At 53.4% G+C, this 250,163-nt stretch overlaps 56 protein-coding genes across 56 annotated transcripts; 27 read left to right on the forward strand and 29 right to left on the reverse strand.

The window, feature by feature from the left end:
• Positions 1 to 5,036: 5,036 nt before the first annotated feature.
• VAC7 (Vacuolar segregation protein 7) lies at positions 5,037 to 7,059 on the forward strand (the record flags this gene model as incomplete). The annotated part of the gene is made up of 2 exons (XM_037328511.1): positions 5,037 to 5,457; positions 5,642 to 7,059. The coding sequence occupies 2 exons, from the start codon at positions 5,037 to 5,039 to the stop codon at positions 7,057 to 7,059; spliced, it is 1,839 nt and encodes a 612-aa protein (XP_037173176.1).
• Positions 7,060 to 9,089: 2,030 nt separating this feature from the next.
• Positions 9,090 to 9,656, forward strand: CGCA056_v013268 (Thioredoxin-like protein Clot; the record flags this gene model as incomplete). Its single annotated transcript, XM_037328512.1, has 3 exons — positions 9,090 to 9,307; positions 9,423 to 9,507; positions 9,585 to 9,656. The coding sequence occupies 3 exons, from the start codon at positions 9,090 to 9,092 to the stop codon at positions 9,654 to 9,656; spliced, it is 375 nt and encodes a 124-aa protein (XP_037173178.1).
• A 2,197-nt stretch (positions 9,657 to 11,853) lies between these two features.
• On the reverse strand, positions 11,854 to 13,806 carry CGCA056_v013269 (uncharacterized protein; the record flags this gene model as incomplete). Its single annotated transcript, XM_037328513.1, has 2 exons — positions 11,854 to 13,112; positions 13,164 to 13,806. The coding sequence occupies 2 exons, from the start codon at positions 13,804 to 13,806 to the stop codon at positions 11,854 to 11,856; spliced, it is 1,902 nt and encodes a 633-aa protein (XP_037173173.1).
• Positions 13,807 to 16,290: 2,484 nt separating this feature from the next.
• CGCA056_v013270 (60S ribosomal protein L30) lies at positions 16,291 to 16,846 on the reverse strand (the record flags this gene model as incomplete). Its single annotated transcript, XM_037328514.1, has 3 exons — positions 16,291 to 16,389; positions 16,553 to 16,655; positions 16,716 to 16,846. 3 exons carry the CDS (start codon positions 16,844 to 16,846, stop codon positions 16,291 to 16,293), a joined length of 333 nt encoding a protein of 110 aa, XP_037172637.1.
• Positions 16,847 to 17,253: 407 nt separating this feature from the next.
• Positions 17,254 to 18,215, forward strand: CGCA056_v013271 (60S ribosomal protein L10-A; the record flags this gene model as incomplete). Its single annotated transcript, XM_037328515.1, has 3 exons — positions 17,254 to 17,298; positions 17,541 to 17,925; positions 17,980 to 18,215. 3 exons carry the CDS (start codon positions 17,254 to 17,256, stop codon positions 18,213 to 18,215), a joined length of 666 nt encoding a protein of 221 aa, XP_037172638.1.
• Positions 18,216 to 21,649: 3,434 nt separating this feature from the next.
• Positions 21,650 to 23,362, forward strand: CGCA056_v013272 (uncharacterized protein; the record flags this gene model as incomplete). Its single annotated transcript, XM_037328516.1, has 1 exon — positions 21,650 to 23,362. The coding sequence occupies one exon, from the start codon at positions 21,650 to 21,652 to the stop codon at positions 23,360 to 23,362; it is 1,713 nt and encodes a 570-aa protein (XP_037172639.1).
• Positions 23,363 to 26,463: 3,101 nt separating this feature from the next.
• Positions 26,464 to 29,427, forward strand: CGCA056_v013273 (uncharacterized protein; the record flags this gene model as incomplete). Its single annotated transcript, XM_037328517.1, has 1 exon — positions 26,464 to 29,427. The coding sequence occupies one exon, from the start codon at positions 26,464 to 26,466 to the stop codon at positions 29,425 to 29,427; it is 2,964 nt and encodes a 987-aa protein (XP_037173268.1).
• Positions 29,428 to 30,362: 935 nt separating this feature from the next.
• CGCA056_v013274 (uncharacterized protein) lies at positions 30,363 to 32,230 on the reverse strand (the record flags this gene model as incomplete). Its single annotated transcript, XM_037328518.1, has 4 exons — positions 30,363 to 30,736; positions 30,793 to 31,232; positions 31,286 to 31,791; positions 31,850 to 32,230. 4 exons carry the CDS (start codon positions 32,228 to 32,230, stop codon positions 30,363 to 30,365), a joined length of 1,701 nt encoding a protein of 566 aa, XP_037172641.1.
• A 1,784-nt stretch (positions 32,231 to 34,014) lies between these two features.
• On the forward strand, positions 34,015 to 36,975 carry ANK3-1 (Ankyrin-3; the record flags this gene model as incomplete). Its single annotated transcript, XM_037328519.1, has 4 exons — positions 34,015 to 34,057; positions 34,116 to 34,142; positions 34,586 to 35,393; positions 35,442 to 36,975. 4 exons carry the CDS (start codon positions 34,015 to 34,017, stop codon positions 36,973 to 36,975), a joined length of 2,412 nt encoding a protein of 803 aa, XP_037172642.1.
• A 264-nt stretch (positions 36,976 to 37,239) lies between these two features.
• On the reverse strand, positions 37,240 to 38,235 carry CGCA056_v013276 (uncharacterized protein; the record flags this gene model as incomplete). The annotated part of the gene is made up of 3 exons (XM_037328520.1): positions 37,240 to 37,616; positions 37,673 to 38,121; positions 38,180 to 38,235. 3 exons carry the CDS (start codon positions 38,233 to 38,235, stop codon positions 37,240 to 37,242), a joined length of 882 nt encoding a protein of 293 aa, XP_037172643.1.
• A 434-nt stretch (positions 38,236 to 38,669) lies between these two features.
• CGCA056_v013277 (uncharacterized protein) lies at positions 38,670 to 39,124 on the reverse strand (the record flags this gene model as incomplete). The annotated part of the gene is made up of 2 exons (XM_037328521.1): positions 38,670 to 38,675; positions 38,744 to 39,124. The coding sequence occupies 2 exons, from the start codon at positions 39,122 to 39,124 to the stop codon at positions 38,670 to 38,672; spliced, it is 387 nt and encodes a 128-aa protein (XP_037172644.1).
• Positions 39,125 to 42,450: 3,326 nt separating this feature from the next.
• Positions 42,451 to 43,671, forward strand: FPV227 (putative ankyrin repeat protein; the record flags this gene model as incomplete). Its single annotated transcript, XM_037328522.1, has 1 exon — positions 42,451 to 43,671. One exon carries the CDS (start codon positions 42,451 to 42,453, stop codon positions 43,669 to 43,671), a length of 1,221 nt encoding a protein of 406 aa, XP_037172634.1.
• A 140-nt stretch (positions 43,672 to 43,811) lies between these two features.
• On the reverse strand, positions 43,812 to 45,903 carry ara-1 (Leucine aminopeptidase 2; the record flags this gene model as incomplete). Its single annotated transcript, XM_037328523.1, has 4 exons — positions 43,812 to 44,195; positions 44,246 to 44,640; positions 44,695 to 44,801; positions 44,858 to 45,903. The coding sequence occupies 4 exons, from the start codon at positions 45,901 to 45,903 to the stop codon at positions 43,812 to 43,814; spliced, it is 1,932 nt and encodes a 643-aa protein (XP_037172635.1).
• Positions 45,904 to 59,893: 13,990 nt separating this feature from the next.
• Positions 59,894 to 61,969, forward strand: CGCA056_v013280 (uncharacterized protein; the record flags this gene model as incomplete). The annotated part of the gene is made up of 3 exons (XM_037328524.1): positions 59,894 to 60,143; positions 60,195 to 61,069; positions 61,127 to 61,969. 3 exons carry the CDS (start codon positions 59,894 to 59,896, stop codon positions 61,967 to 61,969), a joined length of 1,968 nt encoding a protein of 655 aa, XP_037172975.1.
• Positions 61,970 to 67,747: 5,778 nt separating this feature from the next.
• On the forward strand, positions 67,748 to 73,040 carry CGCA056_v013281 (Kinesin-like protein; the record flags this gene model as incomplete). Its single annotated transcript, XM_037328525.1, has 2 exons — positions 67,748 to 67,811; positions 67,894 to 73,040. 2 exons carry the CDS (start codon positions 67,748 to 67,750, stop codon positions 73,038 to 73,040), a joined length of 5,211 nt encoding a protein of 1,736 aa, XP_037172974.1.
• Positions 73,041 to 74,026: 986 nt separating this feature from the next.
• Positions 74,027 to 74,349, reverse strand: CGCA056_v013282 (putative cytochrome b5; the record flags this gene model as incomplete). The annotated part of the gene is made up of 2 exons (XM_037328526.1): positions 74,027 to 74,184; positions 74,256 to 74,349. The coding sequence occupies 2 exons, from the start codon at positions 74,347 to 74,349 to the stop codon at positions 74,027 to 74,029; spliced, it is 252 nt and encodes an 83-aa protein (XP_037173494.1).
• Positions 74,350 to 75,209: 860 nt separating this feature from the next.
• oma1 (Mitochondrial metalloendopeptidase OMA1) lies at positions 75,210 to 76,491 on the reverse strand (the record flags this gene model as incomplete). Its single annotated transcript, XM_037328527.1, has 2 exons — positions 75,210 to 75,353; positions 75,412 to 76,491. 2 exons carry the CDS (start codon positions 76,489 to 76,491, stop codon positions 75,210 to 75,212), a joined length of 1,224 nt encoding a protein of 407 aa, XP_037172976.1.
• Positions 76,492 to 83,950: 7,459 nt separating this feature from the next.
• Positions 83,951 to 84,595, forward strand: CGCA056_v013284 (Uncharacterized protein; the record flags this gene model as incomplete). Its single annotated transcript, XM_037328528.1, has 1 exon — positions 83,951 to 84,595. One exon carries the CDS (start codon positions 83,951 to 83,953, stop codon positions 84,593 to 84,595), a length of 645 nt encoding a protein of 214 aa, XP_037173267.1.
• Positions 84,596 to 84,881: 286 nt separating this feature from the next.
• On the reverse strand, positions 84,882 to 86,267 carry CGCA056_v013285 (Secondary metabolism regulator LAE1; the record flags this gene model as incomplete). The annotated part of the gene is made up of 6 exons (XM_037328529.1): positions 84,882 to 85,022; positions 85,077 to 85,539; positions 85,587 to 85,854; positions 85,909 to 85,988; positions 86,046 to 86,062; positions 86,151 to 86,267. 6 exons carry the CDS (start codon positions 86,265 to 86,267, stop codon positions 84,882 to 84,884), a joined length of 1,086 nt encoding a protein of 361 aa, XP_037172977.1.
• A 3,676-nt stretch (positions 86,268 to 89,943) lies between these two features.
• CGCA056_v013286 (uncharacterized protein) lies at positions 89,944 to 91,401 on the reverse strand (the record flags this gene model as incomplete). Its single annotated transcript, XM_037328530.1, has 2 exons — positions 89,944 to 90,942; positions 91,024 to 91,401. 2 exons carry the CDS (start codon positions 91,399 to 91,401, stop codon positions 89,944 to 89,946), a joined length of 1,377 nt encoding a protein of 458 aa, XP_037173131.1.
• Positions 91,402 to 93,997: 2,596 nt separating this feature from the next.
• gel1 (1,3-beta-glucanosyltransferase gel1) lies at positions 93,998 to 95,531 on the reverse strand (the record flags this gene model as incomplete). Its single annotated transcript, XM_037328531.1, has 4 exons — positions 93,998 to 94,243; positions 94,297 to 94,627; positions 94,692 to 95,352; positions 95,408 to 95,531. The coding sequence occupies 4 exons, from the start codon at positions 95,529 to 95,531 to the stop codon at positions 93,998 to 94,000; spliced, it is 1,362 nt and encodes a 453-aa protein (XP_037172978.1).
• Positions 95,532 to 99,759: 4,228 nt separating this feature from the next.
• Positions 99,760 to 102,072, reverse strand: bzz1 (the record flags this gene model as incomplete). The annotated part of the gene is made up of 3 exons (XM_037328532.1): positions 99,760 to 100,145; positions 100,196 to 101,969; positions 102,028 to 102,072. 3 exons carry the CDS (start codon positions 102,070 to 102,072, stop codon positions 99,760 to 99,762), a joined length of 2,205 nt encoding a protein of 734 aa, XP_037173514.1.
• Positions 102,073 to 104,019: 1,947 nt separating this feature from the next.
• DBP5 (ATP-dependent RNA helicase DBP5) lies at positions 104,020 to 105,634 on the forward strand (the record flags this gene model as incomplete). Its single annotated transcript, XM_037328533.1, has 4 exons — positions 104,020 to 104,261; positions 104,318 to 104,803; positions 104,856 to 105,093; positions 105,149 to 105,634. 4 exons carry the CDS (start codon positions 104,020 to 104,022, stop codon positions 105,632 to 105,634), a joined length of 1,452 nt encoding a protein of 483 aa, XP_037172969.1.
• Positions 105,635 to 107,635: 2,001 nt separating this feature from the next.
• On the forward strand, positions 107,636 to 111,013 carry CGCA056_v013290 (uncharacterized protein; the record flags this gene model as incomplete). Its single annotated transcript, XM_037328534.1, has 3 exons — positions 107,636 to 107,659; positions 107,717 to 108,026; positions 108,078 to 111,013. 3 exons carry the CDS (start codon positions 107,636 to 107,638, stop codon positions 111,011 to 111,013), a joined length of 3,270 nt encoding a protein of 1,089 aa, XP_037173538.1.
• A 682-nt stretch (positions 111,014 to 111,695) lies between these two features.
• On the reverse strand, positions 111,696 to 113,206 carry CGCA056_v013291 (uncharacterized protein; the record flags this gene model as incomplete). The annotated part of the gene is made up of 2 exons (XM_037328535.1): positions 111,696 to 111,701; positions 111,743 to 113,206. The coding sequence occupies 2 exons, from the start codon at positions 113,204 to 113,206 to the stop codon at positions 111,696 to 111,698; spliced, it is 1,470 nt and encodes a 489-aa protein (XP_037173539.1).
• Positions 113,207 to 114,907: 1,701 nt separating this feature from the next.
• CGCA056_v013292 (uncharacterized protein) lies at positions 114,908 to 115,798 on the reverse strand (the record flags this gene model as incomplete). The annotated part of the gene is made up of 1 exon (XM_037328536.1): positions 114,908 to 115,798. The coding sequence occupies one exon, from the start codon at positions 115,796 to 115,798 to the stop codon at positions 114,908 to 114,910; it is 891 nt and encodes a 296-aa protein (XP_037173536.1).
• Positions 115,799 to 117,533: 1,735 nt separating this feature from the next.
• On the forward strand, positions 117,534 to 118,600 carry CGCA056_v013293 (Delta(3 5)-Delta(2 4)-dienoyl-CoA isomerase; the record flags this gene model as incomplete). Its single annotated transcript, XM_037328537.1, has 3 exons — positions 117,534 to 117,897; positions 118,024 to 118,407; positions 118,491 to 118,600. The coding sequence occupies 3 exons, from the start codon at positions 117,534 to 117,536 to the stop codon at positions 118,598 to 118,600; spliced, it is 858 nt and encodes a 285-aa protein (XP_037173537.1).
• A 352-nt stretch (positions 118,601 to 118,952) lies between these two features.
• TFB5 (General transcription and DNA repair factor IIH subunit TFB5) lies at positions 118,953 to 119,341 on the reverse strand (the record flags this gene model as incomplete). Its single annotated transcript, XM_037328538.1, has 3 exons — positions 118,953 to 119,000; positions 119,098 to 119,246; positions 119,323 to 119,341. The coding sequence occupies 3 exons, from the start codon at positions 119,339 to 119,341 to the stop codon at positions 118,953 to 118,955; spliced, it is 216 nt and encodes a 71-aa protein (XP_037173535.1).
• Positions 119,342 to 122,597: 3,256 nt separating this feature from the next.
• On the forward strand, positions 122,598 to 123,113 carry CGCA056_v013295 (uncharacterized protein; the record flags this gene model as incomplete). Its single annotated transcript, XM_037328539.1, has 1 exon — positions 122,598 to 123,113. The coding sequence occupies one exon, from the start codon at positions 122,598 to 122,600 to the stop codon at positions 123,111 to 123,113; it is 516 nt and encodes a 171-aa protein (XP_037172659.1).
• Positions 123,114 to 124,076: 963 nt separating this feature from the next.
• Positions 124,077 to 125,600, reverse strand: CGCA056_v013296 (uncharacterized protein; the record flags this gene model as incomplete). The annotated part of the gene is made up of 4 exons (XM_037328540.1): positions 124,077 to 124,136; positions 124,190 to 124,597; positions 124,664 to 125,248; positions 125,337 to 125,600. The coding sequence occupies 4 exons, from the start codon at positions 125,598 to 125,600 to the stop codon at positions 124,077 to 124,079; spliced, it is 1,317 nt and encodes a 438-aa protein (XP_037173534.1).
• A 724-nt stretch (positions 125,601 to 126,324) lies between these two features.
• On the reverse strand, positions 126,325 to 127,432 carry CGCA056_v013297 (uncharacterized protein; the record flags this gene model as incomplete). Its single annotated transcript, XM_037328541.1, has 2 exons — positions 126,325 to 126,379; positions 126,435 to 127,432. The coding sequence occupies 2 exons, from the start codon at positions 127,430 to 127,432 to the stop codon at positions 126,325 to 126,327; spliced, it is 1,053 nt and encodes a 350-aa protein (XP_037172608.1).
• A 748-nt stretch (positions 127,433 to 128,180) lies between these two features.
• tropI-2 (Hydrolase tropI) lies at positions 128,181 to 129,225 on the reverse strand (the record flags this gene model as incomplete). Its single annotated transcript, XM_037328542.1, has 2 exons — positions 128,181 to 128,869; positions 128,964 to 129,225. 2 exons carry the CDS (start codon positions 129,223 to 129,225, stop codon positions 128,181 to 128,183), a joined length of 951 nt encoding a protein of 316 aa, XP_037173544.1.
• Positions 129,226 to 130,271: 1,046 nt separating this feature from the next.
• On the forward strand, positions 130,272 to 131,014 carry YKL069W (Free methionine-R-sulfoxide reductase; the record flags this gene model as incomplete). Its single annotated transcript, XM_037328543.1, has 3 exons — positions 130,272 to 130,274; positions 130,345 to 130,453; positions 130,521 to 131,014. The coding sequence occupies 3 exons, from the start codon at positions 130,272 to 130,274 to the stop codon at positions 131,012 to 131,014; spliced, it is 606 nt and encodes a 201-aa protein (XP_037172965.1).
• Positions 131,015 to 131,493: 479 nt separating this feature from the next.
• spe-3 (Spermidine synthase) lies at positions 131,494 to 133,673 on the reverse strand (the record flags this gene model as incomplete). The annotated part of the gene is made up of 5 exons (XM_037328544.1): positions 131,494 to 131,771; positions 132,149 to 132,389; positions 132,464 to 132,756; positions 132,816 to 132,851; positions 133,643 to 133,673. The coding sequence occupies 5 exons, from the start codon at positions 133,671 to 133,673 to the stop codon at positions 131,494 to 131,496; spliced, it is 879 nt and encodes a 292-aa protein (XP_037173369.1).
• Positions 133,674 to 141,131: 7,458 nt separating this feature from the next.
• gna-2 (Guanine nucleotide-binding protein alpha-2 subunit) lies at positions 141,132 to 142,478 on the forward strand (the record flags this gene model as incomplete). The annotated part of the gene is made up of 5 exons (XM_037328545.1): positions 141,132 to 141,249; positions 141,317 to 141,534; positions 141,607 to 141,764; positions 141,822 to 142,080; positions 142,134 to 142,478. The coding sequence occupies 5 exons, from the start codon at positions 141,132 to 141,134 to the stop codon at positions 142,476 to 142,478; spliced, it is 1,098 nt and encodes a 365-aa protein (XP_037173250.1).
• An 872-nt stretch (positions 142,479 to 143,350) lies between these two features.
• CGCA056_v013302 (uncharacterized protein) lies at positions 143,351 to 143,634 on the reverse strand (the record flags this gene model as incomplete). The annotated part of the gene is made up of 2 exons (XM_037328546.1): positions 143,351 to 143,472; positions 143,529 to 143,634. The coding sequence occupies 2 exons, from the start codon at positions 143,632 to 143,634 to the stop codon at positions 143,351 to 143,353; spliced, it is 228 nt and encodes a 75-aa protein (XP_037173370.1).
• A 759-nt stretch (positions 143,635 to 144,393) lies between these two features.
• On the forward strand, positions 144,394 to 145,383 carry Hydrolase (the record flags this gene model as incomplete). Its single annotated transcript, XM_037328547.1, has 1 exon — positions 144,394 to 145,383. One exon carries the CDS (start codon positions 144,394 to 144,396, stop codon positions 145,381 to 145,383), a length of 990 nt encoding a protein of 329 aa, XP_037173371.1.
• A 5,079-nt stretch (positions 145,384 to 150,462) lies between these two features.
• CGCA056_v013304 (uncharacterized protein) lies at positions 150,463 to 152,092 on the reverse strand (the record flags this gene model as incomplete). The annotated part of the gene is made up of 2 exons (XM_037328548.1): positions 150,463 to 151,756; positions 151,824 to 152,092. 2 exons carry the CDS (start codon positions 152,090 to 152,092, stop codon positions 150,463 to 150,465), a joined length of 1,563 nt encoding a protein of 520 aa, XP_037173372.1.
• Positions 152,093 to 153,566: 1,474 nt separating this feature from the next.
• CGCA056_v013305 (uncharacterized protein) lies at positions 153,567 to 153,956 on the forward strand (the record flags this gene model as incomplete). Its single annotated transcript, XM_037328549.1, has 1 exon — positions 153,567 to 153,956. One exon carries the CDS (start codon positions 153,567 to 153,569, stop codon positions 153,954 to 153,956), a length of 390 nt encoding a protein of 129 aa, XP_037173351.1.
• Positions 153,957 to 156,551: 2,595 nt separating this feature from the next.
• CGCA056_v013306 (uncharacterized protein) lies at positions 156,552 to 161,123 on the reverse strand (the record flags this gene model as incomplete). The annotated part of the gene is made up of 1 exon (XM_037328550.1): positions 156,552 to 161,123. The coding sequence occupies one exon, from the start codon at positions 161,121 to 161,123 to the stop codon at positions 156,552 to 156,554; it is 4,572 nt and encodes a 1,523-aa protein (XP_037173374.1).
• Positions 161,124 to 164,368: 3,245 nt separating this feature from the next.
• On the forward strand, positions 164,369 to 166,673 carry sly1 (the record flags this gene model as incomplete). Its single annotated transcript, XM_037328551.1, has 4 exons — positions 164,369 to 164,408; positions 164,476 to 164,695; positions 164,750 to 165,979; positions 166,031 to 166,673. The coding sequence occupies 4 exons, from the start codon at positions 164,369 to 164,371 to the stop codon at positions 166,671 to 166,673; spliced, it is 2,133 nt and encodes a 710-aa protein (XP_037173352.1).
• Positions 166,674 to 172,099: 5,426 nt separating this feature from the next.
• chs-3 (chitin synthase I) lies at positions 172,100 to 175,845 on the reverse strand (the record flags this gene model as incomplete). The annotated part of the gene is made up of 5 exons (XM_037328552.1): positions 172,100 to 172,817; positions 172,869 to 174,640; positions 174,695 to 174,933; positions 175,679 to 175,769; positions 175,843 to 175,845. 5 exons carry the CDS (start codon positions 175,843 to 175,845, stop codon positions 172,100 to 172,102), a joined length of 2,823 nt encoding a protein of 940 aa, XP_037173367.1.
• Positions 175,846 to 179,431: 3,586 nt separating this feature from the next.
• On the forward strand, positions 179,432 to 180,463 carry rglC-0 (putative rhamnogalacturonate lyase C; the record flags this gene model as incomplete). Its single annotated transcript, XM_037328553.1, has 1 exon — positions 179,432 to 180,463. One exon carries the CDS (start codon positions 179,432 to 179,434, stop codon positions 180,461 to 180,463), a length of 1,032 nt encoding a protein of 343 aa, XP_037173368.1.
• Positions 180,464 to 183,394: 2,931 nt separating this feature from the next.
• On the reverse strand, positions 183,395 to 183,933 carry CGCA056_v013310 (putative RNA polymerase II transcriptional coactivator; the record flags this gene model as incomplete). Its single annotated transcript, XM_037328554.1, has 2 exons — positions 183,395 to 183,718; positions 183,787 to 183,933. 2 exons carry the CDS (start codon positions 183,931 to 183,933, stop codon positions 183,395 to 183,397), a joined length of 471 nt encoding a protein of 156 aa, XP_037172811.1.
• Positions 183,934 to 185,467: 1,534 nt separating this feature from the next.
• CGCA056_v013311 (uncharacterized protein) lies at positions 185,468 to 188,755 on the forward strand (the record flags this gene model as incomplete). The annotated part of the gene is made up of 1 exon (XM_037328555.1): positions 185,468 to 188,755. The coding sequence occupies one exon, from the start codon at positions 185,468 to 185,470 to the stop codon at positions 188,753 to 188,755; it is 3,288 nt and encodes a 1,095-aa protein (XP_037172810.1).
• Positions 188,756 to 189,633: 878 nt separating this feature from the next.
• Positions 189,634 to 193,838, forward strand: CGCA056_v013312 (Uncharacterized protein; the record flags this gene model as incomplete). Its single annotated transcript, XM_037328556.1, has 2 exons — positions 189,634 to 191,933; positions 192,044 to 193,838. 2 exons carry the CDS (start codon positions 189,634 to 189,636, stop codon positions 193,836 to 193,838), a joined length of 4,095 nt encoding a protein of 1,364 aa, XP_037172809.1.
• A 589-nt stretch (positions 193,839 to 194,427) lies between these two features.
• Positions 194,428 to 195,714, reverse strand: CGCA056_v013313 (uncharacterized protein; the record flags this gene model as incomplete). The annotated part of the gene is made up of 1 exon (XM_037328557.1): positions 194,428 to 195,714. One exon carries the CDS (start codon positions 195,712 to 195,714, stop codon positions 194,428 to 194,430), a length of 1,287 nt encoding a protein of 428 aa, XP_037172808.1.
• Positions 195,715 to 204,026: 8,312 nt separating this feature from the next.
• On the reverse strand, positions 204,027 to 204,859 carry CGCA056_v013314 (uncharacterized protein; the record flags this gene model as incomplete). The annotated part of the gene is made up of 2 exons (XM_037328558.1): positions 204,027 to 204,706; positions 204,766 to 204,859. 2 exons carry the CDS (start codon positions 204,857 to 204,859, stop codon positions 204,027 to 204,029), a joined length of 774 nt encoding a protein of 257 aa, XP_037172711.1.
• Positions 204,860 to 206,525: 1,666 nt separating this feature from the next.
• Positions 206,526 to 206,801, forward strand: CGCA056_v013315 (uncharacterized protein; the record flags this gene model as incomplete). Its single annotated transcript, XM_037328559.1, has 1 exon — positions 206,526 to 206,801. The coding sequence occupies one exon, from the start codon at positions 206,526 to 206,528 to the stop codon at positions 206,799 to 206,801; it is 276 nt and encodes a 91-aa protein (XP_037172814.1).
• A 2,657-nt stretch (positions 206,802 to 209,458) lies between these two features.
• cel61a-2-0 (Endoglucanase-4) lies at positions 209,459 to 210,308 on the reverse strand (the record flags this gene model as incomplete). The annotated part of the gene is made up of 2 exons (XM_037328560.1): positions 209,459 to 210,152; positions 210,214 to 210,308. 2 exons carry the CDS (start codon positions 210,306 to 210,308, stop codon positions 209,459 to 209,461), a joined length of 789 nt encoding a protein of 262 aa, XP_037172813.1.
• Positions 210,309 to 211,783: 1,475 nt separating this feature from the next.
• Positions 211,784 to 212,654, reverse strand: IMP3 (U3 small nucleolar ribonucleoprotein IMP3; the record flags this gene model as incomplete). Its single annotated transcript, XM_037328561.1, has 6 exons — positions 211,784 to 211,979; positions 212,040 to 212,239; positions 212,323 to 212,346; positions 212,401 to 212,436; positions 212,493 to 212,519; positions 212,586 to 212,654. The coding sequence occupies 6 exons, from the start codon at positions 212,652 to 212,654 to the stop codon at positions 211,784 to 211,786; spliced, it is 552 nt and encodes a 183-aa protein (XP_037172812.1).
• A 227-nt stretch (positions 212,655 to 212,881) lies between these two features.
• Positions 212,882 to 213,621, forward strand: CGCA056_v013318 (37S ribosomal protein RSM18; the record flags this gene model as incomplete). Its single annotated transcript, XM_037328562.1, has 3 exons — positions 212,882 to 212,978; positions 213,034 to 213,362; positions 213,430 to 213,621. The coding sequence occupies 3 exons, from the start codon at positions 212,882 to 212,884 to the stop codon at positions 213,619 to 213,621; spliced, it is 618 nt and encodes a 205-aa protein (XP_037172807.1).
• A 153-nt stretch (positions 213,622 to 213,774) lies between these two features.
• Positions 213,775 to 216,205, reverse strand: CGCA056_v013319 (Complex I intermediate-associated protein 84; the record flags this gene model as incomplete). The annotated part of the gene is made up of 2 exons (XM_037328563.1): positions 213,775 to 213,943; positions 213,999 to 216,205. The coding sequence occupies 2 exons, from the start codon at positions 216,203 to 216,205 to the stop codon at positions 213,775 to 213,777; spliced, it is 2,376 nt and encodes a 791-aa protein (XP_037172806.1).
• A 1,754-nt stretch (positions 216,206 to 217,959) lies between these two features.
• lepG-1 (Trans-enoyl reductase lepG) lies at positions 217,960 to 219,278 on the forward strand (the record flags this gene model as incomplete). Its single annotated transcript, XM_037328564.1, has 3 exons — positions 217,960 to 218,040; positions 218,309 to 219,193; positions 219,249 to 219,278. 3 exons carry the CDS (start codon positions 217,960 to 217,962, stop codon positions 219,276 to 219,278), a joined length of 996 nt encoding a protein of 331 aa, XP_037173398.1.
• A 13,562-nt stretch (positions 219,279 to 232,840) lies between these two features.
• Positions 232,841 to 235,970, forward strand: TRY5-0 (Transcriptional regulator of form adherence 5; the record flags this gene model as incomplete). The annotated part of the gene is made up of 4 exons (XM_037328565.1): positions 232,841 to 232,910; positions 232,972 to 233,026; positions 233,081 to 234,599; positions 234,657 to 235,970. The coding sequence occupies 4 exons, from the start codon at positions 232,841 to 232,843 to the stop codon at positions 235,968 to 235,970; spliced, it is 2,958 nt and encodes a 985-aa protein (XP_037173399.1).
• Positions 235,971 to 241,947: 5,977 nt separating this feature from the next.
• stcU-0 (Versicolorin reductase) lies at positions 241,948 to 242,846 on the forward strand (the record flags this gene model as incomplete). Its single annotated transcript, XM_037328566.1, has 2 exons — positions 241,948 to 242,749; positions 242,812 to 242,846. The coding sequence occupies 2 exons, from the start codon at positions 241,948 to 241,950 to the stop codon at positions 242,844 to 242,846; spliced, it is 837 nt and encodes a 278-aa protein (XP_037173397.1).
• Positions 242,847 to 250,163: the final 7,317 nt, after the last annotated feature.

Genomic DNA, 250,163 nt, shown 5'->3' on the forward strand with positions numbered 1-250,163 from the left:
CGGATGCGGCCGGCGCCATGATCCCTTGGTTCATCATGAGGGCAGGAGTTTGTGAGTTGTGCCTGCGCTTGACAAGGGTTAGAGTCTCGGTAGACAGGCACCAACTTCTGTTTGTCTCTGCTAGGGCCCGGGACCAGTTCCACGTATCAGCCTTTGATTAGTGTGTCGACTGAGTTGCCCGGGACGGTGTGTCTCCAGTCGGCATGCGAGCTTGTCAGATCGCCAACAAGACCCAGCCGTGCAGCATGCCTCGTGACTGCGGGATGCGTCCACGCAGTGCCTCATCGTCAGCCTGGTTGGCAGTTGCAAAACTCCTGACCGAGTAGATGTAGCAGTACACTTAGCGACAGCGAGATGACAGCATTCAACGGGTACCTCTTAGTGGCATAATTTTGTGCCACGGTACCCATATTATGGGAAAACCCGCGTGTTGAAGCAGACGACGCAGCATATTACTGGTGTAAGTGCGGGAGGCAGATCTCAGTCCCAGCTGCCAGGTTCGTCGCTGCTGACTAAATACAGCCGCTGACAATCATACTGGTGATAGAGCTGATATCACATCAAATCAACCAGAGAGATGGAGATTTTGGAATGGGAGAAGAGGGACAAGAGTGGCGGTATCGATAGGTCTTCAGTATCCCTGGAAGGGCAGGGTTGGAAAGGGCACGGTAGACAGGCCGGGACCGTGATTGGGAGGTGCGAGCATACCGAGGCCTCGATGGAGGAGTCCGATGTCAAACAGCGGTGATGATAGAGGAGGCGGGGAGAATCGGTGACAGGCTGTCGGTGCAACATGGGCGAGAGGGAAAAACCGAAGAACTAGGGAAAAAGAAAAACAAGGTGGGTTTCTAGAACGGGGCCCAGATGCACCGTGTGTTCTGGCTTTGCCTTGTGCGGGTGTGTGTCTGTGGTCCATCAGCTGTGCCTTCCAGGCCGCCTGGCAGCACCGTAGCGCACTTCAAGACGGTGACTTCCACTGCTGTGTTGTGTTGTAACTTGTGAGCTTGGTGGTTGCGGTGCATGGTGGACTCAACGCATGGATGCGCTCCGGTGCAGCAGTCTAGGTATGCCATGACTGTTTTCTGGGGGGCAGTGGATTGAGCCAGCGAAAAGTCGCATCCAGAAAAATTCCAGATTGAGAATGGGCGGAGGCTGCATCCACCATCCACTCATCCACAGGCCGGCGAGGACGAATCAGTGTGGAGGAAAGCGTCCGGGACAAGAGTTGCGGTCTGAGGCATCCCGCGTAGTTTCAGGGTTTCTGCCGGCCATGGGTCTCCGACTCTCACAGGTTTCCTTTGCTCCCTTCTTTCCCTCCTCACCATCGGCCCAACTGACGGCACCGCGCGGTACCTACCGCCCAACCCCTGCCGTCATCCTCAGAGGTACGTACCCAAGTACCTTTTCTTCTGTCCAGGGCTGCGACTACCTTTCACCTACGGTTGACGGGACTCTTCCCCCGCCCAGCCCTTGCCTAGTGTGTTTGCAGAGGAGCAGCAGCAGCAGCAGCCGGTCACTCACCAGAGACGGGAAGACACGCACCGGAGAATCTGCCAGTCCTCATCGATGTTGTGTTGTTCGGTAGGTAAGCCGGCCAGCCCAGTCAGTGATTGCAACCTCCGACTTTGTCTTGACTCTTGACCTGCACCCCCTTCGTAACAGTGATGTTGTATGAAGAGAAGCTATGTTGTATCCGGCGACGGTCGATGGGACTTTCCCGTCATTCATCTTTCCCATCCAAGTTCCATGTATCCAGCCGTTGAATTTTTTCTGCCCCTTCCTCTATCCTCGCCGGGTCCTCCGCCTTTGGCCCTTGTGACGCTATGCTGGGACCTGCAGCCGGGTCGGATCCATTCCATTCCTCGCGTTTGCTGCTGAAGGAATCCATCCGCGGCACGACGCCCCCCTCCCCAGAGTTCCCGATTTTCTTCTCGGTGGAGAGGAGAGGAGAGGAGGAGAAGCGAAGCCCTTGGTCGTCGGTTCAACGCCTCGGTTGACAGAGACGACGCGGCCCATTACCCGGCGACACTCGAGAGGTGCGACTGGACGGTAGGTACTCCGTCCGTACTTGCTGCCTGCGTAAGTATCCTACCGCAAACTTTTTGCAGAGGGCGGTTGGCTCCCCCGGAACCCAAAGGCAGAATCGGGTGAAGGCGCAAAAGCTTTGTCGCTGACTTACTCCGATGGGGCTCTCAACGACGCTTCTGATTGCTACGGACTGTCAGGAACGCTTCCGCGGTGCCATGAGCACCAAGGAGAACCAAGCTCCCTCAAGTCCCAGACCTGCCCATGTCTCTCTGTTGCCCACAAGACACGCTCTCAACTTGACCAGAAACATTTCTACTGGGATAGAGCCGGAAGACGGGAAGGAGAAATCAAAACTCGTCGGGGAAATAAAAAGACGACGAAGCAGGGCGGGAACAGAGGGAGGAAGAGATAATTTGCGCTGCTAGTCGTTCTGTCAATACTAATCGTTCAGGCCCAAAGACGGCATACCTACCACGCCTGCCTGCCTGCTGCCAAAGGCAATGTACCGTGAAGCTAAAAGATCAGGCATGGCCGTTGGGCAGACACATCGGGGTCGCCCCTTCCCATGTTGAGTCGTTTTATTTGCTTTTTTGGGATGTCCGTCTTCGATTTTTTCTGATTCCTTGGATCTTGTTCGCCCTGTGCCCTCCTTGCCTTACTCGTTGACATTGCATTACCTTCCGCTCTCCGGGCCCCCTTCTGCGAAGGAAGGTTTCTTCGGCCGTGGGCCTTTGTCACTGTGCCCACCGCGCGCAAAGCGAGAGCAAGGAGCTCGACTCCGGGCCTGTCAAAACCCATTGTTTGTTTCTGCCGTTCCTTTGAAGGACGCCATTGGAAGGTTGGATGCGTTGGATCAAGTGTGTCATGTCCATGAGTAGGTAGGCACACAACAGTACGGATGCACAACACGTACAGAGTACTATGCAGTACACGCAGAACAGGGTGACGATGGGAATAGTGCATACCCAAAAACAAATCGGACACAGGGCAATCAGATGGAACCTGAGGGAAGCCAGCTCTCTGTGTCTCTCCTCGCCTCAGTGACGGCAGCGGAGCATCTGTGCATTGCCTCTGCTTAACTGCGGTACGGTGCGGTACCTGAGGCCGGAGACCAGGGCAGGTCAGTAAGGTGCCTATGGTGAGGTGGTCATGGATACTTTCGTCCAAGGCTGAGTACTTACCTTCACGCAGTTGCAGAGGTTTCCAGGAACGGGGAGGCTGGTGAGCTAACCGTCATTCATCAGCAAATTGCATCCCTGTCACCATGTCGCGCTACCTGGCGCATGGGTCCCCTTCAGATGAGAAAGTACCTTTCCGTACGTACCGTCCGTACCTTGACCTTGGATATTGGTCTCCGGCAGGTGCTTTTCGATTTTTGGGGTCGCTGAGGTCTCTGAGACTCGCTGGGCAGGTCGTAGTCGTCACACACTAAGAGCCCGCTCCTTACCGGCCGGTCCATCCCAGCACCCACCACCACCTCACCCTTTCCCCCCCAACTACCTGTAGCCTGTAGGTACAGCAAGCACACTCGCTGAGTTGCCGTCGCCAGTCACTCCTGAGGTATCTTTCTGCTCAAAGTAGGTATGGCAATACTTCGAGTCACCTCCTCAACTCAGTGCTAGCTACAGCACACCACACGGCAAGCACCTGCAGCCCGTGTTTTTGGCTTTGCACTGACCCGACTGCTTTACTGACCTCATTCCCGTCTGGTCTCCCGCTACCACCACTCATCTGTCTTCGTCTTCGTCTTTTACATCAGACACACACACACGCTCTTCTTCCGCCAACTTATACCACCTTCACCACTCTGGACTTCTTCCCCCAATCCCCTCATTTTTGAGCTTCTTACTCTTTCTCTGACAACACCCATATCATTTCACACCAGATCACTTTCTGTTACTTACTTCCACAAGTGTCCCCGTCAGACACATCCACAGCAGCCACCGAGCCAGCACCAGCACCAGCTTAGCCACTCGTCGACCACGAAACCTACCTCTCAGAGACAGACACACGACCGCGCATCCGCCTCGCCTTCGTCCTCCAAGCACCGGCAGCCGTAGCCACCGCAAACGACGAATCCCAAGATCCCCAATAGGATCCCGCCTCGTCTACCCTGAATTCAATCCTATCCCACGTCGCATTGTCGAACACCATGATAGGCCTGCTTCCGAATTACGACTGCCGGCTCCCGTGTTAGAACCCACATTGGATTGGTATGAGGACTACCTTAGACGAGGCTCCATTCCCTTTGCTGTCTCACTTGGAAGTCCTCGGCCATGGAAAAGACATCCAGCACCACGAACGGGTCCTCTGACGCAAGCCAGTCACGATTAGAACCCCTAGAGACGTCTACCACTACTACTCCCTCCCAATCCACCACCCTCGAGCGCCAGCCTTCCTCTAAGCAATCCTCGGCCACCACATCCCTAACTCCATCTCCATTCAATTCAAGAGATACCTCACCTACCCGTCAGACCGCCAAACCTACTGCCGCGACTACTCCCAAGACGACTGCTGGCCTACGCTCGCGCAAGAGCAGCAGCCAAGACTTGACCGCGGTTCGAACCCCCAGATCCACCACCAGCATACCAGGCCCGCCGACATCGTCAAGGACCCTCTCCGCCGCCACAACCCCTACACTCCTCCCACACTCTCAAGAATCATTTCTCAAATCAATCAACCCGCAAAAGACGCCGCTCAACACCGAAGTTGCCCAAACTCGAGATAGCCCTCGCTGGCCTGTGTCGCCTCGCTTGCGATCCCCCCCTCCGCAGCTTGGGAAGCCTCAGAATCCTCCTCCGCCACCACCACGTCGAGCAGAGCCGGAGCCTCCCAAGATAAACCTCACGAGAGCATCTCCTACCCCTCAATCCGAACCTTTCCCATCCGTATCCGAGAGCGAGACAGACGACTCTCAGCTTCAGTCTGGAGTGCGAACCCCGGTTACGGGCTGTGGATCCGCATTGGAAACGGTGCAAGAAGTGAGCTTACCGAATTCGCCCGGACAGATGGATTCCACGTTAGAGAAGGTCAACGAGAAGCTGGCCCACGAGGCAGCTGCCAGCGCCGACAACGTTACCCAAGTGGAGCGAGCCGCCCGGTTAAGTCGAGGATCTCTGCACACTACAGATGGCGACACTGGCACAGTGAGAGTGCGGTCGCAAAGTACAGCTCCCGTGCCCACAGTCACGCGACAGTCGAGTGTACTGTCAAACAAGCAGGGCAAGAACAAGGCTGCTGGGGAGGGATCTGGTCTCATCGTCGAGACGGAGACCGTCTCTTCCATTCCCCAGGTGGCATTGGCACCTGCTGCCAAACTGGAACCCGGCACCGGTACCTTGAGAGCAAAACCTAGCACGGAAACTATTCGACCCAAGAAAGAGAAGAAGAAAACCAGTCGGAAGCAACCGACTGTGAACCCTGGAAATGGTAAGAGATCTCGTCCATACTTCAACTGCTCCTCTACGAAGCGACGCCCTGTCACATTACCTTGAGAGAAACGAATATGGTGGCATGGCAGGGCGACAGCTACCCGCTCAATCTCATTAAAAAAAAAACCTCGACGCTCTGTAGATCATTTTAAGCAGTTGGCTGACTTGCAATCGCTGTGTAGCATCATCAAAAGCAGATATTTTTGAGGCTAAAGTGGCCAGCGCCGTTGATGAGGCGAATACATCAGACTCTGAGGAGACATTCGTCTACGACTCCAACCCTCCTGATGTTGAAAGACGTCGGTATCACTCGCGAACACCCAGCGCTACCTCGATGATTAGCCAGGCCGACAGAGCCGGCGCCCTAGGCATGCGCTCAATCCACGAGGCTTTGCAGGTGAACACAGCCGCGGGGCTGAAGAAGAGCATGAAGTTCGTAAACACCTTCAACAGTAACGGCGCTGAAAGCTTAGGCGCCGACGACGATGGAAAGGGCAGTGGTAGAAGTGCGGGCGTCGGATCAGGAAGAGGCACAGGGAGACATCATCACCACAACCATTTCGGTCGCTGGGGTCGTCACCCTGGGAACACGCACCCCTCGCTCTTCGACAATGAATCTCTGTTTCCGAACGCGGCCCGATCTAAGATGTCGGCCAACAACTCGAGACAATCGTCAGGTCCTCCTAGTCCGAGAGTCGCGAGCTCAGCTAGAGGCGGTCCCCACGCTCTCGGAAAGCGGTCCTCGATTCAAATGGCCCGCTACGACGCTGATGATACGACAACTACCGGCGCCGATGACGAGCGCACCCCTCTACTCACATCTACGGTGCGATCTGCGCGTAGAACGCGCCGTCACCCCGCAAACCTGCGAAATCTCGAATCGCAGTCATACAGGCAGCAGCCGTCATACTTGAACCGGTTCGCTGCTTGTCTGGTAGTAACCATGATGCTGTTGCTTGTTATCACCGGCGCAATTGGCTTCATGTTCGCTACCTCTCAACCACTGACGGACATTGAGCTTGTATCCATCAAGAACGTCCTGGCCAGCGATCCGGAGCTGATGTTTGACTTGACGGTCAAAGCTCATAACCCTAATATTGTGGTGGTATCAATCGACCAGGCAAATCTTGAAATTTTTGCCAAATCTCCTCACGCTGGTACCGATTTCGATTGGTGGAAGCGGCCGCATGGGGACGAGTTGGAAGACCCAGACGTGCATATTCGCGACGATCCTCCCGACGACCCGCCCGACGACGACGCCGCACCAAACATGCGTCTCGGCACAATCACCGAGTTCGACAGCCCGCTGTCCTTCGAAGGGTCCTTCTTCAACAAGGGCGTCTCAGCATCAACTGGCACCATGCGACTCCATCTCCCAGGCAACCACTCCGCCGGAGGTTCTGAGCGTTGGGGACGCATCATCCAGGACGAGTTTGATCTTATTGTGAAGGGTGTGGTGCGTTACTCCTTACCACTCAGCCAGCGAGTCCGCAGTGCGCCGATATCTGGCAGAACCACTGTCAAACCCAACTCTGCCAACGACCCATCTCTCCAACCCAACATGACCTTACCCGGAGACCTACCAGAACTAGAGTCCTGATGGTCTCGACGGCGGTCGACACATTCGACCATTTCCTTTGTCACTTGTTCTGTATATTGAGCGTGCATGGCATGGCATTAGCATTTCAAGGGAAAAAAGTGGCGTTGAATGGTAATTTCCAGCAACAAGCGCTTTGGGACAAAGACAGACAAAAGCGACCTGTACATATCTCTTCGTTTCGCGAGCATCGCCAATCACGATGTCTCTTCTTTCAGCTGGCGTTCGTTCGGCCTTTGTTCGCGTTTATCTTCTCCTTTCGGATTACCACGTTTTGTGGGCCATCACATGTCCTCACTGGGCACACTTCAGGAAGCGCAGCGCACTCACTCAGGAACGGGACTTGTTCACTCGGGGTTAGGGGACTGGCATTTGCTTTTTATTCTTTTACTGTTATCACGGACTGGGAATCTTCTTCTTATGAGACGGCCTTTTGAACTCTGGGGGTTTTGCATTAGATGGGAAAAGTGGCAACTACACTGTTGTAATTGTAACGAAGCTTTTGATGACCAACAGGAGAAACGGGAAGAAGAGTCAGGTCCACCCAGCGAGGTGTGACCTCAAGAAAAGTTACATTCAACCAAGGCTACAGTGCTGTCGATGGACTGGTGATGGGTGAAATTGGACGTCAGATAGAATGCCTCACACGTCTCTAGCTGGATAGCGACGTGTCAGTGGGATAATTTTGCCTAGGCAGTCTCCTTTGCAGGAAGTAATGAATCTATGTTACCCGTAATGATCTTCTCGGCGTGCTTCAGGAGCGAGACCACTAGACGTGTCTGCTGGATCAGCAGCCAGCCAACCTGGCAGATTGTGTGAACCGATATCAAACTGACCGCCTTTACGGGTTCGAGCCCGAAGGAATGTTTTGTGGGTAAACAACACGACGTAACAAACGTGGGGTTTGGGTTGCCGCGGGAGAGTGTCTTGTTGGTGTTCTCCGATCGGAGCGGTCGGGCTTGGGGCCCACATCGAAGCAACCCTCTATCTCGTAATTTTCTTTTCTTTTTCCTTTTTTCTTTTTGCCACGCCTCTAGAATCCCTCCAAGTCAAGGTAGCCGGTGACATGCCCCCCCCCCCCCCTCTCTACCATCCTTCCCTGTCCACTGCCAACTTTGTGTTTAATGATAAGGATCACGAGGAGGAGAACGGGAGAAGTGGTCCCCCGTTACAAGTTCCTCGTGATGACGATAATCTGCTTGTTCCCATGTCTACATGGAACTGGGTGAATGCCGGTGGTGGTGATGATTATTTGGATTGGGCATCAGTACAGACAGTCAGTCCCCTACTTGCCGGGAATCACTGCCAACTATCTCTCTTTCTGCCTGAGCCCTGGATACCGACCTACATCGTACACAGGTGGTAGGAGTCTTGGGACCGCGCAAGGCGCTGGTCAAGCATCCACACGATCCACTTCGTCTTGAGCCCTTGTAAGCCCATTCGAGGAACATCGGGCAACTTGGCCGAGCGGTCTAAGGCGCCAGACTCAAGCGCCAGCTTGATCCTCATAGAGGATAGCATTCTGGTATCGAAAGATGCGTGAGTTCGAATCTCACAGTTGTCACATTTTTGTCGTTTTTTCGAGGTTGGATATGATGTTCTCCTCTGCTGATTGGGTATCTGTGTATGCTTGCATTAATTCTTTTTGGTCTTGTACGGGCTTAGTTAGATATTGTGCGCCACTGAACAGGCTTGTTACACCTACGCAGTGGGAACTGAGTCTGACAAACCTAAGCCAGGCAGCTGTTGGTACTCTTGGTTCTAGTTGATATTTACGGAAAGCCCATAAATCGATCGAGCGCCCGAAAATAATGTTGTGGGTGGCGGCGTCTGTGAGCGTTTTCGGATAAGCTTCGGGAAGCTTTTCCCAACGTCTGAAATAACGCAAGTAACTGTACAGATTGTGCCATTGACATTGCAAGAAACGAGTCATATAGCACGCAATAACACTTTTCACTTACTCTACATATCTCTCGTGTTCATCAAGTGTGATCGTTGCTTCCACCGCCAGCCCAACTTCCTAGCCACCAGCAATGCCCGTCATCAACACCAAGGAGCCCGCCTCGGCCGTCGCCGCCGCCCTCAAGGCCGAGGCCAGCGAGGACAAGCCCGCCTACCTTGTCGTCTACGCCTCGCACCGCAACGGCAAGTCGTGGTGTCCTGACTGCACGGCGGCGGAGCCGTACATTGAGAAGAAGTTTGCCGGGGATGAGGGTACCGTCAGGGTTGTCTACGCAGGGTTGCCCGAGTAGTGAGTTTTTCTCCCCGTTCCCGCGGTTTGCTTGTTTGCAAAGGTCCTGTTTGCGAAATATCACGAATATGCAGCCGCGGGATTGGACTTGGATAATTGCTAATTTTGATTTCAGTTGGAGGACCAAGGAGAACCCGTGGAGACAGGAGCCGTTCAACGTGACGAACCTGCCTACCTTGATCAAGGTCTCTGGCGAGAAGGTGAGTTTAGCTTCGCTGCCCGTTGTAACTCGGGTTTGGTTCACAGAGTCATGACTGCTGACATGTGACTCTACCAGAAGTGGGAGAAGCTTGTTGAGGCAGACGTCTACAACCAGAAGAAGCTTGACGCCTTTGTCAGCCGCTTGTAAATCCCATACGTAGAAGAATGAGTAACATGACTATACAAAGTTGAAAGCGCCAAATGGCAAAACCTTGTTTCTTCCGGTCCCCCATTGAATCGTGCTTATCTCATCTCATCACAAGGGAAATGTGTGTGATTTCACGGAGATTTTCGGTCTCGGGATGGAAGTCCAAATTGAGTGGTCTATGCATGGAAATAAGGGGTCCTGGGGGGAGTAAAACGTGGCTGGTGGGGGAGATGATGATTATGCGGAAAAAGAGGCCGCCTGGTCTTCGATGAGCTGCTCCGAGGTCTCGTATTGGACGAGGATGAAGCCTGTCTTGAGTCGCGAAACGGACGGGTTTCATGGGGTCTAGACGCGTGTTCGTGGGCGGAAGGTAGTGCGTATTTCTCAGAGGCCGAGTCAGACGTCTCAACAAGATCTACCAGAATGTCCTGCGAAAGTGGTTTTTTGCCGCCGGAAAACGAAATTTGAACTCGATGAATTCTGACTCACGTGCATTGAGGGTAAAGACAGCAAATGGTGTTTGTCAGGCCGTCTGCGCGATACCTTGGCATAATCCTGGGGCTAGAGTTGCTTATGTTTTGACAGACACTTTGAACTGTCTTTCAGATGACCACAAAAATGAGGACTGTGTATAGTAACACTCGGATGGAATGTAGTTCGTCTCCTGAAGCGGTTTAACTGAAGTGGAAACCTGGGATGGTATGCCGGAAGAAGCGGTAATGCTCATGTCACTTTCGGCCACAAGATAATGTGCTCGTCGACGGCCTGGTGTAAAAGATGCTCTTGAAACAAGACTGCGATGGCTTCGTATAGCTCGGAGTCTACACTTTTTCGACTTGTGCTGTTGAAACAGTCGTTTTCCCCTTCATACCGCCGCCTATCTTTCATATACATGTTTGTCTGACGGCTGAAAGAAATTTGAGATTGTGATTCAAGAAACGAGGGAGACGACGACGAAGGCGACGACGATAGAAACGAAGACAAAGGAGACAACGAGACATCGGGGTACAATCGCCGTAGCACAATAGTAGTCCCTGCTCTCTTGCGTATATACCGTGGGTGCTACTGACATGACAAGCCTCACTGCTCAAGACGCATGTCAGTGAGTTGTTAGAGGCGGCAACTGGCTATAGAAATAGTACCTATTGACATTTAGACCAACAACTATTCCATAGATACCAATAGCCGCAAACACCTCCCTCGTAGTCATGGATCGTAGAACCTGCTGGAGCCTTCGCCACGTCGTACACGCACTGAGATCATGGCGAGATTCCGCAGATAGCCTTCTCCCTTGCAGCATTTGAGGGAAGATTCGTGCACTCCAAGACCCAGACCTTGGATCTCCTGTCATCCCAATCATCGAAAGTCATCCAACTCTAAACCGACTCAGGCTCAGTCCGACAACCTTCATCTGAAGACCGACCTCGTTCTCTCGCGGCTATTCTTAGGTCCTTGGCCGCCACAGTCCACCACTATCTGTGGTTTCCAGACAAACATGACGTACACAAGCACGACAATCACAGAGCAAATTGGAACCACATAGCTAACATCAAACCATCTCTGCATTACTCATGTATCTATCCAACATTACGCCTCTTCAGCGAATGCCATGGGATTTGGCATACCCGCAAGGCTAAACTATGCAAAGACGCCCGTCATCAAGTAGTCTCAGCATACTGTCATGCTGTTTTGTTCATGAACACCGTTGGAAACACATATCCCTCGTCTTCCTATGCTTCAATTCGTCCCTCATGCACAGGCTCGAGAGCCAAACAAACATGTCTTGCCTCCTCCCCCCTGTTTCAAAAAAGAACTGATGAATAGATATAGTGGGTTTTAAAGAATAAGTACTTGGCCATATGAAAGCAAGAGCACCTCTGCCAAAAGAACAGAAACAGAAAAACAAGATGCTTGGGACGGGGCGCTGTCTTCGTCTCGTACAACTAAACTGCAATGCCACCAGACCTTTAGTGATGTGTGTCCGCAAAGCCAAGTAAAAAAGCTAGTGCCATATGAAGGACCCAAACGACAAAAGACTTCCAGCGTTCCCGCGAAAGAGAAGGGGTATCCCGTCTGTCTTTTTTCTGTATCCAACGATGCCAAAGTTTTTCGCCCGGTTGTGTAGAAAGATGGATGCGATTGTGCCAAAGCATAAGGGAGAAGTCATAAACATAACGGCGTAATCATGTTGCGGCGATTACTCGGGGATCGGGTCGCTGTTGGCGGCCGCGTTCTCATCCTTCTTGCCCCAGCCGGAGGCCCAGCCCATCCAGCTGGATCGCTTGTTGTTCTCCTGCTTGGCCTCGGAGTTCTCCTGCACCAGACGCAGAGGTCGGGGCTTGTTACCGCCGGCGAACGTGGTCTGCTTCTCGTGGTGGGAACGCGGGGGCGACTGCGAAGGGGGCGTGGTGATGTCGCCCGAGTCGCCGCTCATGCTCGAGGTCTCGCTGCGCATGCCGGGGAAGTTACCCGCCGTAGGCGCCTGCTGGCCGCTCGGAGCCCGCGCCGCCGCGTTGGGGTTGCCGTTGAAAAAAGTTTGTGATGTTCGTGGGGTGCGCGGGGAGCCAAGGGGCGGTGAAATGGGCCCGTCCCCCGGACCCTTGTACATCTGGCTGACGAGGTTCACGCCGGTGAATTGCTCGCTCATCGGACGGGAGCGGCGAGTGCTGGAGGAGCGGGTCAAGTTGCCAATGGGAATGCGAGGCGCTGTCTCCGGATCGGTGTGCGCCGAGTTCGCTGGCGTAGCCGAAGGCATGTAAGACATGGGCCTCGGCTTGGGCTTGTTCGGGCCGACGGCCATGGTTTTGGCGCGCTGCAGGAGCGAGGCTCCGGATGCAGGCGGGAGCGGGAGTTCTTTGTTGGTGTTGGCCGCGGCAGGCTTGGGCTCGCTCGATGTGTCGAGGATGTGCTCGAAGTCCTGGTGCTGCAGAAGTCTCTCGATGATCTTGTTAATGTAGAGCGTCAACGCCTTGTTCTGGTCCTTCATGCCCTTGAGCTCAGACTCGAGGCGGCGGACATGCTCGTTGTTATTATCGGACGTGCTGTCTGAAGCCTCGGACAGCTCGTCGGCCAAGCTTGCGCCGCCAGAACGGCCCTCGAGGGCATTGAGAGCATCCTGGTTGGCGGAGACACCCATGTAGCTGAAGTCGTTCTTAGAGAAATCACCATTCAGGGTCTTCTCCTGCAGGAGCAGCTGGTAGCTCTCGTTGTCCTCCATAAGGCGGGCGTTTGCCATGCGGGCTTCCATTAGTAGCCGTTCCACCTCCTGCAGCCTCCCGCCACCCTGGTTCTCGGATTCGACCAGCTTGATCTGGGCCTCGGCAAGTTCCAGGCGCAAAGACTCAATGAGCTTGTCCTTTTGGAGAATCAACTTGGAGTTGTTCCGCGAGTCGCTGCGGTTGAGGGAGGAAGGTGGCGCAAAGCTTCCGTTGTCAACGTTGGGTGACGTCGCCGCTGCTGCTTGATGTTAGTAATAAGGCGTTGAGATGGACATGATGAAACACCTACACTGCCTTGAGGACCTGCTGCCCTCCTCGTCGTTCATTCTTTGCGACAGGGTGTCCTTCAGCCTCTGGATGATGGTCTGCATCTCCTCCTCCCTGTTGTTGAACTCTTCCTTCTCCTTGTTCATAGAACTCCTCTCGGCCTCGTAGATGGTCTCCATCTCGCGCATCTGCCTCGCGTTTTCTCTCTTCTCGTTGCGCAGGGTCTCGATTTGTTCCTCGGTCTCGTGCACCTTCTCTTCCAGCTTGGCGGACTCCTTGAGCGCATCATCCAACCTCGTCTGCAGTACTTCGGCCTGTTTCCTGTACTGCTCGGAGGAGATTTCGGCCTTGGAGAGGCGCTCCTTGAGGTCGTCAAGCAGCGCAACAGTTTCGGCCCGAGCAGCTTCCTCGGCGTCGGTATTGCTGGTGTCGGGAGCAGTAATGTTGGGGGTGCTCATGGTTGAGCCTCTCCTGGCATGGGCGGCCACACGAGCAGAGACGGGGGTTGTGGTGCGAGGGGGACCTCTGCGCGGAGCTGAAGTAGCGGTCGGGGTGGAAGATCTCGAGGGGGTTCTCGCAGGAGAAGAAGAGGGCGAGGCTGAGTCGGTAGAAGAGACTCTACCGACACCGCCGGCGGGCGGCTTCTTTGCAGTGGCAGCTGACATTATTGTCGCGGCGGGCTTTGTTTGTGGCGATGGTGTTGTTGTGTTCTAGTCGCGGCGGAGGTAACCTGGGGAAACGGGAGCGGGGGAATCGCCCTTCTTTTTTTTGGTCGAGGTCGAGGGGGATAAGGGCAAGCACTGCGGTGTGTGCAGTGAGCCGTGTGGGTGCGGGTTATGTCTGTAGTGACGATGTTTCGTTCCAGAGGAAACAATCTACCTCAGCAGAATGTTGTAATGGCTTATTCTTGGAACAAGTGGCGTAGTGGGAGGAGGGACAAGACGGAGGGGAGTCGAGTCGGTCTTGTTGTCGATCGTTGGGCCCCAGAAGTCAGAAATGGAATGCGAAAGTGTGCTGTGCTGTGCAACGCAGGTGCCAGTGAAGAGGGCCAAGTAGTAGGAGTGCGGTGCAGAAAAGAGGGTGTGCGGCAGCAGCTGTGCAAGCTTAAGTCGTCGGGTGTCAGACAGTCAGCCCCGGTCAGGTAAGGTACCTGCGGTTTGTACTCTGTATCTGCTCTGCTCGCCTGTCTCCTCCGTGTACGGGCAGCAAGCAAATCCACAAGTCGGATGCGTTTTGTCGGTGACGGTGACGGTTGTCCAGTCACTGTCCAGACCGCAGGGACTGTCTCCAGCGAATTTCCGATATATCGGGGGGCGTCTCCAGGGGTTTAATTCGCTAGGCCGTCGGGAATGGGAGAGCGTCGACCAACCAGCACTCGGGGAATAGCTCGACCTGAGAAACGATGCTTTTTTGTCTCCCGTCCAACTCCAGGCCGCTAACGTTGCGTTGCGTTGCGTCTGAGTCTCTTCTCTTGCCGCTCAAGCACTGAACCTCCTGCAGAACGAACCAGCCGTCATACGCAAACCTTCACAGCGACCACCAGGAACTCTGAATCTGAACCCCGTAGTTCGGTCAACGCTATGCTTTTCTTGGTCGCTATGCTCGCGCCGTATTGCGTCTTGCCGAGACTCTGCTGCTGTCGTTTGGATGCGTCCGAGGGCACTGTAGGAACCCTCTTGTTTCAGTCACCACCAGTCCCGTCTCTTCCTCTTTCAGAGAAACTGCTGCGTCGCGTCGGGCTCGGTGGCTCGATGGCGGGACGATGACGGCAGTGCCAGGCAGTGGCCAGCGCTGCGCTGCGAATGCGGATGCTGCACACGCCGTCTCGTCTTTTGCGACAAGATGGGACGACTGCGACGGTAACCTTTCTCTCGTGCTGCTGTGGCGAGGGTATGGGAACCGGCTTCTGGGAAACGGTAGGTGAAAAGAGGCAACAGGACTCGCCTTCTACGTACGTGAACCAGAGGGCAGACCACCAAGGTTTATACGGCTTTGATACTCCGTCCTTCAAAGTCGAATCAAATCGCGTCTACAATAATAACAAAACACGTAAACCACAATCACTGCCATCAGCGAATAGGATCTTGATGCAGTTTTGGGGTCTTGCTGAAACACCCTCGTCGCTGTCGATAGTCTGTCAGGCATAGCCCTTGGGATGCCATGTTCCTGGGCTTGCTCGCCTCGCTCACGTCCGTCCCTAATCCCTATGGCCATCTGCTATCTGGTGTCTCCTTCCCTAGCGAAAGCCTCAGGAATACCCGGCCGCGCTCCCTTGGACGTAGGGAACCGTTGTACCTCGCAGTAGATAGCTGCTAACATCTACCACGACGTCTTAGCAAGCACATGCAATGGTAGGGGTCCTCCGCAACCTGCACCCCTATTTCCTCCATGCTGAGGAACCGGAATGCGGAGCCCGTCCATGTTAGTGGGCTCGGCCCGTCTTCTGTACCCAGTACTCCATCGAGTCATTGGACGACAATTTGCACGAGACCGGCCAGAACTCACCGCAGTGGGAACTGTGAAATTATCCTCATGTTGCCATTAATGCACACTGCCAGAGCGAAGGCGGCCTTCCTGTTCCAGCATCAGAGAAAGCCATCTCGACATCCATACTAGTTTGCTGTCCTCCTGACCAGCGGCTGACAGCTGCCGAGACGGTGACAACCATCAACCCAGCCTGGTTCCGCAGACGAACAGGTTTGACGGGACGGGAAGCATCTCATTGTTTGGCTCGGTCATGGTCATGGCTCTGTTCCATCGTTGAAGTCTAAGCCGCGGGCACCACCAGCTTGGTTGCTTGGGAGGATCGACTTCCGTTGGTGCAAGCCACAGATCCAACCCAAGTGAACCGCCACGATGGATGACCGCAAGTACGCATAATTAGTAGGCACGGGGGCGTGGCTTGGTAAAACTGCCAAGGAGGGACATTGAGCACTGATGAACCTCGCTGAATGGCTGGGTAACAGGCGAGTCTTTTTGATTCAAAGGTGGCCTATCTGGTCTGTCATGAAGTCGTTCTTTTTTGCGACCTTTCCGAGGTATCATAGCGGCATATCCCAAGCCGCACATCCCAAACTGCGAAATGCATTTTTTACTTTGACCATTTTCCCTAACGCCGTTCCCAGCCAGCCCAATTTTGGTTCAACCTCTTAAGCGACCTGGTCGCTGAGGATGTCGGAGTCACCGGCGTCGATGATGGCCATGGTGCCGCAACGGAAGAGCTTACCGCAGGCGGTACCGAGCTCAATCTGTGGGTATAGCAGGTAAGCCTTTGTTCACCCTCCAAAGTCTGAGTATAGACTTCTTCGCTGGGTTGGCCAAGGGACAGTGTCTCCGAGACCGATAGCAAGAGAAGATAGGGCGCCAAGCACTTGCTTGACGCTTACAGAGCAACATTGGTAATCAACTTACGTTGGTGCCGGAGAAGTGGTGGACGGGGGCCTTGGAAAGCATGGCGTAGTACTCAAGCTCGGACTTGCGGAGAGGGGGAGTGTTGCCAGCAATGAGAATGAGCCTGGTGGCGATGTTAGAAAGTGCTCGAAGACTGCGGTTTCCGAAGTGGTGAAAAACGTACTTGGCCTTGCCGGAGCGGAGGGACTTGAGGGTCGACTTGTAGCCCAGGACGACCTTACCAGACTTCATCACAAGCGCAAGCCTGCTGTTTATGGAGTTCTGGTCCTTCTTGTTCTTCTTGATGGGAGCCATTGCGACTGATTTTTGGGCGAAGTTGGCCGGTTAGTTGGATGCGGGTGTTAGGCGGGAAGTTGTCGTCGATGTCGTCGCAAGGAGAAAAGTTGCAGTGTTTTTTTTTGGTTTTGACTTGCTCCGGAAGGGGCGGGGGATTCTGGGAAGTGCGACCAATCAAATCGCTCCTGCCTCCCTGAGCCCTAAAGAGTAGGCAGGTCCGTGTCCTGGCTCCTACCTTTAGCGAGCGTAGGTGGGGCCGTTGCCACAAAGATTTCTCAGCAAAAGGCCGGTACGATGACAAACCCATCGACGCTCCTCACTTCACAAATAAGCCGGTAGGTCCAGGTTTTGTCCCCCTCGCCAACCCCAATTAACCCAACACCACAGAACAGTTCGACGGTTCCCGTGAGATCAACACCGACAAAATGGCCCGCCGTCCCGCCCGTTGCTACCGCTACTGCAAGAACAAGGTGAGCATTATCGAATCCTTGTCTTCTGCGACGACGCCCAAAATCCCAAGTCAAGTCTTGCGCACCGGAGGAGGAGAGAAGCGAGGAAACTCTGCGTCAAGAGGACTACGATGTTCCTCGCATTGGAAATAGCCTGTGTACGATGGACATGCGGCACCTTTGATGGAACGGGATGCGGGCGTCGCGGGCGATGTGACTTTTTTTTCCTGGAGCGATTATGCTGACAAACTCGATTTTTCCAGCCGTACCCCAAGTCTCGGTTCAACCGTGGTGTCCCCGACCCCAAGATCCGCATCTTCGATCTCGGTCGCAAGAAGGCCAACGTCGACGACTTCCCTCTCTGCATCCACCTCGTCTCCAACGAGTATGAGCAGCTGAGTTCCGAGGCCCTCGAGGCCGCTCGTATCTGCGCCAACAAGTACCTCGTCAAGGTTGCCGGCAAGGAAGGTTTCCACCTCCGTGTCCGCGCTCACCCCTACCACGTCGTCCGTATCAACAAGATGTTGTCTTGCGCCGGTGCCGATAGACTTCAGACTGGTATGCGTGGTGCCTGGGGTAAGCCCAACGGCACTGTTGCCCGTGTCAACATTGGCCAGATCATCATGAGCGTCCGCACTCGTGACTCCAGTACGTTACATCCGAAGAAGGGAATCACCTTTCAAACACTAACAATATGAACAGACAAGGCCACCGCCCTCGAGGCCCTCCGCCGCTCCCAGTACAAGTTCCCCGGTCGCCAGAAGATCATTATCTCCAAGAACTGGGGCTTCACTCCTCTCCGCCGCGATGAGTACCTCGACAAGAAGGCTGCTGGCCGCGTCAAGGTCGACGGTGCCTACGTCCAGTTCCTCAGCAACCACGGTTCGCTCAAGGAGAACATGAAGCGCTTCCCCGACGCTTTCGCCTCTGAGGCTTAAGAAGGGAAAAGATTCGTGTTTCTTATGGGATTTGGGTTTCTACAGGCTGGCGTCTAAAGTGGATTGCATGTCATCATCAAGAGAGTCATGCCGAGGCAGGCTCTAGATAGGAATTCAATCATTGGCATTCCATACGTCACACATGAGCACCACGCGATTACTGACTGACGAACTGCTTGATGAACGGGCATCTGGATCTGGGGAAAGGGTGGAACAAAAGCAACAGAATTTGTTAGTAGGGTCGTAAGCAGGCTTGGTATGAAGCTTAATGTACGGCCTACTAGGCAAACTGATACCCTTACTTTTCTCCGAGACATGCATTCAACCCACATGAAGTGCTGAGGCTCAAGCTAAGATGATGTCAACGTGTGAATCGGGTGTCGCTAGTAACGCATCGTGGTCGACGGTCTGGCCCGTGGATCATCCGTAGCATTAAATGGCACCGCATGGGTGAGCACGTACACAACGTGGTCACGCGGACGCCCCCATCTGCCAGACTGCGCCCAGCTCGTCTCGAGGAAGTCCCTGCCTGGAAGAGGGCCCATCTGATTACCAGAAATGAGGTGTGCTTGACGCTGAATGAGATGGGGCTTCTTGAGGCAAACCGTACGTAATGACTGCAAATATTTTTTTCTCCCATCCTACGTTATGATTCAGGCCTCCGTCCCGCGGGCTTTATCCGGATGGCCGGGAAGTGAGGTAGCCTTGATGTCGTAAGCACAACGCAGAGGCTGAAGGCAGTAGCCGAAGCTGAGAGATACGTGGTTTGAATAAGATATCTAGAGTTACATGGGCTTATGTTCAGCTACTTGCCTGAAAGTCACATAAGAATAGCCATCTGACAATAGCATCTTACTACACATGTATCTTGGAGGCCCAGTGCAGGAACAACCGGACCAGCCGCACGCCTCACCCTTCTCAGGACGACTTGTCAGAGATGCAGGCGCAAGCGCAGACGGGCAGACACGACGGGAGCAGATGGTGCGCGCCAGTAGGAAGGCCGCAGCGAGATCTAGGGTTGCTGGTTGGTGGGATGAAATGGGGGGAGATACATTCACCAGAGGGGAGCGACGCGGACTGAGAAGCGACGTTCGGAGGGCAAGCCAGCAGCCTCTCAGCGAAGAGGGTGGGCGGCGATCAGGTCCCACCGAGATCCCAGGTGACCCAAATGACGTTATCGGGATTTCGGATGGTGTTCGGTGTGAGACCGTTGGGTGGGAGTTGGAGTTGGAACGTCTTTTGGGCGTTGGCTTTGGGGTACAGTTCAAAGGCTTGGTCTTGGTACCTCGACACGACTCGTGAGAGGTTCGAGAAGACGCCTCAGTTGCTCCGAAATTCGGGATGGGGGAGAGAATGGCCCGAAAAGGAGCGCGAAAAGAGTCATTAGAGTGGGATGGGAGTTTTTTTTTTTTTTTTTCATACACTACTTCTCTCTCTAGGAGGGGCCGAAGACTCGGAATGCTGCATTGATCTCGGTGATAAGCTGATGGGGGTGAGATGGAATGGGAGTCCTGGGCTGCAGATGCCGCCAGCCTGCGAATGGGAGGTCGATATGCATCACCACAAGCATGGGCTGGCCTGTTGCAATATTTGGCTATTGGAAAAACAGATAGCCACGGCGGTCGCTGCCAGCCCCCTGAAGTCTATGTACGAGACAGATGATCATGTCGAAGGTTGAAAGGAGAACTGGCCCATCTTTTGTTGTTCCAGCCTCTCAAAGTGAAGGGCGGGTATCCCTTTCAGTGTACTTTGGCATGTCACTTGACATTGCAAGTGGACTCGATATCGTCACCGATGAACCGGGCCAATCTGCACCGCAACTGCTCTGGCTGTCGCCTGCCAAACGGCGGCAATGGGTGACTGAGACGACGCAGCCGTTGCCCGCCCGCAAGGTGATTCGTAGAAAAGCAAAAAATGACACGAGTGTTATGTTCTGGATTTCCCGTATCCGTACCCAAGTAGGTACACTATGTACAGCAAGCTCACCTGCTGGAGCGCGTCCGCAGACGTAGTGGGAAACAAGCAAAGCAACAAACAGAGTTCATAGCTTCTCCCCTCCATTCTAGAGAGAGTCTTACCGCCATGTCTCAGTCTCATCATGTCCCCTCCGCTCAGGGCGCATCTGAACCATTGCAGCAGGTTCCAAGGGGGAAAATGGTGTGGCAGCCTCCGCGCAGCCAGTGACCAGCCAGTGACCAGCCAGCCTCTAGGAGGGGCCTAACGCCATCCGCACCTCATCAGTCAAACCAGTCAGCCCAGCACCAGGCCAGTTCATGGATGAGTGGGTTGTCAGGACTCAGGCTCATGGACGTCTCCAACAAGTCGGTGGACGACGGGTTGACAGACAGTGGGTGGTGGTGAGTGGCATTCGCAACCGCCGCCGTAGGGCCCCCGAGCCAAACCAAAGGCAAAAATGGCCATGGATGAGTGTCCCAAAGATTTCCTTTGGTTGTTGTCTTGATCGTGGATCCCTTGCCCGCCGCACGCGAGCACATCATCCCTCCCCAAGTGTTCCTCACCACGAGCAGTGTGTACCACCATTCAAAGCACCAAGCCGTGTGTGCCACCCCCATTCCCATTTCCCGGTCTCACTTTGGCGCATTCATCCGCCCCCCTTCTCCCCCTTCTATTCGCTGTTTCTCTCGTCTCCTGTGCCCCCGTCCTGTTGATTGCTTATCTGCTGGGCTCTGGCTCTGTTGTCTGAGGATACCGCGCCTGGCCCGCTATCCCGCCGAGTTCGCCCACTCGCCCACTTCTCTTCTCGTCGCCCCTCCTCGGTGTTATTCGTAACGGCGCGCGGTGTTCGCATGTAATGGTACTTACGCGGTTCACCTACTCACCCAAGCTCAAGTGAGTATCCTTTTTCGCTGAGCGCAGGTTCCGGTACCTGTCCGAAGTAGTAGGGCAGGTGGTCCTTCCAGCTCCGGCAACTGGAACTGCAACTGCCAGGGTCAAGTGTTGAGGTACTTCCCAGAAGGAACTTGCCTTAGTCGGTGACGCCTTAATCATTGACAGCCCCAGTCCGTCATCCTCTCTCTTAGCCTTAGCCCCCAAGCACCCACCCCTCCCACCCCTTATCCTGCTCTTATCATCCATCCCGCATTCTTCCTTGCCCATCGCTGTTGGTCCCAGTAGGTCGCTGCCACATATATCTGGTGTGTGTGGCCTGAGTCTTCACCTCTTCTTGACCTCCTTCTGTCACGAACACCTGATTTCCCCCCGAACCGTTCCAAGGATTCGATCTCGAACCGTTGTCGAACCACAAACGATACAAGTCTATAACTACCAGGGTGCCGCTATCGAAGCGCCACTGCGATATCGCGACTAGGGGAGCCTTATCGTGATACTCGCTCCTCTCTTATCGGACGAACACGACTCTTCACTGGTTGTTTCTTCCCCTTCAACCGACCCGACGACTCGAATAGAGGCCCATCATGGCCTTCCAACAACCTACCCGCCGGCTGTCTCAGCAGCGCGCCGTCCGCCCGGTGCAAGAGGACGAGCGGGACGCTCCCCAGGTCCACCAAGACGCTGCCGCGACCGATGCCTCCCACTCCTGGGTGCTCTTCGAGCCCACCGATGACACAACGACAGCTTCTTACCTCAGTGAAGAGGAGGAGGAATCATTACCTACTCCCGGAAGGTCGAGGCTTAGTGACATAGGTAGCCTCAACACGTTTTTACACTCTGCTCGGGACACCGACTCGCGACAGTCGGGCGTTCTGTCCAGCGCCGTCGACGAGGAGTCTGTCGAGGACGACCCCGAGCTCGACAGCCTCGACAGCCACCTACCTGAATTTCGGACAGTACCTAGTCTTTACACTCAGTCTGCTGGTGCCGCAGTGGGCCAGAATGTCCCTGTACTACCCGCCCACGATGGCCTGGGTTCTTTCCGGCTTGACAGTCCTGAGGTCCAGGAGCAGCTCTATGCCTTTGAGAGGTTCAATCCTAACCACCTGCGGAGGCGGCGTGAGAGTCTCGAGCTGGCCCAGCTCGAGATGGAGGTCGAGCAGGAGCAAGAGACCCACAAGATGCAGAGGATCGAAGCTTGGCGTCTAGAACAAAGTCGCATCCTCTTGCAAGAGATCAGCAAGGAAACCAGACGCCGCCGCCAGTCTATGGTGTCTGCAAAGCCGACAATGACAACAGAAGAGAAGCAGGCGGAGGACGTAGCAACATTAAGTGTGATTGGAAATGAAGACGATGCTGACAGCATGGACTGGCACTATGAATCGACTGACACCAAGGAAGACGACGGCGGTGTCCTCGCCAAGATTGCCCGCAAGGTTCTCCACGAGTTGGGCATTGACGAAAGAATGCTTTCCATTCTCCTTGGAGAGGAGCTCCCCACTGATGAGGACCTTTCAACAACGCCCAAGACAAGCGCAGATCTTTCTGCCACGCCTACACCGAACTCTGACTCATCGTGGCAGTTCCGAGCTCTCGAGCGCGTATCCAAAGAGCTTGGTCTGCTGGTGAATCAGGTGTCACCTCATCCAGGGGCCTTCTCAACCTACACTCGCATGCAGCAGATGCCGATCCCCTACGCCGGACTACCAGTCATTCCAGAGTCGGCTGCTGATACGCCAATTGCTCCCGTACGGGAAGCGTCGACAGCAATGCCTGAATTCCGACCAACAATGGTTCAGCATGTGCGCCCTATCGACATCCCCGCTGTGCGGCCCCAGTCGGATGTTCCCGTGCCTGTGACTCGAGATGAGTCAACTCCTCTGCCCACATCTTTCACCCAAGAGGAGTGGGAGCAAGACTTGGACGTCAACCTCGTCTTCAGATATCTGCGGTCTCGTTTTAGCTCACGGTCTACACCGTCGTCGGCTTTCACAACTGGTACTTCCCACCTTGCCACCTCAAGCACCCCAGACACAGCAGCTAAGGCCGCGCGGGTGCGTCAGCATCACCCGCTCGTATCCCGAGCACGACCGGCAGAGCGGAGGACATTCAAGGCGACGACGCCGTCGAGTCCAGCCGCCATGCGGCACGCGTCTAGCTGTGCCAGCCAGAGCACGAGACGCTCGGCGAGACGCAGCAGCGTTTCATCGCGTCACTACTGGGACATTGGAGGATCCATTGGGACAGGTTCGGCCATCGTCTCGGCAGGTCCCATGGGAAGCTGGGGCGAGGTTTAGTGCAGCCATCATCAACAGCAGAGCAGAGTCATAACGTCAATGGCCTGCAGTCACCGGCTCGGCACGGCGTTTGTTCACACTAGATGTACATCATTTGGGTCAGCGGGAGTTGACGAGTTATTTCACACGATTTATGGGGAACTCGGGAGCATTTGCATCACATCACCATCATAACAAGTCCACTTAGAGGTATTGATATCTACATACTACAGTTCACACAATCATGTCGAGCCGTTACAACTTAAGAAACACATCCTTTGCCCGTCGAGCTATCTGGTCTACGTTGTGATGAAAGACGTGATATGGCTAAGGAAAATGAATGATGCGTTGATGGGGAAAAGATAAGACTTTCCGTGATAGGCAGGCAGAGCTGCCGGGAAGGGAATGGTCCACTGCTCCGGGTGAGTGACCGGATGGACCGGCTGGGCGGCGGCAGATTGTGGAGCTTAGGCCCCGAGGGCGGGACGGGAAGGGTGACACAAGGCAACTTGGCAGGTCGAGTTGGTGTGGCAGCTACTTTTTAACCTCAGGCAGTCCGAGTATCGGTGAACGAGTCGGACGATTGGGGGAAATGCTGCGAAACGGGCTCAACAGACGAGGGTGTTTCGAAGCTTGATCGACGGTCGTTTATCCCTCAGAGCTCGTCATCCCCGGGGTGCCTGCGTTGCTTGTCTTCCTGGTGCCATGGCGCACACCGGACCCGGACAGGCAGGTAAACCACACGTTGCCATCATTCGCGCCGCACTATCAGCGCTCACCTCAGCTTTCAGTTGACGTCTTGAGCCAACCATGGAATTGCGAGGCTATTTGAAACCTGCACAAGATTAGGATTCCTGTGGAGACTTGCCTGTTGACAAGGGCGCTATTCAGACAATCCTGACAGTTGTCTCTCGCTTGGAGGCCAGTCATGTTGGGCGCCTCGCGCTCAGCGGATCGTCGGGGCGGACGCCTCACGCTTGCGAATGGATAGCATCGTCATACTTGTAAGCCTGCGGAACCCCGTTTAGATTGTCGCCGTTGTAGTTCGCCTTGATCTCCGTGACAAAAAAAAAAAAAAAAAAAAAAAAAAGACGCAATTAAGGCATGCGTACCCGCGCTCACCAAGTTTGCAATCACAACCTGGGTGCGACGGCTAGAAATGCATCACGTCTGTCCGCCCATCTCTGGTCCGGAATGGATAGCCAGCCCAGCCCAGCCTAGCACTAACAGCGGCGGTTGTCGTTGCTTTTTACAACTATTTGCCCCTCCTCCCTACCACTAACACTAACACTACCACCAATGAACGACACACAGTGTGAGGTGCACTGTTTGTTTGTCTACGGGCTACCGCTTTAAAGTGGAACGCATTGTTTGGGGCTAAGCAAGACATGGGGAGGTTGAGGTTGGCGAAGTAGCTGCAGGAGAGACGACTCGCAGTTCACGGCATCATTCTGGAGGGGCGTTTGGAGTTTGTGCTCTGCGAGATACAAGTTGCGCAGGTGGAGAAGGGCGGGCGAGGGATGGAGTGGAGGGGTCCGAGTCGCTCAACCTGCGCTTTCGAAGCGCGTCGGGCCAATGGGATGCTTCCGCTGCGGACCAGGAACATGGAGCTTGCAGGGATTGCCGCGAACCACCTGGACACTTTACGCGTCGAGGTTGCGGTCTCTTCCATCTTTTTTTTCTTTTCTGCTGTTTCTCTCCCCTCCTCGAGTGCTTCCAAGGGTTGCTTGCTGGGTTTGGAGGTCGCGCGCCAGAAGCGCCAGCTGCTGCGGCCTGCCACCTGCAGCAGGGAGAGCAGCTGAAGTGGAAGCAGACAGTTCACTGTTCATCCCCCCAAACAGCCGATTTTGCTGCTCTGAAGCCGTCCACACAGGGCCCATTGCCGTGCCATGGATGCATGGCATAGCTGGTGGGTGATGTGGATGGGTGAGGAGGCGACCACCGACCTCGCGTACAGATAGCGCGCATCCTGCATAGTGCATGCGCCTATTCTGTACGTACAGCTATCTAGCAGCAACCAGGCACACCACCACCACCTCCTCCAATGAGTTCATGTTGCGACATCACAGCTCTTGTTAGCTGCCTGTCCACTTCAACTACCACCAGCGCTAACATCATGACCTTATTTTGACCCGACACCGACAGAGGCCTCAGGACAAGGCGCGGGATATCAGGAACTCCTGCATCCTCTTTCGAGTCATTACTAAACATCTGCATCTCTTGAACCATTCTGTTCCGACAACACGTCGACGAGACGCATCAACTGACTGACGACGGATACCGACAACTGGAGAAACTCGGCCATATTGATTCTGGATGCTACCCAACACTCTATTCTGACTGTTTCCCTCTCTCCTCTGCTCCACAATTATCTCTCATCCCCATGCCATCTGTGCTACTGGGGTTGTGACTTGGTTCCTCCCTCGTTCCTGCTCTCTCCGTGGTACCCCCCCGCCATCCTCCATCGGCCAACGGTCCCAGTCGTCGTTCAATCCGTCGTGCTCGTCCCGCCGTCGCCCAATCCCGTCGCCGCCTCACTTTCATCAACAACACCCCGTTCCCCTCCAGTCAATTATTCGCCTCGACGGTTCGCCTGCCATTCTTCGAGTCGCGCACATCAGCTACGCAAAAGCGCACGCGTTTATAAAAAGAGCACCCTATCGCCAATTCATTGCCGTGCTGCTCACATATCTTCTTCCGTGTTTGGGTGGGTGCATTTGCTTTCCAGGTTGTTGCGTCGGCCCTTAGGATTCCCCCGGTGGGCTTGCGAATGCCGACTTCCAGCCTGGACATACCGCATCCCGCATGCCGTATACCTTGCCTTGCCGGTCCGGACAGCACAGGATAGGACAGAGCTAACATTCGCACCAGCTGCCATGTTCTAGGTCTCTCGGATTGCGACCCAGCTGGGCCCTGGTTTGGGCCGCCTAGCGATTTCTCTCTCTCTCTCTCACTTCTCGTTTCACCAACTTCCTCTCTTCAACATCCCGAGTCAACATCGTCGCGCGACCGATATCCCATCTTCATCCCAACATTCCACCTTTCGCCTACCTACCAGCGCCATCCCCGTCGCCGCCGCCGCACCGATCACCCAACCTCTCCGATGAATATCACTGCCGCCAATGGCAGCAACACCGTTCGATGCTCCTCTCCCGGGCTCATCCTTCTTCGACATTTACACTGATGGCGCTCCCCAGCGCTCCCCAGTCTCCCTTCCCGGAGGAGGCTGCAACTACGTGGACTTGACGCCCGGCGCCAATGGAGCCAAGTGTGGATGCCGTCGTTTTTGGAGTCGCTTTGCCGCAGGGAGAGCATACGCAGATACCCTGGGCGCTGACAACTCTGTCTGGTGCATGTGCTCCCATCATGCTTGCTATCACGACGATGGCGGTCGGGCTGGGAGCGAAGCGCCGGCGCCTGCGCAGACTCCCACCGCCGCCAATGCGCCCGCGCTCTTCGCCGCGCCCGTTGCCCACATCACCGGACAGGAGAATGAGAAGCCGAGGATGTCCAGGGAACCTCTCAGTCCGGTCCAGATGCCCGAGATGTCTTTCCGCATGCCCGCTGGATTTACCCCGACCATGGAGTTTATGAACCTGGATGCCGCCATGGCGATGCCCCCTAACAAGCCCGAGGAACCACACAGGCCTCGGCCTCTGGACCAACCCAGCCAGCGCCCGGAGTCTTCTTTACAGGATACGTTACCCTGGGGCGATTTCATACAGTCCCAGCCTGGAACTAATACCACGTTGCCGCCAATACCAGCTCAATGTCTAATGCCATCTCAGGCCAGCTCCACCACCTCCTCCAGCCAGGCCCGCTACCTTCGTCCCTTTGCCGGAAGGGGTCTTCAGACACTAAGTGGTGTTACTTCTAATCCCAGGACACCGCGAAAGGACAGACTCCAGGATGCCGGATTTACGTTTGCTCAGCCGGATTGCCAGTCTACCAAGGATGATGGCGCAACTATTCCCCATAGCGACAGCGGCGCAGAGACACCTAGAGCGCAGTCCCCAAGACCCATGGAAAAGGTAGACGCCTTGTTTGCAGGACCATCCCGCGAAACATTCCGCCATTTATCAGATACCGTTCAGGGACATGAGAGCCGCCTGGAAAAGCTGGAAAACGTTTCCTTCTCTGCAGCTGGACATGATGAATGCCATGACAAGCATGATGCTGTCGACCTTCGCGTCACCGATCTCGAGGTGCGCATGGAGGAGGTTGAGAAGGTCATGAACGATACCAGCAGTCTTGTCGGCCGTCGCGACCGGCAGAATGTCGATGAGTCGACCAACAGTGTCGTCTCCGCCGCGACAAGCACAACATCCTGCGCCGCCCACTCACATGAGATGCTCAGTCAAATCCAAACCTTACAATCACAGCTCTTCCAGCTTCAGTCGCAAATGCCCTCACCAGCCCGGCCATGGGAGGTTGAAGTTGTCTTTATGCCATTTCCTCTCAAGCGCATCTGGCAAGAGCTTCAAGGTTTCAAGGCTGACGTTCACTCCAGCTTGGATGAGTGGACACAGCTACCCAACACTAACAGCGGCTTGACAATGAGGGCCCAGTCGCCCTTCTGCGCGGAATGGGCCGCTCCGGGCCATGACCACGAATGGCTCATGGCCAAGGCGTGCGGCCCAACGAGCGTCATCGACAGACGACTAAGGAGTCGCGGCCTCATACGGACCATATCCATCAAAGGCACCGACGCCAGGAGCGTTCAGGCAGCCATGCATGCTGCCTTCTCCAACACATTTACCGACTTTTCGGTCGCTACGCCATCACCTTCTCGCCGGCGGAGCTTTGATGGGAAGGCCGATCGCTTCTTGGGCCTCCAGCAATCATGGGTGCCTCTCCGCAAGGTCCACAAAGATTCTCGCCTCCGTTTCTTGACACCTGCAGAGATGATCACTCCCGCTATATGGGACGTGTCGTTCCTCCACTCTGTCGTCATGCGCTCCTCTGAGCCTCGTCTGTTTATCACTCAGCCTGAAGCTTACCTGCAGGACTTGCAGGCGTTTGAGTCCGGCTGGACTTGGCAACGTCTTCGGGAAACAAGCCGCTTTTATCCCGATGCTCAATCGACGCAGGAGGTTCCTGAAGCGGATGCCCGCGAAGACTACTGGGCATGGAATGATCATTTGGACGAGGTCCCCAGTTCTCAGTCGTCGTTGAGTATCCGACAAGCAAGGCAGAGGGTGTCAGCCTCCCCTTCGCTTCACCACATCACGATGCAATCGTCTATGCGATCGTCTAGTCCGATGATGACTCGTGGCCAGACTCCTTTGAGAGAGACTATGATGAGGGATCGGAAGGGTTCAAAGCCGCCCTATATCCGCACCACCTCAATGCCGCCATCAGTCCCTGCGAACTACTCACCAGCCTTCACTAAGCGGCGCGTGTCGTCATTTGGGCAACGACAGCTGGCCGCTCAGATCCGGACCAGTCCTCCGAACATGGCGGCAGCGACAGCAGCAGCAATGTCAAATGCTTACAAACGCCGGCGGACTCGTTCGCCTAGTCGCCCTCGTAACACACCTCGCTGGACTATCTCGCCCAGCCCTGCGCCCGGCTTCATCCCCGCGGATGAGCGCCATCAAACCGGTCGTGGAATTACGCCGATGTACTACGCTACCCCGTACAGCAACGCGCCGCTCACGGAGTCACGCCCACGTGTTTCCGGTGGTGTAGTGGAAGATTCCAATACGGAAGACGACGTGCAGGATGACGAAAACCTGGACCCGGATTACGGGAGCACCAACCCTTATGATGAGGATGGCAGCGACTACAGTGTCGAGGTGACTCACATGGTTACAGTGCGTGACGGTGACTCATCGCACCCGCGGCAGCCTGAGGATGAGCCTTGGCCTGGTATCGAGGACCAAGACCATATGTCGGATGGGGAGAACATCGATCCACTCTTCTCCCCTGCAGTGGGTGCCAACGACGACGCTCAATCCGATGTGAGCAGCCAGCCATCTGAGTACCCCAGCACTCAGCGCGGTTGGCAAGTCCCCGGTGCCGAGGATGGGATTGGTTTCCGTATCCACGAGGATAACGACCGCATGCATGGTGGCTGGCACTAAGTTGCAACATTTCATTTACGTTTCATCTTATTTCACATTTATCTTGATGAGATGACGCAGCGTGTTTGGGAGTTGAGGTTGTACATCGATCATATACGTTGGCATATGTCATGGGCGTTTCCGGAGTCTTGTTATCTATGGCATGGCGTTCAGATGGCGCATATTTCCATCCATTTTTCTTTCTCGGATCTTGTCCGGGGGTGGCCGAAGCGTTGCTCATAGAGTGGTCATGATGGAGGCGACGTTATCGGGCTGGGAGAATGGAGCGTATGGTATGGATGGCGGTTGAGTGACTGGATAGATCCGTCGGGGAAAAGTTATGGTGCCATCTCGTACAAGAGCGTCGCTATGCCGAGCGAGCTTGGATAGTTTGCGCTCTCGGCTTTGAAGTTTGATGCATAGCTAGATAGCGACAACTCCAGTATATATACTTGTCAGTCGCTTATTGGGTCTTCATCTTGTCACTCGTGCTTCCGTTCGCCGACTCCATGACGAAATGCATGAGTGGACATCAACACAATCTGGGAAAGTTGGATATCCCTTGGCTTAGAGATAACAAAGCATTTCGAGCGCGATAGAAGAGACAGTCTGAGGAGCTGGGGAGAGAGGCTAGTAGCTCATCCGGAAACTGCATATACGCCTCACTGCCGCTGTTTGACTTGGCCAAAGCAAAGGCACGTTGGGATTCTGCCAACTAGGAGATAAGAACCCCGTTTGTCTGTTCAAAATCATTACGTATCTAGAGCTTTGCTTCGGCCGCGTAGTGAAGGGCTGTGCACAAGTTTTGTTTTCAAGCACCGTCTCTCGCTTCTCTGCAAGACGTATAGAGCCACCAGACTGGCATGGTCAAGTTTCATTTTCCCCAACTACAAGCCTCGTCTTCGCAGTGAGTTCATCAAATACGGGTAGCTATAGCCATGTAGAAACATCGTGTTCTACCCGTACAGCAGCTGTTGCATTTCTCTCTCCAGCGGTTCCAAGACGTTTTCCTCGATCGACTGGACAAAGTCCGTATCATCCAGCGATGCAAATGGGTTGATGCAGCATTGAAGACAATAAGTGATGGCGCTCGTGAACCCAAAGCTGAGATTGCCCTCATTGACCTGGACATCGAGCCACCTCGTCACCGTCGAGAGGTCGGTCCACATGTTTGGCTGTCCGTCTGGTGGCAGATCTTGGTCTTCTCTCAAGCTTTCGATTGGACAGCCGCATTTCAGTTCTACTAACATTATGGCGAGGGCGAGCATGTTGATTCGCCCGGCGGGTGGGATGCCAGACTTGAACTGGGGCGATGGCTCGTCTTGTAAATCTGGATGTTAGACCTGTAGATAAGGTGGTGGGAATAGACAACATGAGGCCGCTTACCGGCACAGTATTGACACGTAAGGTAGGGGTGCCTGATGTCCACCGACGAGGCATTTCCGCCCTTCAAACGTAGGAAGGCGATGCTCCTCCTACTCCATGGTTGATGTAGCCAGGGGGTCTCGCTGAGCTGCAGAACTGAAGACGCGAGGGTGACGGCGAGGCAGTAGTAGTCTGCTAGCACGTAGTCATGGCGCTTGATCGATGGCAGGAACTCGTCCAGTGTCGTATGGCTCTGGGCGAGAGCGCATTTTTGGGTTTCAACCTGGTACAGTCCCCTCAGTATATCCGAGGAGTCGATGGCGAAGCCAATGTGAGGATGCATAGCTTCCTCGATGGTCGTGCATATGTCCTTCACCTCTAGGGCTGTTATGCTTTTGGGCTCATCTAGGCTTTCTTTTAGTTCTGCCATTGAGAATGTCACCTTTGGTGCATTTTCGCTTCTACATTGTATGTTAGAACCACGGAACACTCTTGTTCAAGGTCAAAACTTTACCTGGACATTATGAAAGAGTCGTCAATCCTGAATTCCGTATCAAGCCATGTCATGACCGCAGCCCGCCATAGTGAAACTCCAAAGCGATCCATTTTACCCGCCTCCATCACGTTTCCCTTGCGGCTCTTCTTTATGCGTCGAACAATGCGTTGTTCTAGAAGCAGCCCCGCCTGATGGTAGTCGTGATCCGAGCACCACCGCCCGCAGAGCCCTCCATGGACTCTCGAGGCGTTTGCGCGGATGCTCTGAAGGGGTGCCACGAAGCGGATGCGCGGTCTCCGGGTAGGCCCCTCGTCCTGCTGAATTGCATTGATCGTATCGGCGCCCGTTAGTAAGTCTCGAAGTTTCCTGTTACAGCTTTCTAGTTCGGTGAGCTTCTTGTCGATCGTCCGACGCTTCATGGTGAAATTGACGCGCTTCCGGAATTGGAAGCGCTGGCGAGGGTCAGGGGTCTTTGAGACTGGTGGGTTTGCTAATATGACGGTCTGAAGTCCATCATCTAAAACCTTGGTTTGCAATTCTGTCAGCATAGCATCACCAGCCTCTGCTTCATGATCCTCTAACCTGGTCCGAGCCATCAATGTCTAGACCAGCCGCGATGGTCACCATGACGGCCTCCATTTCCTTCACTAATGCCATGCATGGCCCGTAAGCTCTGCTTAACTCGCTTTTCAGGTCCAATAATAGCTCTCTGGACGTCCAGAGGTGATCTTGGGGGTCTTCGACTATCCGGTCCAGTTCATCGTGGCTCACAATTCGCCCCAGCATCAGTCGAAGGTTTTGGTCATACGTGGCTCTTTCGGTAACCAGGCGCAAAATTACTTTTGACAACTCTCCTCTCCATTTGAAAAAGGCCACGGCAGGGTCAACGAACTCCTGGTAATGCTCCAGGGCAGATATGACGAGAGGCACGGCACCGAGAACCAAACCAGCGATCTCTGCCATCTGGAAGGCCAATGCTAAAGCTTGTAAGCTTTAGAAACTGTCATAGAACTTGCTATAATCTTGGTTCAAAGTCAAATGCCGAGGGTCGCAGGGAGACGAGAGAAGTTGGGAACTCGACTGTAGGAGTTACAATGGTTGGATGATGCTCCGTCAGCTTGCATAACCGAGCTGAGCTGAACTAGAACGACAGGAGCCTTGCAGAATGAATGATTCCAATTGGACCGTTCCATCGATGAGATACAAGTGAATACCCCTCTTTCCGGAAGTACCTTGCCAGACCCGAGCCTTATCTCGAAATCAGCTGTGGATGATACTTAATCGTTGCGTGATTTTGCTCTGCCTGATCGTTCAGACCTCCAGTAAACCAAATTCCAGGGTCACTAATACGGTTGAGAACTTCAGTTTGACCTTCCGATTGTACCTAATTCTCATCCAAATAACGTCTGGAACATTATAGTGTCGTTTACTGGGAACGACTATTATCGCCGCGGTACTCAGAACGGATAATGCGGTCCAAAAAGTGCAAGATTCTCTCAGACGGAAACCGATATCATGGAATCACAACAGGCTTTTCCTCTTGCAGAGACCACTAGAACATGCATGTCTTTGTTCAACGCCTTAAAGTCCAGCTCAGAAACTGCCATCGACAAGTTCAAAGCACAGCTCCCTTCACAAGTTGTGCGAGACCAGCAAGATCGTTTCAAACTATGGGCAACCAACCTCGGAGCCCTTCAACGAGGCAGAGCGTCATTGGATTTTCGTTTGATGGATTCAAGTCTTATGCACAGCACCGTATACAAGCTGCTGAAGGAGCTGGAAAACACTATCAAGAGAAGTACGAAGCCAATCCGATTTCCTGTATCTTTGGCAGAGAATCCAGGCAGATGAATGACGAACATTTTCGCTAATCGAATGACTAGGCGAACAGGTGGTGACTGGATCAAGACCACCCTTGGAAGAAACGCTCATAAACGATATGGATGACAGTTCAGGCTATTCCAGTGAAAGCGGCAGCTCAGACGACGGCGGTGATTTTTCAAGAGTCCCCGTGAAACAGACAGAACTAGGGCAGAACACTGCCGAGATAAATCACATCCTGTCATCACTCGTCAAATTATCCTTCAGAATCAGGGGGCCTGCAAACAGAACTGCGCATCTAGACCACAAGGCTCTGAACCATAAGGAGCTAGTTCCTGTCGATGGAACGACGATGGGCGACTTACTCGAAGCTTACTGCACTCTTGATCGACAGCATGTTGAAGAAACTCTTCGGCAGCTTCGGAAGAATCAAGCTGCAGTAGAAATTTACGATGATCTCCATGTTCCGGCGGCTGTTGACTCGGCTGCGGCTGAGAAGAGTAGCGGTATGCTCGAGAGTTACCTCGTTGATCGCTGGAGCAAGTCAATCACAAGCAGGCGGCGAGTCTTTGCATACTGGCGGAGACATGCCAAGAAGCTTGCAAAGGATGATCGACCGTCACAACCAAGAGAAACCACAGCTCGACCAAGTGAGCCCCCAGTAGCCGTGCCGCTGGGAGTTTTGCGGTCTTCTGAAGGTCTCAACACAAACTCTCGGCCTGTCGAGTCCCATGTACCGAGTTCCGCTGGGCGCACATTACTGTCTGGAACAGACGCGACAAAGTACCACCACGACGGAGACAATATCGACTCCGTGTCCACCATATCCTATGTTTCAACAGCTTTTGGGGACGATGGAACGTCGGAGCTCCCTGCTCCGCCTCTAATCAAGCCCGATCAGTTGGAGTTCGTGTGCCCTTATTGCCATGTCTTATGCGCCGCTCGAGAAGGAAGAGGCCGGCGTTGGAGGTAAGAACTCACCGTAGATTGGAACTATTAGGACCATTTGAGACTGAACCTCTTTCAGGGAACATATTCTACAAGATCTTCAACCGTACATGTGTACATACGCCGATTGCATAGAGTCGAGTGCGATGCACAGCAGCAAGGCTGCCTGGCTGGAACACGAATCCCGTGTTCATCGTAGGGTATGGCGCTGCTTTGAGCATAAAGATCTATTTAGGTCGAAAGATGCCTTGGTCAGGCATCTCGAAGCATCCCATGCTACATTAAGCCAGGCTCAGATACAGGGTATGGCTAGCTTCGCACATGCTAGCACAACGGATGTGCGCGAAACTTGTCCCTTTTGTTTATCTAGCGGCCCGTTTGAGACCTCCCTCACAGATCATATGGCCTTTCACATGGAACGACTTGCTTCTTTCTCCATTCCACGACATGCACTAGAAGAGGATGAGCCGACGCATGGGAGCAATTCCGGAGCTGCTCAGGGAAATCGGTCCGAATCTTCTCTCCTGGATGTCAGTCTAAAATTCTCAGACATCAATTCCAAGGCATCGTCTTCTCCCGATGTTGCGTCTCTCAAGCTGGAAATTCCCTTCGAAGAGAACTTCCAGGACAAACAGGAAAGCCAGGATAATGCTCCAGACCCAAACAAAATCTCTAATGATGATTTTGCCTTTAACTACTACTTACAGCAGCGACACCCGGGTACCTGGCAATGGTTCTTGAACTCAACCAGCCATCAGACATGGCTATCCCAAGCCGGGGAGAAACGCCTAGTTCTGGGCGTGCCTGGTGTCGGAAAATCTGTTCTAGCTTCAGTGGTGCTTGAAGACCTGAGACAGAGGTTCAGGAACGATGAGTCCATTGGAGTCGTGGGATTGTTCTGTGAAGTTTACAAAGAAGAAGGCATTACGGATAAACTAATTCAAAGCTTCTTGACCCAGCTCCGCGGCCCCGAGAAGTCAAATTCCGCAAAATACGAAGAGAACAGTAACTTGCCAATTGACAAAATGTCAACGCAAGATCTTTGGACTGGATCCCAACTATCGAGAGTCTTCGTCGTCGTTGATGGATTGGATCTGCGAGCACGAGACACAGAATTCATCCAGTGGTTACTGGACATCATTGCTGGGCAACCAAAAGTCAGCTTGCTTTTCACTTCCAGAATTATCCCGACGATCCACAACGCGTTACTGGACTTCCCGATCCAGGATCTGCGGGCCACGGAAGCTGACATATCAGCATATGCACTCAAATCTCTTGCTACGGCGATGACAATTAATATCTATCCAGGACAACTAGAGGAACTTGAGGAGAGGACGGTGACTTTTGCAGAAGGAGTGTAAGTCGGAACCTAGGCCTTTCGGGAGCAGTCATCTAACGAAGCTAGGTTTCTATTTGCTAAAGCCCATATTGATGCCTTGAAGGACAGCCAACGAATGGAATACTTGAGCAATCTTGCCTTGTTGCAGAATTCTCGAGCCATCAACGACTTCTATAAAAAGATCATGCTGCGCGTCCAACAATCGAAGATGGGCAACACCCTGAGTGCATGGATGGCGCACTCTGACTATATTTTGGAAAAGCCGCAAGCCCAAAACTTGATAGGGTTTATTCTCAACGACTGCGCTTCAGACTCTGGGACATTTCTGGATGTAAACGCAGTCATCTCTTCTTGTGCTGGGCTTGTCCTGGAAAGCTCAGAGAACTGTCTGACATTCTTTCACCACACGACAGACGAGTATTTTCGTCAAACACGGGATACGTGGTTTCCAGGCGCCGCCGAGGAACAAACGGAAATTTGCTGCAAGTATCTCTCCATGGATGCTTTTGCAGCAGGTCCCTGCCTGTCAGACGATGAGTGGGAAGAACGCTTGCTTCAACATCCTTTCTACATACACGCGGCTCTAGCATGGGGTCTCTATGCCCGAAAAGCGCTGGACAAGCATAAAGATGCAACGGATACAGAAGCCAAAGACAGAGTACGTGGCGCCATCTTGGGATTTCTTAGAAGGGATGTCAACGTCCAGGCAGCTGTCCAAGCCTTGAAAGTGGATGATACAGAGTCACACTCTTCGGGATGGAGCCAGGTGTACCCGAAACAATGGACAAACATTCATCTTGCGGCCTACTTCGGGCTGACGGAGATATTGGACACAATGCTTCCTGAGGATGGCGTACTTTGGGATACCAGCATAGACGGCGTCTACTCCCCAATCATAGTAGCTGCGGAACGAGGACATCACTCCACGCTAAGTTTCATGCTGGGAAAGCTGATTGATCGAAGCGGAAGGTTGCTGACTGGTTTGTACGGAATGGTTGGCCATTTGGCCCTCGAAGGAGCCGCTCAGAACGGACATGAACCCAACGTTCGGTTGTTGCTGACCTATGGTGCTGATCCTAACGGTATCGCTGGATCAATCACGCCGCTCTCCTATGCCGTCAAAGATGGCCACACCAACGTAGTGGAGACGCTGCTGGAGTATGGGGCAGACCCGAACCTCAAAACCGAAGTAGAGGGTCCACTGGACCTGGCCGTCAAGAACGGACGGGAAGACATCGTCACCTTGCTCATCAAACATGGAGCGTCCCTCGACAAGAAGGGCTCAGCCCCGTCGGGCTCGACCACCCCTCAGCACATAAACCCTGAAATCGTACCGTTCATGCTGAAAGACGGCGTTGGGGTAAACTACAGGAATGATGACGGCTTCACGGCACTTCATATCTCTTCAATAAGCGGTCATATCGATACCGTGAGAATCCTGCTTAACCATGGAGCAGATGCAACCATTATGGACAATTCGGGCGCTACGCCCTTAGATTATGCCATCGATGGAGGTCATGAAGAAGTGGTGAACTTGATCTTGGAAAATGGTAGCGAATTTCAGGGCTTGGTCGACAGCACCGCAGATCATGTAAGTTAGCGAAGCAAGACAAAGGCCGTCACTATCGAATGAGGAACCGTTAGCCCCCCTATTTCCTGGATATATATGCTAGAGATCTGGTTGTTCAAATCATTTCATGATCATAGCAAGTCGGAAAGAGTAACGCATTTAGAATTCATGCGCAGGATTTTGAATTGAGGCTGACTTCATGAAATGGGTGTGATCGTTGGATGTTTTATTGAACTTGGACAGTTGAATGTAGACGCTTCCTGTAGTATAGTACGTAAATTGGATCCGCGATCTCTAAAAGTCTACCCAAGTCCCAAGAAACTCCTGCTCAATTGGTTCCAGCACCTTTTCTTGAATGGTTTGAACAAAGCTGTCGTTGTCAAATGACGCAGCATAGTGAGTGGAAAATTGGAGGCAGTGCCAAATCGCGCTTTTGAACCCTTTGGTTAGTTGTCCTTTATTTTCCTTCTGAAGGAACCATCGCTGTGCGGTGAGGAAATCCGTTTGCTCGTGTGGCTGCCCATCTGGCCCCATCTCTGACTCTGTCCTGATGTTTTCGATAGGCGTTCCGAAGTTGAGTTCAAGGAGCATAATGGCGAGCGCCAAAATGGTTCGTCGGTTGCGCAGCCGTAGTACAGCAGTCTGGGCCTCGTGTTGTGGCACTGCGGTATCTATTTTTGGTCAGTAACGTAAAGTGGCAGATCTCATAACTTCCAAGACAGCTTACCAGAGTCATATTGGCAAGCTAGGTATGGATGCTTGATATCCACGGACGACTGGCTACCATCTTCCAGTCGCAGAAAGGCGATCCGTTGCCGGCTCCATGATTGTACAAGCCACGGTGTTTCTCCCAGTTGCAACACGGATGAAACCAAGGTTAGAGCGAGGTAATACAGGTCCGGCATAGAATGATCCCTCCTATGAATCACAGGGAGGAAGTGATCCATGGTGACGAAATTAGCGGCCAGGTGGTATTGCCTAGTTTCAACTTTATATAGACCTCGAAGGATACCTGATTGGTCTATCTCTAGTCCTACTTGAGGGTAGATTGCGCCGTGGATAGCGGTGCAGATGTCGGTGATCGCCAATGTCCCCAAAACTGGAACGCTTGTGTTCAGCGTGGTCTGAATGTTCGGGCCTGTGATGACCATACGAGATACACTAGAACCGGTTTGACTGATTCAGTCAGTAATGATTGCATCTATGTGCGTGAAGGCGATGATAATATGGATACCTTGTGCTGGCGGAAGACTCGTCATAGACACGAATCTCTGTGTCGATCCAGGACATCTCAGAGAACTTCCACATGGAAACGCAGAAGCATTCCGGTGATCCCACATTTCTCAGTATTTCTTGCTTTGACAGTTCTCTCCGCCTCCTTATCCGTTGCTGAAGAAGCAATCCAGCCTGATGACACTCGTGATCGGCGCAAAATCGTGTGCGGAGGCTTTGGTGGACTCTGGCCGCGTTGTCTCGTATTTTCGGCAGCGGAGCAACGAATTTGATATCGACTTTCGAATACAGACCATTGCTCTCGTTTATGGAGTTGATTTTAGTCTTCGTATCCAGAAGCTTGCCCAACCTGTCGTTGTCTCTCTCTATCGATGCAATAGCTTTATTCAGTTGACTTCGCTTCATTGTGAATCTTATTTGCCGTCGAAACTCGAACCGGGAAACGCCGTCTTGCGTCGTTGATATTGGACAGTTGGCTGACACGAAAGCTCTCAGGCCTCCTCGTGTGATCTTCAAGACAGGATGTTAGCATGGCTCTGCAGTGCCCCGGGTGTAAGCATCTAACCTGGTCCGACCCTTCGATATTAAGACTTGCTGCAATTGTCTCCAAGTTTTCTCCAATGTCTCGAACCAAATCAATGCAAGGCTCATAAGAGCTGTTCCATTCGTCCCTCAAGTCACCTGTCAAGTTTTCGTCTGTCCAAAGTTCACACTGCGGATCGCTGATCATCTCCTCCATCTTGGTGGAGCGCACGGCTTTCGATAACAAGACTCGTAGATTATCGTGATAAGTTGCGCGCTCTACAGCTAGCCTTCGAATGTTATTCTTAAGATCGCCCCTCCAATTCTTAAATCTAATAACGGGATCAATGATGTCTCGATAGTGCTCCAAGGCAGATATGAGCAGAGGCACGGCCCCGAGTACAAGGCCGGCGATCTCCGCCATGATTGGCCCTCAAGCGGATCAATCAACACTGTTGCTTAGTCTATCATGGATCTACTTGACCTGCTGAATCAAAAGCTCAGATACCGTTGTATGCGAATGTATGACCGACTGTGACACGCTGTATAACAAAGAAGCTGCGATTCCCCCGCACATTCGCCAATTGTAGATATGGCCACTGCAGCCTTGCGGCTGCGGCTCTGCCATTGGACATGTGACTGAAGTTGCACAGAAAGTGCTCATGCAGTCAGACTTGGCGTTTCCATTTCTGGCTTCCCGTGATATCAAGCCGGCCCGTAAGGCATTTCCGCCACCCCGCTTATCTCGATACCCAACGTGCGATGCTACTGCGTCTTTCTTATCGCACCAAAAAGCGGTCGACATAGTCCAGCTAGCAGTTTCACTCACTCGAAGTCTCCGAGGCAATATATCAAGAGAGACTCATTCCAGTCCTTTCTTCTGAGCGGGTCGTTAGATGTTTCTGGCTCCGATGCCATGGAGACACAAACAACGACTGAGCCGATACCGATTCCACTCGCAGCGGCAATTACAAAATGCGTGGAAACTTTCAATCTTCTTGTATGCAGTCTGGAAACCCCCATCCAGAAATCAGACGGGAAACTCTCCATCTCGGTGGTCAAAAACCAGCGAGATAGACTCAGGATATGGGCAACTAATATCGGAGTGCTTGGACATGGAAAGGCGTCCTTGGACGTTGAGATGATGGGTTCTTCGCTCACAAAGATCACCATCCTCAATTTGCTAACTGACTTGGATGCTACGCTATTGAAAAGTAAGAGCTCATTCACATCTTCGCGCCAAAAGAACTTCCTGTGGAACCTATTGTGTCCTCTTAAACCTGTGAATTGGGTATAGAAAGAGTGTGGATGTAACTAACGGTTCGATGTAGGCATCGAAGTGGTCAAGGGTGACAGAGCCCCTCTCGAGCAAACAGTCGAAAGCGATTCCGAGGATGGCTCTGAGAACTCTAGCGAGAGTAACAGCTCCAGCGATGGCAGTTACTTTGGCAGATACGACATGAGGACCGAGCTGGGACAGAACACTGCTGATGTTGACCAGACTCTGTCATCTCTTGGGAAGATATCATTGCGAATCAGGGGCCCTGCTTTCCAAACTAGACAAGTAAACAAGAAAGCCACCGAATATGAGGAGCTGTTTCGAGTGGAAGATCAGGTGGATGGTCAGATTGTTGAACGGGTTATTGACCTGTTCGGCGCTTACTCGGATTTTGATCAACGCCATGTCAACGAATTCATTCGGCAACTCCAAAGGTCCACGACTGGTAAGGTAGACGATCCTCCATTGCCGCCGGGAACACCAGATAAACTGCACTCAAGAGAACCCCCTCATTACTTGACACAACGCTGGGGAATTTCAATCACGACTCGCCGTCGAATATTTGCGTATTGGAGACGGCGAGCTAGAACGCCTAGTGTGACGGAAGTCACTCCTCAGCCTACGCCAATGAACCTTGACGATTTGCCGTTTCCGACGAACAAGAAACGGAGGCTGATGTCTTCTTCCGGCCAAGAAGATGAAGCAACGAATTCTTCGAAGCGCACATTACTGCCAGAAACAGACCTCTCGCCAGACTATAGAAAAGCCGATGATGTGGGCGCTGTTTTGAAAACTTCTTCTGTTGCAATTAGGCTCCATGACGACAACGGTTCCACCAGATTTCCGTCCCCTCCTGCTTTGGCACCCGAACAGAAAACATTCGTCTGCCACTACTGCAACGAACTTTGCACTTCCGAATGCGCCGAAGGCGGGCGCTGGAGGTGAGTGACCTCGTGGTCTCGTAAAGCTCGGCGACAACCTGACCATTTTGATAGAGAACATCTTCTACAGGATCTGCAGCCATACATGTGTACCTATGCCGACTGCAAAGACGAAGAGGCCAGCAAAATATATGCCACAAGAAGTGCCTGGCTTGAACATGAGTTGCAGAGTCATCGCATAATCTGGCACTGTTTCGAGCATCAAGACAAGTTTAAAACAAGAGCTGCTTGGATAGATCATATGGCTACATCGCACACCACCTTTACAGAAGCTCAGATACAGAACATGTCTGAATTCGCTTATGAAGACACCAAGGATGAAAGAGAGAAGTGTCCGTTTTGTCTATCCTCCTCTAAAGACTTAGCGAGTCATATGGCATTACACATGGAGAGATTGGCCTCTTTCGCTTTCCCAACAACTCAAGGAACTGAGGAGCCAGACTCATCGCAAGTCAGCTACAGGAGGGATGCCCAAGATGGTATTGATTTCATGCCATCCTTGCAGAGTGTTAGTCTGAGGTTCTCAGATGAAGAAACGGATGAAGAATCCTTGGGCTCACCACGCCAGCCTGAGGACGGATTCCAGAACTACGCCGCTACCACTGAGGATACTGGGAGTAGTGACGATGGCGTCCGTCAAGACGGGCTTACCGTACCGACAGACGATGAAGTAGCCTATCAGAAATATAGGAATCAGCGGTACCCAGGTACTTGCCAATGGTTCCTGGACTCAGAGAAATACCGAATGTGGACGGATAACGAAGGGGACTCGTTCCTTGTCCTCGGTGCACCCGCCGTTGGCAAATCTGTTCTAGCCTCGGCCGTTATTGAAGATCTTTACGCGGAGGCTCGCAGAGTGGCATCTATGGGTATCATCCTTGGGGTTGTCGGCTTGTTTTGCGAAAGACATGCATACGGTGGTGATGTCAGCATGAGTCTACACCGAAGCCTCATCAAACAGCTTCTCCATGCTCTTCCGGGGAACCTTGCGTCTCCAAATGAAGGACTTTTTGAAGCCGAAGAGAACGACATCCTTCTGAGCCAAGGGACACGAAGAGAACTTCTCGTCCGTGCCGCTCGCAGAATGAGCAGGATTTTTGTCGTTGTAGACGCTCCGGAATTGCTCGGAAATCACCAGGAATTCTTACAGTCGATATCAGACTTACAAAACTATGGTATCAAGGTCAATCTCCTAATGACCTCCAGATCAGTTCCAGTTGGCTTTGGTTGGCATACTCACACAACGACAATACACGCCACATGTCGTGATATCTCGAGATTTGTACGAGGTTTTTTGAAAGCAAACCCATCTTCTGCACCCCTAGATGGGATTCTCAAACAGACTGTGGACTTTGCGCATGGATTGTGGGTGTTTTTCCATAAGTATCTGTACGAAAAACTACTAACAGCACTAGGTTTCTCTTTGCCAAGATTTATCTCGATCATCTAAATGCCAGCACACGAACCAACAACGGGGGCTCCTTCGACCCAAACAGCTCTACGCCATTGGTGAAGTTGTATACTGACGCTATGATTCGAGTGCGGAAGTCACCTATATCAGAGTGGGCCACAACTCTCATTGCCTGGATGGCTCTCTCTGAATCTAGCCTGAGGCTTGACAAGGGGGCGTTCGAGGATCTCTGCACGTTCAGAAACAGCAGACGGGCTCCTCCTCCTGGCCTGAATCTGGAAGCTGTGATCTCTTCCTGTGCTGGTCTTGTCGTCGTCGATTCAGAGGGTTATCTTGATTTCTTCCACGGTACAGCGAAGTCATTCTTTACTTCGGACCGAGATTATTGGTTTCCGAGTATGGCGCGAGAACAAGCAGAAACCTGCTGTGAATACCTGTCTATGGCGGCCTTTGAGTCTGGGCCTTGCAAGACGGACTTTAGATGGGATGAGCGAATGGTGATGCATCCGTTCTATGCCCACGCTGCAACATCATGGGGAAAGTACGCGCGGAAGGCTTTGGACCAGGAAAAGAGTTCGAGTGACCCGCGCATTGGTGAAACCCTGCGGCGAGCCATCACAACCTTCCTCAGCAGCGGAAAAGCTGTTCAGGCTGCTATGCAAGTTGTGGACGCATTCAAAAGAGACGACTCGAATGTGCCAGAATGGGGCCAAGTTCATGATCGCCTAAGCGTTGAAGTCGCAGCATACTTCGAGTTGACCGAGATTGTCGACATGCTACTACTTGTAGAAGCCGCGAAGTCCGGAAAAGTGTCTGAAGTCCGCCGTCTTCTCAAACAGGGAACATATGTCCATGGATTCGGGCCAGACAGCCCACTCCGTTCTGCAATATTGAATGGCCACAAGGACGTCGTGGGAGTGCTGCTGGAATATGGCACCGACGCCAACTCTGGCTCTGCATGCGAATATCCATTGGACTGGGCCATGGACATGGAAGGGGAGATTGGAGACATCACACGCTTGCTCTTGGACTATGGGGCCGATCCTACAAAGATACGCACCAACCTGCTAAGCTTCGCCGTCAGGGATGAGGACATGAACATGGCGAAACTGCTTATTGGCAAGGGCGTAGATATCAACGCAGCAGACGAGAGCAGATGGACGGCGCTTCACTTTGCAGCTATGAATGGGTTGCTGGACTTTGTCCTGATCCTGCTAAAGCACTTACCCGTCGCGACTGCTGCGGACTTGATGGGGAGAACGCCACTTGACTACGCGGAACAGAATGGTAAAGAGGCTGTTGTCCGCAGACTTAGGAAGTATATGCATGAGACCATTTGATTATTATCAAGTGAGATCACCGGCTATCGGTCATCTTGATTTGAATCAAAGTCCGAAGTCGTTTTACTTGATTATGCGTGAATTGGTTTCAACAACGTGAATTTGCCAATGAGAAAGACAAATAGTTTGTCCAAATACTTTTACACGAGTCCAAGGTCCTTCTCGACCATGCCGCGGCAGATGGGGTGGTAGAAGTCACGGTTCTTCTCAAAGGTCTTGAGCGCAAGATCGCGGTCGACCTTGTTCAGCGAACGGAACAGAGGCCTGACGAACTTCATGCGGCCGACGTGACCAAGAAGCTCAGCGGCACCGGCGTACGAGGATGAGTCCTGGGCCGCCAGGGCGATCTTGTAGTAGGCAGTCTTGAGCTCGGCGTTGCGCGATGAGACGAGGTCGTATGTCTTGCCGAGCAGGCGGGCGCGGTCGGCGGACAGGGGGCTCGGGAACTTCTCGATGGTCTCGAGGAGGACGAGCTTCTGATTTCCGGAGAATGAGGCGACGTCATCGGCAGAGGGAGTGTACTTCTGCTTAATTATTAGTATCGTGTTAGAGATGTGGACTAAAGTAGACTTACCTCGTCCTTCCAGTTCTCCGCTAGCTTGTAGCACACATCCGCGAGCGAGGTGTCGAACTCGGGCTTAGGGGGCAGACCAGGCTGGTAGAACCACTTATCCCAGTCAATAGAGGCAACCTTGTCCTTGATCTCCGCATCGCCGAGGCCGTTGAAGAAGGTGAGGAAGGTGTCCTTGAACTCGAAAGAGTCGAGAGACTTGCGAGACCACTTGGTGAAGTAGTGGGGGATGAACTTGTCAAAGGCGTCGCGGCTAACGAGGCGCTCGAGGTAGTAGAGGAAGTGGAAGCCCTTCTCGTAGGGAACGGTGCTGAAGGCGTCATCGGGGTCGATGCCCTTGTGGTTGATGATGAGCTTGGTGAACTCGGAGTCGTTGCCGAAGAGTGCGACGGCGTCCTCTGATATATGTTAGTGAGTGAGATCTCATGTGAGACTGAGTAGAGAATCCGTACCCAGAGCCTTCCAGCCGATGATGGCAGAGAAGTCACGCTCAGCATCACCGTGAACAGCCATGCCGATTCTGCGCTCGAGGTAAGTTGTCCAACCCTCGTTCAACCAGCTATCCACCCATTAGCATCTCATCTCATCTCATCTCATGTAAACCGGCTCACTCACAAGTGCTCCCAGCTACAGCTGGTGACCAAGTTTCCACTCCACGAATGGCTCAGCTCGTGAGCAATAACATCCACGTTCTGCTTGTCACCACTGATGATAGTCGGGGTCGCGAATGTGTAAATGGGGTTCTCCATACCGCCATAGGGGAAACTGGGCGGCAGGACCAGCACGTTGTACTGGCCCCATCTGTAAGGGAAGACAAGCTTCTCCGCGACCTCCATGAACTTCTCCATGTCGCCCTGGAGCTCCCACTGCGACTCCTTCAGCTCATCGGGTCCCGTGGCAACAATACTGCGCGGTCCAATGTCCGCCGTCGCGATGTCTCCAGACGCCAGCGCAAACAGGTACGACGGGATCGGCACCTTCTGCTCGAAGCGGTACACCGTCTCGTCGCCCTTCTTCTCCGGCTCGCCCTCGACAGCCACGCCGGACGCAACGACCGGCAGCGGCGAGGTCAGGACAAAGGTGTACGTCGACTTGACGTCGGGGGTGTCCTGGCACGGGAACAGCGAGCGCGCGTGGATGGCCTGGCACTGCGAGAACATGTACGGGTGCTTCTTGTTGCTCGTCTGGGCGGGGGTGAGCCACTGCAGCGCGGTGCACTTGTCGGTGGTCGACAGGTCGACGTCGACCTTGACGATCTCGCCCTTTGCCGCGCCCTGGGGCACGAAGACGTGCAGGGGAGCGCCGTAGGGCTCGACGCGGTCCTTGAGCTCATAGGTGGAGGTAGTGGCGTTGACCTTGACGCCCTTGATGGAGAGGAAGCTGGAGTCGAGGACGATCTCCTTGCTCTCCTTGTCGGTCAGCGACTCAAGCTCGAGGGTGATGGAGCCCTTCAGACATTTTTCCTTGAAGTCGATGGTGAGGTTGGCGGTGGTGTGCTTGGTGAGCCACGCACCGTAGTTGGAGAGGGTGTTGGGGTCTCTGTTGGCGGCGGCCATCTTGGCGGTTGTGGCAAAGGCGGCGGCGCGGCTTGCGGGGTTGGCAACGCGGGTGAAGGCTGTTCTGAGCGGGTTCGAAGCCTTTGAGACAAGGAATCGCCACATGTGTGTTGAATTGGCACTGCGGAGCAAAAACAGGCTCCAGATTTTGATATCTCCAACTCCTCTCGTGATGTCGTTGGGAGGACTTGCCAAATTGGGACTAGAGTTTCGAGCTCCAGCCACAGCTCGCTGCAGAAGACAGGGTAAGCAACGCCACAGGGTGCGCCACATGCAGACCCATCTCTTACTGAAGATGCCCCTGCTGCCTCAGGTTCCACCTTGGGCTGTTTGTTTCAGCGAGCGAGCTCAGTACCACTCTTCACCATCATCCCAAACATCCCAACACAGCTTGACGAAAGGCTTGCGGGCTTCCGGAATCCCCTCGTCCTGCCTGTGGTGAACACCACAATCGAGATTCAACTTTCGTCACACACACTCTTAGACACATCCTCAACATGAGATGCAACTCACGTCTCGATGACGGCTATCAGTTTCTTGGCCTAGCTCCAGGTACACGCAACTCAACTCAATCACACCTTGATAAGCTCGCACCAGCCCAACACGGGGTATCTGTGTGATTCAGCCATCGTCGAACCTGCAGCACGGGACGGCCAACATCCTGAAACCAGCACTGCCTGTCCGAGATGGGATCTCCCTGCGTGACGTAGGAATCTTCCGTGTGGGTGTCCCAGCCGTTTCTCCTACTGGGTGCATCCGACTTGCTGGCCTTCCCTCCTTCCACCCTGGGCCTGGTTCACACACACCCTCACAATGCTGCTTCTGCTTCGCCGCAGGAACGCACACGCCAGAGGGAAAGAAAAGACGACGGCGTCAGAACAATATCTCCGTAGCTCCAAGGGTGAGAAACCAGATGAAAAGTCTCCTACCTTCGCCTAGCACCAGCAAACCTGGACCTGGGTGCCGGAAACCCCAGCACCTGGGCAGAATAGTTCGTTCGATGTATGTTTGGACCAGAGTATTCAAAAGGTTTCGAAGCACACAAAACGGCCCAGCTCCTACGGCCGGAGGCTGTCGCTCCATGTTGCAGGGTAAACCCGGGGAAAAGATTCAAGCAAGCTCAGCGCCCCTGAGGTAGTGAGGTCCCAAGACGCGCGATGGCAAGCCAGAGAGGCTTGACAGTGACGCTCGATTTGGTTTGTCACGATGCAGCACGCGCCGCCTCCTTTTTTTCAATCAAGTTTTTTTTTTTTCGTTCCTTCTCGGCTTTCATTCCCTTCCCTTCACCTCGCATATGGGCCCTGGCCCGATCAATGAATAGCCGGCCGCGCTGGCCACCTACCTGCTGGGCTCACGATCCCGCGGCCGCATTTTGGGACGAGCCATCCTTCGGCGGCCTGCCCTTTTTTGACGTCTGACATCCCAACGATCCGTTCTCGCCTGCGTGAACCGTTGGCTATTTTTTCTTCTGCTAGGAAAAACAGAGAGCTAGGGTCATATGCATCCGCAGCCGTGGGTACTGCTGCTCGGCGCTCTCAGTCACACCGGCGTGGGCGTGGCATATGGCGTGAGCTGTGGATACGGCTTCCAACGGTTCACCTTTCCAGGGCTCCGCGGGCTCGTGGCGTCCTCCGGCCAAGCCCGAGCCGAGAGATATGTGACAGAACCCATATCGCTGCGTGACGGTTGCCACGGTTCTGCGAGGTATGCGAGATCATCGAATCCGCACCAAGACAGAAAAGAAAAAAAAAAAAAAAAAAGTACCAGACGCTGTGAGAGCTTTGCAAGTCCTACCGGAAATCAAAGTCCCGTTTCCTCTCCGTCGCAATGTCGCTTCTCCCACAAAAGAGAAGCGGTCAACAGTCAGCAAAAGTAGAGTTCCATCTTCATACCGGCGATGCTCGCCAGAACGATAGGCTTTACCGACGCACCCCAAAGCTTAGCACGCCGCGACAATGGGAGAACTCTTGAGCTTGCGGAGTTCTCCCAATCTCAACATCCATCACCAATAACGAACCCCTCTTATTCATTTACCTAGGGCCTCGCGAAGCAACTGAGCTTGTCCGACCTCCCTCTTACCCCACACTCGATGAGAGGTGCCACACCAGAAAGGGGAGGGCCATCCCTGGTCGCGGAAACCCACAGTCTTCTGGAAGCCTGCGACCAACCGGAGTCCAAACAGCCAGCAGGGATGGCTGCGTTTCCGTGTTGATGGAAGGGGGGGGACGAGATTGGAAAGGGGTTGCCAGAACCTCGTTCGCTGGAAGTCATACTCGCCGCACGTATCGATAAGATCTGAGCTATGGCACTGGGGACATCCTATCTCGTTTTTTTTTTTTTCGGCGATGTTTGCCGATAATTGTTTTGTGGCTTGTGGGCGGTGCACAAGATGGCGCTCTCCGTCTGTCGTGTCTCGAGGGTCCGTCGGCTTGAAACAGCCTGAAAGATGCGACCAAGAGCCTCGTGTAGTGCGTCTCATGTTTGGGCAAACGGGGTGTGGAGGGATCTCTCGGTGACCAGGAACACCAAGACAGAATGCAGATACGCCTTTCTGCCCATGCCTTTGGCATCGGTTCTAGACAAGAAAACCCCTGGATTGTCAGCACTGACAAAACAAGAAAACTTCGGATTTTGAGCCACGGGAGGGTAAAGGCAAGGGTGAGGCGGCGGGAGGTCTGTGGCCAACACATCTCGGAGGTCGGACAGGAACGCAATACGTTAGGGTTTGAGAGGGAAGGGGTGTAATTGGCGGCGATGCCCTCTCTAACAGCGTCAGGAAGCTGCCGCGGCGAGATTTGAAGCCACGGAGGATGGGCACAATTCGAGTATGGGCGGGCCTTGGGGAGTGCTGGGTGCTGGATGCTGGATGCATGATCGCAGTGCCATGCCACCACGCTGGACGGATCGTGGTTTCGCACCACTGCAGGTGCGTTGTGACTGCTGCCCACATAGGAGAATTTGATGAAGGTGAAAGGGGAAAAAAACGAGAGAACCTTGCCCTAGGCACAGCGTCCCGGAGAGCACCCGCGCTCGGGAGCCAAGACCATAAGGAGAGACATCGCGGCCAGTCGCTGCCCCTCCGAGCCTAGTCGCAGAACATGGTGCGGCGTGCCCTCAGCTGGACGTGGTTGGCTGACGGATATTAGCTGCGTGGTGCTTCCCGGGCTGGAGGCACGCTAACAATTCAAGCTTAGCCGGATCTCAGGCACGCAGCACACAGCAGCGCGTGGCTCAGCATAGGTTGAGAATTCCCACCGGCCTTTGCGCCGGGGATAGTCGGCCGAGTCAGCCAAGGAAGGGTGATGAGGACCGTGAGCCTGTGAGGGGAGGGAGACGAGCAGGACAGGACAAGAGAGGAGACGAGAGGGACTCGCCGTATGTCCTAAGTCCCTGAACCCAGCCACCCTGCGTGCCGATTGACCGAACGCCAGCGGGCATGAACTGTCAAACGCTTTCCCAACGATAGGACCTGTGGTTTCTGCGGGGATCGAGTCTGACATTGAGCGATCCCGTCAATGCCCACAGCCGAAGGATTCGTCCAGCCTCTGGATGACAGCAGCTAACTCAACCCAATGCCTAGGAGGAGGCCCGAGTTCGGGCGTATGTATGTGTGTGTGTGTGTGTGTGTGTGTGTGTGTGTGTGTGTGCCTTTCTCCCTCTCAGGCCTACAAACTGCATATAGCGAGCCGTAGAATGCAGAGTTCTGGTAGACTAGGGGACCGCGGGAAAAGGCCGATGTCGAGGCTATCTGTGCGCTTTGATGATTTGGGGGTTGGGGGCGCCGCCCACGAGATTTTGACATGACAGGCTTGGCAACCGTCGGGCAAAACCTTAACGACACTGTAATTAACGTAGACGAGCACCCGGTGCTGCGTGCTGCACTTCCGGCCCCCAAAACCCCTCCTCCTCCATCTCTGCCATTCTCCACCACTCCGACGTTCTTGCGACTGTGACGAGCTCTTATCTGCCTGCAGCGCAGCAGTTCCCATTAACAGCCGTCTCTTATTGACGTTTTGACGTGAGCCGTTGACGTCTGTCAAGAAGTCTCATCTGTCGTAGATCGAAAGGGATGGGCCACAAAACCATGTTTTTCTCTGGGCAGACTTGTCGGAGAAAACTGGGAACTCGGATGGGATTGACTGTTGATCTCTCCCAACCGGCACATAGCATATGCCCGCTGATGTGCAGCTCCCGAGACGGGTACCCAAAGTCAAAATTATACGACGAAAAAGAATCCTCCGCAGTCCAGTCTTGAGCAGTCCTTGTTCGTCACGGGCCACCAACGCTGCATACCCCCCCACGGTGCCCATGCCCGTTATCCCTCCTCTTCTCTCATCCATTCGTGTCATTGTGTCAAGCACCCAACAGGCCCCAAAACTTCGACGGGCTGGGATGCCCTCACTTTGCTGGCCCTGAACGTGTAACAGTGGCATGCAAGGGCTGTCCTGCTATCCGTCGCTTGAATTCACGCTCCAACAAGCTTGCTGACGTTGCTTTCTCGTCTAGAGATAGACGAAACTCCAGACTGACATGAATAGCTTCGGCAGGCAAGACCGCCATCAACAACCAACGCCTCATTTCTCTCCGACTTTGATCTTGCCGCGCTTCGTCTGAACATTTTCTGTTTCGGTCTTGGCTCCGCAATTGCTCAGCCGTCTTGGTATCCGAGTTCGTCGCTTCAGCGTTGCATACGTACACCGTCCAGCTGCGTCTTGAGTCGCTGGAAGATTACCCTTGGATCCCAGTCTTGGTCGATAGCTGGCTCATGCAATCTGCAGGTTGCTCGAGCCCTTTTTTCCCGAGCAACGTCACTAGTCTAGACCGTTCGTGAGCCAGCTTTTCCCGCACATGATCGTAGGATTGGGCGGAGAGGAGGACTCCTGTGGGACATTCCCGGCCATTGACGAATAGCAGCCCTTGATGATCACCATGTCGTCTCGTGGACCAAGTGTCGTTTCAACCCCGCACTTCAAGGGGACCACGAGTGCTGCTGGTTCCTACCACACGGCAGCCCGACTGGACTTGGGAGGAAAAGGAAAGGAGCGCGCGATCAGATACCGAGGCATTAATTGCTCATACTGAACCCGTCCCATCTACGATGGTAGCCTAGACCCGACTGACTGTGTCGTATTTCCTGTCTGAATTTAGGCTGCGGAGGTGAACCGGTTGATCCCTTCTTCGTCCTTTCATTGTCGTTGGGCTTTCGCAGTCAACCACGGGTCTGGACTTGAACCGGTACCAAGACTTGTGACCTCGTGGTGCCGTTGTCAACGCGGGCAATGTTCGTGCACACGTCTGTTGCGTCATTCGTGAGGAACGACTCGGTGCTTCTGTATTCAATCGGTAACAGTGGTGGCACGTAACCATTGTCCAAGAGACGGGACGGTTGGCTAGCTTAGCTTCTTACACCGGATAGCTCTAATGGACAAGACCCTAACGACCAGCGCCATCTCCAAGAGCTGCCAAAAATCGTGTTTCGGAGGATGTTGTAAGCGACGTGAGGCACGAAAGGCAGCGAACACCAGAGCTGGCTCTTCGAGAGGGCGATGGCGCTAAGCAGGGGTTTCTAACAACCTCTGGTCTTGGTGCCTGTCGATATCTGCACATAATATAGACAAGGCATGCCTGAACGATCACAGTTGCTCTCGAGACCGAATCCCTACCTTTTACTTTTCTCAAGGAATACGCCTGCTTCACTGTCTACTTTGTCAGCGACGAAAGTGAGCGTAGCATTTCGTTGACTTACTGCGTGGTTTATCGCGCGAACGTGGGGGTTATCGCTTGTCAACGACTCTCGAGCCCGTTGTCGCCGTCATTTCGGACGCAAGGCTTGTCTTCCCCTAACCCTCAAGATGCCACTGCTCTGGACCCCACCGAGTTTGTTTAGAAAGCTTGTTTCCGGCAGTTGGGGTTTCTTCGAGGCGGACCCGGGGCCCGGTTGAGGGGCTTCCCGAGTAAGGCACAAAGGCCGCGGATGTCGATTAGATTATCTGTGCTGCGACTTCAATGTTCGAACTGAATAGCCAAATGATGTTGATACCGTCACAATTGGCGAGAATTGGCGCTCGGACAATGCGTGCGTACTCAGGAAACCCCCATATCCCGAGAATAAAAGCGTCGTCTTCTGTTGTGGTGGCGGCGTAGCCCGGATAACCGGCGTAGCAAGCGAGCAATGCCTCACACATATCGTTTGAAGAAGTTGCTCGGGGCCGAATTGTCAGTCGGACCAGCAGAAACACACAAGGTTGTGGGAAATGTTTGCCCTTCAGCTTCGACCTGGAGATCATTCAATGGTTCTTGAACGTGGCCGTGCCCAGGGCCCCCAGATTGAATGTCTCAGGCGTCTTTGAGGAACCTGGGGTTTGCTCTGCCAATGGCATTAGAGCCTCTGAACACCGTGGAGCTCTCGGCAGTTGACCGGGACTTTGCCAAGGCAGAGAGCATTATCAGCCTGGGGAAGATTGAATGCCACCAAGGAATCATATCAGGCATATCGAGGATCGACGGCACCGTTGGTGGCAACTGAGTTTTCGGGTTTGGTGTCGACCAGTGTCCTCGTCTTTTTTTTAATTCTGGTTATCGCGGCTGCCGGAGTTGTCAGATCGTTGGAGGCCCGGGCCATGTGTTCTCCTTGACAAGCGTTGACGTAACTCTAAAAGTCCTCAGCAAACCTGTGTTGATACTAGGCGTTTGATTAGCAGACGAGAGGAATCCGATTGCGATGCAACACTTCAGTCGCCTTGAAGTGCAACACGGCTTCGGATTGCTGCCGTTCTATCCATTTTTTTGGTCTTGTCGCTGTGGTGCTCGTTCCCATGACTTGTGCGTGGCCCCTTAACCGATGGGAGCCATATCCACAGTTCATCATGTTCCTATGATTGTTCGCGACTCGTTTGCGCGTAAGCGATGTGAAGAATGCGACGTCGTTGCAGAGGCGGTCTCCAAGAGCGGGGGGCGCAACCAGAGGCCGCCACAGTCAGTGTGCGTGCGACGGTGTGGTGGCAGCGCAACCGCACCAGCACGGCCGTCGACCAGGTTGTAGCCGGCCGATCGCAACGTGGATGCGTCCGCGCACACTGATCAACCCCTCCGGGGGCTTTGGTCCTACCGGTAGGCAAAGACATTCGTGCTGTGACGAGCCGGGGACTGGAAATGGACCAGACCAGGTGCTTGATGGCTTTGAGGTCGTCTCCGATGAAGTATTGAACATGATTTCGTTAGTCGGCCTCAGAGCACTCAATGCGACGGATGTTTGCCCCATCTGATATCACGGCGCGTTATTGACATCATTCAGAACCCACGATCCTAGTTTTCCACAGCAAAGCCCACCAAACTCACATATTGCTCTGTCACCGTTCGGAGAGTGACAAGAAACCCCTGCGTTAATTAACATCTGGAGCTCTAAGCTCCAAGCAGCCAGTCCCAAGACGGTTTGCTAGCAGGGCACACAGGGGGAGCTTCGCTGGAGACATGAGGGACAGGGAGTCCCCTGCTTCTGCTGGGAATAGGGGAGTGACTAGGAGCGGAGACGGCAACCTATTCCAGACGTTCTGGCTGCACGCGCAACGGTGTCGGGGAGAACTGGATAGAGCTCCTCCTCGGTGCTGGCTCTGTTTGGAGAATGGCAAAGCTCTTCTCCCAGGAAATAGGAGACATCAGTTCTCGACTCGAAAGCAAGCCGCGGATAATACACGCGAGATGTACTCTGTAATGCAATCTGCATTACGGGATATTCCTCCCATAGAACCAATGCAAGATTGCTTCTGCTGCCGGGTGGAGTTCTGAAGAAGAGTTGGGACGAAACGTTTAGTGGGGGGCCCCGCGATGACTTGATGAAAGGCTCCGACGCAAAGTTTCTCGTCTGCTTGGGAAGATCAACTTGAAGCGTTGCTTCATTGATCGAATAATGATTTCATATGGTTGAGACAAGCAGTTAGTTCTGGATCGGCGGCTCCGGGACGGATTTTTGTAGCGGCTGGCCTATTCATAGCAAGTGCCCGTATGCTTGAGCGCTCTGAGATCCAAGCTTTGAGACCAAAATGGCGTGCTGAAGATAAGTCTAAAGTTCGTGATTCTTGTCCCACGACTAAAACTGCACATCCTCATTTGAGGCCAACAGGTCGATCGATTAGATTGCCTGCCAGTATCACAGTGCCGTCGGTGGATAGCACGTGGTTCCTGAAATGGGTTGCGGCTGCACAGTCTCGAGTCAAGTTCGACCACACTTGACTCTTTGTGCTTCCCAAAGGCCCATCACTCTCCGCACGACAGAGATTGGTGTTGGGGACACCACACCAAAGTGGAGGTCTGGTACGACGATGATCCTAAGGACAAGGTTGGTGACGGCTGGTAAGGACATGGGGGCACCCTTGCCCTATGTTGGAAATGACCAACTCCCGCCCGCAATAGCAGAAAACCGATAGAATAGTTGCCCGTGGCCGGTATATTGATTCAATGAGAAAACGGCTTGACATCAGCGGTGTGATAGACGAGAACAACCCATGTCGACAAATGACCGGAACCGAAGTTGCCAACCGCAGTTTTGGTGGAGACTCGGACGAACAGTCGTGGTTCGGAATGCTCGGGCCCTTTATCCCCTCCCGCGTGGATTCTGGCGGAGCGGCCAAGTCACGCACTGACGCTCCGCAGCCGGTCGACTCGGCCATTCGAGCTGTGTTTGACTCTGGAACAGAGAGGTGCGTAATCACCATCGGACTTTGAATGATGAACGATGGACCAGGAGCATCCTGGCGAGATTAAACGACATAGCCCGCGCCGTCGTTTCTCTGTGTGGCTTTGGTGATACTGCCAACGTCAAGAGCGTGGGGACGGGAACGCTTCTGCTGATCCGCTCGTTAGTTCACTATGCAATTAGTGCTGGGCCGGAAAAAAGCTTGGCAGCAAAAAACTCGGCGGACGTTCCGAATGGGTGAAGCGGGAAGATCTTTAACGTGAAACAGTTTGTCGCTATGAGCCAACTGAGCGTGAATGCGAGAGCCGGCATTGGGATGGCTGAGCCTGATCATATGTAGGCCACGGTGCAACACATGGCAAGCAAAGCTAGGACTCTGAAAGGACCATGAAATGCTCTGCGTCTGTCGAAGAGATGGCGGCATGCCAATATGCAGCCACCTGCAACTGACAGAAGTCAAACGTCCAAGAATCGAAGCAAACGGACTGAATCTAGAAGGACATGAGACCATTTGTCAGGGAGCGGATGCTCTCTAGGTCTTTCCTAGTCTGAACTCTATGCGAAGCGCGCTGAGATAAGCCGACGGGCGGATTGTCTGCGTCAAAGCACAACGCCCAAACTCGAGATTTTGTTAGTGCAATCGGGACCGAGGCTTCGTTGGTTTTGACTCGTAGCTCGTGAGCCGGCGAAAGAACAGACAAGCTTTGTGTTAGCCAACGCCATCCCGCACATGATGCGATTTGTTGCTGCGTTATAACGGAGGCATAGCCGTCCCAGGATGGTCTTGATCAGTAAGGTGATGAGAATCCGCCATCGATGGCGTAGATATCTCAGGTTGATGCCTGGACGGCATCATCTCATTACGTCGTAGAGCTGTCGTTCTCCCGATATGCTTGTTTGGTTCTCGCCCAATCCGACTCGTCCGTCGGTCACATTGTTCATGCAGAGTCATGCGACAACTTCGTCATGGGCGCCCGTGCGAGCCTTGATAGTTGGACCAATACCGCAAATTCTCCGGGTGACAGCGCTAAGCCATCGTTCCCTTCGCAAACGCGCGGAAGCATCTTCCTTTGCCGCAGAGAGTTTGAGCGCGGAGGTGGTTGAAGACAAAAGATCCATAACCTATAGGGCGAGAATTGCGATGCAAGCTCCCTAACTGACGCCTGCTTGCTCCACGCTATCGGTCGCTCGTTCTTCGCATGCGACTCATGTAGGCGGTACGGAGAAGGCCAATGTTGAGAGTACAACATAACCAGACCGTTGTATCATCAACAATTGCAGTGCTTTAGCCAATGGCTTGACAATGATCTTTTGCCAGGATCGTGCGCGTTCAAAGGTGTGACAGGCGAGGAGTGAAGTTCGATTCAACTTCAGGCTGTGTTTGCCCCACATACGTTGAGAGTCCGTGGATTTTGTGATACCTCATCGAAGGCAAGAGACATCCGGGTTGACGAAACGCCCGGGCCGTGTACCACATGCAGCACGTTATTGACCGAGCGGTGCTGGGGATGGCCACGATAATAGAATGTCTCGGTGTTTGTACAGACTGTAGAAGTCATTGGATTACTCCACAGAGGCCATGTTTAGTTGACGCTTCAAAAGAATCGTTTGAGACGATGGCGTCTCTGGGCTTGCGGGGTCAACGGAAGGAACTGATGGCCGGTCATCGGGACTTTGTCGGTCTGCTGCAGGCTGAGGGACGTGCAGAGAAGAGACAGGCATCCGTAGTATGGCTGATGGACGTGGCGAGCGAGGGCTGTGATAAGGTGACGGATGAAGCTGGCTAGCTCATCCGCGATGCTGCCCTCCGATAGGTCCATCACAACCTCACAACCCACGTCGTAGACGCATAGTAAGCGTCCGTGTGTTGAAAGTTGGGATAGAGGGCTGTCAAGGTGGGCAGGAATGAATCGCCAACTTCAGATGTCCACTGGCAAGAGGGAACACAGCCCGACGAGGTTGCATTCCTTTAGGTGAGGTCTAATCGCCTGTCGTGGGTTGCATGAACTGTGCTCCTCCACCTGAGGTGAAGACGAAATGAAGCTACACACCGTTGTACCAGAATCGACGGAGATACAGTAGGTCGTTTTGAATTCGGTCTGTGTCTTTGAAGTCGGGTGGTGACGGGCAGGTCGAGGCTTCAGAGATTGAGGATGAACGACTCGGCCGGGTCGACCGGCGGCGGGTGAGAGGACTGGGTGGAGGTGGGTTTCGAGACAAGCGAATGCTGCTGGAGCGACGGCTCATGATGGTGATGATCGGCTGGTCACCCACATGGCGAGTGGAGAGAGCCAGGCATTGGAGTCAGGAGGGCTGAATGCTAGTGCATTGAGGCCAGCTCCGGGATGGAAACGGGCAAGGCAAGGCGCAAGGCCGTGAGTCGTTGCTTAGTGTGTTTCTTGCTTCTCGTGTTGGGGTTGGTACCGCGGGTTGTCCAAGGCGAGGTCGAGGAGAAGGAGGGGCAAGTCAGAGGCATCTCCCTAGTTGAGAAGAAGCGGCAAGAACGAGTTGAGTCGCACTATCTGGAGTTGGAAACTGGTGCCGTTCAGCTGTGACGAACAGAGCGGTCCAGCCAGTTCAGTCAACTTGAGGCACCTCAAGTGAGGAGGAGGACACCCTTCACCAGCCCGACCTCGGTGTAAGTGGCCGACCCGACGTGACCTGGTCGGACTGGAGTCTGCGAGTGTTAGTGCGTGCACCTGCAGCGTTTCCCCTGTGCCTGTGGCTTCTAAGCCCAACGTGGACTAATCAGTTCCGTCCCCTTACCCTGACGTCTGATGCTGCTGCAACTTCAGTCTTCAAGAGACGGCAAGCAAATGACAATGACACTACCTTGTGGGAACTAGTGCGCATGACAGAAGGCAAGAGGACATGGCAACGCCCTCTCAGGAGGCAGTGATGGTGTCTGTGTGTCTCTTATTCCGGTAATTGTTCAGCGCGCGCAAGAGACGACCTACCCGGGAGAGGAAGAGCAGAGACTGAGTTGGAGTGTGTAACTCGGCTACTCCTCAAGTCTTGTTCTCAGGTTTATTCGTGGAAGCAGCGGGTTACATTCTGCGAGAGAATTCCCTTGTGTGGCAAGTAACGAGTGGCTTCAACCCACCGCAGTGGCTACCCAACCTGACTCTGTCGGGCGCGGTGTGTTCTAGTTGCAGCTGTTGATGTAGCAGAGACCCTTCACTTACCACCCGCCCTGCACCCAAAAAGGTTATCAGGAAGGCGATATGGACAAGCATCGCGGCCATCGGTTGCTCGGAGAATGATGAGGGGCGGGCGCTGGGAGGGGGGGGGGACCTAGGGACGGGTTTGCCATGTGGTGCACAGCAGACAAGTGTCCAGGGCCCTTCAGGGCGTTGCCGACTGCTAAAACAATCCAATCCCAGGCGGGCCAGGCCCGGCAGGCTCGCCAGTGTTCAGGACAGGTGCTGAGTGGTGGTGGTGGTGGTGAAGGTGGTCACTGAGTGGTGGTGGTGGTGGTGGTGGTGATGGTGGTGATGGTGGGTGGAAGCGGGGCTCCTTTCCTCGACACTGGAACGAACGACCCGCTTTTACTCGTGAACAGCAGCAGGTGCACCAGTGACCCAGTGAAGTACACTAAAGTGGGACCCCCGGTCCAAGGAACCTAACACTTGTGAAGTGGGGTCGCTGGATTTTAGGGTCCTTTCCTCTGTGGCTCCAGTGTCCGGGCCTGGCTAATTTGTGCTCGAGCCGTTTCAACTTGGGCGCCCACTGCCTCCTTCCCATGCATCCGCACCCCGAGTCGCTGTCGCACATGCACCATGAGATGCAGAATATGCATGCACACTTGCACATCTTGCCTCAATTGCATTACCTTATCCACACCTCTGCCATCCATCACTCGACAGCCACACAACCACACACACACACACACACACACACACACACTCTCTCTCTCTCTCTCTCTCTCCGTCTCAGTTCAGTCTCTGTGCCTGTCGCTCTCTCTTTTAGGCTTTTGGCTAGCGTGTAGTGTGTCCGCCGCAGTCTCGAGTTCAACTCGCACACCCACTTCTTCTGCCTCTTCCTCTCATCCACGCGTGGCCCTTGTCCTTTTCTGGTCTTCCACCCTGCCTGCTCTATTCCTGATTTTGATTCTTTCTCCGGCAGTCGGACGCCGCCTTCCTCGTGTTTCGCCCAGCTTGGCCGGGTGCTGGCAAGCAATTTCGCTCTGCCTGGCCCGCCAGAAGCCCAAAGGAAGCATCTTGGAAGCCGTGCCTCGTGCTCTTGCCCTCCTTCTACCAAGTATCTTTTGTAACTCGGACCAAGAGCGAGAACATCCCCGGTTCCTCCTCCACAAGCCTCAAGGGCATGTCATTGTCGTTGTCATGACCCCTGGTCCTGCAGTAGCTCCTATGCTGCACTAAGACGCTGCTGCAACCGCAGTGCAGACTTCAAGTCAAGCTCGCCTTAGCTTCCTCCATCACAGACACTGTACCGCACCCAAGTGATATCTTTCTGAGGTCCTCAACCAGATAATCGCACTCGCTGCTGCTGCTGCTGCTGCTGCTGCTGCTGTCTCTACTTCGCAGGGGACTTCTTCCCGTCTGCCCGATATATGCACTCTCGCACGCTATCTCATCCTCTCCCGTCCTGTCTTTTCACTTGGAAACTAAACCGGAAAGAGTACCTTAGCTTATCCAATCCCAAGCTCGTCACTCCTCTTGTTTCTCTCCCCCGTTCGCCCCAACTCGTGCCGTCCCCCACACCCCCTGGTCATATCTCCCCTCCCATGTCCCATCTCCCCTTCCCATGCTGCGTGCTCGACCAGGGCCCAGGGCCCATGGCCCATGGCCTCCCGGTCGTGGGACAGTCAAGGCTCCCTGTCAGAAAAAAACGGACAGGCCTGTAAGGTATATCGAAGCAACCGAAGGGGGCCCATGTCAACAGCAAGACGAGCTTTTTCCTTCTTCTCCAGTCTTTTCTCCAGTCTGGTCCTCCTCCACTGCATAGACATATATAGCCTCACTGCTCGACTTCTTCATCAGTCAGCGTGTCACCGTTTTACGATAGCGTGGGACCGGACCTATAGCTTGCCTGTCCTTGGCTATAGCTGTACCAGATCTCCTCCTGACCTGTACCATCTTCTCATCTATCTCTCACGCTCCCGAACCCTGCAGCCGCATCCTATCCTAATCCCTCCTCCTCCCAATGGCTCACATTGCAAGCTGTATGCTCGGTGTCGACGACTCTACGAGCTCTTCGTATATAGCGAAGCCACCCTCCCCACTCCCTCCCAACGAACCGGTATGGCCACCACTCTTTGCCTTCGTCACCTACCTACAACAATTACACATTCTCTACATTTGCTTCACCTTTTAGCTAACCACCTGGCTTGCTCAACCACAGACACAGACACCTACAGAACACAAGCCTTTCGTCTGGAGGATGCATCATCCAGAGACTCGGAAGTACCAACTCTTCCCAAAGGACCGCCCAACACGGCCGCCAAAGAGTCTCGACCCTGAGCAAGCTTTCGCCCTGGCCATGGGACAGCCCGAAAAGACAGAAAAGCCCTGCAGCAGCAGCGGCTCGCTGCGTCTGCGCATCAAGGAGCACAACCTGATCAGGCGGCGGAAAGTCAGCATTCCCGAGTTGGGCCCCATGACAACGGTGCAAGAAGTCCCAATGGATTCGCGTAAGCATCTAACTTGATTTGATCTTATACATGTTGCTAATACCTTGCTAGCCACGATTCCTGGAAGACCGCCCCTTCACGAGAGGTCTAACAGTGCTCCGGGACACCATGTTAAGCAACACAGATCAACGGGCTCTACTTCATCCGTAACCGCATACGACGTCGAAAGCAGCGGCAGCACGACGCCTGCTCGCTCGCCCGACCGCCATCAACGATCTGCTTCAGAAAACCAGACTCCTCGACAGCCCATCTCGCCGAAGCAACTCGCGCCCCTTGTCATTCCCACCCACATCGGCAACGTGCCTCGCCTGGCCAGGCAAATTTCGCACAACCGCATGCGCTCCGGCAGCAGTGGCAACGATTGTGGCCAGCTTTCTTCCCGCGCCGATGATTCTCCTCGATCGCAAACCCGCACTCCCTTCACGCCCTTGACCGCTTCAACTGCTCTCACGACTCCTCTGTCTGCATGCCCTAGTTTCCAATCCGCCACAACTCCCGTGTCAGCTCCCATCATGGAGCATCACCGATCGTCACCCAAGCCGTGGGAGAACATCACCCCGAGAGCGACGACCCCAAGCCTGCCTAGGGAGACTGCTTCACCTGAAGCTGAAGCTGCCCCTGCGAGACCTTACCTTCACGGACACAGGAGAGGACAGTCCGAGTCAGGTAGCATCATGGACCGAGGAAGGCCCAGAAAGCGCAGTGATGTGCGCAACAACAACGGCCCTCTTCTTAAGCGCAGTGCGTCAACTCGCAACAAGAGCGCCGAGCGCAAGGCTTTCGAGGAGCTTCCGACTGGGTGGAAGGCGAGCGATGCGCCTAAGCACATGGATCAGGAAGAGCTCGCAGCTCTTCAGAGGCAAGCATTTGGCCAGGCATCCAGATTTGAGATTCTGAGGAAGGAGGACGTGGAGTTGCTATCAAGGGTATGTGCAATGCTGCTAGTGACCAACTAAGCTGTTCCATTCGCTAATTTGCAGTAGGAACTTCGTCAGCTCGACGAGCGAACTGAGTACCTCCGCCGTACTTACAACTCACTTCGTGCAGGCCGTCGCAACTTGCACTCGCGCATTTGCCAGTATCTCCGCTCACCCCGGATGGCCAAGTTCAGCACCGACTCGATGCTCAAGCAGGAAGAAGCACTTGCTGAGCTTGACACGTCGATTGACGACTGGGTCAACAAGCTGGAACAGGCCGAGAACCGTCGCACACGGGTACGCCAAAAGCTTCTGGAACACGTTGCTGCCGCAGCTACCCTCCCTACTCCCGCGACAGCGGCCGCGAGCGAGTCATTGCAGCTTGCCATGGGCGTCCGGACGACTCCACAAGTGGGTGTTGGGAACATCTCCACCCCTCCCCGAAGCCCCACCAAGACTGCTTTCTCCTCCCACACCAGTAGTTCCCCTTCACCTCAACGCGTCGTTGCCCAGGTGCCCAGCACCATCGTGGAGCAGCCCATCATCGAGGAGTCTTCCGCCGCCGCCGTTGCCAAGCACGCTTCGACCTTCAGCCAGCGCCGTGCCGACTGCGAGAGCATCCGCATCTACGCCGACAGCGACGTCTACGCTCTCCTCGCCGACGTCGAGAACGAAATCACAAAGATGAGCGCCGCGGCGGTCCAACCCGAGCCTGCAGCTTCGGGAAATCTTTCCGATGACGAGGTCAAGGAGATTCACCGAGCTCGCAGCCATGAGGCCCTCAGTGGATCGTCTGCCTCGAGTGCCAAGAGTCCCGTCCCATCTACAAACGCACCATCGCCCACACCCAAGGATGACCCGGTTGACGAAGAGCCAATCCTCCTCACCAACGCCGTCTTCCGAGGCTAAGGAGCCAACCACAGCAGCTCCAATTCTATCCCATCTTGTTTCTCTTACAACTCTTTCACCCCAACCCCATTTCATTTTGTTTTGGCGTTTTTGAAACTGCGGCCCATTTGGCGCTTACGCTCCCTACGTCTCAAACGACTTGACGGCTGACCCTCTTACCATCCTTTCCGAGAAGCGACTTTGATTGCTACAAACCAAACTTTGATACCCGTCCGCGACGCTCCCTTCTTCACATATACTTGTTTCATAAACCAATCTACTATCCACACCACCTTCCTTTCGTCTCATTGTCGTATTTTCAACAACCTACCTATTCATCATCCATGGTCATGGTGCCTGGGGGCGTTATTTGAACTCTGAAAAAACAGGACCTGTCCCGGCTCCGGTGCGAGCGAACGCGGTCATGGCGCCGCCCCTTTGTTTTCTTGTTACAATACCATAGGTCTACCTTCTGTACTCAGCCTTGCAAAAGTCAACGGCTGCAATGTATTATCAAAAACAACCAGCACTCTTCCATTAGGGAATTGAGGCAATCAAAAGAATTTGAGCACACAAATCCTGAGCTATCATCATTGTGAAGACAAGCCAACTACTAAGTGCCCGCCACACTAGTTGGCCGCGAGTATCCCGGTAGCCGGGATGTTTTCTTTATTCCCAAATAACGTTAATTCAATGACACGACTGACAAATTCGGATCCACACGAAAAGCAAAGCTTGAGGCGGAAAAAGCAAACATGCCACTCGCATGGGGGAAAAACAGCCAACTACAATGACTTGCATGCCACGATACTCAGCTACGTAGCAGGCCATGAAATTCCGACAAGACTCTGCGAAAAGCTAGAACCCAGTTGGGGGAGGGAGGAGCGGACAAGTAGCCGCCGCGCACACAGAGTTTGGGCCATTACGCATGAGTGACGCGCTTTGTGTGGTCCGGATGTTCAATAGAGTTGGGAGCCGGGTCAGACCAGTCGCTGGCGCGGAAGAAAGGCAATCTTCTCGATTTTCTTTTTTTGGTGTTAGAAGCTCCAGCCCAGCCCAGCCCAGCCCAGCACCCAGCAACAAAAAAGTACAGTCAGCAGCAAGTGTCAGAGAGGATGAGGGGCGGCACACATCCTCGATGTCGATCCTACACGGTACACCTTGTTAATAGTCCGACTCGGTTCATGGCAAGAGGGGGAGAGACCAGACCACGCTTCGGAAACGTTTTCGTCCTGTCTGATGCGGGATCCCGGACCTGATTGATGATCTCATGGTTTGACGCAGTCAAGTCCCCGACTGGCGGCTGATCCGAGTGGATGGAGCTGCCGCGGCCGCGGCCGCCTGGCCGGTTTTCTCTGAAAACACGGGACGTTTCTTGAAGTCTTCCCCGCCCGGGTTTGTGGCGACGATGGGTAGGCATGCAACGGGCCTCCAACGGTCGACGGCGGCGGCGACGGCGTGCGTCACTGATCTGCGGCTACTTTAGTTCCCTTGCACTAGCAACCGCTGGACAGGATGTTTGAGGCGCTACTTTTGATAGAAACGTTTTGGAGTCTTTGTTTAGTAGCGTCGTTGGTCGCCGCCAAGACTTTCTTGTGTTCTACGGCCTGGTTTTGCTTGCGTGCTGGCCAGCCATTGAGATCTGCGAGGTTGCAAGCAAAAAATCTAGTTGAAATCGTGCCAAGTATGCGAGATAACCTGTAGAGTTGCAAATAGCGGCGATCGGCGGAATCCAGTGCTACCGTTGACGCCACAGATAGACTTGCCCAGACTGAACCTGCTACCACGCCGCCACGAGTCGAGAACGCCGCTGGAAGGCTCGAACGGCGGGAAGGCCGCCACTCCTTTTCATAGTTCGAGGCGACAGAAAACCACACCTCTCTGTCCATCGGATGCGGGCGGCGGGTATTGCACGCGACAGTGAAGGTTTACGTGTTCCTTGGTTAACTTAAGGCTCTGTTAAGATTGGACGGGATGGCACCACCCCTTTCGCTGTGCTGTGGCGGGCGGGCGAGTTAAGGTGCACTGGTAATCATAATCGTAAGCTTCAATCTATATTACCTCAAGTTTTGGGTTATGTGGTGCTGGATGTGGTTCCTGCCACTCAATGTCAGTCGCTTTCGATGGGGTATTTTCGCTGGATACTGCGCACTAATTCCTAATGGACTGGTCTGGCAGATTTGTGTGCTAGTGATGGCGGGATATGACGGCACGGCGGACGTCATGTTCAATATGGCAGCCGTCGTGCCGGTTCGAGCTAATGCGTTCTTGCGACGTGCCCTTCCGACATGCAGGACGGCGGACGGAACCGGGGGAGCAAGCCACTGGCCCGGGAATTTTCTTTTTTCCCCTTTGCCTTTGTGGGAGACGGGATGACAGAGACTAGGAGAAGAAAAGAAGAGGGAAAAAAACGTGGGTGAGATGGAGCGGCGTCGCGTCCGGATCCGGCACGGGTCAACCGGACGTTGAGTGTTTGAGAAACTCGGGACCCCTGTCGTGTGATTGTGAAGGGCCCTTGAGCTTACTTGCATCTTATCGGCAAGGGTTCAGAACGGCGATCACCGATTTTGTTTGGCCAGGAGGAGGGCCATATTGCCGGGGTCGACTGCCTGAGAGACGAGCCTGGATCAGGGCGCACGGCACAGAAACAGCGAAACACTGGTGCTGGGCATTTTTTTGGTGGTTTGCATCGTGAGCCTCGCTTCGTTTCTGGTTCAGCGGTGGATCTTGGGGCCGCAGACGCGCACGTTCTGACGAAATGCGCCGCTGGGGAGGAGACACACAGTTCGGGGAGTTTTTGGTAGACGGCTATTGTTTAAGCAGCTGTCAAGACTCCAAGCGTGCCCCGTTACCTTAGCTGAGAGCTTGTTTGAGAAAAGGTGACGGGGGTTCCGCCACCCGCGCAGAGTGGCAGGCGTGATGGGGGCCTGTTGCGGCCGAGGCGGGGCCAGAAATCCGTGGCATTCGGGGGCCTGAAGGGACGGATTTCTTGTCGTTGTGGGGCATGCTGTCGACAAGCTTGTTCTGGAACACGGGGGGCTGTTTCTCGTGAACGGCACTGTTGATGGTGTGTTTAGGGTGTGTGTATGAGCCCCGGACGTCGGACCCGAGGGTATCTCAGAGGTTCAAGCGAGCAGGAGCTTGCAGAGGCCGAGTTCCCATCGCCTCCCCAGCGTTCCATCCGTTGTGGTGGTCAAGACTCGGAAGGGGCTGTCTGTCTGAGACGGAGGCGAGCCACGACACGAGGAGGGAGGGGTGTTCTAGAAGACCTTGTAGAAGGGAAGTGGGGAAGGGGCTTTTCTTGCGTGCATTCGCGTAGATATATTTTGTTGCAGACCGGTGGAGGAGAAGACGAAGGAGGGCATTCGCAGAGGTTGAGGGTACCCAAGACTGGAGCGTCTGATGGTACCAACGTGTTAGTCCTTGCAGATCCTTGCGTTTTGGGGGCCAGCCGGGGTGGTCCTTGGTGGCTAGCTGAACAGGAGAGCTCCTTCGCGGGACACCGGGGAACTGTCGCTGAATCTGCGAGTGCAGGCATCGTATCAGAGGGGCGCGCTATGAAGCAAAAGACTTGTCGAGAAGGTTATCTTCGGAGCTTTGTTCTGAGAGCCGGGGAAAGGGCATTTGCCCCACGAGAGGGCGTGCTGTGGTTGTCACAGATAAAAAAACGAGGCGCCTCCGCTCAAGGGCAAGTCTCAGCGGCCTGCCTAACTTGGGAATGACTTCGTACAGCCAATCCTGACAATGTCGGCTTATGCCAAGTTATGCAGGCTGTCTTAACAGTGTGCCGACCGTCGTTGGTTTTGAGAACTAATGTTAGTGATCGACAGAGGCAGAGAAACTGTGGCTGACTGGTTCAAGTCTGGTGGCTGGAAACGTTGTTGGTTCTGTGTAAGTCGATTGACGATCGCCGCCATTTCCCGATGTGTCGCTGACCTAACGGACCAGGAACACCCGTTTAGGCTGCCTAGCAAAAAAAAACCAAAAAACCAATTAGCGCATACATCCGTCGATGCGGTAGCCAGAGGACTGGTAGCGAGGCGATTCGGCTGACGGCCGACATCTGGATCAGATTTGGCGTGGATATCCAGCTCAGGCTCGGGCAGACCTGACATGGTAGGAGCGACAGCGACCACCTCAGGTGCCTGCCTACATGTTCTTGCTTCTGCTGCTTCATTCTCAACCCGGCGAGAAGAACGACATGGCCCAGTGGTCAGGTCAGCGCAATCGCAGCGTCCTGGTGATCCATTATCTGATCGGTGTAGGCTAAGGGTTCAAGTGAATCCTTTTGATATTTCGATTTTAATTTCGTCTGCTTTTTCTTTTTCTCTTTTCTCAGTGAGATGTCTGCTGCAAAAGAAACGGAAAAAACGCGGTTGAAGATTTCCATTTGCGGAAAAGGTAAGTGATGCTACAGTCCGCTTGGACACTGAACCAAGACACAAGGGAATGGCGGCTTGCGATTTGAATGAAGTTGAGAACGGTGCTGTGGTGAGTGAGAGCACAAAAGTCCGCTGGCACACCTCCCAATTCGTCAGTATCGAACACGAGCTGACAGGCGGATAGACGCGTTTGGCTCATGGTTCGGCAGGGATGGCCCAAGAAGGCTGCCCAGGATGAGATGAACTGTCCCGGATGGATGCAGATGGTTTTCAGAAACAAGGCATAAGATTCAGAAGAGGAGGAATGTGAGTGCTGCGGCAACACGTTATTGCGACTGCTGGCAAATTGCGAAAACGAGATCCAAACATAGGCGTTGATTCGACGACGGTCGAGGCGCCTGCGTTCTTGAGTTCCTCTGGGCGGTTTCAAGCGAAGGATCTTGCCGTAACCTTAAGTCGGTTGTTGAGAGCAGTCTTCGGGGCTGAGGGCCAGGCCAGCTGTGATGCAGCCATGTTGACGTTTCTCGTAAGGCTAGATGTGGGTCATTCGACGACGATTGAGTGTATCTGGACACGCTGATGGAGCCATCCTGGATGCTGGTCTGCTCGTCATGTTGGATTTGAGTTGATGTAATGGTAAAGGCATCGAGCAGTCTGCTTGTACCTGCATTTGGGATTGAGCCGTCGACGCCAAGCGCGCGGGCCACCACGGTTCGCGCTGCTTATGTCAGGGAGACGGAGGCCAATGAGAGCCGTTGTTGACCACCCCGTTGAACACATCAGCACGTGAAATGACCCTGAGCGAAGCTAATTTCCGACCCAATCAAGCGACACTCTTTCCCTGCAGAGGGCCGTCATGCGGTGCGCGACCGACCGCGTCCTCCTTCCGAGATTTTGTTGACACCGAAGTACTCCGTACCAAATCGTAATTTCGCATTCTGCTCAACGACAAATCCCCTTTGTGTTACGCGATCACGACCCTACGACCCCGAAACGATTTCCATTTCGCTCACGAAGCCTTGCGAGAGTCCACGGAAGACCTCGTGTGCTCGACCGCCGAAGCGACCACCTTGTTTGCGGGGCCCCTGGCTGCGTCATTCCAGTGACCACCTCTTGGAGTGCTTGGCCGTCGAAAACGACAGAATCACGCCCAGCGATCCGCGGTTGCCCGCCGAGATAGCCCACCGCCCCTCAACACCCGGAGAATGATATCGCCCACCTACTGAAAGGGGCTATCGACGACACAGGAAAACGACGTTATAGCGATTCCAGCCTCGCTGCCACATAGTGGCAGGAGTTGAAGGTCTCTGTCGGGACGGCATCGCGGTCGGCTACTGCAGAGAACCTGCCTTCCGCACAACCGGCAACATCTGTGCCGTGAAGTCGGGCGGCAGGTGCCCCCAAACCAATCGCAAAGATGCCTCCAGCCGGTGGTGGAAACATTAAGGTGGTGGTGAGAGTCAGACCGTTTAACAGTCGAGGTATGTACCAGAGACGCTTCCGCTACAGCACGGCGGGCAACGACGGTAGGAAATCGACTGGACACCGACTGACGCGACACAGAGATTGACCGGGGTTCAAAATGTATCATCGAAATGAAAGATAACCAGACGGTCTTGACCCCGCCATCCGATGCTCAACAAAAGGGCCAGAAGGATTCTGGTCAGAAAGTCTTCGCCTTCGATAGATCATACTGGTCTTTTGACCGAAAAGATAACCACTATGCTGGTCAAGACAACCTCTTCGATGACCTCGGTCAGCCCCTTCTCGACAATGCTTTCGGGGGCTACAACAACTGTATTTTCGCTTATGGTCAAACGGGTTCCGGAAAATCCTACTCTATGATGGGATACGGCAAGGAAGTTGGTATCATCCCGAACATTTGCCAAGATATGTTTAGGAGAATCTCGGCACTTCAGGAGGACAAGCACTTGCGCTGTACTGTTGAGGTGTCATATCTCGAAATTTACAACGAACGTGTGAGGGATCTGCTCAACCCGTCAACTAAGGGCAACCTCAAGGTCCGCGAGCATCCTTCCACTGGTCCCTATGTTGAAGACTTGGCCAAGTTGGTTGTTGGCAGCTTTCAGGAGATCGAACACTTGATGGATGAAGGCAACAAGGCCAGAACAGTTGCGGCGACCAACATGAACGAGACATCCAGTCGAAGTCACGCTGTTTTTACCCTGATGCTCACTCAAAAAAGGTTCGATCCCGACACCAAGATGGAGATGGAAAAGGTAGCCAAGATCAGTCTAGTCGATTTGGCCGGTTCAGAAAGAGCTACCTCAACGGGTGCCACAGGTGCTCGCTTGAAGGAAGGTGCGGAAATCAACAGATCGCTGTCCTCTTTGGGTCGTGTCATCTCAGCCCTTGCGGACATCTCGACAGGGAAGAAGAAGAAGGGCGCCGGTGGGCAGGTTCCGTACAGAGACAGTGTCCTTACGTGGCTGCTCAAAGACTCGTTAGGTGGAAACAGTATGACAGCCATGATTGCAGCTATCAGTCCGGCAGACATCAATTACGACGAAACCTTGAGTACACTTCGTTACGCCGATTCAGCCAAGAGAATCAAGAACCACGCCGTGGTCAACGAGGACGCCAACGCCCGCATGATCAGAGAGCTCAAGGAAGAACTAGCTCTATTGAGGGGCCAACTCGGGGGCGGCGGTGGAGTTCCAGGAGCCTCTGGCGCAGCTGCCGGCGGCGGTACTATCACGGCTGAAGAGGTCTATCCGGAAGGCACGCCCCTGGAGAAACAGTTCGTCTCCATCACGTCTTCGGATGGTGCCGTCAAGAAAGTATCCAAGGCCGAGATCGCAGAGCAACTCAACCAAAGTGAGAAGCTGCTATCGGATCTTAATCAGACTTGGGAGCAGAAGTTGCAAAAAACTGAAGAGATCCACAAAGAGCGTGAGGCTGCTCTCGAGGAACTCGGCATCAGCATCGAAAAAGGTTTTATTGGGCTGTCCACGCCCAAGAAGATGCCTCACTTGGTTAACCTTTCGGACGATCCATTACTCGCTGAGTGTCTTGTGTATAATCTCAAGCCAGGGCTGACGACAGTTGGAAACATGGACACCAATGCCGAAAATCAAGCCAATATTCGTCTTAACGGGACGCGAATTCTCCACGAACATTGCGCCTTCGAAAATCAGCAAGACGGTACCGTCATGATTATCCCGAGAGAAGGCGCGTCCGTGATGGTCAACGGAAAACGGATCGAAGAGCCTAAGCAGCTTCATTCCGGCTATCGTGTGATCCTAGGCGACTTCCACATTTTCCGTTTTAATCACCCGATGGAGGCACAGAAGGAGCGCGCCGACAAGAGCCTTCTCCGCCAGTCTGTTACGGCAAGTCAGTTGCAGGGTCTCGAAGGGAAGGCAATCACGCCAGCTGCCAGCCCTCGCCCGGGTCATGAGCGCAATTGGAGCAAGGCTGGTTCAGACTTTGGTGACAGCAGGCCGGACTCGCCAATTCCCTTCCGCCCAGGTCGTGACAACGATTGGAGCTTTGCACGCCGCGAGGCAGCAGAGGCTATCCTTGGACCGAACCAAAACCTGGCGAGTCTTACGGACGACGAGCTTAATGCTTTATTTGAAGGGATTCAGCGAGCTCGTGCAGAGCGTGTCAATGGACGCGATGGAGATGACGACACGGAATCAGTCACTTCCTACCCTATACGAGAGAAGTACATGTCAACCGGCACGATCGACAACTTCTCACTCGACACGGCTCTGACCATGCCATCAACACCGAAGCCAGGAGAAGTCGACGACAAGATGCGAGAGGTGCGGGAAGAGATGCAATCTCAGCTCGACAGGCAGAAAGAAGAGTACCAGGAACAGCTCAAGACTGCGGAAGCAGCCAACGTCGAGGTCGAAGAGATAAAGAAGGAAAAGGTCCGCATGGAGGAGACTCTGAAGACTATCAAGGAAGATATGCAACAACAACTTGAGGTCCAGCGCCGACAGTTCGAGGAAAAGCTTGAGAAAATGGATCCACTCAAGCGGCCAAAGGCGAACCCCAAGTTGTCAGACGAAGAGCTCGAGATTGCTCGACAAGTTGTGAAGCACTGGCGGACCAGGCGTTACGTGCGCATGGCCGAAGCGGTCCTTCAGCATGCTTCTGCACTCAAGGAGGCACAAATTATGAGCAACGAGCTGGACGAAGGGGTGGTGTTCCAGTTTACGGTCATCGACGTCGGCCACTCATTGTGTTCCTCTTATGACATGGTCCTGAATGGGTTGACTGGCGAAGGCGACGATATTGCGCTTGACGAAGCCCAGAAGCCGTGCATTGGCGTTCGTGTTATTGATTACAAGAACAGCGTTGTTCACCTCTGGAGTTTGGAAAAGCTTCATGACCGTGTTCGACAGATGAGGCAAATGCACCAATATCTCGATCAGCCTGAGTATGCCCAACATCTCAGCCTCGACAATCCGTTTGTCGAGACTTGCATGCCGCAGTACACTCTGGTTGGGGAGGTTGACGTCCCATTGAAGGCAGTCTTCCAAAGCAGAGTCCAGGATTTTGCCTTGGACGTTCTGTCTCCTCATACCTCCCATGCCATTGGCATGATCAAGCTTTCCTTGGAGCCATCTCACGCCAGAGCGCCTTCCAACACTCTCAAGTTCAACGTCGTTATGCACGAAATGGTCGGCTTCGCTGAGCGAGAAGGTACCGAGGTGCACGCTCAACTGTTCATCCCCGGAGTCTCTGAGGAGGACGGCATTACGACCACTCAAATGATCAAGGATTTCGATGAAGGCCCGATTCGTTTTGAGAGCGTGCACAGCATGAGCGTCCCTCTTTTTAGCCCGCAGACCGTCACTCTTAGAGCTGCCATCTTCGCCAAGGTCTCGGCTATGCATTTGGATAAACTCTTGAGTTGGGACGACATGAGAGATGCCGTGCCCCTTTCTCGAGGCAAAGGCAAGAACGCTCGCATTGCGGAGTCTCAATTTTTCACGGAAGAGAAACACGACATGCTGGCAAGGATCCAGATCCTTGAGCTCAACGAGGAAGGAGAGTATGCTCCGGTCGAAGTCGCTCAGACAAGCGAAATGGACGGCGGCACATTCCACCTTCACCAAGGATTGCAGCGCCGAATCGCCATCAACATCACGCACAGCTCTGGCGATGCTCTGCCTTGGGATGATGCTATGAATCTCAGGGTGGGCAAGATCCAACTTTTGGACCAGGCAGGAAAGTCGCCAGACATGGGCTCGACATCCCCGGCAATTACCCTCAAGCTTGCCAACAAGCCTACTTTCCGCGACAACGCAAACGGTACCCGCAGCATTACGCTGACCGGTCAGTGGGACTCAAGTCTGCACAACTCCTTACTGCTAGACAGGGTTACCGCAGACAAGTATCGCGTGCAGATGACGGTGGCCTGGGAGATTAGCTCCAGCAAGTTTGCAGAGCCGATGAAGTTCGCCATGCACGTTTGCTGTCAAATCATGTCCAGATCATACGTGAGGCAGACGTCCATGTTCTCTGCACTGTGGCAAAGTGTTCGGTTTGTCCACGCCACCAGCGCCATCTTCACTCTCTCGATGCGTCCAGCGCCTATCAAGAGAATCGGCGACCTTTGGAGAATGAGCAGTCAACACGACTATGTGAAGGGCGAAGAGCAGCTCACAACTTGGACACCACGCGGGGTTTCTCTTGTTAGCGACTTTATTCTTTCTCGTAAGAAGAGAAGGCGTATCGCTGAAATCGGGTCCGCGCAGCTACTGCTTAAGAAGATTGGGCTCCCCGAGCCTAGGGTGAAGCCCGCGGAGGAGCCTCAAGAAGAAGATGTACCTCCGCAGCCGACTTTTGATCATGACGACGACGACCTCTTGAATGACACCCCAGAGAGTTCACAAGTCCCAGAGGACGACCTGTTGAATGGAGATGATCAGGACACTCCACAACAAGATGCAGAGACCGAGACAGAGACTGCGACGGTACAGGAACCTGAAGAACCCAAGGAGCCAGAAATGCCAGAGCGGGAGAAGTACCTCGTTGAGAGGTGCCTCAAGCTATGGAACAAGTACCCTGATCCTCTGTTGCAGATTCTCAGCCCAGCCAACACTGATCCACCAGCCGATGGCGCTGCACCCGAACCTGCCGCGCCGATGTTGATTCCCACGATCATCAGAGTTCCAAAGAACCCCAAGGTTCTCAAGGGTGGTTACTTGCTGGTACCCAACAGCAGTTCAACAAGATGGGTCAAGAGATTTGTGGAATTGCGTCGACCCTACCTTCATATCCACTCCGTCACTGACGGTGATGAGGTGGCAATTGTCAGTCTCCGCAACTCGCGCGTCGACAGCCAACCTGGCGTCATCGGCCTTTTGTCGGGTGAAGACGACGACACAAGCTCGCAAGCCAACGGGAGCGTCGAGGAGTTCCGGCCAAGTCACCGTCGGACAGCCTCAGGGCGTGTCATCTCCAGCATTTGGACTGGCACAGGCACAGGTGGCGCTCAGACCGGACCTAATGGTGGCCTCCAACGGCTGAGTGAACGACTGCAAGCTGGCGTATTCGCCATTTACGGTACTGATAACACATGGCTATTTGCCGGGCGCAGCGAGCGCGACAAGATGGATTGGATCTTCCGTATCGACCAGAGCTACTTCTCGAGCAGCGATAGTGCCAATGGTAGCGGCACCGGCAGCCCTGATAGATATGACGACTCTCTCATCGGCGGCTATTAATCCGGCTGCAAGGAACATGATGAGTTTTCACGAAGTTTTCTTTTTTCAACTCAAGAACGAAGCTTGCCGCCTCTTGAGGGCGGCGTGGCACTGGCAGGAGTGGCCTGCCACATCGAAGTTTTCTCTTTGTTTCGTTTGTATAACGCACGACGACGAATTGCATTATACCCTCTATGACATGGGAAGGGGAGAAAAGATACTAGAGGGGACGACAATCTTGCTTATTGAGGATGCCATAGAGATGGACGAAGGAAGAGACCGGAATCCAGACAATGATAAAATCTAGACAGAACTGCCCTTGGAATGGGAGGCAAACGGGACCTGGGTACGCGCGCTTTTGCTTCCACGAGGTTTGGATACGCTGCGGCAGGGTTTGCACGATAATTTTTCACCTCACCACTGCCCTTTGCAGCGGCTGCATATAGTTTAACGGGCCAAGACATATTAATGACTAAACGTTTCGAAGCTGCACTCCGATGGTCAAAGGATTGACTTTAACATGGTCTTCGACATCTATTCCGTTGCAGAGCTGGGCCGTCTAGTGTTTGTCTACTGTTTCGGCCAAAGCACAACAGTGATCCTCGCTGAACTCCAGCCTCCTGGGCCACTTCTCCGATAGCGTCTGAGCCATCGATGGCCTCACCCCGGCTCCCGGACTCCGACGTCCGCCTAACGTGAACCCCTAGACCAGACAGATCTTACTGTCCTGCATGGGCTTGACGTCCGTTGCTCCTCCCCACGATCCCAGCCAACCGAACGGACACCGGGCTTGCTGGCTCATTTTCGATGCGAATCCATTGCCCCGAGCCCATTCCAGAAAGTCGTGTCTCACAGCGCTAAAGCCCAATGCAAAGGTCGTTAAAAAAAATTATAGCAAAGTCCCAGCACAGAATCCATCAAGTACAGTCGCTTCTTGTCGCGAGACTGGGAAAAAATACATAAACAATTGATGCCGAAACAAAGACGGCTATGGCGAGATGAGAATCTCAAAGCTTGGCGCTCTCACCGACGGTGCCGATCTTGAGCTTGCCGCCGTACTTCTCGAGGACCTTCTCGTTGTGGTACTTCCAGAAGACCTTGGTGGCGTTCTTGCCGGCGAAGCGCTTGAGGATCTTCTCACCACCGGGGTGCTCTGATTGGAAAGCTGCGAGACATGGTCAGTATGTTGGGAAGACGGAGGGAAACTTCTACAGCATAAGGAAGAGAGGAATTCACCAGTGATGTCGTAGACGCCGTCCTCGACAATGAGCCACATGTCCTTCTCGGTCTTGTGCTGGGCAACCTCAGCGGTGGTGAAGGTCTTGGACATGTTGGCGGCTGTGTTTGGGGAGAACTTGAGGGGGTGACGCGGTTCGGTGTATGTATTAGCGAGATGTCGTACGACGCTGAGTAGGCTTTGCGGAGGTAGTTGCTGTGAAGATGAGAAGCTGAAGATGAAGTGGTGAGTTGCAGGTTGATAAGATGTAAGGAAAAAGACACGGTGAGATGGGCCAAGGTTGTCGGGGGTTTGTCGGTGTCGTTTCCTAGCGTATCGGGCCACTGGGGGTTGGCTGGCGGCCCTGCAAAGCACCGGCAAAGAGCAAGCCAGCAGCGCGCGCGTGTTGCATCTAGCGGTACACGAGTCAACTTACCTCGGCTCATCTATGCGCGAACAGGGGTCGTCGGACGACGTCATTTGTCCGCTGATTGGGGGAGCTCCGCCTCCGGACCGCTTGGTGGCCTGGGGTGAATGCGGGAGCAAATCACGAGGCGACGATTTCTCAGCTCGTGAGATCCGGGGGAGGAGCAGCGCCCAGATCCGAGGCTCCGCTACCTTTGCGACTGCCTAGACTTTTTCACGCGCCTGAAATTCTTTCTTTCCCATGGTTGGAATCGGTTCCCGGCGGTATGTCATTGTCAAGGATGCCAGGGTATCTGACGAGTCTGTTTCGCTTGCATGCAAGGTTGCTCGAAACGATGCGGTGGAAAGGAACGATCTAGAAGATGAGTTGAAGTATTGTGGTATCTCATATATGAAAGTTTACTAGGCTATAATGTGATTTTGATGATAACAATGACGCATAGTTTCATGAGATTGCGTTCAATCCAAGGTCTCGTCTATCGTCTCCGCGGTTCTATGCCCTCAACGCCAAACACCTACCATGATAGGGTATGGTAAAGGGAAATGCTCTAGAATTCAATGATCAGATTACCCAGATCCAGGGCTCGCCTGAACTGCCCCGCAAAGCTTGCAGTTCCTTGGCAATCGCTAGCAGATCGCTTTTCCAGAGCTTTCGGCAGCCACTCGATGCATTTCTGAATGCGATGCTCATTCTGCCGGAACACTGTCAGCCATACAAAAGATATTGAACACAATGGGGCCGTAACGCACCGAAGGGTGTGTACCCAGGATTTCGGGGATCTCGTCCTGGCGATACATCTTGGCCATACGGTCCATTCGTTGCCACAGACCAATGGCTTCACTGGGATCATAGCACGCCTCTGCCATCAGCATCATGCCGATATAATCTGCTTCGCTCTCCTGCAAACGGCCCATTGGCAGTGTGAATATGAAATCGATCAATCCACCGCCCAAGTAATGGACCATAGGCAGCGCCAGGGGTGTCGCGAGCCAGATACTGAATAACGCTCCCAGAAGGATGTTGGGCCCGATCAGGGAGCTCATCCGCTCGCCTACATGATCCGCGATAATGTGCGCGATCTCGTGGCCGAGCACGGCGGCCAGACCGTCCTCGTTCTTCGTCACGCGCAAGATGCCGCTGTGAACGAACACTTTACCGCCGGGAAGGACGAACGCGTTGATGGTGCTGGGGTCGTCGATCACGCGAATCTCCCATTGCAGATCCTCCATCCCGGACACAGGTATCAGCCGCTCCATCACCCGTTTTACCATCCTGGCGCGGGGATCCCATGACGGCAGGAAACGGCCGCCTTGGGACTCGACTTCGTGGATGATGCGCCGGACCTGTTCGGCGGAAATATCTTTGACGTAGTCTTCCGGGAAGATGTTGAAGCGCTTGCGCCCCGAGACAGGGACCGTCTGGAGGTTGTAGAAGTAGAAGAGGCAGGCGGCGAGGAAGGAGCCGGCTATCACGCCGGTGCCTACGGTGCCCCGGGACGTCGCGGCGCGGCGGAATCGCTCGAAGACGCCTATCCGGCCGTCACTTTTGCCTGACCACAGGGGTCTGGCCGCTCGTATGCGGTTTTCGTGGTACTGTCGTTGGAGATAGTCGTAGTCTATTTGGCGGCGGGGGTCGCGCGGGTCTTGAGGAGCACGCGGGGTCTGGGAGAAGGGTCGGGTCTGTCTATATATTGGCGTCGCTGAGTCTGATCTGGTTTGCGCAAGATGAGAGTTTATGGGAGAGGTCCCATTGAGCGGCCGAGGGGGTGGCGGTCGAAGGCATGCTGCTCGGAAAGCTGGTGGTCGGAGAGCGCGGAGGAGGGATGACATGGTTGGGCGCGCGACGTGCGCCGGCTGGAGTCAGTCCTCAGAATCGGTCTGCGCGATTGTGCGCCCCAGTTAAGGTGTCCTGGAGGAAGGAGAGGGTCGTTTCGCGGCTGGTATTGGTGTTCGTCGTGATCGAATTCAGACGCCCGAGGATGCTGTCATCCGGAGGATAGCTCACTGGCCGGCGATAACGATAAGAAATGTGGCGCACAAGCTGCTGCGCCACACGTCAGCTCAACGTGAGAACGGTGTGGCTGGGCCAATGATCCTATTTCCAACTCCCTCATCAACACTTGCTCAATCCCACGTCAGATTTTCAAAGTGTTTCCCGAGCTTTCCGAAATTTTAGAACTGGCAGTATTTTTTCGCTGGATCTTCCTCACAACCTTAATGCGGTTGCATACAGACAGTTTGGGCTCACTGGTGCGGTGCACCTGAACAGTATGGGTCTTCTGTGATGATAAGTGGTGCCACTTAGACCTACCTATATCTCTTTAATTCTATAAGACTGCGGACGCTGGAGGATTAGTGGGCGGGCCTTCTAGCGAAACTCCTAGAGCGTAGCTTCTAAGCCTCTATCCTAGAAGTACGCTTAGGATTAGCTAAACTATTATTACTAATATAGTTTTCTTAGATAATAAAGTAAAAGTTTAAAAGAAGTTATTTATAGTAATAAAATAAGTAGTAAAAATAAGTAGTAATTAAAATATATATTTTAAAATAGAAGAATTATTTTTTTAAAGAGGATAGAGAATATTTTTAAATTAAAATAAATTAAGCTTTTTTTCTTTTTTTATAGTAGTAACTAATAATAATAATAATAATAATAATAATAATAATAATAATAATAATAATAATAATAATAATAATAATAATAATAATAATAATAATAATAATAATAATAATAATAATAATAGTAATAATAATAATAATAGTAATAATAATAGTAATAATAATAATAATAGTAATAATAATAGTAATAATAATAATAATAATAATAATAATAATAATAGTAATAATAATAATAATAGTAATAGTAATAATAATAATAATAGTAATAATAATAAGATCTTTAAAAAGCTATATAATTTTTTAATTTATATTTTAAATATATTAAAACTATTATAAACTTCTAAATATTTAGTTTAGCTTTAGTTTTAGCTAGCTAAATTTTATTTATTGTTAAGCATTTATTTTTAAACTACTTAATATTTAAGCTAATAAATATAAAGAGATAAAAGTAACTAAATATTAGAAGAGAAAAAGAGATAGATAAAGCTAAAGCTAATATTAAGCTTATAGCTAAAATAAGAGAGAAAGTTAAACTATTTAAATAAAAATTAGTATTTATATAATAATTATTATTTAAAACTTAATAATAATTGTTAAATAATTATATATATTTTTAAGGGAATACTGATAATTTTAGCTATTAAAATAATAGTTAATATATACACCATTAGTAATATTAATAGTAATAAGAGAAAGTATAATATAAACTAATTATAAGCCTTACTTTTTAATATATTAAACGTAAGATATAGAAGCTATATTACTAACTACTTAGATTATAATAGCTAAAATATTTTAAGTTTTCTTAATAGTAAAAATATTATAAAAGTAAAGGTTTATAGTAAGCTTTTATTTTATAAAGAAGTTAAAAAGCTTTTAAACTATATTAATAACTAGCTTCTTAAAATAAGGAAGTAAAATACGCTTAATATATTTAGTAATAGCTATTATATATTAAATAGTATTATTAAAAATAAATAAATAATATACTCTTTATAAGTATATTAGCTATCTTATTATCCTCTTTAGTAATAGAAATAATAATAACTATAATATTAGTAGTAATAGCAATAATAATAGTAATATTAAAGAGATTTTCTTTTAAACTTTTATTAATATTAAAATTAAATTAGTAAAATAATAAGATAATTACTATTATTAAAACTGAAGAAGTTATAAATATTAGAAGGCTTTTTAGTTTATTGAAGTTTATTATATAGTATGGTAGTATTATTTAAAAAAGAAAAGAAGAAGAAGTTATAATAATAAAAGGTTTAGAAAATATAATAATAAATATATAATAAAATAGTAGAAATATAATTATTAAATCTTATTATTATATAAAAATTAGTTATTTTATAAGCTTTTTTAAATGCTAATTTCATTTTATTCTCCCTCAATTAAATTAATTACTAAATAGTTTTATTAACCTATTTAGAAGCTATAAAATACTATCAATTTTATTATATTATTTAGTAAAGTTAAAGGATAATATAAAACAATAATAAAAAAAAAAGAGAAAGAAAATATACTATTATTATTTAACTATTTAGAAGCGTAATATTTTAAATTAAGCTTTTTATGAGAGATTTTAGTAAATATTAATAATAGCTTTAAACTACCTAATTATTTAATTTTAACTTTTTTAACTATTTAACCTTTTAATTATTAACACTTAATTATTAATATCTAACTATTAACTCTAACTATAATAATATTATTACTATAGTTATCTAAGTTTATTATAACTTTTTAGTAATTACTTTAATAAACTAATTATTATGTAAAGTAATTAAGAGGAACTTAATAAGCTAGTTTATATTTAGCTAAAGGTTTTAAAGAGGTTTTTATTAGTAATATTATTATTATAGTTAACATAGTTCATCAGTCAGCCGGCTGGACTAGTCAGCCAGACGTTTTTTCCCCACATACATAACAACATCTAGTATTTCTCAACCACAACGCATTAAATCAACTACTAGTTGTCGCTATTAGAATCTCCTGAGGGTTCGACATCTTTGGAACAGGTTCGCGCGTTATGCCCAGTCTCACCACACATACCACAATGTCTCCGAGCTGGCTGGGCTCTCTTTGATAGACCCCCCTCGTCGTCCTCTTGAGGTGCTGGACGTTTCCCTTTTTGTTTCCCTTTAAGCAAAACCTAAGATTCCTCTATACTAAGTGCCCCTCTAAGCTAGACCTGCGTTCTTTTAGCCCTCTAGCGCTTAGTAAGTGCTATATTTACATCCTTAAGGGTATAAAGCTGATCAGTCAAAATAGTGATTAAGTGTGCTATTACCTATACACCCTTTAATAATTGCTTAACTATAGTAATAATTAGTGTTAATAAGCTTTTTTAATAAGCAGAGATATAACTTTTAATAAAGTTAGACTGTGAGATAGTTTATTATAGGTTAGAAGGCGTTTATAACTACTAAAGTGGAGGTGTTAAAAGGTTGGCTATAGGAGGTGTAGGTATCTATAAATATATATTAAGCTTTTTAATAATATAGTCTAAGTCTTATAGTGAAATTCTAGTGCTTTAGAAAGCAGACCTAATGTTTTCCTTATTAAAAACCTTATTATAGGCCTAATAGAAGGCAATAAAGAACTTAGACTTAGTGATATGATTTATAGAGGCTCTAATAAATTAGTTGATTTTATCACTATATATATATTTTAAAGGCGAATAAAGGGTAATATCTAATAGCTGTAGTAGATATAATAAATATGCAGGCATACTAATAGTTATAATATTATTCTGCTTATAGTAATTATTAAATTTAACTGATAAATAGCTTTTATAGCTATTAATAATAAGCATCTAATAGACACCTTTTATTTAGTTCTTAGTATGTTTATTAAAGTGTTTAATCTAATTAAGACTTATCTAATTATCTATCTATCTATTAGTAGTAGGTTTGATCACTTAGTTACTTAGAAAACCTAATTCTATAGTCTAACTAATAAGGTGATATACACCCTTAATAATCACAAACAGAGGGATACACCACCTACCTAAATTAATATATTTAATAACTATAGCCTATTTATAGTTGCTAAGCTGGATAGACTTTGCTTTGCTGTGTTAATCAGTATGTATAACCACTATTAACATAGTGATTATGCTTATTATGAAGCTAGTTTCATCAAAATTATATAGGTCCCCCTCTTAGATGCCATACTTAGCTATTATATTGCGTAATAGCGCAAACCACTTTGATATAACCTCAGGATCTTCTTAAAGAGCCCTTTAATAATCGTATAGATAATTAAACTTGGTTTTCAGAGCAGGCTGTGAGTCCATAAACCGCCTGGCCTATTGCTTGCCAACAGGCTTGCTATTACAGGCTCACAGCAGGAGATTAGCTATATCTTCCACACTGCTGAGGCAGAAAGGAAATCCTCTGGAATCCTATTTAATAACATATTAGAGAAGTGTTTTCTCTTTAATCAGATTAAGTTTATATTATTAGGGTTAAGCTTATTTATGTTATAGTTAGTTATTTATTCTATTAGCGAAGGTGCTCTTTAGGATATTATAGGTCTTTGCAGCATATAAAATACTTAAGTTATTACCTGCAGTGTGTGTTGATTAGATCGCTTTAATCGCAAGAATAACTCTGTCTTCTTAGGTGTAGATTAGCATTATGGTTGTTAAGATTTTATGCGTTAAAGGTTTAAGTGATTTGGACGTAAGAGTGTTTTGAAAAAAACGTCCAGCTGACTGGTCCGGCCGGCTGACTGATAAACCATGTTATCTAAATCTATATCAACTTCTAAGCTTAAATAAGTTAATTACTCTTTAAAATATAAAGAAATATTATATTTAAATATAAATAAAGAAGAAAGCGTTATTTAGTAACTAAATTATATATTAAATAATATAACGCTACATATTATTAAGATAATCTCTTATAGTTTTAGTTTTATTATAGTAGAAATATTTATAATTAAAATTTCTTTTAAATATAATACTATTAATAGTTTTAATATAAGAGATAGTAATATAGATTATAAGGGGCTGGCCCCTAGGCTTATTCAACATAGAGGTGCTGTCGATTAACTATTCTAAGCTGAAGAAGGAAGAAAGGACTTTACAAGAGTAGGCACCTAACAGCGGTGAAGCAGGCTGGGTTAGGCGGCGTACTGCGGCAGAATAGTGGGTCCAACGGAGCTGGATCTTGGTAACTGCTCCGGCGAAGCCGGAGATATCAATCCAGGCTCTAGCCTGTGACAGAAACTAGCTTTATAATAGGTATGATCATTATGTTAATAGTAGTTATATATGCTAATTAACGCAGCAAAGCAAAGTCTATCCAGCCTAGCAACTATAAATAGGCTATAGTTATTAAATATATTAATTTAGGTAGGTGGTGTATCCCTCTGTTTGTGATTATTAAGGGTGTATATCACCTTATTAGTTAGACTATAGAATTAGGTTTTCTAAGTAACTAAGTGATCAAACCTACTACTAATAGATAGATAGATAATTAGATAAGTCTTAATTAGATTAAACACTTTAATAAACATACTAAGAACTAAATAAAAGGTGTCTATTAGATGCTTATTATTAATAGCTATAAAAGCTATTTATCAGTTAAATTTAATAATTACTATAAGCAGAATAATATTATAACTATTAGTATGCCTGCATATTTATTATATCTACTACAGCTATTAGATATTACCCTTTATTCGCCTTTAAAATATATATATAGTGATAAAATCAACTAATTTATTAGAGCCTCTATAAATCATATCACTAAGTCTAAGTTCTTTATTGCCTTCTATTAGGCCTATAATAAGGTTTTTAATAAGGAAAACATTAGGTCTGCTTTCTAAAGCACTAGAATTTCACTATAAGACTTAGACTATATTATTAAAAAGCTTAATATATATTTATAGATACCTACACCTCCTATAGCTATCCCTTTAACACCTCCACCTTAGTAGTTATAAACGCCCTCTAACCTATAACAAACTATCTTACAGTCTAACTTTATTAAAAGTTATATCTCTGCTTATTAAAAAAAGCTTATTAACACTAATTATTACTGCAGTTAAGCAATTATTAAAGGGTGTATAAGTAATAGCACACTTAATCACTATTTTGACTGATCAGCTTTATACCCTTAAGGATGTAAATATAGCACTTACTAAGCGCTAGAGGGCTAAAAGAACGCAGGTCTAGCTTAGAGGGGCACTTAGTATAGAGGAATCTTAGGTTTTGCTTAAAGGGAAACAAAAAGGGAAACGTCCAGCACCTTAAGAGGACGACGAGGGGGGTCCATCAAAGAGAGCCCAGCTAGCTTAGAGACGCTGTAGTATGTGTGGTGAGACTGGGCATAACGCGCAAACCTGTTCCAAAGATGTCGAACCCTCAGGAGATTCTGATAGCGACAACTAGTAGTTGATTTAATACGTTATGGTTGAGAAATACTAGATGTTGTTATGTATGTGGGAAAAAAACGTCTGGCTGACTGGTCCGGCCAGCTGGCTGATAAACCATGTTATAGATAGTTTAATAATAATCTAATAATATAATCTATAGATTAATAATAAATTAAAATAGTTATTAATTAATAGTAAAACAGTAAAAAAGATAAAAAGAAAGAAAAAGTTATTAAGTTATAAATAAATAAAATTAAATATTTATTACTAATATAAATAAATATTTATAAATATACAAAATAAATAAAATAAATATAAAGTTATTTATTTAATAAACTTTTTATTAAATTAATAACTTAAATTAATAGTTAATAATTGTTAAATAATTACTTAATTTTTATAATAATAATTATTATATAACTATTAATTATTTATTCTAAAGTTATTTATAATTTTAATAATAAAAATAAACTTATTTCTCTTTTTTAAAAATTCTCTAAAAACCTTTCTAAAAAGTTATTATATAAAGTTTTTTATTATATTTAGTTTTTAATTATAATATTTATTCATAGCGATTTTTTCTATTTATAATGCTATTATTACTATTTATTTTATTATTATCTACCTTAATATTATAAATAATATATTATAAAATAATATTAATAATTATTTCTTCTTTTATAATAAAAATTATTATAATTATTTAATTAATCTATAAAAAATATTAAAAAATCAACTAATTTATAAAGAAATCCCTTATATTATTTTTGTATTTACGCTTTACTAAGAGTTATAATTATAACTCCCTCACTTTACTCTTTTAGCTTCACTTTACTCCTTTAGCTCTACTCTACTATACCTTAGGAGCTACGCTTTACCTCTGGAGCTACGCTCTAGATAAAAAACCGCAACGGACTTACTAAGTCACGCGAGCTATCTACAAAATGTCTTTACCTTGGGGGTGATGGGTTGTCTAACATTAGCAGGCTGTCGGGACTTTTCAGGGGTTCCGTTTGGTGTGGTACTTCGGAAGCTCTCTGCGGGCGTCTTGTATATATGTGATAAGTCGCTTCTCTGTCTAGTCTGGGTAGTTTCGCAGGTCTTGGCCGTAAGCTGTAGCTTATCTTGAGGTTGAAATCCGTGAATGAACACCAGGCTTTGGCTAAAAAAAAGTTTCCCTCGAATCGTTCCGTCTTGATCTGTTTTCGACCTCGTACGCTTCTCACCTCAACTTCTATAGCTCGTTCAACCGTCACATAGTCTCAGGAAAAGCACGATGGGCTCTCTTCCTATCATCGACCAAGTCCTAACCCCATCCTCTCTTCCACTCCCCTACGACCCGTCCTCTGTCCAAAGCACAATCAAGTCCCTCTCCCTCTTGCGACACTTCGAAGGTGGCTTCTTCGCCGAAACAGATCGGGACAAGACCATCGTAGCGTCCACGTTCCCTCAAACACCCAAGAACCCGGTAACCCTCGGCATGATCGGAGGCTTCGACCGGCCCGGCTTCGTCCCAACTCTTCGCACACTATCATCCAACATCTTCTATTGCCTTACTCCGTCCTCACCTGTGGGCCGCTTTCACCGGAACCGCTGCCGCATCACGCATTCCCTTCACAGTGGACGAGGTCGATATGTGCTCATCCACGCAGACGGCAGCATCGAGAGATTCGTCGTCGGCAAGAACATCGCCGCCGGGGAAAGGCTGCAGTGGGTCGTTGAAGGAGGCGATTGTAAGGCCAGCTTCATCTTGCCAGACGGAGATGGCGAGAAGGAGGCGAGCGAGGGGCTCTTGATTACTGAGGTCGCCGTGCCTGGGTTCGAGTTTTGCGATCATGACTTCTTGACGAAGGACACGCTGCTGAGTCTCGTTGGAGAAGAAAAGGCGAAGCAGTTGGGGTGGATGCTGCTCAAAGTCTGATTTTGGGAAACAAGGTGGCAGAAATGAAAATTGAGGAATGGTATCTGTGCTGAAATACTCGTAGTCATCATCATACAGGAATATCTATGCCGTCCGCTCGCATTCGTCTTGAAACATTGTACGCCAAAGGCGAATGCCTTCCAGACGCCTTTTCCTGGGAGGTCCCGTCCTCTCCTGGTCATTTAAATGCTGCTTGTAACGCGCTATGACTTTCGCTGCTGAATCAATGGGAAACAAATCTAAAATTAAAAAATAAAAATAAAAAGGTCGTCAAGTCATTTGATCGTCATTCAGCCATGCTGTCCTCGGAGGGGCCGGCTGCAGCGATTTCCTCTGGATATGGCTTTCGGCCCCATACAACCCAAACGTGCTGGTAAGCGTGGATTTGTACGTTGCTGATATCTTTTCGTACGCCTACCAAAGACAACTGCAGATATGGTCAGCTTATGGTAGGAGAGTAACGGTCTAAGGGAATGCTTACCTCTACTTCCGCCCGTTTTCGCTCCAAAACTTGCGTAAACAAAGCCAGGCTGAAGCCACTCAGCCCATCAAGAAAGTTTTGTTCCCATAATTTGCCGACATGCTTGTGTCTCGGGTGTTTAGCCCATCCATTCAATGGGATCTTGAACACGCGCTCATGCACATCGACGAACCCAACCTCTTCGTACCATTGCCTCAGCAGATGCGCCCTAGCCAAGGGCCGTCCGATGAGCTCGCTTGCGTGGTTCATGTCATATACCCAGCGAGCTAGAGGGCTGTCTGGCAACAGAGTTCCATCATCGCTGATCGCTTCGACATTAAAGTCTTGAGACTCGAGCCAGCCACCCGGGCGTAGAGCGTCGAACGATTGTTGAATAACTTCAGTTTTGAAATCGCCGAATGAACCGAGGAGGACGCGTGTGTGTATGTAATCGAAGGGGTCAGGCCATGCCCACTCTTGGGAGCTGTGTGGAGTTAGATAAGTTCTCATACAGGAAACAGACTCACTTACGCGTCTTCAATGTAAAAATGAACGTTTGGTGGCACAGCATTGCTTTGGATAGGTGACAAGTCTACTCCAATAATGCGAGCTTCTGGGTAGCTGTCTCCCATATCCATCGCCCATGCCCCCGTTCCTGTGCCCACATCGAGAATTCGTCTGGGTGTGCTTTTCTCATTTATCGGGGCGAAATGCAGTCTGCCATTGAATAATTCCGTAAGTGCAAGCGATTGAAGGTCTAATCGCTCTTGCTCGGCTGCATCATTTGGAAATACATAGGCTGCGACTCATGTGAGTATTCTCAACCTGGCACGGTCGGATCGATATGACTTACATCCGGCCTGGTAAGCGTGGTAAGTCCTGCCAAAGTGACGAGGAAAGCATTCCACGCTATCCGGCAAAGAGTCCGTTTCCCTAGTTTACAGAATTAGCTCATGCGCTTGCGAATTGACTTATCAATGGCAGGCATACCCCTCTTGAGGGTCGGGCTAAGAACATGAGCTTGTTAGTGACATGGGACGAACAGTCAGATCAAATGAACAGGCCCGCACAGGCGCGCGGAGGATTTCTACGTACATCGGGCTCCAAAAAGCTATCGTGCAGGGATGTCTTGTCGGGGGTGGACTCGAAGGTGAACTCGAAGCCGTGGAGCCGACCGTTGACGGCGCCTGGAGGGTAGAAATTGGTGGCCATGACTTGAGCTCGTGACCTGAGCCGAGGGAGGAAAAAAAAAAAAGTTCGGAGAGCGTCGAGTGACGACGACGGGGTCGAGCTTGATGAGAAAAGGGGTAGTTTTTATGAGTCGAGGTGACGGATTCGGAACGATAGGACGATTGCGGTCAAGTTCAGGGCCATCGAAGACCTCAGCGAACAAGTGGAGAACGTGAAGTCAATCGCAATCGCTCGTGGTGGCTGTTGAACAAAGAAAGTTTCCTTGGGGGAGCTCGTTGATGTTGTCTCGCGGTACGTATTTGTCTCCTGACAGGTCGAGTTCCCGGCTAATGTTCACCTCCTTGGTTATTAAGACAACAAGATTAACTAGGGACGGAGGGGTCGGGCATCAGAGAGGAATGAATCGAACGACCTCGGGATCGCAGATCAGAATCAAGGTGATAAGAGGCTCGATCCGACTCAAGGGCTCGCAGCACGCCAATTGAACGCCGGCCGAGACACACAAAGTTTAAGATGAGAGATTGGGGCGTCGGTAATGGAAAGGGAGGGGAGAGCCGTGGCATTTGTGTACTAAGTAGAGCAGAGGGAGCGAGTCTGGGTGTGTGAGTGTTCGTGCTCGACCCGGAGACCTGGGACGGCCTGAGTCGGTCTGAATCCGCGAGGGCGGGAAAGGCGGGAACGAAAACACGGGGGAGGACCCAATAGGTTGGTTCTGCTGTTGTTGGTGTTGGAACTCGGTGTCGACTGATACGATTCCACAACCCTGGGGGGGCGGACCCTGGACCCTGGGACCTGGATTTCTTTGATTTGGGTCCCCCCTTCTTCGTCGTCTGCATGGCTTCCGTTTGGCTGTGAATGAGCTGGAACTGGAACCCAGACAGAGCAAACCCCCCAAGAGCAACCCAAGCTTGCGCCGAGGTACAATATACAGCAAGGTACAGATATGGAAAAGGACCAGTTAGCGCGGAATTGACAAATGAGGCCCCTCAGTCGCCTTCCTCCCCGATTTGCTACCGGGTACAGCTGTCGAGAGCAAGCAACAGGGGTGGACGAAATAGCGGATAGCAGGTGAGCTCTGTTTCGACCGGAGTCGCGGGCGAGCTGGAAACTAGATTGAGCCTCTGCATTAGAGGGGGCTTAAACACCCTTTGGCGTTGCGTGCAGCCGCCTAAGGTAAGAAGGACGCATCCAATGTGGATTGTTGCTGCATCAATTGCGTCAAAAAGAGGAGGAGGCAAAAAAAAGAACCAAAAATCAAAGATACGTAGACCTAGCCTGGTGCATGCATCAGTGCGTGAGAGTAGAACCAACAACAACCTGTCTGTACAGAGGTACTGAAGGCCCAGAATTAAAACAAGAAAAAGCAAGGGGACTTTGCAGAGGTGCCACAACTACAAAACAAGCCTGCGCCGGGTTAAACGTGGATCGCAGATCAATGAGGAAAAGTTGCCGACTACTGCTGACCAAATTTCACAGATAGTTTCCTCACGTCGGCCGCTGGGTTCACCAACCGGAACGAGAGGACGGCGGTCTACCGACATGCCATCCCAGGATCCATCTGACATCTGACAGGAGAAGGGAATAGAATCGTAAACGAGCCCTCATGTTGCTCCCCCTCACCTTGCCCTTGGAAGCGAAGACGACGGTGAATTTGGGTCCAACACCAAAATATCACCAAGACCCAGTTAGCTATGCGGGCACCCTTGCGGTGGGAAATGCTGCGCGAAGTGGTGTCAGGCCAAAAGCGTTGATAGGATGACAGGATATGATTCGCATAACCAGCCAGCAGCCATGGCCTGTCGGTGGAGAGAGTTGGGGTAACATCCGCTCTGAGAGAGCTCTCTGCTCCGGCCGGGCGACGGTGCTCTGTGCCACGGCTGATCCATGCCCTACGCAATGTCCGTCCAGCCCAGACTTTTTTTGCCAGAAACAAGGTCGTTCCGGGTGAAGGCATTCTGGTACCGGCTCGAAGGATTCAATTACAATTACATTTGCGGCGTTGTTGTGTTGCCAGAAGCCGGCAGTCATGAATCATTTGAAGGGTGAGTCTGGACCGTGACAGGACGGCCGCCAGCGTCGAAAGAACGGTGTGACGGGCTGGACGGAAAGCCAGTTCTGGGCATGCAGGAAACGTGATGTGATGTGCACCAACAGCCACATGCTGCCCGTCTTCACCACTTGAATGGCTGCCCGCTGCCTGGGGCCTGGGCGCTGCGCCGCAGAGATGCTCATCCCAGGTTCTCGGGCCCTTCTATTAATGCCCTGAGAGAAAAAAGAGAGAGGCAGAGAAAGAGGGGAAACGACGGTCCCGGTGCAAAAGTTCCTGTTGGTGACAGACAGCCGCATGCCCACAGGCCATGTTCCAACCAACACCATGTCTCTCTGTCTCCGCCGCCAATATTTCGCAGATGTCTCACTCGCCTCGTGCACACTTTTCTCTTGGAGCCCCGTGATTCGTTTGATGCTGAGACACCATCGTTCCTGCAAGAAAAAACCAAAAAAAAGCCCGTCCTACTCCCCTTCCGTCGGGAAAAGACCTGCCCGTTCCAGAGGCCCGGTTCGTGTTGTCTCGAGCAGGCATTGCATGATGGCGCTCATATGTCACAAACTCGCTCTGTTACACAACCACCAGTAACATGCTGTCAGCAGTTTGCCGAGCCAGACTCCACGGCTCTGTTCGTCGAGATGCATGAGACGACGTCGCACAGTCCTATCGTCCGCATGGCCGGTGTCGGCCTTGCCAAACGGACGGTGACGGCCTCGTGCAAAAGCCCTTCCTCCACAGCACTCACGGTACCTGGTTTTTGGAATCTGTTTGCAGCGGCCCAGAAGAATCTTGCGATCTGCATCAGATTTACTCCATTCATTGTTTCTCGGGGATACTCCTCCTGTCATGGCGTCTTGGCCCGTCATCCCTAGGCAAGGTTGCGTTCGCGATGCTCGGATGTTTTCTCTCTCTCTTCTTAGCCCTTGCTATCTTACTCGAAACAATAAACATTCTTTCCGAGTGATCAGTAACATGTCATCCGTCAGCAAGCTACGGAATCAGGTCACTCGGCTCTACGCCCTCGGACTCTGATCCCTGAGGTCCCATCCCGAGCAGATGGAGATGTTGGTACAGGTATCCGAATGTTTCCCACCGCAATGTCAAACTCCCTGTTGGACCACCCCTGACATTGACACAAGTCCCCACTGTTCAAAGCCCTGTGTTCCGTCAATCTTGCATGGGATGTCGCCGGCAGGCATCCAAAGTCTGCGCGGCCGAGACAATGACAAGCCCATGTCATTCCCGGAATATTGTGCGAATTGAGCCCCAGAGCTTCCAACAAACCGGTAAGCCGAGGTCTTGGTTCTTATTCTCGGGCCCCAAAGACACCCGTCGGTATAGTCCAAGCTCCAAAGGTTCCCTGCCTCTTCATTCCCAGAGGTTGATTGCTCTTCCCAGTCGGCACGGAGAGACATTCAATCCCGGCGGCATCGATTCCGTTATTGATAAGTCGAATCCCGAGAAGGAGTCCTTGGGTAGCCTTAGTGTTGCGGCCTCCTTGTTGTTGGGTCTTCCTGGCACTGACAGTGATACATGTTCAAGAGCAGTGATACAGTTGCCCGTCGTTCTTTGATGTGACCCTGTCAAGCCAAGTCCCGCGCCCTGTTGCACAGTGGTGCTTTATCGACGAATCCATCTTGGCAAACAATATCACGACCTCTGCTGAACCTTCTCAGTTCTTACACTAAGCTCTTCCCAAGGCGTCACCTTGCTGTTCTCCCATATGGCCTCATCAGCATGTACCACTTGACTCCAGCCTCGGATAAGCGCCCGCCAGTAACAGACTTCCGCGGCCGGGCTCAAGTATCCGCGTCCAGCAAACAAGCCCCTCTGCCGTTTTGCAATGCCATGTGCTACGTCTGCGTGGTTCTCCAACCAGCTGATCGTGGACTCCAAATCCGACCAATCCGGGTTGACAAAGACCATGTTTGCCTCTTCCGGACGAAACGTGGCCGGCCACGTTTCTTGTGCTCTCTTTGATGGGTAGCGTCCCTGCTGCTGCTTTTGTGACTTTTCCCTTTCAACGGTGTTGGCCTCTGCAGAACCTAGCAGCGTACTAGAGTAGACCGGCTTTACGAGGTGCGTCGTGTGCTGCATCCACTCGATAGGCGGGCTCAGAATAACACTCTCGCAAAGCTGATGAAACTGGAGACGGCCCGAGTACGACACGCCCTCGGTGTGGATGATGTATTTGTAGCGGCAAAAGTCCTCGATGTTGAGGGCATTCGTTGCGTCCTCTCCCTGGTTCGTCCATTCCAACGCCTGAACGTCAGCCCATTTCGCATCCTTGGCGATCTTCAGAAGCTCCTGTCTCGATCTTGGATTTGCGCTAGCACCATTGTTGAACCAAGCCGTACCGCGCCAGACGGCTCGGCGGTCTTTCTTATGGAAAGGCAAGACGGCTTCTATATTGGTAGTTGCGGCAGCAGCGTTGGTGATAGACCGGATGAACGGTTGATTCCAGGCCCAAAAAGCAAAGTGGGGGATGGGGAAGATGTGTCTTGGGGACGACGCAATGGCGGGTCTGCTATGAGACCAAGACTTCGATACGGGCGTATCTTGGATGTAGAGGTTGAAAACGGTGTCTGGAAGTCGAGTTGGTGAAGTGAGGATGGCTCGGTGGATCTGGTGAAGGGCGGCTCTTTGTCGCTGCGGGAGTTATTAGCCACTGCTTTGTCGTGATGATTCACATAACCCGGGTAATTCGGATCTTCATCACGGCATACAGACCTCTCTCCATTGGTCGGACATGTCAACTGGTCTTGGAGCTCTTATAATGAGCAATTTGTTGTTCTTGATCTGCCCTAGCAGGGACGCCGAGGCGTCGTCAATGTTGAGCTGGAATGAGCCTTGGGCCACGGCCAGGTCTATCTCCTTCGTCAAGCCCGGGAATGTTTCCTGGCATTGTTCCTCGGTGAGATGAAGGTTGTCGAAATCCTGCTCTCGGTTGCTCATAGGACTAGACTCAGCAGCGTAGTCTAGAGGGCTTCCCGTCGCATCTCCTCCAAAGCCAACTTTGGATGGGCACAAGATTCGGTATGCGATGAGCCCAAGCGCTGAAGCGACGAGAACAGGCCACAAGCGCCGCGCTGCCTGCTTCTGGCGCATTTTGACACTGCCTCTCACTCAAAAGTCGTGATGGGTTGAAGTGAAGTTGACGTCTCTACGAAATGTCCCGAATGCAGAGGTTTGGGAGTTGAGGGGCTGACGGGTAACCCGGGACGGGATGCGCCCTGTTCTGGCCCGACTAACTTTGGGATGCCTGTACTTGCAACATGGGGCGGGGCGAACGGGGGAAGACAGTTTCGCCTAGAAATGACAAGGTGAATTGACAGACATGTCACCAAAATATCTCGCGGAGATTGGAACGCCGTCTTGACAACGCCATGCCAAGAACTATTGGTTGCTCCGGGGCGGGGCCGGCTACACGGCATGCTAGGCAGTTCAATACTCTTCCTAGATTTGAAGTTCGCGGTGCTGCACAAGGACAAAAACACCTAACCGGTCTTCCGTTCGAGGAAGTCAGGATTGCGGAGGTGTTCACAGCCATGGCCTGATTTAACTAACAAGCGGGAATCCTCGCCGCGTATTGGCTTGAAGTTGATTGACCCCAAAACCTGCTCATGTCTGTCCACCAATCATTTAATACGTGAATATTGCTTCAGTGCAACCCCCGGATTTGCAGCTGACTGCCGTACTATAAAGAAATGCACATGTTACACAGTCAAGCCCGCCCATTCTGACTGTCGCAAGAGAAATTTCAAACCTAAGTCGCTAGAAAGATGCCCTATAAGGACTACTAAGTTTGATCAGATTAAATGGCATTCTGGATAAGTGATGCCACCGGTTACTTGCACTCCGGCCCATGTGGTCATGTTGGCGGGATATCAGTTTGAGAAACGGTTTGTCAACGCAATGCATCCCAGAGCCAGTCTTTCTCCCTATCTACATAGATTTTTGCTAGTCGGGCAGTGTTAGTCAGCTATCTGGGCAGTGTCCCCTATAATTCGCGATTCTCGGTAGAGGGAACGATAGAAGTAGTGATAAGGATAACGCCGACGACGACGACGACGATGATAATAACGACGACGATAATAATTATAACGATAAAAGTGAGAATAAAAAATATAGTCGCTTTAGAAATAAGCTACGGATTTACGTGTGTGTGAACACTGCCCGGATAGCCAAATAACACTGCCCGAATATCAAAACTCTTTGGGGAGGTATGGAAGGACAGGCTGGGGACTTGCACTAAGGAAAACGCGTTCGAAGCCATGGACTGCTTTCACGAACACCTACTGGCGGTGTTCTTAGCGGGAGAGCAAGGGGAGTGACGGTCGTGGGCATTTGTCGAGACCAGGAGATCGGGAATGCGCCTCAGGATTTCTTGTGGGGCAGTTGTTTCAAGCCCAAGAGCAGGGATGATAAAGGTGAGGATTCTGGCGGCAGGACAATGAACGTCGAGATGGGCAGGGAGGAGGGTGTTTCTGGGGTGTTGCAGAGGGTTTCGGAGAGGATTGGGGCGCCGATGACGACCGTTGAGATGACTTGCAGCCTGTAGGAATTATCAAACCTCACAAAAGGCCGCCGAGGACGCATCATCCCAAATGGGTATGAATCTGGCTTGCGTTGAATATGTTTTGGAAGGACAGACTTCTCGGATGTAGACAGAATCAAGACTCGTTTCTGGGTAACGCTGAACTTGAAGAAATCCCCGCCTTGGTGTTCTTGTCGAGAAGCCCCAGAGAAAGGTGAATGTCATGTGCCCCCGTCCCCGATCCTCACCAAGTAAGCCGAGTTCTCAGGTTCTCCTCTGATTGTTTCCAAGAGTTTTCGAAAAGGAAATATGTCCTCAAAATCCACCCCGCCCAGGCAGATGGGACGGACTCACGTCCACGGAGGCCGACGGCGGAAATAGTCGATGACAGCGGGAAGCAACTTCGTCGGTGGCCAATGATGCCGTCATTTTGACAGAGTGAACAACTTCGTACACTTCGCATGATATCTTTAATAATCGCTGTCAACGGCTGACAGTCGGAGCGTTGGGATTTCAGCTGCGCTTGCAAACAGGGCCAAACGAAGACTCTTGTCTTTTGATAACACAATCTTTCGAGGAGAGGATTCGATGGGAGTCACGACCCGCATCGAGACGATTGTATCTTGCAGATGCAGGTAATCATCGATCCTTCCGTCAGGTACGTTAGGGTTTGCGATAACTGTACTGGGTTCGGACGACGTTTTGTCCCGCACTTGAGATGAGCTCTGTTCTCGGGTGAATGCTTGGGGACCCCGGCCCCGATGCCCAGAAACCGGAGGCAGTGAGCAACTCCGGATGCAGGTCAACGGATAAGGACATACGCATCAGTGAGTATGAATATAGAGGCATCATGAGACCACGGGAGCATCTTGGATAACAGAGGCGATGGATCAAACATATTAAATCATAATTGGCCGTAGCACAACTGTACATACAAATAACGCGCCCGCGTTGAAGGATACGTTTCTCCCGTTCCTGTCCGTTTGTTCACTGCGATAAAGCCGGAGACGCCCAAATACCCTGGGTCTCGTTCCTTGACAACTAATGAAATTACGGCGGTGCCGTCCAATTCTAATGCTCATGCGAAACGGGGCAAGTGCCCTCCCAAAATCGTTTGTACATCCCAATAATGGGTAACTTTTTTTGACGTGGCTAAGCCTAAAACTCTTACAACACCATGGCACCGAACAGGGTGAACATGATGGTCAGGCCGCTGATAACCAGAGGGGCCTTCTCGACGTGGCTGCCGAAGGTGAGGCCGGGGGCAGCGTTGGAGGAATCAGTAGCAGCAGCGCCAGAGGCAGTGGGGGAAGCAGTTCCTCCGGTAGTCTCGCCATCGGAGGCAGAGTCACCGGCCTGCTGGGAGCCATCGCCGGTCAGACCAGGGCCGTCGCCAGCACCATCAGTCATGTACTGCAGCGCCTGATTAGCAAGAGATATCTGATACAGGGAAATGCGCAACTTACCTTGCTAGCACCAGTAGGCATGGTAGGAATCTTGCTGGGGTCAACGGACCAGACAGCGTTCTCAGTGGGGCAGGCAACGGAGTGGGTGGTGGAAACAGCACCGCCGGCACCGGTGGGAGCAGGGTACTTGGACATGGCAGTGGACAGCTTGGCGAACTCGGGCAGCTCAGAGACGGAGGTACCGTCGATCTCGACAATACCGTAGTTGTTCTCCTCCATGGAGTACTCGTACATGAGACCTCCGGAGTAGACGCCGGTCATCTCGTCGCTCATGAGAGCCTCGATCTCACCGAAGTCACGGCCGTTGGTGATGCAGCCGTACTCGGAAAGGCTGTCATATTAGTTAGCCAGGTTACAACAGTTATCGAAGACATTAAGCGTCGACAGTCACTTACAAAATGGGGAGACCGTAGTCGGTGAAGTTCTTGACCTTGACATCCCAGCCCGCCTCCTTGAAGTTGGTGTTGCACCAAGAGTAGTCGTTGAAGGCGAAGAAGTCAGAGCGGGCATCGTCGCTACCGCAGTTGAAGTACTCGGCAGTCTCCATACGGTTGTCAGCAATATCGGCAGCAGAGTAACCGACAGGGACGTGGCGGAGGCCGCGGGAGGCCATGTAGTTCTTCATGTCACGGGTGACGGCCTTGACGTAGGGGGCAGTCAGGGTGGTGTTGCCGGCATCGTTGATAACCTCGTTACCGGAGAAGAAGGCGAGGGTGTTGTCGTACTTGGCGAACTCCTCGACAGTGGCGAAGACGGACTGGAGGTAGACGGAGTTGTAAGACTTGTGGGGGTCGGCTCTGTTGATGGAGTAGAGAGGGTTGTTGACGTCGGCAACGAGGTAGATGCCAGCGTCGGCGAGCTGGGACATGCACTCATCGTGGTTCTTGGAGTTGTCGACGGAGTAGACACGGATGGTGTTGACGCCAAGCTTCTTGAACTCGGGAATGTCACGGCCGCAGATGGAGGTATCGGCCAAGGGGTCGATGTTCTTGGAAGAACCACCGGGCTGGTAGTCAATACCACGGATGTAGAAACGGTCGCTGCCGGCCCAGAAAGCTGGAAATAGTGTCAGCAACTGGTCAAAGGTTGGGAAAGGTGAGGTCATTCATACCATTGCCAGAGGCAGTGACGGTAGGGAGGGAGCGAGCCTTGATGGGCTTCTCGGGAGTGGTAGGGGTGGGGTTCGCCGAGACGGCGACAGCAGCCACAAGGGCAACGGCAGCGGCAGACTTCATGTTGACTGTTGACTGAGTGTATTCCCAAAAGCAAGCGGTGGTACGGTCGAATAAGTTCCAAGGAGGCGAGAAAGAGCGACGGAGAGTTGGTTCAGCGGGAGAAAAAGCGACGTTCGTGGAAGTTCCAAAACGGGGTTGTTGATTAAAAAGGTTGGTCGGTTGTCGAAGAGTAGCAAAAAAAGGGCGTCAACCAAAGCGAGGGAGTTGACTTTTAGATGGAGGTCGAAGGGGAAGATGGGAGTTAGCACACTCGAAACCCGGAAGGCGGCAACGAGAGGTCGGATTGGGAATGAAGAACAGGAAAGAGAGAAAAGGTCGAGGCTGGCCGGGAAGGAGGGACTGGGTGAATTAAAAAAACGGCGTGGTCGACGGTGGTGGTGGTGGTACGAACACTACGAATGAATTCCCTCCTTCTTCCACATCTTCTGGCTCGCTCACTCCACACCCGACCTCAGGCTCACGACACCCCCCCTTGCCTTGCTCTTGCTGGATTGGATCGCATCCTTGCATCGCGCTGAGGGTCCTCGCACCCCGGACTGCATCGCCCAGCAATTGGCCCAGCAGGTCGAGCGGCGCTGCCCTGGCCCAGATTTCCCTTTCCTTGCCAAGGAAGGACCGACAGGAGACGTGGACGGTGGACACGGCGGCGGAAGATAGGAGGCGCTGAAGATCCACTAGGCGAATGAATTGGCTGTCAGGCGAGCCATGACTGGCTGAGTGGCAGCTGTTGCTCGGATTTGCGAATTCAGGGGACGCGGCAGGCGTGGACGGGAGACCGTGCGATGGGCGTGGTCACATCGGACGGGAGGGTGGGATGGAGCCAGTCGGCCACCCGGCAGACCAAAGTACATTGTAGAGCTGGCAAGTGGGAGCTCTGATTGGTCCGCCGGCGGCTTCCTGAGCAGCCCTTGGGACTAGAACCACGCCTGCATTAACTCGTATCTCTTGTAAACACGGGAGGCTCACTATTGGTGATGTAATTCCGTGTGTGTCGTCCAGCATCCATGACCACCCGTCCCTGGGCGCGTTGCACCGGCGCGTCTGGGCACAGACAGCTGTCGTCGTCGTCGTCGCCTTTCTTTCTCTTGCCAGCCATTGAAGCCCTCTGCCCACTATCCAGTCACCAGTCCAGTGCGTCAGATCAGGGCAGCCACTTGCTTTCATTAGGACGGGAGTGTGAAGAAGCCCCATCCCCCGTTGCGACTATTGCCCTGGGCTGGCACCCTAGGACGAACTGAGGCCTCAATGCTTCACTTGTTGCCGTCGCCCTACGACTACGGCACTGGTATCCGGATTCCATGGCAACTTGGCTTCCTTTGACGGTTTCGCATCCAACGCAAACGCTTCATGATCTCCTCGGCGCAGGGCCAAGCGCTGGACATGGTGGCACACGAGAGACTCCTTCAAAAATCGAGGCACGTCTTTCTGCCTGGTTGTGCTCGTATAAACCTCATCGTCATGTTGATTATATGCGCCTCTTACTGACATGGCCACTGACACGCGCTGACGACCGAAAAAAAAAAAACACGAATTCCCCACATCTCATCACGTCGTTCGCCGCTGCCGCCAGGTAGCTTTCCTGGACTTTTGCTTGTTTTCAAAGTTACAGCAGGTGCTTTCCCACATCTCCACCGCAATTCAAACAACCTCAAGCATCGGTACCGGCACCAGCAACCGCATCAAACGGCCGGTCTTGCAAGTTCCAGACTGCGGTGAGCAAGGTGAGAAGAGGTGAGGTCTGAGGAATCCACGCCCACCGGGGCCGGTTCCCCGTACCCTCCTCCCCCTTTTTTCGCATGCCGAAAGACACACACAGAGAGAGAGACACGACCCAGCAGTGCAGGTGCAGCAGTGGAGATAATTCCCCGTCCTCTCCCACGGGCTCCAGTCAGAGGACGACTCTGGCCATGCACTGCCACAGCGATCAATGGGACACGCACGCACGTCCTCCTGTCGAGTGGGCTATCATCATCCGCCCGGCCTCCAGTTGCCTCCAAACCCTCCCACCCCCGCCTCATGCTCATGTCCAACATCCAGCAGCTCGAACCCAAGAAACCCGTCCCAGAACGGCGAGCCCTCTTCTGCAATTGGCCGAGGCGCGCCCAACCAGTCTCGAAAATGGTCCCAGAAAAGCTCCAAGAAAAGCAAAATATGCAGCTAACGACATGCCCATTATCAAGATTGACCTCGCTTCGTCGGCGATCGCAGGAATGTCGTCTGCCGCGCAGTCGTCGTAACACTGCCACCGACCTCCTCCACTTGGCCCTTCGATAGCTCTCTGTTTGAGAGCCTTGAACGGGGACCAGCGCGCGCAAGTCCGCAACCATTTGCTGTTGCTAAATATTCGCACAATATCCAGAAAACAAGATGATTTGATTTCTTCGTCCCGCCTCCCGTTATTCATTTGAATGAGAGTCGCACTCCCACCGACAGGGACGTACGCCATCATCCTTCGCTCCCAAGAAAATAAATGTCCGATCCAGATCGCCAATCATCATCTTCCAAGGCCTCCAAGACTTCATGGTTCCACCACCCGACTCCCTACGCAATACAAGATGCCCGTTTCAGACCGACGACCATGTGCAACTCGGTCGAGAGCGCTGACGGCGAATAGATTGCTGCCATGACGGCCATCCCGCCTGGGTTCTTGCCTGCGCGTGTGCCCAGAAAAAGAACATACCGGGGCGGCCATATTAAACGGACTGGAGGCAAATAAACAAACAAAGAAGTCTGCCTCTTCAGATTTCGGTCCGTTTCGTCCACGTCTCCCTTTCATGAAGCGATCTCTTGTTTGGATTCAGTGATCCAAATCAAACAGAAATGGTATTGGCACATGCAAGCAGGCCTCATGCCAACATGTCGCCAAGAGTTCAAAAGCAAGAAAAGTCACTGAAGGGCCCCGTCGCAAATGCATGCACATCGCAAAGCGCAAAGAAATTGCATTACTCCAAAACTCATCATAATTTCCCAGATTTGACCCGACCCCCCATCTCACCCCTCCATCAGCATTCAGCACCAGAGCCAATGGCACACACACCAAAGGCCGTTTATCCAGGGGTTATCCGTCTAGGCCTCGTCTTCTGATTGGCGCTTGGCCAGAGCTTGGCCCGACCTCAGTGCCACTTACAGAGGGTTATTTGTTGGCACAATTGATGAACCTTTTTTCAAGTAAGATGCAGAAACTGTTCACCTCGTCCGCCTGGTTTTCCACCTTTCGCGTTTCGCGACAACTTCTGGAAAGACGATATTCAGACGTTGAATGATCCTTTCGACACTGAGGATTTGTACCCGGCTCTCGGCTATCGTCAATCATTCGTGCGGGATCCTTCTCGATGCCCAGACATTCCTCCTCCCACCAAGGAAGCAGCTCCCCCGCAAAGCGTCCGTGTGCCTTTTTTTTTTGTTTTCCGTCGCCCTCCCCTCGCGGGCGCTGGCAAGCCTGGCAGCAGCCAGTCAGTCGGCCACAGGTCGCGGCGTCAGGTCGGGGCTGGCAGCGGGAAGGCCGGCTGGATCTCCGCGATCCTCCCACCTGCGCGGCCCTGCAACCATGCCGAAAAGGGCACACGATCCAATCCAAACGCGGGACCTGCTGCCATTTTCCAGCCCAGTTCCCTGCAGCGGGATTCCTCTCGCGACAGGAACGACGACTTTGACATTCTCCTGACATGAACGCCCCCCTCCAAACAAAACAAACTTTCATGCATCATCGCATCTTGATGCTGGACGGCAAAACTCTCACAAGTGGAGAGCAAAAAAGTACGTGCAAATGCCAAGCGGAAGGATCGCACAAAGCGGGAAACCCCTTAAAGCTTCACTGTGAAAATGATTTGCTTGTTTTCTTTTACTACGCCGGAACTCTCCAAAGAAAAGAAAAAAGCCACCACCCGATGCACGACTCGGCCTTTTCTTTCCCCTCCTCGCGAGAACTTACTACCTGTACTCGTATGAATGCACCTCAACCAATGCTGCTGCGGTCTCTGCGCGACGCCTCCAGCTTCGACTTGCGTCGCTCTCTCTGAGTTTGGTTCCGTCTAACCAGTCGCACGCTCGTCACCTGCTCCTCCTCTATAGCCTGAAAATGGGCATTCTCCTTGCCTTTCTCTAACCCCCCTTCTGGTGTGCCACGAGCGCTTCGCTGTGCCTGGTTCTTTGCTACCGTCGCAGGCGACTGTGCCGCCGCAGAACCTGGCGTCGTGTATTTCTTCTGCTCCCTTGCGCGGTGGTGCTCCTAGACCGCCTGGACGTAACTCGCGGGCACGCTCTTCGTGACGCCTCCCTTTTCGACTTCAGCCCACCCGTCGCCGGGGTCGGGCTTGATGAGCACAAATCTCTCACCCTCTGTCATGCTGTGCTCTTGATCGCTCTGCGCCGTGTACTCGTACAACGCCTCCACGTACTTTAGCTTCTTGGCCCCGCGTTTCGGTGCCACCGCGGGACCCTTCTTCTTGGCCGCCGTTCCTATCGAAGAGCCCGAGTTGGAGTATGTCGAATCGGGTCGTGCAGAAGCCCCGGTGTTCTGAGCGACCACGGGCGACGCTGGCGCCCAATCGACGTAGCTTGAAGGCACGATACCTTCCTTGTAGCCAGCGCGAACCTTGGTCCAACCGGTACCATCTGTGAAAGTGTCAGCTGGTGTTGCCAAGTCGAAACGAAGTGAAACTTACCATCCGGTTCCAGCATCGTCACATCGCGACCCTCTACGACAGAAACCTCACCGTCCCCACTAGCTTCGAATGTGTATAGCATCTTGCCCTTTTGTTGCTCGGAGGATCCGTTCGTTGGTGCGCTTCCGGGAAGCTCGCTAATATATGCGGCGGGCGGCGGAGCCATTACTCTCTTCCTTGCTGCACCGGAGCTTATGGTTGATGCAGGAGCTGCCGGGCGAGGGGTCGTCGGTTCAGGGGGTGCCTCGTCTATTGGCGAGGCTGGACCTGCTATTGATCGACGAGCACTCTGCGCATATCCTGAGCTTAGTGAGTTCATCGTGTTCGAGCGGGTCAACGTTGGCGAATCTGATGCATTCGTCGGCGAAGAAGCGCTAGGTTTCAACAGAGCGTTGGCAGCTTCTTGTCGTTCGGCCTTGAGCTTTTTGCGTTCGTCCTTCGATTGCTCTCCTGGGCAGTCTGCAGGGACCTTCATCTCGCACTTGTTGTGACAAGTGTATCCGCAGTCTCTGCAATCGAATCCCTTCGCAGACAAACCCCATATCCTCTCGCCGCAGAGATCGCAGTTCGTCGGGATCTTGAATGTCTGTGCCTTAAAGTTGTGGTTCTTTGCGCCAAGCGTAACGTCGCCGACAGCCGATGTAATGGTCGAGGTCTCAACTTCCGCAGTCACCCTCTTTCTATCCACAGCATGGAGATCCTCCTGCAGCAGGAAGAGTTGCGTGACCACCAAGACCTCGTCCTTCTTCTCGGTGCCCTCCCTAATGCGTTGCTTTACGCGCTTGATACCTTCGACTTCGCGCCTCTTCTTGTCAACTTCTCTACGCAGGTCGCCTAACTGCGCCTTGGATTTACTCAAAACGTTGCGCAGGTACACCTTGGCCGTCTCGTCCACAACCATGTTATCATCGTCGTGCCACACTGGGCTGGGCTCGAAGACCTTGTCAGGGGGCTCCTGGAAGGAACCGAGGTTGTGGCGAATGTACATCATGGAGTCGAGGTGAGGCTGGTTTCGGGAAATTTCCGTTGTCAAGTTGTCCATCAGCCCCTTGCTGCTCACAAGCATCGCGGCCTCCAATTGCGAAGCCACCGTCCAGAGGCCATTCAGCTTGATGGTACGGAACTCGGCGAGGTCTTGTAGACTATCCATAACCTCGGGGACGTACTCATGGTAGTAGCGCTCCTTTTGCTTATTGGTAACGTTGATTGCGATCAAGTAGGTGTTCTTGACATTGTTCATGTCGAGGATTTGCTGCTGATACGCACTCTGCGCTTTGGCCTTGTCGAAGGCAGACTCTGATTTTTTGCGCTTGCTTTCCACCTCCTGGCAAGCAGAATCGTATTTGGCTTTCGTCTTGCGCAAATCGGAATATTGGGAGTCCCTTTCGTGTTCCAACTTGCCGGCATATTCGGCATGGCGCTTGCGCAGCTCTTCGAAGCGGCCACCCAGAAACTTAAGCGGCTCGGCCACTTGCGACAGGAGGTTATTAGCGTATCGGTCGTGTTCTTCCGCTCGGGATTCGAGGGTGGTGAGTTGGGTAGACCAGGTCGTCAAAGAGGCGCTCTCAAGAGAGCCGGGGGTCATGGCCGGCGTGTCGCCAACGCTTAGAGGTGCCGACTTCTTGTTCTTCTTCTCAAAATACTTCTTGGCCAGGGCATTGAGTTTGGCAGCATACTCCTTCTCGATCGCACTTCTTTCGCGGTAAAAGGCCTGAATCTCGTCGAGCCATGCTATGCCGTGGGTAACCCAGGCGTTGGCGGGCTTGAAGCCATCCTAGAGGACATGTCAGCGGTTTGAGGGGCAACGGAGGGGCGCAGCGCGCAATACGGACCTTCAGCTCAGCGCCGAACGTCGGCGCGGCGTCTACCTCGGCCATTGTCGTAGGATATGTTGTTGAAACCGCATGCAAAGGATGAGGAACGGCGGATCAGATCAATTCGAATGTGGTGCCCGTCGGGAGGGGGAGGGGGTTGCCGGAATCAAGATAGGACTCGTGATGGATTCCTCCGAAGAAGCGAGGGCTGGTGGAAAGAGGACAGCCTGCCAATGCGGACGGCGGCCCGAGGAAGAGAGAAGGGCAGTGGGGGGATTACAGCATAAGGTATTCCCCGCCGAAACGGCTAAAACTGGGTGAAAACTGGGCAGAAACCGTTGATGAATGCTAGCACGAGGCGCAGGACGCCCGAAGGGTATGTACAATGTTAATAGTAGAGCAATGCGAGCGGCTTGGAGTGTGAGATGGATAGTCGCAAAGGCCGTGATCATCACCAAGCGACAAAGAGCGCCAGCAGAGGTCGCAGATGTCTCGTCAGGTAAGGTAGGTAGCCTCAGCCCACCAGGTTCAGGTAAGGTACCCAAGGTAAGGTACCCCCCTTCCCACCTTATCCGAGGTGAGGCACCTTACGTATGTACCTGGTGGGCAGGAATGGGCTGGAAGGTACCTCGCCCATCACCTTACCTGCCTCCTTAGGTACGCTTGGTGGGCTGCCCTGGAAGTCGGAACCTGGGGCATTGACATCGGACGGAGACGTCGTCAGCTCCCTCTCAGGCAGACTGGAACCTGAGCTGCTTCACTGGCGCGTTTCTCCGGCTGCTCGGTGCACTAGGTGCGCGCTGAAGAGGCCTGTGGTGGGGTGGCGGAATGGCCGCCAGCCACTGGAACTCCACCCATTGGTGCCGTTGAGGCCTGACTCCTGAGCGTGGAGGCAGGGGTCTCAGGTTGGCTTCCATGTTCTCCAGAGTCAACCTTACTGAGGAGTTGTTATGCCACACGTGCCGGACCTTGAATACCTCCCTTCCGCTGTTGTTTGCACTCTTCAGCATACGGAATATGGCTATGGCTATGGCTTGTATGAATGACGTCGGGTCGCAATGAAACAGACGGCGCACGATTAAGGGAGCTCCATTGCCATGCTGCCGCTGGGTCATTGCATCGCGACTCGTTATCCGCGGAAACTATGGATTGGCATCTGTCACGTGGAACCTTCTGGCAGGGTGCAGCTCCTTCATCAGCTCAACTCATCCGTTCCTAAACAAACTTCAGCTTAAGGACCTCTTGTTACCTTAGGTAAGGCAATGTCCCAAGGTTGGCTGAGTGAGCCTTGCACCTCAGCCACCGCAATAACACCCAGTGACACGAGAAGTGGTGGAAGACATGTGCTTGTCATATTTCTACAGGGCACATTGATTGGTCCAAAATGAACAAGATTTTCGAGAGAGGTCCCGAGTTTTGCTATGTCTTCTTGATAAGTGTATTCTTGCATGTTTATTCAGGAAGGTTGATCAAAATATCACCCAAAGTATCCGTACCGCAGTAGCTCCTTGCTTGTGAAGCTCTTGGCAGCTAGTTTAGGAATGCCTGAAAAGTCAGGCTTGGAAAGTGCCCCGCGGTAGCCCCGCCATTGGCCTAGTCTCTCCAAGTTGCGTCCCAGGCACAGGCAGGAGAGACCAAGGACGTAGCTTCCTAGAAATTCGATCTTCTGGAGCTTCCAATTCGCCGCCAAAACAAACCGAAAAAAAAAATCCCGGCCTGTCCTTTGTTCCTTCCCTCAACACAAAGTGAAAGAACCTTGCGCGCATGTAAGTCTTCCAACTTCTTCCCCGTTTGCCTTCCGCAATTTCAGCAAGCTCCTCCTGCGCACTTCTGCCAATAACTAACTTCCTTTCGCGCCGGGTACAGACGGGCGAACATACCGCTTCTTCCTTCCGACCTCACCAGTAAGCTCCCGACGCCGCGCAGCTCTCCATTTTCGCGATTTCTGACCGATTTTTTGATTTTTTTTTGGCAGATCCTCCCCCGAACTACGCGCGCATCTCCATCACCATGGCCGACCTTGCGAGTCGCATCACCGAGCCCCCTGCCGATGCTCCTGCCGACGCTCCTGCTGAGGCCGCCGCCCCTGCGGAGAGCAAGCCTGCGGAGGGCCAACTCGATGGCACTGTCGAAGCTCTCGGTGGCTCTGGCCTTATCGAGAACACCTACGATGTCGATGTCAAGCTGGGTGACCTTCAGTCCGACCAGAACAGTACCCTCTACTCAGCCAAAACCTTCGCCGACATGGGACTGTACGTAATTCTCCTCGAGCAGTTTAGTACCCAAATGCTGACAGACTGTTGCAAAGTCCCGAGCCGATTCACCGTGGTTTGCTTGCCTTGAACTACCAGAAGCCTTCCAAGATTCAGGAGAAGGCTCTCCCTCTCATGCTCACGAACCCTCCCCGTAACATGATTGCACAGTCGCAATCCGGAACCGGCAAGACCGCTGCGTTCGTCGTCACCACCCTGTCGCGAGTCGATTACACCAAGCCCGAGCAGCCTCAAGCCCTGATTCTCGCACCTAGTCGCGAGCTTGCCCGTCAGATCGAGGGAGTCGTCGGCAGCATCGGACAGTTCTGCGAAGGTCTCAAAGTCGCTGCCGCTCTCCCTGGCGCCCTGGAGCGTAACGCTGCCGTTCGCGCCAACGTCATTGTCGGAACCCCTGGCACTGTCATGGACATCATCCGCAGACGCCAGCTGGACATCTCTCAGTTGAGGCTTCTCGTTATTGACGAGGCTGACAACATGCTTGACCAGCAAGGCCTTGGCGAGCAGTGCCTGCGCGTCAAGAAGTAAGGTGCTCCCTCGCCTGCAGTCAACGTGCATGGGCTAATGATTCTTCAGCATGCTTCCCCGCGACATTCAGATTCTCTTGTTCTCTGCCACCTTCCCGGACAAGGTTATGGGCTTTGCCGAGAAGTTTGCGCCCAAGGCTGATCAGATTCGTTTGAAGCACACCGAGCTTACCGTCAAGGGTATCTCTCAGATGTACATTGACTGTCCTAGTGAGCAGGATAAGTACGAGTACCTTGTCAAGCTCTACGGTCTTATGACCATCGGATCTTCCGTCATCTTTGTCAGGGTATGTTTTCTATCACGATTTTTTGTAAAGGACTTGCCGGCTAAACATGCCTTAGACTCGTGAGAGTGCCGATGAGATCAAGCGCAGAATGGAGGCTGATGGACACCGCGTGTCGGCCCTTCACGGTGCCAAGGATGGTCCTGAGCGTGATCGCTTACTGGAGGAGTTCAGGACTGGTGTATCCAAGGTTCTCCTCACCACGAACGTTCTGGCGCGTGGCATCGACGTTTCCAGTGTGTCCATGGTTATCAACTACGACATTCCCATGAAGGGACGCGGCGACTCCGAGCCTGACCCCGAGACCTACCTGCACCGTATCGGCCGTACTGGACGTTTCGGACGTATTGGTGTCAGTATCAGCTTCGTCTACGACAAGAAGAGCTTCTACGCTCTCAAGAGCATCGCCGACTTGTACCAGATCGACCTTGTTCAGCTGGATGCCGAGGACTGGGATGCGACGGAGGAGGAAGTCCAGAGAGTCATCAAGTCCAACAGAGCTAAGGCTGCTTTTGCCCCGAGTGCCACCGATGCCAAGAAGTAGTACTAGCTTTGACAGACGGGCGATTCGGGTGTGAATGAGGAAATGGGCGTGACGAGATTGGCGGAGAGACAGATTGGCAGCCGAGCGTTGGCCATGTAGGGCCACTTCACAGAGTTGCTACAATCAGATGCGACATGGATTTGCACAAAGGCCTCGAGGCTTTGGAACGAGGCAACGATATTAAGATACCATCAACGGAAAACAATGGAAAAGTCTGAACACAAATAGCTCACTTGCACGCCACTTGGGATCGACTAATCACGCCAGGTCAGTTTCGCCCGGCTCAACTCGCAAAACTCGGTCTATTTCGTTGCCGGAATCCTGTACTACCCGTGTTCCACCGCGTCGACTCGGAACAGTCGGTGTTAGGTGCCTAGGTAGGTTGCGTTGGGGGCACCTACCTGCAGCAGCTCCACGGGAGCGTTCAGCTCAGATGAAACCCTACGATAAGAAGCGGAAAGGCTAATGGTAAGATGAACAAGGCGTCGAGCAGAGATTGGGGTCTATATGTGACTTCTAGAGACGAGACGTAGCACACACGCCTCGGGCGGCTGCCTGCGTTGGAGAAGCGTGTCAAGCTCGACGATGACCCCCGGTCCCCCGCCTCAGCACTCGCCAGCGGCGCATGAAGAGTTACCATCGTTTGAAGACTGCAGAGCGAGCATAGTCAATCACATCCGTGAAATCTCGTGGTCAGCGACTTCGAAACAAAGGAGACAGTCGCAGGATGGGAAGGGAGTCTAGAAACAACTGGCCAGCGGCTGGGCCTGACGCTCAACACCGATTCTCGGCTAGAGTTGACCGTTCATTGGCCCCTGGTGCTCTGATATACATCACGTGATGCGGCCGCCTTTTTGGCGCCGGGCCCTCGGGCGGTTCGCCATGCGCATCTTGTTGGACCTCCGCGCTTAACAAACAACGGCGGCTAAATTTGGGGTGGGCAGCCAGGGAGGCCCTCAGCCACTCGTTGTGCATGCATTTGGCCGCATCTGCAAACCCATTGGATACCCAACCTTCCAACGCCTGGGATGTTGGCATGCGAGATGGGTTACACTCAGGTCCAAACCGCCACACTGCCCATAGAATTTGGATCCGGGTCGCTGCGATGAGGGGACCCCGAAAATAGCGTTATTTCCCCCAACCAACCAGCATCTATCACAAACGCCCGAAACGGAGACCTGTGGCCCCCGAGATGTCTGGCCCTTCGTCATTCTCGCTGAGATCTAGAAAAGGCGGCTCGCGAGGTGGCAAGCTCGTCCGGGCCGCTGTGGGCGCGACTGCAGGAACCGGAACCGACCCTGCAAGATGCAGGTCGGCGGCATGGTGAGGCAGTACACTGGACTCGCTAAGCCCATCGTCCACTATGGCAGCAACCTGGGTTGTGATGTGGTCGAATGAAGTCAGACTAAGGGAAGCGCGGAAACGCGGAGCCATACTCTCTTGAGCGACAGAGCGTGAATAGGCGGGCATATGGATGACGGAAGAGGCACGAGTGTCCACCTTCCCGGCCCCCTTCCTTGCATCTCGTCCTCGTCCTCGTCCTCTTTCTGTTTCTTGACGATGTCTCCATCCATGTATCAAGAGTTGCATTCCCACTGCTGAGCCCCCAACGGCACCCTCACTGATTTTAGCCTTTTCCTTTCAGCTTTGTCTTTACATTTTTGCATATTTCGTCCGATTGCAGGGAATAGCCTCCTTCTTTTCTCGTCTTTGGGGCTGAAGCTTTCTGCAGCTTATTCTTTTGGAATTATCGGATCACACACCTTCCAGCGTCGTGTTCTATTTCTTTGCCTAATACTTTACATCTGGAGATGCAGGCCGTCTCGTAATAACTTAATAGGCTCTTTCACATCACAGGTTCGCTACCTTCTTTCCTTCTCCCGCCACTCACAAGCCTTTGGGTCTCGACCTTTTTCAAAACATTCAAGAAGATACAGAGACTTTATACCTTGGTGCCTTTACTTACACTTACCAAGATTTAGTTCGCTGTCGGTAGACCGTATGAAGGATGGGATCTTCAGCGAGGTAATTCAACATTTGCAATCATGAGTACGTGAAGACGCTGACATCGAAAACTTATAGATGTTCTCCCATACCATGGCCCTCAAGCCTCTGCTTCTATGGACACTCATACTCACTTTATCGGTCACCGTCACCGCCACATCCTTCAACCTCTCGAGCGAGATTACAAGATTCATTCCGACGTGCGCTCGTCAATGCTTCCGCTCTCATCTGAGCGCCAATTACGCCCTCACTACCTGCGGTAGCGCGCCGACGCTGGAATGCCTTTGTGCTAATGTTGGGTTCACGGGGCTCACGATCGGGGAGGGTGCTTTTCAATGTATCGTCGCCGAGAAGGCCATCGGCTCTTGTCGCGAGAGCGACTCACCCCGTCAGTCTCAAGTCTCTCCATGTATGACACACAATAGCTGACTTTGATCAGAGACTGTAATTGACGCAGCTTACTTGATGTGCTCGAACCTGCCTGGGGCCGTTACTCCTACGCACACAGCCATCATTGCAACGTTGATTCTGCCATCAACGGGGGCAGGCATCATCATAGTTCCTGCACCATCGACTTCCGCGGTGGTCTATCCCACTTCCACGACGAGGCACCCCACAACGACCTCCATCCCGACAACGCTGATCACGGCAACAAGCAGTGTCTCTGTACCAAGCCCATCGTTCTCTACCATTACAAGGTCGAACACGTCTGTTATTTTGACCACGAGCTCGACAACGACTAGCACAAGCACCACTGCTAGCACCAGCACCACACCGCTGCCTCCGCCACCAGCAACCACAGCAACCACAGCAACCACAACGACTCAGTCTGCTTCAGTAACTGCCATCCCCGGCGCTGAAGAATCCAACTCAGGCTCCTCGGAGCGACTCGGAACGGCACAGGTGGCAGGTCTAGCGGTTGGTATTGCAGCAGCCGTGGGCATCGCGATCCTCGCGATCTGCCTTGCTCGTCGCAAGCGCCGCAGAGACTATCCAGATGTCAAGACTGGCTTCTTCCCCGTGCGTGAGAAGGACTCCTGGGAATTTCATCCACAAGAGGGCCCGGCGAACATCTTTCACATCTCCCCGCCACTGCACCATGCCCGATCGCCATCGCCGCCACTTCAACCGCCCCCGGCGGCTCGTACCCGCACGAGTGCCCGTACAAGTTGGTGGCCTGGGGCCATTGGCCTCGCCATCTCCAGACCACAGAGCACAGGCACGCCGAAGTTGCCGCAACAGCAACAGGCACGCCCGACGTCCCGTCTCCTTCCCGCTAAGCCGTCTCTATCATCCCCCAAGCCGGTTCTGTCCATCAAGATCCCCAAGATCGACCTGTATTCCTCTTCCCCTCCTCCGCCTCAGGAGCAAAAAGGTCCTTCACAGCAGACAAACTCCCAGATTCTAAACGAGAGGACAGCCAAGCTCACGGCTCCACCGCGTACGCACTACAACCTCCCTCGCGAGAGCACGATGACCGAGTTTGAGGAGGATGGCGCACTCACATCCGCACCCGTCACATCAGCCCGCTCCCAGCGATCGAACAATATCTGGCGCCCTCCGTCAGCGGCGACCGGCAAAACACCGCAGTCGGCGACGACGTACTATGTTGCCGACAAGAATGGCAACTGGGTGCTAGGCGACCCCAAGAGCGCCACTCATATGGCTCAGCTCGCCGAGCTCGATGCCTCGGGTGCAAGCGCGGGTGGTGGAGCGAAGTCAAAGCCCTCGTACGCAGAGTCCGCCATGCTTGCGGCGACAGCTTCGAAGGCGGGCATTGGTCATGGAGCCGGGAGCCCAATCGCTCCCACGGCTCCCCGGATGCCGATGCCTCCTGCGCCGGTGCTTCTGCCCGCAGCAGAGATCGTTCCCTCCAACCTCTCTGCCCCGCACCAGTCTCGCTCCTCGAGCGTCTACTCCCAAAATACCACCCGCCCCAACACCACCTTCCAACCAGGTGTTCCTCTGCCAAACGGCGCCTCTCACCCCATGCCGAGCATGTCTTTCTCCCACCCAGAGCCCCCTCGCCGTCGAAGCAACTCCCTCGGTCGCCGCAGCTCGTCCAAATCTAAGCAGCCACCAGCAGCCGCTTCGTCGGTTCCGGTTCCCTCAGCCACCGCTGCCACACCGCAAGTGAAGGCTCCCCAACGGTCCGACAGCCACGACTCCCACGTTTCTCAAGCGTCGGTGACGACAATCGCCTCATCCGCGGCAACAGATCCCGATCCTATCTTGGAGCAAAGCAATCTCTCTCCCGTCGTCGAGTCACCAGCCTCAAACACGTCCCCTACAGGCCGCTCGCCAGTCTCATACCCCGTGATTCCGGGCCGCACGTCCTCAAAGCCCAGCAACAACCTCCGGCTTCTTGCCCCTCCCACACGGCAGTTCGCCGCCCTTCCACCGGGTCAACCCAGCCCCACACTCGGCATGCTACAGCAACAACAGCAGCAGCAGCAGGCTCGCGGACCGTACATGGCAAGCTACGACGTCCCTCGCAAGCCCATCGCCCGGCCGCGCCCCAGCGCAGACCCGAACAGGATCGCCACCGGCTCGCCCTCCCTCCGCCTCGTCACCCCCTCTCCCCCATCAGACACGGAGAGAGACCAGTCTTCTAGACCTCCGCAGATGAAGCCTCTCTACCCTCCCCCTCTACAGCCCCAGCGCCCCCGTCTCGAACGTGGCGACGCTCACCCCCAGGCACAAACGGCACAGGTGCAGCAGATGCCCCCCAACGTCGAACCGCAATCAGCATCCGTCTACAAAGCTCTCTGGGGAGACGCTCCCCGTCCACTTCCCGTGCCTCCCCAGCAGAACCACCCGCAACCTCCGCCCCGAAGCCACCGCCGCATCTCTCAGCAGCAGCAGCAGCAGCAGCAACAACAACCGAATCGTCAGTCCTTCCAACAGCGAGCCTCACGCCAATCCCTCCAAAACCTGCCCCAGCAGTCACCGCCTCCTAAACAACCCCTCCCCGCCCGCCCTTCCGCCTCTCCCTCGCCCTCGCCCCACCACATCGCAACACAGACTCTCACCGCGCCCCTCCGCCCAGCCTCGGAGGCAGTCTCCGTCGCGACCCCCCTGTCGACGACGTCCTCCCTCCTCTCCAAGCGCCTCGGCACAGAACGCGCCGCCGCCCTCGCGCCCCTCCAGCACAACGCAAACGGCGGCACGAGACACAGCCCCAACTGGCGACCCTACCGCCCGGGCCCGGGAGGCGACATGCTCTTCTCCCCCGACGAGTTCTTCCCCGCGCCCCCCATCCCGGGCGGCGGAGACGAGAATAGAGGCGGCGGCGGACTGCCTGCTACGCCGACCTGGCAGCCCAAGCTGACGCCCACGAGACGGGGCGATGATCTGTTCTTGAACGTACAGTAAAGATGATGGACAAGATTAAAAAAAACGATGCTTTCATTTCACACCCTTTTTTATATGCATTACGAAGACGAAGATTTCTATTTATACCCACTCTCTACGAGACCCAGCACGCACGCAGCTTTTCTTTAACTGTCTGTAAAATTAGCTACATCTTTTTCCTACCCTCTTTAGAACCCGTTAATATGAAGCAAGAGGAGAGATACGAGATGGGCGTAGAGGCAGTCATAGCATTCATGGAGTTGGTTTCGAAAAAAGGATCTGGCATTCTAACTCTTCCCGATATGTCATGTACACTACCTTCAACCTTTCCTTAGCCCCATTCTATTTTGAAGGTCTTTAGGATTCGTGCCACAGTCTGCCTCGAAGTGATGTTTCGCCCGCCTTTCAGTCTCGTTTGTTGCAGCCTCTTCTATCGCGTCTTTCTTGTCTCAAATTGCGTCCTCCGTCCCCTCGATGACCCGCTTCACGCGTCACTCCAAGCAAGCTCTCATCTTCCTCTTCTACTGATTGACCTCGGAGACATTCTCGCTCACTGTAAACGTCATCAGGCACTCGAAGATGACGTTTACTAGGTTCGAGTCTCCGATCAATGACATCCATCTCGATTGATGATTGACTGCCACTGTTACTGTTCGTACTTCTGTGGTGGTGCCGCGAGCGCCGGCTTTCTTGGCTGCGCCGGCTACCTCTCCTGAGTATGTCCTTGGCATCGTTTACAATGTCACTCACGACGTCGCTGAGTTGATCGTCGAGTGCATCCAACCCAGCATCTAAAGCTGCCCTGTTGAGATGTGCGCTGGCGTCAATGAGCCTGTTTCTTTTTCTGATCTCTGTGAAGCGAGACATGCCTCCAAGCTCGAGAACATTGACTCGGCGAGTTTTGCTGGTTGGGTTGCCCACGATAAAAGGCCGCCATGGCTCTTCTTCTGCGAACAGAGCTTTCTCATCGATCTGCCCTTCGGGTATCGATTCGCGACGCTTGAGAGATTCTTTGCGGGCGGTGGTCCACCTGTCCATCTCCTCCGTCTTGGACTCGGGAATGATTGTGACTTCTTTGAAGCGAATGAGGACGAGGAATAGGAGAACTGTCAAAAGCAACAATATGCCAGCAACAACGCCAGTAGATACCCTTTGCCCAAGGGTTCTTTGAGCCATGCTGCCGAGTCCAGTGGCTCCAGCGGCAAACACGAAGCCAAAAGTGTGACAGATGGCGAACCCAGCCGTGACACGTGGAAAGGCAGAGTAATTCTTCTTTCTTTGAGTGTCTGAGTTGCCGCGCGGTCGACCAGTCATGCCAGGCTGCAGGTCTGAAGTATCAAAGGTTTCCATGATGATTCCGTTGCATTCTGATATCGCCAGGCATGATAAGAATCCAATGACAGCCGCAAGGGTAGCTGGCGCACTTGGATGGAGAGGAGGTCCTCCTGATACTCCGGCGTAAATAATGCCTGCCAGTGGAAGACCAATGGTGAAGACGGTCCGGCGGAGCAGATGAGAGGTCCACGTTATTTGTTTGTCGAATGTCATGCGGCTGGTGTTGACTTGAGTATGTCTCGCTCTTGAGAAGTAGCTCGCCTTTTGGAACGGAATAGCTGCGATGGCACCAAAAGCCAAGGCGGCCACCATCAGTCCGACATAGGGCGATCGCATTTTGTAGAATCTCGAAGACAACGAACCGAGTAGAACGATGATGAGAACGACTTGCGCGTAAATCCAGCCAGAGTAGACTGCGATGACGGCGAAACCAGGTTGACGAAGCATCTCAAGAGAAAGAGCGATTCCGTGATACATCTCCTGGCCCCACCATTTTGGGCCATCTTTGACACGATGCATCTTGACCTCGCCTCGTGCGAGTCTTCGAGAGACATCGGTACCTGTTCTCACTTCCACAACAGATCGTCGAAATGCGGATCGGCGGACTTCCGGACATAGGGTGTTCAGCAACAAGACGACAGCGATGAGGATCACGCTGAGATAGAAGCCCCAGGCTGGCTGTAGATCATCAATGACCCAGGCGCCAATCCAAAACCCAAAGCCGAGAGAGGCAATGAAACACCATGTCCAGATGCCGAGCCAGACTCCCATGCCACCTCCGTGTCTCCTTGAGTCGTAATCGTCGACAACTTCTTGATGAGGGTTGCTGCTCATGAGAGATGCACCAAAGAGGTCCGTCAATATGGAGTGAAAGTTCATGCTTGCAAAACCAAGGCAAATTCCCATGACGCACCGAGGCGCAAGCAACACAGTTCTCTATCCGGCGAGATTCTCGAATCTTTGGGCGTACACGGCCACAGCCTGCGGGAAAAGCAGCGGCATGGATAAAACCAAGCCGGATGTGATGTATGGCTTTCTTCCATGAACAAGGGGGAGAGGCCAGCAGAAGAATGTTGGAAGAGCCATGCCGAGAAAACAGCCAACATTGCCGTTGAGGATAGCATGGCCAGAGTCCCAAATGTAGTATTGAAGTGACGGAACCAAGCCAGCGTATATTCCAAGCAGCACTCCGATGAGCGCGGTGCTGATGCACGCAACTGTTGCAACGGCCCTCTTGCGAATAGGAGACCAGTCTCGAGCAATAGGTTGACGACGCTTCGACTTGGACAAGTTGAAGGCCTGAACGCCACGGAGACTGACGTGTGACTTGCCGCGGAGACTGATGCCACGAGTGTTATGTAACGGACGGCCAGCAATGTCTCGCTCTGGGAAGTTCGCCTCGCCGCCAGTGTTGCGAGACTTGAGCGGATTATGCTTGGCACTGGCTCTTGGACGAGATGGTACTCCACTCCTAGTACGAGTCCCGGGCTGAACTGGAAAATCAACAAACGAGGAGTCATCTGACCTATCCATGCTGCACACGTCTGAGTGTTCGCGCAATTTTGTAAGTCGCTGCGAATCTGTTCGTTTTATGCTCTTCTGGCTTTTCTTTCGACTCGAGACCCGCTCTGGTACAGGGGTAGCTTGGCGTGGACGGCTCTTCCGCCGTTTATTCTTTTTGGCTTTGTGAGCTTCGAGAGCCTCCTGGAAAACAACTGACTGTGGGGTGAGAGAGATGTTTCTGTACAGATCATCGACGAGCTCTCGAGCCCGAGGATCGATATATGGGTACGTGGCTGCACTTTTGGCCAGCGAATGGATCTCCTGGTGGTTATCGTCGTCGTCGTTGTTGTTGTTGTTGTTGTTGTTGTTGTTGTTGTTGTTGTTGTTGTTGTTGTTGTTGTTGTTGTTGTTGTTGTTGTTGTTGTTGTTGTTGTTGTTGTTGTTGTCCAAGTCAACGTCCGAGAAGTCATGGCTGCGGCGGCGAGGCCTTGCCTGTGGCTCTACGTCATCAGAGAGATTATGTGGAGACCGCCCTGAGTATGGGGACCTTTCTTCTTCGTGGTCGGCGACTTGCGACGCCAAAGTCAATGCTTCATGCAAAAGCCGTTCCAGCTCCCCAAAAGTCCTCTGGAAAAGACCTGCTTCAACCTTTGAAGGTGGCAGGGTATACTTGCGAGTCAATTTGCGGGAGACCGGGCTGGGTTCCGGTGAGTCTTCCAGTCGCATGTAGGATGACCGTTGAGACCTAGAAGGCAGCTCCGTCAGTCTCGCAGGCCGCTCTGGGTTCTTCAAGAGGTCGCGAATCCATTGAGCGGTTCGTTTGTAGTCAAGAGTTCCGGCCCTGGAGCGCGAGGCACTCTGGGCTCTGGACTTGTCGCTTTTCGGGGGTTCTTCATCTGCAGAAGCTTCAGATTCATCGGCAAAATACTTGTCCTGCTGGTCATCCTGCGCGAGATCAGTGTATGGCTGTACTTTCAAGGTCGGTGGGTGCCCTGGGGTTCGGTTCAACAAAGGAGGTTGGGCAACTGAACGAACTTTCGAAACCGGAATCTTCGTGTGCCCTCCTTGAACGTAATCCTAATCCGATATGGGTGATCCAATGACGCCGATCTTGGATTCCTGGTGCTCCTTTGACGAGTCGAACGGCCGCACCTTGGAAACACCCAGCGAAGCCTGTTGGCTGATGGTACTGACGGGATTGCCTGGGTTTGCCGGGTCGACTGGATAGTGGAAGGTGGGTGTGTTGAAGGCCGGCCGAACTTTCGTAGCACGACTATGGCCCTCCACTTTGGGAGGAAGTGTAATTTCGACAGTTGAGAGACAATTGTCGTCACCCGTCATGGCACGTTTGACACGCGCAAGAATCACCGTTGGTTCCGACTCCTTGGATGGGTCTGACTCATCGTCATCTTCATCTTCATCTTCGGGAAGCTGAGCCACAGGCTGGCCAGGCACTCCAGTGTCGCAAAAGTCAGCACCCTTCAAAAGACCTCGGTGATGGGCTTTGATGTGCGATTCATCGGGACGGAGCTTAGGATCAACGCAAATCCTTTCTCTGGGATGTGAGGAATCCGATTCGGTCGCGGAAGAGGTGCCTTCTTGAGAGTAGTTCCTGGGGGGAAGTGATGCCGTAGCTTTGTGCTCGTACCCCTTTTCCTCAGGCATCTTTTCCTTGACGACCTTCTGGAGCGGCTCGTCTGGGTTTATTTGCTGGCTCAAGACGGGAGGTGCGGGCAAGTCCCGGTCAACGACCATTAGGCGCCCAGAGCCAGTCTTGAGGAGCGCATGGCGGAAAACACCGCTCCGGGCAGACGAAACGGAATCGAAGTCTTGCTCCGACTTTTTCAGAGACATGTCGGCCATCGACGGGCGAAGACTAGGAGAAGGGGTGTTGTCAAAGTCGCCAGTCGCTTCGGCAGATGGGTGGAGGTTAGCTGTCTTGGTGGGATGGAAGAAGTTTGACAACATCGCCGGCTTCTTCTCGACGGGCTGGGGCTTCAGGGCCAGTTCGGCCTGAGGCGTGCAACAGAACTTGAAAAAGGACGTGGGAGTCGAGCTAGAGGATTGATCTCGTGTTCTTCTGCCCAATCTTTCAGCAGAGCCGTAACGTCGAAGAACGGATTCCTTGTAGGCCAAAGTGCTTGGGTCGGTCAGACGCTGAACCTCTGTGGGAGGAGTGAGGGACCGAGTCCTTTGGGCCTTGCGCATAGAATTCAGAGAGAATAATGCATCAACGGTTGAACGAATGTGGTTCCAATAAAGATGCTGGCAGGAGGGATATAGGGGGTCTTGGCAGTAGGAGAAAATGGTCCGGCGTCGAGGAATCGAGGAGGTCGGGGAGATGTTGTTGGGGAAGTGGACGGTCAAGTATTCTCAAATAAAGGCAGATGGTTAAGCAGACCCTCCTTAGAACCATCGAGCACTGTTCACGCGAGGCAATCGCTCTTGCTCTCTCAGCTCGTTCTACCGCAATGATAGCAACTGCCTAAGCTTCCAGCCAACCCGCTCCTGCCTCTGTGACCATCAAGACATGTACCTCGATGTATTGACCTAGAATGTGGAAGGACCGATGACATTTTGGCTCTAGTTGGAGACAGTGCGGGCTGCAGCACAATCTGTCTGGGAAGCCAAAGCCTTGCCATGCTAAAGAAGGGGGCCGCAATATTCTGCCAGCAACCCCCCGAGCTTGTCCCGATCTGAAAGTAATGCGGGTGTGTCCCATTGGAGATGGACTTCGGCAGACAGTCATTTGTACGCCGGCGTGTGACTCACAGTCCTTGCCCCTGAGTGAGGAGAAACAGGCCCGACTCGATCATGGCGAGAGAAGCATCGTGGTATGACAGGTGCATACAACGCATGTAGATCAAATACAAATAATGAAGAAATCTGATGAATAATCGATTATCTCCCTCTCATGAGAATGGTTTTGAATCCTTCGCCAGGCTCGACTTCAAAGCCCATCGGCGTCTGTAGATGGCCATAACCAGATGGTGAGTAAGATCTGGTCCTTCGGAATAACCCCAAAATGATGACTCTGGATTCACTCGCCGAACTGAGCATATGCAATGAGGACACTTTTCCGTGGCGTTGGTTTCGCCCAGTCTGATCTCTCTACTTGAGAACCTCAACGAGATAAGGAACAGCATGAGAACCCCTGAGATTGGCTGACGTTCGATTTCCTCACTCGAGGTTCATAGTGTGTTCTGAAGGTCGCCGTCAATTTCCAAGCCATGGCACTCGATCAAAGTGAATGGCGGCCAAAAATCAAGAATGAATTCAACATCTTTGTGTGACTGTGACCGCACAGAGTGAAGGTGAGCAAGGAGAAGATCATTCTGCACTGATGTGGAGTTTTCAGCAGCAAATTCTCTAGAGACACACCGGGGGCGTGCCGACGTTACCCCAGATCAGGCGGGGCCCCGGTCGGCGACAACCTGCGACATGCCTCGGCAACTCGGTCAGCGTTGTCAGCTCGAACCTCATCGCACTCGCAACCACAGCTGTCATCCATACTTTGCTTTTGAACATCAAGATTCAAACCCTGCATTCATCAGCCCAAGAGCCGCATTCGCAGTCTCTCGGCCTCCAAGTACACTCGCAAACCTTCACACCGCGTCGCATTCTCTCCACCAGCGGGACCCAACTCATCTCACCATCACAGGCCACCATCAAATCTCACTCCGACTCTCATCCTCCCGCAAAAATGGCCGCCGCCACGTTCAAAGACTACACCTACGAACACTTCCTCGTCACCACGCCGGCCCCCTTCGTCGTCCACGTCGAGATCAACCGCCCCAAGAAGCTCAACGCCTTCTCGGAGCCCGTCTGGCGCGAGTTCGGCCCCCTCTTCAACCGCCTCAGCCATGACCCCGACGTCCGCGCCGTCGTCCTCTCCGGCGCCGGCGACCGCGCCTTCTCGGCGGGTCTCGACGTCCAGTCCGCCAGCGAGGGCACCCTCGGCAGCGCCATCGGCGGGGACATGGACCCGTCCCGGTACGCGACCATGATGCGCCGTCACATTGTCGAGTTCCAAGCCGCCATCGATGCGGTAGAAAAGTGCGAGAAGCGTATGTTGAAAAAAATTCCCTGTCATTCATTCGCTACTATTTCCATCCCGTCCGATTTTCCGTTGCCATGTCCATGACAGAATGAGGAGAGACGACAGAAATATGTATAGCTAACATAATCGACAGCCGTGATCTGCGTCCTGCACGGAATCTCCATCGGAATCGCAATCGACATCTCATGCTGCGCCGACGTCCGCATCTGCGCACGGAACACGCGCTTCTCCGTCAAGGAGGTCGACATCGGGCTGGCGGCCGACCTCGGCACCCTGAGCCGCCTGCCCAAGCTCGTGGGCAGCACGTCGTGGGTCAAGGACGTCTGCCTGTCGGCCCGGGACTTCTCCGGCGAGGAGGCGCTGGCGGTCGGCTTCGTCAGCCAGGTGCACGCGGACAAGGCCGCCGCGCTCGACGCGGGGCTGAAGCTGGCGGGCTTCATCGCCGGCAAGAGCCCGGTGGCGGTGCAGGGCACCAAGGAGCTGCTGAACCATGCGAGGGATCACTCGGTTGCGGAGAGTAAGCACTGTCCCGAATCTTTCTTTCTATATTCGTCTTGTTTTCTATTCGTTTGATGAGTTGTCTACTGACCAGGGCACAAGGTTTGCGATACACCACCGTCTGGAACGCGGCCATGCTGCAATCAGGCGACTTCAAGACTGCCATGATGTCCGGACTGACCAAGACCAAGCCCACGTTCGCCAAGCTCTAGAACACATTTGCGCTGTTTGCAACTGCTAAATCCACCATAAACAACCCGGATTATTCAACACAGTAGATTCTTATGGCATGCTTGCCAGAACGCCGGGACACTAGCTGCCTTTGGGAAGGCACAGTCGCTATGTTGAGGGGGTTTCATCCCATCCCGATGTATTATAGAGCGTCGTCACGCCTCCGTGCCAGGTTGGCGTTGTAGTGTAGAGGGTCATGGCGGTCGTTGACATAGCCACGGTCACATGACGGTACGACGCAACGACAAAGGCAGATATAGAGAGTACGGGGATCTCCGGAAAGATATAATATAACCAACTCGTGCTCAAGCGATCGGACTTGTCGGCAGTTGCTCAATCAGAGTCTGAACTTTCGTCGGGCTGTTGCGTCTCCTTCAATTTCTGTAGGCAAGTCGTCAGCAGGTTGTCTCAAGTAAGCGTTGATGTGCAGCAATGTGCATCGTAAAGTGGGGGACTGCTCGTCTATGGTGGAACCTACATCGTCCAGCTGTCTCTTTAGCGCGGCGACCATGTTCTCCTTGACGACGACGTGCTGGTCGTCGAGATCCTCGATGATGTAATCATGGTTCGCAGCGTCGATGTTGACGATGATGGACTTGATGGAGGGGTCGCACTCGATGAGCACTCCTGTGAAAGTCGGAACGTCAGCAAATTGGGATACGGGTACCACATGGAAGGCTGCGGCGGGCGTTATGGTGCTCACCTCGGATGGCGCGAGGCATGGTGGGTGGATTGCGAGGCGGATGATTCCAAGTGTTTAGAGTTGCAGTTGTCGGTACGGCCACAGGGCGGATTCTCGCGTAGAGTTTGGCGGGAAGCGACGGGGCTGGAGTCAAGGTAAAACTGTCGCTGTTGTTTGTCGATGGCGGCGGCCGCGTGCCGGGTTGTTTCTGAGCCGCTGATGAGCTTGTGTCGCAAACGTGGCCGACGGGTTGACGTGGGTGGAATTGGATCGTCGACAAACAATTTGGAAGCTTCAAGACTGGGGTGGGGCCTTAGGCAGGGAAGCTGACCTCAGTCTCTGAGTGTGGTGGTCACTGGTGTCAGTGCAGGGGCCCGGGGGGGGGGGCTTCGAGGCCAGCCACTCAGAGGTGCGACACAAACTTTCCAACGGGGGTGAGAGAGATTTGGATCCTGGCGCAAGGGCCAATTTACGAGATCCCTGACATGACACTGGGGAAACGCAGCCAGTGACAGGCCTTCTTTTCTGTTCAGTGGTATTCACCTTTCACAAGATGATTGAATCTGCACTGGGCTGCAGCAGGTTGATGGATGAACACAAAGTTGTGGCCCCCACATCGCAAACATCGGACGTGTGTGGATGGATGATGGATCGTCAGGGATGCTGTGGACGGGCCCTCCGTGCGGTTCCCACCTCCACTCTATCGCCTCGTCCACTTTCAGTGATTGATTGCCGTCTCTGTCTGCGGCTGTCCTTTGGCCAATTTCTTCGATATTGCTCTCGCAGGTGAGAGTTGCGCCTGGAGATGCCGACGGCACACTTTCGACGAGGACAGCTACGAGTCGCGTCGGGACTTTTTGGGAGCATTTCAATTTGATCATGTGTGCCAACGGCCGCCAAGAAGTGGAACAAGGTTCGTCGAGTGTGATTAGACGTGTGTCAAGTTTCTTTTGACGAGGTCGATCGCCCTCGAAAATTCCCTCGACATTGCGCGCAGATTTCCGAGATGCGCGGATACCGAGGGACGTTTGTGAAGCTTCTCATTGTGTGCAGACAGGGCATCGTGGGTGGGTGTCCCCGAGTTGCGACGTGCGAGTGCGATTCGCAGCGGGCGTTCATACGAAGTAAGGTAGCAGAGGATGCCACAATGGAAGAATTTGCAAAGATTTAATTCCTCAGTCTGTTTGACAATCTGTACTCCGTCAGTGTGAATCGAAGCGAGTGTCCCTGAAACAGCCGCGATGTGCAGTCGTCGATAGATTGCGGTGCTAAGCCCGGCGGGATTTGAGATGCACGCCGTACCTAATTAGTGAACGGTGGATACCTTCCCTACACGGTAAGTACTTCACAGAGCCGCCATGCAGGGCGGTATCCGTACATGCAGGTACACTGGAGACTGAGATGACCCTTATCCTCGTAGCAGTGCATTCGGGTCCGGGTGGGCGAGGAGAGGAGCGAGGACGACGTGGATGTGAGAGAGAGTGCGGGTGCGATGCGTAAGCAGACACACGGCAGAGCACCAGAACAAATGTTGGGCTGGTATTTGACATCTCGCAGGAAAGTGATGTGCAGCCTCTAGTGGACCGGTTCATCCCTTCAGCGGACGTTGTTGCTAAACACGACACGGCTAGCGCAACCCATGACGTGCGACTCCAAAAAAGCCAAGCCCCGTCCCTGACGATTGGCACCCAGATTGGCAACCAGCCGACGGGGGTCATTTGCGACCCCAGGGCTCATTATCCAGCCTACCAGGTGAGGTAAAGATCAAATGCAACATCGATTTGCTATTCGTTCCCGCTCAGGTTGTATTCGTGAGAATACGTAGTATGCAGGCACGGGATAAATCGCCCCAAATCAAGTCCTGATCTCGTCGCAACGCCTTGTTCGTCCCATTCTTCAACAGCGTCGTTTCTCTCTCTCTCTCTCTCTCTCTCTCTCTCTCTCTCTCTCTCTCTCTCTCTCTCTCCCTCCCTCTCTCGTCTTCCCTCCTGCTTACCTCATGCTTTTCTCATCCTCCGAGCCGTTGACCGTGCTGCCTCATCTCTTGCATACCACCAACCTAATAATCCTATCTTCGTCCCTCGGCTGTGCCCTTTTCAGCTTTGCCCTGCCTTGCCTGTCTGCCTGCTTCCCTTCCTTTCGCAATCCTATCGCAATCGCACACGGCGTGCCAAAGACAGCCGCACTCGCACGCACGACGGACGCACAGCCCAAGGCCGTCAGCCATGCCACCGGCGCCCTAGAGACCAGACACGTCCACGCTACTAATTAATAGTGGCCTTCTTCGTCTCCGAGAGTTTGGAACACGAATGCATCGAATCAACCTTCAAGAGTCTGACGATATCCGGCCTAGCTCCCTTCGGTAGCCTGTCCAAGCTCGTTCAATCCAGCAGTATCCGTAACAACAACCTGGCCTGGTCTCGGTTGCTTCCTTCCTGCCCCTGCCGTTGGAATTCAGGTCTCAAATCCACTTTCACTTTCAAGACCTCCGCTATTGTTTGGCATTCGCTGCCAAATATCCAATATCTCCCCCGCCACCATTTCCCGCTTCCCCAAGACTCTCGCTCTTTCTTCTTGGTCCGCTCCCTCTCTCTCGTTTCCTTCCTTTTGCGCCGTCCCTCGTTTATTCCTCGGTCTCCCTGGTACGTCAAACACCAACCAACCCAGTCGGCCTCGAGATCTGCACCCACGCGAACTGCAATCAAGGAATTATTGGGCCCTGCATAACCCGCCCACATCACCGGGCAGGCACGAGCGGCAGCGCGAAGTCGACGCAAGCTTGAAGCAAGCCTTTCCCTTGTTCACCTAACGCCCGTCGTCCTCAAACCTTTTCTCACCAACGGTAACACCAACAACCCGTCTTCACCATCTTTCGGCTGCCCTTCTCTCCGATCCACCCAAGCTATTACTGCTACGGGAATCCAGACGAAACTAGCGAACCCGCGAAACTGAGCCACGCTATGAGGCCGTGAAAGCCCATCGTCGCTGCCTTTTGCATCACCATCGCTGCCACTATCCGTTCCCTGTTTCGCCCTCTGCGCCTTTGTATTACGCTCCAACTCGACACACCACCAGGGGTTCTTTCCCTTTCACAACGAGAATAGCCACAAACCAACCAACAGACAAACCAACAAACAAAACAGGGCTGCTTATCACCAACAAGCATCCCTGCCAGTCATTCACTGCGCCCTCTTACACGCCTACTTTGACTCTTCGCCGGGCTCGCCAACGACTTGGCTCGTTCGTTCCTTCTTGGTCAACCGGCACCTGCACCCCACGACACCGACCAGCACATCATGTCGTCCACGGACAGCAGCTCTCTGGGCAGTAGCGGCGAAGGCCTTGGCCTGTCCTCCGCACCCTACACCTGGATCCTCACGCCTCTCATCGTTTTCCTCTCCATCGGCATCCTCGCGACTCTTATCCAGTTCCAGCGTCGCCGCCGTCTCCGCAGGCTTGGACTGCAACGCCCGTGGCCCCGTCGCGATCTCGAAGCGAATCGTCAAAGAGCTGGAGGTCAGCGCTCATCGCGAAACGGCCGCTGGGCGTGGACCACCCGCCCCGACGAAGGTCTGGACGAGTTCGGCGAGGCCCCTCCTGCCTACGAGCCGAAAGCTAAGCCCGGTCAGGCCGTCACCCGGGATGGCAGCTTCGAGATGGCCCACGTCGAGCACATGCCCCCGCCGCCTCTCATCGGCGCGGCAGGAGTTGGCCGGGGCTCCCTACCCCCAGACTACGGCACGGCCACCGGTTCTACGTCTTCAACACCACCCACCATCGCGACACCGCCCACTGCGGTCACGAGAAGCTAAGGGCCGAAGCTCATCCTGGGAAGGCACGGAGCCCTCTCCCAACTGTATCAATTCCCAAATCATTTCAAGGCGTTACACGGAGGTATCAAAAAAGGGGCGTTCGGAATCGGGCAAAGCACAAGATACCATGTTTAATTTTTTTTTTCCCACGGGCATTAGCGAAGGAACGGTATTGCGAAAGATGAGATATCACGAGGATCAAGACGGTGGATGATCGAGGGGGGACCGAACAAAATGCGTGAGGGAGCACGCGAATAGCACCCAGCATAGGCAAATCGCCGCACTTCATGTCTGGTATAGCCACTACAGTATCTGTAATTCAGGCAAATCAACCAAACCTGATGTAAGCGATGTGCGTTTTCTTTTCCAGTGTACTTACTATCGTCCCTGTCGTTGTCATCTATTGTCGTGATCTCAACTTTCTTCGCTAACATCACCGGATGTAAAATTAATATCTGCTCGTCTAGCAATGTCCTGTTTGTTAATGGATTTTCTGATACGCCATTCTTTGAGAACCCACGTATTTTTACTGTGCCATGAGATGCACCGATCGATAGGCAGGCGTTTCCCTACAAGCATCGAATGTTTAGGGACTTAACTTACACGGCGCCAGGTCCATCCTAGCAACTTCTTCAGCCTCCGACTTCCCGATTCGGTGGTCCTTTGGTTCACCTCCTGATCACTGATATTCGCCTTACTTCTACATTACCAGTCACAACCTCAATTAGCTGGCCACGATGGAGAGATCGCATAACTTTTCTACGTCCGCACGGCCATATTTCCTCCATGCTTCATAGAATGAAGCCATACTTCTGTAGAAGAAACATTGCACAAGAGGTATGCTTGTGTGAATCAAATCATGCCGTTCGTTACGATGTAAGGTGGTAATCGAGACTTGTGTTGATTTACACCCCGTCGTTTTCTTGGCCATGCCATACGGAACTGGCTTTGAAGAAATCCCTTCTAACACCCTCCTGTCATCTCCGGCCACACTCTCCTCGAAACCCTAACTCTCAAGTCATCCTAGATATTTGTTAGTCAAGTTCGACGCACAAGCTACGAGTAGTGTACCGTACCTTCATTTGGGGGGGTCCAGGCCTATCGAAATCCAGCGCCTCAAAATCCACCGTCCGAGGCTGCTCAGGAGACGCCCAAGACACCTCGTAGCACCGAAGCAAGGTCGTGAGCACCTGCTCAACGACAATTGCCGACATCCCGTCGTCACCTTGTGCGGGCTTGACCTGGTCATCAGACGCAACGCCGCCGCTGCACACCTCGTCGAAGCTAACGAGCTTATTCTCAGCGTTGAGCCATCTGCCGGGCATCCAGGAGTCCGGGCAGGCGCCGTCCAGCCGGGAGGAGGACCGCACGTTCTCGTAGTACCGCTCCGTCTCTTTGATGCAGGCCTTCAGGAGGGAAGAGTCGTTCTCTGCGCCGCGGGAGTTCCTCTTGACGGCGTTCATGACGTCTGGGTGTCTCAAGAGCTGCAAAATGCGTTGTTGTCAGGCGCGGTGCCGGGAGGGGGGACAAACGGCAGGTTTGATACTTACGGAGATGAGGACCCAGAACACGGTCGAAGCAACACCGTTCTGCGTAAAGAGCATCAGGATCGTGTAGTGCGCAGGGAACAGATGCTTCAGCCCCGCCGTGCCGTCCTCGTCCAGGAGGAACGTGACGTAGTCCTGCCTGTCGGCCTCAATGGGCCCGCCGGCGACGGCGATGGCATCCCTGCGCATCAGCCTCTCCGTGAAGATATCGGCAACGCGCTCCCGTGCCCAGCGCAGCCGTCGCACGGCCGGGTGGGGCAGCCAGTCAGGAAGGACGGAGGCCCACGGCTCCCCGGCTTCCTCCTCGATGGCGCGCAGGAGCGTGCGGAGCTCATCGCTCGAGGAGTAGAAGTCGTCGCCGAGGAGGATCCGCACGGCGGCCTTGTGCGTCAGCTCGGAGACGCTGGCGAAGAGCGCCACGTCGGGTTTGGTCGTCCACTCGAGAGCGCAGCGGTGCGTCTCCTCGACGGCGCAGGCGGCGGTGTATTCTTGTGCCGGCGCGCGGCTGATGAAGCGCCGGAGAGAGCCAATCAGGCAGTCAATGTTTTGGATGTATTCTTCGTCAATGATCTTGTTGAGGAATATTCCCTGTGTGAAGAATTCGATACATGTTAGGTGCATTCCAGAAATGTCTCAGACGCAGGTTGAGGTGGCTTTCAGGGGTAGTAACTCTCACCATTCCGCGTGTCAACGATGACAATGTCTCGGGCATGTTCGCATGGTCCTTGTTGAGATCGCAGTTTTGAGGAATAAACTTCGTCGTCAACATGTTGCCGAAATGTGGTTTACGATCGGAGTAGGCGGGCCTGTATTGGCGACGCTGGGCGTCTACGGGGAGATGAAAAGAGCTATCATCTCTTGTGGTCGGTATTGTAATTGGCTTCCAGTACCACCTGAAGAAGAGGAAGACTGCCAGGACGACAAGAAGGATCAACGCCATGGTTGATGTCGGTGATCTCGTACCAGAGAAGACTCGTATATCGCTCCGTCTGTGAAGGCCGCGGCAAGTCAACGAGAGGCTCCGGAAAACACTCACACCGTCAGGGGGATCTCGCAGCCTTATATCGTCAAGAAGCCTCCACCACAAAAGCCCACGAGCGGACGTCCGGGGATGACGTGAGACAACTCTGTCTTGGCAATGTTGAGCTACATTTCAGTGATGGTTTTGAAAGGACCAAAATATCTTCGAGTTGGAACGAATCCACAGATAAGAGAACATATGGAGACTTGGAAGGGAAAACAAAGCACATCCCTGGCACACTGGAATGTGGCGACGTGGGATGTCAGACTTCCACCGAAAAAAAACATGGGTTCGGCGACGGACCAATTTTCTTTCTCGGGATGTAGTGGGTACCTTTCTCGTTGCAATAAAACGGAACGAATGTACTGAAAACTTTCTTCAGTCGTAAAGGGAAGATGTTGGATTGTTGCCTGTTGTCTGTCTGGACGGGAGTTGTTGTTCTATTGCCCATTTCCGTGTTTTCCGAGCCCTGCCATATGCTTTTGTGTTTCCCATCCATTCTACTTATGCCTCGACGAAGATACAGTAGTGTACAGACCCGGCAATCATTCTCGCCACGATAAGTGGTGTAACACAAGACTGCCAGGCTATGTCATAATACGCAAAACGTTGGTATCATACATGCTCATAGGACGTAACATGCTCAGAGGTGCCACTCAGGGAGAGCAAAGTTTCTGTTATTGGGCCACTTCTCAGTCCTGCAGAACAACAGCGTTAGCAAAAGATCACAATCACAACCAAGGAGATTCTTACTTAGTGGTCAACATGACCGTCATACGCTTCCTCCTCTCGATGGTCTCCTCCGCATCAACAAGACGAAGCCACTGATCCAGCAACTTCCTCAAGTCCTTGTCACTGCGGCCGGCGCAGTCGATACCGCGCTCTGTGCAGGCAATGCGGACCTCCTGCTCCTCGAGCCCGGCAACGCCGCCGCCGCGCAGCAGCAGCCTGTCGTCGCCCTCCAGGAACGCCATCCTCAGACGCCCCTTGGACGCCCACATGCCCGGCGGGATGAACCCGATCTTGTCCCACATCATGCCGGGCAGGTGCAGGCTGCGCAGCACGTGCTTCTGCGCCGCGCCCTTGACGTTGCCCTTCACGACGCCCTCCGGCGCGGCCCGCTCAAAGTCCTCAAACGACTTGTGCCGCCTCTCCTCGGCCTGCGCGAAGCTCGCGGCCAGCTGCCGCGGCAGGCGGCAGGTGTAGGGCACCACGCCGTCGACGAAGATGACGATGAGCGGGGTGAATTCCCCACAGATCAGCAGCACCACGCCGAAGAGCGGGACGCGGAGGATGTCGTGGCGCACGCGCCAGAGGAGCACCCAGTCCGCGCGGCTGAAGCCCTCGGGGACCAACCCCGGGGAGAAGACGGAGGGCTCACGGAAGCCCGGGACGGACTTCTTCTTGGAGGCGATGACGTCTTGGATGTGCCGCCTGTTCGCGAAGACGGCACGGAGGCCGCCCTTGTAGAAGTTGATGTACGTCTTGGCCTGCGCGAACAGGTGGGAGACCTTGCTCTGGTCGGGCTGGCGTTCGGGGAGCTCGAGGGGCGCCGGGCGGGAGGTGGCGATGGGGTTGAGCTTTGGGTTGAGGACGGCCGTCGAGCTGGCATCGTGGCTTCGTTCGGAAGTGAGGGAGCTCGCGAGTCGGCGGTAAGAGGTCGTCGTCGTCGGCTTCACTGCGAAGGACAGGAAGGGCGAATTGGTCGAGCAGCGGCCGCAGAGAAGGGCCGAAGCTGACGGGTTGCGCATTACGCGCACTGTCGTCCTATGGTTCATTGCATTGGCGGTGTGGGGGTTCTGCTTGGTGTATGCGGAAAGTAGTCGTGGGCTTGAGCAGCACGGGGAATTAAAGCTGTCCTGAATATCGAAATTTAGGTAATCAGAAAAAAAATAGAACGGGGCCTTGGTTTCGTCACTGATTACCTACGTAGCGTGGAAAAGCTTATCGGTTATCGGCGCACGCGTGGGTGTGCCTGCGTCGGCCCCGCTTCGCCTGCAGCTCCCGCCGTATCGGATCCGGGGAACGGTCGGCCAGAGCCGAACCAAGCTTTCCTGCCGCTCTTGGCTTATTCGTCTAGATTATTGGAAAAGGATGGTCCTTTATCGCTTCATGTCGATCATTGGTGCTGCTGCGCTCTTGAGCTCAGAATGAAGATATAACTGGTCGGAATTGCTCGTCCCTTGAGACCCGAGCCCAACGGTATAGCCCCATCTCCGTCGACAAAACCAACAGTGCGACAGGATCGGGGATCGCCCAATTGGCATCTGCGACCTTATTTTAACCAGTCCAAATCAAACATCCGTATAATTTTCAAGTTCGCCTGCTACAAGAACACGACACTTGCTGGTGCTATCACCTCCGCAACACTACCATTATCTGAACCACTAATACCAGAAGCGTATAGAATAATTAAAGTGTCCCTGATTCGCAGTTTCTTATTTTCTCTTCCCCTTTTGCCAGCGAGAATAGCAGACAGTGCAAACCTGCAGCAGTTCCTCACTCAGGACCCTGCCCAAACCACCTCCTAAACCACCCTACAGCCTGATCCTCCGCCCGCATTCCCAAGTCGGCCTGCCTCTCATCATTCGGATCCCCCCTCACCGCAAACCCGTGCTTGGCCCCAGCATATTCACAAACCTCGCAATCCCCCTTCTTCCCCAGAATATCCTTCGCCAGCGCCATCTTGGCCCTCGGCATCATCATGTCATCGTCCCCGTTGGCGATGCTCAACGGCAGCGCCACCTTCTCCAGGTCCCCAGGCACAGACACCATGCTCGGGTGCGCGGTGTACGCGATATCAATCAACCTTTCCTCGCCAAACGGCCCGGCCGTCCCTTGCGCCAGCTGGATCGCGTACTTGCCGCCCCAGCAGAAACCCGCGACGCCGATCTTGAGGCCCTTGGCCGCCGCGGACGCAGACGTCTCGCCGCCGGCCCCGTCTGCGGAGGCGGATGTGGACGTCGACGGGCGCGGCAGCGGAGACGGCGGGTCGAGACGGAGGGCGCGGAGGAAGTTTGCGATGCGCGGGACAAGCACACCGGCGCGCGTCGCGAGGAGGAGAGGGACGAAGTAACGGATCATGGTGGCGGCGCCGACGGGGTAGAGGTAGAAGAGCTTGTACGGCCACGACTTCTCGGACGCGATGCGGTCGCCGACGGTGAGGACGGAGTCGGGCATTGCGTAGCCTGCGTTATCGTCAGCGCATGCTGTACCCCTCACCTCCACGCCCGACCTGGTTCAAACGTTCCACTAGCAATCAGGAGGGGATGAGAGACTAACCATTCATGACCTCGGGGAGCAGCACCACGGCCGGGATCCTCTTCGCATACGCATCGGCGAGGGCTCTCGTGTTGCGCAGCTTCCACCCAAACACGTCCGGGATGACGACCACGATCCCGGCCGGCTCGCGCCCCGGCTCCGGGCGCGCGACGTACGTCGTCAGGCCGCTGACCGTCTCCTCCGTGCCCTGCGGCTCGACGTCGCCGCGGAGGGTCCCCTTGAAGCAGTCCGAGCAGAAGCGAGGCGCCTGCGAATCTGACATTGTTTCGGTCCGTTTTGTTTCGTTTCCTCACGCGTGCGTCCCGCTCTCTTTCAGCTTTGATGGATTCTAGTGTCCTTGTGGAATAAGGATCAGCTCCCGGGAGGAATCGTGGAGCGCGGACGCTTGAACAACTCTAAAGTCGAGAATAGATTGCGTGATCCCACGGCGCTTCACCGATTAGTAAAAAAGTCAAAATGGTATGGCTTTCCTAAGAGAAAGAGCAGAGTCATTGGGGGAAAAGCTGAGATGAAGTAGCACCAATATTCTCTGTGAAGATCGATCGCCCTCCCCCCGTCCGTCCGTCAGGGCGCCACCAGATCGCATTGTCTGTGCAGAGGAATGAGCTACATCGCCACGGTAATGACGGCACACGCGCGCGCAAGCGGATGGTTGTCAAAAGGGGGAATAGGTTTCGTCCGGTGAGTGTATGTGCCCGGGAAGTCTAGCTTTAGCTAGCCTCTCCCACCAGAGATAAACCGCGTCTCAGGTCTGGCGCGGGGTTTGAAGCAACACACAATCTCACCTGTCTCTGCTATTGCTGCTGCTGCTGCCCACCCAACGCGCGGACGTCATGTCCATCACCCGAGCTGTCGCAGGATTTCCGATCTTGCACTAGCCGGCGGAGATTTCTCCGGTGGGAGACTCCCTGAGCAGAAAAAGCAAGAGGTTTGTTTTCGGGTACTGCAGGCCAAACACACCTAACCCAAGAGTTGCCGCGACGGTAAGTTGTAGACGTCCGTGCCGCGCATCACATTCCATGCGCTATCTCACCTTACCTAGTTGAGGTGTTAGTGTGAGAAGACAGTCTGCTTAGCAAATCGTCCCCCTCCCGGGATGGGTCTCCTTCACCGAACTCACCGAGGTCTGACGTGATTGGGCAGTGGGATTTCAACACACATTTTCACCGCGGATTTCGGATGAGATGAGGTGAACGACCACTCATTCACTTCGCGATCCATTTTCTCTGTATACACCCTCCCACACGGAACATTTGCTTGCTTCTCATTTCTGCATCTTCACAATCCACAATTATCTCACACAAAATAATGGTGCGTCGTCTCGGTGAAGAAGGGAAAAAAAGATAAAAAAGCCCTAGACTGACACACCGAGGTGACTCAGGTCCACGCCGACGCATCCAACTTCGCCAACGGCGTCACCAAGGAGGAGGCCTACGAGCAGGTCCTCCTCCAGGCGGAAGGTCTGTTCTACGAGCAAAGAAACTGGGTACGTTCGTTTCCTCCTTCCATCTCCAAATGCTTTCTCCCTTGCAACCACGGACTAACGCTTTGATAAAGGTCTGGTACGTCAAGCTGCCCAAAATCTCACCATACTCAGTAACATCTTAACTCACCTAACCAAACACAGCAACCTCTCCAACACGGCCTCCCTCCTCTGGCACGCCTACCACTCCCTCCCGGCGCCCTCCACCTCCGTCAACTGGGTCGGCTTCTACGTCCTCGACCCCAAGGCGCCCGCCTCCAAGCCCGCGCTCATCCTCGGGCCCTTCCAGGGCAAGGTGGCCTGCCAGACGATTCCCTTCGGCCGCGGCGTCTGCGGCGCCGCCGCCGCGACCCTGCAGACGCAGCTCGTGCCCGACGTCGACGCGTTCCCGGGCCACATCGCCTGCGACGGGGATAGCAAGAGCGAGATCGTCGTGCCCGTCGTCGTGGACGGGAAGTTGGTCGCCATCATCGACGTGGACTGCGCGCTGGCGGACGGCTTCGACGAGGTGGACCGCGTCTGGCTGGAGAAGCTGGCTGCGCTGCTGGCGGCGAGCAGTGACTGGTGAGAGGAGTGAGGTGGCATGAAGTGTGCATGGCGTCGTGGGATGAGAGAGTCACAAGAAGGGGGTGAGGTGTTCGAGTTTTTTTTATGTCAGGGCAAGGGAAAAGTTTTCAACAGTTCGGCGATTTCGGGGTCATTTCATCAATGACGGTTTTGATATCATTATAGACGGGACACGTTCGGGAATAGAGCCTAGGCTAGGGGGTCTCAGGCGACGAGAAGAGACAGTTGATTCAATAAAATTTTCATTGAACGCGCCCGGAGTCAACCTCCGCCACAAACTAAACTTTTTTATAGAGTATTTGGCGACATCTTTGTTTTCAATCTACCAAACAAATCTATTGAGATCTCCGACCAAAGTCCGTAATTGGCCACTTAAAAGCGTTGCCTCCCCTAAACCATTCTATACCGAACCCAGCCTCATGATACGACCGTTTTCCCTTCTTTTTCATCCGTTACTTCATCAAAAGAGGACGACAACTCTTACTCCAGAGCCTTCTTGGCAAAGTTGGGCAGGATGAAGGCGGCCTTGTGGATGTCGGCGTTGTAGTACTTGCATAGCTTCTCCTCCTCCTCGGGCGACCACTTGCGGATGGGCTCCTTGACGTTGCGGTTGGCGTCCTTGGTGCAGACCATGAAGCCGATCTGGCCGGAGGGGTAGGTGGGGATGGTGGTGTAGGCGTACTCGGCGACGGGGAAGATCTCCTTGCAGTCCTTCTTGAGCTTGGTGATGAGGGACAGGTGAAGCCACTGGTTCTCGGCTGTGCGGGTTGTTAGCTAGTCCCGTTCTTGGTACACGGATGGGCGGGGGATTTGGTTTAGTTCAGAGCACCGCGCTAGAGAGACAGAGAAGTTGATTCCGTCGGAAAGTAGAGTCTCGCAACTCACGACTTAGCAAAAGACAATGACAAAGGAGAGACCCTCATGGTAGAGAGAAAATTAAAGAAAAAGCGTATCCAGGTTTCAGGCAACCCAGATCTCGCCAGCGGCCACTGGGCGCGCTGGGGGAATTTCTTGGGATGAATCGAGGACAGGCCAAAGAAAGAAGAAGCAGGCAAGTTGAGTGCCTGGTGCTGTTTCCTAAAACCGAGTACTTCCTTGATTCTCCTCGTATTTTTCTGAACAAATGGGAACGTACAACCTTGGGTAGTAATGACACCGCCCTCACGCAGAGCGTCGTGGAGGAGCTGGAAGTAGGGCTTCTGGAAGAGGGACTCGGCGGGGCCCTCAGGGTCGGAGGAGTCGGTGATGATGACGTCGAAGGTGTTCTTGTACTCCTCGAGGAACTTGAAGCCGTCGCCGACGTGGGTCTTGGACTTGGGGTGGTCAAAGCCGACGGCCATGCCGGGGAGGAACTGCTTGGAGAGGCGGATGACGGCCTACGAGGGGCTCCGTGTTAGTGGGGCCGAGCCGGCGCGCGGGCGTGCGCGGGGATGACCGAGATGAAGCTCACCTCGTCAATGTCGCAGAGGATGGCCTCCTCGACGGTGTCGTGCTTGACGACCTCACGGAGGACACCGCCGTCACCGCCACCAATAACAAGAACCTTCTTGGGGTTGGGGTGAGAGTTCATGGCCAGGTGAGTGATCATCTCCTGGTACGAGAACTCATCACGCTCGGTGCACTGGATGACGTTGTCGAGAACCAGGACCATGCCGTGGTCGGTGGACTCGAAGATGAGAACATCCTGGTACTTGGACTTCTCGTGGTGGATGACCTTCTTGACCTTGAGGGTCATGGCCTGGCCTGGGGGAAATCATCAACACGCGAAAAGAAGCCGACGATGCTCGAGTAAGTCGACTTACCAGGCCACATGTCCGAGATCTCACGGAACCAGCCATCTGTGTAATTTTGCAGTGTGATTAGCAAAGCGGTCCCGACTCATTTGGTTTGTCGTGATGAATGAGTCGCCGTGATTGTTTTCCCAGAGGTCTGAGCTTGCCGAAATGTCCACTGCTTCTGGCCGCCCACTGCCGATCCTCCGAAAGTGCCGTCGCCGGAGGAATTGGGAACCGATGTGGCAGAGGCCCAGATGTCACCTCACTAAGAGGTTATACGACAGTCGATCAGCATCGATGGATGATGTTTCTCCTGAGCAATTGCTTAACCGAGAGTGGCATCAAGGGTAGCGCATGTGCGCTCAGACGGTGGAGGAGGCAGGCCTGGTGAAAGGCTCGTTTGCACGCCCGGGACCGGAAAGACAAGCCACCCGTCAATAGTCGCGCGGGAGGTTGTTGAGACTTGGGAAAAAATCGACAGGTCGACCGGGTAGATGGTGACTGGGCCGAAAAGCGCGTTCCATCAACGAGCCAACGGGTGGAACGAATGAGGCTCCCGCGCAGCCAACAACCCCATCGGAAATGTTTCCGGCTGCCTGTCACGATGATAAAGGAGGCGAAGGTCGGGGAGATCACAACATCGGTCTGCTGGGGCCCCTCGATGGTTGAGAGACGAGCAAAACTCGAAAGGGCCTGGGCTCCGGCTCAAGCTCGGTAAGGGGAACGCAGGCGGCGGCAGTGGTAGCGGCGGCGGCGGCGGCAGCGGCAGCGGCAGCAGAAGACACTGATGACAGACGACCGATGATGACAAGAGATAGAGGGAGGGCTCAGGAGGAATGGTGGACCGTACGTACCTTGGATGGTAGGATGGGTAATTTCGCTCATTTTCGCAAAGGACGGGGGTTTTGCAGGGCTACTGTGTAGATATCGACAAGTCAACGACGGGAGCAAACGTCTTTGTTGCAGGCGGAAGCTAGGTATTATATGGCGGAAGGGGAGAGCCAGGACGGGCAGTGGTTCTTACGGGGTCGAGTATGTATGTGTATGTACGTGTGTTTTCGTTTTTTCCCTTCCTCGTCCTGGTATCGGGCTGAAAATGTGCGTTGACGTCGAGAGGGGACTCTTTTTTTTTCTTCTTTTTTTTTTTTTTTTTCTCTTTCTTGCTCCCCCGCCGTTGTACCAGTGCGGTGCGCCAATCCAAGCCAATCGAGGAGCGGCAGCGGTAGCGGTGCGGTCCAGAGCGGCGTCCAGGTGGTGCGGTGCGGTACGGTGCGGGCAGGGCGACAGCGAAAATCAGGAAGAAAATTTTTGTGGCTCCGGGGTGGCCTCGTTTTGAGATTTGGGACCCAGAATTAGACTCAGGCAAGGCCAATGACTGGCCAGCCCGTGGTTGGGGATCCCCTCTTTGGCAGCTTCTTTCCTCCTCGTTGCGGTCATCAGTGCGCTGTTTCCTGGTAACCTGCCGCCGCTTGCTGCCAGGCGGCGACGACGCCGTGTCGTGTTTGCCCTATCCAACTTGTGACGAGTCCTTTTTCACGATGCCCAGCTAAGGTAAGGCACGGATCCGTAAGGTCCATATCGCGTCGGGTATCATGTTACTTCCACGACCGTGCCTACCTTGTTGCGGTCTATACTTGCGACAACTTACTTGACCTTATTTCGCACTCCTTGCCCGCCTTAACAAGTTAAGATAGGCAGCTTCGTCAATATGGGTCAAATGCGCTCGCTAGAGTCGCTACTAGCCACTGACACCTGTCATGTAGGATCGCAACTAGGTAAGGCAGGGACGAATAACCGATGCCCGTCAACGGATATCCCGTACGTACGTCAGTGTTCGTACCCTATGTCGCATTGGAAGAAGATCCGTCTTTTCTCCATCGCTCGCTACCTTTCCCCCGGGCCATGTTATGTCTGCACCCGAGATGCGAGAGGTATTCATCCGCAGCAATAACCAGGTAAACCGTCTGTGGTTGTGGTCGAAACTTGGGCAAAGTCCTGCTGCACAAACCCCAACGTAAGGCAACGCAGGGAGAGCTGTTTCTGAAGAAAACGTGGCGAGCTGGGATCACCAAGCCAAAAACTCTGTTTTTTCTTCTTCTTCTTCGTCTTCTTGCTTTGCCGCCGTTTCTTCACGTCAATTCCCGCTCCACAGGAAAAACGAGGCGCCCCCACTCCCTCACCGGCAATCAACGGGCGTACCTTTTCTCTCCTGTCTCTGTTGTGAGGGGGAAGGAAGATCGTCGTCCCCCCCTCCCCGCCATCAGATGTGACAGCCTATTTGGTTTGACAACCCGGGGGAGACGAGACGAGAAGAGACCAGACAAAACGAAAGCGACCAGTGTCGGTCTAGCTTGCTCACAGGCTTACGAAGTCCTTCGGATACTGCGGACTCATACGCCTGCCGACGAAACCTGCCTGGCTTTTGCGGAATGCTCCTCAGCAGTGCAAATGCCTTCACTGGGGTTGTGAGTCTCCAATGCCCCTCCCTCTCGGGTTGAGCGCTGCCATGTGAGAACCCAGACACTCTGCGTCATTCGCCCGGCAGGAGAACCGTCAATGCTCCGGGAATGGGGCCACAAAGCTGCTTGTCTTGCTCTCGTGCAGCCGACTGAGACAAGGCGAGGGCCGGAGACTACCGGCCGAGCCCTTCCGCCGTGCCAAACTGAGGCCCGACATCATGCATGGCCATCACCCCTGCCACCTCGCCCATTTTTCTTTGTGCCAGTTGCCTTTGCTACCCACAACCGGAGTGCTGCCGCCGCCCCTCCGCGGCTGCACCAGGTCCAACGTAGCAGCAGCATGCAAGACATGCCAATCCTTCAACATCCACCGTCCTCGGCCGACCGCACCGCACCGCACCGCACCGCGACCTTGTCGCGTGCGCCAGAATCAACCCAAAGTCAGAGGACCAAACTCTCTCGTCCCGACTCCCGCCCTTCATTTTTGCCTCGCGACCCGATCGTCTTGTTGCAGTCGGCTCCCTTCGCTTAGCCCAATCTCTCACAGCCAAACACTCCTTCTACTTGCTCCAAGACGCGTCAGATCTGTTGCGACGCTTAACCTTCATCGCTTAACCTGTCTGAATACTTCCGACGGCCAAATACAACGCCTTTGCGGTTCACAGACGGGATGATCGGTAATGGCACCCCAAATCTCGCCTGTTTCCGTCTCCAAATCTGACCAGAGTTGCTTTGCTACTGCATGAACTGAAATGCTGCCCGGCAGGGCCTTCACCAGAACAGACCTGGAAGCAGAGCTATTGAACCTCTGCTAGGCCCGCTTGATGCCCTGCCTAAGTCGCTCGTCCACGGTCGCCGATGCGATGCCATGTGCTGATGTGAAAACCTTGAACCTATCTGGATGGACAACTCCATGCGCTGCTGGGCAGGAGTCCATGCAGTAGGTTGAGTGCCAGATTCCGAGAGTCTACCGTGCCGCACCACCAAAGACTGCCCTGAAGTCTGCGCGTGTTTCTTTCTTCACGCTTATGGGCGTCGGGGGAGGCTCTGCCCCGCCCGGCCATGCCATCCCGCGATTTCCGTCACTCATCATACCACTCCTCCGGATCTAGGCCTGACATTAGACGAAGCTGAAGGCCATTTTCACTGTTTGGCATACCACCGGCATTCTCAGCTGCTCCGCTCGACTGGGTCCTTTGTTGGTTTCCAGTGGATGTCTCTGACGGCCTGGGCTGCAGAGACAATTATTCAACCGTTTTTGTTGAAGAACATGAGCCGCTTCCGGCCGATTACACGCAATGGTGATGTTCTTTCTTCAGCAGAGCCGCCCTAACCAGTGCCATGGGCCCATTGCATTAGTAATCTTACGGATTCATAGGTCGGATTGGTAGCCGTACCTATGCTTCTTTGAAAGCTCAGGAGGCTTGATAACCCGTTTTGGGTGATTGCATTACATCGGAACACCACGAATCGTGAGGTTCGATTGTCCTTCCCAGCTGATCGGGGTCCGGCCATACGGTCCGAGCGGATCCAAAGCTTCTAACACAACGCCCGGTCTCGAATGCCCAAGATCGAATGTCCACAATCACGGCCGCCGTTGAGTTGAGGCTCGGGCACGGGCGGTTGCTAGGAAAAAAAGAAAAAAGTCCCCGACTGGTGGTGGTGACCCAGGGCGCACCCTCCATCTCAGGCTGATTCTACTGGCTCTTTCAAAGGTCGATGCTGGCGCGTTGCTGCGAGGCGTCTCGGACGAGCTGTCATGGTGCTGGAAACGTGCGTCGATCTGGGTCGTCGATGACCGCCGCCCGCGGATCCTCGACAGAATGCCACGAGTTGTGCAATCCGTCCACAAACGGGTCCCCTGTCGACAGAGGCAAGCCACGACTCTCATCCCTGCCGGAAGCCTGGGACCATTCCTCAATGGCCAAGACGGTATGGGGTGACCCCGGCGCGGCCTGGCGTTCGTTTCTGCGGGACTCATCCGCAGATGCTGCAGGTGCCCCTTGAAGGCCCGCTAAATCAGCATTTATTTTCCTCTGCACGATGCTGATCTGAATGAACGTTGGGAGGCGGCCGTCCAGCAACAGAGTCGTGCTTCGATGTCGCCGTTGCAATTGCATGAATCAGGGGCGACATGGCTCCCCGAGAGCGGACGCGTTCGGCCAGGGGGACCGCTGGTCGAAACGGGACCAGCATCATGGTTTTGCATTGCATATGGGATGGATGTCTTTTTTTGCGCTGCTTCGCTCTGCAGCGGGCAAACAACGGAAAACGAAAGCGGAAACAACCTGACGAAGCTCTCGGGTTGGCGTAGGGCGGGAGTGGGAGCTTGATACCTGGTGGCTTCTTGGCGTTCAGGACTACGCTCGAAGCATCGAAAGAGCTGGCGTCGGGAGGCATGCACATCCGCAAGCGATTTTGGTGCAGGTCGAGGCGCGAAGCGTGGTTAGTGTAGAAGCTGTGGCCAGAAAAAGGGCACGAGGCGTTTCCGGCGTGCGGGCCCGATTGGGGTCGTGTGGCAGCGATCTTGTGTCACGCAGGGTCCATCGAAGTGGCTCCCGAGCAAGCTACAGGCGTACTGGCCAGTGGCAGAGGGACGTCGTCAGGCCTCCAGGCTGTTGCAGCAGCAGCAGCAGCAGCAGTAGTAGGCAGGTACTTTGGTTGTCATTGTTGACTTTGTAGAGCTGCGTTGAGGCGTCGTGGACAGACTGGCCGACGAACGTTGGATGGGACGGAGAAGCCGGGGAGGACACTGGCGGCGGGAGCGGTGTCGTGTCGGCGGAAGGTTTTTAGTCTTTTGAGTTTGAAGCATATCGAGGTAGGTTGAAGTGTTTGAGACAGCGCCTCAAGGAGGATTGGACGAGATGGAAAGTGACTGAGTCGAGACTCGTGGCCAGCCAGACGTCGCAAGGAAGATTATGTGTGTATACGCCGTATGGGTGTTGTGTGTGTGTGTATGTGTGGTGTTTGGATCAAGTTTGCTTTTGCTTTTTCAGGCGGCTGAGCCTTGGTTGCTTGTTTGGCATGCTTTTTGCTGTGCCCCCATTCCACGCCGACGGTTCTCCATGTGGCATGGCAGTTTGCAGGTCGCAACCCTCTTGTTGGGACACTCAGACGCAGCATTGTGCATCCGGGAGGATGTGCGTCGAACGATTATGGGGGGCCACCTTCCGCAAAGCACGTTTCCAAGGCGGGAGCTGGCAAGCACCTCAGGCAACTTGTGAGGTATTGTCGGGACTTGATGCAATGTAGTTGGTAGCGAGGAGAGAGAGTTGCCCCTTTTTCCTCTCAGCAGAGGAGGAGAGTGCCAGATGCAGCAGGTAGGCGGCGCCATATGGCAGTGCAGTTGCCAGTGCTGCGTAGGCTGTAGGCTGTAGGTGCGTTGGCCAGGTTTGGCAGGGTCGCATTGATGTCTATCTGGAATGTTTGTCTTTGTTGGTTGGGCGTGTTGCGTTGGGTTGGATGACGCAGTCGGTTATTGGTACAGACAAGACACGGTCACGACCGACTTGCCATGCGACTGCGGCATTGGGCTGTAATATGTCGGTAGAGCTGTTGAAACAAAATGACGAGTCGACTCGGCTGGCGGTTTCTCTGAAGATCTGTCGATATGAGAGAGAAGCATATCTGCTGACCCCTCCGCGGGCTGTCTCAGTCAAAAGAGGAAAGCCATTGTTCTCTCACGAGAGAATAGCGCAGCAGCAGCATGAGGGAGCAAACATCAACAAGGCGGTCCCGCTGGGAGGGTGTGGTGCTGCGATAGACGGTAGGCGGCCGGTGGCGATGGTGGTGGTCGCTGGTGGTCGCTGGTGGTGGTGAGGATGACGGGGAACTGGAGGTGGCTTGCTTGCTAATGCAAGTGCAAGGAAGTCGCAGGGAAACTTTGGAGTACACGGATGCAAGTAGCTGCCAAGTCCTTCCCAGCGCATTTCTGCGGCATGCGCAGGCAAGGGTCGCACAACGAATCAGGCAGCGGGTACAGGGCAGGTACGCCAGGGGCCGCCCCACTGCCGTGCCGTCCACAAGCTCTGGGGCAGCGGGCAGGTCGACGACCCTGAGCACGTACCGCACCCAAGGTACCACCGGCTCCCCGGTCCAGAGGTTCCTCATGTTCCTGTTCGCCCGCCCGCACACAGCAGCGCAGTGTTCCATCGAAGCCTCTGAAGGTGCAGGTGGACCTGGGAGAAAGGCGAGGTGCCATCCGCCAGTGTCCACCTGTTGGGCCTTTCCAATGTCCACTGCGGTGGGCTTCCACTCAGCATCCCCAATGCCCATCCAGCGTCTCCGCCGTGGTCGCGTTCGATGGATTGAAATGTCCGTGTTTTGCAGCGGCGAAATTGTGCTTCTTGTGTTGTTTCTGCCGTTGATAACTTGGAACCCGGGATGGCCATGGAATCTATTGTGAAGTATGGAAACAAAGTACCTTGAACGCGACATGTCTGTACCCTGTACCCAGGAGCCAAGCTGAAGGGTACAGCCAGACCAGCAACAGCTACCTTCCATAACCTCCCCGACCTATGCTTGGGCACCTGGACGCAGAGCAGCAGCAGGTCCTTGTTTGCTTCCATTGCTCTCTGTGTCTCTCTCTCCCGACTCCCGTCTGCCCCAGTCTTCATGGGCTGGACTGGACGTGGACTGAGCTGCACTGATGAATGATGGATGGACCACCATGACCATGAACCGTGTACCATAATCCTTACTCTTTTTTTCTCCATGTATTTTTTTATTTTATTTCGCAGACACTTTATCCAATCTGGAGGCCCAGTACGTATCGCAAGGTATCCGCCGAGGTGCATTTTCCCTCGTGCCTACCTATCCTGTCCTGTCCTGTCCTGTCCTGTCCAGTGCTTGCTTCGTGCGTCCTCACATCTCTTCTCCCATCATCTCCCGGTCCTCTCTCTCACACTTCCTCCTCCTCTACCTCTACCTCTCTACCTCTCTCTCTCTCTCAAACTTCCCCGGTCTGCCAATTCGAGCTGGACATCCCGTCTCATCTCGTCCTTTCCGTCTGTCCTTCTTGCCAAACCAACCTTACCCACCTTACATTGCCTTGCCATTACCTGGCTCCAGTCCTCCTCGCCTCATCGCTACTTTGCCCGTCTTCCTTTCTCTCACTCGCCCACGCTAGCACTTTTAGTCTTTCCCCTGACACGCCATTGGCCTCGCCCCCGGGCAGCACACAGAACAGAAACAGAAGCAAGTCGAGCTGCTGGGCTCTTCTGCTGCAGGATTAACATTAGCCAACCCGCAGCCCACAGGGCGTCCACTACGAACGCCCCCAAGGTTTTTAGCGCATTTTACTAAACTGGCCGTGGCACTCCTAAAACCGACAAAAGCTTCTTCGCCCGCCCATTTCCTCAACCCCCGACGTTCCTTACTCTACGCCAGTCAAACCACCTTGGATTCAACCTCATCCAGGTGACTGACCGCTTCCGCAGCACCACCACACACCTACACACCTGACAACACACACACAGCCTCTTCTTGCAAGTCGAGTCGGCTTCAGTCCTTTGCTTCTCGAGTGCTCCCTGTCCCTGTCCCTGGCCTGCTCTGCTTTGCTTTCTCTTGGCTTTGCTTCTCCTCGTCTGATCTGCCTGACATCCAACGCCCTCGGACAACAAAAAAGACTACTCTTCTCCGACGCGAACAACCCCCCAACCGTCCTTCTTAGACTGCCCGCCTGCAGTCTTTTTTTCCTCCGTCGCTTTCGCCTTCGCCATCGAGAATCACCTCACAATCCCTGAGGCCCGCCACACCCGGTCTGCGAATTGATCGACCTTTTCTTCTGCACTAGAGGGCCGGCATTCTTTCTACCTCCCGTTTGCGCTAATTCTCTTTCTCTTATTTTCCAATCACCGCCAAAATTGAGTCGAATTGGTACAACATGTGTTTCGGGGGCCGATCGAAGGATGATGGCGGCGCTGCCCGCTCGCGCGACCTGGACCGCTTGATCCGCCAGGATGAAAAGAAAATGTCGAAAGAAGTGAAGCTTCTGTTGCTGGGTACGCTGTCGCAACAACAGCCAACATTGTCGTATCTGCAATCTACTAACCCCTTTGCGATTCCCAGGTGCCGGAGAATCTGGAAAGTCGACCGTGCTTAAGCAGATGAAATTGATATACGCCCAAGGTTTCAGCAAGAACGAGAAGCTCGAGTGGAAGCCTGTTGTTTTCAACAACATTGTACAATCCTTCCGCCTGATCCAAGACGCCATGGCCGAGATGCACATCGAGTTCAGCAACCCAGAAAACGAGGCAAGCATAACCCGAATACGCCAATTGCGCGCTGTCGCATCCGAAATGCGGCGCTGTCGCATGTGAAAGAAGAACGAGTAGACTAACACGCAATGTCTCTGACAGAAACACATGGCGCACATCCTGGTGGAACACGAGATCAACGCTTCAGATCCCCTACCGCGCGATTACCTGCAGCCCATCAAGGAGCTTTGGACTGACGGCGGCGTCAAGCAAGCCATCGCAAAGGGCAACGAGTTCGCCCTTCACGACAACTTGGCATAGTAGGTCACCTTTGCGGTATGCGACAACCTTGGAACCTGCTGCTGACCCCGTCGAAGCTTCTGTGACGATTTGGACCGTATCTGGAGCGATGCCTACGTACCGACGGACCAGGACTTGCTGCGCTCGAGGTTGAGGACTACGGGTATCACGGAAACGGTTTTCGACTTGGGCCAGCTGACCTACCGCATGTTCGATGTTGGTGGCCAGCGCTCAGAACGAAAGAAGTGGATCCACTGCTTCGAGAATGTCAACTGTCTGCTCTTCCTCGTCGCCATTTCTGGATATGACCAGTGCTTGGTCGAAGACAAGGACGGCGTAGGTGTGCCCCGATTTGGTCGTCAACTATCGTTGCTAACTTGCACTGCTAGAACCAAATGAACGAGGCGCTCATGTTGTGGGAGTCAATTGCCAACTCGCATTGGTTCACCAAGTCTGCCCTGATTCTGTTCCTCAACAAGATGGATCTCTTCAAGGAGAAGCTGCCCACCAACCCCATCACATCACACGGCTTCACCGACTACCACGGACCCGCCGACGATTGGAAGGCTGCCAGCAAGTACTTTTTGGACAAGTTCCGCGCCCTGAACCGAAACACCGAGAAGGAGATCTACGGCCATTTCACGAACGCGACCGACACAAATTTGCTCAAGATTACTATGGGCTCAGTGCAGGACATGATCATACAGCGCAACCTCAAGCAGCTGATACTATAAGGCCGGATCTGCGATAATATTGCGCCACTCGTTGGCTTCCGTCTTTATCACCATACCCAAATGGCATCTACCAAACATGCCGACCCTAATCGATACCCGCGGCCTCCAAGGTCCATAACCCGCCCCTTGCGGCGCCATCCATTCAGAACATTCGGCGTCGTCACCCGATCCACTGCGAGCGTTCAGCCCAGCCACAGCGTCGCAAGCTCTGAGCGAGTTTGATTCAGACTCGGAGAGCACCGAATTGGATGTATATTACTTCCGCTTCCTTTGTGTCTATTTTCTGGTTATCTATTGTCCATATGCAGGCGTTATTTACCGAACGGAGTCTTGCAAAACGCGGCAGGTAATCATGCAGCTTTGTTTTTGCATATTATTGCCAGTATGCGACAGCCTGACAGCGCGCAACCAAGGCCGGCAGAGAGCAGTGGGTAGGTCGTGGCCCCTGCTTCGAGGTTCAACGGCGGGTATGGCGTGGGGGAAAGACGGAGCAGGTTGCGAAGGGTGGTTCACATGAGACGAAACGAAAGCATGGGAGAGGCCGAGCTGATTCTGTTTTGCGTGCGATGGATTGATACCTAATGCCCTGTTTCAAGCTTTGTCCTCATGTTTGGAACAACAAGAAAAAGACGAGATGTGTGTGGACTGTAGTGCCAAGGGTGGGAATGGCACGACTGCGAGGCAGGCAGGCATCTAAAGTCGAAAGGAAAATTGGACAAAACATGTTAAAAAAGCATTTACACACCAGATGTCCGGACTACAACAGAGTCTCCTTCGCAGAGTGTGCCATGGCGTGTCTCATGCATTGTGGCTTTGCATTGACACCATCCCTTCTGGCTAACCTTCAGATCTTAAATTTTCCCGCGATCCGGTCAGATGGGACCAGCCGCGTCTTCAATTAGGTATCCGCGAAGGCGGAGCTGCGCCGGCGGTCGGTCCCCGACGTTGACGGAGGCATCTGTGCAAGGGAAGCTGTCATAGTTTCGGGTACCGTCTATCCTAGTATATAAGCTTACAAGACCCGTTTCATGGGGCATCCAACGGACGAACATGATGAGTTGCCGTGAGAGGCGGCTGTGGGGGACAGATAATTCCTCGGCACGGTGTGCCGAAGGTGGTCACTGGCCAGTTGCCCAGATGGGGATGTGCTGGACATGTTCGGCTCCCTGCCGTCAGGTGAATCGTCGCATGAAGGTGGCTGTGTGTCGTTGTGCGTTGTGGGGGACGATGAAGGTGTCACATCCCAACGGTCATGACCAGACGAGGATAAATATAGCGAGATGAGTTATGGAAATAAAAATCTGGTGGTGGCTGTCGCGTGACCCCCCATTGCAAACGCTTTGACAGTCCCATTCATCAAGCAATCCATTTCGAGAAGTATCTGGTGGTGAGCGGCATCATTGAAGTGATGATTTGTAAAGTGGCACAATGGGTAGGAAGGCGCGTGATGGCGATTGGAATCCGGGCTGAGCCATGCCGGCAACATGGAAATGGACAGGGGCAATAACAGTTCAATACCAACAACGTATGCAGCCATCATCATCTCTGTTGGTTCGGACTTGGACATGTAGTCTGCGCCCTATGTCGCATCCCGCCGCAGGAATGCTCTGGAGCGTCGGCCGGGACTGGAAAAGGCCGATTCATCGGAGCCGCCCCGATCACATCATTTGCCGACACTTCGGACAATTGTCCGACCAATCCGCACTGTAGTGGCGCTCGTCGGATTACAAGCCACCGACAGTGCTCGCACAGTCTTCCAACGGCCCGGCAGCAGGGATGAGCTCCGATGCCGTACCGCACCGAAGCTACCCCGCCGTTATCGCCCCGCAATGTCGTCGCCTCCAACCGCCCCCCACCATCACTCCGTCCCCTCCTAACGACAACCGGGCCATACACGCACTCTCTTTAAACAACAATGCGCCTCGCCCTCCGAACCCTCCACCACCTCGCATCGTCCGCCTTCAAGCCGTCCTCCCAGCGCCTCGTCCCGTTCCGCACCATGGCCACCTCCGCATCCCCGGTGCTCAAGCAGCCCGTCAAGCTCGCCTGCATCCAGCTCGCCTCCGGCGCCGACAAGACGGCCAACCTCGCCAACGCGCGGTCCAAGGTCCTCGAGGCCGCCAACGCCGGCGCCAAAATCGTCGTGCTGCCCGAGTGCTTCAACTCGCCCTACGGCTGCGACTACTTCCCCAAGTACGCCGAAACGCTGCTGCCCTCGCCGCCGACCAAGGAGCAGTCCCCGAGCTTCCACGCCCTCGCGGCCATCGCCTCCGAGAGCGGCGCCTACCTCATCGGCGGCTCGATCCCGGAGCTCGACACCAAAACGGGCAAGTTCTACAACACGAGCCTCATCTTCTCGCCCAAGGGCGAGCTGCTCGCGAGCCACCGCAAGGTGCACCTCTTCGACATCGACATCCCGGGCAAGATCACCTTCCGCGAGTCCGAGGTGCTCAGCCCCGGCGACAGCGTGACGGTCGTCGACCTGCCCGAGTACGGCAAGATCTCGGTCGCCATCTGCTACGACATCCGCTTCCCGGAGCTGGCCATGATCGCGGCGCGCAAGGGGTGCTTCGCGCTCGTGTACCCGGGCGCGTTCAACCTGACGACGGGCCCGATGCACTGGCGCCTGCTGGGCCAGGGGCGCGCGGTGGACAACCAGATTTATGTGGCCATGTGCAGCCCTGCGCGCGACATGGACGCGACGTACCACGCGTGGGGGCACAGTCTCATCATCGATCCGATGGCGAATGTGCTGACGGAGGCTGAGGAGGGGGAGACGACTGTTGCGTGGGAGCTGGACGGCACGAAGATCGAGGAGGCGAGGAGGAACATTCCTGTTAATACGCAGAGGAGGTTTGATGTCTATCCGGATGTAAGTTCGGCGAAAGTGGACGGCAAGCCATGAGGATAGATCTACTGAGAAGCGCGCATCGTGAGGGGAGCTTCATTTGTACACCATTGTAGCCTGATGCATGGGCAAGAATAGAGTAATAAAGAAGGCGACGGCCTCCCGGGTTTGCGTCTAGCTGATTGATTTGACAAGACTTTGAAAGAAATTAGTCAGTATGAGTGGTAAGGCATAAACGTCTGCGACCATCGATCAAGGTTATTGCCATGCCCACGTATCAAATCATGCATTGGTTGCCTTGATTATCTGACAACGAACCCATACGGTGGTCAGAATGGCCACTTCTGAGACATGGCCTTTTCCCTCACTTTGTACTCTCGTGGCAATAAGAAAGAAAACTATTCGTATCGTAGAGAATCAACACTTAAGATTCGAGATTGTTTCCAAACATTTCTATGATTGTCTTAGCTACCTATTCTCAACGACCTTGATGTTGAGTACGTCTTATTGGGAGACTCTTTCCTCTGACGATTGAGTGCCCCTTCACCCAACTTCTTGTTTAGCTGCGCTCTTGAGGTCTGCCTCACGATAATATGCCGTGAGATGTGCAAGCTGAGGTCGGATGGTGTGATGTGATTGGATGCTATTGCATATAGCTGTGGTAGCCATCATTGGCTGCAATCAATGAAGTCTGCCTGATTGACATGCCGGGCGCAAGCTGGGCTGGGTTTGTGGCTGTTCAACGACGCTATTATTAGGTACCATTGCATATTGCTCTAATTATCATCACCAACCATACTCATTCGTCCCATTAGCTTACAACACTTATATCTTGCTGCAAATCGCTTTGACAAAGAGATAAAACTTGAATGCAAATGTAATAGCGCCCATTCAATTTAGCGCGAGCCTGCACTTATTGGCGATCTCAGCTCCACGGCCTCGCCAATGGATATGCCAGGCAGAATGCTGCCCCGATATTGTCACTCTAAGTTACCATCTACCTCACATACACAACTTATTGAACTATTTCAGGCATCTGATCCATCATATGATCTGCGTTGTCGGATTCACGTTGTCAAACAAGCCCGGGCGAAAGCGACATACCATGCTATCTCTTACACTTGGGGATGTCCGGACTTCACATGCAATCTCGTCATTGTTGACGATATCTTGGACAATCAGGGCTCAACCCAGTGCCAGTACACTCCTGGCCGAGTTCCCATCACCCGAAGTCTTGACGGAGCCCTTCGACGCTTCAGGGACTACTCCAGCGCTGCCCAAACTCGGTGTCTCTGGGCAGACGCTGTCTGTATCGACCAGGACAACCCGAAAGAAAAAGCGCATCACATACCATTGATGACGTCAATCTATCTAGACGCCATCGGAGTACTCGTCTGGTTAGGGGGCAATGTGGGACGCCAAATATCTCTGTATGATTCCAACTTTTTAGATCACCCCTGGTTCCGCCGACGTTGGGTTATTCAAGAGGTCGTGCTCAATAAAACCATCATTGTAGTCTCCGAAAATGCGACGCGGAGCTTTTATGAGCTGTGCGAAGTGACCTACGACATATATCGGAACAGATCAGGCCGCGTTCCGACCATTCTCGCAATTCGCGCCGCCTCAGCCTGGCAAATACATTTGATGCGCTCTGCGCTTCACGATAAGTACAGTGCGGAAGGCCAGACAGTCGATTATAACATCTGCAAACTTATGCGATCTTTCGATCAATATGACTGTGCGGACCCGAGAGACAAGGTGTTTACACTCGCATCCCTGGCCAGGGATGTAGACACTCGAGAGGTGGACTTGGCTACTTTTCGACAGGCTTTCGACGGTACAGCCCATGTGGGCGCCCTGGTTCACCGATTCCGTCGACCACAGATTATGGTAATTTACGAGGAGGGAACCACCGTCGAAAATATCTATACTATGTTTGGTCGTAGTATCGGGGAAGCAGGAAACCTACCATGGGTGCTTGGAGAGGCGTCTGCTCGCCTTGACTCTCCCTGCGCCGTTCTTCAAATAAAACAGGATGTGGTGCCTTCCTGGATCCCCGACTGGAGAATTCACAGTCAGCGGCCCAGCTTCTGGACGTACGGGTACGATGTTCGATACTTCCTTCGTTCCCATCCGGTTATGACACTGGGGACGTGGACTGGCAATGACACGGATCAGCCTACGTTCAACATCACGCTGTCTCATAAACAATCTCAAAACACCACGCAGCGGGTTTTCCGCATACAATTGCCTCTGACCCGCATCACTCAAGATTCTGACCGTGCCAGGAAAGACGACTGCCGAAGCATTGCACCTCTCAAGGTTACATGGCGAAGCGAGACATTTCCTTCATCAGTCGAGTCCTGGCGCGAGGCTGCGACCTGCACCAAAAAGACATTCAACAGACTCTGGAAAATCGTCGAAGTACACGCGAAACACGTCGCATCGTCTTCAGCTATCAAATACTCCCCTGTGTCGCTTAGAAATGATTTTGCAGAGCGATTTGCCTACATTCTCATTGCCGGGGGTATGTTTATGGAAGGTGGTGAAATCGATCGAAGCTCAGCTATCCGCCTTTGCGAGTTTGCAGACACATTCTATGATTCTGGTACTTTCTGGGAGATACTTTCTCATGCAGTCGCTTGGAGGAAGAGGCGTCCATCTAGGTTCAAGGACATCGACTTACTCTACCACGGCAGCAACTCCTTCCATGAATTACACGCTGAGCAACAAACTTCAGACCTCGTGGCGCCCAAAGTAGCATTCCTGATCAAAATGTTTATACTGTCAGATATTGATTTTTCAACCCATGAAAACTGGAAACAACTTGTACGCACTATTGCATGGACTATGCAGGGTCGCTGTGTTTTTGCATGCGACGTGGAAAACAAGCCTCCCGACGCATCCCCCATGGATATCCTGGGGATTGGCTCAGACTTCCTTGACTTGAATGATAGGATCATGGCAATCCCATTTCATGTCACCGAATCAGAACTCAAACGCAAGCGTCCCCTTTCGTTATTGAATCTCTGGTCGAGGACATACCTTGTGCGTCCAATTTCAGGAGGCGTTGATGAGGAACTAGGCAACGATGCTTGTGCTCCAACTTTCCAATTGGTAGGAGATTGTTTCCTATCAACTGTCCGTTGGCTCTCACCGCAGCGGGGACTCATAACTCCTGAGTGGTTTACAATAGATAACGATAATGTGGGGGAAGCAGTATTGAAAGAGAAATATCGCAGTCATTTCTCCGAGGTTGTTAAGGACAGTGTGATCTACTTTAGTTAGGTGATAATTGCTATACATACAGCACCATATACCATCATCACCTGGGAATAATTCTACTGGGAGCCACGTTTCTTGCAGTGTTTATTATGGCCAGTGTAACATTGACTTTCTATCTGTACAGTCGACGAATAATAGGCAAGACATTCATCGTGGGCGATGACGGCCTACGAGGCTCCTGCCAATGCCCTTACATATCGAATTATTGAACAGATCCGCGTAAATCAGTTCATCCACACAAGCAATGTGAAGGCGGGCTTCTAGTTTCAGCTGGGGCTTACAGCAGTGATGTTAGCTATCGCGATCATTTTAAGAGATTTGTCAGGGCAAGCAAACTGGTCTGCCCCCACCAATCCCCAAACGACATCACTTCTACCCATTCCTAGCTGTGTCTTTGAAGCACTCATATCTTCAAACCATGCGGAACAGCACAACTCATCCTTTGAAGATTGTTCCATGGCCTCTCGGGATCGAAGTCAAGGCAATGCGCCCAAAGCCAAAATGGGTTGCAGAGAAGTCAGAACTTGGATTTCCGGGCATTTCAGACGTTTCCAGCCAACCTGAATTTGGGATTTGGAGTGAGAAGAGCCACCGAACCCAGTATCGTCTTATCCATATTCTCTATATATTACCAAGCCCCCGCAATTCTCCAATCGTCCGAACAACAATACTCTCCAGCATAATCATATTCTCCTGGCCTTGGAAATCGAGATAATCCTGATACTTGTCTGCGGGTGGATTCTCTCACCCGTCTAATTCAGACATCTTAGTCAACTTCTGTGAATCTTCGCACACGATTCGTCTGTCTACAGTTTCGTTGTGTATTCGAAGTATCCATGCAGCGTGGCCCTTGGTCGCTCCTGCCAGGAGGCCGCGGCGGGACTTCATCGTCGCAGATTGGGCTGCCGTTCTCCGAGCCCTGCAACTCTCCTTACTCAAAATTTGCCAACATTCAAGGAACTAAGTATATTGGGTCTGAACTCACTTCTCTTAAGGCGGCTCATAATCTCGCTGGATTGACGGCAACTCTACCCAATCTAAATATCCTGCGGTGAGCGAGACGAGCATCTGTTTCTTGCATACCATCCATGTTTGCTTTTGCGTGTTTGCGTGGAATGCTCTTTGAAGCGGGTCCTATATATTCTCCAAGCTTCCGTGGTCTCTCCTTTCAACGACAAAAGCAATGGTGAAGCTCTCTACCACATGAATTGGACATCTCCAAAAGAACCGACCCGTGAGAGCTGCAGGGATGTCTGGAAGCAAGCGGTCCTCAACTGATGAAGCATGGTCTCAACCTTCAAATCACTCTTTACATTGGGCTTTCTGTCATTATGTATGTATTGCACGTGTATAGACATACAGAGGCGCGGTTCACCTGCTCCGCAAATTGAAACCCGAAATACTTACGTATTAGAAAAGTATGCCAAGCCTTCTGGTAGACACTGAAACTTCCGACACCTTACGACTGTCTCTCGTCCCTAGTTCGTAGAATGCGGAAGCCACATGATATCCAACTTCGCATGCTCGACAATCTCCTATCTGCATATGCAAGGTCCTTTAAAGAAACGTGCGATCTCGTTGGTTATGCCAGATGCCTGCTCCCGAGAAGCTAAAAAGCCCTTGCATGAACACCATGCTGCCGAGTGGCGCGGGTGCTCCTCCGAATCCACCCACAATGAAAAAGTCCGACCCGAACCACAAATCGACTTTCTTTTCCGGGAAGACTACTTATAGGTACCCCTGGAGCTTGTCCCTGGTATTCTCATTGCCACCATCATCACCCTTTTAAACCTCGTCTCTCCTTTCCTGACGACCTCAGTAGTCTTACTCCCCAAGATCGTGCCATCGTCCTTATCTATAGGCCTCATTTTCAGCCATATCCCTCCGCACCAGGTCGCGCAAGTATTTTGACGAAGTGATACTAGCCTGTACATTCCTCGCCTCTTCCAGCCTATCAATCCTCCGCAGAACATCTTCCATCTCGATCTGGTACCGCAGGACATGACACGAAGCACTCTCCCTCCACGCATTATCCTGGGCCTCCAAGTACTCGGCGGCACGAATGGCCTCCTTTAGGCACTCCACCCCCGCCTCTGCATCTCCGAGCTTGACCGCCAGCTTGGATGCGATGTACTTAACCCAGGCATACCGCTCCAGCGATTTACTCTTCCACTGTTCCATAGGCCCCTCGTCCGCAGCATGTAGCCTGTCCAGGTGCCTGCCGCACAGCTCCCGGAAGCCGTCCCACTCAGCGTCCAGAAACGCCGTCGCCACGACCTGGTTGTGCTCCACGGTGATGACCTCGTCCGCCGCCGGCCCGAACTGCGTGATGGCGTCCGTAAGGACCCCGTTGTAGCACTCGATCGTGTGCCGGTGCGCGGGGCCTTGCTCGCCGCATCGCACGTCCACGCCGTCCCGCTGGTCGAGCTCGCTCTTCCGCCCGAGGACGTGCCCGTAGTAATTGAGGCAGTGTTCGTGCATCCGCCCGATGCCCCAGAAGAGCTCCTTCTCCGAGGCGCCCGCCATGATCTGCTGCATCAGCCTGGCCAGCCGCGTGATGGGCTCGCCCTCTCTCTTGTTGACGCAGAGCAGCCGGTAGAAGTGCACGAGGTAAGGGGACAGGATGTCGAAGCTGGGGATGAGGTAGGGCGCGTCCAGGACGACGGTGCGGAACATCTCGACGGGGTCGTGCGTGATCACGTCCTCCAGGATCAGGAAGGCGCGCCGCAGTACCGCCCCGCGCTGGCGGTTTAGAGTGGCAGGCAGCCGGTTGAAGAGCTCGAACATTTCCAGAAGGTGGATGGCCGGGGAGGGCAGAAAGTCGAACCGCAGATGGAGGTCCCACCCGGCATGGTTTCTGGAGCCGCCCTGGATCAGGTCATTGAGGTTGACGAATAGCTCTTGCGTCCGCCGGTCAGTCAGGTTCGCGTGCGCCATGGTCTTTACAAGGGCTAGAGGAGGGCGGCCGGTTCTCAAAAGGTGTTGTGCCGGGGTTCTGCTGCTGACGCCTCTTCGGGAGGGCCTCTTGCAAGTCTTCCCGGGAGGCATTTCTACGGGTTGGCCTTCATATTGGTCATTCCGGAGCCCCTGTGTGTTGTATTTCCTAAAATTCCATTTGAGAAACTGTCTCTTGAACATTCTCTCTCTGAGGATAGCCCAGGGTTATCAGCGAACTGGATCAGCCTTCAATTCGCATTGGGACTGGTGCTTACGTAGCAGAGAAGGAATGCTCTTCATACATGATTCGCCTGATCTCCTTCAACGGAAGATTCCTCTCGAGATACAGGTGCCGAATCCCTTCCTTCCTCTCCTCCCAATCTTCTTGCGACTGCGGATGCACAACATCATTCCTCGTCACAAGCACCAAAGGCCTCCCAGGATCAATTGCAGAGGCGGCACCCGCCGAATCAGCATCTGAATCCATCCCTGAGGAGCAAGTCTTGGTTTGCGGATCACACACGTGACGAGCCTGAGGCGCCATCGCGCATTAACGATGAATTCACATCGACCGATGTATCGAGAGTCGCGAGTTGCGCGCTTGGGGTTCTGGCGGGTCTCCTGGTGGGAAGTTAGGTTGGTAGCCGCCATGGGCCATGGCAGGGAAAATGCTACCCCGCTGAAGGCCCAACATGAATGTTCTCTTTCAGCCCTGTCAACGGCCGCGATGGATAGGGAATAGCCTGCCCGGGCTGTCCCTTTTAGTGTTCAATGCCAAGCCTGTCATTATTGAGTGCAGCAACCTTTTCGCGCTGCAACCTTCTTGCTGTGGTCTTCATTGGGCACAGTTCACACACATCAGTGTTGCCTGCCTCTGTGTTACCCCAGAAAACGTATGTCTAGACCACACTCTCCCTGCTAATGGTCTTCAGCCTTCTGGGTTATTGGCAACCGCCTCATAATGTACTTAATACATCAGATGTGGCGGTGTATTGAAGCGTGGATTGTTGCTAGCCCGCTTGAACACCACACGGCACTTGGTGAGGTAGCATTTGAAGAGGACCAACGGATGGTGGCTGGCAGCTTGTGCACTTCCTTCCAGTTCGAGCTTAGCAGGTAATTCTAGCGTGCGGCGAGTGTAATGAGGTGGCAGGCACCTTCTTACAGAAGATGAGAATGAGGTGGATTAACATCCGGGCCGCCTTCAAGAACATCAAGTGGTGTTTATGCATTTGAATCGCTGAGTATGATCGAGGAATAAGCATCACGACCTTCAGCGGCTGATGTTACTGCGCCAATGAAAGACAACGACGCCTAATGGGTTGGGGGTTCACGTGTCTGCGGGTCGCCAATGAACCCACAAAGTTCTCGAAAAGTTCCGGAGATTCAAGCCGCATGAGGTAGTGCTGACAGACCGCCGAGCCGGTCAACCATAAGGTTCCGGGAGCCGGTGCCAGCGCCGAGTGTTGCGGTCATGCCCCGTGGCTCCTGAGTCCGCCTCTCCGTATGACCCACATAGGCGCCGTGAGCTCCGTTTCAGCACTGCGACCCTCCAAACTGTGCTAAATATGCCCCTAACGGCCCACTGACATGCTACAAACCGAGGGTGATCCGCACGCACGGAGCGCCATCTGCAACTGCCAAGCACGATTGCCTCAGTCGCTTCGCGTGAGATCAGTGAGGAGGGGAAGTTTAACCTGGAGACGATGTGCCATTTTGTTTCTTGGCTGGTCCACGTAAGCTGCTGTTTCTTCCAAAGAGGAGAGGGATGACAAGATTGTGTAACTTGGTTGAGACTGGTGAGTGGAATGAAGCAACGGCTTAGGTGAGATTGTGGCTTCAGTGAGATTGTTTCTCCCCCACGTCCCGAAGGACGGTATATATATGATGGAAGGTTCAAGAAGACCTGCTTCTCAGACGATAACTCTCAAACCATCCAGCAAACCATAATCCAACTACCACCTTCTCCAAACAGACCGGCAACCACCTGTCAGTCAAACCGAACAATATCTACCAACATGTCAAACGTCAAGACGATCCCCACAAGCGAATACGACGCCGTCGTCAAGGTCGTCCAAGACTTCTACATTGGCGGCTGCGCCAAGGGCGATAGCGCCCTCCTCGCCCAGGGCTTCCACAAAGACGCCACAATGTATGGTCACATGGCGGATGGCGCCCTTCTCGGCGGCCCCATCCAGAACCTCTACGACTTCATCAGCAGCGCCGGGGCGGCTCCCCAGATGAAGGCGCGGTGCGACATTCTGGCGATTACACCGACGACAGCTGTGGTGAGGGTGGACATGGAGAAGGACGCGGCAGGAAACAGCTACACGGACTTTCACTCATTGTTGAAGTTTGACGGGGAGTGGAAGGTTATTTCAAAGGTCTTCCATACTTATGCTTCTTGAGAGGTTGGCGGGTTGAAGCAAAATGATGGATGGGGCTCAAGGAGGCTCGGGCTCAAATGGGCATGAACACCATTAATTGGAATGGAAACGAAGGCATAATGATTCTTACTCTCACTTGATCACCAGAGTCAATATGCGAATAGCTTTCTCCCTCATGTCACGAGATTGCTAAGGTGTCGATTGCGTATGTATCCGATGTTTCGCATCCGTTTTCCAATTTCTTTCTTTCGAACAATCCAACCTAGGCCCACCAACTCTACTCCTTCCACCATTACAAGCTTCAAGTGGACGTAGGAGGAGTGGTGACGTGTAAAGGGGATCTTCATGAGTGAAAAGACCTAACACAAGGACAAGAAATGTATGGAACCGACTTGGACTGATTCAAATGAATCAACGGAAAGAGATGTGTGAGGGCAGCATGCACCAAAGACGAGCCCAGCCGGAAGGCAACCTAGACGTGATGCCTCTGCAACGGGGGGGGGGGGGGGGGGGGGGGGGGGGGGCACTAATCAACGTCTCAAGGTTATGAGACATGGATTGACGATATGTATATAAGTACTTACCCTCGAGAAACCTATTAGTGTGGCATAAAGATTAGAGGCAGAATTCACGAAGGATCATGGTTAAATAGTGACATCACGGGTCCTCAATCCCCCAGAGCCCTTATTCTTGCGCCAACCCTCGAGCGCCTACCATCAAGCATCCTCAACTCATTATCTATGGTATGAAGCTGGTCGCTTGCACTGCAAAACATAACCCCAATATTCTTCTAATAAGAATAGTCGGCACAAATGTATGCTGTTTCTCTCAGGCTTCTTGCGCCTTCGAATATCATACCGCACGATGTGTTGTTATTGTAAGATCACTGCATCATGTTGCGGCCGAGACTTGGGCCATTATCCAGGAGCATTGGCATCGGCCGTCATTGAAGAAGTATTCGTCAGGTGTATCCCGAAAGAAATATCAATAGAAGAGATCCCTCGTCGTACAAACAACGAGAAACTATTTTCTAATAGTGTGAGATCAGTATTTTCGAAACCTGAAGGTTTGTCCTCCCTCTATTTCTGGCTTTGCCATCCGAAGACGAGGTATGAGCAATTCAGATGATAAATATACCGCTTACGGAAAGAATACTGCAGTAGTCACCGTAGGCGAATAAAAGCTTATCGTATGACGCACTTCTCCATCTTTCGTTCTCAAATGAGATCGCATTGCTTCAAATGCTTTGCTCTTGACAAGTTGATCATCAATGCGGTTTCTGATACTGTTCATGCAGGCAAATACCTATGCATGCCTAAGAATACCCCGTGGGTTTGAAGAGAAGATGAAGACAGACGGGACCAGTAACGGACAACGACCTCTCAAGATCCATTCCTTACCTGATGACCTGCAGTCTAATGACTCCTCGTACTCCTATCGACTCGAGACCAGCATACGTCAGGAAATATTTGTCGCTGTTGAGCAGAAGACGACCCAAACTCGTTTATACCACTGACTCCATCGGCCCAACCTGAGGCGCAACTCAACTACATATATTTCCAAGAGAAATCATGACAATGGGTCTGTGGCAGAACACAGCCAAAAAAAAAAAAAAATAGCCTGCAACGAGCTCGTTTGTTCCATTCTCTCAACTGCAGCGGCTTTGGGAACATCTTAATATGCTGCGTAGTCACCTTTCCCGCAAACTTTGTCGCGGATTGCACCAGTCTTGCGTATACAATAGAATACCACCACAGAGATGATAGAAGATACTTAATGAGGCATCGCAGAGCTATGTGGCTGCGAAAAAAAAGTGTGCCCGACAAGGAGATTGGGAAGCAGTGGAATCTGTGCGTCAAAACCAGACCGCAACGGTGATTGAATTTGTGTGGCGAAGGTTCCAATCGTACTGCTACCGTGGGATCTCTCTTATACACAGCAGGCCAAACAGCCAAAAACAGAATACCCCGGCATCGTGTTCAGGATCAACGAATCTTGTCTTGACGATCCACCGCCCGTGATCATGCTAGCACGCGAAACCCGCAAATCAAGCAGGCTTGACACCCTGTCTAGAAGGCATATCGGGTGGACTCTGGATCCAAATTGGGGAACACCCCTTGATCAGCATGCCTCTAAGTTTGGCACTCCAAGTCACTCGAATTTTTCTAGAGTTACAGTCACGACGTCTCAGAGCATAAAAGGTGTGGCCAATGACGGGTATTGTCATTCGTAGACAATTACTAGCTATTGTACAGTGTACGCCAGACATCCATCTGGCAGGCGATGCAAATCGCACCGCATCTCAATGCATTCAAAGCCCCCCTTCCTATATGCGTCCGTTTCCCCTTCATTTCCGTTGATTTACGGTCATTCCCCGACGATGCAAATGCTGTACCGGACCCATGATGCTATGCCGATATGAGAAAATCAAAGTAGAAAAGTCGCCGTACCTGTCCCCGGCCGCCCCTTTCTTCCATGTTCCGTGAATAATAAACCGAGTTCGTTTCTCCGCCTCGATTATTGGGCGTTTTTTAGACAAAAGAAAAGGGTACCCATCTCCCTAAATCCAGCCAAATAAAGTTGGATATGTACAGTGAGCCGCGTGGGCGGTGCGGATTAGTTGTCGTGTCTGAAGGTGCACTTGTCGCCTCTGGCACACTTGCCCTGCTGCCAGAAGCTGCAAGGCTTGGTTCCGATGAGGGCGCGGTTGACCGGTCGATGAGGAGGGAGCGTGGCCCCGCCTGGAGCGTTGCCTTTGCGGTTCTTACCCTGCTTGCCCCTGCCACCCTCGCGATCGCGGTTCCGATCCCGGTCGCGTCCACGATGTTCCTCAGATTCCTCCCGACTGTCCCGGTCGCTGTAATCGATCAACTTCCGTCCGTAAGATGGTTTGTTATACGAAGGATCCGGGGTTTGATCGACAGCAGGCGGCTCGGGGGCAGGGGGGGGCTGTTGTTGCTGAGGCTGTTGTTGCTGCTGCTGCATCTGTGCGAGCATCATCAACTGCTGGTAACCCTGGTCTTGAGGGTTGAGACCGAAGGCACCGGCCTGAGGTGCGCCCTGGGCGGGCTGCTGGCTCATTTGAGACAGGAGTGCTTGAAGCTGAGCATCGCCTACTTGCGGCATTGGCGCTGCTGGGGCCGGCGCGGGTTGAGCGGACTGCTGAGGCTGGCCACCTGGCATGGATTGCATCAGAGCCATGTACTGGGCATACTGTTGCTGTTGCTGGTAGTAGGCTGCCCACGCGTCCTGGTTGTCCTGGTTCTGGGGCGCTGTCTGCTGTGCGCTTGCTTTCGCCTCTGCATCAGCCCGAATTCGTTCTTCGGCATCCCTCTTCGCCTTGGCCACTGCATCTTTCTGGAACCCAGCCCACCATTCTCTGACTCTCTCTTGATCATGAGCGAGCCAGTCAGGCGGGTTGGTTGCAGGATAGGGCAGTCCTCGCAATTTCTCGACAACCTCTTCGATGCTGTTCGCGGCCGCCTGGATACTTGGGTCCGGGTAATCGTAGCGTCGCTGAGTCTGAGGTGCTGCCGCATTGTAAGGGTTATTGTCCCTCCAGTCCTTCAACTTGTCGGATATCAGAATGCCGTGAACCTTGTCGTCAAATGGTATCGAAGGGATAGGCTGCATGTCGGCTGCAGATGGAATGATCGGCTGAGCAGGGGGCTCTCCAGGTGGAGTCATGTTGTACGGTTCGGGAGTGACAGCAGGTGCAACAGGTTTAAGGTTGCCCAGAATGGAGTTCAACTTGGTGGCGGGGTCATCCTTAGCTTCGAGACGCTTCCGAGCATAATATGCCGCAGCTTCCCAGCCAAACTGCTGACTCTCCTTCCATCGCTTCTGAATCTCGTCGAACTTCGCATCACCCTGGGGAAGCTGCACGGTCTTGGCGTCGACATTGGGAACTTCTGGCTCTGGGGGCGGCGACTTAGGCGTGGGAGGAATATCCGAAACGTCCGTGTAGATAACCATGAGTTCCCTGTTCTCTCGATCCGCGATCGTCTTCTGCTCATCGGTGTGGAAAGTCTTACTACCACCTCGGGTGACAAATGACTTGTCGCGGTACTCTTGGGCGATGCGGGATACGTCGGCCAGGATAGGCGGGACATATGGCTGGTAAGGCAGCTCATCCTCGTCGTCTTCGTCTTCGTTGAAGTTGGCACGCTGCTTGAGCATCATTCCCTCAGAGCGATCATCCGCTGCGTCCTTCGTCATATTGTCTTCATCCTCCGCCGCCTCTTTGTGAAAGACACGAACTTGTACCAACTCCGATTCGGGCTTCCAGGTAACCCGCAGTTTGCGGCGAGCCTCCTTCCTGAGTCTCTTTGCCTTCTCGTCGGGAGTTTCGGGGGCGTCTCTCTTGTTAGCATCTTTCGCTTGCGTTGCCTGGTTCTCTGCCTTGGGGGTGTTGATGGAATCAAGAAGAGACGCAATGCTGGAAAGCGAGGAGCTAGAGGCTGCAGCTGGTTTCGGGGCGGCTGCCTTTGGCTCGGGTTTTGGCGGAGCTGGTGCCGGCTTCTTGTCAACATCCATTGGCGTAGCGGAGGACGAGGCTTCGGGCTTTGGGGCTTCCGGTTTTGTCGGCTCCTTGGTGATTGGCTTGGTAGGTCGAATCTTGCCTGCAAGGAGCGTTGACGCGGGACGAGGCTTCGAAGCAAATTTCGACTGGAGAGACCCAGCCGTCGCTGGCTTGGCACCCGTCTTGTTGGCCAAGGTAGTGTTCGACGATTCCACGGCCATCTTCTTGACAGTTCGGGTGTCGCTGTCATCGTCGCGGGCCCTCTTGGCGGGGGAGCTTTCAACAGCCTTCGTTGCCGGCTTGGTGGCTTTGCTAGCTGGAAGGGCCGATGACGTCTTCTTTACCTCGACGCCATTGCTTGTCTCGGTGTCTTTCTTGATCCTCGAGGCAATAGTTCGCACAAGCTCCTTGACCTCGTCGTCGCCCTTGTCTGCAAGACGCTTCCGAACATTTTCGAACTTCACGTCCTTCGAAACTTTCTCAGACATGCTTATGTTGGACATGAAGCGAAGAAGTGCCTTGGGGAGGGGCCCATTGAAGTCGGCGGCCTTGATGCAGCCAATCAACATGTTGACCAAACTCAAAATACCCTTTTGGTGACCGCCCAAATTTTCCAACACCGCTTCGTCGCCGTGTTTGGCCGCCGCCTCGCAAACCCTGGTGAAAATTTCCTTCTTCAGGTCCGTCTTTCGGGTCCACTCGGCAACGACAGATGCCGGCTGGCCCTCCTTGATGGCCTGATCAACCTCCTGCTTTGCTCGGTTCATCTCCCCTCTAATCTTGATCAAGAATTCTCCGAGTGCCTGGACGGCGCTGGCGATGAGCGCGTTCGTTCTCGTGGCGGTAGGATCAATGTAGACAATGCCCAAGATATCCCAAACGGCGCCCTCTACTGGGTCTGCAGGGCGAGTTTCAGGACGGATTGGTTTCTTCCGCTCTTCCTCCTCCTCTTTTTTAGCCTTTCTCTGAGCTTTGGTCTTTACAGCCTCATCAGCTTTGAGCTGCTCTTGGAAGGTGAAAGGATAATCGGCGTATTTCGGACGGCGGTTACCCAGCTGCTTCATCTCACGGTTGTACTGATCGAGCAGCGCTCTAGCCTCAAATTCTCGGTCCTCGGGCTTCGCGGGGATGATCCCGGACGGCCGGTACCGGTCTGCGAACTTGCCCTGGATTTCACATGGAAGTTCTGAAGCCAGCTCTGGGATGATGCGTTTCCCACTACTTGACGGTAGAGCAACAAGAGGCGCGAGTCTATCGTAGCCCTTGGTAGATAACTTTACGGTTCCAGATGATACAAGAAATGGCGCTCCTGGGATTGCGGGGAAATTCTTCTTTGCAGCGGCACTGCGCTTCTTGAACTGGTTCACTGCAGCAAGCTCTTCGTCCGTGCTTGAAGGAAAAACCAGAGTCTCGCCGTCGTCACCTTTTCTCGCCAAATCATTGGGAGAGTCCGCTTGCTCCGGCTCCTCCTTCTTAGTCACACGTTTGCGTTTCTTAGCGGGAAGTTGGTCGGGAGGCGTGGCAGAATCGACTGGTGGTGTGCCGGGTGGGATTATTGGTGCCGCAGCAAGAGGCTGGTGCTGTTGCTGCAAGGTGGGCTGTTGATACGCCGGTTGCTGATACTGGAACTGCGGCGGCTGCTGCTGCTGCTGCTGCTGCAGTTGCAATTGCTGAGCCTGAGGATGAGGTTGAATTGGTCGAACCGGGGCCGGAACCGCCTTTGCCTGCTGGACAGGCTGTGGAGGCGGCTGGGATACAGGCTGCGGCGTGTGCTGGTTCGCGCGTACCTGTTCAACCTTCTGCTTCGGCGCAACCGGCTGGAACGTTGGGGCAACATTGGGTTGGGCGTATTGCGTTTGTTGAGGCACAAGCTTGGGTTGTTGATAAGGAGGTGCTTGATTAGCCTGGAAGGGAGGCGGAGTTGGGTTGGAGAATGGCTGGTTTGGCTGGTGCGCATGTTGAGCTTGGAAGGAGTGTGGTGACTGTGAGTAGACTCTGTCAGGCTGTGCCTGATGCTGCCGGGGTGACTGTCCATAGCCTTGGGGAGCGGGAGAATAAGACTGGGGAATGGAGTCAAATCGCGGCTGTGGTTGTGATTGTTGCTGTTGTATTTGCGCAGAGCTTTGGTGGCCATGCTGAGGCATGAGCTGGGACTCGTTGTATTGAGACACATTGCCGTTGAACAATTGGCTGTTCTGGCCATTGTACTGGAATTGCTGATTCGCAAAGTCTGGCGTGTGGTCGTGGTTCATATTGTCCATGTTTCCACCAAAGTCAGTCTTTCCTTGCTGGCCATACATGTCTTGAGGGAAATCATGAAGACCAGCGAGAGGATCATCTTGACCTGGGTCAGCATATGAAGGGTCCAAGGCAAAGTGGTTGTGGCCATTATGGAAGTTGCCCTGATTCAAAGCGGACATTCCATTATGGTCACTCGCTACAGAAGCGTGGGCTTGGTGAGGCGACGATCCAAAGGGATTGCTCTGAGCACCGTTGCCTTGGGGGGCAAGATGGGAGAAGGCATTTTGGTCATGGATCTGCTGGGTCCAGTCTTGAGCACCACCAAATTGATTTGATCCATTGGAGAACCCAAAGGAGCCCGGCCAGATATTATTATTATGGCTCTGAGCAGAACCTGCCTGGGCGTTGGTCTGCCAGTTCTGCATCGTGTCGTGCTTGAAAAGCCTGATCTTGTCGACTGGCAGACTGGATATGCACGTGATGGATATGGAAAGAAATGCCAAATCCTCACGAGTTCATTGGGCGGAGATGAAGTACACTGCACAGCTACGGCCAATTAGCATTTGTTCCTTCGGTAGCCGGATCGCTGGCATGCAGGCTGGGGTGGCCGAGCGTCGGATTTTATCAGACGACGAGGCAATGAAAAGCCACCTTGATTGGGTCAAACAGGGATGTGGAAGGAAGGTGGGGTGGGGATAAAATGTTTGAGCAGAGTTAAGCCGTGTCTGAGAAGGCAGTTGGCAAGGAGGTATTCTCCCAGTCAAATTGGCTGACAAGGCACCTGGTGTGGGGGAAAATGGGACCCGACGGCTAATTGCCGGCCGGAGACTTGCAGCTTACCTTGGTGGCAGCGAAAGATGAAGAGCGCGGCTAGGCCGAAAGCGGCGGTCCAGCAGGGATGATGGTGTGGTGCTGCGCCGAACAAGACTGAATTCTGATGGGGTGGGAATGACGAAGGCGATCGTGGTGTCTTTCTGTGTCGTGTGGATGAACTGTAACTCCAGTCAGCGATCAGGAACCGGAGTGCAACGGTCTGCGATGTATGGTGATGCGTGATGTGTGAAGAGCTGGATTTGGCTTGAAATCTGTCGATGAACCACTTGGCTCCGGCCCAAAGATGCAGTGAACGTCCCCAGCTGGCGAAGTTGACCAAGAGCAGGCACTCGCGATTGGATGCCAAGTTCGACTTTTGCACATTAGAGACACCAGCGACGTGATCTTTCCCCCTCCTGCGAGGATTGAAGAACGCGAGCGGCCTTGCGTGCTTTGACGACTTGCATGACTGTCTTCGAAGTTTTCAGCCGCTGGAAGAAAAACTGAAGAAGCCGTGTTGAATGTCATCATTGACAATCCAGCGAGGTAGGGCTCCTCGTCTCCCAGTCGACCGATGAATGGTGAGGTGAGATGGTCTTCAGTGTTGGGTGGTCCCTTGTTTGCAGTGGGCTTGATCCTGCCGACCGGTCGCTGTGGTGGTGGTGGAGGTCAAGGCCCGATTGAGGTGCGCTGAACAAGTCAGAGAGTCCCCTGGAGGAGACCCGCCCCCTGCATCCAACCCAGCGGGCTGAGCTGAAGACCAAGAGCAAGCCCAAGCCTAGGTCCCGGTCCAGGACCAAGGCCGCGCAACAGAATCTGACCGGTGAAGTCGGAGTCCCAGGCCAGTCTGCAGGACATGCTGTGAAAGTGAGTGGGTTGATTGATTGATGCGAAGGCGAAGATTGACGGTCTGCAGCAGCATCGACAGTTTTCCGGGAGAACTGTTTCGCGTGGGTTGCCCGTTTTTGCTTGCCTTGCCTCTCTCTCAATGTTCCCCTCTGCACGATCCCAGCCGCCCTCCATCGCGCCGCGAAACAAGGTATTCTGCTTTGCAGAATATTTTAAACAGGAGGGTTACTCGCGTGTCCTTGTCCACATTTCCACGCGCGCCGTGTCTGCGTCTGTCTCCCTTTGATGCGATCCGACTTTGCAAATTCATCGCTGCAAAGAGTTCGGTGCGGGATGAGTTGGAATGCCATGGGTTTATCATGATTTTCACTCATACAAACATTGCCATGTCTGCGTCTCCAGAGGTACGAAGGATGGCGATGACGATTGATGGAAGTGCGCTGATCATGATGGCGGTGCTTAGAGCAGAGGTAGTGCGTGTTGGGGAAGATGGTGATCTCGGGGGCAAGTGGTTGTTTGGGAGTTGGGGGGAGCGTAAGTTTGGCTTGGGGGGAAGGTTTACCATACCCTGCAGTTCGTGTGTATGCCTCTCTGTCTCTCTCCCTCGCAAATATCCCGCCTTTTTGTTCCCGATCCTGAGAAGAGCTGGCCTCGCGACCTTAACGTGGTTCGCGGTATGACTTGATGGCGATCGCGCAGATTACAACATGTTGATGAATGCCCGACAGTAGGGCGAGCGAACTGTCTACCAGAAAGAATGGACAAGATGGAACGATCGCGGAGGATCTGGAAGACGACAATCAATCAGGCCAGCTAGATGCCTATTTTCGCGTTCAAAAGTATCGCGAGACGAGGAATCCGGGTCGGTCAGTGTCGCTGATGTGTTTCTGACGCGTTTTCCTGTCGCTTCTGTACGTAGAAAGGGGTGGGTTTTTCTGATGGTGAAGGAGGAGAAGCGGAACGAGTTGTCGCTGGGGAGGAAAAGTTGGTTCTTGTTTCCCTGTGGCCTGTCCAAAGGGAGGCAGGTAGGTAGCAAGTCACTTTGCGGCCGTAAATTTGAGGCATGAATCTTTTGGATGGGTCCAAGCTGGGAAGGAGCCACAGGCCACGGGCATGACTTGCCTTGGCTGTGACTGGGCAGGGCCTCTCGTGCCTTCCCGCTTACGGCGCGCAGAAAATGAGCCAGTGGCTCACACAAAGCCCAGGATAGGGCCGGAGGCAGGTGCGGCAGGCGCAGGCCGCTGAGACTTGCCCCAATTCAGGCACATTGCGAACAATGTGGCACGTTAGGTACCTCTGGATTGAGGACAGTCAATACAAACACGACGGTTACTTATTCATATGGGATTCAGTTTGACTCTACTGTATCATTCATTGGTATCTGGGCTACGGTTTGCATTGCTCGGGAGTCTGTACAATTTGTGACGCATCGAATGCCACATCGCCGTAGCACGCTCTGCGTAAAGAGCACCTGGTATCCGTCCGTACCTGAGTCCTGACTGCGAATACCGCTGGAGTCAAACAGGTCATCTGGGTCGAGCCGGGGCCATTCCAGCCCCTCCAATGCGCTCCCGCGTGTCGCGGTCCATCCACATGCATCCCAGTCCCGTCCCGCTCACCGCCTTTCGGAAGCCGGAGGCTCAAATATGCCGAGCCATGACATCGTCCAGTCGAGATTGCCGTAAGGTACCCACCCCAGCACAGAGCACCTCACCTCACTGGCCAGCGGAAGCATCCAGGAAATGTGGCTCGACGGCTTTTGAGGACACCGATGCTGGAGCCGTGTACGTACCTACAGCATCACAAGGCGCAAGCACCTCGTCAACTTCCAGCTCTATCGCAACAACCGATTACAGTACAATCGATTGAGGCTGTAGCGTAACTCTTGCCATAGCTTTTGCTCGTCTTGGCATTGGCTTTATGCGACCTGTCCACTCGCATCCCTAAGAGATACCAGCTCCTCCAAGCTAGCTAGAGCTGTGAAGCTACCCCCACCATCACCATTGCCATGGCAGCGAAGGGCCACTCGCTGCGCGATCGCCAGATCTGTATGTCGCATGCCCATTCTCTCACGTTTTTTTTGTGAGCTGTATGCTGATTCGTATTGTGTCGTAGCGGCGCTCAAGAAGCTCCTCAGCTTGAACGACAACATCAATGAGAATGAAGCCGAAACTGCCCAGACCAACGGCGGCGCACTTGGTCCCGCCGGTACCATCATAACCTCCGATGGCGATCCCCTTTGGAAGGTCCTCGTATTTGACGACCTCGGCCGGGATGTCATCAGCAGCGTGCTCCGCGTTAGCGATCTTCGCGCGCTGGGTATCACCATGCACATGTACGGCAAGCCGTCATCGCCGCGCCCCGCCTTGATATGCTAACACAGCTACAGGCACATTGGATCTTCTCGACACGCTATCCCAGACGTACCGGTCATCTATCTTGTCGAACCCACGCCTCAGAACCTACAAAACATTACGAACGACCTCCAGAAGGGTCTCTACACTCCCGCCTACCTGAACTTCCTCTCCTCAATCCCTCGACCCCTGCTCGAAGACTTCGCAGAGCAAACCATCACCGCCGGCACGTCCGACAACATCGCCAAACTGATGGACCAATACCTGAACTTCATCGTTGCCGAACCAGACCTATTCAACCTGGGCATGCAACGAGATCACACATACTGGGCGCTCAACAGCGCGGCAACACAGGATGACGAGCTGGACAGAGTGGTGGACAGGATTGTCAGCGGTCTTTTCAGTGTCATTGTGACAATGGGTGTCATCCCCATCATCCGATGTCCCAAGGGGGCTGCTGCCGAAATGATCTCCGCGAAGCTCGATCGCAAATTGCGCGACCACATCCTCAACTCCAAAGAAAACCTCTTCTCCTCCAGTGCCCGTCCAGCATCAGCAGGCACTCCGACCTCCCGCCCTGTCCTCATCATTCTCGACAGAAACGTCGATTTAATACCTATGCTTTCTCATTCCTGGACATACCAGTCTCTGGTCCACGATGTTTTGAATATGAAATTGAACAGAATCACAATAGAGACGCCTGTAGACGAGAGCAACCCTGCAAAGGGAACCACCAAAAAGGCTTACGACCTGACATCCAGCGATTTCTTCTGGGCAAAGAACGCCGCCGTACCATTCCCACAAGTAGCCGAGGACATCGATGCCGAGTTGACAAGGTACAAGGAAGATGCGGCCGCCGTGACGAAGAAGACCGGAGTGACGGATCTGGAGGACTTGCAGAATGATACCGGCGCCAGCGCGCAACATCTCAAGGCGGCCATCACTCTCCTGCCAGAGCTTCGCGAACGCAAGGCAGTGCTCGACATGCACATGAACATCCTGGCGGCTCTCTTGACCGGCATCAAGAACCGTCAATTGGACAACTTTTTCCAGATCGAGGAGGATGTCATGAAGCAAACAAAGGCACAAATAATGGAGCTTATCAAGGACAGCACCAAGGGAGACCAGCCGCTTGATAAGATGAGACTTTTCGTCATCTGGTACCTCAGCTCCGAACAAGAAGTTAGTCGAACCGAGTGGGAGGGTTTTGAGAAGGCCCTCACCGAAGCTGGCGCAGACACGACGTCTCTCCCCTACATTCGACAGTAAGCCTCCCGCATATTACACGATCTACTATGTACTGACCGCAATCTCAGAGTTCGTGCTACCACCAAGATGACGCAGCTTACCACCATCTCCAATCCTCAACAAAACCAAGCCGCCTCCTCCGACCTGTTTGGCCGCTTCTCCTCCATATCCAACCGCCTCACCGACCGTCTCAAGGAAACCGGTGTGCCCACCGGCCTCTCGTCCAACTTCGAGTCCCTCATCGGCGGCATCAAGAACTTCCTTCCCGCCAACCGCGATTTAACCATCACCAAGATCGTCGAGTCCATCATGGACCCCTCTACCGCCGCGAGCTCCGCCATCGCCAAGACAGAAAACTACCTTTACTTCGACCCCCGCTCCGCCAACGCCCGCGGCACTATGCCCCCGCCGAGCTCCATCCGCGCGGGTGCCGGCTCAAGTGCTCCTGGCGGTCTGCCAGGACAGAACATGGGCCAGACTCCCGGCAGCGGCGCCAGCTTCGGCCAGCGTCGTCAAGGCTACTCGGAGGCCGTCGTCTTCACCGTTGGCGGAGGCAGTATGGACGAGTACGGCAACCTGCAGGAGTGGGTCGAGAGAACGGGCGGCGACCGCGCCAGGAGGCGGGTTGTGTACGGTAGTACAGAGATGCTCAACGCTGATGAGTTCATCAAGCAGGAGCTGGAGAGGTTGGGCAAGGAGGTTGCGTCTTAGCCGTGGGGTGGGCAGTCACGACAATGAGCTAAGCGAGGTTTCTCCGTTGTATCTACCTATACTACCTTACTGCTCCCTGGTTTACGAGTTGAAAAGAGTGAATACGATTCCCAATGTCGTTCATGCGCTTGCAGTCTGTGATGCGCTCGGCTTGAGACTTGATGCTAGCGGTCCGCTGGCCGCTGTCCCCTCACTTCCGGCTTCAAGTACCTGAGCTCTGCCCGTATTGATGAGCTGGACTTGTCTCTTGTGTTGGTGACCCGGGAATATCTCCAGATCAAAATGACTGGGTGTGTAGGACTGCCTGCCACGGCGGCGCCAAGGTTCAACGAAGCTACTTGAGTAGCCAAAGCAAGGCTGCCAACAATCAACGGTGACGGAATCCCAAGACTGAGTATGCTCTCTGCAAGACTGAGTATGCTCTCTGCAAGACTGAGACACGAACACCCTGCCATTCTTCGAGAAGCTCTCGCTTTGGCCGCAGACAATGGCTTGCTTCTTGGCAACCATAGTCCGCTACTTTCCCTCACCTCCGGCTGGGTATTGATGGAGGATACATCCATGCAGATATGGCAGCTTTGATGGCAATGGCGATAAGTCAATGTCCTCAAAGAATGCGATGCAATTTGTTGCCATCATTTCATCAATCATAAAATCGACGTATAGAACAGGTGCTCTGGGTGGCGATTCGGTAATGAACAGAAGACGTCTCTGCAATCTAATGACATCTCACACGCGGGCTATGGCAACTCAGATATCGAAGGAAGAACTATAATGAGATTCTCTGCCTGACTGGGCGTTGTTGCACAAGCGCAACATGAAGCGAATCTAAGCACGGGTTTGTCGGATGATTCCCATTCGAGCCGCGGAAACAAACACATGACCGGTCTTTCGTTCTCAGTCCACCATTTTCATCTTCTCAGTATCTCGGGCAAACAAAGTTCCCAACGACATTATGCGTTACACGGAAATTTTGGCCGTTGGTTGAATGCTATTATCTGATCATTGATGAGCCGACTCGATTTCCTCGCGATGGAACTGAGGTCGAGACACATCATTATTTCGCTCACGATAATAGATTTAAGGTACTTGTTCTCCCTTTAAATCCGTGTCAATTATGATTAACACGTTGATGACAGCAACAAAAACGCACTCAAGTTCAGTCATTCATTCCCTCAATTATCTCGACGATCATGGACTATATATACGTTGAAGTTCTCTCAACCCCCAAAACTTTTACAACAATGGGCCGCGGGCATGTCCTTCTGCAGATCCATCAAACAAGAACGCTTTCCGACATATGGTAATCTGAGGGTTGATACAGGTTCAAATCTTAGCGGCGACATCCAGCTGATTAAGCTGAGTTTTCATCAGCGTCGTGTACCGCTCTATGGATAGTACGACGGCAATACAGCAACAGAGAAGCCGCCAAGAGCCAGTCATTTCGCGCCAATTGAGGTGACTTCTTCCAATAAGAGTATTCAAAAGAAGACATGCCGTTCATTTCGTCTGCACTTTACGTAATAAGCAGCGCATGTTTGTGACCACTCATGTAGGTCAAGAGAGCTTGATTTTACCTCTTCTTGTAACCCCCTCTTCCCCCCTCTCCTCATGACGCCATCGATGATCCTAGGCTGCATGCACCAATTCCTACAACGGAGCTCTTTCTAGTATAAAAGTACATTAGAAGTGACAAGCTGGTTGCTACAACAATGAGGAAAAGGACGAGGGGGGAGAGAAACGAAATGGTTTCGAGAAAGGGGTTATTCTGGTGCATCTGCCGGGGAACATAACCAGCTCATAGCCATAACATCGGCTCGAAATATGTAGATACTAATTACTCAGCCTACAAAACTTATTACTTTTACGAAGATATTCATTTATTCCAAGTACACATTACTTAAATAGAAGAGTTGGTGGACGCCAGGCCGAAGGAATCGTCACTTCTACCGGGCGTGTGATGTATGAGTACTAATTGGCGTTTGCGATGTTAACGCCAATCAAAGGCCGCGCACAGAACTTGCATCCACTAGATACTCGAACGACATTTTCGTTGAGTGGATTCCGTAAGGGACGCGGTCCTTCTTAAAAACTCTTCATCAGCGGGATTCACAGGCAGGCCTTGCGTATATATATAGCCTTCCTGGAGTTTGAGTCATCGTCATTCAATGCGCTTCCATAAACGGGTAGCTCGAGACTATGGCCTGCAAAGCTTCTATATGGAGAAGCTTATCAGGTTCGAAGGTGTCCCTATATCCCCGTGTGGCAAAAGCAGAGCCGTTGAGCTTGTCTGTTAAAGTATTCGACGACGATACTCCCGTAGTGAAGCAAGCCAGACACGACTCAGCGACGCAAGGTAACGTCGGGATTTTAAATGTGTCTACACGTTGTCATTTTAAGGACAAAGACACGATGTCGTCGATGTCGCATCAAGTCCGCATTTCCATGTCGCGAAGAATGACAACCGACTCAATGGTTGCTAAAGTGTTGGGCCTAACCTTCAAGCCGTTTATACAGCCCAGGTGAAGACAGTCGATTCATTATCTTAGTCACCTAATTTCCCACGCTGCTAGTACATGATGTCCGCAGTGTATCTTATTCAAAACAGCGGCGCGGTGCATTAATTAAACAAGGAAGATATGTGGACAAGACGAGAATCGGAATTTTGTTTCTATCCTTTTGTTTCTTCGGAGATGTACTGAAAACATCTGAAAATCTGTAATTGACTCAAAGGTTTACTGGGCTTCTTCATAGAGGAATAATACTCCTCAACGCCAATCATGTTTCTCTAAGCCAGTATTCTAAACAGATACACCCATCGCAACGTAACAGGTGGATGCCAATCTAGACGTTGGTGACTGACTGGCCCCAGTGACCCTTACCACCTCGAGAATCATACGCATAGTTTTAGCTGTAATGTGACTTACCAATGTACATGCCAAGCTCATGTTATTCACGAGTACTCATGTCATCCTAGAAAGTGAGTTATGTATCCTCCGCCCAGCTTTTGGAAAACACGAGTACCTCTTTCACTCTTCGATAAGAATCCATAAATATTGAAAAGCGCAAGTGCGTAATTATGCTACCTGCCAAGAAGAGAACGAGCTGCTGTACCCGAGCTTGTGTCCATGACCTGAGTATCAAATCCAAAGAGATTCCAAATCTAGAAACTCTGCGGACACCGTGACTTATTTCGCAACAGTCATCCGTCTTCTCTAGCGAGATATTCAGCGTAAAGGAACTAGAGACAGAATATGAGGATATTGGCCCTGAGACCGTCGTACTTTGAAAGAGTCTGGGCTTGACAGGTGATAGGTACGTCAACCAGTTGCAGCCAAATGAGAAGGATATTCTTGATAACTTACAGCAGCAGTGGGATTGATTGGTGCAGGACAACTCCTCGACCAAGGACTGGCGCTTATACACGTCCAAAAAAGGCAGGAAGTGTCGCCCGGCTCTCACATCTCTGGGCCACATGCCATATGCAGTCGATTCGGTTGCGTATGAAGCTTATTTCGCCTTTCATTTCTAGGCAACCTTCAAAATACCATAGTAGCAAGAACTTGTGCAACTTTCGCACCACATCGTCTCTCATTGGATGCAAAGGTTTCCAGGCGAAGTCTTCGTCGTTGCAAAGTCCGATTTTCGGGAATGAGAATGCGGGCCTCTCGCTCATGACTTCACCCTTTCCCGTGTGTGAACCACGAAAACTTCTACAACAAGAGAGAAGACTTCAACACGTCGCATGGATATCTGGTATACTGTCCAAGACAAATGAAATCTTCGTCGTAAATACATCGTCTGGATTCTGCTTATTCTGTGATGGGAAAAAGTCGAATGGGAATCAACGAAAGTTACCTCTTTATACGCCAGTACTTGCCGATCTCAGCCTGGGCCGAGAGGCACCACAACAGCACTCAGACTTGTCATCCGCAGAACCACCATGGATACAACCACAGCGCATGACCTTTCTACTCAACCAAATGTATCTCTCGACTGCTAATGCTCCCTAGATACAGAAACACGGCAAGCTCAAGCTTCCGAGCATTGAACACAAGTGTAGACAGTCCTCGCGACGAGCGCAGCTCCCATCTCGTCCTTTGACACCATAATTGTCTAGCTGTTCATTTCCAATACCCGAGAACCATTCAGATGGCCCAAAGGCAAGACCTGAAACACTGTCAGGTTCTCATTCAGATTATAGGCTTTTCCAGAGAACCGACCTTGGTACTAAGCCGACGCGTAATTACACCACGTCACATCTTGACAAATCCTTCTTGTTAAGGCCACAACGGTGCCATTTAAATAGTTCCAAATTCAGTAATCAAGTTTCAAGACAGCAGCTTGCAAACACGCCCCCAGCTCTTCATTTATAAGTGGACTACTGAAGAGGAATCAAACCCATCGGTAGAAATTTTCCCTGACCACCAACATCTCTTTCTTCCGAGCAGAACTCGGCCGGTCGAAGAGTGGCGACGTTGCGAGGAGTCGAGCTCTCGTCGCATGCGCCATGGCAGCGCCATGACCGGAGTTTTGGGGTCTCCTCGCGGGACTTTAGCTCATCGACTGCGATCCATCCATACATTGTAATGTAGAACGATACAATCTCATCCCTGTCTGTATACTCACTGAGGATTATTCCAAGACGACGGCGCCGAAGAACAGCGACGCTATCGAGATAGCGAGCACCATCGAGCTGTCGGAGCTCCTCACTCTAGCCCAAGCTCGACAACTGCCGAACTTCACACTGCTACCTTGGCACGCAAGACCAATAATTATGGCCGTCCAGGACTTGCAGACGTTGCTGCTTTTATAGGAAGCCGAGAACAGCCGTCACCATGAGAATCACGTAACGAATCAGTAGAACCAGTTTATCATCAAAAGCTTCTCTTTATTGTCTCATTTCATCATTTTAGAGTAGCCCATGTAAAGCCTCATTTTCAAACCCTGCTCTCCGCCCCCCTCGTCCCGTTTATGAGCGTCAATCCGGGCGCCATCCCACCGACCCATCCAGGGCAGACAGCTGGGACAGACGCTGGAAAGGACATGCAAAAGAATAGAAAGAAACGCCATTTGGTTCCATGTTGATATCAGAGAAAAGACAAAATGCGTCAACAAAAAACGGGGAGTGAGGGAAGGGGATCCCAAGCAGCAGTGGAAGGGGAAAGGAAGAAACATCCAAATGCGTACAATCAAAACAGAGTACAAAGGTCATTAGAGTTACATCCCCTCCCGTGTCGTACTCCAAACATGATGAGAGTAGTGTAACTCTCAGAAGTCGTGTTCGCCGTCCACCTTGCCCTTTTTCTTCCTCTGAAAAGAAGGGGCGGGTATAATGCTCACAAACTCAATGCCATCATAAAACATGCAAAATAAGGATGCGAAGATCGCTTCCGGAAAAAGGAATGCAGCCGCTCGCAGGGTGCTTAGACACCTCTGAACATGCGGACGACGAGGAACCACATGGCGCCGATGAACTTGAAGGCTGACAGGCCTGCGACAGACCACAAAACGACAGACATGTAGATGTTGGCGCGGCCGTTCTCGTCTGTCGTGCTGTTGGAGTCAGGGCTAATGCGCTCCAAGCCTGCAGCGCTGAGGACGACGGCGGCCAGACCGAAGTTGGAAATCATCCAGGCAAGCACGACTACGGAACGAACGCCACGGTAGTAGTCCATCTGAGCCTCAGCCTTTTGCGCTTCCGTAGGAGCCTTGACCTCCGCCACGTACTTAGTGCCGAAGACACCCAATTCACGCTCGTACTGGGCGTTGAGGTCAGCCTCATCGGGAAGGTCTGTCTTTCCGGAGCCATCCTTGGTGCTGACGGTCGGTAGCTTCTCGGCCTTGTCATCACCCTTGGTACCCCAGGAAATGTCGTGAGTGTTGCAGAAGGCGTAGACGTTGAGAATGTTCGTGTACGTAGGCGTCAGGAGCATATACTGGACGAACGACGTGAACATGTGCCAGGGGTCGAACATGAGGATCGAAGCGATGAACCAGATACCGTAGGTCGACATGACGGAAATGATGAGGGTGTAGAAGACAGGATTTGAGAAGAGTTCGTTGATGCTGAAGCCGGTGGAATCGTTGACATCCTTCAGAATGGCCTTGACGGCAATGAAGACGGCTGCAAAGAGCAAGTAGCTGTGCAAGGTTAGTTGAAGCTCATTAAATGACGTCACCGTAAATACTCACATCATAATAAATGCCCAGAAGTAAACCATCGTGATGTAGTACGGCCCGGAACCCGATGGACGATTGCCCATGGAAAGAACGAAACAAGTGATCAGAGAAATACCGTAGAGCCAAGTGAAGACGACGCCAAGAATCTCGCCTGTCCTACCAAGCAAGTCATCGTCGCCCAGACTCGTCGTAAGAATCTTGAAGACCAGGAAGAAGTTACCAATGGCAAACCAGGCGAAAATCATGTTGATCGTGTTGAAGACGAACTCGATGAAGAACATAATCTTGCGCAGGAAGGAGTGATCAGACCGGAAGAATTCGTAGAAGTGAGCAATAGCGTAGATGGCAGCGAAGAAAGAACCGTTCAGCCAACGACGACGCTGGAGAACCAATTCCGTGACGGTGTCGGGAACATCAGTCTCGCCAGTAGCGGACTTGACGTACTGCAGAATCCAATGGCAGTTGCGTTTCGTCACGAGCTCGAAGCAGAGAATACGATCTTCGGCGAGGTACATGTTGGACGTGAATATACCGGCACCCGCACCCTCGAGCTTCTCACCAGCGAAGTACTTCTCTAGCGGACCCTGACCGTTCTTGTCGTTTTGGAGAGCGACGTATCGGTAGGCGGAGAAAGCACCAGGCAAGACGGAAATGAAGCCGAAAGCAGATTCGAGGGGCTTGTCGAGAATGTTGCTCATCTTGTACTCGAAGTTCTGGGTCGCAACAAGGGGGTTGAGAAGGTGTTTTCCACCCGTACCCAACATAGCCTTGATCTCACCGCAAGCGCCGGCGCACATTGGCTCGAGGTCGAACGCCTTCCAGAGGTGGTAGATGGAGTTTCCACCTGGCTTGGTACCAGCGTCGATGAGCACGCAAATATTGGGGTCCAGGACACGGCCGAACGCTTGGAAGAACCATCTGTGTGAGTTGATCTTCTTCTGGTTCTTCTCCTTCAAGCAGAACAGCATCTGAACGGGCTGCTGCTTAGGAACCAAGGAGACAACGTCGTTCTTGATCGTCATGCCGACCTGGGTTGTGTATTCGTAAATGTGGGCGGTGACATCCTTGCTGTTGACCTGTTGCTTTGCGATACCCTCCTGGTACACACCCATACCGGCCAGCAGTGCTCTTGTTCGCGGGTTGATCTTGGCACGACCGTCGCTGACGACACAGACGACAATCTTCTTCCAGGCATCCTTGCCCCACGTCTTGCTCTCCTTCCGATTGCACATGTACTCAATGTTCTTAAACACACCAATCATTGTCCGCGCGAACAGGATCTCGTCTTCGTTGTACATGGTAACGACGATGAAAAGCTCAGTATGTCTGGGCTTAGAGAATAGCTTCTGTCTGAGCGTGAAGTTGTCGTCGTAGAAGTAGTTGGGATCGCAAGTGGCGGCAGAGTAGCGCATGTGGGTGAACTCATCGCGCTCGCCGTGGGGAAGCTGGTTGAGAAGTCTTGGGGGCACGGGGCAGTCGAGAACCAAGTTTCCGCGGTACAGGAGGACCTGCTTGACCGTCTTCCACCTCTTGATGCCGCCCGCTGGCTGGGGAGTGGGGGCGTCTGAGTACGGGTCCTGAGGCGAGCTGTCTTGGTGAGCAAGCATCGGCCTGTGGTCATCATACTCGCTGTAGCCGGTGGGCTGGTCATAGGGCATATTCGGGTCTTGAGGAGAGGGTTGGTATGGCTGGTTGTAGTAGGCATCGTGATGCGCCTCCGGGTTCACACCGTAGTCGCCCTGGTGGCTCCTTGAGTCGTAACCGCTCAGGTTATCGATTGAGTGCTAGAAGAGCTGTTAGCGCGGGCTCAATTGAGAAGCTTTGCCCATGAAACTCACTGCTGCGTTGAGTTGAAGGTTGTCGCTTGGTGTGCCGAAGCGGCCAGGCGGGGGAAGGGGAGCATCGAGGTGTTGTTGCCTCGCGTAGGGGTCGTCCAGATGTTGCTGAGACGGCTGGTTGGCGGCGTATTGGCCGTTGAACGGGTTGTCCTCCAGCTGGTAGCCATGTTGAAGAGGCTGGCCTGGCGAAGGCGTGCGGTGGTAACGAGGGTCCATGCGATCGTTGTAGTAATCGTCGTCTATGGTAAGAGCAGGTTAGGTTGGTTGTCTTCAAGTTGCAAAACCTGGGGCAGTCGATATTAAGAAAGCAAAAAGCGGAAACTTGTAAAGATGAATACAAGAAGAAGCTTGCGCCACGCCAGTTGCGTACTCTGGAAGTACAGTGGATGCGCCGGACAGACTGGTAATTTGACAAGAAGAGGCAATGAGATCAGACCCAGTTGGTTCAAGAGTCCGAGGCAGAGGCAAGTGAAAGTACTGTCCCCAGGGGCATGTCGGGGTCTTTGTGGCTTTGGAGTGGTAGAAGTGGGATGAATGACGCCAAGGGACGATTCATAAGGGGACCAAGTTACTTGCCTAAACGATTATACGACATGGTTGCGATGGTATGGGGGGTCAATCAAAGGAACCAGTGTCTGATGTTTGTGACCAGGAGAGTCCGTGGGTGGGTATCGATATGGATCAGGTAGACAGTTCGTGTCCCCTCAGGGAGGGCGGGCAGGCGGGAGGTGTTTCTGGATGTTGGCTGTGCTGCGGGAGTGCCGTGCTGTGCAGGAGTTCAGGCGGCCAGTGAGAGGGCAAGGCGCAGGAGATGGGGACGAGGAAGAGACGACTGTCGCGCAAAGATGTCGATGTGGATGCAGGTGGAAGTGTGGATAGGTCGGTACCAAGAAGAAGCTGGAGGAGTACTGGAGAGTGAGGTATGGTAAGGTGGTAGGATTGGCGTGTTGGGGAAATTCCCAAGGTATCTGTCGCGGAGCGCACAGTCGCAGGTCTGGCGCCGCAGTCTCGTCGGATCGGAAACCTGGGCGGGCGGCGGGCGGTTCGACTTCAGCTGAGAGCCCCTATTTTTCGACTATGAATTTGTGAGCGAATGGCTTTTTGGGGTTTTTGGCTTATGGTTGTTCCCCTCCTTCTATTGTGCGTACCATACGAAGCGTGTGTCTGTCTTCGGGTGTCTGTGTGGGAGGCGGAGGGACTCAACTTACTGCTTCGACGATCCCAAGCTAGGTAATCAAACAAGGAGTCGACCTTGAGCAAGGAGCGGTTTGGCCGGGTCGGTGCTCAACTCAATGCGCCTGACGGGTTTCGGGGTGACGGGAAGGGGGCGAGGAGAGGGCAGAGAAGGGATGGGTTCGGTCGAAGGTTGGTGGAAGCAGACGCAGACGCAGAGAGGGATCCAGGAAGATTGAGGACGAGGACGACGCTGCGAGGTTGCCGGCTGGGTAGGGGCGGTTTTTTTTGGTTTCAAGCTGATTGAGCCGTATGAGATTGTCTGCAGGCGAGTGGCCGGCGGGACTGCGACTGGGATAGGGCCATGGGGGGGGGGGGGGGGGGGGGGGACGAGGGATGGGACAGGGGTGCGATGGTTGTTGTGGGAGACGACTCTTTTTTTTCCTAGGTATCTGTTAGATGCTCCGCAGGCTCTCCAGGTACCACTTCCTTCAAACCGTCTTCAGCCAGCAGGTCCACGGGTACTGTTGAGGTAATCTATTGTTGCTATTGCTCCTTCCACCGCAGCAAGAGCCCGTCAGCCTTGGGCTGGAAATACCGCCTTGTTCCTTCCTGGCTGTCTCTCCTTCCCTTTCCCACTGGAAGTACTTTCCACCAAACTGGCAACCGCTGCTCGGTACAACAGCACCTGCCTCAGCCAGTCAGAAATTGGGGATGCGCCGATGGGCTCTGCGCTACGCAGAATAAAGACGATTTGTCGTGTTTCAGGCCCGGCAGTGTGGCGCGGCGCCAATTTGGATGCTGACTGGTCCAAAGTACATCCTAAAGCAGGATACAGAGCACTCCGCAAGGCACAGGAGGTACAAAAGCATCCTGGTCAGTATAATTCTTGATAATGCAAACAGAGACCAATAAACGCTCATGATAAAATAAACTGCCGCGCATCACTTCTCGCTGCACATCCGAAAATTTACAAAAGCATGTCCATCAACATTGACTTCTGTCGGGGCCATGGCCGTCGAGGGGGCAGCAGGTGACGTCGCTGGGGGCCTCAATGGTGGGCATGTCAGGGTCCCCCGAAAGACGGCGGATGCCAGTGCAGGGCAACGACGTGGACAGGGTGTTGTCAACACTTCACTGCTCCCCTCCCCTCCCACACACAACGGAGCCTGGAGGAGTGAGGGGCGCAATCGCAAGAGAAAATGGACGGGCCACGCTTCGGTCCCTGCCACTCGTCGGCATTGGCGACGACGTGGACGGGCAAGCAGCACATTGCATCTTCAACCCTCTTGTCTCAGTCTTCTGCCCTCTGTCTGGCCATCGCAGTCCGGCTAATGCCAACCGTCGGTCTGTGTTGTCCTGTCCTGCGCCCAAAAAAGAGAGGTCACAGGTCTGTCCGCCATGTCATCGGCGTCTGTCCACCAGCACGACCGTCCGCGCTGCCAGAACAAGCGTGACAAGCGACAGACAGCAGGGCATCACATCCTCGTGAAAATGACGAAATGCTCCCCCGTGTGTCCCGGCAGCCCGTCTGCATCGTCCGAAATCCAAAGATGCGACCCCATTACGGCATTACCTCACCTCAACATAGGTTGCACACAAGGAACAATAGAAGAAAAAAACTTGGAGTCCTCCCGTCGAATGATCGAATCAGCCAGCGGACGCGCAAGGTACCCGCGGGTCGATCGCAAGCAAGCAGATTCCAAGCAATCAACGAGTGCCGCAACAGCCGTTCGTTGCCTGCTCGATTGTTCGCGCGTTCCCGTGGTTGCATGGCTGCTGCTGGGATCCCGTTGTTTAGCTTGGGAGGGGCGACCACCAACTTTCCGAGCCATTGACAGGGTAACCGGCGTCTTCCAGTCGAGAGTGGACAGGGGTGGGGGGGGGGGGGGGGAGGGCAACAACAGAGAGAAGACGATGAGTGGTGAGATACCATAGTACACAGTACGTATCGCTGCGGGCTGCAGCTCTGCGGAGGCTTAACCTTTGCGTGTGTCCCTAAAAATAAAATTAAGAAAAGAGAGAGAGAGGCGCCAAAGGTACTTCCAAAGCGATATGGCCACTCACAGCCCAGAGGGGTCGAACGCCACACTTGCTCCCCAGGTGACGACGCCTCCAAGCCCCCCCGCACACTGCACACCTTCGGCTGCATCCCCACATTTTCGAGCCTGCTCAGCCTCCGTTCGCATTCAGGCCTCACCTCACTCAACTCGTGTTTTGCTGTGTCCTGTCCGCGGACTTTGGAAACCTCACGTCAGTCTTCTCGGTCTTTGCAATGCAATGCGCGGAAGCACTTCACACCGAAGAGCGACCTTTGCCCAGAGTGGCCACCACACCGGGACGCTTCCCCGCCGTTGGGGCTGAATCGGCCTCAGCTACCCCTCCAAAACCTGCTGCGGTCACCTCAACCACATGGATATCACTCCCGTTGTTTTCCCGTATGCCTGCCTCTTCGCCTCACATCGCTCAATACGATTCGCCACGGCTAGGTCTTCGGTTCCTGAAAAACAAGAAGCAAGCAGCACGTTTCCTCCGATCATCCATATACTTGTTTTGCCATCTTCAACCCTCATCCTCCTCCCGAGGCATGTGGCCTCCCAACCCAACACCAAACGACGTCAACTCTGCCGACCCTTGCTGCGCGTATGATCGTCACATGATGAAGGCGTGCCAAGGGCGGTGCCGCAAGCGAGGGGTGGCGGCGGCGGCCTGCCCGGAGTGAACCTGACTTCCCGCGTCAATGATAATAATCCGATGTCTGTCGACTATGCTTTGCGTTGCCCAAACTCAGAATAGTCTGAACTTATTTTTTCAGCAGCACAACGGTAGGGCGCACAACTGAGAAAAATTCTAGACTGGCCTGCGGCGGGCATCCGTCTTGTCCGCCGTCCCCCGTAAACCTTCTGCCGGTGCCAGGTCGGCCTTGGGTCTCTGCTCTCCCACAGCTGCGAACTGCATCGTTCCCGGCCTCAGCTTCTTTTGAGTTTATGCGGGCCAGCCCGAGGCAAGAAGTGCTCGTGGTATTTCGGCAGTGAAGAAAAGTATCGTGACGATGTGCGGTTTAACGCGCCAAGGGCGTCGTTCTCAGCCGCCGATGAAGCCAAGTTCTTTTTCATCTGGTGATGCGGGAAATCTTGCATTCCCGACGGGGCTGAGCTTCCCAGAGGTAAAAGATATGAATAGAGAGGCGATCAACGGTAGCTTGTGTCACTTAGATGGGAGCTATGCCCAACTGAGTCATGTTTCGGACGTCGTCAACTACATACAACCCTGGCTGCTAATGAAGTCATTGAAGTCATTTGCAACAACTCATGATAGAACAGATGCCTTTTGTTGCGAAGTCATGGTGAAAAAGCATACAACAGCGGGTTTAGGCTGCCTGGTTTGGCTCGACCTTGATGGCAGACCAGACCGTACATTCTGTTCAGAGATGGCCGGAAACCTGAAGTTAAACACATGTCTTTAGCTAGCTTGACGCTCAAAATTTCCATATACTACTTTTTAAAATTGCTGAGGTCGTGATACTACCCAGGAGAAGATTTGCCCACAGATTATCAACACAAAATGGACGCCTCAACTCCAACTCCCGGGATCAAGACCCGCATTCTCATCATATCAGACACCCACGGCGCAAGCTCACTCCCAGGTTCCCAACCGCTACCCTCCGTCGACGTGGCGATCCACTGCGGTGACCTCACCGAAGAATCCAAGCTCGTCGAGTCCCAAAGGACCATAAACCTCATGAAGAGCATCAACGCTCCCCTCAAGATTATGATAGCAGGGAACCACGACTGGACGCTCGACACCCCGATCTTCAAGTCCAAAATCGCAGAGATCCCCCCGCCCGTCGACATGGCCCTCGTCCACGCAGAATACGGCACCTTCAACCAGGCCCGCGACCTCCTCCTCGCCTCCGCCGCCGACATCACCTTCCTCCAGCACCAAGGCACGCACCGCCTCAACCTGCCCAGCGGCGCCCACCTCACCCTCTACGCGAGCCCCTTCACGCCGTCCACCGAAGACTGGGCGTTCCAATACGACCCCCGCGAGGAGGCGTCCCGCCAGTGGGATGTCAGCGACGACGTGGACGTCGTCGTCACCCACGGCCCACCGCACGGCGTGCTGGACCGCACCGCCGGCGGGGAGCGGATCGGCAGCGCCGGGCTCTTCGCGGCGGTACGACGGGCCAAGCCGCGCTTGCACTGCTTCGGGCACGTCCATCGGGGCTGGGGCGCGAAGCTTGTGCGCTGGCGGCGCAGCGAGAGGGCCGCGTTGGCTGATGGCTTGGCGGGCGAAGGATGCACTGCTGCGTCCCATTTTGCGGATATCAATCATGAAAAGAGCGTTGCTGTGGAAAGCCTTGCGGGCTTGACGCCGGGCAGGTTTGACGGGGCGGATGTCATTGCTGAGAAGAGGCGGAAGATGGAGGAGGGGCTGCGGAGGGGGTACTTTACCACATCGCACTGCGCCGACGACGAGCGCCCGTTGGTTCCTAGGGAAGATACACTGTTTGTGAATGCTGCTATTAAGGGAGATGGCGAGCAGCCGCAGCACTTGCCGTGGATCGTCGACATTGGGCTTCCCAAGGCTTCATGAGAGGAGGTCTCCCAAGTGTGGCTCAAACAATACAACGGTACAATGCTTAGTACATGGTACACCGGGGAAGGAAGGAAACAAAGACAAGCTAAGCTTGCTGTGGTAGTCGCCGGCAGGGGTGGCATGGATATCACTGCATGTCAAGAGCGTTTTTGACGAGCTCGCAAATCGGAAGCCAGAGCAAAGCGTTTGAAATTGGCGAGATTAAGAAGGAGGTTTCGCGGCCGCTGGGGAGGAGGCCCACTGCAATCACGCGGGAGAAACGGGGGGAAAACGGCCTAGCGGTAATTTTTTGCGACGATATCACGATCATCAAACATGACACACGGCGTTAAAATTGAGTGAGGAGAAGAAGATTGTGGTGCAATTTACGAGTCGAAGAAGAAAGGACTGCGCTTGTGAGCAGTTTGAATGCGAGTAAGTCGGTCTCACATCCCTAACGCGGGTTTGTCGCCCCGTTGGACGACAGGCAGTGTTTGATGATGATGTCTCCCGAGACTTCCTAACACAATAGGCAGCCCGCAGTCAAACATCCATCCATTCTCATTTCTTTCATCAAACAAATGAGAGGGTGGATTGCAATGCGCAAGGGCCACACAGGGTCTGCTAGGGGTCCCGCTCTTCTACCTTATCTGCCCTAAGACGTCTTGAGATCGATTCCTTTGCATGATCTCCGTCTAGGGTCGCGCTGTTGTCCCACTCTACTGTAATTGCGCTTGCAGGGCACGAAGTGCTAGAATAATGCTTCATAACACTGATGCATCGCTTGATTGTGTCACGGACTTCCGTTAGAGACCCGCGCTTCGGAGCATTTCTCCGGTATGTGGGGCCGGTGCCGGTTCGGGATAGTCAGTCCCGTCGCCGACGACTCTGGTGTAAGTCGGCACGGGGAAAGGACACGATACCTCTGGAATAGAAAGAACCACGGCGCTTACTTACAGTGAGAAGTTGCTCCATAAGGCAGGGGCATCTGCAGCAAGTACTGTGAGAATGCCAGGAAAGAGCTGAGCGTCTTCTCTGTCTTCTGTGAATCAAGGCTACTTTCAGAAGGCATGGAGTGCTGCATCATGCCAGATATGGACGAAGTCGTCTTCATATCCGCCGCATGTTGTGTCCATCGTCACCCATATCGTCTATTATGAGCCATCATCATCCTCCACCATCGATTATTATACAAAATACCCCCGAATCATCCCCGCGAAAGCATCCATCATAAGCCTCGACAAAGGGAAAGCAGTAGTGCATGATGATGGCCTCCTCGGTAATCGTAGCTTTGAATACGAAGGCGAGAAAAACGACACACCTCAAAGTTCCGGCTCGACGACCGTCGTGCCAGACGTTACACGCAGGTCCCCGACATGCGAATCTCAGCAACCTGTCACGTCAGCATCATTCAGATCTAGCGGCAGTTGAAGTTCAACCCAGCTCCTAACACTTGGTGAAAAGTTTGGCTTGTGGACAACCAGATCTGACCTGCCACAGCTTGAGGTTCAACAGAATCCTCGAGAAATGATTACCGAGTTAACTTCTGAGAATAGGGACGAAGAGATGCCCGTGAGAACGGGCAAACTATCATGGGCATTAGAGACAGTGAAGTACCTCCCCCGAAAGCTATGATCATGCCGGAACGAAGATATCCAGTAGGGGCAAATTCTATGTTTCTTTACGCTATCGGTCTCATCACTACGCTTGGATGTAGGCGCTAGATAGTGTTCCACCGTTTCCACCATTCTCTGTATCTCCCATCTTCGGACGCATGTTGTCTAGGGTCCAGCCGAAAACAGTGTTTTGCTCTCGCGTCATCTGTCACTCTTAGCTTGATGTTACCGCTTTATCAAGAGCTGTTCAGGTATATCAAACAATTCCGACATCACCTGGGTGGTGCGCTGATACGTACGAGCTACCAACACTGGTGGGTACTCCCCTGCAATGAAGAGCAGCCTCGGCGTCATTTCCGTTCCGAAGAGTTCTTCCAACTTTTGGACTGCCTCTGCCGTCATGTGTTCACGTAGCCTTGCCTTGACAGTCTCCCGCTGCTCCAAAAGTTGCCGTGTGGATTCGTCATCGACAGAGCCAGTGGCCGGGGCCGCTGGAGAGCCTGGTTCCGGAGGAGAGCTTGCAGGTACCGCAGGGACATTCGACTTGGAACTTTGAGCATTGCCTCGAAACGTGGTACCGTTGTCTCTTTCGAAGTTCCCTTTGCCAGTTGCTTTGATTTCCTTCTTATCGACCTTGTCAATATGGATGTTCTCCGTATTGGCAGTACCCGCGGCCTCGTCGTTCTCGCCAGCTTTGCTTTCCTCTGGCTGCAGGGCAGATGTCTCTTATTCGTCAAGCAACTGCTTGAGAAAGGCTCAAATCTGCGATCCTGTTGTTCTTAGACTTTGCCCTGTTCCTGTCGGCCCTATCGTTGCTTTTGTTCCTATCGGTGATCATCAGCGTCGTCATCCTCTGCCGTCGTCTCCTATTGTCGCTGTCGTCCACAATCGCCACCATCGTTCATCACCAGTTCCGGACCTCATGGGACACAGGGGATGCCTCTCGGCACACACTCGGACGTGGATCACGATGACCCGCAAAGGCGACTACTACGCTCCCCGTCTAATTATATGCGGTTCATCTATGTGTTTGTAGTTCCATGCCGATGACATGTATCGGGTGCGATCCGCAAGCAAATCCTGAACGAGTCACGCAGCACGGAGGGAAGTCAACTGCAGCGTCGATTCGATTCAACTCCCACCATCCCAGATGGCCGTGGCGCGGCATCCCATTATGACTATTCCTAATAGTACAGCCTGTTTGTCATGACCAGGAGTAATTAAGCAACAAAAATGCAAGTGACATGTGAAAAAAGTGCAGCTTTTCCTCCAATCCCCTTCCTGACAGCGCCTTTCTTTTTGAAAATGATTACCACAACGTGGCCTGACTACCTTAGTCTGACTCCTCGTCACTGGTAGCCTCGATGTTGGCCTTGCTAGACTTGGACTTCTTCTCCTTGGACACGGCCTTGGAAGACTCCTCGGCGCCCGGGGCGGCGTCACCGTCCTCGGCAGCACCACCGACGTCGTGGCCCATGGCGCGCAGCTTCGCGTTGATGGCGGGGACGGCCTTGAGGAGGGCCTCGTACTGCGGGATCGACAGGGAGATGCCCTTCTTTCCGGGCAGCATGTTGCCGTCCTTTTCGTAGAACTCGCGGATGTTGATGAGAGTTGCCTTGTTGAATTGGGAGACACCCACGCGGCGCTTGCCGGAGAGCTTTGAGAGGGGTGTGTTAGTGGTGGTTTAGTCTCAACATGTCATTTCTCCAGTAGGCGAACACTTACATCCCAGTACGGGTCTCCGTTGTTGTCTTTGCCGCTGCCGAGGTCTTCGGACTTGGAGGTCTTGGTCTTCTTGACGGGCTTGTCGTCGTCAGAGTCGCTGGGCGCGTCGCGCTTTGCGCTGCGTTTGGAACCCTTGGTGAAAGGCATGGCTGAGTCGCGGTTGCAGGATAAAACGGAAATGACGGTTTGGGGTAATAGAATGAGTGTGCGTCTTGGGTTTGAGGGTAGGCTGATTGGCGCGAGGATCGCAAAGGAGAGTGGATTGCGACAACACCAAAGAATTGGGTGAGATTGACGCTGTGAATGAGACGGCAGTCACGACAGACGCGTTGCTAAAGTGGTTCCGGCGCGACTTCCACGCATGACGTCGGGCCCCCACGCACGCCAGCACAGGTGCGCGAGCACGTGAGCGGCTTATCTTATCTGAGATATCGATACCCGGATATTACTAGGTAGGCAGGTATCCACTTGCTTGGCTTCCGGGATCGAGGCCGAAGAAATGTCACAATGAGCCAGCCCGGTGCCGCTGTGCGACCTTGATTTTGATGTGGCTCCTTGGAAAGATGCGATGGGACTGTGGAAGACCGGGATGGATGCACCAACATCACATGGGAAATGATTCAATGTGACCCTACGCGCGCAGCTGCATGCATACCTAGCATTTCAGCGATGCCAATGAGAAAAAAAGTAATCGAGAAAAATTTTGAAATTATTGTCCATCTCGTTGTGCTGTGTTAGCTGCAGACTGGCTGCAAGGGACGCCCGTCTAATCGTCTCACGTCCAGCGCCCACGAGACGGCCCCTGACCCAGAGTCGTCTTGAGATTTGTTTCAACCCCAAATTCCGTGGTGCAACTGCGCCGCCTTCTGTTCCCCAGTATTCTCTCCTATTTTCTGTAGTGTCATCCGGGGAAGAATGGGCTACACAGCATGCTTTTTGCCTGTGCTCGGATAGCCGGTAGCATCCCCTTTCTTGCTTGCCCCATCCCTTGACTGATCATAGCCGGATTCAATCTAGAGGTGGAATCAGGGTGGAAAGACCAGTAAGACACCGCCCAGCGGAAGAAACCCACGATTCCCAGTGTACGGGGATTTTTTCTTGCCGGGAGCCGCAGGGGGTGCTGGCACGTCACTAAAATTAGGAGCTTCTGGACCTCCCTCCAGACTGATGGACAGTGGACACACGAGCCAATGTGCCTGTTCTGGTTGGTGCTAATCTGCCCCCAACTCCACTGGCGCAGCTGGCCCTCGTTGACGACGGCAGACTCGACGTCAACACATTTCCCCAATCCCATTTTCGCGCTTAGGCCCCCCCTAAAACGAGATCTGATTCTTGTGGAAGCAACCGTCCACGCCTCGCTTTCCCTCTCGAAACACTGCCACGAAACCCGTACCTACCTGTGCTTGCACTGGTGGCTGACTTGCAGAAAAAAGAACACGGCCAACCTGTCCTTTTTTGAGCTTGCACTTACAGCTCTTTCATCCGTACCATCGAACCACCGCAAGCTTCCATGTCAATTTGTTTTTATTTTTTTCCTTATACCGCCAAGCAGCTCACCACCACCACTCCCGCCTGACTGCTCGACTCGTTCAATGCACCCTTTGCCCTTTGACTCCAGCATCAGGGATGTGAGAGGATAGGGCCTCAGACGAATTCAATAGATCGACGAACTAAGCAAAACATGGAATCGACACCCGCCGCCGAAGCGCATCCACCCGGCGGAGCTCCCGTTGCTGAGAAGGGACAGTCCGCTCCCGAGACAACCTCACCAACCCTCCCTGTGATCGAGAAGCCCGCGATCCAAGAACCCACCACCGAAGAGAAGCCCACGATCCCCGCCGAGCCATCTGCAACGAGTGCGCCGGTACCGAGCGCAGCGAACCCGCCCAGGCCGGAGGACGAAGACGATGCGGTGACCAAGGTTCTCCGGTTCCTGTCGACTGCGACACCAGAAACACTCGGCGCCATTGCTGTTGGCCTTGCGGCTTCCACCTACTTCGTCCTCGGCAGGGCTGGACTCGTGCTCATTGGCGCATTCGGCGGCGTCGTGACATTCATCGCATACGAGGCGCGCCATCCAGAAGTCTCCCGGGCTGTCCGGGGCGAGAAGGGCCTCGATGTCCTGGAACGACTGTCCATCACGAGGGTCGCTGTGCCGCCCAGCGACGATGCGGAAGAGGAAGAGAAACAGATCCAAGGCTTCGATGACTTCCAGCCCGAGACGCGCGAGGCATTGACCGGTCTGGTGGACGCCGTCATCCGCGACTATGTCAAGTGGTGGTACTCGCCCATCCTGCCATCCGACCGTTCGTTCCCGCTGTCCTGCCGGAAGCTCCTCAACTTCTTCCTTCTCCGCGTTTCAAACCAGCTATACCGCAAGCGACCCGCCGACTCGTTCCTCGATTTCATGACGAACGCTTCGTCCATGTTCATTGTGTTCCTGTCCGAGCTGTCCTCCGCCTTTACCGAGCAGCACAACGCTCCCGGCGCGTCCGCCGCGGACGTCGTCTCCAAGTACCTCGAGGAGAACCCCAACTCCAACCTGGCCAACCTCATGAACCACCCGCAGCAAGCCGCCAAGTTCCGCAATGTGGCAGACGACTTGCTCGGGTACCTCGATCGCTCAGCCTACAACTGCGACCCCGCGCGGGTGTTCCTGCGAGAAATTCTGGCCGGTGTGATACTGGAGATGACTCTGCAGTCGTGCTCGAAGCCGGAGTGGATCAACGGCTGGATCGTCTACCTGCTAGAGGCCGGCGAGCCCGACTTCAGCCAGGCCATCGATGTAGGCATGAAGACGGGGCCTGATGCTGCCGCGGACGCCGCGACGGCTGCAGCCAACAACGCATTTGTTGATATTGATGGAAACCTCGGCAACATTGCGCTGACCAAGGGAAACCGGAGCTCCCTGGATATGGAACGCGCGCGCCAGAAGGGGTCTACGGCGCATAAGAAGCAACTAAGCAAGGCCGATGAAGAGATGGAAGAAGCCATGGAGGAAATGAAGCGCATGAACGCCCTGATCGCGGAGGAGGAGTCCAAAAGAAAGTCCCGCCAGAGCATCGGAGCAGACCCGTCAGTGCGAATCCCCGAGGGCAAGATTGTTTCCTCACCAGGGGAACTGTCTCCTAGATCACAGTCTTCGGCAGAGAAGCCTTCAACACACACATCTAACGCTTCCCACGGATCAAACAAGGACGGTAGCCTGCACTCGCCCATCACGCCAAAGTCGAGTGTGGAGGAGCCAAGCAGGAACCCGTCGCCGAAACACGCCGCCAATGAAAGTGTATCATCTCAGTTCACCAGCTTCGACCAGATCGTGCCTCCCGGGAGGGAGGATCCGGATTCATCTGATGAAGGCCCTCGCAAGCCTTCCTTGACGCTGCACAATGCCACCGTCATCCTCCATGACGACACCGACAATGAAAAAGCTCGGATCCGAACGAAGCCTACTTGGGACTATCTCGTCCAGATCGAGCCATCATCGCACCACTATTCTGGCTGGATGATTGTCAGGCGCTACTCTGATTTCGAGACTTTGCACGAGATCTTGAGGCGGATCGCCACAATTTCTGGCGCGACGGCTTTCACGGAGCAGCATGCGGAGCTTCCCAACTGGAAGTCCCATACCAGAGCATCCCTGCGTGGCGAGTTGGAGCGATATGTGAAAGATGCTTGTTGGTACCAGTCACTCGCCGAGAGCGAAGGAATGAAGCGCTTCCTGGAGAAGGACAATGGCCTCGGCCATGGGCACAGCAACTCCAAGTCAGGTTTGGCATGGGACACTGTCGGCAAGAACATGCTGGATGTTCTGACGATGGGCCCCAAGGGTGTTGCTGAGGGAGGAAAGGCTGTTTTCGGTGGTGTGACTGGTGTGTTCAGCAACATCGGATTAGGCGCCAGAAAGAACACCGCTTCGTCATTGTCAGAGATTCAGACGAGCCAGATCCAGACGAACAACCGTTGGTCGACCGGCACTCCACCCAGGATGGACAGCACCACCAGCCTGAACGCAGCTCTCACTTCGCCCATAGGCAATGGACCTCGGAAGCCTCGGGACAGTCTGGACAGTCAAAGATCGTCGATTGTCTCGACTCAGCCCGGCAAGGTCGCCCCTATGGAAAGGAGACCCAGCTTCGACCCTCGAGGTGATTCAGAGGCGGACAGCTTGAAGCCTCGATCTGACCGATGGGAGCGGAACACGCCGAGCGCCACGGGTAGTCGCGAACATAGTAGAGCTTCTAGCCTAGCGCCGCTGCAATCTCCTCCTCTGCGATCGCCGTCGTCGACGAGTCTGGATGTTATGCACATCCAGCATCTCCCACCACCCCCTGACGAGATGCCAGAGGACTGGGAGTCGCCCACTCACGGTGACATGCAGTCGAGGATGAACGAGGCAAGCCAGCCGCGCAACAGCACCGGTGCTGCCTCGCCAGGAACCAAGAAGGAGCCAAAACCTGCGCGACAGCATTCTCCGCTGTCAGAGCAGGAAACAAACGTAGCAGTAGAGCTGGTCTTCGCCATTATCAATGAGATGTACACGCTCTCATCGGCCTGGAACATTCGCCGAACACTGCTGGCCGCCGCCAAGTCCTTCCTGCTCCGCCCTGGCAACCCTTCCCTGATTTCCATCCAGCAGATGATGCAGGAGTCGGTCATTGACGCCAACACAAGCGACGCGGGGCTGGCCTACCACCTGCGCACGCTGCGGGAGAACACGATGCCGACAGACGAAGAACGAGCGGCTTGGCCCGCCGAGATGACGGACGAAGAGAAGGAGAAGCTGCGCATCAAGGCACGCAACCTACTGATTAGACGGGGTGTTCCGGCTGCTTTGTCGGGCGTCATGGGACAGGCTGCCACGACGGACGCGCTCGGGCGCATCTTCGACAGCCTCCAAGTCGAGGAGGTGGCGCGCGGATTTATCTTCGGCATGATGCTTCAGGCTGTCAGGGTCGTTACTCATTAATTTATTGCCGTCGCAGTGGCGGTGTGTTGCGCCGGGCGCGGGAGGATAAGAAGCATTTGATATGTACCAACAACAAAACAGCACGGAAGCGAGCAGCGACTCAGACGGCACGTGTAAGATTAGACGACCATTCAAAGAAACATGATGGGAAACGAAACCGGATGCTGGGCAAATCTGGCAGGATTGGGGACGAGAACAAGACTACATATATACATATACTTAATAATTGACAGACATATTACAAGCACATGAACTGCTGTGGTTGATTTGCGATGGACCATGGCGACACTATTGCAGCTCGACAGCCTATTTTACACAGATTCAGCCAGCCACTGTGCTGCTTCGCACCATAACGAAGATTTCCATCCCTGCTGTACCATCACACTTGTGCGTTCAGACGAACCAACTCCCAAGATCGAATGACATTCCATCCCTCACCTAGTGGAGCTCCACGGCTTTCAAGGTCTTAGATTGCCTTAACAGCGCCGTTATTAGTGGATGAAGACAGGACCCTCACAGAGACGATGGCGTAGGGCGGGGTAGTTCGCGCTAGAGGTGGGGTGCGGAGCTCAATCAGTGAGCTATTGGTTCTTATCTTATCGTCCCCCCAAACGCCCTCCTCCTCGCCGTCTAGGCCGATGATACCATCATTTGTCATCGAACAGCTCCTCTCTTGTTCATTACCGTCTTCTCGGTTTTGAATGAGTCGTCGTTCCCCCAGTGACTCCTCGCTGGCTCTGGTGCTCAATTGGACATAAAGAACAAAAGACACCGAATGAGCTAACATCAGAACCTCGACCTCCCCCCCAATACTGATTAACACGGGAACCCCGCATCGAGTACATCACGACATCACACCCCAAACCACCTCAACAACAATGGCGGCAGCCGAAGCAGCGACACAATCCCAGTCGGACCGCGGCATCCGCATCGCCATCGACCGCGGCGGCACCTTCACCGATTGCGTCGGCGAGCTCGCGGGCCGCGAGACCATCATCAAGCTGCTCTCCGAGGACCCGTCCAACTACGACGACGCGCCGCTCGAGGGCATCCGGCGTATCATGTCGCACTTCCTGGGCCGCGAGATCCCGCGCGGGGAGCCGCTCGACACAGCCAAGATCGACTCGATCCGCATGGGCACGACGGTCGCGACGAACGCGCTGCTGGAGCGCAAGGGCGAGAAGATCGCGCTGGTCGTCACGGAAGGGTTCAGGGACTGTCTGGCGATCGGGAACCAGAGCCGGCCCAAGATTTTCGACTTGGCGATCCGGAAGCCGGATGTGTTGTATGAGACGGTCGTGGAGGTGGAGGAGCGGGTGACGTTGGAGGACTATGCGGAGGATCCGGCGAGGACGGTGACGGAGGTTGAGGTGAGGGCGGGGACAAAGGAGGCGGCGACGGCGGAGGTGGTGAGGGGGACGAGCGGGGAGGCTGTGAGGATATTGAGGAGGCCTGAGGAGGAGGATGTGAGGAAGCAGTTGCAGGAGGTATACGACCAAGGGATTCGTAGCGTGGCGGTTTGCTTGATGCATGGGTATACGTTTCCCGACCACGAGGCAGTGGTGGGGAGGATCGCGAGGGAGATTGGGTTCAAGCACATCTCGCTCAGCCACGAGTTGATGCCCATGATCAAGTTGGTCTCACGGGCTACGTCGGTCTGTGCTGACGCGTACCTCACACCGGCGATAAAGAAATACATTTCCGGCTTCCAGGCTGGCTTCGAGGGTGGTCTGGGAACGAGGAGTGTGCAGAAGGAGGAGGGGGCGAGAGGTGCGAGATGCGAGTTTATGCAGAGTGATGGCGGCCTGGTGGATGTGGAGAACTTCACTGGACTGAAGGCGATTTTGTCCGGACCGGCGGGCGGTGTTGTCGGGTATGCGATTACGTCGTACGATGAAGAAACCAAGGTTCCTGTGATTGGGTTCGATATGGGCGGTACCAGCACGGATGTGTCGAGATTTGGCGAGGGGAGGTATGAGCACGTCTTCGAAACAACCACCGCTGGAGTCACCATTCAGTCGCCGCAGTTGGACATCAACACTGTGGCTGCGGGAGGCGGCTCGATGCTGTTCTGGAAGAACGGGCTGTTCGTCGTCGGACCGGAATCAGCCGGAGCGCATCCGGGCCCGGCATGCTATCGTAAGGGAGGCCCGGCGACCGTCACCGATGCAAACCTTTACCTGGGGCGCCTCCTGCCCGAGTTCTTCCCCAAAATCTTTGGCGAAAAAGAGGACCAGGGGCTCGATCCCGAGGCCAGCAAGAAGGTCCTCCAAGAGCTGGCGGATCAGGTGAACAAGGAGACCGGCAAGAACATGAGCGTCGACGAGGTGGCGTACGGGTTCCTGACCGTGGCCAACGAGACCATGACGCGACCCATCCGATCCATCACGGAAGCCAAGGGGCATGACTCCTCAAAGCACCGGCTGGCGACCTTTGGCGGCGCCGGTGGGCAGCATGCCGTCGCCATCGCCGAGGCGCTGGGCATCAAGCAGATTCTCATCCACCGGTACTCGTCCGTGCTGTCGGCGTACGGGATGGCCCTGGCGGACGTCGTCGACGAGAGGCAGGAGCCCGACTCCAAGGTGTGGGAGTACCCCGGGAAAGCGGCCGACGAGCTGCGGAGCAAGATGGAGAAGCTCAAGGAGAAGTCGCGTGAGGCGCTCAAGGCGCAGGGCTTCGAAGACAAGGAAATTGTGTTTGAGGAGTACCTCAATATGAGGTACCGCGGCACGGAGTCTGCGCTGATGATTATCAAGCCCGAGGGCAGCAAGGACGGCGACGAGTGGGACTTTGGAACGGCGTTCGTCCGCCAGCACCGCTACGAGTTTGGGTTCACCTTGGATGAGCGCGACATCATCGTCGATGACGTGCGTGTGAGGGGTATCGGCAAAAGCTTCCGGCATTCCGAGAAGACTGTGGATCAGCAGTTGAAGGTGCTTGAGCGAAAGGATGTCGAGGTCAGCAAGGCGCTAGACCGGCAAAAGGTGTATTTCGAGGAGGGACGGCTGGATACGCCTGTCTACAAGCTCGAGGATCTCAGTACGGGCGAGACTATTAAGGGGCCTGCCATGCTGGCGGACGGAACACAAACGATTGTAGTGACCCCGAAAGCCGCGGCTCTGATCCTCGATACACACGTTGTTATCGACATTGAGAAGGAAGGCTCAAAGGATGATGGGTAAGATCCCCTTTTCTTTTCTTCCCTTTCTAGTACCATTTTGTCGTTTCCACCGCCGACGGCGAAGGAGAAAATAAAGACCAAGACAACGAAGCTGACGACAGTTGTAGAGCTGCTAAGAAGGATGGAGAACGAGACGTTGACCCCATTATGCTAAGTATCTTTGGCCATCGTTTCATGGCCATCGCGGAGCAAATGGGACGTGCCCTCCAAAAGACCAGTGTCAGTACCAACGTCAAGGAGCGCCTCGACTTCTCCTGTGCCATTTTTGACGTAAGTGGAGGACTCGTGGCTAACGCGCCGCATCTTCCCGTTCATCTCGGCTCCATGTCAACCTGCGTGAAGCGCCAAGCCGAGATCTGGAAGGGTGACCTGAAAAAGGGGGACGTCATCATCTCTAACCACCCATCCTACGGCGGCACCCACTTGCCAGACATCACGCTCGTGATGCCTGCTTTCAACGAGAAGGGCGACAAAATCCTGTTCTACGCTGCTTCCAGGGCTCATCACGCCGACATTGGGGGTATCACGGCCGGTAGCATGCCGCCGCATTCTAAAGAGCTCTACCAGGAAGGCGCGGCGATTAAGAGCGAAAAGCTAGTCAGCGAAGGCCGCTTCGACGAGAAGCGCGTCACGGAGCTGTTGTACAACGAGCCCGCCCAGCACCCCGGCTGCAGCGGTACGCGCTGCTTGGCGGATAACATCAACGATCTCAGGGCGCAGGTCTCGGCTAACCAGAAGGGCATCGCTCTCATCGAGGGACTCATTGAGGAGTACGGCGAGGAGACGGTGCAGTTTTACATGGTTAACATCCAGAAAAACGCTGAGCTCTGCGTGAGAACGCTGTTGAAGCAGGTCAGCAAGCGCTTCGAGGGGCGTGATCTGCAGGCTGTCGACTTTATGGATGACGGCAGCCCCATCAGGCTCAAGGTTACGATCGATGCGGATAAGGGCGAGGCAGTTTTTGATTTCGAGGGGACCGGACCGGAGGTGTACGGAAACGTAAACGCCCCCGAGGCCGTGACGTATAGCGCCATTATTTACTGCCTCAGATGTCTCATCTCTGAGGACATTCCCCTGAATCAGGGCTGTCTGAAGCCGATTAACGTCAAGATCCCGCCCAAGTCGCTTCTCTCGCCTTCAGACGGGGCTGCGGTGGTGGGAGGGAATGTACTCACGAGCCAGCGCGTCACCGATGTCATCTTCAAGGCCTTCCAGGCTTGTGCTGCCAGCCAGGGCGACTGCAACAATCTCACGTTTGGTTTTGGAGGAAACCTGACGGGCCAGAAGGAGGTTAAGGGCTTTGGGTACTACGAGACTATCGCGGGTGGCAGCGGTGCTGGGCCCACGTGGGAGGGCACGAGTGGAGTACATACACACATGACCAACACGCGTATCACAGACTCGGAGGTGTTTGAGAGGAGATATCCCGTTATTTTGAGGGAATTTTCTCTGAGGAAGGGTAGTGGTGGAGACGGGCAGCATCGCGGAGGTGACGGCGTTATTAGGGACATTGAGTTCCGCATCCCGGTGCAGGTGTCTATCCTAAGTGAACGGAGGGTCTACCGGCCGTACGGTCTTGCGGGCGGAGAGGACGGCGAGGCAGGGCTGAATGTGTGGGTTAGGAAGGTCGAAAAGGGCAGCTGGGAGAAGAGTCTCAAGAGGCTGAAGGGGGCTGGCCAGCAGGACCAGGAGGAGGTGGAGTACGAGGAGAGAAGGTTCAATCTGGGCGCCAAGAACAGCGCGCCCATGAAGCCTGGGGAGAGAATCATTGTGAACACGCCTGGCGGTGGTGGATGGGGCAAGGTCGGGAAGGCTAAGGGAGTCAAGGCAGGAAGGGATCATACAGAAGCCTGGAGGAAAGGCAGCCATGCTAATCGGGAGGATATGGCTTTGCAGGTGTAGATGGGATGGCAGACGACATGTTTCTAGATACGAGACCTTAGATCAGAGCAGTTGGTGGGCTCATAAGAATTTGGGCTTGTTTGCTTTGGGAGGTAGGTTCAATCGTATGTGCTTTTCACTCTGGCATAGTTGATCCCGCGAAATCCGCTCGGCGATTGGAATACCATACCCAGAAAATCCGGTGGGAGATTTTCCGCTAGGAATCCGACAGCTGCTGAGAATTACCATGACGAGCGCCACCCTGTTGGAAAGTTATGAGACGAAAGAAGCCATTTATTCGATGGGATACCGGATGGCGAACCTTGTTGATGTCAATGAAGGAGGGGGCGTGGATGGAGAAATCCCCTGATTTGGGGACCGTAGAGTTTGGCACAGGACGGGACGTTGATCTTGACCCATATACATTCGCGGGAGATGTGCAGCGAGAGGGCTGAATGATGCCTAGAGGAAGTGTAAATTGTCCGATCGCGGGAAGCGATTGGTATGTGGGGTAGGTTGGTTTGGTTCCTGATATATTGGTTCGTATCGGGAATGGTGGCGATGGCGAGGATGAGGTGACGGCGCTTGATCCTAGCTTTCACCATCGAGATCATGAGCTTGGAGGGGTTGTCACTCCACAACTGTATATTAAGCTGTCGTACAGATAGTTTCCGACGTCAACCATGGACAGATTTGGCGTTATGCCAGCAAGGACTCGGCATAAGCAGCCTCTGCGCGGAAGACCCGGGGGATTCGCCGGGGTTTTCGCCGCCCTCCAGAGAAATATGGCTCCACTCCTCCGAGTCCCGATCCGGCCCCTTCCCGCCTTCGCGGCCGTCTTCCATATTAGGCAAGTTACCGTAGCCAGTGGCTTTGAACTCTCGCTCATATTCAGGGTGCTGAGACATCTCACCCAGCAGGTGTGTACCGCTGAGGACGACTTCGTAATGATCGTCGATTCGATTTCCGACGCCATGAATGATGCCAACTGAGCGATGAATGTAAGCAAAGTTATCCAAAAGAAGGGATCCAGTGCGAATGGCTCACAAAGACTGCAGTATAGGTACTTGGATATCACAGGAGCCCATGGCAACACTGCTATGATCTGACCAAACGTCCATTTATTCCTGTCCCATACTGAACCTCCCATCTCGTTGAGGATCGCTGTTGCGTTTCTCATGAGGAGTGACGCTAGCAGGACGTTTGACACGAACCATGTAGCACACCAGATGACCGAACCGAACCGCAGGAGCGAGATGAGAACAGGAAGCTTGCCTGGCCAGTATTCCAGTTTCGACCCCAGGCTACGCCGCAGACGAGTGACGTGTCCTAGTTGGTCAATTGACAAGACGACTGTGCTGAACAAGAAGCTGATGAAGTAGTCCGAACCACCCCGGTCTTCGTCCCGAAATGCATCTCTGAAAGCAGACGATCCGTTGTTGTAGCACGTCTGCATGATGTTTCGGCTCCGATTGCCGCACTTGGCTATCGCGCCCAGCGTCATTGGCGCTTCCGAGCCAAGGCTTCGAATCACCATGCCCAGGACACCGACGGCGAAGGAGAGAAAGAAAATATACCAACATCTCATCCCTTTTCGTTGTATTTCCGACTGCATGAGAAGGACGACGAGAGTGTTTCCCGCCGAGTAGATTCGAGCCGCTCGCCAGTCAATGCGGATGACGGGGACCTGGTCGGTCATGAACATGACAATCGTAGCCAGCTGTACTGCTAAGGTGAAGAAGGCTTGGGCTTCTTGGAAGTCAATCATGGATGAGTATAAAGCCACGGCAAATCTGGAGGCTCGCAGTCGCTCCATCAGATACACCGTGGTAGAGCAGTGTTGCTGTTCGTTGCCTCTCCTGAACCGCCCTAGTGCAGCTACCGCCTTTACAGGCATTGAGTAGATTGGATCTCGAGGGATCAGTAAAGACAAAATGAAGAACCATAAGAGCAATCCTATCTGAATTATGTAGGAAACTGTGACCTGTGATTTCATTAGACAAAGACCTTGCCCAGAAGCCATGTACTTACACCGGGCCCGGCTATATCAGCTTCCGGTGACCTCACCCTGGAGCAGAGAGGCTTCAAGTAGTCCAGGGTATCATTGAGACTCTCTTCAATCTCATAAAAGTGGTAATAGCTCGTGCTGTTCAACGCCCAGGTACCAAACTCAGTTTCCGGTAGATGCCCATGTGTTGCTGTCTCGCTGGGCTCTGAGGCGCCTACACAGCTGAGGATACGCTGGAGAGTTCCAAGACCGTCGAACGAGGCCAAATCCCCAAACTGGAGAATTTTGTTTGCTTCAGTTGCGGACGCAGGATCTAAAGTATAATTGTACTTTTGTATTAGTAGCGCTGACACCGCTAAAGCCGCGCAGTCGTAGATGCCTAGAGGATTGTCGAAAAGGGAGGATTGGCATGTTGAGATAATTGACTGCGGTACATTTGAATCGTACTCTAACGGCACTGTAACATTTGGAAGATCTGAGGAGTAAAGGTGGTTGATCATTTCAGGCCAAGTGTGCCCCAGTGCAAAGTTGGACACAGTTCGAAGCCCGTGTAAGCTCATTCGAAGAGTACGATTCGAGACCATTTTAGAGACTAGAGACTACCGAAAGCCCCGAAAACCAAGGAGAGGACGACGGATCATTACACGACTTATAAAGCTACTACGAGGCTATTACTTCGATCTTGATTGAATCGCTGTGCCGCAGCCACGCGTCGGCTATTCTAGTCCCAGGGACTGTGACCTCGCTGCCTACCTGCTTGCATTGGCCCCCACGCCAATCAGCTCACATTTTGCTTGTACGCCTCCAAGGGGCCTGTTCAATAGGCTGCTATATATACACCAAACAGAATCTCTGGACCAATAGTCTCCTCTCGATAGTTGGTGCAGCTTTACTGAGAGCCTTTCTCGTCTTCCGTTGGCTCCAGCCTTTTCTTGCCATGACCACAGCCACCTCAGCCCGGAGTAGATCTCTGCACGGAATAGTCGTAACCATAACTGTCGTATCGTGCTTCTACACGAATGTCATTTTCTCCGAGAGAAGACAATTTGAAAATGAGAGCTTCTGGAGTGACTGTCATTCGACCGCCGATTATCGCAAAGGTTTGGAGTTACTGGAGCATACAACAATTGATAATAGCCTCACTACCAACAAGGTCGCTGACCTCGCCGTGACTCACGCGAAGATGGCTTCACAAGGTCCTCACGGATGGAAAAGCTTGTCCTAGCCACGTGAATACAAAAGCGCCGGGTTTTGAGTCCGGTCCTCATCCTCAATCCTACGTCAACACTACCTCTTATTTCAACAGTCTTTTCCCCTTCCATTCAAGTTGTCTCCTAATCACTAACTTCCACTTCACGGATTAAGCACAAATTCACCCATCAGTATATCGAAAATGCCAACATGGAGTGCATTACCAGCAGAGCTTCGTTTGATGATCATTCACCATCTTATGCAGGCGAAACACGGATGGGCAATCTACGCCTCTGTTTGCAGAGAGTGGCAACATGAGATCGAAAGGAAGAATTTCCGTCAACTCAAACTTCAAGCGCCATGTATAGATGGCTTAGAAACGATAATTCTAGCGCGACATTCAGTCAAACACATCTGGTTGAATATCGAGCTAAGACGTTACTCATGTAGAACCTGCCGACGGACTGAAGGCGAGAAATGGCGAAAAGGCAACGACGAGGTGGTCAGGAAGGCCGTTTCCAAGCTGTTTTCTATCTTGCATCAATGGCAAGCCGGTGATGAGCTGACACTGGAGCTGAGCACCCAGTCATCTAGCGATAGGGAACACGTCTTCAAGAATCTCTACTTCGGAGGACCTAATGAGAGCGGATATCCCAATGCTGACTGCGCTGGGACTCAGTCGACTAAGATCACTTCCACCGACATACAGGACCCAAAACATGGTTGGATTGATGGCGTCCAGGTTCAGCCTCCTGAAGAAGGGGCGATATTACGGATATTTGAGCCAATCGATCCCAAATTTACCGACGACCTACCATCGGTACATGTGATCACTAAGTTTGTACTTCGTCGGCAGTGCCGTCGTCAATTCAATGTTGGAGCTCTAGGGCGTCTCTTCAATAGACTGCCTCGCCTAGAAACACTAATCTACGAGCCGTGGCAACGATGGGATGGGTTGGCACAGGCGCTTATCTGTGACAAAGGTAAGTAATAAACAACTTGCCTCTCGTGGGCATTCGTTGTCATTTGTACGGTTGGAAATATGATCTGATTTGTGTTTCGGCTTCATAGAATATCGCGACTTGATCAGTCTGCACCTACCAAGTACAGTCAAAAGAGTGTCCGTATTTGAAGAAACAAGCGAACCTTACGCCACGATCATCACCCAGAATTCACCATGGTTAGGACCAATTGGTATGCTGCGCGTCGCATCACCTGCATTGAGCTCGGCCGTTGCAACCAGAAGCCTTAACCTTGAACACCTCTCTGCCGCATTTGTAGTTGAGGCTAGGGACTTTTTCATATCATGTCAGCCATCATGGGTTTGGGTACAATTGCAGTCGTTGGTTCTCACATCTGATGCGCTTTCTCCCAAAGCCAAACTCAAGGATGTTTTCAATCTCTTGCAGAATGCCGCAAAAGCTGCTCTTTCCATGCCAAGACTACACACGTTGACGCTGAGGAGCACCGGCCAGAGACAAGCTTGCAAGTTCTCGTACCAGGTAAAACCCGCCTCAGTTACGTGGAGAGGAACATGGGATCTCAAGCTTGATTCTCGCACGATTCAGGATTGGACGAAGGTGGCTCGCAACCGTGGGCAGCATGACCTTCAAGTCAAGCGAGAGCTTCTCTTAACGCATGCCAACTCTCAGGGCCAGGCAGTTGAGTTGTTAGACCTACCTTGTGGAGTCTTTGATCCTGGATCTCTATGGCAGATGCGGAAAGAGATGGCATCTGGTTGGCAGGATAGTTGAATAGTCATAGCTTGCCCCTGGTTTTCTTATGCTACTCGAGCGACTCGAGCGACGATGTAGAATTCGACGCAGTTTGAAAGACATGTAGACTCATTCCAAGCGTTGGATTCATCTAAACTAAGTTCCAAAACATCAATGAGATGATTGTGCTCAGATATGAGCGGACTTCAAGAAAACAATGGCAACAGTGAAGTTGAATGAGTCGAAGATAGGGTCAATAATTCCGTGGAGAAGCGGTAACAGGTTACAACGAATCGATTCTGAACTGCTCACCGAATAGAATCATAAGCCAAGGACTTTGATGTTCAGGTGTGAACTGGTTGATGTGAGAAATCATCCAGCCCCTTCTGGTCCTTGAACCTTGGACGGCTGGCTTTACAGCCACACTTGCCTGATGTGGACGGATCATTGATCGCACAGAACCATTCAGAGAGCGGCCAGTTTCCCAAGAAGAAAGCAGGTGCCTAGATGGCACCAGAAAGACGGTCGACCGGATTAGCATAGCCTCGGACCATCTTACAACCTTTCTCCCATCGTCTCTGCTCGCGTGGGGAATAGGCGGTCGAGAACCGCCTGGGCAACGCTAGTCCAGTTGCCGCGATACCGTCAGATACATAACGCTTGACGCTGACCATTTATCTTCTTTAGGGCTGACGTACCTCCAAACCAATGTCTTTTTGTGCATCTAAGCGCACGACGTTTGCACAACTCGACGGCGACGCAGGCGCGCGCCTGTCTTAGACGTCGGCTAGCGTTACCGACTGACCGCAAAGAGCTAAGACAGACTACCGATGTACAGATCAGGCACCACGATACGTTGTTCCACGCCAGTCTGATGAGCTGCTGACACGACAGTTTGCTATAATAGTCGATTTCAAGATGAGCTCACGCCTTTCGCTCGTCAGCCCCCCAGAGCGCATGGGGCATAGTGTTGTGATGCCGGGTCACAACCAGCCCGTTGGACTGGGTTGGCATCACATATCGCCTGACAACTTATAACACAAGGATTCTCCCTGGACGAAAAACAAATGTGGCTTTGGTATAATCATACTTCATCACTTTCATCGAAATTTGCCCTCGACCTCTTGCCTCCGATAATACGCATCACTAGTACACGGATCCCGATGAACTCCAACTTACACCCATCCTACGTCCTAACAACCGCTACTTGGCCAGACTCCGCCATGTCTCATACGTCTAGACACCCAATTCGAAAGAGCTGTGCTTTTTGCAGAGCTCGAAAGATCAAGTGCTCCAACGAGACCATTTGCGAAGCTTGCCGCAAGCAGAATGTCGACTGTGTATACGACTGGGACTCTCGACCAACCAAACCTCGCCCGGTTTCACGAGATGGGAGTCGAAGGAACAGCAACGCTGATGGAACCATCTCCATACCTATGATGCGACGTCAACGATCTTTCACTGCCGGTTCTTCGCGCTCCACATTATTTCTAGAGGATCTGACTTTCTCAGCGGAGAATGCAATGGTCTCAATAGATTGCGAGGATGTGGCAACTGTCTTGGAAGAAATATTTCAAGGAAATTTTGGAGAAGATCTTGGCCTTGGCTCAAAGCCAGAGTTTCAAGGCAATGATGCCACCTTCAGCCATTCGCTTCAACGCAACCCATCCGAACAGGGTGGAAAAAGCAATTCCAAATCTTTTCAAAGAGATCCGAAGGTACCAAGCTCCTATATAGTACCTTTCAGCACCCAATGCCTAATCTTCATGATTATAGTGTACAAGCATTCTTCATTTCCTCGCTCATGATTTGGTCAGCCTAGTTGTCAATAAGGTCGGAAGTCTAGGATCGACGTTCTTGGAACACGGCGGTGGAAGATTTTATTCGAGTACCCTCGCCAGCGACACAACCCTGACAATGTTCGACGCAACACTGCCAGGCCCGAGTTCACTGTCAGAATACGGCACCCGGCAAATCGGACAGCTGGTTGATGTGTGGTACAGCGTTCATCCGTTCTCCTTTCTCGTATCAAAGACTCTCCTTCTACGGGCACTCAGAGACAGCACTCACGACGAGATTCTCCTCGCCGTAATACTTGCTGACGCCTCCGTGTCACTCGGAGACGAAATTGCCGTGGGAAAGGCTCACAAACTTTTCAGTTGGGCGGCTTGTCAACTTCATAATCGCCCAGTGCCGACTGCAGCCACCCAGCCGGGCATGCCTGGAGACGGAGTCTCGCTTCCCAGTCTTTCTACGGCGCAAACGCTCATGCTTCTTGGCTGGAATGCCTTATGCCAGAAAGAAATCCGCCGCGCAACCTGCTACATCGAACTCGCTGGCCGCATAGCCACTGAGATTGAAGAGAAGATCTCCGCATCAGGGGGCTCCTTAGTTACAAGTCGTATCAATGGCATCGATGTCTGCGAAGTGGAAAAGGAGATCGCAGCTTACCTTTACTGGACTACGTACGCCCTCAATCTTTGGATCTCGCTCCAAACACGCACTCTTGTCTCTCAACTGCAACCCACAAGCGCAGCATCGACCCTCCTACCCGCCGACGAGTCTTCTTCCGCATTGATGCGGCTGGACGAGATCCCCGATAACTTTTCAACACTCTAGAAGCAAAAGGAAGTGATCAAAGACATCTGGCCCTTGGCCCATATCGCCAGCACAGCAGCTTATATCTTCAACACGTATCTCGAAACCGGCTCCCCCGAGAATCCGTCTGCCGTCTGCCACGAAGCTTACAGGGTGTTGGCGGAGAACATATTTGTGGTAAACCTCCAACTAGCGCCAGCTTCTTCGCGTTACTTCGTACTAGCAATGTACCACACTATGTCGATACATTTGCTCTTCCCGTCTACTGGAGCATCACCACCGACGAATTCCTTACTGTTGAACGACGCAGCCGTCGAGAGTTTCCTTCTTTCTGCACAGGAATTAGCCAGCATAATGCTTCAATTTGGAGAGCATGAAGATCCGTTACTTTCCTCTCTGTCAATACAGAACCGGAGAAATATTCCCGATATCTTTTGCCCGACTATGGACGCCTGCGCTCGCGGACTATCTTTCCTCTACGCACGAAAGGTCTCTGGGGCGTACGCGATGAATCCACAGATGGACGCATACAATATTCGTCTTGAAGCTCTCGCGTCTCGGCTTGTGGATATAGCCGCTTCAGACTTTGTGCCCGGCGGGAGCCAGCTACGAGTCATCAAGAAGCATCTGAAAGCCGTTTTGAGAGCCTTCGGTGGTGACTTCAACACTCCGAGCAACGGTGACAGACTTCTCAGTCTCAGCCCCATGCCTATCCGTCCACAATCAGCTACCTCATCGACCACATGCCCTCGTCGCAACTCGGGTTTGTCACACAGTCCACCTAGCGATTACATCTCTACAGCTCCAACAGCTGTAGGATCTGCCTGATCCTCGATGATCGGCGCTATGTCTACGCCAATGATTCCCACATCGTCAGCCGAATCCCACCAGACTCCTTTTCCAGCATTCAGCAGTCCTGAAGCTAGACCGCAAGAATGGAACAATTATTTTACGCCATCCAGAAATACCGCAACTTTAGCGCAACCGTCAGCCGACCTCTCGTTGACGGGCATGATGAATCCTCACGCAGCGTTTCCTGGAGAATGGGATACAAACCACGTAAGAATGTCTGATGACATGAGTATGGAGTCAGTGAGAATGGAGGCTCACTGGCAGTGGCAGCTAGGTGCTGTGAGTCTGCCTCCTGAAGCGGTCACGGCAGGGGGCGATGTTGATGACATGTTCTACTACTTCAACAGGTGAGGTGATATCATTCCATAGTGATCAAATTGTACACTCATTGGCGGAAAGGCATGGCGATGGCGTTCGATAGCATTTGTAGCGCACAAAATCAAGGCATTCTTCGTTCTCCATATCGACTCTTACTGTCACACCTCAATGATCTCATAGTCTCACTGTCACACCAGATCTTCTGTTGAGCCGCAGTCCATGAGTTGGCGGCGATCTGTTATCCCCACCGCCTCTTGCCAGTTGCCGGAACACTGAATCGAAGTAGTGGAACTGCCGTGTATCAGCAGATGCGCCCTTGATCCTCCCTGGGGCTTGAATGCCACAACCGGCCGCCACCTTTGAGAAAACAATACCGAAATGGAAGTTGTGGCGCTTCCTCCCGTAGGTCGGTCTCACTCTCTAGGGGTATGTCTCAGTCTTCCAGAGTGGGCAAAGGATCCATCACTCAGGGAACACTAAGGCGGCTGTGAATGTTTAGCATGGCATACGGCGCTTATCACGCAAAAGAGGTTGGTGCTCATAAGAATAGCGCCCTCGATACCAAATGGAGTGGCATGTTTTTGGATGTTCCGACGTTATCCGTTGGAGGAAACTGTCCAATATGCTGGATCGAAGTATCGACTCGAAACCACCCTCCAGACTGTCCTGGTTTTGATTCTGGACCGACCTGCAACGCTTGTGAGTTCATGTAACAGTCTCCCAACGGTAGAACAATATTTCTAAGCAATCACTCATCAAATGTCATAGGTAGGAATAAGCGCGAGGCGCATAATCCAATGGCTCGATCGCCTTTGAGGATCCAGTTCACTAGCCCGCTAACATGACAAGCTTCTTAGTGACAAACCGTCCACAGCCACCGCCAGGCAACAGAATTCTTGACTCAAACCATCAGCAGCAGAGAAGCATTACCGCAAAGCTTGACCCCTAATGAACCCAAATTCCTGCGAGAGGAGCAAGCTACTGGAAGTTTCCGTGGTCAGGCATGATGTCCGGCCACTGTCAGCCACGAGGGAGCAGCCGCAAGCTAAGCTTTCGTACAAGTGAGTTTGGGCGTGAACTTGCCATGCGGAGGTCATCCCTCCGCTGTTCAAATAATACCTGGCAACGTTTGTTAAACTGAACACACAGCTTGCATATCGCATAATTACGTGGAGGATTTTGAGGATTTATGTCAGATCTTTCACCCACTGCCTTACGCTGCAGAGATTGACGCGACGACACCTGGCTTGCATCAGACTTGAACATCGATTATTTTGATGGGTCTTTTTGGTGTCTTCTGTAGGGTCAGAGCATAGCACATGAAATATCAAAGGCTTGGCCACATGGAGCAAGGAGTATCTGCGTTCTAAAAGTCACGGAGTCCCTTTATAGGTGATACTTCTTCTGTCACTGTGCCTTTTATCATTGGCCCTCTTGGCTGTCGTCCGTCTTAGCCGTCGTCCTTCTTGGCCATTTTCTTCTCCTTCGCCTTCGTCCGCCTTGCCCATACGACTAGCCACTGATTCTTCAAGAGCCGGTGATACTGATGATGCCTTGCAAGTTACCAAAGACGCCATGCCGGAACAACCACTCGCCTAAAGTCTTTCTGCTGATGGTAAAACCCGATGGCGGGCTCATGACGGTACCGATGTGGACGATGAATACCTTTGGGTCGTCGTCGGTGAGAAACCCAGGCCGGACAACCAGCGTGTTGCGGCAAAGCTCACCAAGTTCGATAGCCACAAGTTTTTCCATCCCGTACAAATCCTCGTGGAAGGAATTGTCGTAGAACCACCGGCAGCTACGTCTCAACTTGATAGCAGTCGGATCAGAGGTCGCCCAGAAAGCGCTATCAACCCCCAGAGTGCCCAAGGCAACAAATCGGGGCGGGGTTGTAGGCAACCCGTTGCTGTATTTCTCATATCCCAGATCTAGGACATCTCTGATGGCTCTCGCGGCATCTTCGCTCAAAGTGTCGTCGGACTTAGAATGCTCTGTGGTCCCTGCAGTCATTTTGAAGCCGGATATTCCGAATATGATGACCTCCACAGGTTCCTCCAATGTCTGAGGCGGGAATAGAACGTTTGCGACGTCGTCGTAGCTCAAGATGTCCCCTTGAACAACGCGAAGACGAAGAGAGTATTCGCGTGCGAGGTCAGGCATCGAGCTGACAAGCAAAGCCTTCAGCTTGTCTGTATCCCGAATAACTGAACGAAGTTGGTGAGTGTTTGGCCTACAAGAACCAGCGAGAATGACAACGACATACGGACGTGGCAAAAGATGGTTTCGTCCAGAAGGGCGTGGCAAAGACTGTTGAATATGGTCCGACCCGTGCCGCCGAAGAATGCTACATGCTTCATTTTTATTTTCATCGTGGTGGACAAAGTCGATCGTCTTTGGTGTCGTCGATGGTGAAGTATTGATGCGAATAAACCGAGGCTCGTTGTTGGCTAGAAGACGGATGGGTAAGGGAGAAGAAGGACGACGACAGAGACGCCGATGATAGACGGGCGTGATAGACAATACCAGGTTGGCAAGAGCAACAGCCCGGGAACGGCAGCAACAGAGGTGATTATGCTGTTGCCTGATGTATGGTGTACATTCGCGGAAGGTAAGGCTTGGATGTAAGTGCCAGTCTCCAGCGGCGATCGTATGGTGTGCGGGAAGGATGCAACGGCGCGGATGGTGCGTGGCTTCAACGAAGCACCACCAGATTCGCGTTCCGGACCAATTGAATGAGTGCATTCCACATCACTTGAACGCGAGGGTCGGCAGAACCTCAGAAACATCTCGAATAATGTACCAATCGTCGTCACATGGAGCTGATATCATACATGTCAGGCCAAAGCAAGGCGACAACCTGACGCATCTATTCTTCAGGGGCGATGTGGACATTCCCAACCTTCTTCTAGGCACAAGTAACTGCTGGCAAGCGCCAAAAAGTGTCAAACTTTCCAGACAACATCCACAGCGGCGTAATGGACGAGACTGGTTAGAAGGCCATACGTAGTCTAGATGTGTCGAATCGAGAAAACCTCCAAACGTTTTTGGATTGCTCAAGCTTCGGAAGCTGGGCGACGGCTCGTTGGTCTAGCATTGCACACAAGCCCCGTAGCTCATACACTACGGCAATCCTACCGTCGAGGCTCAACGTCCATCATATAATTGTATTACCGATGCACAAATACGCCTCAATATTGTGCATAATACCGGTACCTTTCGAATACAACCCAACCGTACCTGTCTCGTACCATACGATGCGCAGCAATTGCAGCTTGTAGGATGCCTCGCCCGTTCATCCTTTCTCTCTGCAATGATTTCGACCGTTCCATCTTTTCCTAGACTTTGTGAGGCGAGACGATAGCGGCTAGGACTGTCTCGCGCATATCGATGGGCATGTGATGAGAGACATCTGCCCACGATACAGAGTAGACGACGATTTATGATGCCGACAATCGCATAGTTCAGGGGGGCCACTCTCAGGTCGATTCATATTCGAAATATCGTAGGTCTAGCAAGTTCCTATAGGTCTGGTGCTCTCTGAACAGGCTGAATGTGTTCGCGACGGAACGTACTGACAGTTAAACCTCCAAAGTTCAGTGTTTGTGAAGGGGAATGCGAAAAAGGCGACTGAGGGAGGAATCAGGGGTCCTCTGAGGTACGTACCTTGTATCTGGGACAAAGTGGGGGCGGGGTCGGTGTGTCGGTCAAGATAAGGTCGGGTCCACTAAAATTTTCTCAGGTTGTCGCCCGCCCCAGCATTCGCTTTGTCCTATTCTCCTCCAGACCACGACGAACAAGCGTTACGACGTCTTCGTTGAACAACCCCGATCAGTCGAATCACTTCCGCAGCATTTATTCCCGGCTGAGAGAACTCAAAAGCGTGCACCTATCACGATCACACCACGCGGTCGGCCATATTCTCGACCTGCAAACGAAGCAACTGCGGCCGACGTCCGTCTCCGAGACTCCCTACGAAGCCCTCTCTCTGCGGCCAGACCCGCGCGAGCGAGAAAATCAAACGAAATGGCGCAAGGCGGCTTGAAGTCATCGTCTCGGCCCGCGCCGACGGGCAAGCCCAAGCAGCAGAAGCAGAAGAACACACAACGAGTGGCGAAGCCTCAGAAGGCCAAGAAGGGCATGGCCGCCGACAAGATGCAGAAGAAGTTCGCGGCGGGACTTGTCAATCAGACGGAGAAGCTTCTCGGAGAGCGCGCCGGTCACCTTGAGCTGATCGGCAAGGGCAAGAAGGCCAAGAAGGAGGAGAAGGGTCCTAAGGGCGGCAGCCGCAAGTTTGGCTAAGCGGGAATGGGCATTCGTGGAATGGCGAAGATATGCGGAACGGAAATCAAGCCGACGATCCAACGGACGATTGAATCAAAGAGAGACGCCAAATCACGGTCAGAGATGGGCAATGCGGAGCTTGTAAAGTGCCGCCCGTGATGTCTGACAAGACTAGGGCCGGGCATCACAGCGAGCCTGAGGGCCCCGATACAGCGGTGGCTAAGTACAAGAGACCGGAGGGCTGCTCCTTTTGTGAACAGGATGGGCCGATTCCGAAAACAAGATACCCTAATACATGAGCAAAAAAGTTTCTGATTCATCTCACTCGAGTCTTCCGGGGGAACGGTTTTACCTTTTGAAGTTGACGCCCGGTTTCCATTTTGAAAACTCTAGATGCCGTCCCTTGCCGGCTCGTATCTACTGACGGGAGGTGACAAACGTCAAATGAATCTCAATGGAATGAAAAGTACCGACGCAATGGTTCCCAGCTTTCCATTGACATTGCAGGACGCGACTCAGCAGAGCGTTTGGTTCCTCCGTCTCACGCACGTCTTCCACCGGCTATAGATTCCAAAAACGGAACACATCGAGACACAGGATGGACGTCAGTGGGAAACCGCAACAATGCTTAAGTACCTTCCCTTAGTCCTGTGCAGGCACTCCGGGCATGCCGTTCAGGAAATTCTGATTTCAATTCAGTACCTCATCAATTCGAGCTAAACCATTTTACTGTCTTTGTTACCAACTGTCCCGCGAGTCTCTGTACTGAACATACGTCTGTTTTTCCCAGCGATACTAGTCGGCTGCTTCTAGATGTGAATTCGGAATCAGAACACTGTCTGAGACCAGACTATACTAACAATTTCTATTCTCGCGGACGGAGGAAGATATAACTCAAGTACCTTAGGTAGGGGAAGTCCCGTCGTCAACCTTGTGTGGTGCTTCAGGAGATGACTCCAGTCGAACGAACTATATTCTGAAGATACCTACACACGGTAAGCACGCTACCTAGCTAGGTAGGTTTCTGAAGTATACAAGCAACGAATCATCTACACACCTTCGGTCTCAAATAGAAGTCGCGAAGACCTCGGCTTTAGAATTGCATACAAGGTCATTGGCTGCTATGACTCAAGGTGCGCCACCCATCACACAGTAGGGGTTCGACTTTGGAAGGAAAGGTGAATCTTCAGGTCATCCTGAGTCTTTAGTGCCATGGAGGTAACTGGTATCCTGGGCAAGTTATTTCCGAGTGAGGCGCGCGACCCGACCACTTTCTCTCGCGGCAACTTCCTGAAGAAGCGGGTGTCTCAATCCCAAGCTTCCGTTCCACCCAGTTCAGGAATCTGCCCTCTCTACCCATGAATATTGCTAAAAGCACTCCGCCATGTCATCTTTTCCTCGCGCACGAGCGGTGGTCACATCAAGAAGTGTCAGGCCTCAGTTGACATCAGTCTGTCATGCATCTCACCAGGCCTTCGAGAGGCCAAATCACCAACATCAGCCTAAATGAAGTTCAATCACAGGCGCCATCGGACGATGAAGTTCGGGCAGGCGAGTCGTTGTAGCACTAGTGGGATGCCGTCCTCACGGGCCATTATTAAGCTTCCTGCGAGTCGGTCCGGCCAGAGTGTTAAGCTTACAAAACAGCCACATCTCGGCATTGCACTGCCTCCCGCGATACGTGCGCAGGTAGGTGGGCGTTATGAGGAAAGGGTGATACACGGTAGATCACACAGTGACACTAAACTTCTCTTGTCCCGAGGCGGCCGAGGCTTGAACAATGCTTCTCGCAAGAAACCAAACATAAGAGATCGAGAGATATAGGCAAGGGGGCAAGGGGCGGTCACGGGCGATCTGCATACGAAAGCGGGCACGAATGAAGTGCAGCTGGACACGGTGGCTGGTCAATAATGAAATGTGTTATTGGGGCCTACCGTGCTTCAGGTTTTGTTCCTGTGCTCAGGGATCTGCGACCTGGGACCTCACGGACATCCGGGTGAGCCATGTCAACCATGAGCCGCTGTGGTCGGGGCCGGTGTGGAGGAGAAGAGCCCACGGGATTCGGTTCCCGGCAGCGTCTCGGGCGCAGGATGTTTTGTGAAACCCCTCGGGAGGAACAAAAACTGGGTCGGTGAGCGGGCGGCCTCGGTCGTTTTGGGGATCATGTTTATCGGATCTGCACCGGGATCGTCTTCCAAGAGTTGAGGACAACGAAGGACATCCTGTGGCCGCTCCGAGAGAAGCTGGGCATGGGTCAGTCCATCTCAGCTCCGTAAAGTGCGGCCTCAGAAACATAGTATCACGGCGACCGATCGTGACGCATAACATTCATGTTTCAAAACCACTCGCTTCATAAGCTATTGTACATCATGTTTGTACAAGTCCATGGATGCTCGCTTGCTCGTGACTCCATCTCGCAGGACCGCCATCTATACACAAATTGTATGCCCGTCATCAAGTTTTCATCAAAGGGGAACATGAATGGCTCTAGTTGAGGAAAAGGAGACATGCACGTCCAGCGTGTCACATCAGGTATTGTTGAGCCAAATGAATGATTTCCATACACCCCATCATGCGTCGAACGTTATCCGTATATCCGTACAAATACAACACAGAAGAGAACAAGATTGTACACTGAAACGAAAAGAACGGGTTTCCCCTCATCAGTAGATTCATCAGTAGATGACGGTTACCCTCCTTCTGCGTCGCGTTGGCTTCCCCTCCTGACCCATCATCGGCGGGCCGGGTATGGGGTAATCGAGGTTGTCCTTGTAGATGTTGAACTTGATGCCGTCGTCGCCGGACTTGTACAGCGCCGTCGCCTTGACACCCTTGGGCTTTTCGGATCCCCCGCCCTGCACATCGAGGTTGAGGCACTGCGGATAGTTCTGAGCGCCGCCCTCGCGTCCAGCCTCGTGAAGCGCAATCGTCTCGTGGCGCAGCACGTACTGCCCAGGAGCGATGTTGGCCGGGATCTTCATTGTCCATGACTTGTTGTTCGAGAGCATGTCGTCGGAACCCCACTTGCCCGGCGCCTTGGACCCGTCGACGAGGCCGACGGCATCGATCTTGAAGAACTCGAGATCCTCCTTCTTGACCTTTGCGCAATCGCCGTTACAGGGAGCGAGGTAGTCCATCATGGGCCCGTGATGCGACTCGGGCCAGTCGGTCCAGAAGACGGTAACGTTAGAGCCGGCGGTCACTTTGGCGGCGATGGGGGCGGGCTCAGCGCCGACGTGGCAGATGATGTCGGGGTCTGCGTACTTGTCGACGGCGACGAAGCCGTTGGACAGGTCTTTGGGGATGGACCAGCCAACGACTTGCGGCGGGGGCTTCTTGTACTGCATTTGCGGGCTGTAACCCTCGTAGCTGTGTCGTGTTAGTGAACCGTGAGGTTATATGATAGAGGAACTATCGGGTCCGCGCTTACAAGACTCCATCCGCCATGATACCGTTCACCGTTCCATGAGCACTGACGGCCTGGATGGCTGCTGTAGCCAAGAAGACGTACTTCATGGCAGACATTGTGAAGGACTCTTCGATGCTCTCGCGGATGGCTTATTTAGCCGATGAGACGTTGGGGGAATGTTTGGCTGATTTTTCTTTCGCAAATCCTCCTAGAAAACACTAAGTTTACCAAAAAGGGATTGTCGTCGATTATATGTTATCCTAGAGAAAGGTTCGCGGCTGAATTTGGTTAAGGAGCGTGATAGTCGACCAGCGCGCTATGTTAAGGTATTATCAAAGAGTGTGTAAGTGCTTCACCAGGAATGCAACATCAGCGGGAGATGGTGTAGCCCGGAAGACACTTTATTATATCGCAGTTCTAGCCACAGCAGAGAGGAAGGACAAGTCGCGGTTGGGGAGGCATGCCGGCCCCCGATTCATCCGTTCAAACATTGTTCAGCCCCTTTCCACCGTCGTGCGCTGATGTTCGAGCACACCCTCAAAGGAAAGAAGGTGCAAAACATCAGACACAAAAGAGGCGACGATGACCTCAAAACCGAACGCGATCCCATTTCTGATTGGGCGAGATCAGATCTTCGCCATCCAGACCATTGGCTCGCAGTATCAGTTGGTCATGTACCCTGTTTCAAGACGGGGTTATCCAGTCTTCGACTCGGTTTCCCCTTTCCATGGCGTCCGTGCCAACACCCTCCTCAGCCCCATAGAGTTATCTTCCGACGATATTTCACGTTTTTCTTGTCTGTTGTGGGTGGGAAAGTTTTGTTCCGGCCTTCGGACAGCATGGCCATCCTAGACAAAATCGGGATTCAGACCATTACGGGCCAAAGACTCACAGTCACCGGCTCTTTCGTCTCAACAACTTCCCAAAGGGGAAGCGGCCTCGGCTACCGCGTTCAGGCTGCTCAGCTTTCCCCAATTTTTCATGCGATAGTCCGATCCCATATTACTTGGGCTGACATTATAGTCAAGGTTTTTGCGACCGTTTCATCCCTCCACGAAGTGTTCATCTCCTCAACCAGAGCCGCAAAGAGCTGATGTGACGTGCTTCTGCGACGTAAGTCTAATGTTTTCCAGCCTCGCTTTCTCGTTGAGTTGCTCGTATTGCCGAAGATAGTTTCTTCCATGATGGGCTGGCAGCGATGGAAATAGGCATCAGTTGCCATGATGGCGGCTGGGGGTTCGCCAAGGAGAAAGGCAAATGCGAATAGCGAATCGCGAAACTTCCGCCCACGGCTCGCCCACAATTTGCGAGCAGTTCGCATTGATGACGCTGCGACAATCGAGCGCAGTGCAAAGCAGCAGGCTTTTGCGCTCTATGCCGACCGCCACTTGTCGCACACCTCCCCGATGACTTCGCCGAACTTTTCCAGATCTTGGATGTTGCTGACTCAAAGCCGACACACATATTATTTGCGATAAACCAAACAACATTTTTGTTGTCCTCCTAAACTCCTTAACACCGCCAGATAATGTCGAAGTCCAAATCCCGTCCAGGCGGCAGGGCCTTCATCCGAAAGTGAAATCGTCCCGTGTTACAACAGCTCGAAGTCGTCCAACTTGTCGCGGTATTTCATGATGTTCCTCTTCACCTTGCTGCCCACGGTCCAGGTGACAAAGTCCTCCATGCTGCGAGTCACCAGGAAAGCCGGGTCGGTGCATGTCTCGGTACCCACACGAACGTGGCCCTGCTCGATGAGCTTCGTCGCCGCCTGAACGGTCTCGGCCATCCTGAGAAACATGATTAGCATTTGCTCTTGCGGATCCAGCAGCTACCTCGGGCTTTCATACCGAAGCCGAGTCATGACAACCGGGAGACGCCGCCTAGCAAAGGCACTGACGGTGACGTTGTGCTCGACGGCAGACAGTTTTGATGCGGAGGACAAAACGCCCATGTCGTACAGCTTATCAAGGAGGAGCTTCTCGTGCTTGCGACGAGCCGCGCTCTCAGGGGGCATGAGACTCAATCTATGCGCCATTTGACGGATGGACTGCGGAAGTATGTGTTAGTTGTCTTCGGGTGGATTGCTCGATCCCGTGTGTTTCGAGTCGAAGCGATCGGTGCCAAACTCACGCCGCATAGCCGGTTGTATTTGTGCTGGTTGTCCTTGTTAGCGGGTGTCGATAGTATGATGGTCGCGACAATACTCACGTAGTCCTCAGGCTTCTGAATCATATACCGGCGCACCTGTTACTTGTGTTAGAGTTGGTCGCGAAAGCATCTTTTTCTTGGTTCTGCCATACCACTGCCGCATCTCGGTGATCGCCATCCTAGCAGAAACTGTTAGCAATGCGCCTGGATCTGTGGACTTCGCGAGCGTAGGCTTGTGTCGGTACCTGCTTGTATGTGATGAAGTCGTGCTTCCGCAGAAGCTTCTGCTCGTGAAACTTGAGCTTGCGGACCATGCTGGGCTGTCGGCGTCGCGTATTCCCAGTGCGATTTGCTGGTGATGGTTGGCGGGTTGTCGTAGAGAAAAAGTTCTGGAGCTAAGGTGGGACAACTTCCTTATCAGTGCTTATCGTATTTGTGGGGCGGAACATCCCGTCCGCCTACCAAAAAAATACCGTGACAGCCTCAACACCCGCGACAGACCACGCCTGTTGGATCGACAAAATCCGCCCAGAAGTCAATCATGCCGCCGAGACTACCGTTGTTCCCGGCCTTCAAGGCCCCGGGCGCCTTCATGGCCCGGATCGCGCGACCTTTCTCCGCTACTCCTGCTGTGTCTGGTTCGTCAATGCCTCCCACTACCCAGAAATGCACGCAGCGCTAACCTCAAAATAGAGCCCAGAAGACCAATCTCGAATACCGACAGCCTCCTGGGCCTCGACGATCAGAAAGCGCCTATCGACCGAGCTAGGACTCTCATGTCGAAGAACCCCCTGGGCGGAGCACGTAACGCTGCTATCCGCCAGCGCACGATGCTCGATTCGCTCAAGAAGCAGAAGATTAGCGACGACTACCTCAAGCAGATGCCTCGTCGCTGGCGCAACGGCAACGTCTACGCCCCGCATGACCTCAGCCCCACGGAGATGGACAAGTGGAGGAGGATCCGAAAGCCGGAGGTTGATGTTATCGACATGCTGGGCATCAACCCCAAGGACCACTACAGGGTATGTCGCATCCCTGCTAACGGGACTTTTCGACGCAACTTTCTTCAGACGCTGACAGAAAATGTAGAACTTCGCCATGGTCTCTGAATTCATGACCCCCTTCGGACATATCATGCACTCCAAGGACACGGGACTGAGGCCGGTCAACCACAGGAGGATGACGAAGGCCATCCGAAGAGCCATTGGAATGGGTATCCACCCCAGTGTGCACCACCATCCCGAGATTCTGAAGAAGACGTTCAAGCAGGCATGGAGGTAAAAACGTGATGGCTGTGTAGAAGGCGGGGAAAGTCGACGTGTCTACCTTAGGACCAACAGGGGTAACTCCTCCACATGTATGAATTGTACAACATCTTCGGCGTCTATTATATTTGTACAGATACAAGAAGCTTTTCTAGCATTTTTGTACAGATCATGCCTTCAGCACCCGCTGCAGCTTGAATTTCTTCAACTTTTCCGCCGTGGTGTAGTAGCGATGCTTCTCCACCTCTGTCCATTCCTCAGGGAACTGCTTCTTGGCCCATGCCTCAAAATCTCTTTGTAATCCTTGCCCAGGCAATGCGTTAAAAGGGATGCCCAAACTGTATGGATGTCAGCTGCTCGTATCAGGGTCGGAATGGCCAAGGCATAACTTACGTCATCGCATCAGGCCCATATCCAACAGCTCGCTTCATCGTTCTGATCGTGCTCTGCACCTCTTGAAGATTGCCATTGCCCGCGAGACCACCGCAGTAAGCGGCAAATACCGACGGAGGAACATCAATCTCCATCTTTTCGATTTTGTTCCAGATGTCCCTGGCAGTCTGATCCCCAAAGGCTTTGATTTCACAGAGCGAGAACACGATCTCGAGACTGTTGTATGATGGGCCCTCGGCCGAACGAACGATATCTTGCCAGAAATCGAGTCCGATACTCGGTCGTTTGCAAGCTCCGTAAGCAATCATCAATGCGTTATACATCTTCGTTGTTGGTTGGATGGTGGTGTCCATCTTTAACATGTTGTGGGCTAGCTTCAAGCTGTCCAAGTCTGGACATCTACCAATGCCCTCAAAAAACCTAATGTAGGCGTCGCTGGCCGGGTGAAAGTCGGGGTTGACGTGTTGCCTCATGTGTCCGAACACATGGACCGCCATGTCGGGCCGGTTGCGGGCGAGGAAAGCATCCATCAGCTCAAGGCGACTCTCGATGCTAGTCTCCTGGAAGAATTGCCTGAGGATTGAGTATGCATCCCACACTCTCGCCGTGCTGTTTTTGCTATCCAAACAATACCCAACAAAGGCGTCTCTGATAGACTGTCTTTGCTCGTTGCTGTGTTGGAACACATTCAGCGACAGTGTGTCGATAACCTCGAACTGTTGGTCGTTCTTCAGGAAGACTGTACACAACGCAACCACAGTATCAGGGTCAAGTGTTACGATACGCTCCTCCAGAATGTCCGAGATCTCGCGAATGGATTTCAAATCTGGTGTCGGTTGGTGGCAAAGCGCCTGGAGGTACTTGTTGATCAGCGGTAGATCCTCGTCTCCCTCCAGTTCGGTTTTCGGGAGCTGCATGTATGCAGCTCTCGCACCAGATAAGTCCTTTGCCCTGATCTTGAAGTCCATTTGGAGGAGGTATGTCTTGGCGTTGAGGCGGATACCTAGCTCAGAAGCAAACGCGATGAGCCGTTCTGCCAAGTAAGGGTCGTTTTTCTCGGTAGCGACCTCGAGAAGACCATTTATGGTATCTGTATCCGGTGATTTGTTGGGATCTTCGGGGTTATGGCGGGCGACAACCTCGAACATGCCTTTCAGATCGTCGAGCCTCTTGCCCATAGAAAGCACGGCCCACTGGTATATAACATCCCAGTGTTCCTTGCTTGGATTCGAGTCCACAAGCTTCTTAAAGATCGGCGTCGTCCAGCCCTTCTGTTCAGTCCTAACTGAAAATTGTAGCAGTTCCTTGTAAGTCCTGGCGGTCGGACGCTCTTCGTTGTGTATTGGCCGTAAAAACCACTTCTTCGTTTCCAGCACATTGTTCTTCGTCGCAAAGAAGACTGTCAAAGCCTCATGGACACTTGACGTGAATGGGACGCCAAGCGTCTCTGACTTCGCGACAGCATCGACTAGTTCTGACTCGCGCCCCTCCTCCGCCAGGCCTTGAAAGACATTGACCCAGAGGTTCTGGGCCGCTGGTCTCTCTGCCACTGGGAGCTGATCCCAGTACTCTTGCAGGACAACGAGGCCTTCCTTGGACGCCCCAAATAGCGTCAAAGCGACGAGGAAAGATTCAAAGTCCTCTGCCGCGCCAGGGTCCATCGAATCCTGCGCCCTTTCCGCCTTAATTGCCTCGTACAGCTGGCGGGAGAACTCCAGATGCTCTTTCGTGTCTTCCTTTGGCTGTTTCAGCAGCGCCTCGCGTGCAGAAACGAGCTCTGCCAGCGTAAGTCCGGCGCCCGGTTCATCATCCTTATTTTCCAGCAGGTATTGCAGCAAGTTTCTGCAGTGTAGGGCTTGTGTGCTGTTGACAACCACGTTGAACCGCAGCTTGTAGACGAAAAGCTCTCGGAAGGCTTCCACCAACTCTGTCCTTGTCGGTGGCCGTACGCTCTCCAGTAGGCGATTCCTCCACGTCAACACTGTTGTCCAACCGGGCTCGTACTCGGGCTTCTTGATTTGTCGCGGCGGCTTCTGGAGGATGCCGAAGAAAGTCCTCCGCGGGGCTCGTCGGGAAAGAGATATCGTCGATGCTACCGGCAGCTGGGCATGGCGACACGTTGGGCGCGAGAGGATCGAGCAGGCGGGGACGCAACCCCTCGGTACGACGACCCGTCGAGAGACATGGCGGGCAATTTGCGCCCTCATGATGTGGGTTTAATACTTGAATTGAGGGGTCCTGAGAACTCAATTAGCCGATCCGACTGGCATTTGCAGTCCTCTGACTACATACCTTGGCATTTTCAGACCGAACTACACAATTTGCGGCATCTGGGGAAGCTCAATGCCGGCAGTAGAAGCTCTCAGAGATTTGCGCTTTGGAATTGGACACTGGAGCTTTCGGGGCATCGAAATCGCGGCCAGCTCCCACCAAAATGCGACCCGCGCAGACGGGTAAGACCGATGATTAACCGAGCTTAGTCATCAGGTCATCAATAACTGTATCCTGCCAACGGCTTCTTCGGCTTCAGCCCACGCACCTCGGATTTCCTTAAACCGGTTGTCATTTCCTTAATGATCAGGAACAAGCAGCCCCATTTCGACGAACACATCATATGGTTCAAAGGAAGTGCGCAAATGCTGCTGCGATGCGATTATCGCTCGCAACGCCAAACATGTCACCAGCCAATCATGATACACTCATTACTGTGTACCCGCGATCCACTACATCTCTCCGCACACAGTCAACCCGCCTCCGAGAGAGATGGCAATCACGATGACGGGTAAATCAGGTCTGGGAGAGCTGGGTATTATTTCCAGCCTGATCTAGCCAACAAACATGGCTGGAGCTTGCAATCCGAAACGAGTGGTTCATGACTTTCAAAGTTGCTGCCGAAGTCAAAGCGAGCTTCAATTGGCTAGACAATCGGCTCAGACTGTCTATGACGTTACTACAACTTTTCGCGCAACCACCATTCATCGTTGAAGGCCAAAGGGCATGGAGACCGTTTTATGTTGTTGACAACACGGAACCTGAGAACAAAAATGACCGAGATTCTACTCTTGAGATGGAACATTCCAGGGGCTGTCACGAAGCCCAAGCATAATGCAATTACGCTGGCGGTTGCGCATTCTCAGCAGTTCATGGCGCTTGGCACCTCGGCATCAAGTGATCATTTCCATCGTCCCAAGCTCTCAGTGGCATAAAGCACAAACGCGCTCAGACATCTTCGGCAGCCAGTGCGACATCCGCGGTATTCGTCCAGATGATATGGAAATGATCACTAGACCTTGCAGGCGCACTCGGCAATAATGGACCAGCCACCTGCTTCTACTTGCGCCCAGAGTCTTCCTTTGACCATCGATTATTCCTTCTTCCAGAGAAACTTTTGCAAGTGGTGTATCCTGCAGTTGCCATAGTCTGCAGAACAAAACATTTCATCATCACTGTGGGTAATCCAATCCGGGCTCATGCTGTCTAATACTTACCGCTTGTAGTGGTCGAAGAAATCTGAAGAGAAGAGAATCGTCGCTTTTATCCCGCTCCGGGATTATTCACGCCGGACCCGGCCGGCAGCATAAATCCTTCCGACCGATCCTTTCAGGAGGGCATTTTACTATCATTATCCCGTTCAGTTGAAGAAGCACCAAGCTGTCGGCTTTGTACTGCAAGGATATCGCGCTACACGTTCCACCTGGTTGAAATCCCGCCATGGGGTCCCAAAATCAGCAACTTCATAGCAGACGGCAAGCTACTAGCCGCGATCCTAGTTGCTACTTCTGCTGCTGCTGGTGTTGTTGGATAGTCATCTGCTGCTGTCTGATTATTACTGTCTGCGTCACTGTCCTCTTCTCCTCTCTGCCGGCGACCGGTTCTTTACTGCTGGATCCTTAGACCATGAACGAAGCCATGACTCCGATATCTCCATCTACGATTGATCCGCAGCTCATGTTCGTCCATGATGGACCGTCATGATGTGGTCCATTTGGATCCTGACCTCGGCCCAATGAAGCAGCCAAAGTTGGATAGCATCGGAGATGATGTAAGACAATGCGAGACAAGCTGCGGCTAAGCTGCCAGTCAACACCAGCAGCTTCGCTTTTCAGCACCCACCTTCTTCAAGCTCTTTTGCACAACTTGAAGCTCATCGTCCAAGCATTCCCGCCAGCAACACAAAGTCTCAGACGGCTTTGTGCCTGACTTCCGTCGGCAGTTCCCTCGTGCCAAGCAAGTAACCTATTCCACGCCCTGGAGGTGGAGAGACTTTGGTTCGCGTTTATGCTACATGCCTGCTCCCATTCGACCAAAAGCTTCGCGACCTTGACGTCTTCGATATCTCGTCCCGTCTTCCAGTTACTATCGGTATCGATGTTGTCGGCGAAGTTGTCGAACACGGTCCTCAGCCTTCGAATACCCAAGTGCCATCTTCTTATCCTGCCGTTGGGACCAAAGTCCTCTTTCAAGGCAATCTCCGCCGCCCTCACGCTGGTGGCCTAGCCTCCTTCGTTCTCGCCAATACCGAATATCTGATACCCGTTCCTGAGACAATCTCCGTTGTCGAGGCTGCGACCCTTGTAACGAATCCTTTCACTGCGGCTCTTTCTGTGTTCCATCGATCTGGCCTTGATTTCCCCTTTCCCGGCATGGACCCAATCATTGAATACCATAGCGCTCACGTGGTTGTCCTCGGCACCGGTACTACCGTCGGGTCTCTCGTCGTTCGGCTTGCGTCCATTGCTGGTATCGGAACCATCATAACCACCTCTTCAGAGTCATCTTTCGCCTTTCTTCGAGCTTTGGGTGCAACCCATGTCATCGACCGGTCGACCCCTTCCATTGCCGCCACAGTCCAATCCATCTTGGGGTCTTCAGTCATCAATGTCGTCGAGGCTTACGCGTCTGGTCATCCAACCCTTGCTGTCCCTCTCTTCGAGGTGTCCGGTGTTTCAGGCACCATCATCATGTTGGCATCCTCCACTGGCGCCGACACTGCCGCCCTGGCCGATAAGGGCATCTCCTTGCACAACGTCTACGGCTCTTTCGAAGCTCATCCAATCGTGTTCCAACGATGGGCCACCGCCCTTCCGAAGTGGTTGTCGACTGGCGACATGGTCGTTCTCCCCCATAGAGTTATCCGAGGTCTCAACCCCCAAGCCGTCAACGCCGCACTTGATGACATTGGCAAGGGTGGCGGGGTAAGGTATGTCGTCCAGGTATGTCGTCCAGGTCCATGTGGATGATGGAGATTAGGATGATGGGGAGGAGGCACGAGATATATAGACGAGAGGGACGGGGACGACAGGGCCCCCCGAGGGATATGGGGTGATGGGCAAGAAGAGGCACAGAAAGGACTAGGAGCATGCCGCCTGCGCGGGGTGTTGTACAAAGATCCGTCCCAGTCCGGACGATCTTGTCCCATCATCGCCTAACCCACCCTCCATCATCCGATGTGACAACGGCTCAGAGCTAGTGCGAACATATCCCTCGCCCGTCGGTCAACAACACTTCAGCTCATACCCGAGAAGATTTTGACCACACCCCCGGACGAGAGACACAATGGAAGGAAGGCAAACCCTGGCCAGAAAAGAGAACCGGCATGAGATGAACAGAGGAACAGAAGCCAAGAAAGACGGAAAGAAAGAAAAGATCATCGACTCACCGCAATATAGCACACTACAGCTACCTGCCGCACCCCAGTAACCATGGTGTTTCCCAGTCTCTTCTCTGCTCTCATTCGTCCAGAGTTGCTAGTGATTCGAAAGTTGGCTCCAAACTTGCATTGGAAAGCTCTTAGCTCCGTCTCTCGTCTACCCCTCCTTCTCTCTAGGCCATGTTCTACCGTCCTCCATGCCATCCTCACATCTCTGCCTCTCCAGCTGTTCAAAGCGCCGAGCGATGTGAAGAGCACGCCAGCAAATCCTGAATTTCTTCCATATCCGGATTCGTCTTTACGCGCAGAGTCCGCGCGGCGCTGGCGATCACGGGGGACGCGTAGTCGGCGTTCTGTATGGTTGAAGGAGCCCTTATGCCGTCTGGTCAAGAGATCTCTGGGAGTGGGTGTGGGAGGACGACTCCTGAGGCGTTCACGTCTGCGTTTCAGAACTGCAAGTGCAGCTCATGGCGACTGGCTGCTGTCAACTGGCAGGGCGCACCCATCTTCCATTCCCTTTCCCCAGTCGTTCTCTCAGAAGCAAAGCGGGAGGAGGCGGTAAGCCTGGCGTCTGGCGTTGGCCCGATTGTTCCTGTGAGAAAGGCGATGGCCTATCCAGTGATAAAGGTCTCACGTTGACGTCGTTCTTGCGTAAGGCCCGCCCTTCATCATCGCGGACTTGCTGCTGCCGCTGCCAGAGAGGCTTCGTTGTAGGGATGAATAGAGCAGAGAAGAAAAGAAGATAGACGAGATACGGACAAGAGAAAGACACAGAAGGAAATGAGCCGGGGGCTAGCCCAGGGGTGGCAGACCAAAGAGAAGGAGAAACCAAGAGGGAACGGACTAGGCCTAGCCTGCCATCCGAACATCGTCCTGATGTCGGTGATCCGTGGGACATTGATCGACGGTTGACAGGTTTTCGCCCGTGCGCCGTTCGACGTTCTCACAACGATACCAGCATTGCAACGTTCGGGTACGGACTTGCTAAAACATCACCGAAGTGTGTCGACAGGGCAACCGAACCGGTCTTTTCACGCCAAGTAAAGCAACTACCGGACCAAAATTTAAAATAATAGAGACGAAAGCAAGTCTAATTTGCAACCCTTGGAAAAGAAGCGACGAACACCGAAAGATGCCGCCTCGGACTGGTTGGCTTACTTGCGTCTAAGCCATGCTATCTTTTACGAGGCTGAACGAACCCGAAGCTGTCCCTGTCTTTCATGTCCGTGGGGATGCGGTTGAGAGTTCTGTCAGTTTCGACAGACAGTTGACAACAGAGACAGACGGTAAGAGCAAGACACTACAACCTGCAGCTAGCCGCAGTCGACAACCTAAGCTGCAAGGTTCCATATGGCAACCATGGCATGACCACGCCGCGACTGCCACAACCTCCGGGACACCACACCGCGTTGTTCACTGCTCACTTACACGCCTTCTCTGCGTGGTCGGGCGTCCCCACGATGTCTTCCTTCCGGCGTGAAGTAGATCAGCGGCAGGTACGAGGATCGGCAAGCAGGGCGAGACAAGGATTCTCCCGGCCAGTAAGCACATGTGCGAGGGCAGATTACAAGGCGTGGCATGGCTAAATGGGGTACGGGATCGTCAGGTGAAGAAGAAGCAACACCGCGGGATGGCGATGCCGCCGCCGAGCTTTCATGGTTTGTGATCCCACGGGATGGGAGGACATCGAGTGCTTCACTTACAGGCAAAACTGCCCATCTGGGTTGAACATGTCCCGAGCTGACCGGCATATAGCAGACATGCGTCTTCGGACATGAAGGCGATGGGATGGACCCGACGGGAGAATCCAGAGACAGAGATAGGCAGGTTTGGGATAGCTTCAGGTGCCACAATCACCGGGTTCCGCTCCGCGAGATGAGGTGATCAACACCCCGACATCCATCCAGGCCTTGTTCCGTCAAGGAACAACGACCGAAGGATACCTCGCACGACGCAATGCAACTCGATATTTGACTCAGTTCCCAAGGGACAGCACCAGCAGCAGCAGCATCAAGTCCGGACTCATCCTTCCAGCGGCAGGGTTCGAAGAGACGATGTCGGACATGTCGCTGCTTAGCATCACCGACGTCCGTCGAACCTCGAAGCACCGGTCCGCCGATTCGATGGAACGGACCAATCCCACCTGTATCCAACAACTTACCCAAGAGAGTGCCTTCCCCCTTTTCATCGCATCCTGTAATCACCGACCACCGACACCGTCGTCCGGCCTTTCTTGCGATGGAATACTGCAGACATGTAAGAAAGAAAATCAGACCGCCGCAAGCTCGCATGAAGTCCGTCCGGGACGGCGCCAAACCTCTATTGGACAGGGCCCGTCGTCGGTGTTGCGGCTACTCTGCCGCGCTTCACACTCGACGATCAGCACCTTATCAAGACGCTACTGGCCTGGGTTCCGCGACTAGGAACAGCAAGCATCGCGCCGGATACCGTTTCTTTTCTCCTCCCACCCAAGCTCTAATCCCAACAGCGGACTGTCTGCTTAATCGGACGCCAGAGACGTAGTTCCCGCCGGCACGTTGTGCCAATGTCTTGTCCAGACCCAGTTCCAAAGGAACAACCTTTGGTTCTGCGGCCCCTCCAGTATGCAGCCGTCGTTACATCCTCCGTCCGCCGAAGGATGACATCGGAGGCTGTCTTCTAAGGGCGAGGCTGATGAGCTGAAAACAAGCAGGGGAAGTACGAGAATGGGACGGTTCCCCGTTTGAGTGCATGTAGGGCGGCGGCGGGCTGCGCAGAATCGAGGCGGAGGGGATGTACAATCGGTCGCCGGTGGATGCACAGAGGCAGATCCAATCTTGGGGGGGATCGGCCGCTGTGTTCGGGTCGCCCAATTCTATCGGATGTCTTTTGTCTCTCTCTCTCTCTCTGGTGTTTGTGAACTTTGGTATTGCATCTAGGCCAAAGGGACCCCGGACGGACGATTGTTCGCACTTGCGTGGCGCCGGTAAGGGGGTGTGGCCACAAGCGCAACGACCCTTAGTTGGGGGTCCGAAGATGCCAACTCCGTCGTCCGGGGGACTACCACGGACAGTCCGAATCAACTCTCGACCGAACCCAGAAACCTCCCTTGATCTACAAGGCCAAGAGCAACTTTCTATAGTCTTTAGAATTCATTTTGTCGTCTTGCAGGACCGAAGAAATTCGTTCGATTACCCCCAAGTGCCGGTAGCCAGGAAGGGAAGGCAATCATCAAGCCTTGCTTGACGTCGTGGTTCCAGAATTCTCCCCGGCCCCTCTCGGGCATCTCGAGAGAACCTCACACCCGACAGGGACAGAGAAGAATTCGAACGATGAGATCGTCTCTGAAATGAACCGTCGTGTCGGTATCGGTCGGTCGTCGGGTCTTCGGTGATTCAGCACCTCGCCCTGACAGCAACGAAAGACCCAGAGATGAAGAGACACGCAGGGAGTCGTGCGTTCAGCCCTGTGGCACGACAACCCTCATCGTCGCTCGGACGACAGGACCATAAGCGCGCTGCCCAGGAAGCACTCGCATCCTCTCGCGCCTCGACTCCTCTGATGGCTTTGACGTTGGGCAGAGGAAACAGATGACAAGCGGGACGTAAACCTGGGGTTTGAGCTGGTCCCCACTCGTTCCTCCAGGCAACTGCAACGACGTCGAACCGTGATACCAAGATAGCAACGAACTATTGTGACGGTGACTACATTGAAGTTGTCCCGCGAGGCTTCTAGGCTGACAACTCAAGCCAGAATACAGCCGTAATGGAATGAAGATGACCCAATCATGGGACAGAGAGATACAACCTCACTCCCAAGCGAGCTGCATAATCTGGGGCGCTGGTTGCACCTGTAGTGCGGCGTCTGTTGCACGATGCCGGCCTCGGCCGAGCGACGACACCATGCAGATACGCCGCGCGCTTGGCTATCCTGCGCCGCTCCTCCGCCCTGCCCATGCGAGGGCATATCTTACCATCCCACAGAGCATTGGGCGAAAGACCGAGCAGGAAGGAAGCACTTCGCGACGCGAACAGGCACCGAGGTAGGCGAGACGGCGGATGAAGAGGCGAGATGCAAGACAAGACAAGTCGATTACATCAACGTACATCGGTTGAAAGGGGGGAGGCGGGTTGAGCAAGGCAGCCTTACAGCTTGCCCGCCGCCATGCCGTCAGACGAAGAGACATTCGCTGCTTGGCGGCCGACCGCTCTAGATGCACTTCCCGCGCGGGACGATACGAGAATAGCTCGACCTTAGGCCAGGCATGACGACAGACTCCATCGTCAAAATCCCACCAGGTACAGACAACCAACCTACGTGCGCTGATTGGACGGAAAATTGGACAGCAAAAGATCATCCTACAACTGGGCCAATGAGTCCGAGTTGCCATATCGAGACGTTAGAAACGATCCCCGATCCTTCAGTCGATAAGCTTATCATCGAAGGATCATCGAACCAGTCCAGCTCTATCCAAAATCTGACCCAAAAGGGGTATTACAGCCCGACAAGAACTGGCTGCGACAACACAAGTTCTCAATCTCCAATCCCTCTCGCTGCCTCGCAAAGCCACGCAAGTCGTCATTGCTTATTCTGCATGACCGACCGAGGTGGTCAGCCCAAGACAGCTGGGCGGGCGGCGGGCGGGAAGGGCCTGCCTCACCGAGATGCGGACGAGTAGGATGCTCCCCCCATTGAGACTTATGCACGCAAGTCTCGGGAATGCGAGGCGTAGATCTCAGGATTCCCGGCAATGCGGGCCTCGGTACTAAGCCCCGGCGGGTTTTGTTTTGTTTTTTGGTGGTGAGCTTGTTTGACTTTGCCCAACTGCCAAGTTTCTGTCACACAACTTTGTGCATTTTACACACAAAAGTAAGCAATGCAAACCAGAAGACGAGATAAACAGCCCGGCGGGATTGTGGCAGACTGTGTTGTAAGACCTCGGCCGTCCGGCGCAGGTGTCGGTTGTCACACCCAAGACACTGTCACAACCTGTCTTGTTTGATGACAGACATTGACAGGAGTCAAGAGTAGAGTTATGGCGTCAGGTTTCTCCTTGACACTACCCCAATAGGCAATCTGCCTTTTCAACGCCCATTGCCACCGTATCATGTGCCGTCGCTGATGGCAGCATTGTCGCGTCTTGGGATGGCAGGCTGTCCACTCCCGCGTCTTCCCGCACTCGCATGGAGTCGTCAAAAAGGGGCAGACAATTCGTCGTTGTCACCTGTTAACGGGGCCAACCTTGAAGACACCAGCCGAGTACGCGCGCATTTTGTTTGACGTGACACCATATCGTGGTCAAATCGAAGCCAAATGCTGTAGCCTTTCGATCTCAAACCATCGTGATGTCCTCTCACGTAATTGGGACGCGATGCACGAGTATTTCAGAGGTATGTTGAGTGTTTGCAGATATGTCAAGAGCCGGTCGTTTGAAGTCGGCAACGCTACTGTGGGCGTCGGCACTCTCGGACCAGGACCGAACTTTTGTTCAGTCTTTACAGCGGCAATATGCAGGAACGTTCGGTTTGCAATACTGCTAAAAGATCGGAATGCTTGACTTAAGTGCTTGCATGGACGTCAAAAGCTGAACCTGTCGGGCGTGCGCTGACAACATCGAGACGACATCGTCAGTGATGTTTGTCGACTCATGCACCGCACGCTCGCTGACTCCTACGAGGCAGCAGTAGGCGAGGGCTGGAGCGTATTCGTACGTATCTTGATACGCTTTTGCAAGACGTAGCGGAATGCTCCCGTTGGGGGCCTGATGGCAGGGATGGATGCACGTTGTTTCGTTTCAACTGAAGTCTTTGCATGGTTGCAGCTGATCCGTGCCCCCCTTGTGTCTTCCAAAGTATTCCCCTGCTAGGAAGGTGAGCAGACAACTCAGCCTTCCACAACCTGCAAAGTGTTTCGACAGCTCTCTCAATTACCTGGTACGGCCTGTTACTGTGTCGTGCTCGTAACTCCAGACAGCGACAGTGGCGGCTGTCACAACTGTCTGCTGCCCTGCCAACATCCTGATGGTGTACAGCTGTCTTGTCTGGGAAATCGATTGACAGAAACGGAAGAAAGTGTCTGAGCGACCCAAATACGAACCGTTTGTTTCCTTTTTGGGCAGCAAAGCATGGGACAGAGTGCTCCACGAGTCTGGCTTAACCATGACTAGGCTAAGCCGAAGAGATCGGCAGGCTCGGTAAAGTGGATTGCTCAGTACGAGGTGCTACCGCCAGGTGGAAGTGCCTTAGCCGGAGGCTCGAGCAGTTGGCGATGCATTTAGTTGAGTTAGACCACAACCTGACACGACCGCCGGGTGGCTGACGGTGAAATGTGATTTAATACGTGCTAAGTGGGCTGGCGATGTGGCTGCAAGGTATTTCAAACTGAGGCTCCGCAGACAAAGGTGACACCGGCTCTTATCGGTTCGGTCGGTGGCAGCGGCCGCTTCAGACGCAATAATAGCGGGTTTGCAGATCGGCGCCGGGCGGTGACTAGGCGTCAGGGCACATAAGTTCCCGTTGATAGCTTGGGGATAGATGAGGCCGTTGTACTGAGTCCATTGGTTGGGTGAATCATTTCGACACCGGGGTGGACTCGCCGGCTTGGATGCCGATAAATGCGAGGTCCCTCAGTGAATGACACTCGGCAGCCGGATCAGCGGATTGCAGCACGACTAAGCCATACTGACAGGGGATCAGTCGTGAGAGATGCGACGAAAATGACGACCCTGCGGTAGATAGCCCAAACGGCTGGAAGCACTGCTAGTTGGGATGTGACGGTGGCTGTCAACGGCTAGACGAAAATTCGTGGTTTCGGGAGCCGAGGAAACTGCGAGAGCGAGCAATGAACGTCTGCGGCGTCTAAGGTTGCGTTGCGTATGGGAGGAAATGCATCATCGGATCAGAAGAGTCGGGGCTTTAGATTCTCCATAGAGGTGCATGCAGATGCCCAGCGCGCAGGACAATGGCTGTGTCGGGGACGGAGCGGCCCCGAACAACGGACGAGAAATACGGTAGTTGAAGTAGGCAGAGGTGCTTTGCTTGCCGTGATGACTGTGGGCACGCTGAAGTTCTGAGTGTACTTCCACGGCGGCTTCAGAAACTGCGTGCTGCAAGGGCATGTGATGCTGAAACGGTGTTTGACAGAGGGCCAAAGTTTCTGTCTATCGTGTTGAAAGCTCGCATCATCCCACCGGCGTGAGATGCCGAAAATAGGAACCCGCAGTTGGCAGCAGCCCTGAACTCAAAGGACTCAAAGGGAGGACAGCACGAGCAATAGTGCAGCCTTTTTGCACGGTAAAGGGTGGACTGACCAGGGCCAGCCTGGCTGTAGAACGGCTCGTCCGCCGTACGTGTGCATGTCGACCGAGCTCAGGGAGGCCGACCGTTGGCCAAGTGTCAGGGCTCTCCTGGTTCTGCCAAACATCGAGATTGGGCAGAATATTCATTATTCTGCCGAGTCGTCGTCTCGCCAGTCACGGGTCGCCTCCTGACCTCTCCATTCCTTTAAGCGGCAGTCTGAGCGGCGGTAGGCTTTGCGATATGGCACAAGCGCGCGTCCTGGAACACAGCAAAGAAGAAGGTGATGCAGCGGTCGCGAGTCCGTGAGCGTTGTGTGTATTGTGGACCAAAGACGGTCGGAGAATAACGTCTCTGGGAGCATGTCTGCCTGCATGCTGCACGCCTTATCATTCGCTGGCTCGGCGACAGATTGCAAGAGAGACAAGTCTTTCTGAAGAGGCGCCGAGACTGGCATGGGAAACCCCTGCATACCGACCAGGGCAATCTGGGTGTGTGTGGACCGGGCTTTCAACCCCAGTCGTGCCCTCCATGGGCGGATCAGTGGAGCACAGCGTCCGCTTCCGCGTGTGTCGTTGGATGGACAGTTAGATCGTATTATGACGGTGATGTTGTGATAGGGGTCCAGCAGGTGAGGCCGTGAAAGTCGGTCTCGCGTTCATTTGGATTGCCCACGCAAATAGCTCCTGAAGGAGAGTAGAATGACATTTTTGGCAATCTCGGGCTTCTGGCTGCCGGGAGCGATATATGGGCGCGCTAATCAGAGCAGATCTAGCGGCATCTAAACCAAGGTGCTTGTTCTTAGCGGGCAGTGGCTGCGGGCCATTGCTGCCGTCTCCTTTGCCTGACTCTTCAATTTTCGTTCTCTCAATGTTTTCTTTTGTGATCTTGCAGTGGTGATAAGTCGACTTGAGCTAGGCCGCCAAGGGGGAGATGAAGATGTGCCTTGGCCAGCGAATCAGCATTGGACATAGGCCAGAGTTGACGTTGCTTTTTGCTCTGGTGCAATTTCTCTTGGAGCAGAATTTCGCCATGCTGCTTGGGCATGACATTGAAATCATCGTGGTGCTCTGTTCCCGTCTGATGGAGCCTGCCATGTCGTGCTGAGCAGCTGGAATACATGACTCTTTCTGGTTAGATGCGCACAGCCAGGGCCATTTCCGTGGAGTTGTTTCTCGAGGGCGGAGGATTTCAGAATAGACGGCGTCTGTGGACCGTTTCTGCGCTACGCAGCATCTCAGGCAGTCGGAACCAGCGGGTAACGGGCGGGTAACGGACCAATGGCTCCAAGCGACACGAAAATAGCTGGCCTGGCCGGGTCGTCGTCAGTGGCGCTGAGTTGGTTGCCCCGGGGTTAATCGGCAGCAACTCAATGGCAGCTTCGTAGTGAAAGAACAAAGCTTGACCAGAGACCCCAAACACACAAAACACACAATGAAGAAAGAGGAACAAGGAAAGGGGATCAGAGACAACGAGTAAGGCAGGTAGCGCGGGATGTGTGGAGATGGGGAGGGATGTGAAGCGGGAGTGGACACGACTCAAGGCGAGGTCAGGCCAGGCCAGGCGAGGCGAGGCGAAGCGAAGCGATGCGATGCGTGTCGGGTGGGCGCATCGAGAAGTCGAGGGAGGTCCCAGATCCAGATCTCGCTGAGATTGTGATTCACCTTGCACTTGCATAGGCAGGGCCCAAAGCTCGGGGCTCAGCAGAGGCAATCCTGATGGTGCCAGGCTGGAGGTTATCGAAGCCTGGTTTCTGAGAGTCTGCGAGGGTGTGTGGTAGCTCCTTTGAAGTTGTGCATCCTCATTTCTTCAGCTCGCAATGCAATGGATGGCTGACGTTGGCGGCTTCTGTAGGTACGCTGGAGTTGGAGTAGCCGTTGCCGAAGCCGTTGCTGCGTTGCACGCTCCTCTGGAGATAAGGTAAGCAAGGCAAGTTGGAGGAGAGACAGACGTTGTCTGGCCGGGATGTTGAGAATGTCAAAGTGTCAATCAAAGTGGTTTTTGGTGGTGTGTGGTGTGCATGTGCGCTGTGTGGGAGGTGATGCGAAGAAGGAAGAGGAGGCTGGGGAGAAGGAGGAGAAGGAGAAGGAACCTGGAGCCGAGGTAGTACGTACCGATTTGTGCAGCTTCCCCTTCCCCTGACCAGTGACGGGAGTTGATCATAATTCCCACAAAATCGGGAAAAAGGGAACGTGCTCAAGCAGACATCGGCTCCACTGTGTACGTACTCCTCACCCACCTGGTGCTCAGATACAGCTCCACTTTCAACCAATGTATATCACCTTATGTCAGCAGGCGCAGCTGAGTAAGGTGGCATGGGCATGGGGAACACTGGTAGGGGAGGGAGGGGGAGGGAAGAACGAGGGAGGCACCTTCGTTACTTCGTACCTACCTCGCGCGAATCTCCCCGTATCATCCTTTCCTTTCCTTTCCTTTGATTTCCTCCCTCCCAATGGTGAACCATCACCACCAACACACCTACCTTCAACATCATCTCATCTTTCACCCCTCGAGGCGCAACCGTAACAACGCCCACCCTCACTGCCCTGCCCTACGAATACTTTCTCTCTCTTCCTTCCCCCTGGCTAGTTGGCTATCTTGGATGCTACCCTAGTGCCTCCTCCCGCTCTCCCACACTACGAATCTGCAACCACAAATGAAGGATCGTCGCACCCGCAGCTTGATCGTTCACCGTTTAAACCATCACCGAACCTTGCAGCACTAGCGCCGCCATCGTCGACCGAAATCGCCCTGTTGCTTGGCGCCAATACGCACCTAGTGGCCCCTTTGCTGTGCTACTCAAGCTACTGCTGCCGTTGCGGCGCCGCCAACTCATCAGTCTCCTCTTCCACTGCTCATGGCATTGCATTGGATTCCAATTACGATGTGCACCGCCTGTCATCCATGACAGCGACATCTTATCCCCCGTCACCCAACTTTGTTATTGTTGTTCTTCTTTCTTCGAATTAGAAACCGAATCAGAAGCCGGCCTGTCTCTCGCTTCTCGGCCATTCGGTGCAGCCTCCGCATATCCATGCCGAACCTGAAATGCCATGCTGACGAGAGTTCAATAATCCAACTTGGCTATCGTTTGGTGCACCCTGGCCATGCCTTGCTGCCGTGCCCTGATGCCAGCCTTGGTCTGTCAAGGCAACGACTTACGTATCCAGTCCAGTGCAGTGCAGTGCAGTCGTATGCACCATGGCCCAAGAGTGCCGTGCCGCCGTGGTCTGGTCTTTGCTACCTCGCCTGGATACCGACCAGCGACTCTTGCAGCTGCGTTGCGTTTTGCCGCCGCATTGCCTGAGCCCCAAACCCACCCAGCAGCAAGAGAGTCTGATACTGAGCATGCGCCTGCGTCTACGACCTTGCTCACATTTGCGCCAGCGCCTGCGCCTGTGTCGGTTTTTGCGCCGCCCCCAAAGGAGCATGATATCGATGTAGTTGTGGATGCGCGATGCGCAGGCCACTTTTCGGCTCCAACGGCCGATTTCGACAAAACACACGTCTGTTTAGTGCTGTCAAATGACCGTTTTAGGAAATCCCAGCGCCATTCCCGTTGGTGGAGGTCGCCCCAGGGAAGGCGGACAAGGCATCCCACCCACACTCCCATCTCCCCGAATCAGAGACACACAGGCTCAGCCCAGCCTCCTACACGAACCGTGACGACATGCCTCCCGTCTTTACCCTTGTCTGGGATACCACTGCCATGCCGTTTGGCACAGGCCAGAAGACTCGCAGAAACAGATGGCACGAGCCAATGGCCTCTCGACAACCGTCGATCTGCTCCGTGCCTTGAAACCCGGCACCGCACCCGCAATCTACACCCTGAGCAGATCTTGGACAGAGTCATCCCGGCCAACCCGCGCTTTCGGAAATCCATGCTCGGCCGGGTTTGGCTCTGACTTCGGGTCTGGCTCTGGGTCTGGGTCTGGCCAGAGATGGACAGCACACTGACACGACGTTGACTGACGACAACACAACTCACTCTCATGGTCTCCCCCAGTTCCTCGAGTTGGCCTGCCGTGGCCCCTGTGCCCTTGAAAGACTGTCGAGATTTCTTGGCTTCCTTGCTTCCTTAACCTTGCTTTTCGTACTCGTTCGGTCGGCAGCGATCATCTCTCTCCACCCATCCACACGCCCTCAGTTAACCTTCTCTGACATTGTCTCTCCTCGTCCAACTCAACTCCCACACATGCCCGTTTGTCTCTCTTTCTCTTTCGCTTTCTCTAACCATTCCCAGCTCACGAGTGACGGGCCGGCTGTTCCATCACCACTTCTGCTCTCCTCGTCATGTCACGCTCCTGTGGTGTATGCGTTCCATCCTATGTCGCAAACTGCCCACAACAGACCTCTCGCTGTCTGCAAGGCTTCCCACCCACTCAGCCAAGTCCTTCGGGATCATCTCAATTCTGTCTGTGCCCTGGCATTTGTTTGATTTCTCACCCCCTCCTCCCACCCAATCCCACTCCCGCGTACCCTCTCGCCGTAAGACTCCCCGCTCCCCGACCGCTCCCTCCCACCCCATTCTAAGCCAAGCCCCATCGCCGTCCTTTCTCCTCCCCGTCGCCGCCGCCGCGGCGCCGCTGCCCCTGTCAAACGTAAAGCTTACTGAACTGGGTTAAACAGTACGAACGCCCTACTCAGGTACCTCACGCCGTCTCCTCGCCGGGCTTGGCCGTTTATTGTTTAGTTCACCTGGCTAGTGTGTAGGTCCAAGGTACGCGCGATACGAAAGCTCGTGGCCCGCATCGTAACCTAGCCAGCGTTTATGTACACATACGCATTCACAGATCCCTCTCGAATCCCATAGCACACACTACTGTACCTCCATATGCAAGCAGGTACCTTGTGTGCCTCCGTCCACCTCACCACTCACCGCAGTGGTCGCTTTTTGTGCTGCCGCTCTTCTGCCCAGCCTGGCCTGCGCCAGCCACCAGGCCGTTGACTTGCATTCCCCACTCTCATCATTGCTATCTTCAGCCATGCTTCCAAGACCGCTTCCATCGCGGCTGAACGTATGTCGGTGCCGTTTCTCCCTCCCCTCCCCTACCAAAGTGCCAGCCAGTCCCTACACCTAAACGCCCAGGGCCAGCCATGCCGGGCCATCATGTAGCCTTGTACCGTGTACCCCTGTCCAAGGATCCATGTTGCACATCTCCATGTGCTGCAAGTGTCTTGCCTCCAACGACTGTGCGTACTCAGTCTGCTTTTCGTCCTGAAGCAGGCACCGCCTCGGCCTCTCAAGATCCCATCGCCGTCACCCACACTATTACCGACCCTGACCATCCAAGCTATTCCCACTCTGCTGGGTAGCTGATGCCATGCCCAGACCGCTTCCGTATTCGCCGAGCTGACGGGTCCTATGCAACCCCTGTCGCTACGCCCGGCCCTGGTCCATACATCGTTCCTTTGGGTCCTCGACTTGCTTCTGTGATATATTTGAAAACCGTCCACCCGTCCTGCATCTTTGTTGTCGGATCCTGAAGGAATTCTGCTTTCGTATCACTTGTTCGAATTTCTCACACATTCGGTGGCAACAATATCTTGGATGCAAGTTCGTCCAGAAACCTAATCAGCACCGTCACACTCGAGCATTGCCTTACCGAACCTTACACCTTGGACCATTCCACCGGGCCATTCTTATTCAGCCCTTACCTTCTCTCCCACTTCTTCAAATCTTCTCATCTGCATCTTCACCCAAACACCAGCCCAATCTTCGGCACTTCGATCGAGCTCATACCCAAACGTGCGCATCATCCCGAGTCCTACTCTCAACGATCCGTTCACAAACTTCAACCACCACAATCTGAGCGCTCTCAAGACACCTTGCCATCTGTTTGCAGCTTGATGATATCCTTCGTATAACTCTTCGACTCTCAATCGCCTCTTGCGACTGTCCAGACACACCTGTGACAATGGTTTTCTGCGCGTACTGCGGGAAGTCCTTCACCAGGAAGGAGCACCTGGAGAGACACATCCCTAGCCGTACGTCGTTACTCTCGCTTCCACTCCACGGAAGCAACACAGGCTGACCTCACTTTCCCAGACACCAATGTTAAGCCTCATCGCTGCAGCGCTTGCCAGCTTTCCTTCGCCAGACGGTCAGTGGTTTCTGATAACCCCGCGTGAACACTCACTCACTTACAACGCAACAGAGACCTCCTCCAAAGACATCACTCAACGTACCATGAGGCACGAGACCCCATGGAGCCTCTGCCCGGTGGTGTTCCCACCGTGGCCGGCCGAACACCTATTGCCTGCCAGAACTGCGCCAACGCAAAGACGGGTTGCGATAAGAGAGTGCCATGCTCGAGATGCGCAGAGAAGAACCTGCCATGCGCAGCTAGATTCGCGAGGAGATCATCCAAGGCTGCCGTCAGAGCCGCCCAGGCCAGCGCCGCATTCCAACAACAGATGATGCCCACCGTTCCTCAGCCACCACCAGCCCAGCCAGTCGCCTTCATGGATCTGGACCCGACACTGCCCAAGCAAGATTCTCCTGGAAAGATGTCGACGGGGTCGCCCATCACGACCATGGACCCTCGCATGGTCGAGGCACAGATGAAGAAGAGCTCTCCTCCTCAATCACACAGCAGCCCCAACGAGTTCCCCTCACCTCATAGCAGGATCGAAGGCCTCGATGAGTTCATGCAGCTCAACAACGACTTCATCACACCCGAGACCAACTACCAAGACATGATGGTGTGGCCCGATTATCCCTTGGAGCTTGACATGTACAACCAGGTGCCCATCTCGCGCCCTGATATGACGATGCCAAGTTTCACTGAGCTGAGCGACTTGTCCTCGACCTCAGCTTCAGAGCCCATGACCGCCTCGTCATCGCGGGGATCCATTCACACCAGGAGTACCAGCATCATGTCCACTGCTGACTTCGACACGACAATGAAGCCGGCAGAGCCTGTCATGGGAATGATGAACGACTCAATGATTCCTGAGTTCGAGGTTGTTATCGCCGCCGAAGATTCATGGCCTCTCGCTCGCTGCAATCCCCCCATCTACTCTGGTACTTGCCCGCGAACCGCAATCGTCCACCTCGAGTGCCTCGAGCGCAAGTCGAAGGAAGACAGTACCTGGAGCTCTCTGGAGAAGTACTTGGAGAACGTCGATTGGGATGCGACGGATGCTTCTGTCGTCCCTCTTACCTCGCGCACCCGCGACCGGATGCTGGCCATCACGCAGTCGTTCCTCCAAAAGGCGCTCGAGATCCATCGCAGTGGCCTCAACAACGGGTACTCCAAGACCGGTTACGCCACCCCCAGCGAGTTCAACTTCCTCGTCCTGCCACCTACTAAGATCCTGGAGTACTTCCTCCGCAGCTACGTCCGAAGCCTCCACTACTACTACCCTCTCATCGTCGCTGGATGCGTCGACCCGAACGAGATGCTTCTGAACAACCAAGCGTCAACTCTGCTTGTCCTCTTGATGATTGCACAGGGTGCGTCGCACGTGCCGAGCGCCGAGGCCAGATATCTCGCCGCCGGTCTGACAGAAACCTGTCGCATTTCGCTCTTCGACATCATCGAGAAGGATGTCGAGCTCTCGGCTGACCCGATCGCCCTTCGATGCGCTCTTCTCTTCACCTTGCTCGGTGCTTGGAGTGGCGACAAGTGGTTGATGGACATCTCAATGGGACAGAGGGGAATGTATCTGTCGGTAAGCAGCCGCAGCCCTCTCATCAACCAATGTATGCACATGCTGACATGATCATAGATGCTGAGACACGCTGGCATGTTGGAGCCCCAGCCATCAATGATCCCAACCTTGAACAGCACCACCAGCACCGAACTTCAATGGCGCGCCTGGTTGCATCGCGAGATGCAGAACAGGCTGGTCTACAACTGGGTCATGGCCGACCAAGAGCTTAGTCTCTTCCATGATACCCCGCCTCAGCTAGCCATCACGGATCTTCAATGCCCTCTGCCCAGTCCTGAGTCGTTATGGCTCTCCTCAAACTCTGAGCAATGGTTTGCCAACGTGCAGAACCTTTACGGCTGCACCGCCAACGTCAACCCCCAGTTGCTCTCCAGCCCGTCCCTCACTCCCTCATTGTGTGAGCTCTTCCAGGACTTCATTCACGACAACCTTTCCCGCCGCCAGGGCAGCCTGTCTCCTCAGCAGCTTCGCCTTCTCCTCCACCCTCTGCAGGGCCTACTTTGCCACTTGAGGCAGATGCTTTCCTGCTTCTCTGACGTCCTCTCTACGCGCCGGGCAACCTCGCGCACTGTCACCAAGGCAAGCACTATGCTTCGCCTCGAAGAGGTCCAAGCACTCTTGCAGAAATGGTACGAGCTCACCATGGTCGCGTCCAAGAACAACCCCGACTGCGGCACCACCCGCTGCAACTTGGTCCTCTACCATCTCATCTCGCTCAATGCTGTTACAAATTTCCCCGAGATCGAGCGCCTCGCCCGCCGCGACGGCTTTGACGGCTCGTACTGGGAGCTTAGTCTGCGCCACAAGCGCTGCGTCTACAACCGCGAGGAGGCCATCTTCCACAGCGGCCAAGTCCTTCGCCTCCTGCGCTCTATGCCTGCCGACCGTCGCCCGTGCTGGTGGCCCGCTGGTGTATACCGTGCCACCCTCATTCTCTGGGCCGATAGCATCGCCCGTCTTGACCCCAACTTCCAAAAGGCGCAGCAGGCTTCTCAGGCCCCAGGCTCATCTTCCCCCGCCTCTCAACACCAGGCTCAGAGCCCCGAACAGCTCAGCGGCGCTGGCGCCTCAAATGCGGCTACAAGCTCACAGTCTCACGGCAGCGGCAACATAGTCGCCATCGACCAAGTCACGCCTGAGGATCCAGCAGTTATCTCTTACCTCTGGAGCGGAGGAGATGGTGTGGCGGTCCTCACACGCCGCGACGGCACCACCATGGGCTTGGACAAGCCATCCGAGGTTATCGGATACGGTGTCATGTCCATCGAGGAAGGTGTTACCTGCCGCATTGGCGATGGTATCAAGCGCAAGCTCATCACCCTCAACAACACCTGGAACGTCACCGATCTCAGCGCCACCACAACCGCATGAGGTGTCACTCCTTTCATTCACTTCATCCATCCATTCCTTTTAATGCCCCATACAAAAAGTGGTTTTCCATTCTTCTCATGTCATTTCTATCTTGTCTAACACATACACTCTGGATATATGGATCATGTTGATACTTTGTTGGTGGTGGGCTTTCACTTCTTTTTCCACCTGTACAATCTTCTGTTGCTTCACTGGCGTTTACGGCCTTAACGACACACATTGCGCGCATTTTCTGGGAACCAACTCGATGCATGCCTCTGCAAAGCAAGCATTGCCTCATCTGATGAAAAGGGGGAAGCACACACACACTAAGGGTTAGCGGCGTTTTGCAGATAACGCAACGACGAAGTTTGATTTGGGAATTCATCATTTCCATTGTACTTGCTCGGGAAACTTCGGATCAAATAGATACCTCGGGCCACTGGTCACGATAAGGGAGGGCCTTCACTTCTGAAAGCATCATGTATGTTAGTTGTCGATGCAAAAAACAATTTGCACCAATCTACAAGCTTTAACTTGTCAAATTCAGTCTTTCCTATGAGTGACGCGTGTGAGCGATAAAATCACCAGTTTGTGTGCCGTGATAGGCGCAGTGGATGAAGTCTGTCGCATGGAAAATCTCATGTGGTACACCTCTTCGTGCCTGGCTTACACATACGCGGCGTGATCAAAAATCATCATTGCACACAATCGCAACCGACGGCTAGGGTTGGGATGAAAACCGCATAAGTCGACGTTTGAAATCTCCAGTGGGAGGGACATGTGACATGCGTGATGGGCAACTTAGATCTCGTGATTCTCATGGCTTCGAGGGCATGCAACGCAGAAGCCAAAACATGTGAAGAATTGCGAAAATGCCCGGTTCCTGTTCGCCCTCAATCCGCACAACCTGGTCTAGCAAACTTGATCTAGAAAGTCCTCCCGAGGAACGGCAGATGGGTGAGCAGGGAGGGAAGATGTCCTTCGTTGAACCACACCACTTACTTGCCCCTTTTTTCTTCATGTGCCGCGCCGTCCTTGCTGAACCTTTTGATGAATTATCGGCAAGTCCGCCCGCGGAATAGTCATCCGACGTTTTTTCCTGTGTCTCGTTCTTTTGTTTTCTGTCCTTGCGAACCAGTCTGCTGGGACGTGTCGGGGAGGTCGGGTGGGAGGAGAGCCAGAACAAGGACGCCGCGGGATTCGGGGCCTCTTCAAGGGACGAGGGCAGTTGTGAGTTGGAGGGGGCCCCTGGTTCGCTGCCAAATCCCGCCATCCTAGGAAGGGGAAAAAAAATACAAGCAGTTGACAAGGTGAAGGGTTGTCCACCCCTTCTACCAAACATGGTGATGCCCACGAGGGGAACATCACCCGAGACTGGGGACTCGTTGTTTGCGCACCTGAGGGACGGGAGCTAAAGAAGGGAGATCTGCAGAGCAGACACGCATGACAAGCATTGGACAAGGCACCGGGGGGTCTGTGGGTGTGGTGTGGTAAGGTGAGGTAGGTGTGGATGTGACAGCAGGTGGACGTCACCGCAGGAGTCTGGGCGTTTTGACGGCCGTGACATGCGCGAGCGCCCAGGACAACTATGGCATTGTGCGTTTTTGTTTGGTTTCTTCGCCTTTCATGGCGAGCGGAGCGGACATGACCGCGGGGCGCGGAGATGGGGTTTGCTTAACGCCATCTGTGCTCTTGGCGATATCTCGAGACGGCCGGTTGCCTACAGCGGGAGATGGACTGTAAACGTGGGAGATGGCGGGATTGTAGGCGGCGTTTTTTGGTCGAGGTTGCACGGCAGAGCGGTCACACAACCTACACACTTCCACAGTCAGAAACATGAGTACATGTACATACACTCGCACAAGACGGCAAGAGCGCCCACACCGAGAACCCCGAGACCGACGAACGCATGCTGCGTGCGTGTGTGTGTGCCGCCCCGAAGAAAGCCCCGATTCGAGTGGTTCGACTACGAAGGGGTTCTTAGTAATTTGTGTGTTTCACAAAATGGACAGGAAGGTTAAAGGTGGCTCTGGTTTCTCGATTCAGGTATGTCGGCGCGGCAGTTCCAGGAGCGGTCTCTGTCTTCAGCCCGCAATCGCATCATTTCGTCCCGTCTTTTTTGGGTAGTGGCGTAATGTGCGGTAAGGGGAAGGAGAATAAGATTCATGATAGACAGGGCGGCGGCGCGCGTACTATGTAGGTCGGCTTTTCCGTATAAACTTGACTTGACGGGGGGGATGGGTGGATGAATTGGTGGTGGGCGCGTTGCTTCCCATGACAAACCCGAAGTGTTTTCACAGAGTCTTTTTTGACGTGAAGGGTGAGTTGACAAAGTTAGTGTGTGTGTGTGTGTGTGTGTGTGTCCGGGTTGTATCTTGATAAGAGACGACCGCACCCGCGGCAATTCACTGGGATGGGCAGCGGGCAGGAGGAATAGTCCGGCCCGAGGTTGGACCTGGTCCGGATTTAAACTCCGGTGCGGGCGGGAAGGACTTTCAGGGAAAACCAGGGGGAAACATACATCCCGCCCTGTGTGTGTCATCTTCGTCCGACGTCTTCGAGGTTGGTGTAGTTCGGGTTTGACGTTACGAACTCGGCAAAGCGGGGGGATAGAGGGCCAGGGAAACAAAAGCACGCACCAGCCAAGGGCGGAGGGAGGACTCTCAGGTTCCTTTGTTCACAGTTCTTCTTCCAGGGTTACAAGGGCCAACGGGCGGGGAGAGGGGAGGGGAGCGGGGCCCACATCTTGCCGGATGGGCGAGTAGGGTCGTCCGGAGAACGGCCATAGTCGCCCGGAGAATTAGACCATTGGACGGTTTCGCGACGTGTTCGGTGACGGACGGTTGGCGCGGCCCTACACACCGAGATGGTGGGGGCGTACCGCGAGAAGGACCTTTTAAGCTTGATGAGAAGTCTCTTTTGCTCTGCCTGCTCACCGACGCTGTCCTTGTTGAAGATCACCATGGTCCTCCTCGGCCCCCGTGGGTGGTGGTTCGAGTCGTGGTGTTGTTTTGTTTTCTCGGGATGCTTTCGTATTCTGCGACTTTGGCTGGCACATGATGCGTGCGGGGGATGTCGGTGAACGTCACGGGGCCGTCAAAAGAGAGGTCTCGGAGCCGACGGGGGGGGGGCCGCGACTTACGCTGTTGTGAGGTTTCGAAAGCGATAGCGACGGGTTCGGTTGGTGGTTAGTCTGAACGGAATACGAGATGGTTCACGCAGCGTCTGAATCCGCCGTTCTTACAGACTGGGACCGTTGGCAATAACGGCACAAGTCCGTTCTTCCTCCAATATCAAAGGAAGTATAGGGCCCCGAAATGACTGCCCGAACGAGACAAAGTTGTTCTAGGGCTGGCGAAGGGCCACCAGTTCTACGGGAGAGGGTGGGCCAGCTGCATGTCTACTTACACCCACGACGCAGGCGCGCTAGGCACGGTCCGCTGAGCGACGATAAATGCTAGGCCCTATGGAACAGCCAATAAAACACGAATACGGCCGTCTTCGAGAAGATGGTTCCCGCAAACCTGCAATGAGTACAAAGATCGTGATCGCGTTCCGATCGTTCTTGGCTGAATCACCGATGACTTGTCTGATGGAGAATGATGGGTTTTCGGACAGCCATTCGTTCTCAATGTTGGCTCTTATTTTCTGCCCAATATGAGCACAAGTTCAGTCTGTCAACCCGATTGGAGAACCTCAAGTCGCGGGTGGGATGTCTCGGTGCAGGGCCCAGCCCAAGTGTCTATCAAACTCTCCGCCATAGCTCCTGGCCTATCCCCCTTATCGACATGGGGAATAGGTAAAACACGTCAAGCTTGTCATACAAAGCCAAGTACAAGACTCTCTGCTGTTTTCTTGGCGACGAAAACCACCTCGGCCCGTCGAAGTTGGGGCCGAGGCCGAGGCAGGGTCGATGCGCCGCCCATCTTGCATGTTCCGGATCTGCGACCCGGCGCACAGAAAAGAGAAGATTTGGGAGCGGCAACGCGCGTCTGGGCGCTAAGACATCTGTGAGATGCCCGGCCCTGCGCTGCTTGTCCTACACGCCGCAGTTCGCCTTTTCGTCGGCGGCGAGTTCGTCTCCCGACAGCTCGGGACGCGAGATGTGATGGAATGATCCGTGGGAGATGCGCTGCTCTTTGGGACGAACAAGCTGCACGGAGCTTTGTTTGTATGGAGGCCATTCTGAGGCTTGAGTCTTGACGAACATGATCATCTCTAACCTCTCCTGGCTTCTCATACCGTTCAGGGGTATTCTGATGTTGTGAGCTCGATGTCAGAAACGGAGCTCGAGACCAAGAGGACTCGCTAGTCGCCTTGCCGCCGTGTTTCATTCACAAAACAGTCAAACAAAACAGTCAAACGGCTGTCAAATTTGACATGTCATCCAGAGTTGCGTCAACCATCTATTAGTAGTGGATGTGGTCTTCAACACAGTCCAGGAGGAAGCATCTTCATGGTGGCGCGTCACCTACAGTTTACCTTCAAGAAACCCAGGCTTTCCCAAAAGACCCAATCGCCAGAACACTAAGAGTCTATTGTATAATGATCATTTGAACTTTACATCTAAGTAAACTGAATTTCTTTGAAGGAAGAGTATTCAAGAATTACATAATCGTATACTTGGCCATGTGTCTGGCCGCTGACTAAGGTGAGCCCGACATCTCGCCCATCTCGGACGGCACGAACTCCCGAACCAAGCTCCCAGCCGTAGACGTTCGTGCCTTCGCGGTTAAGGCAATCGACGCGACTCAGACAATCAAGACACATTTGGCGGACAGCCGTTGCCAAAGTCACGGGATTTGCAGCTCTGTGGATTTGGTCGCCATACACCTGCCCCTGGACAGGCAACCGGACCTCCGTTGGGGGCGGGGGCAGGGCCCCTCCGCGGAGAGGGACGGCCGGGGTGGGGCCACCGAGTGTGAGTCCCTGACGCCGCGCGCCCTCGCCCTGACGTTGGTCCCCAAGGTGCCCGGTGGCTAGCTCTGCCCGCTACCTTAGACGCGACGCTACCGCTTCGACAGTGCGGTTCGGCTCAGTTGAAGCGCCTATCGCCATGTCTGGTAACGTAGGCAAAGTGTCCATGGCAACCAAACGTCGTAAGTGGCTCGCGCGTTTTTGGGGGGTTTCTCAAAAAAGAAACGAGCTCTAGGAGGATGAGTTGGAATGGGTGTACCCGGAGTTGGAGTATTCCAACTGCTGCTCCGGCGCCCCTTACTCCGGGCGTAGACCAGCTCCGAATAGGTAACTAGCTCAGCTACCCGGGCCCCTATTGTAAGCTCTCGCTCCTGGAGACAAACACATGGTGAATGCACCCCACCAAAACCAATTCTGCTCCAAGCAGAATTTCAGCAGACTTTGGTTGGCCATTCAACAGACAAGATAGTAGCCGACGCTCAATCTAGCCCTCCTGCAGACACACAGGCATCGCGAAAGAAGGGTCGCCCGCAGAATGCAGCCCTGAGCAAGTGCCATGGCGATGGGCGTGAACGCTCCCGCAGTGGCGTCGTGAAAGACGCCGGACTTTGACAATCCTCTCGCCAGCGCCGCGAGAACGCGTGGACCTCCCCCTTCTAAATCCGCACCGTTTGCCCAGTCTTAGCTCCTATTCTTCGTCTGTCTGGCTGGCCGTCGCGCCCTTTTTTTTTGCTGCTGCCGCTAAGTGTCCTTCTTTCCCCCGGGGCCCGATCCTAGTATTAGCCCACCCCCAATGCAAGGTGTTTCGCTACCCGGGCGGAGGTGCGGCGCCCCGCCCGGACGGACATGCGTCTCGGTACTCGCCCTTTTGCGCTTCTCACCCAGCGTCACTTGTGAAGATGTGCCCAAAAAGGGCTCGTATATAACTATCCTTCGTCGGAACCTTCAGGCATCCTGCTCTCAACCTCTCTCTCTCCCCATCTTCAAACATCCTCTTGACATTCCTTCAGTTCTCACAAACCCCCTTTCCTTCTAATCAAAGACCAAACTAGGCCGTTTGCTGCTTCTTACACACAAAATGGCTCCCTCCGCCGACTTCAACACCTCCGCCCAGCAGGCCGGCGCCGCCGACCCCGCCCGCCCCTTCGTCGGCAAGGTCGCCCTGATCACCGGCGCCGGCCGCGGTATCGGACGCGGCATCGCCCTCGAGCTCGGCAAGCGCGGCGCCAACGTCGTCGTCAACTACGGCTCCTCCGCCGGCGCCGCCGAGGAGGTCGTCGCCGAGATCCAGAAGATGGGCGCCAAGGCCGTCGCCCTCAAGGCCAACATCTCCAAGCCCAAGGAGGTCGTCGACCTCTTCGACCGCGCCGTCGCCCACTTCGGCCGCATGGACTTCGTCATCTCCAACTCGGGCAAGGAGGTCTGGTGCCCCGAGGAGGACGTCACCGAGGAGCTCTACCAGGACATCTTCGACCTCAACACCCGCGGCCAGTTCTTCGTCGCCCAGCAGGGCCTGAAGCACTGCGGGCGCGGCGGCCGCATCCTCCTGACCTCCTCCATCGCCGCCGTCATGGGCGGCATCCCCAACCACGCCCTGTACGCCGGCTCCAAGGCCGCCGTCGAGGGCTTCACCCGCGCCTTCGCCGTCGACTGCGGCGCCAAGGGCATCACCGTCAACGCCATCGCCCCCGGTGGTGTCAAGACCGACATGTACGACGAGAACTCGTGGCACTACGTCCCCAACGGCTACAAGGGCATGCCCATCGAGATCATCGACCAGGGCCTGGCCAACATGAACCCCCTTAAGCGTGTCGGTGTCCCCGCCGATATTGGCAAGGTCGTCGCCTCCCTGTGCCACTCCGACTGCGAGTGGATCAACGGTATGTTACTCTAGCCCTGAATCACAACGATGAAGACAAACGTGCTAATCAACATTGAATAGGCCAAGTTATCAAGGTCACCGGTGGCGGCTGCTAAATGCCATCACTCTCCAAGCCCACGGCAGCTCCTTCCGTGCGGGGCTGTTCTCGTGACTTCTTAATGCATCGGGTCCCAAGGCGAGCCGGACGCCTGGCGATCCCAACGGTCTAGGTCTGGGTCGGTTAATGAGTGGTATAAAGGGAGATGGAAATTTTACCATGTGTCTAGGTTAGGCGTATGTAGAAGTAACGAGACATTGAAATCACGACTCGCGGGTAGCCATTCAAGTTCGGTGCAACGCTTCATGCTTGTTCTGACCAATAGTGCCGTGTTGGAAAGTCGCAACTGACTCCTTTGAACCTTATCCTGCAATACTTCTTCAATATCGGACTGACCACTATTATGATGATGGTTGGTATGGTGTTGCGACTCTTGGTGAGCCCGGTGTCATCGCTGATGCGCCTCGTGCATCCCACGGCAAGCCACCTCAGCCTAAGCCGACACATTTTGGTGGCATCGTATCAGCCTCAACAACTGACAAGGATATGACCGTTGCCGTAAATAATCCGAGGGAATGCGCGATATCAACGGCTGTGGCTGGCATAGATTAGCTACCCGATGGCCCGCGAGCTACTTCGCGCCTCTGGGAGCCGTGGCCCAGGTCGTTTGGAATGTGGTGGATGGTAAGAGTTTAGGCTATCGGTCAAAAGATGCCCTCTTTCCCCAGTTCCTCGCCGTTAATAGCGCAAGTCCCTGATACCTAGGACCCAACCGCGTCGTCGAACTTGGCCAGATTCGTGAGAACAGCTCAGCTATTGGCCGTTGAGGATGACGCAAGAAGCTTGTGAAAATTCACCGTGCCACAGAGCTCCTACCATGTCGCCAGGGACCAGGTCAGTAGCAACGCCGACGTCGCGACCGATATAGCCGTTGAGAGGCAAGAGCCGTCGGAGTAAGGTAGCGGTCGTGCGGTGTTGGCTCTTGACTCAGCCCCCAAAGCTAGATACAACTACACCACAATCATCTCGAAACACGAAGGATTCCCATCTCCGCGGCGATGGAACTTCAGCCGTCAACAAAGGATGCTGAAATTCGAAAGAAGGAGGCTTCTAGATATTTGCTGTGCTCGCCGTAGATTGGCCACTAGCCACCCGCCCTCCAACGTGGTGTTTGCTGACTAGCGGGTTAGCGGCCGGCTGCGCATCCGCCAGTGCTGACGCCGGGCATCGAGCTTCGAGATATGATCCCGGCTCTGCGTCTTGTCTGCCCTATGAGGCATCGCGAGAGCCGCGCACTTGTGGGAGTGTAGCCGTCAGAGTCGTACCATTCAGTCTGACGGTGCGCCTAGCTAAGGAACTAAGATTCTGACATCCAAGGAATCCCGAATCCAGTCGGCAACGTGTTTAGAAAAGTGCCGGAGCCATCCACGTTGACCAGCTCCTGCGTTAGGAAGAAGGTAAATCCCTTATGACTGGCGACGATAGGTCCGTGTACGGAGGGTGTCCGGCCACAGCCCGGGAGGCCGGCAAATGAAGTCTCAAATCCCGCGTCCGGTGCTCCACTGGCCACGCAGTTCCGTAGGGCTTCATCCGGCTGTGCGGATCCTCCGATCTCACCGTTCCATCCGGCCCGCCCGCAAAGGTACCGCCAGATTTGTTGCCATTTTGGGCAGGCCCTTGAACCCTGGAATCCCGCAGCATGGCCGGCGCATGGTTGGGTCTGAACACGTCCATGACGCGACGATTGCGGCCGCCGTGGATTTTCGACATTGCAGCCCTCTGCAGAGCTGATTGCTCACATGACAGCTGCAATCGAGGATCGGCGCTGCACACCCGGCACCGTCTGGCCGGGCATCGCCCCAGTGCCCGGGAGGCTCCCAGCGGTTATTATCCATTGTCGTACCAGTATGCCGCGCCGTTTGTTTCCCAACGCCCGTATTACTTTGCAGACGCGCGAAGTGACACTGATTTGCTGGCCTGATGACCGTAAGCAGAGCTGCCGAGGCCCACGGTGCGGCTGGCCCCCAGCAGTCACACCATTTGCCAAAGGTCCCTCTTGACAGCGGATATCTACTGCGGATGCACCTGGAGGGAGACCCCTGCACCGTATCATGACGTGGGCCTGGGTACATCGTCGGCCATCGCCCGCTGGCAGCTAATGCCATGGTACTCTGACATACATGAGAGCACCGCAACCCCTGGGAGCTTTGTAAGATGACAATTGAAGCGTCCCAAAGATAGATGAGAAGATCGTCGCCAATATTGCTGCCTGTGCGAGATGAAAACATCAGTGAAAATAGAGTTTCAGTGAATCAAAGCGAATTGCTAGTATGGAGGGGAGGGTGTCGGCAATCATCTGCGACTCCGCCGAGGATTCAGCTTTTGCGAAGGAAGTCTTGGTGTATTTCCAAGTAAACAGTTGAAAAGCTTCACTGTGAATCAAGTCACATAACACGGGTAGCAACGTCATCCCGACCCCCGACCAGCAGTTGCAGAGGCAATGCATACATACGTAGCGGCAGTATGTTGCTTGCCAAACAGCCAAAAACGCCTCCAGATACGGAAGAGCCTGCAAGAATTGATGTGAGGTAACGCCACCAGATAATTTCCAAACGGCGCGGAAAAGTGTCGATGGCAGGGCTCACTCCGAACACACGAATCGGACGAACCAGACGAATTGCTGGTCAGCTACATTCCGCAAGTCAGCCTTGCTGCCCATCACATGCACCCCGCAGGACAAGGGAGCGGCCAAAGTTTGGAAAGCGGCACAAGCCCCGGGCTCTTCGGGCGCCTTTGGAGGGGTTCGAAAGACGTGGTCATCGTTATCTAGCGGAGTGCAGCTGAATTGAAGCAGGCGCCGGTGTTTTGGGGGTCGTGGCTGCGATGTTGCTGTGCTATCGCAGCTGAAGTCCCGGATAGGAGCTAGCAAGTCCCCGTAAAAGAGCGCCAAAGTCAAATTATTGAATGCGACAGAGCCTCTTTGGGATGGCATGTCAAGATGGTGTGATGGGGCATGTGCTGGTTCGCTGGGGTCAGGTGGGGGTTCCCAAGGGTTGCCTGTCGCAAAATGCAAGGCAAGTTTACCAGATGCAAAGGCTTTCGAAGTCAAGTGTTGGGCGGCGAGAGTCAGCATACCCACAATCGGGCGAAATGGACATGCGTACTGGCGGGTGCGCGGAGAGTGCGATATGCGATCGAAAGCCACGGCTCAAAAGACGTCAGTTGGCGGCCGGGTTTTGAAGCAGAATACGAGGTCATGCAGTGCCGAACAGGTTGTGAGGTCGTTGGGAAAAGAAAAGAGTGCTGCACAAGCGCTGTCCTCGGGACGACTACCCCGAGACATTCTTTAAAGAAGAAACAAGAATGCCCTTGGGTAAAGCCCAATCAGAAGGTCTCGCTTGTGGTCTATCTCGTCTGGGTTGATCGTGACCCATTACGTTTCTGGAGAACAACTGGGTTCAAGACAAATTTCGTAATCAAAGAGCAGACGTCGACGAGGATGATGCAGCGCGACGCCGACAACCTGCATTGTGACCCATGCTGAGAGAGGCACTGGCAAGGCCGGATAATTCCACGAGCGTTTTTCTCCTATGACGATCTCCTGGCTGCTGCGGGGTGGGTTTTGGCTTCGGGACCGACCGCACAAATACCGGAGAATTGAGAGTGACGCTGACCACTTGGCGCGCCTCATGTGCTGGACAAAGCCATGGTGTTGATGAACTGAATCGTATCCATGAGCCCTGGAAGTACTGAGACCAGCAGCGATTGCATGCCAAGAGTTGGCAGCTAAGTCTGGACTTGACCAACGGCACGCAAATCCTCGCTGGATGATAGGTGGGCGTGCAGATACATCAGGTTGAGGTATGCATGCTGGCGCATGGCATGGGGATGGTCATGTTGTGTTGGTGTGTTGGGTTGGTGCCTTGGACCTTGTGTAACTGACCGCTTATTCCTGCTGTTGCGGACGGCAGCGTCTAGTGGTGTTGACGGTGAAGCTCAGGAGGGTGATGGTGGTGGTGGTTGTGTCGCACAGCCGCGGCTTCGCGGGTGATTCCCAATTTGCTGACGCGGTAGAATCGCCGTAGACGACCCGTGGTTCAACAGCGGGACAGCGAACTGGTTGTGCCTGTCACCAGTCAGAAAAGTCCGAGCATGGCCAGTGAGATCATCGAGTGGATGGTAACAGTCACTTGGGCCTATGAGACACAGAGGGTACCTTCGCGGGTGCAACAGAGAGCTGATGGCTGAAGAATGGGGAGGAGGGAGGTCAGACGGAGGAAGACGGTGATTTGGTGATTTGGTGACGGAGGACGAGGATGGTGGTGGTGCGGGAGGGAAGTGGCGGAGGGACCTTAACTTACTTTGGTCACAAATCACACACCTTACCTAGACTTCCGGTCCTCTGCTTCTTCTGTTGTACGAAGAGGTGCGCTTGTTCGCGCCTCGTATGGTGCTCTTGTCCGTCGCTTGTGCCTGCTCGCACTGGCGTAATGCTTGGGATGTGATGGCGTGGGATGGAGAAGGGAGGAAAGAGGAAAAAGCGCAACGGTGTGCTGTGGTGAGCTGTGCAACGCTCTTTGCGGAAACCACTCCCCATCCATAGGCGCTGCTTCCTGTGAGTGACCGGAGAGAAAGTGTGAATAGCGTCGCTCCTCCCCCGATTCCCTCCAATCCTGCGATAAGTCTAAGTGGGTATTTTAAGAGAGAGATAAGGTACGAGAATGACTAAGCCTTATCGGGCGACAACTGGCAGGGGCAGGGGCAGGGGCAGGGGCAGGGGTTCTTGCCCTCCCCCACGGTGCCGTTGGTGGCAGGCGGGATCCACCCCGATCAACGTTTCCGACTTCTATCTCCACGACCACGACCACGTCCTCGTCCACGTTCACGTCGTTTGGCCCGCGTCTTTGCACGTCGCCAACAACATCCTCGCATTGATCATCATCATCAACATCATCCATTCCCCAACACGACACATTCGCCCCTGGGATGAGCAACGTCAACAGCCTCGATCTGATCACGCATGCAAAGTTCTTCTGGCCGCCGTCGCTACTCGAAGGAGAAATCCGGTCAATCCCAGCCCCGCTCCGATTCGCTCTGGGCCATACATAGACCTCTGGGCCCTGCTAAGGATCCAGGCGAGTCCAGCTGCAGTTTCCAGTCTGCAACATCCTCGCCGTCTCTGCTTTTGCCTCACATTGCACGGAGCACCAAGTCCCAAGGCCACGCTGCCCCTCGCGCAGCCAAGTGGCGTGAACCATCATCACCTAATCAGGCCTCTACCCCTGCTCTTCTCGCCGCCCCGGACATCTTTGCTGTCAATGATGGCGCCCATGGGAGGCGGGAATACCACGCAATCGCCGCCCGGGATTAGGAGAACAGACGCAAAGTCAAGACGCGCTGAGAGTTGATCAGGCGGGGCAATTCCGGCGTCGTTGGAACTCCGCCTCGTGCTGCCACGGCATTTGACCCGCTACTGGTACCAAGAATGCTACAACGTTTCCGGCTAGCTGTCTCTACATGCGGCGTGACAAACGTTGCCGCATCCCCGTCCGACAACAGCCGTGCTGTCTCTTCTGGAAGACGTCCAAGTATTACGGCCAAGACGTTACACCCCGTCAGCCACCCAAAACTTTCCGTATCGACCGAAGAAGCACGCCGTATTCTCCAGCTGTCTGACAGGCCCTGCCCTCCACCGCCTGGGATCTGACAGTGTCACCAAAGTCGAAGCCCACCCCAGCCTGCAAAGACAAGCTCGCAGCGCCCAGCCTGCCAGTGTCTACTCTAGGCATGGCGCAATAAGATGCTCAGCTAAGATCTTCACCCCTCTCCGCGGGGGCACGGCTCTGCCGCAGTTGTCAGACATGTCACTTCGGAAATCACCCAACGGAAATATGGCGACACATTGGTCATACGACTTTGGTCTAGATCAGAGACATCCAGCGTTCAGGCTCTGGAAGTGTGGTCCGTGGGCTGACGACGTGCCAAAGGTCTCGAGAATCCGCAAATCAAAAATACTGTTTTCCGAAATTCATCTGGAGAGAGGCATGGTCAAGGGTGACGAGAAGCTGCTTCATCTGCCAACCCCTGCCGCCGGCCAGCGACTTCTATCAAGTGGAGAAGTCGAATCGACTTGCGGAGCCAGGGGTCGAATCGATGGTGGCGGCCGTTGGCGGCATGTCGAGTTGGAGATTCGAATCAATGAAAGGACGCGCAACTACCAACCGTTCGCCAGAATCTCCATGGAATTGCCTCTTTGGGTAACCTGCTGCAAGTTTATCAACCCTCGACGCCTGTCTACCTTTCGGTGACAAAAGTCTATCACAGTAAAGTTACTGTTCATCCCCTAGCTTGCACCATCACGGACCGTTTCGAGGCCTCGACTTTGAAAGTTTCTGGGCCTGTCAAACCATACTCGAAAACAGCCGCTGGTCTGATGAGCCGGTTATTTCCATGTGAATTATGCTTACGCATAACATCTGACAGATCCTTCAGGGTAGTCTGCCCAAGTGCTGACAATTTTTGTCGTGGTTTCGACACATTTCTCACTGCTCCGTCGCATTTTCAACTTCTCTCGTCTATCATTGCCTCGCATCCTCCCGCCTCACCCATGAAACGGTTCCCGGTGATGGAATCATTCCGAAATCATCTTGAGCTTTCGCATAATCCTGCATTAGTCTGAAGAAATCAGGTCTCTTGGCCGTCTTCAATGGTCAAACCGGCTGCCGCGGCTCCTAGTCTGCGTCCCCGTCAGCCAGTCGAAACCTGTTCTCATCAGAGTTCCTGCAACGTCAGGACATCCGACATCTTAGTCGAATCAGCCTGCAATGGGCCTGAACACAGCTGAGAGCAGAGAGCTTTTGAAACGGGTTTCCTCGGCGAGCTCTTCCGAACATCCACGTGTGGTCGATATGCTTTCCCCTTGCTTCGATTTACTCTGGCCCTCTTCCAACACCTGCGCACAGTCCTCTCAGCTCCCAGGGCTCTGGTCGGGAGAACATCATCCTGGCTGGAAACAAGGGCCGTGGGCTTGCCGCCTCGCTTTGAAGATGTTCGTTATGCACAATGAGGGCAGAGTTGTCCGACCTGGCTCTCTGCTCTGAAGCTTGAGCATCGACCCGGCCTGATTAGTGATTAGCTCTTGTCAACCTCTGTCTCTCACCGCGCCGTTGCCTCATGTCATGCAGGCCAGAACTCCATCCTCCCATCATCAGAGCATCCGTGCCCGCTGTTCATCCTTCCGATGTTCTGGTTCTGGCATCTCCAACACTCACAGCCCCCAGCATGAAGCATCACAAGACGAACATCTGAGCATGGCTCACTGCCATGCCTCTTCTGTTTCCGACTTCGTTTCTCAGCCTCGGGCAGCGGCTGGCAT

The sequence above is a fragment of the Colletotrichum aenigma genome, assembly GCF_013390185.1.
Source record: "Colletotrichum aenigma strain Cg56 chromosome Unknown KSG_Cg56_contig09, whole genome shotgun sequence".
NCBI classification, from domain to species: Eukaryota; Fungi; Ascomycota; class Sordariomycetes; order Glomerellales; family Glomerellaceae; genus Colletotrichum; species Colletotrichum aenigma.